The 288,358-nt window shown below is 40.5% G+C and overlaps 1 protein-coding gene across 7 annotated transcripts; it reads left to right on the top strand.

Annotated features, from left to right (window-relative positions):
- Window positions 1–86,465: 86,465 nt before the first annotated feature.
- LPAR1 (lysophosphatidic acid receptor 1) lies at window positions 86,466–286,626 on the top strand. Of its 7 annotated transcripts, XM_045081692.1 has the most exons (5): window positions 157,583–157,892; window positions 179,787–179,866; window positions 211,153–211,312; window positions 232,980–233,727; window positions 284,182–286,626. In XM_045081692.1, the coding sequence occupies exons 3-5, from the start codon at window positions 211,268–211,270 to the stop codon at window positions 284,481–284,483; spliced, it is 1,095 nt and encodes a 364-aa protein (XP_044937627.1). In that variant the 5' UTR covers window positions 157,583–157,892; window positions 179,787–179,866; window positions 211,153–211,267; the 3' UTR covers window positions 284,484–286,626. The 7 variants fall into 7 exon arrangements, with proteins under 7 accessions (XP_044937630.1, XP_044937625.1, XP_044937629.1 ...); XM_045081695.1 differs by lacking the exons at window positions 157,583–157,892; window positions 179,787–179,866 and adding an exon at window positions 86,466–86,488; XM_045081690.1 differs by lacking the exons at window positions 157,583–157,892; window positions 179,787–179,866 and adding an exon at window positions 156,815–156,947.
- Window positions 286,627–288,358: the final 1,732 nt, after the last annotated feature.

The following is a 288,358-nucleotide window of genomic DNA, read 5'->3' as shown; positions in this document are numbered from 1 at the left end:
AGCATGTCCAAGATTGGGCATGAGAGCAAAAAGCTGACATGAGGCTAGATCTGGAAGCCTACAGTTCACCTTTGACCCCAACTCTGCAACCATCCAGAGTTCAGTGAATTAGGAAAAATGACAGGGGCATAGATCTGAATGAGTAAATGTGAAGTAGCTCTGAAAAATTATGGAGTAGAAGTGAGTAATTCTAATTATGTTTTCATATTATCAGGCTAGGTATCTCTCTATTGAATACCATTACTGGTGGCTGAGATGGGACGGATGCTAAAATAAACATTTTCAGGGCTACTTTGTTTGAATGGTTTGGCACACTCTGAAAGTATTGATATTGCTTGTGTGAACATCAGTTTTGTCTCTGTGTTAGCTCTAACGGATTTCAAATTAATATAGTAAATGTGATGCTTCAGTGAAGTTTACCAAAGCACACAGTTTGTGACCCTTGTGAATTTAAGCCCATTAATTTATTCATTTTTTCATCCAGCAAACATTTATTGGGTGCCTGTCATATGCTAGGCCTAGGATAGAAAATTCGTGGAATTCATTTATGCCACTTAAATCTTACCGAGACAGAATTCACAGACCATAAGATTCATCCAGTTAAAGTTTACAATATATAGATGACTTGCCTGTTGTGGAAATTTACCATATATATTTGCCTAATCTGGATATTTGATATAAAAGACATCACAATAAATGGCTTTCGTGTCTGGTTTCTTTCACTCAACATAATGTTTTCGGGGTTCACTCCATGTTGTAGCATGTATTGATAACTTCATTACTTTTTATTGCCACTTTCCATTACATTTTATAGATATACTTAATTTATCTCTTCACTTGTTGGTGGACATTTGGATTGTTCGTACTGTTTAGCTGTTATCAGTAATGCTGCTATGATCATTCATGTATAAGTTTCTTCTGGGTATATAGCAAGGAGTGGAGTTGCTGTGTCATATGTGAACTCTTAAGTTTAACTTTAGGCTGAGAAGCTACCAAACTGTTTTCTAAAGTGACTGGATTACTTTACATTCCCAGCAACAATGAGTGATGGCTCTAACTTCTCTCCAGCCTTGCCCACATTTGTTGTTATCTGTCTTTTTGATTGCAGGCAGCCTAGATTTTGCTACTGTTTTTTTTTTTTATTTTGCTACTTAAAAAAAATTTTTTTTTTTATTTTGCTACTTTAAATGACGGCAAGAGTATGGCGTAGATAAACCTGTAGGTTTTCACAGTGGTGCCTTATAGATGACAGTATGGAAATTGTACTTTGAAACTGTGTTGTTTCAATGGACAGTTTTATCATGTGCTGTTTTAGTCTTTATAAACTAAGATGCAGTAGGAGAATCTTTATAAAATAAAATCTGTGTGAGAAACAAGGTAGACTGTGTAAGATCTATCAACTTCCAATGAACCCCATGAATGAAAATTAATTCATACAAGAACAAGAGACCTCTGGCACAACAAGCAGAACCAAGGCTGTTCTGTGAAGCATGAGCCAGACCTGTACGGGTGTTTGTCTGGTCCCCATGGGAGAATACAGGAGGTCAGCACAGCCTCTCCAAAGGCTTCCTCTTGAAAAATGAAAAATGTGATTGGCACAAGTGAGGAAAAGCACTGCGACTGAGAGCAGGTCTGGCTCCTGATTCTAAAACTGAATAATGACCCCTGGCTTAGGACATGAGAACAAGGGAGCTCTGTATTGCTTGTGTTGGGTATAAGAGGCACGCTCTGTCCTCAGCTGACAATCTTGTATTGCAGGTACCAACTGGAGGCAGGAACGGGAGACAAACCTGCCAGCCTCAGCGGCTGCTTGCTCTCTACCTCCCCAGAATCACACTGACGGTAGAGCTCTGATCCGGCCAGGCCTTGCCTTCTTACCACTCTCGGCCACCCCCCTCAACATACAAACCCTTCTTGTCACATAATTGCTCCTTTGCAATTCTGATAGTGTGATACAGTTGTCTTTCTTGACCCACGTTCACGCTACTCCTTTCCCCTTCCCACACTTCTCTGTGTGTCTCTGGAACTTTGTCCCTTACTAACCAAGCTGTGCTATCTTCAGTCTCTTTTCTGAAGGGTCCTCTCATCCATTCCTCTTCTGGTTCACTGGTGAAGTTCATCCTAGCCAGCTGGGCCACCGTCTAATTCCATTTTGCTGATGCATCCATGACTGCTGCTCCCCTGTCCATACACGTGATCTTGGCTCAGTCCCCTATCCATGCACGTGATCTTGGCTCAGTCCTCTGTCCGTGCATGTGATCTTGGCTCAATCCCCTGTCCATGCACATGATCTTGGCTCAGTCCTTGCATTGTCTCAGGAAGTGCCAGGTGCATACAGACAATGTCCCAGGACCCTATCTTCATTGTTCTTTGACATTTTGAACTCTAAGGTCTCTCAGACACCTGCTTCCAGGACTACCCCTTAAATCCACCATCACACCCAGGGTCCACAGCCTTTAAATCTTGGCCCAACAACTCACTGCATGCCATGCTCTCCTCCTTGGCCTGCTCCCTCTCTTACCTGTTCTGTGCCTGGTCTTTCACCTTGTTGTGGACCTGCTTTGCATCAACAAAAATCTGTAGCAGTGGACAAAGTGAGATTTTGGTTACATTTTGCTAGATTTAAGCCCATGTTTACTGTTACATAGCTGTTTTTATTTTCTTACCACTTAGTTATTTAGAGTGTCTTTCTGAGTTATTTTCAGGGGAGATAAGTTTGGGGGGCCTTCCTTTAATACCTGATTTCTTCTTATTGTGTTTTAACCACAAAACTCAGGAAAACATTGCTGCATAGCACTTAACTGTCATGGGGCAGTATCCGCGGCTGGATTGAGTTTTTCTTCGTTGTGTCTAATCGACTGTGGGAGCTAAAGTTTTCCCCATCCGGTTCTTTGGGTTTCTTTGGGAAGATCCACACGGCTCTGTCGAGTGTTAATAATGATGCCATGGAGGATCCCACCCCACTCCTTACTCCCCACATAATACGGGTTGATTGGCAGAGTGCTACAATTGCTGGAAATAGTGATTGCTTCTCAGATGGGATCCTGACCTCAGCAGGACCAATCAGACCCCCCCAGGATTGATAGAAATATACATATTGATCAATCTATCAATTGATTATCTACCTACCTACCTATTATCCATCCATCTACCTACCTGCCTATCTACAGATATACTTATATATATATTTGTCAATATGTAATATCTCTACATAGATATGATGCATGTATATATAATATACAATTTATCTATAGGTAGATAAATAGATAAGAAAGGTAGAGGGCTACCTAGACTCATATTGCTTACTTACCAAATCTGTCAAGAACAATGATTTCTCCTAACTTCTTGTACAGATGTACTAGGACACAGAGGTGGATACAGCTATTTATGGATCGATATAGATGGAAGTAGAGGGAGAGACAGAGACTGAGAGAAGGAATATGAATAGGAAGGTAGTGAGACACACTAAATTATGAAATAGAAAGAGACAGCCTTGGAGATATCACTTGGAGCCAAATTTGAAACCAAAGTCATCCTAGCCTTTCCAGAACTCCCCAGAATACATGAATCAAAACACTGGGGTTTTTCTGTTTGCTTGTTTTTTTATTTGTTTGTTTGTTTTGGTTGAGCTAATTTCTTGTCCCTAAGCTTAATGTGAGTTTCTTTCACTTCTACTCAAGGGACCTTTAACCAGTAGTCACGAGTCCACTTTTTCTCCCTTGAATATTTGTTGTTTTTTCTTCCCATCCATGACATTCAAAAATGCCTGCAGAATATGGTTAAGTTGAGGTGTTTCCTTAGTAGGTTTGCCTGAATGTGTGAAAAGAGCTGTGTCTTTGATATCTCTTAGTACCACTTTTGTTCTTTTTGTTCTTTTCTCTGTCTGTTGGCTATATTTAAGGCTGGTAATCTGTATTTGTCATTTCTTGACATTTCAATGTGTTGATCTTTTTCTTTGTAGTCTGAGAAAACTTCCAGTGTTTGCCCTCCATGTCCCTCATGTGATCTTTGATACTTTATATTCTGGTCTTTACCTCTTCTAAGGAAATTTTGCCTCCTATTCTATTGTTTCCCTCCTGCATTATTGCTGTTACAAAAGTCAGGTTTGTCCTAAAATTTCTGCCTATTTCTCAGCCTCTGTCTTAATTTAAGTCTGTAATAATGAGTTTATATCTTCGCAAATTTCTGGAAAGCACCAAGAATTCACCTCAATTTTTTTTTTTTTTCCCTGTTACAAGTCTTTTTCAAGGGCATATGCTTCCTCCTTCCAAGGAGGTTCCAAGCAACCTTCCAAGGTTCATAGGTTTTATAGGCTTCCCTTTTCTTCTTCTTCTTTTTTTAAAGATTTTATTTATTTTATTTGACAGATAGAGATCACAAGTAGGCAGAGAGGCAGGCAGAGAGAGAGAGGGAGGAAGAAGCAAGCTCCCTGCTGAGCAGAGAGCCCGATGTTGGGCTAGATCCCAGGACCCTGGGATAATGACCTGAGCCGAAGGCAGAGGCTTTAACCCACTGAGCCACCCAGGCGCCCCTCCCTTTTCTTCTTTTTATATCTTCTTGAATAAAGAAAGTTCTGTTTACCTTTGGTGTTTACCTGTTTAAACGGGTAGCTGAATTATCTTTGGATCTCCTCCCCGTAGGTTTGATTCCTGTAAATAATAAAAATAAAAATAAAAAACAATAGTAGCTCTAATAATAAATATTTGTTTTAGATTTTAAGCTGGAAGCCTGACTGGCATATACTTATATTACCAGCCGATTAAGTTGGGTGGAGAAGGAAAGGAGCAGGATCCTGGACTCTCCCGTGGGTTTGAATTTCATGTTCATCTTATTCCTTTGAATCTGGTGAACTGGATGCAAACTCTTTGGTGCATGGCTCTCCACATGGCGTGGCTCTGTCTGTCCGCCATTCTTTTCTGCCTCAAAAGGAAGCCTTTCCTCATTGGGAGGAGTGGGGCTGTTTCAGGGTTTTGCCATAGCACCTGTTCCTGCCTGCTGGTCTAACAGCCCGCTTCCCTGGGATCTCCTTGAACAGCTTCCTTGGAATGGTCCTGACCTATGGCTACAAATATCATAGGGGTGCTTCCCTTTTATCTACTGCTACCTTCACCCAGCCCTCTGGCCTCCACATTTACTAGTGTCTGTAGGGTTCTCCAAGGGTGTTGTCTACTCACTTTTTCTCATTAGCAGATCCTGAGTGTTGTCTCTCCATCCGGTCTTACTGGAACCATTCAGAAGCCATACAAAACATCCTTCTCAATTTTTAGCATAGATGCAAGTTTTCTCCCATTTTTCTATTCCTTTTCCCAATTCAGTGGGGTTCGTTGGTGGGGGAGAGAGGAAAATTGAGCCCCAATTTTCCAAGTATCTTAAGTCTGTTTCTTTTATCTGATCCCAACTGTTTTATCTCATATCCCATTGTGTCTAACTCTTTATTGCAAGAGTCCCCTGCTGCACCTTCTTGCCTCTTTTTTTGGCTCTGCTTTTTAGGCATTGACATGCAGTTGAATAATGGCTTGGCTCCAGGAGATATTTGTTGTACTCGAATTGTGTTCGATTCTGAAGAATCAAAACCCATTCTACTGTGGCTTAACCAGAAAACAAGAAGACCAGAGGTGGTCAGTCTAGGACTCGTTGGCTGACTCGATGATGTTATTACACGCAGGCTCCTGCCTTTCTGCCCTGCTGTTTTGATTGGGGTCTGCCACACCTTCAGGCTGTGTGTGGGTTCTAGGAGGAAGGAAAGGGGAGAGGAAGAAGCAGCACCAAGAGACTTCTCCGTCCATTTCTTTGGTTGGGAGCATGTCTCATTGCCACTCCTAGCTGACCAGAGACAGGCAAATTGAGTCTTTATCTTTTATAGACTCTGTGGCAGAGGCAGACGAGGAAGGGAGTGAGAAAAGGAGGGAGCTCAGCTAAGTTCTGGTGTCTGTCACCTTCTCGGTTCCCAGCATCTTTTGGTCAGAGGAAGCTCACCTAGCCCAGCACAATCACAGCCTCAGAATATTGTTTTTATACAGAGGGGGGAAAAATTACTTGGAGGGGTGTGGCTCTAAGTGGGTGTTTATTTTTTTCTGCATCTACCACTCCCAAACCTGTCTCTCTAAATTGGGGGATATTAGTATTTCCCCCCAAATTTCTTCTGCTTTATCACACCACATTACACAATTACTCAAGAAGAAGAGTGATATGTGAATTTGCAAGTTGTCCAGGTTTGCACTGAGGTTGGAATTTTCTTTGGATTTTACATGCATTACTTTTAATCATTGTATTTCCTATTAAAAAAATATACTCTGTTTTATGCACAACCTCCCTAAAGGTGTCTCTGTTTTTTAATTTATTTATTATTATTTTTTGTTTGTTTGTTGGGAGGTTTTGGGGATGAAGATGATTTTGTGGCCCCAGACCTTTAGGATTCTTGCCTCCTTTATGTCTAGTAGCTCAGTAGGGCCTATAGATTTCTTTTCTTTCCTTTCCCTGGCTGCTTCTTGGCATTTTGGATCCCTCTAGACATTAAGCGGCTTTTTCCACTTCTTTTGTGTGTCTCAGTGGTCACAGCAGGTTCACAACTGCAGCCCAACTGTGCAGAAGGTCAGCGAATGCTAATGGGACATTTAGCACCAAGAGTTCCTGCTTGACTTTCTATGGAAAACAAAACTGAATTGACAGAGGAGGAAATGCAATTCTAATTTAATGTAGCAAACAGTCCCAAGTTAGGGCTGCCTGTTATATTAGTCATTGACAGTTATAATTAAAGATATTAATTCACAAGAAACATGAGGGAGTGGTGGATCATTATGGTATGTGTTACTAGACACAGTCCCTACCGAGGACTTCTTTATAACACATTCCCTACTGAGGACTTCTTTTGTAACATTAAGACAGATTTTGACTGTGCTTAATAAATATGCAGTAATTTGTGTGCACTAGAATTGTGTAAAAAATTTGAATTTGAATTTTGAGAATAAATGCATGATTTGGGGATGTATGCTACTACAGTTACAATTCAAAAGACTTCTACATATCTATGGAAACATCACTCCCTATAAATACTATTCTACCTTCTTGCATGGAGGCAGCATGACCAAGTGAAAAAAATCAGGTGATTTAGAGTTAGAAGTTATAAGTGTAAGTCCTGGATCTCACATTTACAAATTACATCAATGCAGAGAAATCACGTGGGTCTTGGCTTTCTGTTTTATTACCTCTAGGACGGCGACAGTCACATAATTCAGAGTTGTTGGAAGTATCACACGGCAGGATATAGTTTGTTAGTAGCAAAGCATTATATATATGAAAGTTTGTACTCTTTGTAAATTTTTTTTTTTCATGTAACAAACTACAACACAATTTTTTAAAAGATTTTATTTGACAAAGAGGGAGACAGCGTATCCATGCACACAAGCAAGAGGTATGGCAGGCAGAGGGAGAGGGAGAAGCAGGCTCCGCACGGAACAGGGAGCCTGATGTGGGGCTCGATCCCACGACCCTGGGATCATGACCTGAGCCAAAGGCAGAGGCTTAACCCAGTGAGCCACCGAGGCGCCCCTACCACACACTTTTTAATTGGATGCATGTTATTCCATTTATATGAATGAGCCACATCAGTGGTTATACCATATTTATTTACCATGTTTCAGGTTGTTTCCTGTCCTGTCATCTGTCCATTCTTCCATCTCTCTATCCATCTATCTACAGATACTCTCTTAAAAACTTTCAAATATAGAATACAGTCTTGTCAACTGTAGTCACCATGCTGTATGGTACATCCTCAGAATTTATCCTATAACCGGAAGTTTTTACCTTTTGACCACCTTCACCCAGTGCCCCGCTCTTCACCCTCCACCTCTGGCAACCATCACTCTGTTCGTCATAACTGTGGGTACGGTTTTTTGTTGTTGCAATGTGTAAATCCCATGTATAAGTGAACCATACAGCATTTGGTGTATTGTTCCAATTCATTGTAGTGGTCACTTACTGCTTTTGTAATTGTGAAAAACTGTTTCTGTGGTAAAGCTTCACTCCCAACTTCTCCAATGCAAAAAATACTGCAAATAAGATGGCGGAAGACTGGCTGGCAGTGTCTTTTTACAGCATATTTGGCAAATAGGTTAATTTGCTTAATACACAAAGAGCTTTTTAAAAATTTTTAATTTTTTTATTTATTCATGAGAGACAAGGAGAGAGAGAGAGGGGCAGAGGCAGAGGCAGAGGGAGAAGCAGGCTTCCTGGAATAGATCCCAGGATCTTTGGATCATGACCTGAACTGAAGGCAGACGCTTAACCGACTGAACCACCCAGGCACCCCATAAAGAGCTTTTAAATACATCAGCAAAAAAAGTTGAAAACCATAATATAATTTAGGCGAAGAACATGAATCAGCAGTTTATGGGAAAAAATACAAATGGCAAATACACGAAAAGGTGCTCATTTCTTCTAGTTGGAGAAATGAAATTAAAATCAGTTTTTTTCACTTCTCAGATTGATAAAGAGGAAGAAGTCTGAAAATAATAAATGTATGTGAGGAAGTAGGGAAACAAATGCTTTATGGATGTATAAATTGGTATGACTTTTTAGGAGTCAGTTTTGCAATATTTTAAAACATTTCAATGCAAATTTTGGCCCATCATTTTCACTCCTAGGATTTTATCTTGTGCAAATATTTGATGCATATAAAAAATAGCAGAAAGTGGTTCTTTTGACATTTGTGAATGTGTATCTGCAAAACAGATAACTAAACTGAACTGTCTGCATAGTCTGTTTATCTCTCACCATGGTACTGCTCAAATGAGGTATATTCATAAAGGGAAATTTTATATAGCAACTAGAATATGGACTGGTTTCTGCATACTTATTTGAAAAGTTCCCGATATGCTAATAACTGAAAAAAAAAAGTCCAGACTTGCTTTTATGGTTTTATGCACTTACGTCATATGTACGCTATCAGGTAGAAAAAAAAAGTGCTTAGTTATGCAAAGACAACTTGTGGAAGAATATATAAGAAATTGTTGAAGGGGGGCGCCTGGGTGGCTCAATGGGTTAAAGCCTCTGCCTTTGGCTCAGGTCATGATCTCAGGGTCCTGGGATCGAGCCCCGCATCGGGCTCTCTGCTCAGCGGAGAGCCTGCTTCCCCCTCTTTCTCTGCCTGCCTCTCTGCCTACTTGTGATCTCTCTCTATCAAATGAATAAATAAAATCTTAAAAAAAAAAAGAAATTGTTGAAGGGGTTCGACTGTATGGTAACTAGATTTGCCGTGATCGCTTTGTAGTGTGTACGGATATTGAATTATAAAACTGTACATTTGAAACTTACATCATTAAAAAAAATTGTTGACAGTGACTATTTTCTGGGAATTAGATTGAGGGGAGCAAAAGGAGAGGGGAGGAGTTTACTTTTGACTCTCTCACTTTCTCTTCCTTGGGAATCCCTCCTCCCCAGTGTTTTATTATGCAAAATTTTAAAGATGTAGAAAGTTTAAAGAGCTATTCCGTGAAAACCCATAAATTTACCACTCAGATGCTGTAATGATTTTTTATAATTGTTGTATCACTTAATTAAAAACCAAGGATGCTTAATCATTTTTAGAATTTAGTAAGAAACAGGAGCTTAGCAAGAAGAGTACATTAGAATAGTGATAGAGTAAAATTTTTAAAAAGTACGTAAATCTGGAGGAGAAGATGCAATAGGATAACGTGACACATGTAAACAACTGTTGGAGTACAAGGTTCCGTGTCACAAGTCTATGCGAGAGCAAAGGTACAGAGGCTCTGAAGCAGGAGGGGTTTCCTGCTTGCAGCTCCTCAGGCCTGAGGTCAGGGGAGGATGGTCCCAGGGCAGAGAAAGCTCAGGGCAGGTGGCTTGGGCTTCCAGGAACGGCTGGTGCCCGTGATGTGACGTGGGCCCTGGTAATGGTCTTCAGACCAGGCTCATCTCACACTTCAGTGGGTGTTAATCACCAGGAAAACTTGCTGACGACACGCATTTGACCCTCCCAATCTCTCTCTCTCTCTCTCTCTGTGTGGAAGAGAAAGATCCACAAAAGTGTTGGAAACTAGCTTAGATTTGAGTGAGGGCTCTGTTCTGAACTTCTTAGTCATTCAACACTGAACCACTTATCTCTGCGTAAACCTTGATTCAGTAGAAAAGGGTTGGGGTACAAAAATCTGAACTTTTAACAAGCACCCTGGACGATCTCAAGGCAGGGAGGTGCTGGCAAACATTGTCCTTTACTAAGGATGTGGTTTATTTAGCGCCCCCCCCCCGGCCCCCCTCAAGATCCAGCTGCCCCAAGAGCCTGCGCATTGCCTTGCCTGGATGCCTGTCTTCTCCAACAGCTCTTACTCATTTTCTAAATGATCCTTAATTACTCAGCTCCTAAGGGAGTGAACCATCAAGGGCTTTATCTCTTAGTGCAGGTGAATGATCTCACCCCTGGTGTGAGATCCAGGCGGAGTCTAGAGAGTGGAGATTAGTATGATTATCAAACTTCGGATTGTTTGATTTAGTGCTGGTGCCGTGCCCCTTGGTGTAAACCTTCACAGGGCATTTGATGCCATTCTCTAACCTCTGATTCTCGGGGGTCTACCAGATGCCTGTGATTTAACTAGTCCCTCCTCCGAGAGAGAAGAGTCTCCATGTCCCTCTCCCTGGTGTTCTTTTCCTATGGAGGCATTGCCTTACTGCTCTCGCAGCGTATTTGAATTCTCATCAATTTTCTTGTGACTTCTCTGGAATGTGCTGGTAGAAGTGCAGCTGTTACATCTTCTACTTAGAGCAGGTTTCCCTCCCCTGAAGGATTAATAGGGAGGCAAACTATTTGCAGTTGCTTCGGCCTTACCTCTGACAGCTCTTTAACCCCATGAGAACGAACCACCTCCGAGTTTCTCAGTGCTCCTCAGAGTGACATGTTTCTCTTCCTTGTCAGCTCTTACCTTCTCTTGTTCCATCTTGGCTGGTCGACGTAAGCCGAAAAATGTGTTTCTATGGTGGTCCGTCAGCTAAAAGAAAATATGCTGTCCCAAGTAATGGGTAACTTAATATTTATTTATTTAAAAAAAATACAACGAACATTTCTTGAGCTCTTCCTGTGCACCAAGCGTTGTGCTAAATGCTGGAGACATGGGCGAAACAGCAGACAGTGGAGCCACGTTTCCCGTGAACCTTGACAACTCCAGGTTGAGAGCGTCCCCTGTAATGAGGACCAGCACACATGCAGGCTTGGGAGCAAAGCTGTAGCATGGAGGACATCCAGGTGTGGTGGGGATACAGGTTGCTTGGTGAGAAATTCAAGTTTTTTTGAAGACTTGGTGCTGCTGTCAACAATTTAATAGGAAATTCTTTCTTAATTTAAAAAAAATCAAGATACAGAGAACACATCATTCTAATATAAGAATGAAAAAGTAAATTGATGTTTTTTTTTTGTTTTTTTTTTTTTTGGTAATCAGAAAAACATGGTACGAGTTGATGAGGATAAAGACGGTGAAAGGAAAAGCGGAAGGAATTCATGTGGACAGATGGTCCAAAAATAAGTATCAGCACAGGGAAAGCTACATAGAGAAAAAGATGGACAGACGCATATCCTATGGGCCTAGGATAGTGCCTGTTACATAGTAGGTGCTTATGAAATAGTTCTCCGGTGATAGAATGAGTGGCATGGGGAGAATAAAATGAATAGAAATAGGGAGATGCACATACCTAGACAATACCAGGATAGTGCAAGGAAAGTATTGAGAGACAAAGCAGACAGAAATATGCATATTCAGAGGAAGCAGATTGGCAAGGGAGATAGAGAAAGGACCGAGGGGAGGCTCATAAAGTCGGCAAGTGCTACTGAGCAAATGATTCTTCGCGTATGGTGCATCTCGGTCACTGTGCTGGCTGTGGGCTGTAGACCTGGGGAAAGTTACTCAACGTTGTCATCTGTTGGAAGAAAAAGTGTTGAAATGGGATCAAATACAGTATTGTAAGAAGTTATGATCTGAGGAAGTTCTGTGGTAAGGATGTGGGGTTTTTCTACCATCCACTGTATTTAAATATGTTTAAAATTCTCTTAACACAAAGATGTTACAATAGGAGGGCTCATAACGGAACATGGGCCCATCTAGCTCCCTCCCCGCATTAAGTCACTAGAGTTACCGTTGTCAAGACATGACCACAGACTGCATATGGGAGGCACATGGCCCAAGATCCTGTTCACGAACGTTTGCATCCTCGTGACTAAGGGGGTGATTGTACCGAGTGGAATGACAGGTTGGGGAGGGAAACTAATAAACCTACTTGTCTCTAACGTTAGGGGAATGTTCAAGGAAATATTTGTATGTAGACCAAAGGAAGCTCGTGCCTTAAAGAGCTGGGATTTCACAAGGCACAGCGGGGCAGCTTGCAAGCAGCGAGGCATGGAGGTGGGAAGCCGAGTGGGGACGGGCTGGGAGGGGAGAGGAGAGAGGCTGGGGAGCCTTGGCTTGTACTCTTCCTTAGTGAAGAAGGAGGAGGCAAGGGTGGAAGCCTAGATTGAGGGTGTGGCGAGGCTAACAGCTGAATTGGTTGAATTATCCAGCCCCAGCGTTCCTGGTGGAATGTTGACTTGTTGGCCTCTGCAGAGTTCTTAGCGTGCGGGACACAGTTGCTCAGAGCAGCTCCTGCAGGGAAGGTCAAAGGGTCAGGAAGGAAAGAGGTCAGAGGGGAGAGCTAGAGATCTCGGCCTCTGCAAAAGGCACTTATTTTTCTTGGCATCTGACAGGTGGACGGGATGAAATCGAGCTGGGGGCCCAGCCCAGCCCAGCCCAGCCCAGCCCAGCCCAGCCCAGCCCAGCCCAGCCCAGCCCACAGATTCCCTTAACTGTTCTCACCATTCCCCGTAAGTTCATTCCTTTGTAAGGCAGCTCTTCTTCACATTTTTCTCCCCTTTGGTGGACATTCTACAGCATTTATTTGCTAAATGACGGTTTAAGGGAATAAGCACAAAAACCCCTTCAACGGAAGCGATTTTTGAAAGTGACAAATCAGTTTAAAGAAAATTTGATGTTGTTATGAATTTCTGATATTCAGTACCTTTTGCTTTTTTAAGGACTTGGAAGCCTAACTCATTAACCGAATTAGAGAAAGAATTTTTTGATGTCTGAGATTGAGGTAAATTTTTAGTTTTGTCTGCGTGGAGGAAGATTCCTAATGGAATGAACGATTACTGATTGGTTTAGAAAATCGTAAAACCACTTTGTAACATGTTCATGACAAGAAACAAATACTATGTCACCATGGATTCCAAACAAAATTAATATGTCCCAAATAAGTACCAGCTGTTTAGAACATCAGAGAGGGGGATGGGAGAATTCAAGCTTAATTAATTATTTCCTTGGTTAGAAAACAAAATCTTCCAACAAAGAGAACATTATCTCTGTACGACACCAGCATTTCTAAGATTCCAGCCACAGTAAGACCAGCAAACAATAAAGCCAAGACTTTAACTGGGTTTTGAATCACTCACATAAACTTGGAAAATTACAACAGAGTAACTGCGAGATTGTGTTTAGATAGTTGGGATCAAAAGACTGGTTGTGCTCCCTTTTCTGGGAGCTGGGTTCCTGCTTTTTATTCTTCTGCATCCAGCTTATCATCAAATCATATTTCTTTTTTTTTTTTAGAGGGGGAGGGGCAAAGGGAGGGGGCAGAGAGAATCATAAGCAGGTTCTACACCCAGCATGGAGCCCGACTCAGGGCCTGATCTCACAAACCTGAGATCACAACTTGAGCGGAAATCAGGAGTTGGACACTTAACCCACTGAGCCACCCAGGTGCCCTTCAATTCCTATTTCTTAGGATACTTCAATATCAGTTGTATTCAAACTTGAAAATGAAATAGAGTGAAGAGTCTAACCATAAGAGTTAAAGCTGTTGACCACCAGGCTCTGTCACACACACTGTATCTCTGTATCTTGTCCTCCTGTGAGGCACAGTTATTAGCCTTCCCATCGGGGTTTCACAGATGGAGAAACGAGGCCTTCAAGCAGTGCTTCTCAGCTGTGGCTGCCCATTTGTGTGGCTGGGGGTGGGGCTTTGAAGACTGTCAGGGCTCAGGCTACCATCCACCCTGAGCAATTAAACCAGAACCTCGCTGAACGTGGGACCTGGGCTTCTGTAATTTCTTAACGCTCCTCAGGTGATGACGAAGTGCCCGAAGGTTAGAACTCCTGACTGTGAGAACAGTGAATTAACCAGTGTAAGGTCACAGGGCTGACTGGGTGATGGAGCAGGGCTTGGAATCCAGGGCTGTTAGATTTTAGAGCCTTGTCTTAACCTCTTTGCTATATGGTCTCTCAAGGTATTTACCACTCCCGGGCATATACCTGATATTCTTGCATCTGGGGACATGGGTAAGAATATCCATAGTAGCCCTTTTTGTGATGAGTGGAATCTAGAAACAAGCAGAAGTGTTCAACTGCAGCAGAATGGATCAATAAACTGGTGTTTATGAAGACTGAATTCTTGTGTCCCCCTTCCCCCAGATTTGTTATGTTAAAGGCCTGACCCCCAATGTGATGGTAGATGGTGTCCTCTGAGAAGTGGTTAGGTCATGGGGGTGGAGCTCCCGTGAAATAGAAGAGCCCCAGGAAAGCTGCATCACCCCCTCTGCCATGTGAGGAGATTTTTATCAGACACCAGGTCTTCTGGCTCCTTGATCTTGGACTTTCCCAGAAGTTCTTCCAGAACTGTGAGAAATGAATTTCTGTTCACAAGCTACCCAATGTGTGGTGTTCTGTTACAGCATCCCGAGTGGACCTGGACAGTGTGTTAGTGAAATGGAATACAACACAGCAATAAAATAGAATTACGTCTGTTCACAAATACGAAACCATATAATTTTATATTCACGTACATAATCATGTTTGGAGAAATTTTCATAGAGAAGCAAAGCAAAGTTTATGAAGTAGAAGTTGAGGGAAGGTGACGGGTCATGGGAGGAGCATATGGAAAGCTTCAAATACAACGTTCTATTTCTTAAACGGGGTGATAGGTATACAGGGTTTTTAAAAGCTCTTCTTTATATTCATACATTTTTTATAAACAGTCTTTGTTTTTTAAGATTTTGTTTATTTATCTAAAAGAGAGAGAATGAGAGAGACAGCATGAGGAGGGGGGAGGCTGGAGAGAGAAGTAGACTCCCCACTGAGCTCCGAGCCTGATGCAGGACTTGATCCCAGGACTGAGCTGAAGGCAGTCGCTTAACCAACTGAGCCACCCAGGTGCCCCATAAACATTCTTTTTATATCTACAAATGTCTTTTTTTTTTTTTAAGACTTTATTTGACAGAGATCACAAGTAGACAGAGAGGCAGGCAGAGAGAGAGGAAGGGAAGCAGGCTCCCTGCTGAGCAGAGAGTCTGATTCGGGGCTTGATCCCGAAGGCAGAGACTTTAACCCACTGAGCAACCCAGGCACTCCTCTATCTACAAATGTCTTAAGTGATTATAGAAAACAATAATTACTGGTTTTTTAATGAACTCTATTAATGCAATTCTAACAATATGAAGTACTAAAGCAAAAAACTAAAGACAAAAAAAAAAAAAAAAAAAGCCCCACCAAAGATGTTACCACTCAGAAACACGTATGAAGTGATAAACATTTCACAGTATCTTTTACGCATATGTAAAAAAAGGACAGATATGTAGGCAAATTAGGGTTGCCTCAATTATGTAGAGTGTATAACAAACCACCTCTAAACCTAGTGGCTATGGTTACAAAACCCAGTTATTTATTTATGATTCTGCAACAGAGCAGAGCTTGGTAGGATGCCTGTCATTACTCCCCGTGTTGGCTGGAGTTCCCTGTGTAGTTGCATTCAGCTGAGAACGTGGGTGGGGCTGGAACATCTAAGATCACTTCCATGTTAGGAACCTCTGCGAGGATGGCTAGGATGGCTCAGGGCTTCTGGCTAGGCTTCTGTTTTTCCATGGGTTCTTATTATTCTGTGGATCCCAAGAAGGAGAAAGCAGAGGTTACAAGTGCTTTAAGATCTGGATGTGTTAGTCCCAGAACACACCTTCCATGCATTCTGTTGCTTGAAACATTCACAAGGCCAGTTAAGACTCAAGGGAAAAGGAAACAGACTCCCTCTTAATGTGCAGAGAGACACATGCCTATGGGGCTGGAGGAACAGTTGGAGGCTCTTAGGAAATGATCTACTACTGTAGATTGGTAGTAAGTATTCAGCTGTTCATGGTCTGTTGGCAGAATGCTGTTTTTTTGTGGTTCTTTGAACAACTTCAATAATTACTATTGAATATCTACTATGTGTCAGGGACTGTTTCTTTTGAAGATTTATTTATTTGAGAAAGAGGAGGGGGGATGGAGAGAGAGAGCATGGTGGGCATAAGGAGAGGGAGAGAGAGTCTCAAGCAGACTCAGTGTTGACTGTGGAGCCCGACTCGGGGCTCCATCCCCGGATCCTAAGATCACAACCTAAGCCAAAACCAGGATTCAGTCTGACACCTAACCAACTGTGCCACCCAGGCGCCCTTAGGGACTGTTTTAATCATTGTTAGAGCAGAGAACCAATAGACAAAAATTACTGTCTTCGTGGAGTCTACATTTGAATGATGTACGCAATCATTCAGAACATATGCCCTTTTATACTGGAGATCAATAAAACCTGGCAGGGCACCTAGGGGCACCTGGGTGGCTCAGTGGGTTAAAGCCTCTGCCTTTGGCTCAGATCATGATCCCAGGGTCCTGGGATCAAGCCCCGTGTTGGGCTATCTGCTCAGCAGGGAGCCTTCTTCCTCCTCTCTTTCTGCCTGCTTCTCTGCCTACTTGTGATCTCCATCTGTCAAATAAATAAATAAAATCTTTTTAAAAAAACCTTGGATAAATAGAGAAATTTGGTTAATAGAAATGAAAGAATAAGAACAGGTGAAAGCTGCTGACCTTACTCAGTGGTCTACCTGAGCTCAGATAGAACTAATAGAAAAAAAGAGTTTCCAGAAATAACAAAGCTTGAGATTCCACTCACATGAATTCAGCAAATACCTACTATATACAAAGATCTTTGCTGGTCTACTGGAATGGGAGATAAATTCGCAAGCATTTGATTTGGTTCAATTAAAGATTTGTTATATGTATGGGTGAGGTGCCAGAGGTTGTATACAAGATTAAAAGCCCAGGATTCCTGCCCTCATGGTGACAGTGATGTTGAATACCCATAATTGTGTACCTACAAGGTAAGGTAAGTGCCAAGGCTTGATATCAATATGGCGCTAGGGTCTCCCAGAAGCCAGTATCTTACTCCTGTGTGGGAATCACTGAGTCTTCTTGAAGGAGAGAACATTTGAGCTGGTTCTTGAAGAATGACTACATTTTCATTTGTGTGGGGGCTAACAGGCTTTGTAGAACAGAACCATCTGATGATGTGCTCTGTTATCATCGGCTCACGGGTGGGTGCATTCTTCCTCTTTGTTTCTTGCTGAAGCAAACTGGTGTGGGCATTAATGGTGCTTTGATGATCTCCATTTTCTACCTGAATTCCTTGTTTCAATGACCTATTTACATTACTACTCTGGGTGACACCTATGCCTGGAGATGTCTGCTAGTTGAAAATGAACAAACAGCAGCTAGGGGTTTCTTATCTCTAATGGATGTTCTGCAAATCCCTTAGCTTTACCATTTTGTGTGCAGTGAGTTTTTTTTTTTTTTTTTTTAAAGTGAATAAAAGGAATTAGAGAAGGAAGGACACACATCCAGGTGCTGTGTGCAAACATCATGTTATTATGTCAGGTGACTGTAAGCATAGGATATGCAGTTTGGAGGCAGTTGACACAGAACTGTGTGTGCCTTCTCACTTGCTTGGTGTCCACTTTGTTAAAAAAAAAAAAAAGGACTTCTGTCTGAGGTTAAACTTGTTAACCTCTGCTATAATGCTATACTGATATTTGTAAAATACCGCTTTCATCAGGATACTCTCTTATACAAAAGGGAGTTACTCCCAGAGGAGTAACATTTTATTTTGATAATATTTCAAACTTAAAGAGCAGTTGCAAGAGTAGCACAGACAGCTGCCTTATCTTCTTTACTGAAATCACCAATATTTTACATTTCTACATTACTGTCCTGTCTGCTTTCCCATTCGCTCTGTGGAGTATGTGAGTATGTGGGTAAACTTTTTGAGCCACTTTGGGACTAACTTGAAGTTATCGTGCTTTCTTACCTCTAAATACTTCAATGCATAATTCCCAAGAATGTAAAGACATTCTTTTATAGAACAAATAACATCAGGAACATTGATATAACACTATTACCTAATCCATGGTTCATATTCAAATTTTGTTAATTGTTAAGTAATTGTGTCTTTTAAATAAATAAATTAAATAAATTTTGTTTTAATTCCAGTAGAGTTAGCTATGCTGTTTCAAGTGTACAACATGATACTGATAATACACAGTATCATGTTGTATTAGTTTCAGATGTACAACGTAGTGGTTCAGCCATTCCATATGTTACTCAGGGCTCATGAAGAGAAGGGTCTTCTTAACCCCTGTCACTTACTGCACCACCCACCCCCACCTCCCCTCTGGTGACCATCTGTTTGTTCACTATAGTTAAGAGTCTGATTGTTTTGGTTTGTCTTTTTGTTGTCCTTCATTAGTTTTGTTTCTTAAATTCCACATACAAGTGAAATCAATCATATGGTATTTGTCTTTCTCTGATTTATTTAGCTTAGCATGATACTCTCTAGATCCATCCATGTTGTTGGAAGTGGCAAGAGTTCATTCTTTTTTATGGGTGAATAATATTCTGGCATATATATGTGTGTGTGTGTGTGTGTGTGTGTGTGTACACATATATCACATCTTTCTCCATTCATCTTTTGGCAGATACATGGGCTGCTTCCATAATTTGGCTACTGTAAACAGTGCTGCAGTAAACAAAAGGGTTCATACACCCTTCAACTTAGTGTTTTCATATTTTAAGGGTAAACATCCCGTAGTGTGATTACAGGATCATATGGTAGCTATATTTTCAATTTTTTGAGGAACCTCCATACTGTCTTCCATAATGGCTGCACATGTTTTCATTTCCACCAATAGTGCGCAAGAGTTCCTTTTTCTCCACATCCTTGCCAACACTTGTGTCTTGTGTTTTTGATTTTAGCCATTCTGACGTGTGTGAAGTAATGTTTCATTGTGGTTTTGATCTGCATTTCCCTGGTGATGAGCGATGTCGAGCATCTTTTCATGTTTCTCTTTGCCATCTGTATGTCTTCTTTGAAGAAATGTCCATTTACATCTTCTACCCATTGTTTAATCAGAATATTTGATTTTTTTAGTGTTTGAATTATTTAAGTTCTTTATATATCTTGGGTACAAATACTTTATTGAATATTTCATTTAAAAATATGTCCTTAGTTTTGTTGGTTGTCTCCTTTGCTGTGCAGAAGCTTCCTGTTTTGACATAGTCCTGATACTTTATTTTTGCTTTTGTTCCCCTGGCCTTAGGAGACATATCTAGAAAGATGTTGTTATGGCTGATATCATAGAAATTACTGCCTATGCTCTCTTCTAGGATTTTTATGTTTCAGGTCTCACATTTAGGACATTAACCCATTTTGAGTTTATTTTTGTGTCTGGTATAAGAAAGTGGTCCAGTTTCATTCTTTGGCATGTTGCTGTCCAGTTTTCCCAACACCATTGTTGAAGAAGCTGTCTTTTTCCCATTGGATATTCTTGCCTCCTTTCTTGAATATTAATTGACCATATAGTCATGGGTTTATTCCTGGGCTTTCTATTCCATTCTGTTGATCCGTGTTTCTGTTTTTGTGCCAGTACAATACTGTTTTGATTCCTACAGCTTTGTAAGATATCTTGAAATCTGGTGTAATGATCCCTCCAGTGTCACTTTTCTTTTTTTTGAGATTGCTTTGACTATTTGGGGTCTTTTGTGGTTCCATTCAAATCTTAGGATTGTTAGTACTCATTCTGTGAAAAATGCTGGTGGTATTTTGATAGGGTTTGCATTAAATCTGTAGATTGCTTTGGGTAAATATGGACATTTTAACAATATTTGTTCTTCTGATCCATGAGCATGGAATGTCTTTCCAGTTGTTAGTGTTGTCTTAAATTTCTTTCCTTTTTAAAAATTTATTTGACAGAGATCACAAGTAGATAGGCAGGCAGAGGGGTGTGGGAGGAAGCAGGCTCCCTGCTGAGCAGAGAGCCCAATGTGGGCCTCAATCCCAGGACCCTGATATCATGACCTGAGCTGAAGGCAGGGGCTTTAACCCACTGAGCCACCTAGGTACCCTTCAATTTCTTTTATTGATGTTTTATAGTTTTCAGAGTACAGGTCTTCCACCTCCTTGGTTAAGTCTCTTTCTAGGTACTGTATTATTTTTGGTGCAGTTATAAATGAGATTGTTTTCTTCTCTTCCTGCTGCTTCATTGGTAGTGTATAGGAATGCAAGAGATTTCTATACATTGATTTTGTGTCCTATAACCTTCCTGAATTCCTTTATCAGTTCTAGTAGTTTTTTGGTGGAATGTCTTGGGGTTTCAATATATAGTATCATGTCATCGCAAATAGTGACAGTTTTACTTCTTTCTTACTAATTTAGATGCCTTCCCTTTTCTTGTCTGATTGCTGTGGCTAGGACTTCCAGTACTATGCTGAATGAAGGTGATGAGAGTAGAAATCCTTGTCTTGTTCTTGACCTTGGGAGGAAATCTCTCAGTTTTCCCCACTGAGTTTGAAATTCACTGTGGATTTTTCATAAAAGGGCTTTATTATGTTGAGGTATGTTCTCTCTAAATCTACTTTGGTGATGGGTTTTATCATGAATGGAGTTTACATTTTGTTGAATTCTTTTTGTGGATCTATTGAAATGATCGTGTGATTTTTATTCTCTTTTCGTTATGATGTATCACATTGCTTGATTTGTGAATACTGAGCTGCCCTTGCACCTTTAGAAAAATCCCTTCATCATGATGAATGATTTTTTAAAATTTATTGTTGGATTTGGTTTGCTAATGCTTTGTTGAGGATTTTTTTTCTTCTTCTATGTTTATTAGAGATGTTGCCCTGTGGTCCTCTCTCTCTCTCTCTGTGTGTGTTTGTGTGTGTGTGTGTGTGTGAGAGAGAGAAAGAGACAGACAGAGAGAGATAATTAAATTGTTTTGGAGGGAGGAGTCAAGATGGCGGAGAAGTAGCAAGCTGAGACTGCTTCAGCTAGCCGGAGATCAGCTAGATAGATTATCTAAAGATTGCAAACACCTGAAAATCCATCGGCAGATCGAAGAGAAGAAGAACAGCAATTCTGGAAACAGAAAAACAACCATTTCCTGAAAGGTAGGACCGGCGGAGAAGTGAATCCAAAGCGACGGGAAGATAGACCCCGGGGGGAGGGGCCGGCTCCCGGCAAGCGGCGGAGCAACCGCGCACAAAATCAGGACTTTTAAAAGTCTGTTCCGCTGAGGGACATCGCTCCAGAGGCTAAACCGGGGCGAAGCCCACGCGGGGTCAGCGTGGCCTCAGGTCCCGCAGGGTCACAGAAGGATCGGGGGTGTCTGAGTGACGCAGAGCTTGTGGGTATTGGAACGGGAAAGCCGGCTACAGAGGCAGAGCTGACAGTAAGCTCGCAGCTCCGTGTTACCTTGAACCGGTCGCAGGCTCGGTGAGCTCGGAGCGCGGCCGGAGGTCAGGCAGACGGGAGTAACTGGGCGCTGTTCTCTGAGGGCGCACTGAGGAGTGGGGCCCTGGGCTCTCGGCTCCTCCGGGCCGGAGACCAGGAGGCCGCCATTTGTATTCCCGTCCTCTGGAACTCTACGGAAAGCGCTCAGGGAACAAAAGCTCCTGAAAGCAAACCCAAGCGGATTACTCACCCCGGCCCCGGGTAAGGGCGGTGTAATTCCGCCTGGGGCAAAGAGACTTGAGAATCACTACAACAGGCCCCTCCCCCAGAAGATCAACAAGAAATCCAGCCGAGACCAAGTTCACCTACCAAGGAGTGCGGTTTCAATACCAAGGAGAGCAGCAGAATTCCAGAGGAGGAGAAAGCCAAGCACGGAACTCATGGCTTTTTTCCTGTGATTTTTTTTAGTCTTGCAGTTAATTTAATTTTTTCTTTTTCATTTTTTTTTTTTTTTTCTCGCCTTCGGGTAAAATTTTTTTTTTTTAACTGTTACCTTTTTCTTTTTTTTTTTACGATTTTTTACTAGTTTATCTAATATATATATATATTTACATTTTTCTTAGGTGTTTTCTTTTTTTAAAAATTCTTTTATTTTTTTTTTCTTTTCTTTTTTTTTTTTTTTTTTTTCTTTCTTTCTTCTTTCTTCTTTTTTTTTGAACCTCTTTTTATCCCCTTTCTCCCCACTCACGATTTTGGATCTCTTCTAATTTGGTTAAAAAGCATATTTTCCTGGGGTTGTTGCCACCCTTTAGTATTTTACTTGCCCCTTCATTTACTCTTATCTGGACAAAATGACAAGACGTAAAAATTCAACACAAAAAAAAGAACAAGAGGCAGTACCGAAGGCTAGGGACCTAATCAATACAGACATCGGTAATATGTCAGATCTAGAGTTCAGAATGACAATTCTCAAGGTTCTAGCCGGGCTCGAAAAAGGCATGGAAGATATTAGAGAAACCCTCTCGAGAGATATAAAAGCCCTTTCTGGAGAAATAAAAGAACTAAAATCTAACCAAGTTGAAATCAAAAAAGCTATTAATGAGGTGCAATCAAAAATGGAGGCTCTAACTGCTAGGATAAATGAGGCAGAAGAAAGAATTAGTGATATAGAAGACCAAATGACAGAGAATAAAGAAGCTGAGCAAAAGAGGGACAAACAGCTACTGGACCACGAGGGGAGAATTCGAGAGATAAGTGACACCATAAGACAAAACAACATTAGAATAATTGGGATTCCAGAAGAAGAAGAAAGTGAGAGGGGAGCAGAAGGTATACTGGAGAGAATTATTGGGGAGAATTTCCCCAATATGGCAAAGGGAACGAGCATCAAAATTCAGGAGGTTCAGAGAATGCCCCTCAAAATCAATAAGAATAGGCCCACACCCCCCGTCACCTAATAGTAAAATTTACAAGTCTCAATGACAAAGAGAAAATCCTGAAAGCAGCCCGGGAAAAGAAGTCTGTAACATACAATGGTAAAAATATTAGATTGGCAGCTGACTTATCCACAGAGACCTGGCAGGCCAGAAAGAGCTGGCATGATATTTTCAGAGCACTAAACGAGAAAAACATGCAGCCAAGAATACTATATCCAGCTAGGCTATCATTGAAAATAGAAGGAGAGATTAAAAGCTTCCAGGACAAACAACAACTGAAAGAATTTGCAAATACCAAACCAGCTCTACAGGAAATATTGAAAGGGGTCCTCTAAGCAAAGAGAGAGCCTACAAGTGGTAGATCAGAAAGGAACAGAGACCATATACAGTAACAGTCACCTTACAGGCAATACAATGGCACTAAATTCATATCTCTCAATAGTTACCCTGAATGTGAATGGGCTAAATGCCCCTGTCAAAAGACACAGGGTATCAGAATGGATAAAAAAAACAAAACCCATCTATATGTTGCCTCCAAGAAACACATTTTAAGCCCCGAAGACACCTCCAGATTTAAAGTGAGGGGGTGGAAAAAGAATTTTACCATGCTAATGGACATCAGAAGAAAGCAGGAGTGGCAATCCTTATATCAGATCAACTAGATTTTAAGCCTAAGACTATAATAAGAGATGAGGAAGGACACTATATCATACTCAAAGGGTCTGTCCAACAAGAAGATTTAACAATTTTAAATATCTATGCCCCCCAATGTGGGAGCAGCCAACTATATAAACCAATTAATAATAAAATCAAAGAAACACATCAACCATAATACAATAATAGTAGGGGACTTTAACACTCCCCTCACTGAAATGGACAGGTCATCCAAGCAAAAGATCAGCAAGGAAATAAAGACCTTAAACGACACACTGGACCAGATGGACATCACAGATATATTCAGAATATTTCATCCCAAAGCAACAGAATACACATTCTTCTCTAGTGCACATGGAACATTCTCAAGAATAGATCACATCCTCGGTCCTAAATCAGGACTCAACCGGTATCAAAAGATTGGGATCATTCCCTGCATATTTTCAGACCACAATGCTCTAAAGCTAGAACTCAACCACAAAAGGAAGTTTGGAAAGAACCCAAATACATGGAGACTAAACAGTATCCTTCTAAAGAATGAATGGGTCAACCGGGAAATTAAAGAAGAATTGAAAAAAATCATGGAAACAAATGATAATGAAAATACAACGGTTCAAAATCTGTGGGACACAACAAAGGCAGTCTTGAGAGGAAAATATATAGCGGTACAAGCCTTTCTCAAGAAACAAGAAAGGTCTCAGGTACACAACCTAACCCTACACCTAAAGGAGCTGGAGAAAGAACAAGAAAGAAACCCTAAGCCCAGCAGGAGAAGAGAAATCATAAAGATCAGAGCAGAAATCAATGAAATAGAAACCAAAAAAAACAATAGAACAAATCAACGAAAGTAGGAGCTGGTTCTTTGAAAGAATTAATAAAATTGATAAACCCCTGGCCCGACTTATCAAAAAGAAAAGAGAAAGGACCCAAATAAATAAAATCATGAATGAAAGAGGAGAGATCACAACTAACACCAAAGAAATACAAACTATTATAAGAACATACTATGAGCAACTCTACGGCAATAAATTCGACAATCTGGAAGAAATGGATGCATTCCTAGAAACATATAAACTACCACAACTGAACCATGAAGAAATAGAAAGCCTGAACAGACCCATAACCAGTAAGGAGATTGAAACAGTCATTAAAAATCTCCAAACAAACAAAAGCCCAGGGCCAGACGGCTTCCCGGGGGAATTCTACCAAACATTTAAAGAAGAACTAATTCCTATTCTCCTGAAACTGTTCCAAAAAATAGAAATGGAAGGAAAACTTCCAAACTCATTTTATGAGGCCAGCATCACCTTGATCCCAAAACCAGACAAGGATCCCACCAAAAAAGAGAGCTATAGACCGATATCCTTGATGAACACAGATGCGAAAATATTCAACAAAATACTAGCCAATAGGATTCAACAGTACATTAAAAAGATTATTCACCACGACCAAGTGGGATTTATTCCAGGGCTGCAAGGTTGGTTCAACATCCGCAAATCAGTCAATGTGATACAACACATCAATAAAAGAAAGAACAAGAACCATATGATACTCTCAATAGATGCTGAAAAAGCATTTGACAAAGTACAACATCCCTTCCTGATCAAAACTCTTCAAAGTGTAGGGATAGAGGGCACATACCTCAATATCATCAAAGCCATCTATGAAAAACCCACCGCAAATATCATTCTCAATGGAGAAAAAACTGAAAGCTTTTCCGCTAAGGTCAGGAACACGGCAGGGATGTCCATTATCACCACTGCTATTCAACATCGTACTAGAGGTCCTAGCCTCAGCAATCAGACAACAAAAGGAAATTAAAGGCATCCAAATCGGCAAAGAAGAAGTCAAATTATCACTCTTCGCAGATGATATGATACTATATGTGGAAAACCCAAAAGACTCCACTCCAAAACTGCTAGAACTTATACAGGAATTCAGTAAAGTGTCAGGATATAAAATCAATGCACAGAAATCAGTTGCATTTCTCTACACCAACAGCAAGACAGAAGAAAGAGATATTAAGGAGTCAATCCCATTTACAATTGCATCCAAAACCATAAGATACCTAGGAATAAACCTAACCAAAGAGACACAGAATCTATACTCAGAAAACTATAAAGTACTCATGAAAGAAATTGAGGAAGACACAAAGAAATGGAAAAATGTTCCATGCTCCTGGATTGGAAGAATAAATATTGTGAAAATGTCTATGCTACCTAAAGCAATCTACACATTTAATGCAATTCCTATCAAAGTACCATCCATCTTTTTCAAAGAAATGGAACAAATAATTCTAAAATTTATATGGAACCAGAAAAGACCTCGAATAGCCAAAGGGATATTGAAAAAGAAAGCCAACGTTGGTGGCATCACAATTCCGGACTTCAAGCTCTATTACAAAGCTGTCATCATCAAGACAGCATGGTACTGGCACAAAAACAGACACATAGATCAATGGAACAGAATAGAGAGCCCAGAAATAGACCCTCAACTCTATGGTCAACTAATCTTCGACAAAGCAGGAAAGAATGTCCAATGGAAAAAAGACAGCCTTTTCAATAAATGGTGCTGGGAAAATTGGACAGCCACATGCAGAAAAATGAAATTGGACCATTTCCTTACACCACACACAAAAATAGACTCAAAATGGATGAAGGACCTCAATGTACGAAAGGAATCCATCAAAATCCTTGAGGAGAACACGGGCAGCAACCTCTTCGACCTCTGCCGCAGCAACATCTTCCTAGGAACAACGCAAAAAGGCAAGGGAAGCAAGGGAAAAAATGAACTACTGGGATTTCATCAAGATCAAAAGCTTTTGCACAGCAAAGGAAACAGTTAACAAAATCAAAAGACAACTGACAGAATGGGAGAAGATATTTGCAAACGACATATCAGATAAAGGACTAGTGTCCAGAATCTATAAAGAACTTAGCAAACTCAACACCCAAAGAACAAATAATCCAATCAAGAAATGGGCAGAAGACATGAACAGACATTTCTGCAAAGAAGACATCCAGATGGCGAACAGACACATGAAAAAGTGCTCCATATCACTCGGCATCAGGGAAATACAAATCAAAACCACAATGAGATATCACCTCACACCAGTCAGAATGGCTAAAATCAACAAGTCAGGAAATGACAGATGCTGGCGAGGATGCGGAGAAAGGGGAACCCTCCTACACTGTTGGTGGGAATGCAAGCTGGTGCAGCCACTCTGGAAAACAGCATGGAGGTTCCTCAAAATGTTGAAAATAGAACTGCCCTATGACCCAGCAATTGCACTATTGGGTATTTACCCTAAAGATATAAATGTAGTGATCCAAAGGGACACATGCACCCGAATGTTTATAGCAGCAATGTCCACAATAGCCAAACTATGGAAAGAACCTAGATGTCCATCAACAGATGAATGGATCAAGAAGATGTGGTATATATACACAATGGAATACTATGCAGCCATCAAAAGAAATGAAATCTTGCCATTTGCAACGACGTGGATGGAACTAGAGCGTATCATGCTTAGCGAAATAAGTCAAGCAGAGAAAGACAACTATCATATGATCTCCCTGATATGAGGAAGTGGTGATGCAACATGGAGGCTTAAGTGGGTAGAAGAAGAATAAATGAAACAAGATGGGATTGGGAGGGAGACAAACCATAAGTGACTCTTAATCTCACAAAACAAACTGAGGGTTGCCGGGGGGAGGGGGTTTGGGAGAAGGGGGTGGGATTATGGACATTGGGGAGGGTATGTGATCTGGTGAGTGCTGTGAAGTGTGTAAACCTGGTGATTCACAGACCTGTACCCCTGGGGATAAAAATATATGTTTATAAAAAATAAAAAATTAAAAAAAAATTGTTTTGGAATCAGGGAAATGCTCTCCTCATAGAATGAATTTGGAAGTTCTCCTTCCTCCTTTATTTTATGGAAAAGTTTGAGAAGAATAGGTATTAACTGTTTTTTCAATATTTGGTAAAATTCACCTGTAAAACCATCTAGTCCTGGACTTTTGTTTCCTGGGAGGCTTTTTTTTTTTCCTATATTACTGATTCAATATCATTGCTGGTAACTGGTCTGTTGAGATTTTTCTTCCTGCTTCAGTTTTTATAGGTTATTTTGATAGGTCTTTTAGATTGTTGAATTTGTTGGCATCCGATTATGTCCTTATAGCTATTTACTTCTTGGTCTCTTTTATCTCTTTGTTATCTGGAGCAGTTCTTCATTTTTAAATTTATGTTCATGACATTGATTTTTTTGAAGATTAAAGGCAATTATTTTCTAGAATGTTCTTCAGCTTAAATTTGCCTGATGTTTCTTAAGGAAATATTCACATTACTTATTTATAATAGAGAAAATTTGGAAACAACCTAATCTGGTTGTTTGATTAAATAAATTAAGATATAGCTAGAATATGAGATAATATGTTGTCAAAATGATAGTTATAGATGTTTAAATATTGATATAAAAAGTTCTAAATATATTAAGTGCAAAAGGCAATGCACAAAAGCAGTCTATAAAGATGGTACAATTTTTGTAAGCAAATATATAGTTATTGGGGCACCTGGGTGGCTCAGTGGTTTGGGCTGCTGCCTTCGGCTCGGGTCATGATCTCAGGGTCCTGGGATCGAGCCCTGCATCGGGCTCTCTGCTCCGCAGGAAGCCTGCTTCTCTCTCTCTCTCTCTCTCTGCCTGCCTCTCTGCCTACTTGTGATCTCTGTCTGTCAAATAAATAAATAAAATCTTAAAAAAATATATATATATATAGTTATTTACGTGGGCAAACTTGCATAGGAAATAGTCTGAAAGGAAATACACCAAGTTACTAATTCTAGGTGTTTATTTTTGTCTCTAGGTGATAACCCAGAGATTTTTCCCCCCTCTTTTCCTTTTGAAGGTTTTTGTTTTTCTGTAAAGAAGATCAGTTGTTCATGCAATTTTAAAAAGGAAAAAATGTTTTTTTTTTTCTTTAAACCCAATCTGAGCTCTCTACTCTGTTCCACTGGTCTATGTGTCTGTTTTTACACCAGTACCCAACAACTTTTCGATTTTAAAAATAGGGGTGCCTTGATTTTTCCAGGAAAAAAGAGTTAAATGGAATTTAACTGGTTTAATGGGAAATACATTGAATTGAGATCAAGGCCAAATATTACCATTTACTATTTATAAGATCTTGTTCAGGAGTTTTATGATTTTTGGTCCTCAGTTTCCTCATCTTAAAATGGTGATCTTAGGGGGCATCTGGGTGGCTCAGTCACTTAAGCATTTACCTTCAGCTCAGGTCATGGTCGCAGGGTCCTGGGGTTGAGTCCCACATTGGTCTCCCTGCTCAGCAGGGAGTCTGCTTCTCCCTCTGCCTCTGCTTGCTGCTCCCCCTGCTTGTGCTCTGTCCAATAAATAAATAATCTTTTAAAAAATGGTGATTATAGTATGAATTTCCTGTATGCTTTGCAGAGTTGCTTTGAGGATTAAATGGGATAATATGTTACTCTTCTTTGTAATCTTTGAAAACCAGTACCAATACCAACAAAAAGCATTCTTATTTTTCAGAAAATATTCCCAGGTCATTGCATGCCAGAGATGATTTTTTTTCCAAAAATTATTTACAGTTAAGAAAACCCTCAAACTACCAGGCATTTGAATATCATCCTTGAAAGTTTCCAGTGTTACTGATCTTCTCACTAGTGGAATAGAAAGAGCAGTAAAAGGAATTAGCAGATCAACCACCATAACATTTATAGCTTATCCATGTCTTTAGCTCATATTACTTGTTTTTCCATTTCTGCTTCAATTTTTTCAACTTATTATGATCATTTATTTCTTAGCTTTGAGAAAATGTAGGAAGTTCTCCTTTGCTCTTTATGGATTTCTCTTCTTTTCTTTTTAAGATTTTATTTGTTTATTTGACAGAAATCACAAGTAGGCAGAGAGGCTGGCAGAGAGGGAGGAAGGAAAGCAGGCAGAGAGCCTGATGTGGGGCTCTATCCCAGGACCCTGGGATCATGACCTGAGCTGAAGGCAGGGGCTTTAATCCACTGAGCCACCCAGGCGCCCCTCTTTATGGATTTCTGATCTGCCACATCCTAGGAAGCAGGAATCAGAAAAAGCCGTTAATGAGTATGCAGTTATACCCAGGTGCTTCTGGGGTCTCAGGGCTTCTGACAATACTATAACCCATTTCTGGGATGGGAATGCCTCATGTCTTTTGCTCTTACTACTGCTCAGGACTGCAGAGCAACAGGAGAGGCAGGGACTTAGGAGAGACAGCAGCCATGGCTGAATGAGATAAGCTATGGGAAGTAACTTGGCCAGGGAAGAGAGATTTCTGAAGCCATCCAGAAATTTTTCTGGAAACCCCAAGAGCTGGGGAAGAGGAAGTGGAAGGAAGGAGGAATGAGGTTCTATCATCTCATCTTAAAAGGTCACAGACAGAGAACCCTGGTTTTGTTTCTGCCTTTTTAATCTAGATTCAGAGGCTGTTCTTATCTTAGGCTGGTGGTCAGTCATGCCACACAGTCATTCATACTTTCATTGTGAATGTTAAATCAATATTTAAGAAATAATGGTTGTTCACATAATAGAGTTTGGAGGCCAAGCTGGCTTCTTATATCCCAAATATGGATATTCATTGTGTTGCAGAGTTCACCGGAAAAAATTTCACAATGGCAATGCAAATGAAACCATTTGTAAGTCCACAACACACAGAATCCAGGGATCACTGAGTTACTGCAATGCAAGTTTCAGCTTTTTTTTTTTTTTTTCAAGTGAAGGCTTAAAACATGTCTCCAAAGCAATCTAAACAGTTTAGATGTTATCATAAGCCACTTTGTGAAACAATATATTATAAAAATGAAAGTTTTTTCCTTAAAGATGAAGGCTGCTGCAAGTTAAATCTTTAAGGCTTTCTTTCTTTCTGTCTCTCTTTCTTTCTTTCAAGATTTGTTTATTTATTTTAGAGAGAATGAGAGCTTGGGTGGGGGGAAAGGAGTAGAGGGAAGGAGAGAGAGAAACTCAAGCCAACTTTGCACTGAGCAGGGAGCCCAACATGAGGCCATCTCACAACCTTGCGATCAAAACCTGAGCTGAAACCAAGAGTCGATGCTTAATCTACTGTGCCAGCCAGGCCCCTCTTCAAGGCTTCTGTTGAAGATCTTCATTTTGTTTTCCTGTAAAATTAACACTGAGGAAGGAAATGGATAATCAGGTAAAGGAATTCAGTTTATTTATGAAAAGCATGGCAGATGTACGTACCTCCTTTATAGTCCAGGAGCTTTTTATGCTGTCTTTTAATTGGTGTCTATCCTAATCTTAGGGCATTCTAGTGATCTTGATAACTTCAAGTATATGGAGAGAGTCTGTACTCAGCATACAAATTTGGGAGATGAGTCAGGCTCAGTTCAAGTACATGTTTAGCTTTTTTTCCACATCCATTTTCCTTTGTGAATAATTCTTCATAGTATTCTCATATCATTATTTTTGATGGGATTAAATGTAGAAACCTTCAGTTGACATGGTAATTGTACCCTACGTAGTATCATGTTTGAAGGCAATATCGGTGGCATACTTAACCTGGGAAAATTATGAATGACCCCATTCATGACCAAAGAAGCAATATGACATCTTTCAGGCACATACTGAAGAACCAAAAGGAGCATTTATATGCTTTTTTCCATTTCCCTAAAGGATGATCATTGTGTTAGAAAGGACAGAATGGCCTGTGAAAAAAGGCCATTGACAGAGCCAGCTTGGGATAGAGACACAGGGAGCTGCAGCATCACATACTTAAGCCTGCACCGTGTAGCTAATTTTGAAGGGAAGCACATTCTTCCCTAAACAATAAATTGCAAAGATAACCATGATGAATCAGTGATACATTCCATGAAGTGAGAAGTAAATATGCCAGCACAGAGCAAGTGGAGCAATGGTCAAAGTGGGACATACCAAGGAAGAAAGGAACAGTTAAACTGATTAAAGACAGTGTAAAGGAACAATGGTTTGGCATACCAAGGAAGAAAGGGATGGATAGTCAAACTGGTTAAAGATGATTAACAACTTATTACTGAGGAAACTAGAGAAAAAGAACCCCCTATGAGTAATGTACTGGCACAAAAGAGAGCATGGATTAAAAATACATGCACCTTATGAGCTGGCAAGTCTATTGTAGGTAGACTTTATTCAGTAGACATGAAAAGCCACATGCATAAATGCTTTAACATGAACATTCATGTAAACTTGATTTGTAACATTCCCAAATTGGGCTGGAAAGGAGCACAAGGGTCATTGGAAATTTCCTATATCTTGATTGGGGTAGTGGTTATACAGTTGCATACATTTATCAAATTCATTGAAGTGTATACTGAATAACTATACATTTTATTATGAAATACACAGGAGTAAACTTGATTTAAAAAGAGATGGAAGAGGGGCATCTGGGGAGTGCAGTCGGTTAAATGGCCAACTCTTGGTTTTGGCTCCGTTCTTGGTCTCTGGGTTGTGGGATTGAGCCTGAGCAGGGCTCTGTCTCAGTGCAGAGTTGGCTTGAGGTTTTCTCTACTTCTCCTGCCCCTCTTCCCCACTCACATGCTCATTCTCTCTCTCTCTCTCTCAAAAAAAAAAAAAAAAAAAAAGCGGGTGGGGGAGAGAAAGGGAGAGATGGAAGAGAGTTTGGGGTGGGGGCATTCTTCCAAAGCTGGCACAAAAGCAGTAGAAAATTTCTTTTGCCTCCTGATTTAGCAAGTAGATCAGAAGAGACTCTGTGTCCTTGGGCACATAACCTGAACTTCTTTGTGTATGGAACTATGTACAAGTAGACATCATGCAGTGAGTAGAGACTCAGACTACAACTGAACTATCTTTACTTATTTATTTTGAAGCAAAGTTATTGAAAAGTTGAAGTACAGAACAAATAACTACTTTTCTCAAAATATTTAAGAGAAATTTGTCGGGATCGAGCCCCGCATCGGGCTCCCTGCTGAGCAGGGAGCCCGCTTCCCCACCCCCCGCCTGCCTCTCTGCCTACTCTCTGTCAAATAAATAAATAAAATCTTAAAAAAAAAAAAAAAAAAAACCTAAGAGAAATTTGTCAACCTGATGCTTCATTACCCCCAAATACTTTAGTGGGTGGGATGGGTAGGAGAATAGCCCTCACGATACTAGGTTTTACTCTCTGGAAACTGAGTGTTACATAGGGAGAGAGGGTCCTTACATGTATGATTAAGTTAAGGATTTTCAGATGGAGAGATTATCCTGCATTATCCAGGTGGGCCCCAATTGCCTTCGCAAGTGTCCTTATGAGAGGGAAGCAAAGGGAGAGTAAACAGACACAGAAACAGAAGTGGAGGAAACAATGTGACCACAGAGACAGAGAGTGTGGTAAAGGGGAAGAGGAACATTAGGAAGAGCTGTGTGTTACTTTTGATTACTTAAATAGATTCCTGTTTCTAGTCCATTCATATTTGGCAGGTAGAAAACCTATCGTTAGCTTTTGTGAGGTCTACTCCAGTTCTCCTGGGGTTGTGTTGAATTTCGAGAGGGCTTACACTGAACTGAGGTGTTAGTGGGAGGCAACTCTGTTCCTTGGTCATGGGACCAAGTGCTCTAAGCCCCATGTCTTCTACATAGTCTCTGCCAACTGGGGGACCCCCGCTGAATTGCTATATTGAGAAAACCACTTTGCTTCTGGGCCCCACTTTGGAGGAAAGTCCCAAGCAGACCTCTTCCACTTCCTTTGCTTTTTACTGTATCCAGGGGAACATGATTCTGGGATTGGATGGGCAGCGAGTGAGAGCCCTGCTGTCTTCTTCCTGTGATTCTCAAACATCGATTTATGAACCTCATGTTTTAAGTTCTCTCTTTAAATAGGCACCTGCATGGCTCAGTCGTTAAGCGTCTGCCTTCGGCACAGGTCATGATCTTGGGGTCCTGGGGTCGAGCCCCACATTGGGCTCCCTGCTTGGCGGGGAGCCTGCTTCTCCCTCTCCCACTCCCCCTGCTTGCGTTCCCTCTCTCGCTGTGTGTGTCTCTCTCTGTCAAATAAATGGACAAAATCTTAAATAAATAAAGACATACACACATACATATTTGAACTTTTGGAGGACAAAAGCCAGAGTGAACCACACAGTTATCTGCATGCCAAAAAGAACATTATTTTTAAGGTGGCACGTGACAAACTAAAATAGCCTTCCCTCCTTCTTTTTTCCTATTTCAATAAGTAAGAATTCTAATTACTTAGCACGGTGCTTAGCAGATGATATGTGTTCAATAATTATATACTGAATACAATAAAGACCCCGCCAGAGGTGAACACTTGCCAAACATGTGCTTGAGCCAACTTGTGCTTGTCCACCCAGGCAAGCATTTGGGTGACTGTGGCCTCAGTTGATATCTGAACGCCATGACATGAGAGACCCCAAAGAGAGACTTAGCAAAGCCTTTCCTAAATTCCTGACACTCACAACTATGAGCAAAATCAAATGACTGTATTTATACCACTAAACCTTGGGATACTTTTTATACAGGAAGAGTGACTGGAACAATCATGTGGCTTCATACATTTTAAGGAAAAATAAAAGCGAAGGTTTCCAGTGTTATTGTTCTGCTATGCAGATCCCAGAGCAGGCAGTTTCCTTTGCCAGAATCCACGCTTGCATGTCACACATCGTTCCCTCTTCCATCCTCTCCGTTGGTCTTCCCCTCCAGCTCTGCACCATCCCCAACTCTTAGCAAGCCAGTGTGGTTCTGGGTTTCCTAGACTTGCTCATTATTCCAGTAGTCTCCAGCTCTACAAACTCTCCTGTGTGAGGAGTTATTGTCCAGATCGAGCAGGAGAAAAGAGTATGTGTTTCGTTCAAAGCCACTGATTGGATTTTGAATTATTTTGATTCTCTCTGACATTCCAAGAACAAGATGCTTGTTTTTCCAGGATTCTTTCCTGCTGAATAACAGACTGCAGATCACAGCAGAACAGACTTTTGTTGTGAACTGGCCATGGGAGCTCAACGTTCCTTCTCCCTTTTTGATTTTGCTTCGAGTTACCTTCTTTAGGTTACCGGGGAAGCAGGAAGAACATGTAAGAATTGAGAGTTTTCTTGAGAAATGTACAGACTTTTCACTTCTTTAATGTTACAGTGACTTACACTGCGCTGCCCCAAATTTGAAGAAAATCTGATGCATGGTTGAAAGTTTTACAGACCTATAATAGGGAACTTTCATGATTCAACAGCCATTTGAGAAGAAGCAGTCAATCCTTCCTTCCTTCCTTTTTTTTTTTTTTTTTCTTGATACAAGAGAGATTTTGTCATCTCTGGTATTTTTCTTGTTTGCTTTAGAAACAAATCATTTTATTTTTTTCTGGTTCATTTATTTATTCAGCAAACATGTGTTGAGGACCTACCATGTCCTTCCTACTCTTCCAGCTATGGGAATACATGGGTAGTTAATATGAAATAAATTAGTTGGTATAAAGTACTACAACAGAAGACTAAAACACAGCAAGAGGCATAGGTTTAGGGGGGGGGGGAACAGAAGGTCTCTCTGTTATTTTTAGGCGTAGCATCATCTTTCTGACCAAGTAACATTTGAGCAAATCTCTGGAGGAAATTTTGTAGACAGAACAATGCCCCCCTCTAAAATGTCTGAATCATTGAAACCTGTACATATGTTACCTTACATGTAAATGGGATTTGCAGTTGTGATTAATGATCTTGAGATGGGAAGGTTAGACTCAATGGAAGGGATTGTTACAAGCAGGGGCCCAAGAGTCTTTCTAAGAGGGTGGTAGGAGGGTCAGTCAGAGAAGGAGAGGCAGCGTGGGGAAGTAGAGTCAGGGAGATTTGAAGATGCTGTGCTGATGGCTTGAAGATGAAGGAAGGGACCATGAACCAAGGAATGCAGGCTGCTTCTCGAAGTTGAGAAAGGCATGCAAACAGATTCTCCCCTAGAGCCTCCAGAAGGAATGTAGCCCTGCTGGCAGCTGGATTTTAAGATTTCTGACCTCCAGAAATGTACGATAATATATTTATGTCATTTTTAAGCCACCGGGCTTGTAGTACAGCAGCGGCAGGAAAGAAGCAAAGGCAGAAGCAGGATTAACAGGTAATTGGGGAAAGAGGAATCCCAGAGGAAAGCATAGCAAGGACTAAGACATTGAGGTAGAAGCATGAGGGATGGATTGAAGGATGGACAGTTTTGTGTGGCCATGAGTCAAGGGAGTTGGCAGGAAGGGTAAGAGTGGAGGAGATGAGGTCATCCAGCTGCTGGGTTATAAGAACTGGGACCTTCCCTCTAAGTGAGCTGGGAGTCCCCGAAAACACAAAACATTCATTACAACACAAACCATATTGCTCAGTTTGTTATTTGTTCTTTGTTTTCCCTAATTGCCAAAGTTCTCAATTTTTTTGTTATCGAATCTGTTAAATTTTTCCTTTAAACATATCTCTATTGCTGAATTCTTTCCACAACTCAAGATCAGTTAAATAACCAGTCGTAATATCTTCTGGTTTTTAAGCGTTTCATAGCTGCATTAACTTCTAAATCTGGCTTATTAATTTTTATATGCAGTATTAAGAGGGGCTTTCATCTTTATTATTCTTGACTTTTTTTTTTCCTTCCCAACAGAAGCCAGTGTTCTCACAATATTTATTAGATAATTCATTATGTTTCCACTGGTGTGTGATACTTTGTCACATATTAAATTCTTAGACATACTAAAATCTGTGTTCTTGCTACATTTTTCTGTTCTAAGACCAGGCCATTTACATCTCTAGCAAGGTGCCAAGAAATATAGATTAGTAAATATTTTTTGGACAACTTGCCAGAGGTCTAGAGGAAAGAGGGAATGTGACTTGTTTGGGAAACTAGAATCAATTGTTCATGTGGTTGGAGTGGAGGGGAAAGGAGAGGAAAAAGTGGGAGGCGGCAGAGTCTGGAAATGAGGCTGGAGGCACAGGCAGGATTTGTAGGTCAAGCTGAGTAATTTATACTTTATTACAAGGGCAATGAAAAAGTATTTATTATAAGGTTTGTAGCAGAGAAGTGACAGGATCAGATACAGTAGATGCCAAGGCTATTCTAAGGGAACTCAGTAGAGAGCTAGAGTTCAAAGCTAGAGGTAACATTGGAATTTTAATTCCCTAGGAATATACAAAATCTTGAGGGAAGATGTTGGACTTTTGACCAAATGCACATTTGGGTCACAGGGAATAGGTTAGATAAATGGTGGCCTACCCATCATTCATTATTTTCTATATTGGAGTTCATTGCCATGAACTCGAACTCTAATCCCAACATTGTGAATGATGCTGTAGGAGGATTTTAGTGGGACAGGTGGCATATTGGGACATGTCGCTACCTGAAACTAGAAGGTCATCTTGGGGTGGTAGACTTATGGGTGATTGCCATCTTTCCTGTTGCTTATTTGAATATTCTTTTTCTAATATAGTCATTATATATGTTTTATAATTAGAAAGGAAAAATTTATTCTAAGAAAAAAAACACTTGGATTTTCTCTTTTTTTCTGGGTTTTTGTATATCTGGAAAGATGAATTTTTTTTCTTTCACACAGGAACAACTACCCATGTGTAAATACTATTCTTGTTTTAGGACTTTACCTCCAGAAAATCCTAGAGAATTTTCTATTGTGTTTTGGCATTTTTTTATTAGAGAGAATTTTGAGGCCAGCATAATGTCAGGGCCGGCTGGCCGGCCTTCCATCCATCCTTTCTTTCTTATCGTTGCTGTTGTCTTTTAAATTTCCTTCGTGTCCCTGAAAGCTTAAAGGAGATATATATACATATATATGTATATGTATATATACATATGTGTGTGTGTGTATATACATATACATATATATGTATATACATGTGTGTGTGTGTGTGTGTGTGTGTGTGTGTGTGTATCTCCTTTAAGCTTTCAGGGGCTCAAAGGAAATTTAAAAGACTATACACACACACATATGTATATATATATGTATATATATAGCTTATGTGTGTGTGTGTATATATATATATATAGCTTAAAGGATATATATATATATATAGAGAGAGAGAGAGAGAGAGAGAGCTTAAAAGACATATATATGTATATATATATATATGTCTTTTAAAGATTTTATTTATTTATTTGACAGAGATCACAAGTAGGCAGAGAGACAGGCATAGACAGAGAGGGGGAAACAGGCTCCCTGCTGAGCAGAGAGTCTGATGCAGGGCTCCATCCTTGGACCCTGAGATCATGATCTGAGCCGAAGGCAGAGGCTTTAACCACTGAGCCACCCAGGTGCCCCTATATATATTTTTAAAAAAATTTTTTTAGAGAGAGGACGAGAGGGGCAGAGGGACAGGGAGAGAGAGAATCCTAAAGAGGCTCCACACCCAGCATGGAGCCCAGCATGGGGCTCGATCTTACAGGGTATTTCCTTTATTTTTCTAATTCAGAAATTTTGGCATAGATCTCTTTTTGTTAATTTCACATAAAACATGTTAATTACTTTTGATATGAAATATTCTAATCTTTGTGTTTTTAAGCTCAAAAATGTTATGTGACTTAAAAGTATTCTGGTTTTGTAGGTATGACCATCATTAATTCCTTGGTCAGACTATCATAAAAGTCCTCAGTATAACTTCCCATATGATAGTTCATTGTCCTTTACAGCTCTGTTTTGGGAAGATTCTTCAAGTTGATTTCCACATTTGCTTTCTTTGCCACATCATTTTTTCTCTTTGCAGATCTTAATTCTGCTAGTTCAGTACCAGTTTCTTTTTTGTTCTCTCTTTCACTCCAACCCCTGCTCATCTCTAACTATCTGGGCTTCTCAATTTGTTGCATTATTTTTACCTCTTCCTGTTGTCCTTCTTTCAGAACTGCTCTGTTGTCTTGCATCCTATTGAAGATGCCAAGTTTTATGAAACATCCTTTGCTTCCCACCAAATATCTTTTTCAAAAATAGGAACGTTTCTTTTAGATTATCAGATTGATACTATGTTTTCCTTGTGATCCATTATTTTTTCCACAGGGCCTGTTTACCTTTTTTTCTTTTTCTGTTTTGGAAGAAATTCGAAGCTGTACATTTTTTCAAAAATTTAAAATAAAAATTTTAAATTTAAAACAATGTTAACTAAACATCTAAATTAAAATATTTTATTTATATTTTTTAACTATCTTAAAAATTTGACATTGAACATTTTCTTTTTTTAAGATTGATTGATTTGAGAGAGAGAGAGAGAGAGAGAGCGTGAGCAGTGCAGGGAGGGGCAGAGGGAGGGAGAGAGGAAGAGAAAGAAGCAGGCTCTTTGCTGAGCACGGAGCCTAAGGACCTGAGGACCCCAAGATCATGACCTCAGGACCCCAGGATCATGACCTGAGCCAAAGGCAGGTGCTTAACTGACTGAGCCACCTGTGTGCCCCTTCTTATTCTTTTTAATCAATGGCAAGACCTACTCAACCCTGGTGTTTATCTCATCAGTCAAGATGAATAGATGCTCCTTGATTCTTGACATGATCTTATTGGTGCCTCTTAGCCAAAATGGCACTGTGGTCCATGCGTTCTGCTGGAACAAGGTGTGCGTTTCTTTCCTTTCCACTCTGTGAGCCAATGAGTGTGTGAAACATCAGAGCCGGCATTGTACCCTCTTATGAAATTTTTGCCTTTGTGATACAGCTCTCCTTGTGTGGGGCCGGAGAAAGAGAACAAAAGAAGGATGAAGTGAAGTGTCTGTACTGTCATTTTTCAACTAAGCCGAGCCCTCTCTTTCACTTGATGAGGCTTGAGAAATTCTGGGTTAGTTTTTTCTCAATCCAGCCCCATTGACATTTTAGTCAGTGGGAACTCTTTTCCTTCCACATATTTCCACCATAGTGTCTGTTAATCTGACTGCTGCTTTCATGGTTTCCCGAATCTTCACCGCATTGTGAGAATGTTTTCAGGAAAAATTGTCACAGAAGTTGCAAAGTAGACGCCAATTTAATTTTTTTTAAAGATTTTATTTATTTGTCAGAGAGAGAGAGAGAGAGAGAGAGGGGGGAAGAACACAAGCAGGCAGAGCAGCAGAGAGAGAAGCAGGCTCCCTGCTGAGCAAGGAGCCCGAGGTGGGACTCGATCCCGGTACCCTTGGATCATGACCCGAGCCGAAGACAGCAGCTTAACCAACTGAGCCACTCAGGCGTCCCTAGACGCCATTTTATACCAAAGTCTTCCATTTCCTTTTATCTGGTGGAAATATCTAAGTCCTTTCTTCAATTGAAATACTTTTCTTTGGGGTACCTGGGTGGTTTAGTCAGTTAAGTGTCCCACTCTTGACTTCAGCTCAGTTCTTGATCTCAGGATCTCATGGTCTTGAATTCAAGCCCCACACTGGGCTCCATGGTAGGTAGGAAGACTACTTAAAAATTTTTTTTTCCTCAACGTAGTTTTCTCACATAATTACTTATTCTACCACTTTTTACAATGTCTCTGTTAGTCTTTCATTTCTTTTGCAGTCTCTTAAAATCCTTTTTGGAATTTGGAGGAACAGCAATAATAACTGAATACATGAAATGAGTTTTTACTTTAACAAAAGTAGCCAAATCTCCGAGACTAAAATAATATATAACTTCAAAAAGTAATAACACCCGGAATTTCCAAGCCAGGTTGCAAACACTGAATCCTTCCAGTATATTATTAGGCTCACTGTCCACTCAGGATCCTGGGTAAGCACTATCTTATTTATCCCACAGTCAAGAACAAATGAACTGTTCATTTGAACCCATAAAAGAAGTAATAATTTTATGTTTACACTGCACCTAGCCGATCCTAGCCATTTGCAGACTCTTCACTCATTCTGAGATAGTATCCCTGAGGAAGGAAGTGCTTCTATCCCTGTAGACGAAGGGTTGTCAGGGGCTCAGAGATGGACATACCAGCATTCTCGACTGTTTTTCAACCCTAACCCGTCTATCTCCACATTCTCTGTTTTATCACCATGTCATCCTGCCTCAGCATCACCAAATAGTCCTGCTCTAATGACAAAGAGGCTTGCTTTCTCCTATAATCTGCAGAAAACTTCAATATACTATAAGAATTATGCTCAACTGCAAACACTTTGGGTGCTGCCATTGTTGCTGTGATATCTTACTATGTCCACATTCTCAAAAGTATAATCATTCAGAGAGCTTTTTCAAGACTGAGGGAAATTTCCAGACAGTTCTCTGTATAAAATAACCTTTCCCCAGAATTACTCAAGAATGTGAAAGGATATAGATTATTTCTTAAAATGTTTGTGCTCCATACACCATTAGGCACTCTCTCTGTCCTAAAAAGAAAATAAGGCTAGTGAATAATTTCTTCTACTTTTATAAACATTTAACCTGGCATCCCCAAATAACAGATTGGTCTTGTGAAAGTCGGTGAAACTGTTACAAATCTCAGTGAAAATTCTTTGAGAAGTCGATGCTTCAAGATCATGTACGTAACACATGGAGGACATCTTTTCTGTCAAACAAATTTGCATTCTCGTGCTTAATAACTGTGTGCTCATTGTTTAGCTTGGATCTTCTTCATGTTCCTGGTCTCTGTCTTTTATAGAGAAGGTTGTTAATGCTCAGCTAGAAGGCTTGGTCACAGAAAAAAAAGGTGGCAGACCACTGGAATTTCACTCTGGCGAGACAAAATAGAATTTATGCTATATATTGACTCCATCCAAAAAGGTGAGTTATTAAGGAACAGGAAATATGGCGTAGAAATAAAGGACCATCTATTTTACTTTGAAGTAATGCAGAAGGAAAGAGAGAGAGAGATTGTTGACACAAAATACTACTTAGAGAAGGATAATTGTAGAGTGTGGTTGATATAAGACAATAATAACTGATCACCTAATTAAATTGATTACCAAGCCATTTAAATTATTTGTCTCCTTTATTTTGATGACAAATATACCATTTTCCCATTTGTGCCCTAGATTTTTTTAAAAGATTTTATTTATTTATTTATTTGACAGAGAGAGAGAAAAAGAGAGTACAAGCAGGGGGGGGCTCCATCTCAGGACCCTTGGGATCATGACCTGAGCCAAAGGCAGACGCTTAATGATTGAGCCACCCGGCGTCCCTTGTGCCTTAGATTTCTCATCAGTTTTTACTGCCAGTGAATACTGCTGCATATGCATGTATTCTTTCTTTTGTTTGTATTATTACACATATTAGTCAAGATGTGGTAGAAGATTGTTCTGGCCCATGTCTTCATTGTGTCCTGAGAGTGACAAGACATCCTAGAGAACTATAGTTCAGAAAGCTTTCAGATTAAACACAAGGTCATTAAAAAATGCCAGCAAGAGCGTTTGAAGCAGCTATCCCTTCTACCATGAAGATATCATACAGACCCCCCAGTACAGTAGATTTTAAAGATTCTACACATCTGAGTTGGGTAGTGAAGAGTCTGGAATCAGACCAGCCAGGTTTAAGTCCCTTCTCTACCAGTCTCAGCTGTGGGAATTTGGGCAGATTGTGTAACCGTTTTTGGTGGAGGCAGCAGCCGTGTGCCAGACTGATCCTTTGATGTGACCTTAGCTGGTGGTGGGTTTCTCAGCCTGTCCTCATTCTGCTAGGAAAAAAACTTCCCAGCAGTTTTAATAAACCTTTCATCACTTAATTCAGACCCTGGGAAGTCCACCTCTCTGACTCCATCACATTAGCAGCTCCTGCAATGGTTGTGTGCTACCCACGTCTCTCTAAGGACTCATGGTGGGAGACGCCAACCCCACAACCTTTGGAATCCAGGTCTTTTCCCACACAAATCCACCCCATCTTTCACTAATTCTCATTCATTCATCCCACCAAAACCTCATTCTCTGCTTAGTTCCTGTGATGGAGAATGGATAAAGGACCTAGGGGAATCCTGAAATCCTAATGGTGATGCTCTGGGATGAATGTGGGGATTGACACAACCGTGCAGACCTTAGAATACTGTATAATGAACGTTTCTTATGTAATGTCCAGTGTCCACTGAAAAAGCATTACATAATGGACCCTTATGTACCATCACCCCCTAGGGAAGTTTCTAGTTTCTGCCTCATGAATCCCACTGGACCATTTGTGTGTGTGTGTGTTTATGATATTGAAGCATTGCTTCCAGCTTTGAGTAGCATAGCCAAAACAGTGAAACAGAATCAGAATTGCTGATGCCTTTGTTAGTATACATTGCCAATGTGCTAATATCCAAACAGTCTGGAAGCTTGTAAGAACTCTTCATCTTCGTATCTTCTTGACTGGCTATAAAAGAACTATGAATAAGGCAACTATTTATTCAGTTTCCCTAGGAATGTCCTGGTTTACCATTGTTGTCCCAATGCAATTATCAACAGTGGTCCAGATTGAATGATAAATTATGTAATCACCCTGTTTATAAAAGATTCCCTCCCTCTGGGTGTCTTTATTGCAGTACATCTCTATAGAGTTTTAAATCCCTAACTAGTTTAACCCATGTTCCCTAATGTTTGGAGCAGATGTTTTCTGAATTTTTTTGTTGTTGTTTCCTACTCATGCCTTTTGAAATAATACTTCAAGTTTCCATTGCCTCTCAAGCATGCCCTCATATTGTTGACTTTGGTTGCCTTTTCCTATGAACATATTAGCAGGCAGGCACTATGTTCTTTTAGTCTCTGTTCCATGATTAGAATCCTTGATGGTCCATACCCAAAATTACAAGCTTGGCACATTCTGGAAATTTTGTAATGGCTCAGGGAAAACGCATGATGTAATGTTAAGCAGAAGAAGGATATACAACTATTTCCAGGTGTGGTACTAATTATGATTTTTTACTAGCTATGACTGGAAATAGTAACTTGAACTGGTACCTTCTCTTATCACTTTGTGGGAAGATTATGGATCAAATATTATCTTGCCTTTTATTTGTGGAAATTGATTTTAATCCACCATTCACATAAAGTCATGTCACATTTTATCATCAGAAAAAGGATGTAAAAATAATGCAAAAATGTTAGTGGTCTCTTTTGCCTTCAGAAGTTCAAAGTCCATCAAGTTCCAGAGGTGCTTCATCCATCCTTTAGTAGATGGATTTTATTTATACTTATTAAAAATTTTTTAAAATACATCTGACATACAATGTTACACTAGTTTCAGGTATATAACAAAGTTATTCAGTTTCGCTTATGCTCCGCTCACCGCCAAGTGTAGTTACCATCTGTCACCATCCAGAGCTGCGACAATATTATTGATTATATTCCCTGTGCTGTGCCTTTTATTTTCCTGACTTACTCATTCCATATCTGGAAGCCTGTACCTCCCACTCCCCTTCACGGGTTCCCCTATTCTCCCACTCCCCCTCCCCTCAGACAGCCAAGCAGGTGGATTTTAGATTAGTGACAAACCCCTCCACCTTTCCTTACTGACCCATAAAACGAGATTCTGCAAGACAGGCTTTTTAGGACTTCTCTATAGTATCTTGTGTGAACTGAGGAAGCAGAGTCAAGGTCTCCTTTATTTTTCAGAAAACCTCTCATTAGAGACTTTCAGGAACTCCCAAATTTGCCAAGCTTCATATCAATCAGTTCACAGTGAAACCAAGAAAATTTGACTGGAGACTTCTGGATCACTGGAATGGATGGCTGGTTCTAGGCCCAGCTTTTTCCTCTTCATATTCCAAACCCTAGATTATATTTTCTAATCCAGAGTAAAACAATCAGTTAAACATTATAGATGATCTCTGAAGAACTTGACCCTTGTAGAAAGATCATTGTCTTTCCAGACATGGCCAGAATGAAGCTATAAAAAGAATATGACTTACCAAGTCAGGTTGGACTTCATTTGAATTTTTAATCCACTGCTTACTAGCTTTCTGTCTTCGGACAATGTTTTGTTTCTAAACCTTTGTGACTTTGTTTCCTCAGAATAATTACAACTTGTCCCTGATCACTGGAAGCACTTTAAGTTTCTTCTATGGTACCTGATTTGTACCAGGTACTAAGTACTTGTTAGGCAAATGGTCTGCTCTAGTAGCTGGGATACATAGTTGATAAGTATCTTATTTTTCAATTAATTTTTCATGAATGCAGAGCCATACCTGATCAGAGGGTGTCAGTCTTACCTCCTAACGCCCGGTGGAGATGGGGACTGGCAAGTTGATTTGGTTTATTGGTGCCGTTGCTTTGGCTTCTGCCATGCGTTGTTGCTGTTACAAGGCCAGTCCTGCTCAGCCTGATGGGTGCCTGTCTGCCCCTGAGGAAATGCTCATAAAGGTCTGGCTTCCTGCCAGTACTGCGGCCAGTTCCTGGCTGCGCTGCTGCATTCTGGGCTTGGTCACTATTCTCCAAACAGCTCCGCACAGCTCTAGAGCGGTCGAGGCTGCAGGGTGTATTGTCTTATCCATCCTCCCTAAAACCTAGGCTTAGCTGAAGGCTGCACTACCTACTCAAGAAAAAAGAGCCCTTTTTGGTTTTCTCTCAACATTTTCTCCTTTTGTGTCCTTGTCACTTTCTTCCAGTTATCTCTTGTTCCATAACACCTTGGTCCTTCCCACATTTCCCTGGCCTTGGATTTTTAAGGGGACAGGGGCTATAGTCTCCTTCCTTTCCACCTTGTAGATTCTGGGCTTCTTATGCAAGTTGACACACTTCTTCCCTAGAGCTTTCAGGGAAGATGGGCAGCCTTCCCCCAGGTGAGCAATGACTGCTGACTTGATGCTGCGTAATCGAGGGCAGCCACAGAAGTGAATGTTCACCGAACACAGACCAGCTCCTAGGGAGCTCCTTTCTGGGTGTCTTCTTCAATCAAGATGTCACGCCACGGGGCGCCTGGATGGCTCAGTGAGTTGAGCGTCCAACTGTTGGTTTTGGCTTGAGTCCTGATCTCAGGGTGGTGAGATCGAGCCCCATGTGGGGCTCCACATTCAGCAAGGAGTCTGCTTGGTGTTCTCTCTCTCCTTCACTCTCTGCTCCTCTCCCTCACAAGCTCTCTCTCTCTCTCTCTCAAATAAATAAACTTTAAAAACAAAAGGATGTCACCCCGGAATAAAAGGAAAGCCAAGCCAAACAAAGCAGATAAAGCCCTTGTGCCTCATCAGTCACCCCATCAGAGTAATTATATTTTATAAATTCTAAGACAATGTTAGCAAACACAACAGCAAGCAGCCAGGCAAGCAACAACAAAAAAAATCTTTGCCAGTCAAACCACAAAGCATCATAGATGGTAAGACCCAACCTGATTGCAGAGGTGGTAAAATATGAAAACCAAACAAAACAAGAACAAAATCTAAACACAGTAAACCAAACCTGAGTCTTTAGAGTTGATGAAAGGCCAATAGATGACTTTTCCATCAGTGGGCAAGAAGGAACCTTCTCCCTCAGTTAGTGGTTAGGTGACTACTCAGGCCAGCCAGCACCCTGCAGATTCAGAGTGAGGTTAGCAGATTTGGGGTAAGGAGGCCAGGAGGAGGGAATAATGAGGTGGCTTTCCTTGGTCTGCCTTAAATGCAAGCATGTTAAATTCATGAGTGAGAACCCCCCTGTTTTAAGTCTTTGTTTCAAACTTGGAGTAGATGGATTTCTCCCTTCTTTCCATCTGGACTTTGTTGAAAACCTCAGGTCAAGCCAGCTTGAAAAAAAAAATACAGTGGAGTTACCTTCTACAGTATGACATCATGTCTCCTCTGTTTCTCATTATAAAGTTGAGTTTCAGATGTTAAAATCATATCCTCCTCACCCTTCTTGGCTTTCTTCTTCCCCCTCCCCCATAACAATCCCATCTTGTTGGAGTTCTATTGTTTTCACAGTTGAACCACAGTGCCAGACACACCAAATTATTAACCTGACATTGGGAAAACATCTTCTGGCCAAGAATTCAGCTTCTATAATTTTTAACTCTACGGAGTTTTTAGCATGTTTCTTCACCAGCTGCAGACTTACATCTCATTTTTAACTTTCCAGTTTTGCCTTAATTACAAGAGGCTATATTTTATAAAATGAAAAACTTAGGATTTGTTAGAAAGCATTACATAGCTTCTTAGGTAGTATTTGAAATTATAACATAATTTATAAAATAGTATATACAATTTTATTTAAAGTTTATAAAGTGCTGATATAAATTTAAAAAATTTAAAATAGTGGAAATATGCCATAATAATGGAAAATGCTTATTATCAACACTGGAAAATACAGAAAGACTATATAAGGTTTTTGGGTACAAGGTACACTAGCATCTAAAATTTTAATTTTAAAAAACCCCCAAATTTTATTATTGAAATTAGTTAAAAAAATTTTTTTAAGAATAAGGATTTATAGTGAAACTATAACTTGAAAGATAGTCCAAATTATTATTTGAGTAAATGTAGTACCTAATACTTTATTAAAGAAGCATATTTGTCCAAGATACTTGATAATATTAGTGAAAATTAGCTATTTCTAAAATAAATTACATTTTACAGAATTAAGACAGTGGGCTATACAAAACTGTCATCTACCTCTACTGTGCCTTATCTAAGCAGCAATTCAGAAAAGCTCGAGAAGACAGGAAAGCAAGTAAAAAGAAAACCAGCAGAAGTATTGGTTGTGGGAGGAATGTAGCTGGCAGGTAAACCACTTTAGGTAAAAATAGAAACAAGATGGGAGAGTTGATTTATAAATATGCATAAAATGTTGTACCCTACAGAGAAAACCCACCCTTTTTCATTATCTATGGGTTTTTTAAAATATATGATCATCTATTAAGGTATTAAAAAAATATCAATATGTATGGAGCCGCAGTAGACCCTGAATAGCCAAAGCGATCTTGAAAAAGAAGAACAAAGCTTGAGGCATCACACTATTTCAAGATATACCACAAAGCTATAGTAATCAAAACAATATGGAACCAGCACAGAAGTAGACACATAGATCAATGGAACTGAATAGAGAGCCCTACAATAAGCCCACACTTGTATGGTTAACTCATCTCCAATAGAGGAGGAAGAATAAACAATGGGATAAAGATAGTCTTCAATAAATGTTGCTGGGAAAATTGGACCACCACATGGAAAAGAATGAAATTCAACCATTTTTTTTTATACCGTACACAACAATAAACTTAAAATGTGTTAAGGACCTAAATGTGAGACCTGAAACTGTAAAACTCCCAGAAGAAAACATAGGCAATAATCTCTTTGGTATTAGCAGTTGCAACACTTTTCTAGATAGGTCCCCTCAGGCAAGGGACACAAAAGTAAAAATAAACTACTGAGACTACACCAAGATGAAAAGCTTTTGCACACCAAAGGAAACCATCAATAACATGAAAAGGCAACCTACTACATGGGAGAAGATACTTGCAAATGATATATCCAATAATAGGTTAATATCCAAATATATAAAGAACTTATGCGATTCAACATAAAAAAAAATCTGATTAAAATAGGCAGAAGACCTGAATAGACATTTTTCCAAAGAAGACATACAGATGGGGGTACCTGGGTGGCTCAGTGGGTTACACCACTGCCTTCACCTCAAGTTATGATCTCAGAGTTCTGGGATTGAGCCCCACATTGGGCTCTCTGCTCAGCGGGGAACCTGCTTCCCCGCCCCCTCTCTCTGCCTGCCTCTCTGCCTAGTTGTGCTTTCTCTCTCTGTCAAATAAATAAATAAAATCTTAAAAAAAAAGATATACAGATGGTCAACAGACATATGAAAAGATGTTTAACATCACTCATCATTAGGAACTGCAAATTAAAACCACAATGAAATATATCACTTTACACCTGTCAAAACGGCTAGAGTTGAAAAGATAAATAACAAGTGTTAGCAAGGGTGTGGAGAAAAATGAACCCTTGTGCACTGTTGGTGGGAATGCAAATTGGTGTGGCCACTGTGGAAACAGTATGGAGGCTCCTCAAAAAACTAAAAATAGTAAAAGTAAAAAACTAAAAATAGAAATAGCAATAGTAATAGTAATTAATAGTAAAAAATAGTAATTAGTAATAGTAATAGAAACAGTAATTCCACTACTGGGTATTTATCCCCACCACCCAACAAAACTGAAAACACTGATTTGAAAGATAAATATGTATATACACACACCCCTGTGTTTATTGCAGCATTATTTACAGTAGCTGAGATATTACATTATTACAGTAGCTGAGATATGAAAGCAACACAGTGTCCATCGAGAGATGAATGGATAAACAAGTGGTACATATTTGTACAATGGAATATTACTCAGCCATAAAGAGGATGAGATCTTGCTATTTGGGACAACATGGATGAACCTAGTAATATAAGTGAAATAAGTCAGAGAAAGACAAATACTATATGATTTAATTTATATGTGGAATCTAAAAAACAAAAACCAATAAACAAAAAGCAGAAACAGACCCATATATACAGAGAACAAACTGATGGTTGCCAGAGGATAGGTGGGTGGGGGGGATGGGTAAAACGGGTGTAAGGGTGGGGGAGACAGGGCTACAGTTATGGAATAAATAAGTCACAGGAATAAAAGGTACAACATAGGGAATATAGTCAATGGTATTGTAATGGTGTTGTATGGTGAGTGATGGTAGCTACACTTGTGGTGTGTATAGTGTAGCATACAGCCTTGCCCAATCATTGTGCTGTACGCTTGAAACTAATGTAACACAGCGTGTCAAGTATCCTTCAGGTAAAACAAATGTCAGTAAATTTAACAGCTAGGAATAATTCATATCCCATTGTTTGGTCCACTGAAACAAACTTAGAAATTAAAAATTTAAAATAAATCAGCTTACTGGAAACATCTTGAAAACTCTCTGGCAGACAGTAATTCTTTTTCCCTGTTTATCTGTTCTCCCATTTTACATAGTAATAGAGTTTTTAACCGAGCACCTGGCCAAACAGGGGAAGACTATGCGTCTCAGGATCCCTTGATTCTAGATGTGGCCATGTGACTGAATTCTAATGCGGATGGCAGTGATATATGCAGTGTATACTTTGTAAATCCTTTTCTTCCTTCTGCTCCTTCTGTAGATGGAAATGTAGCTGTGATGTTGAGGACCACTTCAGTGATCTGAAGTCATGATATCGAAACTGCACACTATGGACACTGGTGGTATATATCTTAACAAGATAAAGACTGAGCTGCCTCAGCCCTGGGCTCCTATGATATTTCCTTGATTTCAGCCACTGTCAGGGCCTCTCACAGCAGCCAAACCTGATTTCTAATGAATACATCTCTTTTCTTGAGTTAAGTAGGAAAAAAATTTGAAGCTGAGGTTATTGAACATGATGAGAACACTGAATATAAGATCTTACATAAAGGAAGCTAAGTATATCCAGAATGTGTTCTTCCACTGCATGTCTACTAAACCAGAAAGGATGAAAATAAGCTATCATCATCAAAGAGTTGGAAAGCAATTAAATTAATCTAAGGCAAGCAAGGGAAAAGGATTAAAGGTAAAAGCAGAAATTAATCAAGACAGATAAAAGAGAGAAACTGCCAAACAAAGTTAGCTAGCCATATACAAAACACACAGTGTTATGAATTAAAATGGGATTTAACTTTAAGTGATAGAGTTATAAAAATTTTATAAGAGAATATGATATTTAATATTAGCAAATAGGTAAACTGGCAATTTGTAGGAAAATATATATTGCTCAAAATGATACAGAAAAATTGAATATACCAATAACCTTCAAAAAGAATTTTCTCTGAGATGGATAAAAGACCTGAGTCATTTTTATGTGTGAGTTTTTTCAAACCTTCTAATAACTGGTAATTGCTATAGTATATGAACTATTCTAGATTCCATAAAAGGAAGGAAAAGTCCCCAATTCATTGTTCAGTACTGGCTAAACACTGATACCAAAATCTGACAATTATGGTCACTGAGGCCAAACTTCCTGAAATGCTTACCACACACAAAAAAGTTCTCCATTTACAATTACAGAGGCAAAAAATGGACCTACATTGCTTATTTAAAAAATAAAGCTATATATTTACAACTTAAGAGGGGAAAAAACTACCTAAATTCTTGACAAACCAAATGTAGAACTACATTGAAAGGAATATGGTACCTAGGAATCTGAATTAATTTGATATTAGAAACTCTGTTAGGGGCTCCTGGGTGGCGCAGTGGGTTAAGCCTCTGCTTTTGGCTCGGGTCATGATCTCAGGGTCCTGGGATCAAGCCCCGCATCGGGCTCTCTGCTCAGCGGGGAGCCCGCTTACCCTCTCTCTCTGCCTGCCTCTCTGCGTGCTTGTGATCTCTGTCTATCAAATAAATATATAAAACCTTAAAAAAAAAACTCTTTTAACATATCATGGCATTAGTAGATCAAAGGAAGGAAACCATTTGAACATTTTGATAAGTTGTTGAGATGGATTTTCTGTACCTGGAGATGCAAACTTCTATACTCATCTATGACAAAATTCAAAGAAAACTAAGGATAGATGATAATATCTTAATATGAGAGTGAATCTTTCTCTTAATCTAATGTCAATATCCTACTAGTGGTAAATATTAAAGGCATTTTATCAAGATTATAAAGAGGACAGGAATTCTAGCTTTTATCATTTTTCCTTTAATTTTTACTGATATAATTGATATGTAGCACTGTATAAAAATCTCCATCACTTTTTAAAAATAGCTTTTTGGCAGTGCAAGCCAAGAACAAGGCAGTACTGTCATTATTCTTTAGTGATATGATCAATGAAAACAAACCAAAACAACAAATTCTAGAGAGAAAATAATGGAAATAAGGAAGTTAGTTAAAATAACTATACTATTATTTTCCTATATAGGAGAAACAACTCACTGGTGAGTATGATGGAAAAATATATAATTAAAATTTCTACAAAAGTAATTTTTAAACTAAGGAAAAAACTTAATATGTTGAGAGCATATTCAAATAAAAATGGATAAATGGATATATAATGTGTTTCTGATAAGTTGATCCACTATGTTATCAGTTCCTCTTAGGTTAACTTATATATTTAATATGACCCTAGGGGCGCCTGGGTGGCTCAGTCATGTAAGCCTCCGACTCTTGATTTCTGCTCAGGTCATGATTTCAGGGTTGTGAGATCAAGCCCCGTGTTGGGCTTCACACTGGGCATGGGGGCTGTTTGAGATTCTCTCTCTTCCTTTGCTCTCTCTTCCCCCTCCCCCTGAGCACTCTCTCACTCAAGAGAAAATAATATGACTCTAAGCAAGACACCAACATGGGTATTTTGGATTCTATCAATTTTTTCTTTGTGGAACTATATGAAATCAAGAATAGGCAATACATATGCTATAAACATATTTTAACACTGTTTTCAGTGAGGTATATTGATACAATAAAACGTACAAATTTTGATTTTACAGCTCAGTGAATTTTTACAAATGTGTATACCCCTTATGACCACTACACAAGATATAGAACATTTTCACATCCCTAGAAAGCCCCAGCCCAGAAGTAATTACATTGTGGTATCTGTCATCATAGATTAGTTTTACCTGGTATTGAATTGCATAAAAATCCAGCCCTACAGTAGGGTTTTGGGCACATATCATTTTTTTGTTTCTTCTCCTGTATGGGGGAAAAATAACCTTAAAATTGGAACAGGCTTTTAAATGATAATTTTAAAAGGAATAAAAAAAAAATAATCAGAGACGGACTTGCCTAAATATAGTTAACATAAAGTATTATACAAAGCCCCTTTGCTTGCTTCCTTTCAGTGAAGTACTAGCTAACTTTTTCTGTGCCCATTTTGTGGTACTCATTTAAATAGTGTCCCTTTGTGTAAATTGATGTTCCCAGAACTCACCAGACCATAGGTCTGGATGCGATGATTGTAGTCATAAATTCTATTGGCACTTGTGGAAGACTGACAAAGGATGTGCAGCTTTTTAAGTTTAATTTGGTTATTTCTGGGGTGTCTTACTTTAGCTCTTGTGTTTTCCACCCTGTGCATCTTTTTTGAATATCTGATGTTCATGAAACTTCCAGAAAGTTGTAACTCAGCATCTCATCACTGCTGCCGGTGTCTACTATGAAAACCTTGGGGACATTGCCAAAAGATGGCAATCCTTAGGCCCTTGGGGCTGCCTGAGGGATACTGTAGTTCCTTTAGTCCTCACCAAACCAAAGCTGTGCTATGCATGGGCAGAAGGGAGGAGCCTGCACCCTTTCTGACTATATGTTGCTCTTTGTCACCTGGGTAACACTATTCTTCTTTTCCTTCCTTGGGGAAATAGCTCCTTTACCTCTTTCCTGCTGTCTACTCCGAGGTACTAGGCTAGGAACCAAGACCAAGTATATCCTTTTATTCTACCCCAATTAAAGGGTGGTCTGTTGGGATGCCTGAGTGGCTCAGTCAGTGAAGCGTCTGCCTTCATCTCAGGTCATGATCCCAGGGTCCTGGGATCAAGTTGGGTTTCTTGCTTGGCGGGAGCCTGCTTCTCTGACAGCTGCTCCCCCCTGCTTGTGTGCACTCTCCTTCTCTCTCCTTTTCTCTATCTGACAAATATATAAAATCTTAAAAAAAAAAAGAGAGAGAGAGAGAGAGAGAGGTCTCCCAAGCAAAGTTCATTTGAACTTTCTACACACATAAATGAACACCTAAACTACCTGATCTACCCCTTGTGTGTCATGTCCACATCCGAATGAGTCTCCTTTAGGATCAGCTATAATACCCAAGAACACATTCGTAGGCTGAGTTAGAGATGAGTAATGATCCATTCCATTACCAATTTTTGCATTTCCCTTCACTTGTGGTGGAAACTCTCCTTCAGCAGGGACTCGATTGCTAGTACTTGTTTGGCCTCAGCAAAAGCCTTTTGCTCAATGGCTCTCATTTCCTTCCCTCTGTGTGGCAAGTCACTATCTTTCCCTGTGTTCTGGTGATGCGGTGAAGTGTAACTGATTGACTGTAGTGAAACATGTGGGAGAGAAGCCCAAGACAGGCACAGTGAAAAATTTTAAGACTCAAACCAATGAATCAACTAAAGAGGCAAAATCTCCATAAGAAAGAGGACTGACCTTCTAAGCTTTTGCCCCTCAGGGAATATTAGTTTTACCTTTGCTGTTAACATGATGGCAACCAGGCTGGGAATTTGGGATAGATTATTTATTCAATGTGACAGTCCCTCCTCCTCTAGCTCCCCCTCCTACCTTTTACCCATGACCTTTCCTGTCTCTGAGGTTGTGTAAAACAACCGTCATCAAAGAATCAGTCTTAAGTGACTAGGCATTGGTTACCTGAGTAACCTTTGTGTCCCTTTGTCTCAAAAAACAAAACAAACCCCCCCCAAAACCAACACCCCCCCCCCACCTTTAAATACCCAGGTGATCTTTACCTATGGAAATTAATGGTAGCAACAGTAGCCTTTCAAAAATGTTAAATTATCTCACGGATTCTCAGAAAAAAACCAGAAGATCTGTAGTTCCAACTGCCTGTGTGGTAGAAAGAAAAATGAATTCTTGAAAAAAGTCTGTTGATCACAGCTTTCTCTCTTTAAAAGAGCGATCGCTCATGGGAACTGAGAGATCACAAATCTCCCACTTTTGGAACCAAAAGATAGAGTTCTAAGACCTTCAGAGAAATAAAACCTCCTCCCTCAATGAGCTACTCAAACACTGTACTGCTTGAATCATGTGCTAAGTTAAGGAGGGAGGGCCTGGGATGCGGTAATTACTCCAAGGAGGCTGCAGGGAAAGGAAAGTACATACCAGACACCTAATCATTTACAATTGAGTTTAATGAGGTAGTAATTTACAGCTTTGGGGGTGGAAGTATGGAAGGGTCCCTGCCAGGAACTGGGCAGACTCTTTTAAAATCCTGAAGTTTAATGAAGGCATTGGAGGGTGGACTCATATGGCCAAACTTGTGTAATTCCATCTGCTCTGTACTTGGACAGGAAGTAAATGACAGGGCACTTGGGACCTACATCTGGAAACAGCATGTTTCAAAGGATTTTATAAATCCTAAGGTAAAAGAAGAAGAAGAAGAAGAAGAAGAAAAAAAAACAGAGGTGAAGGGGCATAGTTATGTGGGGGATGGGGAAGCACAACAGAGAAGGGTCAATGCCAGGTTCTTTTCAGTTTGAAGAAATAACATTTTCGAATGTCATGGTCAGGCATTGATAATAATTGATAAAACGTGCTCATCAAGCCCTGTGTGAAAACAGAAGGGACTGAACTTTGCTTTTTCGATTGGATTTGGGTGAAGACTACAGAGTATTTCAAGGTCCACTGAACTTCCCTGAACAACCCTTGTCAGTCTTCCAGTAGTGTTGCTGGTACCTTCTTTATTGTCATCATTTCTTGGTTTGTAATTTACTGGGTTAATTAAACTTTTTGTTCACTGGTACTTTTTAAATACAGCTGCCACATCAAGGAAGTGGGTCTTAAAGAGATGGAAAAGGCTCAAGGTATAATTATGGAATTTTGGAGGCAAAAAAGTCGCTGCTAGATTGGCTTTTCAGTAGGTCAGACCAATGATGGACACATACATATCTCGGGATTTGTTTTCTTCTCACTTGGGCTGGCTGTCCTTCATATTTCATTTTATGTTACCCCATTTCAACTCTCTCAGGAGTAAACCTCGTGCTCTTCAGTGTCCAGATCCTCAAAAACATTCTCCTGTTTGTCACCAAGTCTTCTCATTCTTTCCTTCTCTGGTTTCTGAAAGTAGGGAAGAAAGATGAAGGAACAATGAAGGTGGATCAAAAGGAACAGAGAAGAGTCATTACATTTCTTGACTTTTAAGAGCGTGGATCCAGGTTAAAACTCATCCTTCCATTAGTCTGTAGGAAATATTTAAGAAGGAAGTATTATGTGACCATGTGCCAGGCAGGCAACTGGGGTTAAAGGGAAACCAGACTCACTCATCGCCATCTATACTGCTTACCACGATGACATTCCCATTCCTAACCGAAATCACTAATAACAGTGCTTGAGTGTGTACTCTATGGTAGGTGGTTTCCTTGTATTATTTCATTAATTCTTTCAGTAACTCTGAAAATGTGGAACAGGCCATATTTTATCCCATTTTGTAGATGAGAAAAGTGAGGCTCACAGAAGGTAACAGCTCAAGGATAGTTAGGATAGTAAATAAAATGGAGAATTCAAACTCAAATCTGATTTGAGAGCCTATAGTCTTTAATTCCTTTGTTATATTGTCTTGAATTTTATGTGTTAAGGTATCAGATTGTAGTGACTTTAGAAAGATTTGGCCACAAGGCAGAGTGATGATCTTAAATGACATTTAGGAAGCCATTCCATTCCCCCAAAAAGCAAAAATTCTATCTTTGAAGTATCTCATAATGATATTTGGACTACTGGGTACAGAAAAAAAAAAAAGATTTTTTTCCCCCTCATGTAATATCTTTTTACCACAGATTTTAGAATCTGGCTCAAAGAAAAGGGGAAATTGATTTTCCAAACTTTATTTCCCTGTTTTCCAGAGAATGAGTTGTTTTCCATGTCTCATTATGAACAGTCTTTTGAACAGTCTTTTCCTGGTTAAAAATCATAAATAAGTTTTTTAGTTTCTCAAGATGTATAATGTGTCTTTCGAAAGTCTGGGCAAAATCTGCACCCTGGAATATTAATTATTCTTTGGAAAGCTATGTATGCCTACTCACAATAGGAAACATGTGACAAGGTGTTTAGTTATGGTTTCAATCTGCATGAATTGGGGAGGGCTTTCAAGTTAAATAAATCTTCACATATGTGACAAAAGCAAGCTTCCATACGCCGTCGGTAATGTCGGCAGTGAAATCTGAGACCAGAACTGCTAATGAGGGTGGAAAAAATTTGAAAATTTTGATATTATGCTCTTATTTCTCTCTCTTTTTGGTTTGCAGAGTTAACAGCCTGATTACTGGAGTTTTCTTTGGTACTGTTAATTTATTTTCAGTCTTAAGAACATTATACTGCTAATCTTCGAAAAACCACTCCCTTACTTGGAAAAAGTATACTTAGCTAACCACAAATAAGATTGTCATCTCTCTGTGGAAGACTGTAGACCTACTAACATCAGCAATCTCCCAGTCCCTGGACCAGTGTGTACCAACTTGTGGAGGATTGCTGATATCAGATGTTATTTCCATGATGCAAGTTGTGTTATATTTATCACCTCTCAAATACCTTTGGCATGACTTGAACACAAATTAAAAATAAAAATTAAATCCACTTATCTACTTCAATCCACTTTGGTTCTTTTTTTTACCCTTTGAAGCAGTACGCTAATGTCCCATTTATTTAGCATGATTGAGGGTTGGGCTCTTCTATTAAATAGATACCCCCCCCACACACCCGGAAATGTTACCTCTTCCACTGCTGGCTTTAAAACCTTGCAACCAGATTCTATGGATAACTCTAAAATGTATGAGTTCCTTATCTGCCTTTTTAAAATAGAAGCTATGTTAATTAATTGAATGTAAATAAATTTTAAAAATAAAAATAAATAGAAGATAACTGAATACAACTCAGTCTTATCTTCATAACCTCAGATCATTGTTCTAAACAATTGTTGTCCTGTGCTTCTCTGCATCCTGCTGTCTTTCAGGGGAACCACTGTTGAGGTATAAAGGACTTGTGAGGTATGAAGTGCTGTGGTAAGCCTGTATGAAACCACACTAGGTCATTTAAGTTCTTGTACAAGTTTCTGGAAATTTTGTGTGTGTGTGTGTGTGTGTGTATACACACGCGCGCGTGCGCGCGCGCGCTGCTGTGCTCCCTCTAGTACCTCTTAGTTGGTTGCTTTTAGAATACCTATCACTAGGGGCGCCGGGGTGGTTCAGTGGGTTAAAGCCTCTGCCTTTGGCTCCGGTTATGATCCCACTGGGATCGAGCCCCACATCGGGCTCTCTGCTCAGCAGGGAGCCTGCTTCCCTGCCTCTCTGCCTACTTGTGATTTTTGTCTGTCAGTCTTTAAAAAAAAAAAAAAAAAAAAGGAATACCTACTCCTAAACCTGGGGCCCTGAGAGAACCCACCAAGGTCCTCATGTGTAAGCTTGGGCTTTGTGACATCTGCTTAGGTCATTTAGAGGCTGTGGTTCTTCCATTTCTCATTCTGGATTGTGTAGTAGGTCTAGGAGATTGCCAGATTACTCACCTCTGAGTAAGTAGGCAATTTCTCTAATGTTGTGCTTATTTTGCAAACTACTGAATGATTTCACAACTCTCCATGGCAAATCTTCCTCCTGCTATAGACCCTATGTCACCAATGACACTGCCATCTATTTCCGTCACCTCCCCAGAGGCCCAGGTTGTACCATGAAGCACTGGGGTACACGAGGTGAAAGTCAGGTACAGCTGTGTTTAGATCTGTGCTCCCCACCTGGCTAGTTGCATAATCTTCGGCATGGTGATTTATTTATCTCACTTATCCAGGTAACACAAATTTATGTCTGCTTGTGCCAGGCGATGTTCTGGGCCCTTGGGGTAGAGATCCTGGAGGCGACAGACTGGTTGGGGGAGAGAGGCAACAAACAAGCAAGTGAATACACGGTATATCAAACGATGACTTGAAGGATGGAGGGTGAGTGAGGGAGACAGGTTTTGGGATGTTGTTTATGAAAGCCGTTTCCGCGGAGCATTTGGGAAGGGAGTCTGACAGGAATGTATCCCAGAGAGACGGGAAGGGCAGGATGTGAGACACTATCTGTAGGTCGACCTTTCAGAGAATGTTCGCAGTAGAGAGAGGCAGAGATGTGTTGTGGTAGCAGGGAGGGAATGTGGGGTCAAGTGAGGGTTTTATTTTAAGATCCAGCATTTTTGTGCGCTGATGTGAATGACTCAGTAGAGAGAGGGAAATTGAAGATGCAGGGGAGAGAGGAAACAATTGTTGAAGTAGTGTTCTTGAGTTGGCAAGAAGGATGAGACCTACCACACAAGTGGAGGGCTCGGCCTCTGCTCAGAGGCCCTGAGTTTATCTAGAGCCCCAGCAGGACTGGTGGACAGTAAGGACACACGTACCGATACGTCAGGAGACCCGGTGGTGGGAGTATGTCAAAACCTTTTCCCATTGCTTCTGTTTTCTCTGCGAGAAAGCAAGCCGTCTCGGCCTCTGAGACAGAAGAAGGGGAGGAAGTGTTGGAGGTTTGAGGAGACAGAAAAGGGTACAAACCAGTCATGGAGAGTAGGCGGGTGAATGAGCTACTGAAACACAGTTGAGTGGCCCAGAGGCTCTCTGGGACCATTTGAGGTTAGTGATCATCGATGTAAAGCTGCAAGAGTTATTAGAAGTACTAGGACATCTCTGCCTCCATCTTCCCCTCCACTTCCCCCTCCCCATTTTTTTTCCCTAGGAAACTAAGTGAGTGGTGTCTCTTCTGCCCTTCCCAAACTGCTCACACATACCTTTCTTCTAGCACTCTTCAATAAACTGCAAGAATTTCTTTACGTTTCTTCCTCCACTCTCTCCTTCACTGTGTATGAATTTCTCTTCCCAACCACTAGTACATTATCTTCTGATTAGAGATTTTTGGGCAAATCTGTAATGAATGGAGGAAGGAACGAAAAATAAAAATTCTGCCTCTTATTTCCATGTTCTGTCCTTATAGATGCCCTATTTCTGACATTCAAAGACTAAAAAACAAATCACTACACTTTGTGTCTCTAGAGATAGACTAACAGCGATTTTTCTTTGGATTTGCTTTGGAGATTCCATTTATTTTACTGAATATTTCTTATTTTTCTTCTGGTATGTCTGAACGATGAAGAATATTTCTTGGCACCCCTTTAACAAGACAAGCCAAAAATGATTTATTTTCTAACAACTGTTTCCCTTCCAGATAATGGCAAATTACATAAAACATTTCTAGGTCAACCAAGGCAACTGAGAAATTTTGACTTTGACCACGGCTGAGGCAATTTGCTGTGGAGATGGCTGGAGGCACACAGAGGCTCCTGAAGCCAGTTGGGGGGCTGTAATTGATTTCAGATGTGCTCTGAATAACACTGAAGATAAATGTCCCAGAGGTAGATTATTGGAGAGCTCTTTAGCTGTTTCTAATAAAACTTTCTTAAAAATTCCAAGATTTTTTCCCCTACAGATGCATATAATAATTCTAGCATGAACTAGTGGGCCTGAATGCAAACTACACATGTTTGTTAATAATTTTTCCATTTCCCCATAATTATGAAAGGAATTCATGGTCTCGGTAAGAAAGCTGAGAATTATAGATAATTATAAAGAAGAAAGTAGAAAGAATCGCTGGATATTTCTACACATGCATTTTGATGGGATCATATAGGATGCAGTTTTCTATATATTAATTTTTATGTGCTATTGTATCTTGAGCCTTTGCTCTCATCATTACAGATTTTTCAAAGTATAAATTCAGTAGTCTTATACTATTGTACAGCGGTGTTTTCTTCAGTTTTCCATGTAGTCTTGGGGATTCCCTGAAGTGCTTGAGGGCTACCGCAGGGCTTGGGAGAAGCAAGAACTGAGAGGGAAGCTACTGAGTCAGCTGGGCTCAAGGCTCCCCTTGTGATTTTCAAACAGCAGCTCCACACTTAACTCATCTATATATTGGGCTTCCCTACAAAATTCTTGAAGAAGGGCTCCCAAGCATTTCTAAGTTTGAAATAAATTACTGGTGAGCCATGATTTATTTAACCGCGTTATTTGTTGCATATACAGTTTTTCCATAGTTTAAGTCATAGCATGGACCATTTTGTGCATGCATACACAGATTCACATGTAAATATAAAATATAAATACAACATACCAAATACGGTTATGTGTAAAATAGGTGCATATATATATATAATATAAATATAAATATATAGATATTTCTCTGGATGAAAACATCTGGGCCCAGGTGGTGGGTTAGGCACAGAGCGTTGTCTCATGTGCCGTAACTAAATACAGCCTGGGGTCTGCTTGTTTGCCTTCAACTCTCCTTACAATAACGTGGGAAAGGACCTGTCTCATAGCACACAAATTATGTTTTCTTGGTCTTATTTTCCATTTTCTGGTTAAAAAGTAAGACATCACTGTTATTTTAATAAGCAATTATTTTATTATGGTAAGGCTAACCTTTATTCACATGATTATAAATGATATTTTCTTGCATGAATTTTCTTTGCTACTATTTTTATTGGGAGTAGTAGTGTTTTTCCACTGGATTTGAAGACTTAGAAGTATGCTTTGTATATTAAGGGTATCAAATTTTTGCCTTATTTGTGGCTGTTTTTCCAGTTCCTCACTTACTGTGTTAAGATATTTTTTATATCATTTAACATACTTTATGGAGTTTAATTTATCAGTTTTTGGCTTTATGAATCTTTCCATGGCCTTTACACTTTACACTTTCCATTTGCTTAGACATTCATCTATATTTTCTGATAGTCTAATCGTTTCATTAAAAAATAAAATAACATTGTGATGCCTGGATGGCTCAGTTGGTTAAGTGGCTGCCTTCGGCTGAGGTCATGATCCCAGCGTCATGGGATCGAGTCCCACATCGGGCTCCTGGCTCAGCAGGGAGCCTGCTTCTCCCTCTACCTCTGCCTGCCACTCTGTCCACCTGTGCTCACTCTCTCTGACAAATAAATAAAATCTTAAAAAAAAATTAATGCATAAGAGTTTCTTTGGGATTAAGATATGTTTTGTTTTAAATTTATAATAGTTTATTTTAGTGTCATTTTTTGGTTTGGATTATTAATGTAGGAGAATACATTGATTTTATATATTGACATTTTATACAATAACTCAGCTAAACTGTGTTGTTTGCTCTGGTAGTTTGTTCTAAGGGTTTCTTAGAGTTTCTAAATGTTAGCAAATATTGTCAGGAAAGAATAGTTTTGTTTCTTTCTCTCCAACCTATATGCCACTTATCTTTTCTTTCCTTAGCCCTCTGGCTAGGGCATCTGGTACAATGTTGAATGGCAAGTATTGATTGTGGGTATCCTTATCATGTTCAAAAGGAATGCTATGACTTCTCACTATTCAGGGGGATTGTTGTAAGCTTCAGTAGATTCTGTTTATCAGGTTAAGGAAGTTCACTTTTATTTTTATTTGCTAAGAGTTCTTGAAAGTCATGAATTAAAAAATCATTTCCCTCATTCCCTAGTTCATTTTGTTGAAGTGGTTGGGTTATACGAATTAGGTTTTCTGATGTGAGCTGTGTTTGGACACCATGTAATTTATTTTATACATTACTGGATTTGATTTAATAATATTTTATCTAGGTACTTTTTGATTTCTATTTTTAAATAAGACTGGCTCATTTTCCTTGCAGTAGTACTTCAGTAGGCTAGGAATCAAGATTACAAAAGCAATGTAAAGTGAGCTAGGGAACATTTCTTTTCTTTCTTTCGTTTTTTTTAATCTTTTGGAAGAGAGTGTTTATAGAATTAGTCTGTGAATCAAATGGGCCTGACTGTGGGTGCGTGTGTGCGCATGTATGTCATAATAGTAACAGATCTATTCTGGTAGGTTGTCTACAGAGGTAGATATGAGCAACGGGACATTGTATGCACACGAAAGTCCTCCAGTCAAGAGTTAAAGTCTGTTTACCCTTTTTTGAACCTGGGCTGGTGTGCCTTGCTTTGGCTCAGGGAAGCAACTGTGCTGATGTTGTGCTAGCTATTGTCCTTGAAAGACCAGGGAGCTTGGGTTCTTGCTCTCTTGCCTTATCAGCCTCTGTGTAAAGGAACTCACACAAGATTACTGGCAGATAAAGAGTCCAAGCGAAGAGAGAGTGATTGATGGTGGGGGAGGGAGAGAGGTGTGTGACTAGGAGAGAGAGAGAAGAGAAAAGAAAGGGGGGACAGGGAGGAGAGGAGAGAAGGTCCAGCCAGTCTCACTCAATCCCGCCGCCCCAGCTGAAGCCCCAGACACATGGTGAAAACCATCTTGAAACTTCTACCCCAAGCTGAGCTGTTTCAGTTCACACAATGAGAGGTGGAAATACACTGTCTACTCGGAGCCGTACCATAATTTTAGAATCATGAGAAGCAACAAATGGATTTTTGTAGTAACTTCTAATGTTATAGTTGGGTCTGTTTCTATCTCTTATCGTTTGTGGGATTGTTATCATCTGGGTTTTTTCCTGCCCATCTCTCACATGGCTGTTAGTATTACTTTATTATATTTTTTCTCTAATAGTGCAATTCCCCCTTTTTATTCTGGATTTAAAAAAAAAATTCCCGTCTTGTTTTTTCATTCCGGTGAACTTCAGAAAATTGTTGTCAATTTCCTTTTTGTTTCTTAAAGATCGTCTTTATTTATTTAAGAGAGAGAGAGAGAGAGAAAGAAAGAGAGCCGAGAGTGAGCATGGATTGGGGGGAGGGGCAGAAGGAGAAGCAGGCTCCCCGCTGAGCAAGGAGCCGGACAAGGGGCTCCATCCCAGGACCATGGTTTCATGAGCTGAGCCAAAGGCAGACACTCAACCAACTGAGTCACCCAGGTGCCCCTTTTTGTCAGTTTCCTAAACCCTTCAGAATTTCATTAGGATTACATTAAAGTTATGAGTTATTTTGGGAAGAACATTTGCATGGTTTTCTTTACAACCTAAATCATGATTTGTCTTTTCATATTTTCAAATCCTTTTACATTCCTTAGTAATTATTATAGTCTTTACATTTTTTAAATTTAACCCTTCATTCACTCATAGGTTCATGACTAATTGAGAGGGCACATTTCTTTGTTTCTTTTTTTTTTCTTAATTTTATTTTAATTCCAGCATTGTTAACAAACAGTTACACTAGCTTCAGGTATACAATATAGTGATTCAACAAATCTCTACATGACTCAGTGTTCCTCATGATAAGTGTCCTCTTAATTCTCTTAGCCTGTCTCACCCTCCCTGTTTCCATCTTCTCTCTGGTAACCATCAGTTTGTCTTCATAGTTAAGAGCCTGGGTTTTTTTTTTATAATTATTATTTGTTTTGGCTTTGGTTTTGGTTTTGGTTTGTCTCTCTCTCTTTTCCCCCCTTTTGTTCATTTGCTTTATTTCTTAAATTCCACAAGTAAGTGAAGTCTGCTATTTTTCTTTCTCTGACTGACTGATTTCCCTTAGTATGCTACTCTCTAGATCCATCCGTGTTGCTGGAAATGGCAGGATTTCATTCTTTTTAATGACTGAATAATATTCGTGTGTGTGTGTGTGTGTGTGTGTGTGTGTATACACCGCATCTTCTTATCCATTCATCTATTGGTAGATACGTGGGCTGCTTCTGTAATGTGACTGTGGTAAAAAAATGTTGCAATAAACATTGGGGTGCATATACCCTTTAATTTAGGATTTTCATATTCTTTTTTTTTTTTTAAAGATTTTATTTATTTATCAGAGAGAGAGGGAGAGAGCGAGCACAGGCAGACAGAATGGCAGACAGAGGCAGAGGGAGAAGCAGGCTCCCTGCTGAGCAAGGAGCCCGATGCTTAACCAACTGAGCCACCCAGGCGTCCCAAGGATTTTCATATTCTTTGGGTAAATAACCAGTAGTGTGATTTCTATGTCATATGTCTATGTCATATGTTAATTCTATTTTTAATGTTTTGAGGAACCTAATACCGTCTTCCACAGTTGGCATTCCCCCCAGCAGTGCACAAGGGTTCCTTTTTTTCCACATCCTCGCCAACACTTGTGATTTTGGTTTTAGCCATTCTGACACATGTGAAATAAGGTTTTGTTGCAGTTTTTAAACTGCATTTCCCTGATGATGAACGATGTTGAGCATCTTTACATGTGTCTATTGGCCATCTCTACATCGTCTTTGGAGAAACGTCCATTCATGTCTTCTGCCTATTGTTTAATTGGATTATTTGATTTTTTGGTGTTTGAATTGTTTAAGTTCTTTATATATCTTGGGTCCTCATACTTCACTGAATATGTCATTTGGAAATATGTTGTCCCATTCAGTAGGTTGTCTTCGAGTTTTGTTGGTTGTCTCCTTTCCTGTGCAGAAGCTTCCTGTTTTGATGTAGTCCCGATAGTTTATTTTTGCTTTTGTTCCCCTTGTCTCAGGAGACATATCTAGAAAGATGTTGTTATGGCCAATATGAGATAAATTACTGCCTGAGCTCTCTTCTAGGATTTTTATGTTTCAGGTCTCACATCTAGGACCGTAATCCGTTTTGAGTTTATTTTTGTGTATGGTGTAAGGAAATGGTCCAGTTTCATTCTTTGGCGTGTCGCTGTCCAGTTTTCCCGACACCATTTGTTGAAGAGGCTGTTTTTTTCCCATAGCATATTCTTGCCTCCTTTCTTGAAGATTAATTGACCCTATAGGCATGGGTTTATTCCTGGGATTTCTATTTTGTTCTATTGATCCGTGTGTCTGTTTTTGTGCCAGCACCATACTGTTTTGATTCCTACAGCTTTGTAAGATAGCTTGAAATCTGGTGTTGTGATCCCTTCAGTGTTGCTTTTCTTTTTTGAGGTTGCTTTGACTATTTGGGGTCTTTTGTGGTTCCATTCAAATCTTAGGATTGTTTGTACTCATTCTGTGAAAAATGCTGATGGTATTTTGATAGGGATTGCATTAAATCTGTAGATTGCTTTGGGTAAGTATGGACATTTTAACAGTATTTGTTCTTCTGATTGATGAGCATGGAATGTCTTTCCAGTTGTTTGTGTCGTCTTCAATTTCTTTTATCGATGTTTTATAGTTTTCAGAGTACAGGCCTTTCACCTCCTTGGTTGTTTATTTCTAGGTATTTAATTATTTTTGGTGCAATTAAAAGTGAGATTGTTTTCTTCTCTTTCTGCTGCTTCATTGGCAGTGTATAGAAATGCAAGAGATTTCTATACATTGATTTTGTATCCTACAACCTTCCTGAATTCCTTTATCAGTTCTAGTAGTTTTTTGGTGGAATGACTTGGGGTTTCTATATATAGTATCATGTCATCCTGAATAGTGGAAGTTTTCCTTCTTTCTTACTAATTTGGATACCTTTTCTTCGTTTTTCTTGTCTGATTACTGTGGCTAGGACTGTGACTGAATAAAAGTGGTGAAAGTAGAAATCCTTGTCTTGTTCTTGACCTTAGGAGAAAAGGTCTTAGTTTTTCCCATTGTGTATGATGTTCACTATGGGTTTTTCCATATAAGGCCTTTATTATGTTGAGGTATGTTCTCTCTAAATCTACTTTGGTGATGGTTTCTGTCATGAATGGAATTTGTACTTTATCAAATACTTTTTTCTAAATCTATTGAAATGATCATATGGTTTTTATCCTTTCTCTCAACTGATGTCACTTATCATGCTGATTGATTTGAGAATATTGAACCATCCTTGCCTCACTGGAATAAATCCCACTTGATTGTGGTGAATGATTTTTTTTTAAGATTTTATTTATTTATTTGACAAAAAGAGAGATCACAAGTGGCAGAGCAGCAGGCAGAGAGAGAGGGGGAAGCAGGCTTCCTGTTGAGCAGAGTCCAATGCAGGGCTCGATCCCAGGACCCTGGGATCATGACCTGAGCTGAAGGCAGATGCTTAACCCACTGAGCCACCCAGTCACCCCTGATTTTTTTTTTTTTTTTAATGTAATTTTGGATTCGGTTTGCTAGTATTTTGTTGAGGATTTTTTTTTTTAAATCTATGTTCATCAGAGATATTGGCCTGTGGTTCTTTTTTTTATGAGATGATTATCTGGTTTTGGAATTAGAGTAATGCTGGCCTCATAGAATGAATTTGGAAGCTTTCCTTCCTCTTCTGTTTCATGGAAAATTTTGAGAAGAATAGGTATTAACAATTTTTTAAATGTTTGATAGAATTCACCTGTGAAGCCATCTGGTCCTGGACTTTGTTTCTTGGGAATTTTTTGGTTACTGATTCAGTTTCCTTGCTGGTAATTGGTCTGTTCAAATTTTCTATTTCTTTCTGCTTCAGTTTTGGTAGGTTGTATGTTTTTAGGAATTTAACTATTTCTTCTAGATTTTTTTTGTTGGCATATTTCTTTCATAGTATTCTATTAAGATCCTTTGCATTTTTGAGGTGTTGGTTGTTATTTCTCCTCTTTTATTTCTAATTCAATTTATTTATGTCCTCTCTCTCTTTGATGAGTCTGACTAGATATCAATTTCATTGATCTTTTCAAAGAACCAGCTCCTGGTTTCATTGATTTTTCTACCTTTTTAAAGTTTTTATTTTGGGGCACCTGAGTGGCTCAGTGGGTTAAGCCTCTGCCTTCAGCTCAGGTCATGATCCCAGGGTTCTGGGATCGAGCCCTGCATCGGGCTCTCTGCTCAGCGGGGAGCTTGCTTCTCCCTCTCTCTCTTTCTCTGCCTGCCTCTCTGCCTATTTGTGATCTCTCTCTGTCAAATAAATAAATAAAAATTAAAGTTTTTATTTTATATGTTTTATTTCTGTTCTAATCTTTGTTATTTCCTTTTTTCTGTTGGTTTACATTTTGTTTGTTCTCTTTCTAGCTCCTTTAGGTATAAGGTTAGTTATTTCTTTGAGATTTTTCTTGCTTCTTGAAGTAGGCCTGTATTGCTATAAACTTTTACAACTGCTTTTGCTGCATCCCAAAGATTTTGTACCATTGTGTTCTCCTTTTCATTTGTCTCCATGTATTTATTTCCACTTTGATTTCTTGGTTGGCCCATTAATTGTTTAGTAGCATGTTGTTTAACCCCCATATATCTGTGGTCTTTCGAAAGTTTTTCTTGTAATTGAGTTCTAGTTTCATGTGTTGTATTCACAAAATGTGCATGGCAGGACTTCGATCTTTTTGAATTTGTTGAGATGTGTTTTGTGGGCTACTATGTGATCTATTCTGCACACTTGAAAAGAATGTGTATTCTGTTGTTTAAGATGGAATGTTTGGAAATTGTTAAATCCCTGTTTTCCAGTGTGTCATTCAAAGCCACTGTTTCCTTGTCAATTTTCTGTTTGGATGACCTGTCCATTGTTGTAGATGCAGTGTTAAAGTCTCCTACTATTATTATATTTTTATAGATTAGCTCCTTTATATTTGTTATTAACTGTCTTATGTATTTGGGTACTTTCATGTTGGGTGCATAAATATTTACAATTGTCATTTTTTTTGCAATGTCCTCTTAATGATTAGACCATGTCCTTCTTTGTCTCTCATTACACTCTTTGTTTTAAAGTCTATTTTGCCTGATATAAATATTGTTGTTCTGACTTTCTTTTCACATCCATTTGCATGGTAAATATTTCTCCATTCCCTCATTTTTCAATCTGCACGTATCTTTAAGTCTGAAATGAGTCCTTTATAGGCAGCATATAGGTGGGTCATGTTTTCTTTTTTCTTTTTTTTTAAATCCATTCTGTCATCCTATGTCTTTTGATGGGAGCACTTAGTCCATTTAAATTCAAAGTAATTATTGATAAGTATGTATTTGTTTTGCCATTTTGTTATTTGTTTTGTGGTTGTTTTTATAGATCTTTTCTGTTCCTTTCTTCTTTTTCTTCCTTCTCCCACTATAAGTTGGCTTTCTTTAGTGATATGCTTATATTCCTTTCTATTTTTTGCATATCTATTACTGGTTTTGATTTGTGGTTACCATTTGGTTTGTATAGAACATCTTAGGCCTGTAACAGTCTATATTAAGTTGATGGTCACCTAAGTTTGAACCCATTCTTTTCTCTTCTCCCCACATTTTAGGTATATGGTGTTATACTTTACATCCTTTTATCTTGTGAGTCCCTTGACTGATTTTTATAGAGACACTTATTTTTACTACTTTTGTGCTTCCTACTTTCCTTACTTTTACTTGTGGTCTTTCTTTTCCACTCAAAGAGTCTCCTTTAACATTTCTTATAGGGCTGGTTTAGTGGTCATGAAGTCTTTTAATTTTCATTTGTCTGGGAAACTTGTTATTTTTCTTTCAATTCTGAATGATAGCCTTGCTAGAGTGTTCTTGGTTGCAGAAATTTTTCCTTTCAGCACTTTGAATATTTCATGACACTCCCTTCCCACCTGTAATGTTTCTGCTAAAAAGTCTGCTAATAGCCTTATGGAGTTTCCTTTGTATGTAAGTGCTTTCTTTTCTTGTGCTACTTTTAGAATTCTCTATCACTACTTTTTGCCATTTTAATTATTATATGTCTTTCTGTGGGTGTTCTTGAGTTAATTTTGTTGGGTTATCTCTGTGCCTCCTGGATCTGAATTTTTGTTTCCTTCCCCAGATTAGGAAATTTTTCAACTATTATTTCTTTTTTTTTTTAACTTTTTTTTTTTTTTAAAGATTTTATTTATTTGTCAGAGAGAGAGAGAGAGAGCAAGCACAGGCAGAGAGAGTGGCAGGCAGAGTCAGAGGGAGAAGCAGGCTCCCTGCGGAGCAAGGAGCGCAATGTGGGACTCGATCCCAGGATGCTGGGATCATGACCTGAGCCGAAGGCAGCTGCTTAACCAACTGAGCCACCCAGGCGTCCCCTCAACTATTATTTCTTCAAATAAATTTTCTTCCCCCTTTTCTCTTCTTCTTCCACAACTCCTATAATATGAATGTTATTTCAGTTGATGGAGTCACTGAGGTCTCTAAGTCTGCCCTCATTTTATATAATTCTTTTTTTCTCTCACGTGCTCAGTTTGATTACTTTCCATTATTCTATCCTTTAGTTTGCTGATTTGTTCTTCTGCATCCTCTAGACTGCTATTTATTCCATCTAATGTATTTTTAATTTCAATTATTGTGCTCTTAATCTCTGATTGTTTCTTTTTTATCTCTTTGTAAAGGGTCTCACTAATGTCCTCCACTCTTTTCTCAAGTCCATTGAGTATCTTTATGATCATTACTTTATTTTTTTAATTTAATTTTTTTCAGTGTTCCAAAATTCATTGTTTATGCATCACACCCAGTGCTCCATGCAATCCGTGCCCTCCGTAATACCCACCACCAGGCTCACTCAACCCCTCACCCTCTTCCCTCCAAAACCCTCAGTTTGTTTCTCAGAGTCCACAGTCTCTCATGGCTCATCTCCCCCTCCGATTTTCCCCAACTCACTTCTCCTCTCCATTTCCCAATATCCTCTGTGTTATTCCTTATGCTCCACAAGTAAGTGAAACCATATGATAATTGATTTTCTCTGCTTGACTTCTTTCACTCAGCATAATCTCTTCTAGTCCTGTCCATGTTGATACAAAGGTTGGGTATTCATCCTTTCTGATGGGGGCACAATACTCCATTGTATATATGGACCATATCTTCTTTATCCATTCGTCTGTTGAAGGGCATCTTGGTTCTTTCCACAGTTTGGCGATTATGGCCATTGCTGTTATGAACATTGGGGTACAGATGGCCCTTCTTTTGACTACATTTGTATCTTTGGGGTAAATACCCAATAGTGCAATTGCAGGGTCATAGGGAAGCTCTGTTTTTAATCTCTTAAGGAATCTCCACACTGTTTTTTAAAGTGACTGCACCAACTTGCATTCCCACCAACAGTGTAAGAGCATTCCCCTTTCTCTACATCTTCTCCAACACTTATTTCCTGTCTTGTTCATTTTGACCATTCTAGCTGGTGTAAGGTGGCATCTCAACATGGTTTTGGTTTGAATCTCCCTGATGGCTGATGATGATGAACATATTTTCATGTGTCTATTAGCCATTTGTATGTCTTCTTTGGAAAAGTGTCTGTTCATGTCTTCTGCCCATTTTTTGATGTGATTATCTGTTTTGTGAGTGTTGAGTTCGAGGATTTCTTTATAGATCCTTATGATCATTACTTTAAATTCTCCATCAGGCATATTACTTATCTCCATTTTTGCTTAGGTCTCTTGCTATAATTTCATCCTGTTCTGTCATTTGGTATGTGTTCTTCTGTCTCATCATTTTGTCTAACTCTCTGTCTTTGTTTCTGTGTTAGGAAAGTCAGCTAAGTCTCCTGTTCTTGAAAGTAGTGGGTGGAGCATGAACTTTTAATGGGTGGTAGTGGTCCTCTGCCAGAGGGGATATGCTTCTGCTGCCAAGACATTGCAGTGGAGACCAATCTGCAAAGCATGTGTGGGTGGGGCATTCAGTGCCTGCAAGTTTTGTGAGCTCTACCTCACAAAGGAGGTACTACCACAAAGAGGATTACCTCGTCCACAGGGGACTTGTAGCCACCACTGAGACTTGGACTGGTCAGGCCCATCCACAAAATGTGTGGGGACAGGTGTGCCATTTTAACAAGGTTCTTACATACTCTGTGGGAGGTGACTGGTGGCAGCCACCAGGACTGAGGTCCTGCAAAGTATGTGGTTGGGAGACTTGGTGTTGGCAAGGTTTGTTCAGGTCTTCTAAGGGAAGGGACCCACAAAGCTGGGATTGAGGTTGCTGGCTGGAGGGGGTGGGACACTGAATAAGCAAGTTAGGTGTGAATGCTGGTGCCTTGCTGTTTCCACCCTGCAGGTGGCCATGTGTTTTTGCTGGGGGGTGGGGGAGGGCGGAGATGGAAATGACACCTGCCAACTCTTTTCTTTCTGGAGGAGTCTCCCAGTGATCTCTGTCCTTCTGGGAAAGTAAATAATTCTCCCTCCCATGTGCTCCAGGCATTTTCAAACTGATATGTCCATGCTAATTTCTGTAGGCTGTTTTTTGTGCTGTCTCCTTAAGGGTGGGGACTTGACTTCCTATCACACTCTCTCTCCCAGAGTAGAGCCTGCTGATTGTTAAAGTTCCAGGCTTTAAGTCTCATTGGTTTTAAGAACTCATGAAATTTGGTCCCTTTAGATTTTGCCAAATATTATGGAGATTCATCTTCTCTTTGTAGGCTCCCCAGTGTGATAGTCTTTTCCTCTCCCTTCTCCAAACCAGTGGCTCCCCACCTCCTGCAGATAGTTCCATGTGTCTATTTAGTTCCCCACAGAGTCCTCTGCCCTTCATACCCAATCTGATGTGGTCTGTTCTCTACATTTAGTTGTGGAGCTTGTTCTTCCAGTCTTTGGGTCATTTTCTGGGTTATTTATACAGATATAAGTGTTATCTAGTTGTATCCATGGGAGAAAGTGAGCTCATGGTTCTCCTATTCTGCCATTTTCCCTGGAACCAGAGGACACATTTCTTCTTTCCTCCCTCCCTTCTTCCATCATTCCCTTTCTCTTTCCCTTTCTTCCTTTCTGAGAGAGTATGAGCAGAGGACAGGGGTGGGGGACAAAAGCGGGGGGAGAAATAATATCATATGCAGACTCCATACCCAGCATGGAGCCCCATGTGGGGCTTGATCTCATGACCCTGAGACCATGACCTGAACCGAAATTAAGAGTTGGACACTTAACTGACTGAACCACCCAGGTGCCCCAGGGAGCACATTTCTTATTTAACTCAAATTTGCAGCCCACCACTAGCAAGAGTATAGGACTTTATAGAATGTGCTTTGTATACTAATTCTGTCCCTGGTATTATTTTATTCTCAACTTCACCCTCTTTTTCTATTTATTTTATTGTGGTTTTAATACATTAGAGCTGCCTGGAATCACGCTGCATATATTAATTCCTAAACCTTTACACCCCCACAGGTTGCTAGGTCATTGGATACAGGCTGCCCTGAGGTGGGTATGGCCATGGAGGAAGAAGTTCTAGGTAGAGGAGACTGACCGTGAAGTTTCTGTCAGCTGGAGGCTCGCTGCTGACCACACTTCTCTTAGCTGGGCAGTGAATTCATTCTCGAAGAGGGACCTGGGCAGTGTCTTGCTGTGTTCATTACAGTTCTGAGAAACTTGGGGAGTTCATATCCTTGGCTCTGCCAAATGGGGAAGGGGAAACAAAGTGGTTCTCTGTAATATCTGCTGCTTCTTGCTGTTTTGAATTCTCTCTGTTTTTCTCAACCACAGCTTTTACTCTTTTCCCTGATGTGTGTTTATTTAACTTGCTTTAAAGTCACTGGAGAAGCTTGACTTACAGCTTTGATGTAAGGAGTGACTGCAAGACCCTCAGCATGTAGTTGTTCACACAGAAGCCACAGCAAGGCGCGGTCCTGACAGAGCAGGAGGCCGCATTTCTGGCCCTGGAAGGAGATCCCAATTAAATTGCGTTCATGGCTTTCCATTTAATTGAAACCTTTTGGCACACCACTTTTGTCGTTTCATCTTTCTGCAGTGTTTTTGTGGCTTGAAGATTGGCATGCAGTGCTAACTCCTAGACTTTCTGTAAGTCAATAGATCTAAAATCTCATTAATGTATTGTTGGCTGACATTTACATTTCTCTCCATCCAGAGGATGATGAGTCCGATATTTTCAATAGACATTTTGTTCCTGAAGCAGTGTAATAAAATTCATCTGATGCCATCATTTTTTTAAAAAGATTTTATTTATTTATTTGACGGAGAGATAAAGAGCACATGTAGGCAGAGAGGCAGGCAGAGGGAGAGGGGGAAGCAGGCTCCCTGCTGAGCGGGGAGCGTGATGTGGGGCTTGATCCCAGGACCCTGGGACCATGACATGAGCTGAAGGTAGACGCTTAACAACTGAGCCATCCAGGCACCCCTGATGCTATAATTGTTCGAAGTCCATTAATAGAGGCACCTGGGTGGCTTAGTCGGTTGAGCATCTGACTCTTGATTTTGGTTTGGGGTGTGGTCTCGGGGTCCCTGAGGTCAACCCCCATGTCAAGCTCCATGCTCACTGGGGAGTCTGCTTCTCTCTCTCTCTCTCTCCCTCTGCCCCACCCCCTCACTCACGCACTCTCTCTTTCTAAAGTAAAGAAAGAAATCTTTTAAAAAAATTTTTTTAAAAGTCCATAAATAAAACAAAATTATTTTTCTCTTTTTATATTACCCGTTTCTCAGATCATCTCAATTAAATATTTTCCTTAGGATCATTATCTAGGGAAAGGAAGACAAATTTTGAAATGGATGTGAGGGTTGCAGAACCCCAAATAAGTTTTATTAAAATATATGTAAATAAGTTATTTATGACATTATACGAATATAGAAATATTAAAAATCTACAACTAGATATTCGAAGCTAACTAATTGAAAACAATAATCTGTGATCAAGGTATTTTAAACACTCTTGGTAATGACAACTTTTTAACAATCCCTACTTAGATTTTGTGTTACCAAATTTGGTTTTAAAGCTTGGTGTATGATATACTCTTTCCCATTGATCCATTAGGCTATGACTGGTATATAAAACTACATAACTAAAGACCCTAAAACCAAATAAAACTAAATGAATAAAGGCCCTAGAAAATAGAGATAGTAGGAGACCACATTCTAGAGTACAGAAGGAAATTCCATCTGCTACTGTGACACAGAAGCTGTGTTGAAACTAAAAAACCATGACCTATACGCTCCCCTACTAAAGCCACAGTGCATGGCAGGTGGGAAAATAAAGCAGAAGGAGATTTGAACTTACTCCTGCTCTCTGGCCTTACCTCGGAGAGATGGAAGTTTCCCTGGGCAGAAAGACAGCCTCCTTCACCACTTCATATATAAGAATTTTTTGGTAAAGGGGCTAAGTAGGCATCTCTCTCTTTCTCACATTCCTAGCCCCCATCAACTGTCCTCTTTTTTTTCCCTCATGGCAGCAACCTGACCATTGTACAAACTAAAGGAAAGGAGAAAAAGGATGTGTTATTTTCCAAGATGTGTGTTTACTTCAACAGAGAGGTTATAGGTCAGGGAAGAAATGAAAAGAATGTGGAGGCTGCTAGGAAGGCTTTCAGGGTAATATACCTAAGTAGAATAAAACTTCAGGCTGGATCCGGTGTCCTCTTATGGCCAGGGGCCTGGAGGCCTGGAGAAGGTCGAGTACCTCAGTGGGTCTGAGGTGATCCAGTCAGGAGGCAAGTAAGTGGCGGAAGAGGGAAGAGAATCCACTTCTGCTGGTGAAAGACAAAAACAGGATTGTATAGATGCCTCCAAAAGCATGAAACACAATAACATTCAGCCTATGAAGTGTTCTTAACTTCGAATTTATCATGTTAATATAACACAAGTATTTACAAATATTATTAGGAAGTTAGTTTAATCATATTCCAATGGCCTTGAATTACACTGAATGGGTAGACTAAGAGCCTCTTAGTCTCCTATTTTCAGATATTGGTATTATTATTTTTCACTAACATAGATAAAGGTGTAACAGCCAAATCTGTGATAAAGTGTCTACTGTAATCAACTCTTTTGTTAGAAGGGAATTCTAGAACTGTGACTATTGATAAATTACTATCAGTTTTTAAATTATCCTATGACATACTACGTTACTTTCTAAAAGCTGTAGCACTTTCTCCGCCAGTATTGCTTATTTTAATGGACAGCTGCCATCAATAGTCTCTTGTGTGTGTGTGTGTGTGTGTTTTAATAACATAATTGGTGAAAATGTTTATGTATGATTGCTGTAACCATTCCTTAATTAATAGGAAGGTTGAACATTTATTATTATTGGAAAGAAGGATTATTATACTCTCTCTTTTGTGAGCTCTCTCATCATGTATTTCCATTTTTCTGCTAATACTAGGAAAAATTTTAATGGTTTAGTTTTCTACCCAGGTAAAGGGGGAAGACAGTTTTGTAACAGTCAAATGATAGGTCATATCCCTAAATTAAACCATGAAAGCTGTAACATCCTCAGTAATTTTTTTAAAGACTTATTTGTTTGAAAGAGATAGAGAGAATGAGCGGGGGGAGGAGCAGGGGTAAAGGGAGAGAGAGATCTCAAGCAGACTCCCCGCTGAACATGGAGCCTGATATGGGGCTGGATTCCAGGACCCTGACATTATGACCTGAGCTGAAATCGAGAGTCGCTATCTTAACCAAATCACTCAGGTGACCCAGAAATAAAATCTTAAAATTAATCGTTATCCTGGAAAAAAATAAGTTTTGGTGGGTTAGTGATACAAATTATTATGATGACAGTGATGAGGAGTGTTTACAAGATATTTTGTATTTTGCAAGTCATCTCACATATCCATATATGCAATATATTGTGAAATAAAAATGGAATTTACCAAACTATATATCTCTGGTCCAAATTTTGTTATAAAATATGTATGTCTTGGGGCTCCTGGTTGGCTCAGTGGGTTAAAGCCTCTGCCTTCAGCTCAGGTCATGATCCCAGGTTCTTGGGATCAAGCCCTGCATCAGGATCTCTGCTCAGTGGGGAGCCTGCTTCCCCACTTCTCTGCCTATCTCTCTGCCTACCTATAATCTCTCTCTCTCTGTGTCAAATAAATAAATAATTAAAATCTTAAAAAAAAATAGTTTGTCTTCAAAAATGCCTGCAAATGCAAATATATGCATGGTCAAAATGTCAGTATATATTCCAAAATGCACATTGGTGAGTGAAGTTATGAGTAATTTTTAATTTTTTGAGTGTCTGTTTAAAAACTATAACACTATTCTTTTCATAATCATTGTGCTTGATTTTATTTTGTTTTAAAAGCAACCTAAAGATAATTAAAGGCAAATACCAGACTTAAAGATTTGCTATATGTTTCATATATTTAATATATAAAGAATCTATGTAGTTTTATCAGACATACCTAGGAAACCCATTGTGGAATGGTAAAAAGTTATGACACTTCATCCTCATAATAATCTAAAGTACACAGGACAGTTTTTTGTTTTTTTTTCTTAGACAAACAAACTACAATTTAGAGAAGAGGGAGTGGTTTTTCCAAACTCAGGCAATCAATAACTTATGAAGCCCGAACTAGAATTAAAATTTTCTGAATACGAAGAGGCAGCTATAAACTCTTAAATCAGTTAATATTCCATTTTTAAGGACAAGCATAGCCAAATAAAGCAGCTGCAGTCCCTTGTAACCAGAAAAATGAGGAGAAAATGCCTTGGAGAAAATGAAGTCAGAACTTGGAAAATCAAGTGGTGATGGGAACCCCCCAGGTTGCTATCTGACATTGGGTGTGCTCTTTCACAATGGAGCCAGTGGTGTGAGGACACCCTGAAAATCCAGGGGTGTGGTGCCCTTGGAAAATAATTCCAGCTGGCCTCCCGCCTCCCACACTGGAGGGCCAGTCCTGGCTGGATGCACTCCAAATTACTCTGCGAGACACCAGCCACAACCGTGCTAGTGTGTCAGCTTCAGAGCCAGATTTTCTCCTGACTCACATAAACACGGCCCAAATGTGCAGCTCCGGGGCCAAGTCTCCAGTCCCTCCTCACAGATTTTTGCTGAAATTGTTAGTTATTTCAAATCCAGTTGCTTAAAATGGTTTAGTCTGCTCTGCGGACTTTCATTACTCTCCTGTGTCTAGGTAGTAGTTCTCCTAAGAAGCAGTCAACTCAGAGCATTCCTGTTCTAGAAAGAGTGGAACTCAGGCAGGGCTGGTTAGTTCTTTGAGTTTCCTTAAGTTCCAATATACTGTGCTGGACGAGCAAGTTTGAACCAAGTTCCCATCTTCTCAAATATCTGTAGAAGAGCTTCCTAATCACAAAGTAGACCCACGTATACAAGCTCATCTAGGTTTAGATATGCTACTGGGACCCGGAGCAGTCTTAAATCCTTAGCCAGCAGTAGAAGTGATGAGTATAGAGAGATGATGCTTCTTTATGAAATTATGGAATCTGGGCTGAGAAGGGGAGCAAAAATAGAACCTAGGAAATTTTGGTGGAGATAACAAGATGGCCCCAGAATTGGAGCGACCAAACAAGAGAAAGAGATGGAAGTGAAAAGCAGTGGTGTTTTAGTAAATAATCCAGTCTCAGTGTCTGGTAAGGGTGACAGAGGAATGTAGGTATGCTTTAATCTTTATTTTGTTTAGCTTTTTTGGTCTTGTTTTTTGGTTATTCAGCATCTGTTCCAGTTTCTTTTGGAAACAGGACCTGGATTTTCTTTAAAATTTGCCTTTAAAGACAGTCTGATGGTCAAGGAAGGCTAGTTGGAAGTTCTCTGCCTAAAGTTTGAATTAGGAGCAGAATGATGAAAGGCTGTTAGTTATTGGAATTAATTCCTTATGGCACCAGTTCCTGGGGGGCAGTGGTATACTTGCTGTTACCTAAACTCTTTGGAGCAGTCTGGTTTCTGCATGTTCCATGCCTGGTTTCCAAGCCTTCCATCAATCCTGTAAGCTTCCTTATATCCTTCCAATAAATTCCCTGTTTAAGTTAGTCAGCATATGGTGATCACAACCAATGTGATCTAATACTGATCCTCGAATATCCCAGGTGAGGTAAAGTAATTCAGGCTGAGCTTTGTGATGTTCACAGTACTAGCACTATAGTGAATCAATATAGGCAAGTCTATTTTTGAGAGAAGGATGGAGCTGTAATCCCAAAACATTCCCCAAATGATCATGAGCAAAGGGGGTTATTGAAGGCAGATACAGCAAAGTAATATACTTACTTCGTATTTTATTTAGAGCAGGGATGGAGAATGTGAGTTAATTTTTTTTCCCTCCAGCATTTTATTATGAAAAATTTTAAACATACAGCCAAGTTGAAGAAACTTTACAATGAACAGCCCTATGTCCACTATCTACATTCCTTAATGAAAATTTTACTTTACTTGCTTTGTCATATACCTATCTAACCATTCCTCTAAACATCTGTTAATCCATCTTTTTTTTTTCTTAAAGATTTTTATTTATTTGAGAGAGAAGGAGAGAAAGAGAGAGAAAGAGAAAAGAATGGCACAAATTGGGGGAGGGGAAAGGAAGAGGGAGAAGCAGACTCACTGTTGAGCAGGGAGCCCAACACCATGCTTGGTCTCAGGACCCCGGGATTATGACCTGAGCCAAAGGCAGATGCGTAATAATCTGAGCCACCCAGGTGCCCCTAATCCATATTATTTTTGATAATATAATTCAAGGTAAATTGTAGACTTCAGTATACTGATATCTGTATATTGTATTATGTATGTCATTAAAAAGTGTATGTCATACACTTTTTAAAAAGATTATTTATTTATTTGACAGACAAGAGATCACAAGTAGGCAGAAAGGCAGTCAGAGAGAGAGGAGGAAGCACACTCTGTGCTGAGCAGAGAGCCCCATGTGGGGCTCGATCCCAGGACCCTGGGATCATGACCTGAGCCGAAGGGAGAAGCTTTAACCCACTGAGCCACCCAGACACCCCTAATTTACACTTTTTAATGTCAAACTGACACACCGTGAGATGCACAAGTCTTGGGTATTAATTTTTTGACTTTTCACAAATGCATATACTTGTGTGGCCCAAACTCCTATTTCCTTCATCTTAGAAAGTTCCCTTGTCCTTCTTCCTAGATACTCCCTGCCCCTGCTCCGCAGCTCCCCTCTCTCTCCCCAACATCAGCTACTTTGATTTTTCATCAAGGAGCTGATTTCTTATTTTGGGAAACAGGTGAGCGAACAAGATAGCTGCCTGAGTCTCTCGTCATAGGGCTACCAAAACATTACTGGAGATGTAACTATATGGAGAAAATTGTATTTAGCACAGCTACTCTTGGGGAGAGCGCTCTAGGTGGTTGAAGAGTGTTTTACCTAGGTAGACTCTTGGGGTGGGAGGAATTGGCTTTCTAGAAAGCAAGCTCTAGTCACAGCCGGTGAGGTTCTGTTTCTAGGACTGTGCAGAGGGGCCTCAGGTCCTCCCAACCACCATTCAGTCAGTTTCTCCTGTAAGTAAAGGACACACACATCCCTAAATAACACCCGTTCAGAAGTGTACAGATGTTTAGCGACCTGTAGTGTGAAATTATCTGTATGAGTCCTCAGATGGCTCTAGGCCTGAAGTGAAAGGGAAATACGCGCTGAATAAACGTATGGCAATTCTGTTTATGTCATGTTAATTCCTAGCTAGGAGACACACATGAGATTTTAACTCTTAAGCATTTGCTACAGAATACTTAAGACTGAAAAGAGGGGAACAAAATGTAGAGTTTTAAACTCACAGATGGTAGGCTCTGGACAGTGGCAGGAATGGACTGGAGTCTGGGGAGGGCAGAATAAACTCTACTCTTTTTTTCCTACAGGAGGCTTCGTAATGGTGTGTGGTTGCCATGAACTGGTGAAACTCCAGATGTAGTCTCTATACTTTTCTACTGTTTCCTGCCATTGGCAGAGGGGGTGATCTGATCGCTTCGCATAATTCAGTATTAAGCTTGACCTCACAGGGACAGGCAGGCTCCTTATTTCTCTCCAAGGGTTATATTCACCTGGAAATAAAAATGTATGTGGTTCCAGGAGCTATCACCACACATCAGTTAGGATGGTAATTATGAAAAGGCCAAGCGATAACAAATGTTGGCTAAGATGTGGAGAAAAGGAAATCCTTATATGCTATTGGTGGGAATGGAAATTGCTTATAGTCATTATGGAAAACACCGTAGAGGTTCCACAAAAAGTTAAAAATAGAGCTTCCGTTCTACCACATGATCTACCATATGACCAGCCACCCCACTCCTGGCTATATATCTGAAGGACACAAAATCACTATCTTGGAGAGATATCTGCACTCCCATATTCATTATAGCATTATTCAGCATAGTTGCGATATGGAAACAGCCTATGTGTCCTTCGGGAGACAGAAAGGAAAATATTGTGTGTATGTATAATGGAGTATTATTTATCAGGAGAATCCTGCTGTTCATGACAACATGGATGAACCTGAAGGATGTTATGCTAAGTGAAGGAAGCCGCATAGAGAAAGACAAAACTATATAGTATCACTCATATGTGGCATCTAAAAAAAAAAGGCAATTTCATAGAAACAAACAATAGAGGGGTTGCTAGGGGCTGTGGGTAGGTGAAAATGAGGAGATGTAAATCAAGGGTATAAACTTTCAGATAAAGTTTCAGATAAACTATTAGATAACGTTCTGAGGAGCGAATTACAGCACCGTGACCTTACATAATCCTGTGGTACTGTACACTTAAAATCTGCTGAAAGTAGACACGTGTGCGCACATGCGCGCACACACGTTAACTGTGTGAGGGGATATGTGTGTTAATTATCTTAGTTTTGGTAATCAATTCACAATGTCAAATCACAATATCAAATCAAGTTGTACACTTTAAATATATATTCTTTTTCTTCTGGAGGTTTGTCATTCATCCGTGCTATAAGAACATCCCCACCTTAAAAACGTATATGGCTGAATCAAGATGGTATGCAGGTCAGGGATTCTGACCCTTTGGGGGGAACCCATTGGAACCAAGGCTGAAGATGGGAATCGTTGGCTGGCTGGCTACCGCAGAGCCCCTCTCACCTTGGAAGTTTTTTGGTTATGGGCCAAAAACTATGGAAGCCAACAGACATCACATGTATTTTCACATATAATTTTTCTTCTAAAATTAATTCCACTCTTCCAAAAAAGTGGAGAAGTTTTTTAACTTGTCACCTCAGTAATTGCTATTAGCATTTTGTTATGTTTTATAAATATGATGTAGATTCTGTATATTTTATATTATTCTTACCTTTATTATTCAATTGGAAGAAATTTACGAGTGCACATCTCTTAAAATTAACTTAAAATTTAATTAGAAAACTATTTTTGGGGGCGCCTGGGTGGCTCAGTGGTTTAGAGCCTCTGCCTTCGGCTCGGGTCATGATCCTGGAGTACTGGGATCGAGCCCCGCGTTGGGCTCTCTGCTCTGTGGGGAGTCTGCTTCCTCCTCTTTCTCTCTGCCTGCCTCTCTGCCTCCTTGTGATCTCTGTCAAATAAATAAATAAAATATTTAAAAAAAAAAAGAAAATTATTTTCAGAGGGTTCCAGAGTATTTCAGTGAGCTCACTTATGATGGGATGTTTAATGATTTTCTAATTCTTAGTCATTTTAGGTTGTGTCCATTTTTTACTGGTATAAATAACACTGTGATGGATGTCTTTTTTTTTTTTTAAAAAAAAAAGGTTTTATTTATTTGAGAGAGAGAGAAAGTGAAAGCGTGAGCGGGGAGGGGGGGCAGAAGGAGAAGGAGAAGCAGATTTCCCACTGAGCAGGGAGCCCCACATGGGGCCATCTCAGGACCCTGAGACCAGGACCTGAGCCAGAGGCAGACGTTTAACCAACTGAACCACCCATGTGCCCCTGGATGCTTTTGTGTACATATTATCTACATGCGTTGGAGTTATGTACAAATATGAATGGAGGTTACTACTAAAAACTATTACTGTTTGTTTAGGAACGTGCGTACCTTCACTTCAATGTATGTAAGCACAGATAGTGAAGGGTAAAGAAAGCAAGCTAGCTAGTGAAGATAGCTAGTCTGATGGGCTCCGAGGCCTGTGCCAGGGCTGGCTCCCTGTCCATTCTACCAGGAGTCGAAGACAGGGACCCAATTTTGCAGTGGATATACCGCTGTCCTTTTGCAACTCAATATTTTAAATATTGAAAATCTTTGCATTGCTTAACCTATTATTTGCCATTTTGCACTCAGGCTGATGCCTATATTACTTATCTAATTTTATATGAGATTCCAAAATTTTTATACCCTTGTTGGTGATATCAATAATATATCTGTCTCCTTACCATTATTAGTTAGTGTTCTGTTAATGAATCAAGACTTTTTGTTTTTCATCCCAGGGTTTTAAGGCATTTTTGTAAACCAGAAGTTTATTTTGTTTTTTAACACCTTTTTGTGCCTTCCCTCATATTTTTGATTTATTATTTTAAGATGTTTTCATTAAGTAGAATTTCTGGGTCTAATTACACAAATAAGTTTGTGGCTCTTTATTTATGTGCCAAATACAAAGGTGTCACGTTTATTTTACGTTTATCTACAAAGCCCAAAATTAATATTGTATATTTTGAAATAAAACTTAAACAGTAAGCATAGTGCTGTGTAGCAGGAAGACAGAGAAGCATCTGGAAAAGCAGTTCCTGTCTCATTGACTGCCTATTAAGTGAATTTATTGGTTTGTAACCCAGGGGTTGCTGACCTCCAAGGTTGTCAGAACTAGCGCTTCCTTCTGATTCTGAATGAAAGGATCTGAGCTCTCATTATGTTGGACCACAGCAAAGTTAGGCTTTTCCCACTTTCCCCTCCCCAAGAACTCTGAGACTCCCTCAAGAATACCAGAGTATTTCCCACATCAGTCCTAGATTTCACTGCACCCTTGGGCCAGTGACCTCCCTCTGGCCTGCATCTCTGATCTTTGGATAGTACCTTCTTATTCTTTCCAAACTGGCTTTCTGAGGCCACTGCAGCTCACCCTATTAGAGCTGTAACCCAAATGGGGACATAGGCCCATCGATTAGTACGCAGAGTTCGCTGAGATCGGACTGCAACATTTAAACAAAACTCTACTCACAATGCTGGGTAACTGGTTGGCTTAAAGATAGAATCCTATTACATATGCATCTCCTCTAGTTCTATAATTAATATGTGTGTCTATATTCCAGTGGTCACATCTAGCCCTGGGAGGGAATACATCAGTGAACAAGACAGATATATCCTCCACCTCCAGGGAGATTACTGCCTGTTATGTAAGATTTATATTTTAAAAATATGCATACTTAATGACATGACTAATTAAAACTGTGCTGATTGCAGTATATAAGGTACAGGCGACCTACACGTGGGTAAACCATGAAGTGGGAGACAGTGGCACAGTTGAGGAATTCCAGGAAGGTCATAGTGATTGAGGGCAGAGAGAGAATCAGAAAGAATGAACTGGAGCCACAGAGGGAAGGAAGCCCTGGGTCACGTGGGGCCTTGTTGACCATTTTAAAGATTTTGACCTTTATTCTAAGAGCAATAGGAAGCCACTGAAAAGTTTTATGAGGGCTTAAAGAAATATTAATGACAGGAAACAACCTATCTATCCAACTGAAAGGAGAAGACTTTTAAAATTATATTACTACCAGGAATAAAATACTTTTCATTATGAAAAATGTTCATTGGGAATTTTTAATGGCATAGAAAAATGAAGGTAACGAAAATTAAAATTTAATAGTTAATAGGTTAATAGATATCCATGAATAGAAAAAGTTAGCAATGGTAAAATCTACATTTGAGGGCTTCCGTGAATTTTACTTCTTTCCTATTTTTCTGAGTGTTCCACATTTTCTATAACGAATGTGCATTAATTTTACAACTCGAGAAAAAACCATTGTAATATTTTAATTTCTGATCCCTCTGAACTGGTTGCTTCTGAAATAATTTATCTGTGGACCCAGTAGAAGTGAATTTTAGGTAAACCTCTTTCACTTTTCTTTAACTTTATTTGGACATGGATGAGACTAACACGTGTGTGTATGTGATTGCCACATCTGGTGACTTGAGAACTTGTAACGGGTGTGCAGAAAAGACTTAAAGCAGCAGACTAGAAACTTCTATCCTTGGAAATGCTTGTTTGCAAGGTGGCCCTTGACTGGCATCTGGAAACCTGGATTTCTGGAAGGTTTCTATCCTTTGCAGAACTGGTAAGAATGGCTCACTGAGCCTAGACCTTTTGCACAGTGTGGTTTCTGCGGAATACTAGCTTTCCTTTTGGGAATCTGGAATTTTGGAACATGCTAGGCAGAGGGTGCCTGTGTGATCAGCCCCCAGCAAAAACCCTGGGGGCTGAGTTCCTAATGAACTTGGTTGGTAGACAACATTTTACATGTGTTGTCACAGTGCGTTGCTGGGGAATTAAGTGCTTCCTCTGTGACTCCACTGGGAGAACACAATCGGAAGCTTTCATGATTTCCGCTGGCCTTTGCTTTGATTTTGCTTTGATATTTTTGCTGTAATAAATCACAGCCATGAGTACGGCTTTCTCTTGAGTCTTGGAATCCTCTCAGCAGATCATCAAAACTGGGGGTGGTCTTGGGGACCCCTGACACATGTTATTGAAACCTTTATGCCAGAATGGTGTTTTTAATTGACATTAAGACATCATTTAGGGGTGCCTGGGTGGTGGCTTAGTCAGTTCAGTGTCCATCTGATTCTTGGTTTTGGCTCAGGTCATGATCTCAGGGTCCTGGGATCAAGCCTCTAGTCTAGTTCAGAGCACAGCAGGAAGCCTACTTGAGATTTTTCTCTCTCTCTCCTTCTCCTTCTACCCTTCCCCTTGCTCATGGTCTTTCTTTCTCTCTCTCTAATAAAATAAAATCTTCAAAAAAAAAAAATCATTTAAGTGTGGGAATGAACTTAAGTGGAGAAGCATGCTGACTCCATATCAGTAAAATGCGACAGTATGTTTATATTAGTGTATGACCATATAGAACTAGCTAAATTTATGCTCATTTACAGAGAGTTTATTGCTGACTTAGTTTGAGTGTCAGTGATTCACAATGACAGCACAGTTGTATTTGAAAACAAAAATTTCTAAATAACTTCCAAATATTTTGCAGGTCATCTAAAACCAAATAGTTTATACTTTACCATATTTTCCTATTTAGCTCAAAGTTATTAGATTTCAACTTAGTGTATAGTTTTAGCTCCAGACCTCATAAATGTGTGTGTGTGTCTATGTTTAGTCCTGCTTTGTTTTGTTTAACATGAAATTATGAATATTGTCATATCAGAAAATATCCTTTTTGACCAAAATCTCACTTGGCACAAGGTTCTATCTTATGGATGTTTTCTATGTAATCAACTAATCTCATCTTCTAATACATTTAGGCAGTTCCTCAACTTTTGGTATTTAAGCAATACTGCTATAATATCCTTATCAGGGCGCCTGGGTGGCTCAGTGGGTTAAAGCCTCTGCCTTCAGCTCAGGTCATGATCCCAGGATCCTGGGATTGAGCCCCGCATTGGGCTCTCTGTTTGGCAGGGAGCCTGCTTCCTCCTCTCTCTCTCTGCCTGCCTCTCTGCCTACTTGTGATCTCTGTCAAATAAATAAATAAAATCTTAAAAAATATATATATATATCCTTATCAGATTTTTGAAGGATGATATTTTTAAAAAATCCAGTGGGAATTTATAACTGGTAAAAAGATATCTAAAATTTAAACCTATAAAAATATGAAAGATTATATTCTAAAATAATATAATTGAATATTTACATAATCTTGGAGGAAGATGTTTGAAGCATGGTTTCAGACAATGAAAGAAATCACAATGAAAAGAGTATTGGCTTTCTATAAGACATAAAAACATATTTGCTATAAAAGAGAAAAATCATAAAAAAGGCTAAAGGACAAGAAAAAATGGGAATAGAGAAACAAAATGAGAAAACTATTTGGAACTCATATAACAGATTAAAGATAAGAGTGATAACTTATAAGTTTATTAGAAAACATAAACATGGCAACTGATACATGGAAATCAATGGAATATTTGTAATGGCTAAGAAAAATACAAAAAAGTCTTCACCTTCATTACTGAAGATAATACAAACATAAAATAATGCAAATATATTTATTCTATCTTGTCAAGCTAAGTACCATGGAGAATTATAAGACCCGTTGTGAACGTGAATACAATGAAAAGCTCTTACCACCAGTGGGAGTATAGATAGCATAATATCTGGTGTATTTTAGCCACCCTCCAGATATTTGGTAATTGAATGAATATGTATGAAAGTAAACCTTTAGGACTGATTATTAGAAAAGGCTCTGTGAACTCATAGGCAGCATCGTTGACAAGAATGCAACATGGACTTTCTTGCACCTTAACTTCATTCTCTTCTTTAACATGGAGCCAGGCTGGAGGGTGAGGTCACTGCATCTTGCCTTCAGCGACATGTATGACATGACCTCTCCAATATGCTAATAATCAGAAAAGAGAAATGTAGTCTTCGGTAAACCTGAAAGTAGTTCTGGGGATATTAGACCTATTGAATCAGAATCCCTACAGGTGAATCCAGAGAATTTGTAAGCTACCCAGCTGACTCTTAGATGCTAGATGCTAGAAACATGATGGGAATTAATTAATGCGTAAGGAGGTTTCACATTATGTATAACCTCTGTGCCCCAAGATGTCCTGATAATTCTTTTCATCAGTGACTTGGATGATGATCTAAGGATTGTTCCTTATAAATTTTCAGATATCACAGAGCTGGTGGAGTTCATGAATACCTTAAAAAATTGCATCAAATACAAAGAACTGGAACAATAGATCAAGATGAAGTTTGATGGAATTAAGGTAACGTCATATGCTTTATTCCAATACCACTGCATAAGGGACAAGAAGATAAAGATAGTTTTGACTTAGCAGCACTGATTATGAACAAGTCTTGGGGCTTTATTTTGACTCAGTTATCAGTCATCTTTGTGCATTAACTGCCCCAAAGGACTAATATGATTTTAGGATACATTCATGTAAATGAAGTAACCAGAATAACCAAGAAAATAAACGTTTATTGTGTGCCAGTCAGTCCACATTAAATGTATTTGGGTTAGGTGCCAAACTCTAGGGAGGTTATTCATAAATTAATCCATATTCAGATAAAATCAACAAGGCTGAAAAAACAACTTAAAATCATGCATATGAAGATATATCAAAGAGGGATTTTTAGACTGCAATAGAATAAACTAACACTGGAGAAGGAAATGCATATATTATTTATTTTTTATTTGCCTTTTTGGCTTATTTTTTGTTTTATTATTATAAAAGTAATATAATTGCATTATTTTAATAATAAAAAATTGAAATTTTCTCACTGCATATGCTTTTAGGCATTGTAGTATTTTAACACATAGAAATAATATCTAGGAGCACTAAGTCTCTGTCAACTGGCTTATGTTTTACACTATTTTCCAGATTTCTAAAGTTGAATTCTTTCATGTTTATTTTCTCAAGAAATGTATAATCATTTTGGCAGGTGAAAAAGTTCCATTAAGATTTTGATTGACTCTGCATGGAATTTATGGGTTAATTTAGGGAGTTTTCCTGTACCAAATAAAACGACCTTTATATTTCATCTTTTCACAGAGTTCTTCAATTGTAAAATTGAGATATGATTCAAATACCATTAAATTTACCTGCAAAAACTTATGTATAATTCAGTGGATTTTAGTATACTCAGAGAGTTATACAAACATCACCATTAATTCTAAAGCATTTTCATTTCCCTAAAAGATGCTCTCTATCTCACTGAGCATAATGTTCTCAAGGTTCATCCATGTTGAGGCATGTACTAGTATGTCGTCTCTTTTTATGGCCAAATAATAGTCTATTGTGTGTAAAACCACATTTTGTTTATCCATTTGTCAGTTGATGGACTTTGGATGATTTACACCTTTGAGCTATTATGAATAATTCTGCTACAAATATTATATGCAAAAGTTTTTTGTGTGAATATATATTTTAAATTTTCTTGTCATATACCTAGGAGTAGAATTGCTGGGTCATATGATTAAATTCTCAAAGAACTGCCAAATTATTTTCTAAAGTGGCTACACAATTTTACAGTCCTACCAGCAGTATGCAAGGGTTCTAATTTTTCTGTATCTTTACTTGTTATTGTATTTGTTTTTTTTTTATTATAACCATCCTGTTGGATGTGAAGTGGTATCTCCTTATCATTTTTATTTGCATTGCCTGATGGCTAATGACATTGAGCATATTTCCATGTGCTTTTGGCCTGTTTGTTATCTTTGGAGAAATGTCTGTTTAAATCCATTGTCCATTTTTCATGGGTTATTTCTTGAGTTAAAGAGTGCTTTACATATCCTGGATATAAGTCTCTTATCAGGTATATGATTCACAAATGTTTTCTCCCATTCTGTGGATTTTTTTCACTTTCTTGCTAGTGTCTTTTGAAGCACATATGTCTTAAATTTTTATGAAATATAATTTACATCTTTTTTTCTTTTGTTGTTTGAGCTTTTAGTGTTGTAGCTAAGAAATCATTGCCTAATCTAAGCCATAAAGACATATACTATCTTTACTCCTAAGAGTTTTATAGTTTTAGCTCTGACATGGAAGTCTTTGATCTGTTTTGAGTTATTTTTGATATGATGTGAAGTAGTGGTCTAAATTCATTCTTTTGTGTGTGAATAGGTAATTCTTTTAGCAAGATTTATTGAAAAGTTTATTCTTTTACATTGAACTTTCATGGCACTCATCAAAAATAAATTGGACATAAATGTATGGATTTATTTCTAGACTCTCTATTCTGTTAATCTATATGACTATTCCAATGCAAGTGTCATACAGTTTTGATTACTATGGCTTTATAGTAAGTTTTAAAATTGGGAAGTGTGGGTCCACCAATGTTGTACTTCTTTTATAATGTTTTGGTTATTCTGTGTTCTTAGAATTTTCATATGATCATTTTATTAATTTCTGCAAAAATAAAAGGCAGCTGGGATTATGTTAGGGATTTCATTGACTCTATCGATCAATTGGTAGAGAATTTCTATCTAACAATTTTAAATCTTCAAATCCATGAATATGGGATGTCTTCCCTTTCATTTAGGTCTTAACTTATTTCAATGGTATGCTGTAATTTCCAGTGATCAAATCTTGAACTTCTTTTTAAAAATGTTTTTCCAAATGGCTTGGTCAGTTGGGCTTCCAGCTCTTGGTTTTGGCTCAGGTCATGATCTCAGGGTTGTAGGACTGAGCCGTATGTTGGGCCCTGTGCTGGGCATGGAGCCTGCTTGGAATTCTCTCTCTCCCTCTACACCCTGCAAAAGAAAGAAAAGAGGAAAAAATGTTAATGTCATTAACACTACACATTAAAAAAAAAAAAAAGTAATCTCTGCACCCAGTGTAGGGCTTGCACTCAGGACCCAGAGATCAAGAGTCATCTGCTCGATTTCTGAGTTAGCCAGGCACCTCTTCCCTTTTTAACCTAATATCCATTTCCACAGGACTCTTCGGCACATTCAGGTCCTTTGCCGTGACTATGGTTTACCCACCACAACCAGATCAATCCTCAGCCAATCCTAGATGACTTCAACAATTAGCCTTCTGCTTTCTTTTTCTTGAGTTGCCAAGCCTTGCTGGAAAAAGAAAAACCACGTTTGTATTACTCCAAGTCCATAGATGTTAAATCGAACATGGCACTTACTGCCATTTAGCAATTCTTTGCTTCTTTCTAGTCAATTCCTTTTATAAATAGCGGGTTGTATCCTGACTCTACAAGTTACTAGTCTGTATGACTGTGGGTAAGTCATTTAACCTCTCTGATTTTCCATTACTTAGTCTCTAAAATGAGAACAGTGTTACCTACATCAAAAGATTATTTTAAGGATTAAAATAACAATGTATATTGAAGCAATGTATCCCTGGCCTGGCACAGAATACTCAGTTAATGCTTGCCCTTGTTTTAATGGCAAATCCCAAATTTTGCTCTTTTCTTTATGTCCTTCCCTTGAATCTTCCTTTCGTCCCTGTTACCCTCTACTCTGAACAACCGCTTTGACTTTATGGAGAATAGAGGTCAACACTTGTGTATCTTCTGTTTTCTTTTCCTCTCCAGATAGACCAGGAATTGTATTCATTTTTTTGCACTCTGAATGACTAGTTCAGGTTTAGCACATGAAAATATCCAGCGGTTGTTCCATTGGATTTAAAATGTCCTTATTTTTATGTTCATTCCATGAGATTAGGGAAAGATAAGGCGGCAGGAATCACAATGCAATAATACGTTTGGGGAAATTAGGCTAAATATTTGCTTGTGATGGTTGGTGAAAAATAAATCCCCTGGTATTCAAAATCTGCCTGAAGGAGACTTTGAGAATCAGGAAATGTCTAAATGAAAACACTCATTTAGGTCTGATAATTAGCAACATAAACGGAAAACAGATGAATAAGCTGGCTTTATTTGTAAACAACCATTTATGGTCCAAATCATTTCCCTCCTATGACAGAGACTTCCCTGCTCAATATTGCAACATCTCTCAAATATAAACAGTAAAACCAAATGGTTACAGACAATGATCAATGTGTTTTATGATAGCAGTACAGAGGGAGAACAAACATTCCTCTACTAACTAAACACAATCAACCAAGCAAAACCATTTTAACCTTTCTTGGGTCAGGATTAGAGTCTAATGATGTTTTCAACATATACCCAGACCGAATTTTCTATGGCTAATTCTGACATTAAGTTAAACTTCTTTTCCTGAAGTTAGCTTGGATTTAGGAGAGAACATTAGGATGATGTTGTTTTCTTAAGGATATTTATTTTTTTGATAAGTGTTTTAAGCTAAGACCTTGATATAGAAATTTGAGATGGGGAATTTTAGCAGAGGAAGCTTATGGATTCAAACTGCATTGAGAAGTCATTTTCTTGAAACCTTCTTTCCCTCAAGAATATCTAGGGATGCCTGGTTGGCTCAGTCCGTTAACGTCTGCCTTCTGCTCAGGTCATGATCCCAGGGTCCTGGGATCGAGCCCCATGTCGGGCTCCCTGCTCCCAGGAAGCCTGCTTCTTCGGGGCGCCTGGGTGGCTCAGTCACTTAAGTGGCTGCCTTTGGCTTGGGTCATGATCCCTGGGTTCTGGGATGGAGCCCCACGTAGTGCTCCCTGCTCTGTGGAGAAGCTGCTTTTCTCTCTCCCTCTGCCTGCCTCTCTACCTACTTGTGCCCTATCTCTCTGTCAAATAAGTAAATTAAAAATCTTTTTTAAAAAAGAATATCTATTTTATTTGTGTTCCCCCAATGGGAAGTATATAGACTTTCAGAAGCTGCTGATGTTCGTGGGGTTTGAGAACAGAAAAGGTCTCTGGTAATTTCTGAAATGTGAGTACATTGACAAAGTGAAATCAAACTGGTTGTGAGTCAAACACTCTGCCCTTTAGGGATTCAGGATAATTCAAAGATTATGTTCTACACCAAAGTTCATGTGCGATTGCAGTAATAAATTTCTAGAATTGCTTACATAGATTTAATGGGTTTTCTGCTTTTGTAGTAGAAAAACTGGGACACACTCATTTCTTTTCTGTGACTCTTTTCCATTCAATCAATACATGTAATATTTCTTTTTCTTTTTATTAATTTCTCATATTTTTCAAAAAGAACCACCCGAGATTGAGAAGGAAACATTGCTATAAGCTCAAATTGACACGATTTATTAATGTTTAAAGTTGTGTTATATCTAGCCTTGCATTCATAATGATGGTCTATTAGTTAGGATTCTAAGTAAAGGAAACCAAACTCTAACTTAAGCAAAATGCAGTTGATCCTTGAATAGCGTAGGAGTTAAGTGTGGTGACCCCCGCTGCACCTCCCAGGGAGTCAGAAATCTGTGGTAACTTGATTCCTTCAAAACTTAAGTACTAATAGCCTGCTGTTGACTGGAAACCTACTGATAACACAAAGAGCCAATCGATACATATTTTGTATGTTGTATATAGTATGTACTATAGTCTTACAGTAAAGTATGTTGGAGAAAAAAAGTTATTAAGAAAATCATAAGGAAGAGAAAATATTTACCATACTTTACTGTATTTATTGAAAAAACATTCGCATGTGAGTGGACCTGTGCTGTTCAAACCCATGTTGTTCATGGGTCAACTGTAGGTAGACTTGTTTGAAGGATTCTAGGGAATCGTATAGGATTCAAGGGCAATATGATACTGTGTTTCAGGAATAGACTGGTAAAGAGGTGCTTTATACATCTTCTTCTCCATTTTCTCCCAGTGGTCACTATACATCTGCATTATTCTTGACCCTACCTTTACTGGCTTACTCAGCACTTCAGACCATATAGATGGACGGGTAAAAAAGGAGGGGGTAATTCTTAGAAAAGCTATTGGTTGGGCTGTCCGAACAGTGTGTGTGTGTAAATTTATAATTATAGTATATATATGTTGACTATAAATCATTATAAAAATAATTCGTAGACCTATCTTCATGCAATAAATGCCACACATTCTAAGTAGATCATTAGTTTAGACCTTGTTATCTGAACACATGGTCACATAAGCTTTTTTTGTTCATGCATTTCTGTACTGATGATTCTGTCTCCCCACTCCCATACCCATTATCTACCCTCTCTGCATTCTTGTTTATCCCAGAAGCCTGATCTCTTCCCAGTATATCACCCAGGGTTCGTTATCTGACTTACAACCAGATTAAGCTGATAGAGATCAGTCGTGGTATGTGAGAGATATCAGAATATTTATTCCTGAATTCTTCCTGCTTCAGTGCTACGTCTTTGGCAGTAGCTGTGACTGTCCATGAGTACAGCTCTCTACTGGTGACTCTGCTTACTGGGATCCAGTAACACTGCTTCCTTCCCTTGTCTCTCAAGCTGGGTGGTGTTAATTTCAAGGTACCTCAACATTTATTAATACTGCCCATATATTTGTAATGGCGTTTTCATTAAAGTCTCCTAATTTGAGCTACTGGGGAGAATTCTGTTTACTGTTGGGACTTGGGTATTTGGCACAAAAAGTAGTTCCAGAGTCAAACCTTCCGCATGGGAATTCTTGAGCAAGATTGCTATCTTACTTAGGGAAAATAACTTCTCAGCTTGAGTGTACCGTGCAATGAGAAAATGGCAAGATACTGTATGTAGTGGTATTACTAACGTGGACTACGGAACTCACCATCAGTGGTATCTCTGATGGCAGCTGCTATTGCAAGTGTGATGTTTCTGCTGGAGAAAAGTAACACATTCCATGGTGTTTAGTGAGATATATGCCTGCCAGACGATGGGAAATAAACTTTAAGTCCCAGCAGGTCTGGGACTTAGAAAGAAGAGGATTGGTTTATGAAATCGTGGATGGACCTCACAGAATGGCCAAAGAGTGTGGAGATATTTGTATCTCATCAGGTGGCACCTGCTGTAGAGGAATATCTCAACAGTCAGGTGGACAAGATGACCCATCCTTTGAATATCAGTTTCTTTCCCCCAGATGGCTTATTTGGTGGGCTTTTGTACAAAGTGATCATACTGGCAAGGATGGAGGTTATGCATGGACTCAGAAATGTAGATTTCCTCCTACCAAGATTTATTTGGTGGTTACCCTGATGATGGTCTACCTTGTTAATGAAGGAGACCAGTGCTGAAGCCCTGATATGTCACCATTTCTAACACGACCTGCCATCACCATTATGGACGATACAGCAACTTATTTTTAAAGATATACATGCAAATTCCAGGCAGGGATGTGCCTCACCGTGACAGCACTGCTCTGTGGATTTACAAACTGGTCTGTCCATTGTCATGGTATTCCAAACAATATTTCATCCGGCTGGGAATAGTGAAAGAAGCTTCAAAGGTATGTGCCCAAGCAATTCACTAATATTACTATGTACCTTATCCTAGAAGTAGTGAATGACCTAATGAAGGGAGTTGGGAGACAAAACCCTGCCCAATTAGGAAATTATCCTATGGGATACAGCATATACTTTAGATCAGCATGAATATTTGATCACATAATTCTTTAGGCTCCTAAACCATCTGGTCACTGTTTCTTTCAGACCCATGAGACTAAGCTTGCTCAAGGCTATCCCCTCAGCTGATTCGAGGATTCCTCAGGAACTTTTATTCATGTAGACTAAAAAAATCATGTACCTGAATACCTGAAGTGCCATATATTGATCACAATCAATAATAACAGTCTCTTAAAAGTTTTTAGTAGAATGACCAAAATAGTGCTAACATTTTTTTTTTAAAGATTTTATTTATTTATCCGACAGACAGAGATCACAAGTAGGCAGAGAGGCAGGCAGAGAGAGAGGAAGGGAAGCAGGCTCCCAGCCGAGCAGAGAGCCCGATGCGGGCCTCGATCCCAGGACCCTGAGATCATGACCTGAGCCGAAGGCAGCGGCTTAACCCACTGAGCCACCCAGGCGCCCCAGTGCTAACATTTTTCAATACTGTTATTCCACTGTTAGTGTTTTTATGTTTTATTGAAATGTATAAAAACAGTCATGAATATTATTTACTCATTTTAAAGATTTATTTATTTATTTATTTGACAGGCAGAGATCACAGGTAGGCAGAGAGGCAGGAGGAAGCAGGCTTCCCACTGAGCAAAGAGCTCGTTATGGGGCTCGATCCCAGGACTCTGAGATCATGACCTGAGCTGAAGGCAGAGGCTTTAACCCACTGAGCCACCCAGTTGCCCATATTTACTAATTTTAAATAAATCTCTTATTAATATGAATTGCCTTCTTAGACCCAATTCATGCTTTTTGCCTTTAATTACAATTTGTCTGATATTATATTGTGATCATTGCTTTATTTTTGTCAGATATTAACTTTATATCACTGACTTTTTTATAGCCATTTTTGTATTATTTTTGCTTTGAATTTATTTTGTAGAAATGGAATAGAGCAAAACTTCATTTTCTGACATCTCTGAGAGACTTTTTTATTTCCTAGGGAAAGTGATTTGATTTACATTTATTATAGTTATTTTATTATTTTTTTTTATTTCTGGCATTTTCTGTACTTTCCCATTTGTCTTTTTCCCTTCATTCTCTATCTTTTGCTCTACGGACTGTGTTTTCTTTGCTTTTAACCTTGCAGTACTTTGGAATATTACGAGTGATTGTCTTGAAATTTTTTATCCTGTTCTCTGTTTATCAGAGAGTTGAGCATGAAACCATGTGCCCCCTCCCAGTATTTTGCTTCTTTTTCTCCCTTGTGTTAGCTCTTTGTACAGAAATCACATGAAGGTAGATATTAATCTGAATTTTTCTAATAACTGCACCTGGATGATATGCTTTCTAATTGTTTATATATTTGGAAGTATGAATTTCTTGCCTCCACTCATGATAGGCAATTTGGTTATTATCATTTGGATGTAATCACTGAGTGTCTTCTGGCATTTTTGTGGGCAGTGGGCATATGTGAAGTTATCAGGTAGATAAAGAAGGACCACAGAGAATCTAAAAACATCTTAAACGCTAGAAATAAGGAGAAAGGGGGGGCATTGGGACCATGGAAAATCTCATCAGCAAAGTACAATACACAACGGGCATGTTCCTGCAGTACAAGAAAAAGATGATGACGAGAAAGAAAATAAGAGTTGTAGAAGGCAGAGCCAGAGATTTCTCCCAGGTGAAGCCTGTGTTCCTGCAGAAGAGCCCCAGACAAGTGGAACAGTGGGAACAATTCAACTGCAAGATAGAAACCTGTTCCTGAGCGAAATTCACTGCATAACGTCAAACACATTCTGGAAACACTTTTTTTTTTTTTGAAGATTTTATTTATTTATTTGACAGACAGAGATCACAAGCAGGCAGAGAGAGAGAGGGAAGCAGAATCCCCGCTGCGCAGAGAGCCCGATGTGGGGCTCGATCCCAGGACCCTGGGAACATGACCTGAGCTGAAGGCAGAGGCTTTAACCCACTGAGCCACCCAGGCGCCCCTGGAAACACTTCTGATGATAAAAATGGAGAACAAAAATCCTGTGTGTTTCTAGGCAGACGAAAGAAGGAATCTAAATGTGAAGGTACTTTCTTGATTTAGTTTTGGTTTGTGATCGGTTTCTACCTTTTCCCCAGTGCCTTTTTAGTAAGAAGCAGATAAGCTAAATGGGGAACTGCTGGCCAGATGTCATTTGTAAGCCGGAAGTATATTATAGACCTTTAAAAAAAATCAGGCAAGGTTTACTTATTTTGAACTCCCAACTGTCCCAGGTCCACCATGACTCCTTGTAAGTGGATGTTACTGACCAGCCAGTGATGCTGGTGTTCTTCTACTGTCTCGGCGGTCCCATGGCTGGTACTTCTTTCATTAAGGAGATGCCAGTTTCAAATGAGAAGGTTGGGGTGCTGAACTCCAATAGGAGGAGACTCAAACTCTCTTTGCAACGTTGAACAATCCACTAGAAACAGAGATAGAAATAGACAAAAAAAAAATCTGCTTTTTATATAATTTCCCTAATTCCTGTTGCCCTTGTAAAACCTTGTATCTTGGTCCTCTTGAGACACTTGCCACAAGGAATTTCGAGGAGGTCAGCATCCCAGTCGCAGGTCAGTAGTTTTAGAATCCAAGTCTTTACCAGGTCTGGGTGCTGAGTATCTTGGAATAGTCGTGGTTCTTCTGAGATTTGAAATGCTGTCCATTGGATGGGAGTCTGCTGACCAAGGAGGCCAGGTTTTGAGTGATTCAGCTAGAGCAGTTGCTGCCAATCATCAATGACTCAGAGAAGATAACTCTTTTCTAGTGAAAGAAAGCAATCAGATCAGATCAAATAAAAAGCTTCCTCAACCCTCTGGGCTATCTTACCTTGTGCATTTGAGCAGACAAGTTGTGCTGAGGGACATGACGGGCGTATAATATTTGTAGGTGGAGATCCAAACCCTATCCCCCCTCTAACACTTGAAAATGTTTTGACATTTCAAACTGCCTGATAGAACCCGAAGGTGATAGGGATCCTTCTGGAACCCTGCTGGGATGCTGCCTTAGGGAAGAAACTGTGACTCAGGGGCACCAAGTTATGAATATGAAAATGTAACCTGCCTGGCCTGACAGCAGAGTCCTGGGCTCCAGATCTTGCCCTAAAATACTGCACTTAGCCATTCACGTCTCCTCCCGTCCCCTCTGCTTTCTCATCTCTGAAATGAAATGGTTGGTGTTGATTAATATAAAGATCAGGGTAAAGAGGTAAACCACGTACAGCTGCTCTTACCTAATCATGGAGACAATTAGGAAATTGCTTCCTATGGATTTAGACTTTGCTATTTGTTTGTTTTCTGGAAATGCATGCAGCTGCTTTCTGTCTGAGTCTGTTCTGATTCCACAGTTAATTTTTGGGCAACCCAAGGAGGAAAGAAGTTTGTCTGTAACTTACATGGGTAAGGTGACCTTGAGGAACACCCAAAAGTGAGCAGCTGTCTGATAGTCACATCAGGACAAGCACAAAAGAAACTCTCTTGAATAAATGTAGAAATTGACCACTAAAAGGGAAGAAGGCTTATGCATATTTAATGTGTCAGTTCTGGTACCACTTTCAATACTGCTGAATATATTTTTCTTCCAAAAAATATTTATCAGACACTTAATTTATGCTGGCAACAGAGAGAGAACAGAGTTCCTGCTGGTAGGATAATTAAAATCCAGAGAGTTAGACGAGCAAGTAAGCCAACAGTTGCAAAGCAGTGGGATAGGTGCTTGGATAAATTTGTGCACAAGAAACTTTGGTTGTACACAGCACTGCAGTGTGTGAGGGACTGCTTCAGGGGAAGGGGCATTGGGGAAGGCTTCCTGGAAGCAGTGATTTCCGAGTCTTAAAGGATGAGCAGGAGTCGGTTAATTCAAGGAATGGATGGTGGAAATATACTGATGGGCACCATTGGAAATATGTGAACAGATTCTGACAAGTGTGCTGTAGGAAGCATGGATGGCGTGGGCTGTTTAAATGTCAGGGCGGGTCTCCGCCAGGTCTAGGGTTTAGTAATTGTGTACTGAGTGATTGAATGGGAGATTTAGTCCAGAGCCCTGCTAAAGCACAGATAACTCTTTTCTACTGTCTTTTTCCTGATCAGCCTATCATAAATCTGTTAAAAAAGAAATGAGGTTCATTCACCACAATTCATTTTATGTGACTACAATGGTTGCAGTAATCCCTGATTTGTTTTTTAATCTCCCTCTTGATAAGGGTCAATAATAAAATTCCCCAGTGTAGGAATGTATTAGAATTACATTTTTTCTCACATTTATATTTTCCAGAAATCAAAGATGAAGTGGTTTAGAGATTTTTACCAATAGGCTCTTCTCTCCGTTAAGTCGTATTGAATAACCACCTCCCCTTAGCCAACAGATTCCTCTGTGTTGATCAGAATTAGCTTCCAGAAATGGAATACTTTTGTAGAATCATGAAAAGTGTGGCTCTGAGAATGAAACCAAACTTAGCTTTGAAGCCTAGTTCTCCTGCTCACTAGCTATGTAACCTTGGGTAAGAGTAGTAAATGTGACATGTGAAAGCAATGATGAATTTTCCCTTTCTGTTCCCTCTGTGTAGATAGTTCCATAGATGTCCTCTTCTTTTTTTTTTTCCCACAAAAATGAAAAATTTTTAAAGGGATAGTTTTTCGCAGTAGCACCATCTCAAGGTTTCATTTTTCCGTATCCACTTTAATTCTTCTGTGTACTCGGATCATTTATTACACTACCCACATTCACACTAGCACCCGCTGCTTGGACCACTTTATAAAGTGTTTCAGTGAGGAATGTTGAAATTTGTTTGTTGGACATTTATAAAAAGTTCAATAAATCTAGAAACCAATGTAGAAGTGAATTTCAGACTGATTGATAAATGGGTCATCACTCTGTATGGATTATGGAAAGGTCTGATCATGGTTCTATACTCTGCACGTATAGCTACATAATATTCTTTATAACCCACAAAGTCAATATCACTGTACTCTTTTTACAAATGGAGAGATTATGGCTCAGAGGGATTCAATAGCTTATCCTAGGTTGTATCTACAAAGTGACTGAGCTGGGATTCAAAGCCAGGTTTTCCCCCATAGAAGCATGACACATTCGATCTGATGATATTTGTTCTTCTTATGTTTTATGCCGGGACAGTTCATGTGAATTCAGCATAATTAGCTTTATTCCTAAAGGTTCCTGTGGCGACAGCAAATGACCTCTATCCCCCACTAAGAGAGTTAATAGATGCTCATTAGGTGCCATAGTTGCTTCACATAATTTTTTTCTGTGCAATAAATCGTTACCAATACAGCGGAAGCCTCATCTTTTCTTCTCCCTCCCTCCTGAGAGCTAGTTAGTACCTTGAAGTTCTCACACAGGTTTTAAATCTTTTACCACAAACGCATGTCTGTAAATATAGTATTTAATTATGAATAATATACTCAATTTCTCATAGATGTTTTCATATTTAAAAGAAGCAGATATCATTTCAAGATGAACCAATAAAGCCGATGTATCACTTCACAAAAATGTGGGAGGAAAAATATCTACCCAAAAAATGCATTATATTTAAAACAGATGCGCTAGTATCTGAACTGATTCAAAGAAAAGAATATTTTTAAATCACAGGGTGAAAAAAGGAAAAACGGTCACTGCAAAAAAATTTGTGTTACTTTATATTTCAGGACAGAGAGATGTTAAAATAGTTACTTTAGTTAAAACTAATCAAGTATGGAAAAATTGATACTAAAGGAGGAAATGGAAGAAAAAGAAACCCAATGAGGCTTTTATACCCTTTGCATCCTGCAGACCATAAGATTTCCTGGCATGTTAGTTAAAGGCTCCATAATTGGAGAGCTTGCTGATGAAACACATTAGTACAGGGCATTTCTCCTTTGTCTTATTAAACTTCCTAAATCATGGAATCTAAATTATACATGGAGTTGCTCTGTCCAAACAGACTCTCCTGCTTCTCGAGTAATTGAAAGCACCTGGATGTTTGCCCCTGGCCCACAACATCTGGGAAACATCCATCTTTTTTGTCCCCCGCCTCCAAAATATATATACACACAAAAAAGCAAATATCACTATGGTCTCCCAGGTAGATTTTTAAATTTTCCCTTATTCAACATTTTAAAAAAAATTTTATTTATTTATTTGACAAACAGAGAGAGAACACAAGCCTGCAGAGTGGCAGGCAGAGGGAGAGGGAGAAGCAGACTCCCTGCTGAGCGGGGAGCCTGATGTGGGGCTCGATCCCAGAACTCTGGGATCATGACCTGAGCCGAAGGCAGCTGCTTAACCCAGTGAGCCACCCAGGCGTCTGCCCTTATTCAATTTTTTGTTGAATTAGTTTGTTGTTAAATGATGCCATTGACATAGCAAAATAAAATCAGGGTGAAGGGGAGCATAGTTTAAGCTTGCTGGCAATTCTCGTAGGTTTTTACCTGGGCCGTATGTTTACCCTGGCTTCACGTCTATGCCAAGACAATGGCATTTCAGGGTTATTTCACTTGGTTTTAGGATTCTTCCGTGGCATGCAGCTTCTGGATAATAGCCCCCAGGAGCCAGGAAAATTAGGAAGGAACTCAGGTGAGTTCTGCCTTGGAAGTTGAGACATCCCCAGGCCATTAGACTTCTGTATCCAAGGGAGTGCTTTCTAGAGCCCTGGGACTATTTAATTCTCCATGATGGGTCCCAGTCCTGACTTCTTCCTACCTTTTAGCTTGTCGGGTCCTTCTTTTGAAGCAAAGTGGAAGCAATTACTACAGTTGCAGGATAGAAAGGATCTTAAAATTTATGGGTCTGTAAATATTTTGATTGTTTATTAAAAACATCTATAGAATTTGTAGCAGGAATAACTCTTCTATACTGAAGCCATAAAACACTGAGTTTCAACTAAGTATTTATACGAATATAAGTATAAAGTTCGGAATGCTGTAGAACAATCCTGTCACCATTTTAGAACACTTAGGCAGAAAGGAAAGTAAATCAGTTGTTAAACACTTAATCAATATTTAACTTGGCATATGTCCAACAGATATGTTTGAGATTGCTGTCGGTAAATATGGCTTTAGGAATAGTTTCCAAAGAGATCGATTTTTAAAAATGGTTTTGAACAGCAAAAGAACAAACTTCAAAAGAAAAAGCTCCCTGCACAATTGGTAAGCTTTTTACCAATGTAAACAGAACTCAAGCTTTGAAATCAAACAAAAAAACTAAAAATACATCAGAAAGAGATTTACATTAGTTTCAGGTGTGTAACATAGTGTTTCCACGAGTCTGTAGGCTATGCTGCGCTCACCCCAGTGGAGCCATGATTGGTCACCACAGGAGGCAATTACAGTATCATGGACTGTATTCCTTATGGCCTTTTATTCCTGTGGCGTATTCATTCCATAACTGGAACCTGTACCTCCCGCTCCCCTTCACCCATTTTGCCATCCCCCTACCCACTTTCCTCTGGCAACCATCATTTTTTTTCTCTGTTGGTCTCATTCTGCTTTTTGTTTGCTCATTTGAGATTTTTGACTCCACATATGAGTAAAATCATATGGCATTTGTCTTTCTCAGTCTGAATTATTTCAGTTAGCGTATGTCCACCCATGTTGTCATAAATGGAATGACCTCATCCTTTTATATGGCTATGTCATATTCCATTGTATGTCAAATAATTTTTCTTTTTATCCTGAATATTTGTCCCTAGAAGGATATGTGCATATTCGTGAGAGGTGTTATCTGCACAGGCAGGATTTCCAAATCTCTGCAAAAATCATCTCCTTCATTGGTCTGTCATGGTCATAACCACCCCAACCCCCGCTCTGCTGAAGTTCTTGCCTAGTATCCTTATAACTTAAAACCTCTTCAGTGAATTAGACAATTGATGAGAAAACATTAGACTAAAACTACCTCACATTAGACTGAATCCATTGTGTTTTGGAACTTTTCCAGTATTCTCTTGTACTGAATTCTTGCCTCCTTGTTCTTCAGATCCCAACTTGAGGACCTTCTCCATGAAGCTTTAGTAACACCCTCACATGCTTCCTTTGCATGCCTCTCTCAGTTTGGTAGATGAGCTGCTTCTTCCAGGCTACCTCCACATGTACAGATCTTAATTGCATGTTATGACCAGAGTTAGTTACTGACACACTTGTAAAATATACTGTGAGATTTTTGAGGAAAAAAAATATTTTTAGCCTCAAAACATTGCAAAGAACCTGTCATATGGTGCCCTCAGTAGAATCCATGCTTGATGAGTAGCTAATGGGAAGGTGAAGAAAATTCCTGGGGACCCTGTGAAGCCCATCAGCTTAGCTGATCATGGCTCTGGAAGGATTACTTCAAAATCAATTTTGAGAGGAATGGGGAGTGGTTATTTAATCAGTAGAGTTTCAGTTTTCCAAGGTGAAAAAGTTCTGGAGATTGATTACACAACAATTTGAGTGCTAAGGAAGAGGACATATGAACCCAAGAAAGCATAGGTGACCTAAAGATCTCTCGACTGTGTCAGGTGGAGGTAACGGTCATGTTAACTGACTGTTCCAACTTTTGGTACATAGTGTTTTGCAGCATAAATCTTGCTTGATTTTCTCAGCAACCCTGGGAATGAACACATTGTTTATTCTTTATTTTTAAAGACCAAAAGATGAAGATGAAAAGAAATGAAGTGATAATGTGTGACTTGAGCCGGGGATCTGCTGGGCTGAGCTGCTGAGGTTGGCCGTCAGATGTCTTGTGTGAACCATACAACCACTCAGTCTCACCACGACTGGTCCCATCTACCGTGCACTAGGCTCAGAGGAAGGCACCTGTGCCCACTTTCCACAGGGGCTGTCTGGTGGCTGGTCCAACAGGCAGCTTATAGGTCATTCCAGAGCAAATAAGAGAGGAAGACTTTGCTCTCAGAGATGGCAGTTGTTCTTTATCAGGCTCAGAGTTCTCTGAAGCAGCTAGTCCTTTTGGTGGTAGACAAATTGAAATCTGTGGTGCAATCCTCTCTCCATTCATGTTCCCTCGATGCTATGAACAACGTAACATGGGCCCTGGTAGATCATGGGAACCTGAATGCTGCTTCATCCTCTTCCCAAGGACCTGCCCAGTGAGCTAGCTTCAACCATGTTGACTTGTATCATATTCTAGAGTGGGAGTTCTCAATTGTTTGGATCTCATGACCTTTTCAAACTCTTAAAAATTGGGGCACCTGGGTGGCTCAGTGGGTTAAAACCTCTGCCTTCAGCTCAGGTCGTGATCCCAGGGTCCTGGGATCGAGCCCCACATCGGGCTGTCTGCTCAGCAGGGAACCTGCTACCCTTCTCTCTCTGCCTGCCTCTCTGCCTACTTGTGATCTCTGTCTGTCAAATAAAAAAAATCTAAAAAAAAAAATTATTTAGGAGCCCAATTAGCATTTGTTTCTATGGGTGAATTTACCACATTTAGAAAGTAGAACTAAGACAATTTTATTAACTGTTTATTAAGTCACTTAAAAGTAAAGGTAATAAGCCTATTACATATTCACATAAATAATATATTTTTATGAAAACAATATACTTTATAGTAAAAATTTAAATTATGTATTAATCACTTAAAATAATTATATCTCATATGTGTCACTCTAAGGAGTATTTTAATTAAAAGCTATATTTTTAAAGACAAAACATTTAGTGAAAGGAGGGTGATTATTTTACATTTTTGCAGATCTTTTAGTGGCTGGCTTCCCAGAAGACAGCTGGATTCTTGCATCCATTGCTGCAGTCATTCTGCTGTGATATGTTCTTTTGGTGGAAGTATATGAGGAAAACCGCGCCACGTGTGGATTAGGAGTTGGGAAAGGGAGGAGTAGATTAGCAGCCGTTTCAGGACATTTTATTCTCCTTTGACATTGCACCAAATGACAAGTGGTAGTTTCCCTTTCTTTCTTAGAAATCAATAAAAACGGGCGCCTGGGTGGCTCAGTGGGTTAAGCCGCTGCCTTCGGCTCAGGTCATGATCTCAGGGTCCTGGGATGGAGTCCCGCATCAGGCTCTCTGCTCAGCAGGGAGCCTGCTTCTTCCTCTCTCTCTGCCTACTTGTGATCTCTCTCTGTCAAATAAATAAATAAAATCTTTATAAGAAAAAAAAAAGAAATCAATAAAAAAAATTATTTCAACAGAAAACTCTTAATATCGTTCTCCACCTCAGTGTCCCGGCTAGTCTCACTTTAAATTTATGACCGTAACCCTCAGGTGGGCCCTGGGGGGCTGCCTAGCAGTCCTCCTCCACTCTCTGCTCAGTTCCTTCTCCCTTCTTTAGAACTCTTGCCTCTCACTTCCCTGAGACCATTGCAGTCAGGACGGAGCTTCCATATCCTTGGGCTTCTTCCAAGGTTACCAGCTTGCCTCTGTCTCCATATACTCCACCTTCCTTTCTGTTGCAATGGATTGTCTACGATCCTAAAGGCAGTCTATCTACCTATGCTCTGGAGCACAGCCATTAATACAGAAATTACCCCTTGACAAGTGATAGTTTCTTTTTCTTCTTCTTCTTCTTTTTTTTTTTTAAGGCTTTATGTATTTGAGAGCAGGTGAGCTTGACTGGGGGAGGGGCAGATGGCGAGAATCTCAAGTAGAATCTGCACTGAGCATGGAACCTGACTCCGGGATGGACCTCGTGACCCTGACATCATGACCTCAGCCAAAACCAAGAGACAGATGCCCAACCAACAGAGCCACCCAGGAGCCCCAGCATGTGGTAGTTTCTTAAAGATGAGTTGCATTGTGAAATCTGAAACTGTATCAAAGAACTTTCATTCTCAGCTTCAAGAAAAGTCTGTTGGTCTATTTGGTATTTTGAATGGATTTTTTTGCCCATTATCTTACACGATTGGTTCACTAAGTTATAGAGATCTTTAAAATGTTGACATATTTTATTATATAACATCAAAGCATCCCAATCGTTTATTTCAGCACTGGTCTCAGAAAAACAATTTTAGCAGCTTAAAGATAGAAACATCCCTAAGTACTGGAAAGCTGTCAGTTTCATGATACAGGCACAAATTTTCCAAAATTGTGATTTTTGCTCAAAAGCTTAAATTTTATAATTGGCAACAAATACTGTCCATATGATAGAGTCAAGGGATGGATTTGCTTTTAAATTTTCTGTCAAACACCCAAATCTGTATATGAGTATTTGTCTTTCAGCTTCCTTTCAAGGAAAAATCATGCTTCATGAAAAAAAAAGTACATAGTTTAGCTTGAAATTCAAAATTGCACAAGCATTTTTCTCTGAGACAAACATGTTACTTTGTTATGCATTAACTTCATGCATACTGCCAAATTCATCAGACAGAATATAAAAAAGAATCCAGATAATGAAAGTTACCCTTTTTACTGGTTCATCCAAGACATTTTTTTTTAAAGATTTTTTATTTATTTACTTGACAGAGAGAGATCACAAGTAGGCAGAGAGGCAGGCAGAGAGAGAGAGGAGGAAGCAGGCTCCCTGCCGAGCAGAGAGCCCGATGCGGGACTCGATCCCAGGACCCTGAGATCATGACCTGAGCCGAAGGCAGAGGCTTAACCCACTGAGCCACCCTGGCACCCCATCCAAGACATTTTATTTTATTTTATTTTTTAAAAAGATTTTATTTATTTATTTGATAGAGAGATCAGAAATAGGCAGAGCAGCAGGCAGAAACAGAGGAGGAAGAAGGCTCCCTACTGAGCAGAGAGCTGGATGTGGGGCTCGATCCCAGGACCCTGAGATCATGACCTGAGCCGAAGGCAGCGGCTTAACCCACTGAGCCACCAGGCGCCCCCCATCCAAGACATTTTAAAGTGAAACTGGCTTTCCCTCTTTTGAATGTGTGGCAGTAGAGAGTAGAGTGACTGCTGGCCCATGAGTACATGTTTGTTGTCCCTGCCTTGACTTGTGCCAACAATTTTACCCACCATTGCTTTCGTCCCATCAGTCCAAATAGGAATGTAGTGAAAAGCACATGATATCTTAGTATTATAAAAGGAGTTTTGACCTCTGGATCTCCTGAAAGGGTCTCGGGGACTCTAATGCTGAAATATTGGGGAAGACAAAGACTTCCATGTCCTTGGAAATCTCCCCAATGCCGACACAGAGCGGCAACAAGATATTAGATGCAAAAGCACAATGAAGGCTCCCCAGAGAACTTAGACTTACCACCTACTGTTGGGAGTATTCTTTATTCCTAGCTGAGCTAAGTTGCCAGGAATGGGAAAGTGAGCTCCTGATAAAACCTTTTTTTCAGGGCCTGGGAGGATGAGGTAGGAGCTGCAAGAGGTATGTGGTTTGGCAAAGTCCCCGCAGTAGAATGGGCTAGGTTGTTCTGATGCTTCTGAAAACCCAGAGGACAAGGGGTGTCAGAGGTTGCTTTGCCTTGGAATTCTTCCATCAAAGACTTTGTAGCTCTCTGTAGCCCCCTTTGGCGATTACAGACCCATCCCTTTATTTGTTAGTCCTACAGAACAACTCTTCCTCCATCCCACCTGAGCTCAAGGGATCAGCAGGAGCTAAATGCTGGGTGGGCTTCCCATGCTCTTGCAATCGGTCCTGGGCTGCTGCTGCAGATGGCTAGCAGAGTCCCTCCCAGGCTCCTAGTGGCCTCCCTTGAAGAACAACACACTTATGATTATAGGCGAAATTTGCTTCAAAGCAAAGGACACATGAGGGAAATGGGAGAAGTCAGGTCTGATCCCCTTTGGAATGGGAATTCTGGTAGCATATTGGAAGTTCTGTTGGTGTTGAGGGTCTCTTTGTGGTGTAATTCCGATGGTGTCTTGACTTGATGGCTTAGGATTCACCTTTCTTGGGTCTGCTAACTTGTTTACTGTTCGTCTTCCTGTATTTTTTAGCTTCCCCAAATCTGTGTTATTGTTTTACTCTGAGTCAGCTCTGGGAGGGTGACAATAGACCCCTTCATCTGGTGTTAGGATACTCTATTGGTCATGGTCCATACCCCGACAAATTTGTTGTATTCTGTAAATGAGTACCTGGGGCCACTTTAAATAGTTGTAAAGTTTGTCCATTTGACAGACAAAGGCGCCTAACCCAGGAATAAATGGTGGTTGGCCTCTAGCCAGGCTCTGTTCATTGAGCTGTGCTCCTGCAGGGCTGAATCTGCCCTGAGTGGGCATCTTTTTCTGATGTCCCCACAGAAGTGTTGTCTTTCTCTAGCTCATACAAAGATACTTTTATAGAGGCTAGTGGCCCTATGGGGACCCACATTGGCCCATCCTGGGTCCTTTGGATGATGTTTTTCCTTCATGACCTGTTCATGTATGTTTTCCTTGGAAAGGCCATCTGTAAGGCCTTCCAGAGACAAATCCTATTGTTTGTGTTCTTCTTGCCCAAAGGAACAGGGCTCTGGAGGAGTGGGCCAAAAGCTGTACTTCCTCCCAGCTGGACAGCTGGACTTTCTTCCTTCTCCACCAGCTAAGTTGCAACAGCTAATTTCTACCAATTAATCTTCTTCCTGTATCCACATCTAACGCATACCCTTGTACTCAGCAAAAGGAAGGTATTTTTTTTTTTTTCTTTGTGAACATGGGAAGGAGTATCTGATCAGCTGGAGACCAAGACACAGCTGGCCAGCACCAAGCACTCACCGGGAGACCATGTGAGTGAGGACATAAATGCGGTTTTGTTGATCACAACCAGATGACCCAGACTATGGCAAGGTCATGCACAGTCCTAGCAGCCACGACTCCTGTTGCTGCTACAGTTCCTGTTGTGCAACCCTTTGTCCAGAGCTGCAGCATGCAAGCAGAATCTGAGACAGGCGTGTCTTTCTTCGTCCTGCTCCTTCACGTCAAATAGTGCTCTTAGCCCTCTGCACTTGCTAGTTCCGAAGTGCCTCCAAGACCCTGGGCTCCTTTCACGACTTCCTTTATTAAAAAGTCTTTAAACAAGTGTCTTCTGGGAGTATGGTGAGTTTCCTGCCCTTGGCTGATCCCCTCGTAATCATGAAATTACAGAACTCTGGCGACAAGGAGAAAATCCTGTAAGCTTAGAGATAGAGGAAGGGACGTGTTGGGTGAAGATGTTGGCAGTGAATGATTTTGGTTTTCTTAACAGCAACCAGAGGAAGCTAGAGATTCATGGAGGCTTTTCTTACAAGCTCTGAATGAAAATTATTTCCGACATGGATTCTATACCCAGGAGAGAATCAGTTAACTATGAAATAGACTGAAGATGTTTTCAGATGTGCTGGGTCTCGGGGGATTTACCATCAAAACATCATTTCCTAGGACCTTACTGAAGGAGATATTCCACCACAGTGAGAGAGTAAATAATAAAAAGGAAGACATTGGGGCCTGGGAAAGGTAAGGGAACATGGAGGTAAAGGGACTTCTCAGGGGAAGGTCCACAGGAGATCCCGGGACAGCAGCTGTGTAGCTGGTCTAGGGAGCCATTGAGCTCATGGAAACACGTCAGCTAGCTCCAGGAGATAAGGCTCCAAAAGAAGAAATTAATAGATCGCTTCTCGGCCTTTTGGCTAAGACCAAGAGTAGAAGAAATTAATAGAGTCTCGAAAGGAGGTTTAGACCATGGAGAAGAATTTGAAAATGTCTTCGTAGTAACTATATAGCAAACAAAACAAAAAATGCAATTATTAATACTGTGGCAGGTAAAAGTTGCTTAAGAATGAAATAAGTAAGTATAGCTCCACTTCCTGGCTTAATTGCAGGTAATGTCAACACTGTCTGTTGATCTAAGTGCAATTAATACATAAACATATCACGAGTACAGAGAGATAAGATACGTGTGATTGCGTGTGTGTGTGTGTGTGTGTGTTAGCGATAGTAGTGATGGTGGAAATGGGAAGAGGTGCAGAGGTGCCAACCAGACAATAGATAACATCTAAAACTGAGAAACCAAGAAGTACTATAAACATGCTATCGAGGTATATGAAAGTAAGGAATCAGCTGAGAATTCTTGAAAGTGTTTGTTTTTGGGCAGTGGGACACGGGAGGGATTTACGATACAGAGGATTGCTGTTTTTGTTTGTTTGTGATTTATTTTTATCTTTGTAACAAACCTTATAAAGTTCTGTGCAGGTATAATTTTGAAAAATATGAAACTAAATTTAAAAAATACGTTAAGAAAACATATTTATAGAGAGTATATTAATGGAAATAATTTTGATTTTAATAATTTTGGTATAAGACAAAAGCAGGGTACAAATTGTATGTCTAGTATAAGCTTATTCATTAAAAAAATAACAAAACCCAAACCAAATCCTAAACATGGGGGAAAAAAAAGATGTAAGAGTGATGGGATTCGTGTAATATTTTTTTCCTTTTCTCAAATTTGCCTTATTAATTAATAATCCTCCATAGGACAAAAACAAAAACCTTTAACAAGTGGATCTGAAACCAGAGAGCAGAAAACCCTGTCCCCCAGCTGCTCTGGGCCCACTTGAGGGCTCTCCCCAGATGGCACACTCAGCGCCCAGACTGCTCTGGTCTCAGAACCGCAGATGAAAATCCTATTTCCTTCCAGGGCACGGTCAGAGCTCTCCGTTTTCTAATCATACCTCTCTTACCCTTGACCATGGTAGTTTGTTTGTAGTTGTGTTTCCCAAAAAAAAAATATGTCCAAGTCTTAATCCCAGGTACTTGTGAATGTGACTTTATTAAGAAGTAGGAACTTCAAGTATATTGGGAAGGTAAGCATCTCAAGAGGAGGTCGTACTGGTTTCAGGGTGAGTCCTGAGTCTACTGATTGGTGTCCTTAGAGGAGAAAAGAGGACGGAGTCTCCCCTGAAGGTTTGAGAGGGAGTGCTGCCCTTCCAGCACTTTGAGCTCAGACTTTGGGTCTTCAGATCTGTGAGACAATAACTCTGTTGTTGGAAACCTCGAAATTCATGGTAGTCTGTGACGACAGCTGTAGGAAGCTTCTACAACAGGCTAATAATGCTGACGGAGAAGAAACAAGCCTCAGAGCTCGCATGGTTCTCAGGCACTCCTCTCACTGGCCCGTCACCTGCTGTTTCTTGGGCCCTGCACAGTCCTCAGGGCTGGAGGGGAGACTGTGGAGGTGCAGGCGTCTTGACGACGGCGCTGTGGTCCCCATGGAAGTATCTGGGCTTCAGCTCATGACCTTGAACAGGCCCCTGAGGGATTGGAAAGATGAGTTCTGTGCTTTGGAAAAAGAGCTCAGGAGCTTGGTGTCGCAGGGAGAATGGGTTACAACAGGGACTTGGAAAATGTCAGCGAAGATGGGGGTTTTCACAGGGGGAGCTTGAGCCCCTTCATTGAGGTGACTCAGATGGAAGAAACTAGATATATGAAACAGAAAATTCAGTGTGTCTGTTGTTTTCATAATATCACTGACAAGAAAGCCAAGCACAAGAAAATCTTGGCTGGTGGAATTATGCAGAAGACAGCGTGAAACAATGTTGCAAGGCAATGGATTTTTAAAGGTTAGTAATAGCATGCCTAATATTTTCTGAGTCTCCTACTATGTACTACCCCCAGATGCTTTTTATTTGTTATTTCACTAATTCTCCAACAGCCTTATAAAGCGAGAACTGTTATTACCTCTGAATCATGAAAATTTTAGGCTTCGATTTGAGGGAGGTCACACAATTTATAAAGGGCAGAGCTGGAATGTTAACTCCAGAGACTGTGCCCCTTAATCTTTACATACTGTTTCATTCCCCCCGAAAAGTTTAGGTAAGTGGACAGTCGAATGGGCCAGAAATTATACAAGTTTGGGTGAAAGCAGTCACAGTCAGTATGGGTGGGAAAACAGAGGTGAGGCCAATTTCAAAAGTTGTGTCTATAGGACTTGGTGACAAATTGAAGGAGAAAGGAGAGGGGGGAAAAGTGACTTGTCACACAAGCAGAGATATCAGCCATAATTTTTTTTCCTTCTGCTTTTGCAATGTCATATTATATTCAGGATTTTGTGTTTCAAATATTAGGAGTGTTGCAGAATCAACACAGTATAATCTGCCTAAAGCAGTTCACTCCATCTCAGGGTACAATAGACCCCAAGTCCCACCTGAGCCCCACGAAACTCTATAGCGGTGGTGATAGACAACTCAAGTGCCCACATGCTAGCTTCTCTCCTGGATGGTTAGACTTCTCCAGAGCCTGTAAATCAATTAACATTTTTACACAATGCAGTTGTGTATCATCAATACCCTTAATTGGAAAATAAGCCTGATTTTTTTTCCCCTACATAACTTCATCTTGGGAAGTCCTTGGCACATGTTCGACACCACATTTGTCATTGCCTGTGTTGGTTTCCAGGCATGCATAATAAAGTATCACAGGTTAGGTAGCTTAAAGAACAGAAATTTATTTTCTCACAGTTGTGGGGGCTAGGAGTCCAGACTGAATGTTGGAAGGTTTGGTTTCTTCTGAGGCCCCTTTCCTTATCTTGAAGGTGGCAGCCTTCCTGTTGTGGTCTTCCACGGTCTTTCTTTTATGCATATCTGTGTCCAAATCTCTTCTGATAAAAGACGTCAGTCATACTGGATTACTGTCCAGCCTAAAGACCTTATTTTAACTTAACTACCTCTTTAAAGACCTTGTCTCCAAACACAATTACATTCTGAGGTACTGGGGGTTAAAACTTCAACATATGAATTTGGGGGGTGGGGGGTGGCAGCGGAACCTAATCTCGCCCAAGGGCAGAACCATATTCACACTGTATGATGGGATCCAATCTCACAGGCTGTCTACAACCAGAAGGGAGCCAAAAGTGACTTCACTACAGAACGCTTAGGGAAATAACCTCCCTCTTCCTCACTGTGTGGCCTGTTTCCCAGGGCTAGCTAGGGGTTTCAGTCATTCTTTGGCTTTCTTGCTGGCCATGGGGAAATCTACATCTGATCTTTGGAAGGGATGAGAACATGGGTGGTGGACATTGCAACCATTTGTTTAGATACAAGTACATGGAGAAGCTGAATGAAATGTTGTGATCTCAGAGGGTGTCTTGGAACTGTCAAGAAACTTTGAAGGTCAGTCCTATGGGGCTCTAGAAAGATGCCCCTTGTTCCCCTAGTGCATCTCTCCCTCTGAAAGGTCATCACGCATTCATCAATTTGACATCGTGGAAGAGAGATTTCCTCCAATCTTGTTTTTCCATGTACGTGGTGCAAAGTCCATTTTGTAGGAGAACTCTTGTGGAGGTATGTATAGATCTCTTAAAAAAACAAAGAAGGGGCAAGTGTTTTGCTACATTTTAATTAAAACATCTATTTTCAACTAATTGGTTTCAAATAAAACAAAACACTATAATAACCTTCTATTGTTTAAACTCCACCCCCCATGGAAGGTTTCTTCTACTTCCTTCTTCAGTGAATGGCCTTCTGTATTTACCTCACCTGTGACCTTCAAAACTGAAACTACTGTCTAGAATTTTCTCTAGAGTTTCACGAGTCTACTGCCAGTTTCCTCGAGTTTTCTCGCCACTTGACAGCTTATGGGCCTTACACTCAGTATATACATTCAATAGATACAAAACTGAACTCCGTAGTGTCCCTCAGAAATCTGCTCATCCCTCTAGGTGCCCTGTCTTGGTTCATGAAATTTAATCACCCAATGCCTCAAAGAACTTAGAGGTACATTTGCTTTCTTCTCACCCCTCATCTTCTGCATCCAGACCCCAAGTCCTACCAACTTTTGTCTTCGATACATTTGTTTCCTGGCAATTCTTTCCTCTTCATTCTCTTGAATTTAGATCCCAACCAAGCCTCGTGCCTTTGCCTCCCTGGGTGTCTCACTGTCTCCCCCATCACTTCCTTCTCCTTTCTTTGGCACCCTAAGCCTATAAAATGAATTTCAACTTTCTTAGCCAAACACTCTAGGCTCCCATTCTAGGCCTCACCAATGATCCAGCCTCCTATCCTGAAACACAACCTTTGCTACAACTATTTATAAACAACTTACTGTTGTTTCACATAACCTGATGTTCCCTGACTTTATTAGGGTCATGTGCGCATGTGCAGTTTGTCCTTCTGGCAAACTCCCATTTCTCTTGCAAGCACTACATCCTTGGGATGCCTTGTGTGGTCCCCTCAGCCCTCAGCCTGGCCTTGGCACTCCTTGCTCTGTGGCTCTTGGCATAGCTTGCAACTCTTTCATTTTACTTTATCAGCTGAACGGGACCGTTTCCTTATCTGTCTTATGTATCAGAGTTCCAGTTCCTTCTACTCAGGGACAGTTTTATCCCCCTTGTGCCTCTAGCATCCAGTCAGTACATGACACGTAGCAGTCCCCTTAAGTATACTGAGTCAATGTGAAAATGCTTTGAAAAGTTTTAAATGTGATGGAAGTAGAAGGAATTTTTGACAACGTGGTCACTTAAACATCTGTCATGAGTTATTGTATTATTGTAAGAAGAGTGATGAAATCAGGGTTAGGAGTTTCGAGTGCCTGTCCTGTGGTAGCCTATGGTAGTTAATTTCCTCAATTGTAAGCTGGGGATAGTGATCGTGTCTAAGCCAGCCAGTTGTGAGAATCAACTGTGATAAGGTGGGCAAATTTTATTTCTAAACTATAAATATCATTCTGTGAAAACATATGCTATGAACTAATAACAGCTATGCTCAAATCTTTCTAAAACTGAATGTATAGATTTGTATTTGTATGTGTGTATACATATATGTATACAAAAACATACATATATGTTTTCATACTTTGTCTTGACTACTTTCCCTTGAATGGTGACATAGTAATTTCCTCATTTTTGAGGGAGAACAGTAGGTTTTTGGGATAAGATTGGGTCTCAGTGAGATGCTCATCATCTATTAGTATAATTAAATGTAGAATTATGTATCAACATTGAGCCTGTTCTCAGAAATCACAGAAGAAAAGTTAGGTCCTGTTTGGGTTGAGAGAATTATTCAAGCTAGAAAAAAATTTGTGGGTGAAAGACCTGAGCAATATTTTTATTTTACCTGAAAAAACCAGAACCTTTTGATATTTTGAGAAAAGGTGGGAGTTAGTACTGATTTTTGAATCCAGGAATGAAGAAGAGCCTCTTTACCCACCCCATTGACATTTTATACCCATTTTCTGATTTTATACCCGGTACAGAGGAAGTGTTCAGTTATTAAGGTGGCCACACCTCCCATTTTGTTCGGAACGGTCCTGGTCTGTCCTTCTGTCTTGGTAGAAACAGTTAAGCATCCCTTTCATCCTCTAGGCTATCCCCATTTGGATAATAAATCATAGGTATATGTACATCATAACCCCAGTATACAATTGGTGAACAAACTAATGGATGGCTGAATGAATTCCCAGCTTCATCCAACACGAGGAAAACAAAGATAAACATTTCAACTGTAATGTTTTGCCTGGAAGCATAATTCAGCCAAAGAAATAGATTCAGATTCCCTAATATAGAAAAAGTGAAAAGATGCCTCTTCCCTCCTCACTTCTCTTCTCCTGTCTTTAAACTTTCCCCATTTCTTCTTTAAAAAATTAGCATAGTGATAAAGCCTGACAGAGCCTCCGAGCCATCAAGGATCAGGAGAGGGAGAAGCTATTGAGATAGAAACAGAGAGATTCCAAGGATCCCTAGATTTCAGTATTCTTTTATTATGAGTGATTTTAACTTTCACCTGGTGATGAGATTTATGACATTTATTTCTAGATTAACATTGGTTCCATTTGATCAATAATCTGAGTTGCCTTAATCTGACTTTTAAAAATGGGATTGATATTATTTATAGTTATGGTCTATTTTGTTTGTCCTTTGACCTTTCCATTTCAGAACACCCAGAGGTCATGGGAAAACAAGTCCTTTAATGTGGCTAAGATAAACACCTGTTGACCCCTCGGGAGACTGGCTGGGAATCAGTGCGCGTTTATAGCAGTTCTTTGAGCAGGAACTCTAGGGCTCCTTTGGCAGGAACTCAGGCAGGTAGAGCAGCAGCTCTCCGGGGACAGCAAGTGTGACAGGGCCATCCAATTAGCATTAGCAGAGCTGTCTGGCCCCAGAGCCTGCTGCGGGCTGCAAAAAGCTGGCTCCAGCCACGGGCAGATCTTGCTCCCAGGTATTTACTTAACACCCTTGAGCCAAGACAAAGGAAAGTTTATGGGGTAGGATCCTGCTAAGGGAACAAATGCCTAAGGGAATGGAGGAAGCTAATTAAGGAGGAAAATCAGAATCCTGCTGGGCTTTCATTTCCTCAAGGGCTCCGCTCAGAGGCTGGTTCACCTGGCCCAGCAGATGTCATTTTGTGGTCCTACTCTGGGTGCAGATCCCCACCAAATGTCAGCTTCCTGTATTTGAGAACACCCTACAAGGACTGGGAGGGTAGTAGGGCTTCCAACCTCAGATCTGGGATGCAGCAAATACAGATAGGCCACCATGACTGAGAATTAAGGAAGGGATTGTGTGATCTCATTTACTTATGGAATCTAAAAAAGTGAGCTTTTGGGGGCGCCTGGGTGGCTCAGTGGTTTAAAGCCTCTGCCTTCGGCTCACCCTGGGTCGAGCCCCACATCGGGCTCTCTCCTCAGCAGGGAGCCTGCTTCCTCCTCTCTCTTTGCCTGCCTCTCTGCCTACTTGTGATCTCTCTGTCAAATAAATAAATAAAATCTTAAAAAAAAAAAAAAGTGAGCTCGCAGAAGCAGAGACTAGAATGCTGGATGCCAGGGGCTGGGCTGGGGAAAATGGGGAGATGCTGGTCAAAAGGTCTTAACTGGCAGCTATAAGCTCTAAGATGATTACGTTCTGAGGATTTTGTGTACTGCACAGTGACTAGAGTTAATGCTATATTCTGTCCTTGAAAGGTGCTAAGAAAAATACATCTTAAATGTTCTCAGCCAGACACGTGTATACAGAAAGATGCAACTATTATGTGAGGTGGGGGATGTGTTAATTAGCTTGATAGTGGCAACCATTTGACAAAGAGAACATACATCAGGTTGTCACACTGTGGCCCTTCATGGAAGAAACATGGGCTTGGGGTGGGGGCGGGGGGGGTCTGCCGAGTCAGGTGCTAAGGGTGGAAGAAGGCAGGTAGATGTGAAGACAAGGGCTCAGACTGTTAATGGACTCCTCCAGTGGGTTCGATCTTCTAGCTCTGCCTGCCATCCCCACGCATCATGAAGAACGTCACTCCATAAATAAGGCTCGGCGACACTGAGAGGTCTTTTGAGCTCCTGAATGGAGAGCTGGTATCTTCCCAACATCTTGCTTAGAACCTGAATTTTTAGAAGAAGAGGTTTCCGTTCTGTAATCTGAAATTGTTTTAGGGGATAGAGGTCTGATTTCAGCGTGGCTGAGCATCGCCTCCCAAGCGACTTGTCCGTGCTTGTTCTGATAGTGTAGCAAAGTGAGCATTTGTTGGGACGATTAGTCAGTGAACTGGAAGGTATAGAGTGGCTGCAATCGGGTCTGGGGAGACAGACCCAGATCTTAGCCATTGCTTTGTCCCTTTCTAGAGTTTCCCATAAGGGAAGTGGAACTAATAACAATTAGGGATTTAATGAGATTTAAACCCATGTGTTTTCGTAGTAAGCTCTCGTTGCATGAGACTAAATGGTTTATGAATGGATTTGTTAGGGAAAATGAATCACTCTTTCTCACTTACACCGTCTCTAAGGAGTTATCATTTGGTCAATCATTGACAAATTGTGGTTTTTGCCTGATTGTGTTCCTCTCTGCAAGCTCTTTCATGATAGACATAAATCTCACTAAGCCTCCTAGCGCTGGTCACGACCCCTGAGATAAGTCTTCTGAGGTATAGATTAGACAGATTCCACCATCATAGTAAATATAATCTCTCTCTGTTTTTTTAATTTCTATGTGCCAGGGAATATCATAATGTTTGAACTGTCCAGAGTAAATGTATGTCCTTCATTAAGAAGATCAGATAAGCAAAATTCATCAGGGGAGTCTTTAAAATTGCAAGCCCATTCCCCCTGCCACAGTGATTTTTCCCACCAGCTCTACTGAGGTATAGTTGACAAAAATTATATGTATTTAAGGTATACAATATGATAATATGATATACATACGTATTGTGAAACGATTGCCAACACTCAAGCTTATTAACACATCCATCACCTTAAATAGTCACCTTTGTGTGTGGGGGGGTGAAAACACTTAAGATTTACTCTCTTAGCAACTTTCTAGTATAGGATACAGTATTATTAACTATAGTCCCCATACTGTACATTAGATCCCCAGATCTCATTCATCTTATAACTGGAAGTTTATTACCTTTGACCAGCATCTCCCCATCTTCCCCATTCCTACCTAATCCCTGGCGGTCTTGTCTGGTTTCTGTTTCTGTGAGTTGAGTTTTTTAGATTCCACATATAAGTGAAATTCCAGAGTGTCTGTCTTTCTGTGTCTGGGTTATTGCACTTAGCATAATGTCATCCAGGTTCATCCATGTGGTTGCAAATGACAAGATTTCCTTTTACGGCTGTATAATGTTCCATTTTTTTTATCCATTTATTCATTGCTAGGTATTTAGGTTGCAATTGTATTTTGGTCACTGTGAATAATGCTGCAAAGAACATGGGAGTGCAGACATCTCTTTGAGATACATATTTCATTTCCTTGGGATATATATACTCAGAAGTAGGATTGCTGGATCATGTGATAGTTCTTTTTTAATTAGTTAAGGAAGTTCCATAGTAGTTTCTATAAAGGCTGTACTAATTTACATTTCCACTAGCAGTATATAAGGGTTCTCCTCTACGTCTCACCAAAATTTGTCCATTGTCTTTTTTTTTTTTAGATTATGTATTTATTTATTTATTTATTTGACAGACAGAGATCACAAGTAGGCAGAGAGGCAGGCAGGGGTGGGGGAAGCAGGCTCCCTGCTGAGCAGAGAGCCCGGTGAGGGGCTTGATCCCAGGACCCCGGGATCATGACTTGAACCAAAGGCAGATGGTTTAACCCACTGAGCCACCCAGTCTATTGTCTTTTTGATAATAGATGTCTGGGGGTACCTGGCTGGCTCAGGTAGTAGAGCACATGACTCATCTTGGGGTTGTGAGTTTGAGCCCTACAATGGATGTAGAGATTACGTAAAAAAATTTAAAAATCTGATAATAGATATCCTCACAGGTGTCAGTTGATATCCGATTGTGATTTTGATTTGCAGTTTCCTGATCATTAGTGATATTGCAGAGGGATTCAAACTGTCATTTGATTTGTAAGAATTCAACGTACAGTTGTTCATACACTTTGCTTCTATAAGGCGAGATGCACTGGTGGATTTGGGGTTTTGAACACTGTTCTTTCAGGTTGAGCGCTTCTGTTTCTTCTCTTTCTTAATCTGGTGGGTCACAAGGGAAAGGGAAAACCTCAGGGCCCTGGAAAGTAGCAGTTAAAACCCTAAAAGTTCTTCCTCTCTTGAGGCTTCCAAGATGGAGCTCACTGTGATCAGACATGCTGTGGTCTTGGGCAACATGGAGTTGCTCGGGTAGGAAGTAGCATGTACAGACAGCCTTGATCTTCACAGCTCGTTCTTGGGAATCATGCCATCCAGTGCCATCTTTCTCTTAGTGACCTTTGAGTCTCCATCTTTTGCTTTGCCTGCATAACTTCTTTCTGCTCACCCTGAACTCTGGGTGCTTACAGGCTCCCGTCTTTCTCCCTATCCCCATCAAGGTCTACTCTCTGATTCTTCAGTCACACCAGGGCAGTGATTTTTAAACTATGATGCAAAGAGCACACATGTCCGAATTCCAGCCGGGGCTTGTACAAATTGCAGATTCCGGAACCCACTCCCGACTTACCAAAGGAAACTCTCAGAAACTGAGGCACAGGGAATCCACATTTTTAAGACGCAACACGGTGGTTGCCTTTGCACATTAACGTTTCATAGCCTATGTTGGAAAATAGCTAAAGTGTTACCTCTTCCAAGGAGCCTAAATTTTTGACAGAAGTTGTCATTACACTGAAGGCTGTTAAAGGAAAAGAAGAAAAAGAATCTCTATAGCAATGGTCCTCAGCCTTGAATTTATATTAAAATCCCTGGGAAAGTTGTTGTTTTTTTCATGAAAATGAAAAAACAAAAAGCCATGCCGGGGCCACGCTCTATCGAAATCACTGGAGGGAGGGTCCCTGCATCACTGTTTTTTAAAAAGCTTTCCAGACCATTCTAATATAAAGCCCATGGTGAGAACCACTGCTCTGAAGATTGTAGGAGGGGGTCAGGAAAATCAAGCAATGTCTCACACTGAGTTTACCTTTGAGGCATGTAGAGGTTTTAGTAAAGTGGAGATTCTGATTCTGTGGAATCCCCATGTTGCCTGAGATTTGCATTTCTTAGGAGCTCCTCAGACCGTACTTTATGTCACCAAGCAGTAGAGACCCGGTTCTCAAACGCTGCTGCACGTGCGAATCAGCAGGGGACGCTACAACAAGCTGATGCCCGGGCTCACTCTAGAGCAATGAAGTCCGAGTTCCGGGGAATGGGTCCCAGGCATGAGTAGTTTCTGTAGCTTCCCAGGTGATGCCATTGTACAGCAAGGGCGGGGAACCAGTGCTGGAGACGGCTAGCAGATACATGGAACTCCCAAAGAAGGCAGGAGGTTTTAACCGCATTGACCCCCAAGGAGCAGGAGAGATTTAACCCTTAATTGATGTTGTCACAGTCTAGCACCACTGAATTTTTAAATCTCAATTTGTTTCACTGGGTTTATGGGAACATTATTCTCTCTTAAGATTCCCACACTCACCTCCACGCACCTCCCTGGTTCTACCTTCACGGTGAGCGCGTGCTTCTGCCATTTCCTGGTCCTCAGCATGACCCAGGTTGTGGAGGGGGGAGGGGGAGCTCCACACCCCCTTATTCTGTTGTATCCCATTACTTTGCTCAGACATGGACTGTGCTGACTTTCTAAATAAGACACGACAAGCCCCCAGTTTAAAAACGTGAGGTCATAGGAAATCTTTTTAAACAAATAATTTGGTGCTCATGGAAACAAGAAGCTTAGTGACATCCTCTAAGAACGTCGTCTGGAGAGACTTCCCACAGCTCTCAAATGGCTCCTGGTTATCAGTTGCTGGGAGCATCCCAACTGGCTGGAAGGGGATCAGTTTGATGCCATGGAAGAGCTGCTAAATGGAGAATTTTAGAATTTTGCTCCATGTTCAATTCCATAGGGACAGATATTTCACTTTTTCCTCTGTGATCTAATAGCGGATTTTTGATTTGCAAACAAGTCTAAAAATAAATGCATGTCTCAACACTCTTTCGTTTGACCTTCAGGGTGTGCTAAGATGGGTCCCATCTAAGTTCCTTATGTGAACCCTATTGCTTTTCTCCCAAGATTATTCCAGCAGGTGACATAACCAGAGAAGACTTACCTCATGACTTTGTATCTCCTGTAGGAGGTGACACACAAGTTTTTTGCTTTCTTTGAGTCTTCTGGGGTTTTGTCCTGGGATAAAGGTCTTAGCACTGTATTCCTACTTCAGTTTTATAGTTGTTTTCTGCACATTTACTCTGTCACAACTAGAAGAAGTCTTCCAATTACCTTTTAAAGAAATTAAGACCAGAAAAGGTCTTTTCATATTTATTGCCACATTTGCCATTTTACTTCTGTCTTGACCATCTTTAGTTTTACTGCCCTTTATATTTTGTTGTCTTTTATATGCCGTTAATAGGATTAATTTGGTAATAAAAATTAATCCTATTAACTGCATAAGGTATCATTAGGTTCTCAGAGGCACAACTAATGTACTCTTGAATTTCTGGTTCCCAGAAAATATGAGATAATAAGTGTTTGCTATTTTACACTGCTAAATTTTGGGTTAATTTGTTACACAGCAACACATAACTAATATGATACTTTAATGTAGTTGTAATCACTGCTTTAAAGTCCTTTTTTGGAGGCAACTAGGTTATTAGTCAGTTAAGCATCTGACTCTTGATCTCAGCTCAAGTCCTAATCTCTGGGTTGTGAGTTCAAGACCCATGTTGGGCTCCATGCTGGGTATGGAGCCTAGTTTAAAAAAATAATAATAATGATGTCCTTTTCTGCTCATTCCATCAAGTCTTTCATCTATGGATTTGTTTCTATTCTCTGATTTTTCTCCCTGTTTTATAATAAAAGTTCCAAATGGGGGGGGGCAACAAGAATTTTCCTACTTTTTGATACATGCAATTTTTAAAAATTGTGGTAAAGCATACATAACATGAAATTTACCGTTCTATGTTAAAGTGTACAATTCAGTAGTATTAAGTATATTCGTAGTAATATGCAAACCTCGCCTCTATCTAACGTGAGAACAATTTTTTCACCCCAAAAGAGAACATATACCCATGGGGTATATGTACATATACCTTAATGGGGTATACCTGTATACCCATTAAGCAGTCGTTCCAGATTTCCTCTTTTCCCAACCTTCCTGGCCACCACTAATCTGCTTTCTGTCTCTATAGATTTGCTTATTTTGAATATTTCATATAAATGGAATCATACAATATGTGATCTTTTGTGTCTGGCTTAATACAATATTTTTGAGTTTTCATGTCATAGCATGCCTACATCAGTACCTCTTTGTTTTTATGGCTGAATAATATCCTATTGAATGGACATACCACATTTGTTTATCCACATATTGGTTGATGGACATTTGGGTTGTTTCCACTGTGACTGGTGTTGTTATGAGCCTTCATGTACAAGTTTTGTTTGAACATCTGCCTTCTTTTGTAAACATCTCAGAGTGGGATTTCTAGGTCATATAGTAATTCTATGTTTAATTCATTGAAAAACCACCAAACTGTTTTCCTGCAGCAGCTGTAGCACTTTCTATAGCCATTGGCGATATGGAAATTTCTCAATATCGTTGCCCTTGTTATTTTTCATACTGTTGTATTAGGGCCATTCCAGTGGGTGTGAAGTAGTATCTCACTGAAGTTTTGATTTGCATCTACCTAATTCCTAATGTTTTGAGCACATATAATTTTTATTGGATTCTGGACATTGTGATGATTGCCTTGTTGAGTGTCTTGTGTTTGTTGCCTTCCTTTAATCTGTGCTGGGTTTTATTCTGGAAGGCAACTTACTTCTAGATATTGTTTATCCTTTCAAGGCATTTCTAAAGCTCTGTTAGAGCGTGTCTAAAGTAGCCTTGGCTCCAGGGCTAAGGCTTATTCTTAAGGTGTAACCTTCTGCAGATTCTAACCGATGCCTTGAGTGTTCAGTGAGGTTTCTCCATTTTGGTTGGGCAGATTGAAGTGTTTCTTAACTCTCTGAAGGATCTTGTAGTTGTTCAGTTTACAGCTTCAGATAAATACTCCTTGCCTACCAGTTACTCTTGCGTAGTCTCATGCTTTAAATAACACAGTTTATTATTTGGTCAGACATTCGAGGCAATCCCCATGCAGATTTATGGAGCAATTTATTTATGCAACTCCTTCCTTTCTGGTGCTCCATAAAAATTCTATCCAGTTGAAAAAAAAAAATTCTAGCTAGTTTTGCCTCCCTGAACTCTGGTCTTTGTGTCCTCAGGTTATTAAGGCCCCTGTGCTCTGCCTGGATTCTTCCTTCTGTCAGTGTCTGGTAAATGCCTCCGTACAGAAAGCTGGGGTTATCACAAGATTCAACTCATTTGTTTTTTTTCTGTTAGGTGTCACAATCCTGTTCCAATTGTATGTTGTGTAGAAATAGTTGTTTTATATATTTTGTCCAGTTTCCCAGTTGTTTACTGTAGGAAGGCTTGTCTGAGATATCAGTTACTCTGTCCGAGTAGTTCCTCTGTCCAAAAGTAGACCTATAATTTTTTTTAAGGTATTATCTCATAAAAGCTAGGAAGCTTCTTTCCCAAAGCTCAGTTCAAATGCAAACCTCCAATGCCTCTCATTAGTCATAGTGAAGTAATGAATTTGCTTGTTTCTGAACCAGTCTCTTTGGTTATCAGAGTATGATTGTAAACCGATCACTAGGGCAAGGCAGTCTTAGTCCATGATTTCCTTAATCCAATCAAGATTTACCCTTGAAACTGGAAGTGGAATCAGGTGACCTCTAGAGTATTTGAAATCCATGAGTCAGGGGTATACTCATGAATGAGAACTATGGATAATGTTAGGGTGGCAGAGGTGGGGATTGGATTCTAGGGTAGGCAGTTAGCAAATATTCACTACATCCATTTTATCAATGGTAAGTGGAAGGGCAGAGAAGGTCGGTAACCTGATCTGACATCCAGGTTTAGTCAGGGACTGAATTAGGACTTACATACACCCTAACCCATTTGACTCCAAAGATAATGTGGATGACAGAGCAATGTAATTAAATAGATTTTATTAATTTTACAACACCGGTGTACCTTCTCTTATTTTAATTCTTCCATCAAGCTATTGGGTTAAGCAAGGCAGGTATTAGCCCCATTTTAAAGATGAGGAAATTGTATCTCAAAGAAATAAAGTGATTAAAAATGCATGGCTTGTGCAGAACTGGGATTCAACCCATGCCCTCGTGTTCTTTTCATGGAATCAGTATTCTTTTAGTAATTTAGCCTAGTTTTTTATTTTTTCCATTTCCCTTACCTGTTAAAGAGAATAGATTCCAGAACTTCACTGAGAACCATTTGGTTTTTGTTTCTTAATTTTACAGCCGAGTTCTTTTCACTGGGAGTCACAAACCACATAAAGAAAGATAAAATAATGTGTTTGTTTTATTCCTTTTCTTGGTAAAAGGCTTTGGCTCCTGGGATAAGTTCGCTTTGTTTGGCAACTTGAGATAACCAGAAATTGATTACTTGAATCATTTTAATCTCTTTATCATTTTAATCTTTTCATGCAGAATTAAAGATGGTCATAGGTCAGCGACTACAGGCGAGAAGATCACCGTACATGCTTTTTCTAAAAGCAAAGAAAACAAGTAGAAGACAGTATCTTGGAAAGAATAAGGGCTTTGGAATCTGGGAGACCTAAACTAAATCCTGACTCACTACTTAGTCATTAAACTATTGTAAGCCTCAGTTTTCTCAGCTATAAAATGGGAATATTAATAAGTAATTAGAAGGGTCATTTTCAGGGTGCCTGGGTGGCTCAGTGGGTTAAGCCGCTGCCTTCGGCTCAGGTCTGACTCTGGGATCGAGTCCCGCATCGGCTCTCTGCTCAGCAGGGAGCCTGCTTCTCTCTTTCTCTGCCTGCCTCTCTGTTTACTTGTGATCTCTGTCTGTCAAATAAACAAATAAAATCTTAAAAAAAAAAAAAAAGAAGGGTCATTTTCAGAATTAAATGAAATAAGGAAGGTTTCATGTAGCACCATCACATAGTGAATGGCAGCTATTATTATTACTACAGAATAGAGAATTACAGAAAATTCTGGTGCTCCAAGAGTAGTGCATTAACATTTTTATCTTTGTCAGATCCTTTCCTCCAGGCTTATCAGTATATCAGGAAGAGAATCAGGGTCCAAAGTCTTAAAAAAAAAAAACAAGTTGAACTGAAATGGTTACTTTCTCTTAGCCTGAAAACCATAGTAGACTTGAACCCCTTCATGTAGAGCAGTGGCCCAGGATGTCTGAGTTGTTCCCTGGCTTTGTGACCTTGAACATCTTTCTGTGCTTCAATTTCAACATCCATAAAATGAGAATTATGATAATGAATGTGTCCACATATATGGAAATAGAATAAAATGAGGTAGGGGGCACCTGGCTGGCCCAGTCGGTAAAGCATGCATGTAACTCTTGATCTGGGGGCTGTGAGTTCAAGTCCCACATTGGGTGTAGAGATTACTTACTGATAAAATCTTTAAAGATGAAATGAGATAACCTATATAAAACAGTCTATGACTGACACCTACTAACAACTCAAAAAGTGCTGTTTTATATTGTTCAAATTGGATAAGAACCTGAGGTAGAGAATGAAGATAATTTCTTGGTTCTCCATGAACTCTGCATTTAATTCTCAATATGTAGGCTTTCCCAGCCACATGGAACAATTTATTAGCTTTTGAATGCCTATATGATCTTTTCTGTTTTTCTTTTCTCTTTATGTATTTTTTTTTTTTAATCTCTCAAGAGCTGGACTATCCCTGGAAGCTGGACTGTGGAGAAGCCTCCTGAAGGTGTAACACGAAATGTTATGCAGGGCAGACCGTTTCTGGACAGAGGCTGTGAACCCTTAAAGAGGGTGGCAAAAATGACGGAGTTAGAAAATGCAGCTGGTCGAGGAAGGTGAGAGATACAGAGTGGAGGCCAGGAGGAACTTGGGGAAATAGTGTTCAGTGCAATGGTGTGAAGCAAAGCTTTGAAGAAACTATGAGAACTCGAGGCTTCAGGGGAGGAATAACAGCATATTTCTAGGTCTGAGAGTGGCGAAGTGGGTAAAGGTACTTGAGATCAGATAACACATCCATCCAGTGGCAGCCCAGTGTGATGCTGAGCGGGAAACAGAGGAGTCTCAAAAGGGTCCACTACCCAGACCTCTGGGAAGGAAGCTCCATTCACTGAACAGCTCTTGTAGGCCACTTAGTGTCAGAGACTTGTCACGGCAGCTAATCCTCACGGCAACTGTGTGGGGCGGGTACTGTTATCAAATCCACTCTAGTTCTAGTCATGTCCCCAGGTCACGTGACTCGCCAGCGTTAGCGCTAACCATCCTGTATCATTCAGTGTCACACAGTTACCTTCCTTTCTGTAAACCCTGTGGAATAATTACACTGGAGATGGCAGCCGATTTATAAACTTGGGTAGATGAGGTAGTAAGCATCAGCTCAGTAAGAGACTACATCCAGCTGATGAAGAGAAATAGAGAAAGTAAATTTGGTATAATGAGAGTAATTACTGATAAGCTAGGAATCCTATGCACTGCAAATGACAACTTGGAAACTATTTCGATTTTTTTTTTATTATTCAAATGATTACCCCATGCATTAAACTAGTTTGTAATGTAGAATTTATACCTCTTCTCTTCCCCTTGCCCCCAACATGAGAGCACTCCCAGCCATAGCTGGATTCTTAGGAATCTGGGTTTAAGGAGTTTTTTAGAACTCTTAAGGAAACCATGTAGTTGAGTAAGCACTTTGCAGTTTTCCACCAACCCTCAAGGAGTTCCTGCTGGTCACATATGGTGGTCTCTGGGAGCTCGGTCTCTTCCCTTCAGCTGAGAACAGAGGAAGGGTATTTACCAATCTGTAAAATCCATCCAGGTGCTTGGCTTACCTTGGAATCAACTCCCACCTCAACAAATTCAGTCTAACGAGAGAGATCTGGACCAAGGTATTCAGGTTCTCTGCCTCCCTGTGCTCTAGAAAAGTGGGGGGAAGGACCTTTCACCCCTAAGACTTTCCTTTTAACTGGTTCCTTCTCTAAATAAACACTGGTCAGACAAAGTGACTTCAGATTTGGCCTGAGACTAGCAGAATATTCTCCTAAAAGCAGAATTCAGGCCTCCAAGTCATCACCCTCTGAAAAGAGCTCACATGGATCCTTCTGAGGATCTCTGGAGACCCTCGGGGGTAGACATTTTTCATCGGATCTCACAAAATTCTTTTTTTTTTTTAATTAGAGATTTTATTTATTTATTTGAGAGAGAGAGCATGAGAGGGGTGGGGAGGGACAGAGGGAGAGGAAGAAGCGGACTCCCCACTGAGCAGGGAGCCTGATGAGGGTCAGGATCTCAGAAGCCTGAGGTGACAACCTGGGCGGAAGGCAGACGGTTAACCCACTGAGCCACCCAGGCACCCCGATCCGATCTCACAAAATTCTTTTTTTTTTTTTTTTAGATTTATTTATTTATTTATTTATTTATTGGACAGACAGATCACAAGTAGGCAGAAAGGCAGGCAGAGAGAGAGAGGAGGAAGCAGGCTCTCTGCTGATGGAAAGCCCAATGTGGGGCTCGATCCCAAGACCCTGGGATCATGACCTGAGCCAAAGGCAAAGGCTTTAACCCACTGAGCCACCCAGGTGCCCCATGATCTCACAAAATTCTTATCAATGACATCAACTTTGCTTCTTTACTTTCCTACAGGCTATGAGTAAGGTACTATCAGCTCTTTTGAAAACTACCAAGCCCCTACAACTAAGTTTGTATTTTCCATTTCTGTAGCACCTGCCCTTTGTCTGGATCAGTTTCTAGAACCACCTTCTACTTAAATTAGCTGTTTCTTTAGCTTTTCTATGTCTTTTCATAAATGCTTAAACCAACAAGCCAATATGACTATTCTTTTAAAGATTTCCCTCTGAGGTGCGTTCCACAGTTACACCGTTTTTCTGGGTGGACAACACGTTTTCTTGGTAACTGCTTTCTACCAGCCAACCCCAAATAGGGTTTTCCTGTGACTGAACGCTCAGGGGTTGCCAGAAGTTCTTCTTGCTTCTTCCTTTGTCCCTGGAGCGAGGCATTCATTATGTTAATGCCCCCCTTTATCAGGGTGTTGGTTCAGGGAGAAGCATGAGATAGAAAGAATGCTGTAGTTCTCCTCTAGTAGGATGTTCTTGGTCACATTCCCGAATAACTTCTTCCCTGATACCTAACTCATCTGAACCTGGGAAGTATCCAGAGAACCAGCCACTCCATGAAAGTCTTCTACCAGTAGGATTTTGATGTGTTCTGATTTTCTACTTTGGACTTGTCTCTCCCCCAGGATCTGCCTTTGAGAGAACCGAGGTGGGGATGAGAAAGTTGGGATCGGATTCCCTGCGGCCAGGGAGGTTGGGGGAAGCATGTTGAGGATCTGTCTAGGACCAGGTTCATTCTCATGTGTGGCTGAGCCATTTTTCCTCCCCAGGAAATAGGAGGCCTAACACTAAAAATAATGTTTGGCTTTTAGAAGTCACTCCAAAAATTTAATGAGACTCTAGTGCGGAGCTGACGTGCACAGTGCTGAGGTGGTTTTTTTTTTAGTCAATGACCAGTCCCTGTGGGCAGGGTTTGGACTGAGGTTCCCGGTGAGCAAGAAGAGGGAGGAAGTGAGAGAAAAAGCTGATGAGGAGAGAGAAAGAGTGACAGGTCCCAGATTGCCTTCGTTTTCTTTGGCTCCGGCTGGGAGGGAACAATAATAATCTTAGGAGTCTCCCCGTGTTACTACCTCAGGGCAACAGATGTGGAATCCTGTGCAGAGAGAGTTGTAGGATTTCTTGTTCATCCTACCCAAAGTATTCCTTTCCTGCCTTCTGCACCTGCCAATTCTTTTAACTCACAGTCTAATACATGGTGCACTTCGAAGTAAAATTGTTCAAACACAAAACCAAAAATAGCACGGCCACATAACTCAGGCAAATTTGAGAAAGTTGTCTTTCTCACACATTGTGTCGGTTTGGAAAAAAATAGAAGGGCAAAACTTGTGGAGAACTTGATGTTTTGGTGTGAGAATAAATTTAAACGGGGAGCAAAAGTCGTGACCTCCAGGATTTCCTACCTGAGGAGAGGGAAGGCATCAGCTTCCTCCTGTCCTCTCCTCAGGCCAAGTGCTTGACTGAAATTATTTCTTGCTGAATGGCCGCTGAGGGAAGGGGATCCCATACTTTCGGAGCGTAATTCCTAACTAAAATACTGTTCTCTCAAAGTTCTGGCAGTTCTTTGTTTTATGTGGGTAAGTAGGGGTCGGGGTCCGGGGGGACACATTCCTTTGTTTTGGGAAGACCACCACAAATACCTTATTTTGGGTTGGAAAGCAGAGAGAACATGTGGTTGCCAGGAACTAAAATCCTCTGTTATTCCTATAAAAGGTTGACTTCACTGCGGGCAGAGTTGGATCTTTGCAGCTTTTATTTCCTTTAGGAAAATACTGCTTTTCCAAAATACTGCTTTTTTTTTGGACTGCGCTGTTATTGAAAAGTATTTGTTATTCTTATGAAGTGTCTCTGTGTGTGTGTGTGTGTGTTCTCACAGTTATCCACAGGCCATATATACATGGGATAGTACATATTGTATATTTTATACCTTATTTTATATTTGGTATATGTTATATATATTGTTATACATGGTTATATTATATGAAATATGCATATAATATATATCATATGAAATATACAGTATACATGTAGAGTACAATTTGTTTAATGCAAATCAATTGTCAACTAAGTCAGTGAGGGTTCAGGGAATTGCTCTGCTTATTTTAACTTTTTCTGAAGAGATCTCGAAAGAAGATTTCAGGAGCTCTTAGCACACAGAAAAAGGTCAGAACTTGACAAATGGTACTGGACAGTGGAGCATAAACTGATTAGCATCAAAGAGGGGGACATGGGGACGTTAGAGTAAGAGGGTAGCCAGAAGTTAGGTCTGAAAGACATGAAGATGGTTTGAGAAAGTAGCCTGGTCGAAGTTAAAGAGGGGGAATTGAGCAGATAGTGCCAGACTCTGGGTGCAGTGAGTTAGGTGAGTTGCATAAACGAATAGGCCTGAAGCTTGGAATCTATAAAAGGATCTGTATTTTAAAGCTAGAAGGGACTTTGGAAGGGAGCAGAACACTAACCATGAGCCAAGCATAATGGTCTCATACGTGTGGATTTAGGGGCGGCACTAGCCTCAAAGCTAGTTAGACTTAAGAGTCAAATCTGGGCTCTGCCACTTTTTAACTTTGCGACCCTGGGTAAATTAATTAACCTTCCAGAGCTCCAGTTTCCTCATGTAAAACACGGGGACAAAAGGTCTGCTTTTGGAAGGGTTTTGTGCACATAAAAATTTACAAGTTCTGCCAAATGCCTGTGAATGTCAATTTTCTGCTGTTCCTTTAATAGTTGAGTACATTGGGGCTTGGAGATTGGGTGCCGCCTTTGATAAGGAGATTTGGCCAAAATCAGGTTTCCTTTTCCCTGGTCTGATTTTTCCCCTCCCATTACACTTTGTCACCACTCAAATGTGAATGACTTCTACTAGGCAACCTAGATGCATCTGCTAGTGCCAGGTCACCAGGCAGTTTCTAGGAAGGCAGCTATTCCTTTCGGTTTCCTAGAAAAGCATAAAAAGCAGCACTGTTGTGTAGACAGCAAGGCGGATGGCCAGTCAGCTGTCCCTGAAGGTGCGTAATTTAATCCTGCTGCTGACTTCGAAAGGAACAGTGAGGGGTGCCTGGGTGGCTTAGACAGGTGGGCCTCTGCCTTTGGCTCAAGTCATGATCTCAGGGTCCTGGGATCCAGCCCCGCAGCAGGCTCCCTGTTCAGTGGGGAGTCTGCTTCCCCCTCTCAATCTGCCTGCCTCTCTGCCTGCTTCTGATGTCTCTCTCTCTGTGTCAAATAAATAAATAAAATCTTAAAAAAAAAAAAAGAAAAAGAAAGGAACGGTGAGATCCTGTGCGGTGGGTCCAAGCAGAACAGTGCAAGTGCTTCTTTTTTCTTTTCTTTTTTCAAAGATTTTATTTATTTATTTGACAGACAGAGATCACAAGTAAGCAGAGAGGCAGGCAGAGAGAGAGGAGGAAGCAAGCTCCCCACTGAGCAGGGAGCCTGATGCCGGGCTCGATCCCAAGAACCTGGGCTCATGACCTGAGCCAAAGGCAAAGGCTTTAACCCACTGAGCCACCCGGGTGCCACAGTGCAAGTGTTTCTTAAGGAAGAAGTGTTTCTTTTTTTTTTTTTTTTTAAAGATTTTATTTATTTATTTGACAGAGAAATTACAAGTAAGCAGAGAGGCAGGCAGAGAGAGGAGGAAGCGGGCTCTCTGCTCAATCCCAGGACCCTGAGATCATGACCTGAGCCGAAGGCAGCGGCTTAACCCACTGAGCCACCCAGGCGCCCAAGGAAGAAGTGTTTCTTGATGAACCACTAGGATCGTGAGGCTAAGCTTTGGGGTTATGGTAGATAGAAGATGAAAACCATTTTTCAACTTCGAGATAACATTTCCTCTATCATTTCCTGGCATAATTATCTGCCATTAACAAGACGCATGACTGAACTTGGAACACACTGACTGGGATTCGCAGGGAGCAGAAGCTCCAAAAAGTCCTGTGAGGTCATTGTCCGTTCCTACCTAAAGTGCCCTGAGGCTCCAGAGTGGTCTTAGTCATTCTGGAGAGATTTAATAAGCGACCCGTCCAAGCTCCTTCTCTTTCCCTGTTTGTTTTCTATGGCAAAATGTGCAAGGATGATCACGTCTGCGTATTGTACCGGCGGAGAGCCATGTGACTTGTGGTTTGCTGAACTTAACTGGTAGCTCTTTCCAATGTGTAATTCCCACCCTGCTCCTAGGAATATGCCCCGGGAGCAGATACGTAGATTTGTTGATGTGCGGACGTGAGACATCATCCTGTCTGTTGGGGCTGTGGTCTTGGTGGGCAGACGGGAAGCAGACCCGCTGAGTGGTGTGTTCTCAGACGGTAACTGGAAGGATTGATGTCATGTTCCAGTCCATATTTCACAATAACGCACTAAGCCTACCTCTCTGTCCTCTCAGAGCTGCACCATGTGCGCATGCCTAAAAAAGGAAAACTAAAAGCAGAACATGAAGAATATGTTCCATGATAAGCTTAAGAGGGAGGTGAAAAGTTTAAGCAAATGAAAAACAGAATCATTGTCAACAGTTGGACATTGTGATTCAACATACAAATGCACCCAGCCCTTAAGCAACTGTCCACTGTCTTTTGGGGGCAAAAGAAAATACGACAGGATATACAGTGGATGCTTAGCTGTCCCCACACCCCTAGCCCCAGCATGATAAAATGCAGGATTTTTACCAATTCTGACATGCTGTGGAGACAGAGGTTTAATGACAATGAAGAGGGGACTCCTATCACAGGGACATGAAGCTGGTTTAAGCAGAAAAGGGGAAAAGACAGCATCATTTAGGCTCAACAACAAGGAAAGAGCCATTTAATTGGTTCCTAATGTTCCACAGGGCACTAGCCAGAGCTCTTAAAACCTAGTGGCTTGTTTTTATTTGTGAATAGATTGGACTTTTTTTTTTTTAATGGGTTTTCCATCTGTGTTAGCAGAATTCCAGTCAAGAAACTCCGATCCTGGCTCCTTTGATCTTGTGCTCACCTTCCAGAGCCTTAAAAAAAAGGTCTACTTTTTCCTTTATGTAAAAGTACTTCCAGCCAATATTTAATATGAAAGAGATGTTTATCAGACTTGGGATGGGCATACTGAAGCCATGGGGCGGGGGTGTCAGCACTTTCTCTCCATCACTTCCCTGTCTTATACACATACTTTTCTCCCCCACTGCCTCCCCCAGCCTGGGTCCCTTGACTGAGAGTTTCTGTTGTGAATCCATTCAACAGAGGGGGGTATAGGTGTCAATCAAGTTATTATAAAAGTTAAGCGAGAAGAATAAGAATTAAAGGGAGAGTGCTGTGAAAAGGAGAATGTGCATTAATTCGACGGCAAAGACTCTGAGTGACGGCAGGCTGTGATTTTATAGAAAGCTGATAATTTCAGGACTGTGTTGGCCAGATCTTGATGTGAAGTCCAGACTGAGAGGCGGTGTTTGGAAGGTAATTCTCAGTGAGTGCTGCTGTGACTCCTCCTCCCCTTCCTATCTCTAGGAAAGCTGTCTCTAAGTGATTTAAATTCAGCAAATCAAATAGATCTCTTTGTGAACTTTTGCAACCCAAACAGAATTTGTTGTTTTAAAAACGTACTGAGGATGATAAAATGGATCTTTTTTTCCAAGCGAGAGAACTTTTCTCATTCCTGGACACAAAGCCTACTCATTTAAGACAATTCTACGAACCAGTTAACTTACATAAAATTAGCATTTCTTATGCAGGGTAAACATGGGTATAGAGTTCCTGCTTCTCCCAACATTTAAAGCAAAACACTCAGTGAGAGAGAATATGCCTCCACTTTAAGGAAAAAGGATTTTTAATCAACATTAATGTGCCAGATAAGATGAATATTTGCTTAACAAAAAGAAGTCATTATTTGACAAAAAGATTACTATAAATTTCCTTTAAATTACTGAGTCTGGGAATACATATAGCTTAAATACACTTTTATTAGCCATCATTTAATTAACATGCAATTCTTCAGTAACCTTGACTGCAATAAAAAGCAGTAAATTTCTAACCAGTTTTCTTTTAGCTTTTTGTGTTTAATAAAACAACAACCCCAGAAGGTCTGTATTACTCACTTCTGCAGGCAACAGGTTTTGAAGAGAATTTTTTCCTACTAGACTAACACGGAACTCTAAAAGCCTATGGAAGAGTTAAGCCTTTTTCTAGAAGGCCCATCAGATGGAAACTTTCTTGAAAAATAATTAGTGAAATTCTGGTAAAGGATAAAGGAGGGCAGGACACTGTAGGCTCTTAAATATCTGTTTATCACACATTCCATATGATGGAGAAGAAACACTGGAGCCGTAGGTCAGCTGTTTAAATGTCTCTCCCCGAATCAAAGAGGGAGGGGGCTTTATGAATCCCAGCTGTGCTTACTTTCGAGTTTCCTGGCTCTTTACCATTCTGTAGTTTGGAGCCTACGTGTCCAAAGCTCAAGGGAGATTTCAGCCCAGCAGCTCTTGCCCAGCTTGGTTTCCTGTTCTCCCCTCCCCTCACCCCTTCTCCTCCCTTCCTCTCCCCTACTTCCTCCCCCTCCCCTTCCCTTCCCGTTGCCTTCCCCCCTTCTTGGTAAAGGGGATCAGATACTTGTAATGCTCAGCATATTGCCAGGATACACTTCAATGCCAGAGCAAAGCAGGGCAGGGTAGGAGAGAGAAACAGAGAGACGGAGGATGAGAACGAAGGGGTGAGGAAAGAGTGGCAGGGAAGTGGGGAGACTGAAAACCAGAAACCCAGTGCACTGTGTTGAATTAAGTTCCAAAGAAGGAGGAAAGGAAGGGAGAGAGGAAGGAAGGAGTCAAAAAACGGAGTTGAGTGGACCAAAGGCCTTTTATATATATATATGTTTTTAACTTCCTAAGGGTTAGTATGCATCATAATCACCCAGAAAGCTTGTAAAATGAAGAATTCCAGGACTTGCTGACAGTTCCTGATTTGGCAGGGGTCCAGGAATCCACATCTTAACAAGATACACCTTTATAGCCATAGTGTTGAATCGTAGCAAAAATGGTGAAGGGCGGTTCCTCTCTGGTATCCATCGAGGCCTGTAGATGTTGCTGGAAGACGGGCTGCGAGGGCCATGAAACCACAGAAGCAGAAAGAATGAACAGTTCAGAGGGGACAGGGGGAGCATAGGCAGGGAAGGTAATAATGGGTCGCACAGCAGCGACACTAACGGGATACCAGAGAGGGGGTTCGAAGATGGGGTGAGTAGTTACAGAGATTCTAGATTCTTTTTCACTTATGACATCCAGATTTGCCTCTCTTTAGATGAAACACAGGATAGGAAAAGGAGAAGAAATAGAAGAGGACCAAGTTGCATCAATGAAATTAGCCGAAACTTGCGGCGGAGTTCCTAGAGGACGCGATCGGTCATTATGTCCCAACATTTCTCTTTGAGATACTTATCGCACAAGAAGGAAATCATAAGAAAGTACTGTCAGGAGTAAACGACTGTTTGAATTTATGGCCCTTATTTCCAGAAGTTCTGCTGAGGTGCCTGCCTTTTGTGAGAGAGGAGGATGGAATTTTAATGTCACTCAAAGGAGCGGCGCCTGGGTGGCTCAGTGGGTTAAGCCTCTGCCTGCAGCTCAGGTTCTGATCCCAGGGTCCTGGGATGGAGCCCTGCATCGGGCTCTCTGCTCAGCAGGGAGCCTGCTTCTCTCTCTCTCTCTCTCTCTCTCTCCCTGCCTACTTGTGATCTCTGTCTGTCAAATAAATAAAATCTTTAATAGAAAAAAATTAAGTAACTCAAAGGAAATCGGATCCAGAAGAGCTGGGATCTAAAATTGCCGATAGAAAGATGACAGCCTGTTAGTCCCTGCCTCAGAAACGCCAGCTTCAAAACTTTAGATTTCAAGTGCCCAATTTAAGGGTTGAGAGTTCAAGGTTCAAGATGGCGTTTGTGTTTGCCACCAGTGATTACAAAATTTCTGTGTATGAAGGAGTCGGAGGCATTTATAGTGTTGAATGGAAGCCCAAAGTTGGGTTTGCATAGCACTCTACGTAAGTTTGAGAAAGTCAATGTTCACCTCCAAGAATAAAGTTGGGATAGAGATTACTGGTGCTGGGGTGGGGTGGCTAAAGCCATCCCAGTCTCTTTTTTGGTGTGCCAATAACAAGGCTATTGCTTGCCGAAGCCCACTCACATGGGCCCTCACTAAAATATCTATAAAACCCCGAGAAAGTGAAAACATGAGTTGGAAGGAAGACGATAAACTCTTGCCTGCATTCTGGAGGGGACTCAGTGGACTACACAGACCTTGAAATAACCTGTGGACATGTTCCCACCTGAAATGAAGCAAGGTGCCAAGTCCCCACCACCACAGACTCTTGGTTTCAACAGTAGGCACTCACTGTTGAATCCACTCAGTGGCCTTGGGTCATACACATGAAGGCACATGGGAACATCCGGTTCCTCTACGGGACACATCCGGGTGTGGGAAGCCATCTTCCTAGCCACCTCCCTGCACCAGTGCTTCGTGATAGCTCTCACACCTTGTTGAACATTGATTGAGCACCTAGGGAAGTGGTCCACCGGCTTCAGGCCCTCAGCTTCCACGATATCTTTCCTCCGTGTCTCTCACTGACCTCTACACTGGGAGGACTAAAGTGAAATCACTGGCGCAGAGCCTCACCCCACCTCTTATTTCTCTCCAAACTCCACTGCAAAAAGAAAGGATGTATTTTCACTCCTTCCTCTGTTGGCCTGGCCTTTGCTTCCTGAGTCCTCTCTGTGTGATCCTGGTAGTGGAACTCTGTGATCAACTTAGCAATCCTGTAAGTGAGAGCTCACAGAATTTAGAAAATCCTTTTCTTCCTGAGCACAAACCATTTGACAGTCAGAAGCTGAACACTGAGTCTTGTTTCTCTTGCATTCCTTCTGCTAACAGTGCTCATTACCCTGACCGTCATCCAAATGGGATGGATGTTCAGAAAAGAGAAACCACATTAAAATACTTTCCATATTTCACACATTTTTACCCAGTTTATCTTTTTTTTAAGTGTTGGCTTGTTTTTATTTGGAGGCTTTTTATTATTTATTTTTTTTTCAAAGATTTTATTTATTTATTTGACAGACCGAGATCAAAAGCAGGCAGAGAGGCAGGCAGAGAGAGAGGAAGAGAAGTAGGCTTCCTGCTGAGCAGAGAGCCTAATGAGGGGCTCCATCTCAGGACCCTGAGATCGTGACCTGAGCTGAAGGCAGAGGCTTCAACCCACTGAGCCACCCAGGTGCCCCTATTTGGAGACTTTTTAAATTGGTATGTAACCCCCTTATCAAATAAGGGGAGCAAAGTGCCATCTTGGGGTGGTTGGGCTTCCCTTCTACATGGAGCCCCGACTCCCACCCCTTCCTGCCTCCCTTGTCTGTAGTTCCTCAGGTCTCTGTTCAAATGCCATCTTTACAAAAGGTCTTTCCTGACTATTCTATCTCAACTAAATGCTCCCCTAAGAGCTCTGCAGTCACTTTTCTCTCATCTTCTCTATGGCTCTGATTGCTAGTTGTTGGGTAGTTTGTTTATTGGTTGATTTTTTTCTGTCTCCTCCCACTGGAATGTCAGCTTCTTGAGGGAGAGCTCTCTTTTGTTCACCTTTCAGTCCTCAAGGCCTAACACGGGACTTGACTGCATTTATAAAAGATGCATTTTTTTCTGCCTTGACCTCACTTGGGGATGACTTATAAATGAAATTATAAACCATTTTTAAACTCCTAGAAGTAGCTTTATATAGTTATTTTGAAATCTTACACTATTGCCATCTGTCTTGTAATAGTTGCTTTTAGAATATTTTCATCTGTAAGTCCAATTGATTGGTACTTTCTTTTACCATACTGAAATCTCCCCATGCGTCTAATAATTTTTGCTTTGGATAGTTAATGCAATATTGTTTGAATACAATGTTTCATTGCTACATCTCTCGATAAATTGAACTGTTCAGATGACCCATCTATCTTAATCTCACTTAATTTTTTCTTTGAATATTACTTATTCTGACCTTAATAAAGTTAATGAGTTTTAAACTATCATTTGCATAGTATTTTCTCATTTTGCTTATTTCCAAACTTATATTTTCTTTTTGTTTTAGGTCTGCTTATTTTAAACAGCAGATAATGGTTGTTTTATTCAAACACTCAAACTTAAAAAAAAATTTATAATTTTTTTTTCATCAATAACTATACCCATATGTGTTTTCTGATAATTTAGAAACAATTCTCAGACATTGTATTATTTTATATTTGAATACTTCAGTGTGTTATAAAAGAAAATAACCCTTTAAAACATACCACAATACTTTCATCACACCTAAAAATTAAAAATAGTTCCTTAATATCTCAATACCTAGTCACAGTACAAATTTACCAACTGTGTCATTTTTTTTTATTTTAAAGATTTTATTTATTTATTTGACAGAGAGAAATCACAAGCAGACTGAGAAGCAGGCAGAGAGAGAGAGGGGGAAGCAGGCTCCCTGCTGAGCAGAGAGCCCGATGCGGGACTCGATCCCAGGACCCCGAGACCATGACCCGAGCCGAAGGCAGCGGCTTAACCCATTGAGCCACCCAGGCGCCCCCTGTGTCATTATTTAAAACAAAATTTATTTGTTTGAGTCAGAATCCAACTAAGGTTCATACACGAAATAGTCAGTATGTCTCTTAAGTTCTGTTAAGTTTAGAGTTGTACCTCTACCCGTTTCTTTTTTTTCTTACTACTATATCTTTTTTTTTTAAGATTTTATTTATTTATTTGACAGACAGAGATCACAAGTAGGCAGAGAGGCAGGCAGAGAGAGAGAGAGAGGGAAGCAGGCTCCCTGCTGAACAGAGAGCCGGACGCGGGGCTCGATCCCAGGACCCTAAGATCATGACCTGAGCCGAAGGCAGAGGCTTTAACCCACTGAGCCACCCAGGCGCCCCTACTATATCTTTTTAAGAAGATTTTATTTATTTATTTAAGAGAGAGAGAGAGAGAGAGAGAACAGGAGAGAAAGCAAGAGGGAGAGCATGAGTGGAGGGAGGGGCAGAGGGAGAGGAAGAAGCAGACTCCCTGCTGAGCAGGGGACTCAATCCCAGGATGTTGGACCATGACCTGAGCTGAAGGCAGGTACTCAACAGACCACCCAAGTGCTCTTACTACTGTATCTTATAATCAATTCCCCCAACTAAAACTTCCCCAAGCTGTCAAGAGAGAGCCTTTGGACTTGACCATGAATGGTATTCTTCACTGATTGCCTCCTACTTACTTGACATTTCTTGAGTTTCCTTAATATACTGGACTGAGTCAGGTGCCACAGGTTCTCTGTCCCTGCTGCTTCTGCTATGTTCACTGCTAATGGCAGTTTCACTAGATACTATGTATCATCAGTGAGAATCACATATAGTGATTTATGTAAACTCTCTGAAAATCCTCGCCCTTCCGTTTTATCCTGGGGTTGGGGAAAAGGGTGCTAGTAATGGCTAAGGACCCTTGTGACATCTTTTATTATACCATGTAAGTCTGTCCCTACCTGTTAGTGTCTGTCTTTAGGAAGTGTGCACAGGAGTTTCTTTATTTTTAGTTGTCAGCATGAGTTACCGTTTTTAAAATATATATTTACATATATATTTTTAAAGATTTATTTGTTTATTTTAGAGAGAGAGACTGTCTGAGCTGGGGGGGGGGGGAAGAGAGAGAATTTCAGGCAGGCTCGCCACTGAGCACCGAACCTGATGCAGGGTTCAGTCCTAGGACCCTGAGATCATGACCTGAGCTGAAATCAAGAGTCCGACACTTAACTGACTGAGCCACCCAGCTGCCCCCAGACTTTTTTTGTAAAATTGGAAAAGTTTTACTCAACACTCTGTTGGATAGATATAGCATCCAGTCTCTATTTCTCTTCCATGTTCTTTATCTTCTCTATTAAGAAGTCCACGTCTTTGCTTTTTGCTGGGTTTTAATAATGATAACTAACATTTAAGTATTTTATGTATCAGACATTTAGAGTTTGCATAAATTACCTGGTTGAATCTTCATGGCTCCAATAAAAAGACATTCTTATTACCTCAAAGTGATACATGAGGAATAAATGCCTAGAAAAGGTAACAAAAACAGCACAAGACAAAATAACTATAAAGGCAGTAGAGCTATGGATTGAACTCACAAGGGTCCCCTAACGGTGAAGTCCATGATCCCATCAAAACACTACCTTATGGTTACATGCTGTTCTAGCTAGGAGAGCGCAGCAGTGGATCTAACCCATTAATGTGATTTCCAGGAATGTCCATTCTGCCACTTGTTGGTTTTGCTTTAATTTATTTACTTTGGGCAATTATATTTTTAAATCTATAAGAATTCACTCTTCACTTACTACTTTCTAGTACCACAAACAGTAGCCTGCTTTCATTTCATCTGTGCATCATCCTTTAAATCTCATTGAAAATATCAATTAGAATGTTTCTTAAAAGTTCTAGTTAGTGTTCACCATTACTATTCTTAACTGAGGCCATTTTTTCCTGATTTTTCAAAAGAGAACCACTCTTCTCTTGAGTGTCAGATTCTTTCCTTTTATCTGGTTATTTTTCACTGTCCACTCATTATGAAGAGGGTTAGAATGATGAACAGTAGCCATTATGGGCTCTCTCTTTTTTTTTTTAAGATTTTATTTATTTGACAGATCACAAGTAGGCAGAGAGAGAGGAGGAAGCAGGCTCCCCTCTGAGCAGAGAGCCCGATGTGGGGCTCGATCCCAGGACACTGGGATCATGACCTAAGCTGAAGGCAGAGGCTTTAACCCACTGAGCTACCCAGGCGCTCCCACCATGGGCTTTCTTAATGGTCTTGGTGGATCGTGTTTACTTTCCCTTGGTAGTTCTCTTCCCTCCCCTTCCATCCTTGGGTAGGGTAGGTAAATGTAAGAATCCTGAATGAAGTTAATTGGCTGGGCTGGGCCAGAAAAGTTTCTTCTTTTCAAGATAGAAGCAGACCTGAAGAACAACCTCAGAACTGCCCTTCTAGTGACTTCTTGAGGGCCAGAGTTCTACAGCGTTTACCCTACTACTTGCCCCAAGAGAAGTTCAGGTTAAATGAGGGACATGGGTATTGCAGGTATGCTTTCGACATCTTGCAGGTATGTCATACCTTCGTCATACCGAATGCAGGTATGCATTCGGCTCTCTGGTCACTGACTGGTCTTCAGCTTGCCTATTCATATAGCCTTTGCTCGTGGGATCCCAGGGACACTGACATCTGGTTAGAAATGTAGTTGCTGCTGGAAGGCAGGAAGAGGTTGCCATGGTGACAGAGCACGACTGGGGTTTTACTGATATACTGAGCTATTCCCCCTCACCCTCTTGTAGATTTTTGGTAGGAACTTTATTTAGCAGAATTTAATTTTTTTTTTTAAATTCTGGCATAGTTAACATATAGTATTATATTAGTTTCAGGTGTAGAATATAGCAATTCATCATTTCCATACATGGCCCAGTGCTTATCAAGATAAGTATACTCTTAATCCCCTTCACCTATTTCACTCATCCCCCAACCAGCTCTCCTCTGGTAACCATCAGTTTGTTCTCTATAGTTAAGAGTCTGTGTTTTGGTTGTCTCTCTTTCTTTTACTTTTTTTTATTTCTTGAATTCCACATAGGAGTGAAATCATGGTATTTGTCTTTCTCTGACTGACTTATTTTGCTTAGCGTTATACTTGGCAGCTCCATTCATGTTTTTGTAAATGACAAGATTTCATTCTTTTTTATGGCTGAATAATATTCATATATATTACCATATCTTTACCCACTCATTTATCAAAGAACACAGGCTGCTTCCAAATTTGGTATTTTAAAGAATCTGCAATAAACATAGGGGCACATATATCTCTTCATAGTAGTGTTTTTGTATTCCTTGGGTAAATACCTAGTAGTGTGATTACTAGATCATAGGGTAGTTCTATTTTTTTTTTAAAGATTTTATTTATTTATCAGAGAGAGAGGGGGAGAGAGCGAGCACAGGCAGACAGAATGGCAGGCAGAGGCAGAGGGAGAAGCAGGCTCCCTGCCGAGCAAGGAGCCCGATGCGGGACTCGATCCCAGGACGCTGGGATCATGACCTGAGCCGAAGGCAGCTGCTTAACCAATTGAGCCACCCAGGCGTCCCGGGTAGTTCTATTTTTAATTTTAGGGGGAAGCTCCATACTGTTTTCCACAGTGGCTGTACTGGTTTGTATTCTCAACAGTGTAAGAGGGTCCCTTTTTCTCCACGTCTTCACCAACACTTGGTGTTTCTTGAGATTTTGAAATTAGCTATTCTGACAGGTGTGAGGTGTTATCCCAGTGTGGTTGTGATGTGCATTTCCCTGATGATGAATGATGTCGAGCATCTTATATGTGTCTGTCGACCACCTGTATGTCTTCTTTGGAGAAATATTTGTTCATGTCTGTGCCCGTTGTTAACTGGATTATTTGTTTTGTGTGTGTGTTGAGTTGTATAGGTTCTTTGTATATTTTAGTTACTAACACTTTATTGGCTATGTCTTTTGCAAATATCTTCTCCCATTCAGTAGGTTGTCTTTTCATTTAGCAGAACTTTTGGCCCTGCTCTACTTTAGAGGCCTGCCACACAGAATTGTCCATTTTACTTATTTGAGCTGTCCTCACCAAACAAAATCTGGAAATACACACCAGATTTGTCCACTCTGTATGAGCGGCTCAAGTTCAGTGGACTTTATATTCATTACTGTGGTACAATGACTAATCACAGGGCTTACCATTCCCATAGCCATGTCTAAGAAAAATGGTTCTGTCCTATTTTTATGCCCTACAAATGAAGGGAATAGGCAGGTATGTTTTACAGCATAGCCTCCCCTCTACCCCCCTACACTGTAGTTGTCGGGGAGGACAGAGGCTCTCTAACCCCAAAAATAGCCAGTCTTACAGGAAAGCATGGAACAAAAAGGGTTGTCCAGCTAGGGATTAGGGAGGCCAAAGGGATTCTCACTCTCAAGAATTCAAATGAAACAGAGTGAGAATCAGGCAGTGGCAGGAAGAACAGAAGGAAAAAAAGGTGTAGGAGAGAAGTGTTGGGGTGCTTCGGGGAGCACCGTCAACTTAAAGTTATAAAGAAACTAAAAACTAAAATGTAAATAAAAGCCTTACCATCAGGAGTGATGAATGCAGTTGGGAGTAGGAGAAGCAGGATGATAGAGGCAGGAAAGGAGACTGAGAAAAAACTGAGTCACGTGAAAGGTGTGCTTTAAAGAATCTACAACCTGCTGCTCTCAGACATCCAGCTCCATCTCCAGGAGACCTCTCACAGCCACAGAGTGTAGTCAGACTGAGGTATGGCTGGGCCAATCACACCCTCCGACTTTTGGGGAAAGATGACCGGGTTCTTAATCATCAAGTCACACACACTTCCAAAGGTGAGAAAATAGAAAAATGTCATATATTTTATGGGAAAAAATTTTCTCAATTTTCTTCCCCCCACCCTCTTTGATGCACTTAAAATTATAGGGCAAGTTATGGTATTTTGATCTGAATTATTTGGGAGAATCATTAGCATCATTCTCCTGATGATTGAGAATGACACAGATATACCCCCTATAAAATCAAAGCAGTCGTGTCTAGAAATGAATCAAAACGAAATTCTCATAGCTGAGGGGCTTTCTTTTTCATATTTAAGCAGAGTTGTTTTTCTCAGTATTATTTGATAAAAGTTTCAGCTTTGTTGTAAGAGGACAAAGCAATATGGTGACAGCTGCAATAGTTTGTAAAGACTCAGGAGACACTGAAAGACCCTGGCCAGATGGAGTGTGATTTAGGAGACAGTATGAAATGGAAATTACCTGTTATGAAAAAAGTAGAGGAGGAAATGGTGAAAGATTCAGAAATAGGAATATTAGAATAGGGGCTAAGCTGCTATATGTGTGTGTGTGTGTGTATGTATATATACAGATGCATATGTACATACACACACACATACACACAAAAGAGAGGTCCAAAATACAGGAGCTTAAATAATGGAAATTTGTTTCCCTGTCAAATAATAGTCTAGTGGTGAGTGGTCCTGGTTGGTGGTATAGCTCTCCTGTCTTCACTTAATCATTCCAAGACGTTGTTTCTTTCATCTTGTTGCTTCTCTGGTGTCTAGGGTATTATCCTTGCTAATTGTTTGAAATTGAATCAAGTTAGATGATGGAAGACAAGCAATCTCCTTTTAAGCAAATGATGGAGAAATTGCACACTTTTCTCCCATTCATACTCTTCCATTTCCATTAGTGCGAACTAATCACATGATCATAACTGGCTACAAAGTTGGCTTGGAAGTGGGGACTCCAGCTGAACATCCGTAAACCCAGCTAAAATTCCACTTGTAGGGGACAAGAAAAGTAAGGGTTTCTGGTTGCCACCAGCAGTGTGCCACACCATACTAATCCCTATACAGGGAATACATTTCGTAGGAAGCATGGGAACTCAGGTCAGAGGCACAAAGCACCCTTGTGGGTTATTGGCTAAAAGGCAAGTCTCTGAAATCTGCCACAGTAACACAAATGAAACCTTTTAGTTGCTACCTGTTGAAATTGTTTTCTTTTCAGCTTTATCCCCAAGGATTCTGTGTAAAGGTACAGAAAGTTTTCTTTGCCTTTCTATGAAGGGCAATCTAGACTCTCTCTTTTCATGCCCTGAAAGATTAGCTCTGCTCAGGGATATCCTTAAATCCCAATCTTTTTGTTTTTCTCCAGAGCCTTCTTCAAGTGCTCTATTGTTTCCCCTTACAAAGGAACACAAAGCAAATTCTCTCAGAAGGGGCCAGAGACTCTTAGTTCTTTTCCCCTGTCTGAACTCCTTGGGTAGCTCAAAGAGCTTAAATACAGATTGGAATGTATTGGCTTATGTAAGTTAAAAGTTCGAGGGACAGACCAAAGGTACACCTTGATGCAGGGGTTCAAGTGATGTCTTCAGGATATTATCTCACTCCCTCTATGTCTCTATGCTACTTTTCTGAGTGTGGGCTTACGCCTTTGGAAGTTCTCATTCATGGTGGCCTCTGACATTTTAGGTATTCAGTTTCACCACTCCAATTATAGCAGGAAAAGAGAATATATTCCTTTCTCATCGGCTCAAGCAAAAGTACCCAAGATTGTACATCATTGGCTCTGATAGGATCACTGTCTCCTCTTTGAACTGATCAGTGGGACTGTGGAATTGAATGCTTTCAATGGCCAGGACCACATGAGAGGAAAAGGTTAAGCCAACATGAAATAGTAAAAAGGAATATCAGGGTGTTGTCAGCAGAAGCGAGCATGGATGCAGGACAACAGATGTATGTTCTCTACGTCATCCGTTTGCCTGTGGACTTGACAAATCAGAACTAGTCTTAGGATGCCATTTAAATACTTGCCTGTGACTAAAGATTTTTTCTAAAGCCCTTTGAACTACTTGGTTTCTCTGAGTTATCCTCTTGCAGTGCCATCCTCCACATGTTTGTCATTATCATGTCCCCGTGTCTTTTCACCTTGACCGCGGGCATATGCTTTCTCACTAGGACCTACTGATCATAAGTCCTATCACAGTAATTGCTATTTTGCAATTGTAACTCCTTGTAGTTTGGATTTTATAGCCCACTTCCATTTTCTGTAACTTCAAGCTGCACATCAGTTCTAATGCAAAGGAGTGGTTTTTTGTTTTTGTTTTTGTTTTAAATCATGACCCACTGTAACATAATGAAGGATGTCAAGACTAGAGCGTTCATAGCAAGAGTAATTTGTAAGGGATTTCTGGGGGGAAAAAACCTTTCTTTCTTTTAAAAGATTATTTATTTGACAGAGAGTGAGTGAGAGAGCAGGAACAAGGGGAGGAGCAAAGAGAGGGGGAGAAGCAGACTCCCTGCTGAGCAGAAAGCCTGATATGGGGCTCTATCTGGGACCCTGGGATCATGACCTGACCTGAAGGCAGAGGCTTAACTGACTGAGTCACCCAGGCTCCCCAAACTGCCTTTATTTTTTTAAGAGAATAATAGATCTCACCGAGATATAGTTTTGACGGATCCTATTGATAGATGATTATACATGCTGGCATATACTCTTAGGTTTGCAAAAAATAAGACATTTGCCACAATCATAGCAAGAGCCTGTTTACATTAATGAGGACGAAATAAGGAGCAGAGAATCTAGTTTTGTCACTGTTCTCTTGGAACAAATTAGATTAGCTGCGATTTAAACAATGTAATGTTAGGGGAAGGCTCCATAGCTCAGGGGTTAGAGCACTAGTCTTGTAAACAATGTAATGTGGGGTGAGGTGGTTAAGAACACGGACTCAGACATTTTCCAACACCCCCAAGGTTGACATCCAACATCTACCACTGCCTTTTTGACCTTAGGAAAGTTACTTCAATTGACTTTCCCCTAGTTTCTTCATCTATAAAGTGGAAATAATAACAGTATTGACTTTGCAGAGTTGATGCGATGCTCATACGAGTTAACATGATAAAATGTATAGAATAGTTAAAACTGTAAAAGTAATATATGAACCATGCAAGTACACAGTAAGACTTTGTTTGCTAGTATTATTTAATTTTTTAAATGAAATTCACATATACCTATTCGAGGGACAAAGTGAGGGAAGCATTATTCAGTAGCACGTTCCTTGACGAGAACAACCAAAGCACAAAACCCACATTTTCTTTTTAAGAATCCTGCCTAAATTATCCACATCTGAGCAAGAAAGTGGGAATGACATACTAATGGAAAAACAGGCTAATAAGCCTCCCCTAGTTTCATATTCAAGGGGTGGAATAATTTATGGGAAAGCTCTCAAGGCTTCTAAATGCTACAATCAAATCACTATATGGAGAAAGCTACAAAATCAAATTCCAAACAATGAAAACATCAGTTTCTTAATGGAACAGTTCCAACCATCTGGCATTCATATGTTGTTTGCAGGGGTGGTTACTGTGCAGACATAATGACCCAATCCCACTTCTAGGCAAGAAGCTTTCATGAAAGAAGTTTACCCTGGCCATTTGTGGCTGGTTAATATTACCAGAATAGGTTTTTGTTTTTTTGTTTTTTTTTCAACTGTTCCACTGTTAATGTTTCAAATTCAGACTTCTTCTTCTTTTTTTTTTTTTCCTTGAGAGAACACAAAAAGAAAGAGCCCCAAATATAAATGCAGAACACACGACGGTGGGCAGATTTCAACATCTCGGAAATAAATTTTTCTTCAAGGCAATTTTAAAAAGAGGTGCTAAGTTACCTAGGCTGGATTCAGTCTTGATAATCGGTTATTTCTTCTAAACAAACTGAAATTAAATATTGGATAATTCTCTTACTATACCTTAAAAATTGATTTTGAGTAAAACTGGAAACTAATGACATTTCATTTTTACTTGAATGAATTGCCAATTTTGTTAGCATATTATTTTCCACTTTGCTTTGGACTTGACCTACAGTCAAAGGTTTGTTCATTTACTTAAACTAAATGAATCCAACAAGTATTTACTAAGCATTAGATACTGAGTTAGGCATACATATGTAATAGAGTGTAAAAAGACGAGTTTTTAAGAAATGAGAGCAGGTGAGTAAGGAGAAGGGCAGGTTGATATGAAATGTTAACAGCAAGAGTTGTTGTTTTTTTTTTTAAGATAATTGGATAAGATGAAAAAAGAAGGAAGACAAGAAGAAGCTGTGCAAGAAAATTTAAAATTCAATGTAAATAAAATTTATATTAGAGTGATTAAAGAAAAAAAATATGGGGCACCTGGGTGGCTCAGTCGTTAAGCATCTGCCTTTGGCTCAGGTCACGATCCTGGGGTCCTGGGATTGAGCCCTACATGGAGCTCCCTGCTCAGCTGGAATCCTGCTTTTCCCTCTCCCACTCCCCCTGCTTGTGTTCCCTATTTCTGTCTCTCTCTCTGTCAAATAAAGAAATATAATCTTAAAAAAAAATAAAATAAAGAGAAAAATGCTATGGATCATAAGATCAATAGAGTGGATTTCACATGTTATAAGCTCTCCCAGGGAGAAAAAGCAAAGAGATAAAAATGAGAAGGGAGTAAGTAAATGGAGAATAGAGAACAAAGAACCAGTGTATGGGTATGGATAGAGCTGTTCCTGAAGGAGACCAAAAAAAAAAAAAAAAAAAAAAGGAAGGAAAGGCACAATTAACTATGTAGTAGAAGAGAACTCTCCCGAGCCTATTTTATAAAGGTTTGCAAACCTATTTGTAAACTTATTACATAAAGACCATTTTTGTAAATTTGAAGAGGTTTCTAGGTTACAATGTAGTTCTAGTTTTCAGAGAAAACAGAAAACATTCAGAGATATGCAGACTACAACACATACCTCCCATAAAGCCTTGTTGAGAAGTGTAAAAATTAGTCTAAGTGACTGAGCTATATACCAAGTTGAGAGCATTTAAAAACTACTATTAAAAGAAAAGAAAAAAAATAAATTAATGAAGCATTTAGCACCAGAAACTAAAGAGAATTACCAAAGAAATCAATAGGAAGGATTTCACTGAAAACAAAAAGTTAATGAGATACTCAGCAGAAAATAAATAGTGCTGATGAATAGATCCTAGATCTTTTTTGTGAAAAGTTAAAAAAAAACTTTAGCAAAGCAAATCATTAAAATATAAATTTTATATAGTTTTTATATATCTTATATAATTTATATATATAAATATAAAAATATTATATTTTGTATTTATATTTATATTATATTTTATATTATATATAAAATATAAAAAATATTAATTTACAGTACTAGGATAAACAAAGGGATAAACCCCCTAACAATTCCAGTTCAAGCAATTTCTAAAAACACAGTGACTATTACATGACCATTATTTAAAGATAAGTATAATCCAGTTCTAAAAAGGCGGTGACTGTGGAGTATACTTGTTACAGGTTGCGTTCTCTGGGAAGTAGATGCTGTGGCTGAGTTGGGAGTGCAAAGTATTTATTGGGGAAAAGGAAAAGCTGGAGAAGCAGGATAAGACAAGGGGAGGCATCAGGCCATGACACAGAACCAGCAAAGTTTTTGCAGGCCTGATAGGATCTTGGGAACAAAGATAGTCCATTAGAGAAGTCCCACTCTGGAACTTGTACCACCCCCTTGCTTAGTCATTGGCCATGGCCCACCAGGAGATGAGCCTACTCTTGGCTATCACTTCCCTCTTTTGTTTGCTGAAAGTATGTCCTAGGAAGAATGTGGCCTCACCTCAAAAGACACAGAGGACCCTGAAATTGCTAAAAGCCATGGATTATCTTTGCAGCTGATCAGTGAGTTCTTTCTTGAAGCAGATCTGAATGTCACGTCTTCACATGTGTGTACTTGCTCTACGTGGATCCACTTCCAGAGGCTTGTAGAGGTAGTAGTGCCTCCAGGGATCAGGTGGGCCTCTCTTCCTGAAGATAAACTAATAAGAAGGAGGGACCAACTGTTATCTTTATCACTGCGGTTTGTCTCAGGGCCACAGCTGGTACTTAGCTGCTCTCCCACTCTGCCATCCCTTGCCCCTTATACCTTCTAAATCTCCTCACCCTCAGGTAACATGTCTGCCAGTCTTGGTAAAACACCTCATAGTGGGACTTAAACCCTCATTCCTCTGGGCTCTGTGTCCTGGGTAACCATGTTCTTTTTTAGTTCATCTGTTCACAGCCACAACACCTTGTCTTCTGGTCTTGACACCCCAGGACCACACACTGCCCAAGCAGAAACCACAGCTTGTAGTTCACTGGGACTTCTGCTGTGAGACTTTTAGCCCTGGTAAGAGTATAGACCATCCACCTTGTAGATCTCAGAATTATAGGGAGAGAAGACCAAAGTCCCACAATGGGTCATGGACAGTGATGGTAGGGGTTCCTTCTTATGCCCTCTAATTTCAGGGACCTGTATATTTTTCCTGTTGATGATAAAGTATCACCTTAATAGGTCTCTGATCCAATGCATATGTTGCATCCTGAAAGGAGTTCCCCATCCTTGAAAGGTCCTGCCTCCAAGTTGATACTTCAGCTGTGTTTTTTAGCAGCTTCTCCATCCCTCCACAGGAAGCTTCTGGGTGGGGCTTTATGTGATAAGACCACACGATGTATCTTCTTCACTGTAAACTAAATGCCTTGGTTGAATGTTGCATGTGATTCCATGCCTGTGGATCAGGCATTCCATAAGATCTGGATAGTGATGGTGACTGAGACCCTGATGCCAGGAACAGCAACACCATATGCAGAATAGATGTTTATTCCTGTGGAAATGAACCACAACCCTTCTAGCAGGGAAGAGGCTCAACCTAGTCAACTTGCCACTAAGTTGCCAGTTGGTCTTCTCAAGAAATGGTCTGTACTAGTTGCTCAGAGTCGGTCCTTGTTTATGTCCATACTTTGGGCTTTGAGTAGGTCTCTGTAGCTGGCAGTTTGGATATTTAGAAGGAACATCTGAGAGGTCAGCTTTGGTAAGTGGGAGTCTTTAGCCTTCTTCTCTGCCATGGTGGCCACTTCATTCATGTGTCCATTGTGCTGTTGACAAAGGCTGGGTCAGCATTCCTACTTGTGGAGAAGTATAGAAGTTCCACCTCTTCCCTCTCTTTTACCAGTCAGAAGAATTATGGAATGGGGAGGATCGTGTTCATTCAACTTCATCTTGGAATAGATTATGATACTGAATATAATTTACCCTTGCCAAAACCTATGCCAAATGGGTCAAGTCCAGGTTTTCTAGGTCTAAACTTCTATAAGTCAGTGCCAATCTCGCTCTGGGAAGTTATGGTTATTGTTGTTAACCTTTCAGAAACTTAAAGTCCCAGAAATGGGTTTTACAAATAACTTTTCATAGGTGTTCTAGATCTTTCCTTGGAAATTAAAGATATCTTAACCTCATCAGCACATTCTATCAAGGCTCATTTGCTATTACTTCCTTCCTTCTGATCATACTACATCATCCCAGGAGTTTTAAAGTGTTTTGCCTTACTGTTTCAAACTTCTTAAATCCGTCTCTATGGTGCAAATTAGCAGTGACTTCTGCAAAGTTACTTCTTGTCTGCATAGTAATCCTCCCAAGGTTGTGATCACACTGTATATAAGGTTTGTAATCTTTCCAAGGCGTCCACATGAGTTGGCCAAGTGTTATTGGCAATCATGGATAAGAACTCCAACCTTAATCAGTGTTATGCACTGAATTGTATCTCCCCCCCAATTTTTTTGAAGTACTAACCCACAGAATATTACTGTATTTGGAGATAGGGCCTTTAAAGAGGTAATTAAGGTAAAATGAGGTTCACATGAGTGGGTTCTTCCATTCGTGTCCATTTTTTTTAAAAACCTTTGGAATTTATCCTGTCTCTGTTTTTGGCAGAGCATACGTTGGTGGAGCCATTCAGTGAAATGTAATCAGTGCTTATTTGAGCAGAGTTTGTGCAAAGATGTACCATCTCTAACTTGCCCACTTTTGGTGAGTGCTCACTCCAGAAGGCAGTACATCAGAATTTCTCCTTTTCTCAGATCAATCCACAGGTGTCATTGACCTGCTGTAAGTCAAAATGCATGTAAGTATATACATTAGTTAAGCCAAGTTAACCAATAGATCCCCAAATTTACTGGTTCAAAGAACAATAGATGTCTTTCTCAGGCAAAAGTCCAGAGAGAGTGCCCACATCAGTAGATAGGCTCTCGCTCATATGGACACTAAGGCCTCAGGACTTATGGCTGCCCATTGTCTTCAACCCATGGCTCCAAGGTTGGTGTGGGCATCATCATCCCAGTCAACCCAAAGGGACAAAGACCATAAGGAAGCACATGTGGGAGAATTTTATAGGTATTCCTACACTAGGCAGAAGTCACTTATGCTCACATTCTGCTGGAGAGAACTCAGCTGTGTGGCCTCAAATACCTATAAGAGTAACTGGGAAATCAAGTCTGGCTGGTACCCAAGAAATCAAGAAAGGATATTATTGTAGTCAGAGGCCTGTGCTACAAGATATATACTCTACATTCATCTGTAGAGAAGTTTCACAGCTTTGATTAGGTTCTGAAAGGGGTCTATATCCAAATATGTTTCAGCCTCTTGTACTGCTCTTTTCATTTTGCTCTAGAATATATAGTATATATTATATACTCATATACATATATAATCACTGCAGGGCTTGAAGCAAACATCATATCAACTACAAGAACTCACAAGAATCCAGCATATTAGAGTCAGTTTTTTTTTTAAAGAGAAGAGAAGACTGTTTTTATGGTTTGTGCTTTTTGTACCTTGTGTAAGAAATTCTTCTGTACCCTGAAATGCTGAAGATCTTTTAAAAATCTGGAGGTGTTGCCTTGCTTTTAAAATCACTAAGAACTTACTTTGGTTACAGTGTGAGGTAGGGATCCCATCTTTAAAAATGTGAAGAGGGTGCTAATTATCTCAGCATCATTAACTAAACAGATCATCTCTGATTTACTAATTTGTGTTGACTTATCCATCATTTATATGAATGGTTGTTTCTGAACCTACCATTCTCTTTCATTAGATTATTGAATGACATAATAGCCCCTGCAGGTCCTTGTGGTTCTGTTTCTGAACCTGCTTTTCTTGTTCACTAGTTATTTACCAGTCACTGCACCAACACCACATTATTACAATATGAAGCTTTTGATATCTGAAGGGGAAGTTTTTCTTCCCTATGCTTCTTCAGAATTGTCTTGGTCATTCTTGGCCTCTTCCATTTCTACATGAATTCTGGAATCACTTTGTCAAAGTCTACGAAAGACCTTGTATTACAATTTGGAGTAGACTGGTTTGTGGTCATGGAGTCTTCTCATCTCTGAACATGATTCATCTCTACATTTATTTAAGCCTTTCTCTGTATTTCAATAAAGCTTTATACTTTTCTTCACAGATATGCTACCTTTCTATGAATTTTTATTGAAGTTATAATAAATATTGTTTCTATTATGAGTACAACCTTTAAGAATTTATCTTCTCTAATGGGCTGCAGTTTCTTTTATATTGACCTTTTATCCAACAATGTTGTTAAACTCTCTTATTTGTTCTATTACTTTATTAGATTTGCTTGAATTTCTTAGCAGACAACCATATCATCTATAAATCATATTTTCTCATTTTCTGACCTTTATAGCTTCTCATTTCTGTGTGTGTGCATGTTACAGGCAAGGGGCTTCAGTACAATGTTGAGTAGAAATGGTAAAATGGTAAATCTGTCCTTGTGTTGCTGACTTTAATAGAAAAATGTTTAATGAATTAAAATTAAGAATAATGTTTCTAGAATTACGTTGTTGGTAGCAACACTTTATTGTGCTCATGAAATTCCTTCCTTTCCTAGTTTGCTAAGATAAAAAAAATAAATGAATGACAAATTACTTTATATTTTCTAATATTAAGTCATTGTTACATTATGATATTAATCTGATGAAGTATATTTTTATTTTTATTAAAGAACTTTTTTTTAAAGATTTTATTTATTTGACAGAGATCACAAGTAGCCAGAGAGACAGGCAGAGAGAAAGGAGGAAGCAGGCTCCCTGCTGAGCAGAGAGCCCTATGTGGGGCTCCATCCCAGGACCCTGGGATCATGACCTGAGCCAAAGGCAGAGGCCTTAACCCACTGAGCCACCCAGGCACCCTGAAGTATATTTTTAAAACCCATTGCTGAACTGGGTTTGGTAACATTGCATGTAGGAATAACATATTTTTAATGCCTTTTGAGATTTGGCCAATAATTTTCCTCTTTCCTTTTTTTTTTTTTTTTAAAGATTTTATTTATTTATTTATTTATTTGACAGAGAGAAAGATCACAAGTAGGCAGAGAGGCAGGCAGAGAGAGGGGGAAGCAGGCTCCCTGTTGAGCAGAGAGCCCAATGCAGGGCTCCATCCCAGGACCATGAGATCATGACCTGAGCCGAAGGCAGAGGCTTTAACCCACTGAGCCACCCAGGCACCCCTCCTTTTTTTTTTTTTTTTTCCCTTTCTGATTTTGATGTCAAGATTTTATTAGTTCGTAAAATCATCAAGATGCTTTTCATCTTTTTCTAATCTTTGAAACCATTTGAATAGAGATCATCTGCGATGATTTCATAAATCTTTCCCACTAAATCCTTGAGCTTTCTTGTAGGTAAATTTAGAAATGCAAATTCAATTTATTTAATGGTTGTAGATACATTCATGTTATAAATCTTTTGAATCAACTGGTTTTATAAATTTATATTTTGCTAAGAAGTATTTATTTTAGCTAAGTTTTTAATGTTCAGAAGGGATATAGGACTATACTATTCTTAGTATTAAAAAATTGTACTGGAACTATAATTATAATCTCATTCATAGTCTTTTTTTTTCTCCACTATCCATTTTACTAGCAATTTAGCTATTTTTGTTTAATTTTTGTTTTATGACCCTTTCTGTGCTTCCTTTGTATATAGGTGTCTTATTAGCTCTAAAATTATACACGTGACACATGTTTTTTGATCTTCATATTCTTTTTTTCCCTCTCCGTTTGTTTTCTATCAAAGCCTTTTCACTTGGCTAAGGAACATGATAGAAAGGGAATTGCTAGTCCTTGATCTGCTGCAGACGAGCTAGATCTTTTGGCCAGAAATGTGTGATGAGAAGCAGGTGAGCACAGAGGCACACCATTGAGGGTTTCTGTTTCATTGCCCTCCCTCATGAATGCTGTGCACACAACCCCAACTTCTCCTCCCCATTCCTGGAGTCTCCCTATGCTACTTCTACCCTCAAGAGCATTTTTAGAAAAACAAAACAAAACAAAACAACAACAAAAACAAAACTAAATTGGGCTGTCTCACCCACCTCTGCCGCTGGCCTTTGAAAATAGAAAGGTTTCCTCAGGAGAATGATTTCTTTCTGGCCAAAGGAAAAACACCAGAGCAGCACAAATGCCCCATTTAAAGAAGGAAGAAACCTATGCCCCAGAGGCACCTGAAGAACTTTCCCAGCAGGCTGTGTTCTCTCAGGGTATTGTTTCACCGAAATATATTTTTTGCACCAGTCTCTACATTACCAGACCAGAGGGAAAGTTTCCAACAGATCTTTCTGTTGATAGTTTTGATTATTCTCGTTAGAAAATTTCAAAGATTTTTTGCCAGACGAAAGGGAACATGGGGAGGCCGGCCAAGAACTGGCAAGACCAGCAGTCCCTTTCTGAACGAATGATAGAGCCTAACGCAGTGACAGCCAATTTTTCCATCCTAAATGCTTCGTCAGTTTTAACTCTTGGACCCTTAGCTAGATAACATTAGTAATCCAACGAAGTCGGTAGTATCCTTTGAGATAATAGTGTAAACTGTACTTGAAATACTCTTCATTAAAATTCTCTTCATTTTGCTGAAAATGTTTTTTTCTCACATTTGACAGCACCAGCTGTCTTTGAGTCTTCGGCTCTGCTGAAGTCATTTGAAGAAACAGATCTAGAGAAACACTGCTTGGCAGAGGATAAGAGAGAAAGGTTAGAGCAGAAAGCGTTTGGATGACTATCCTGGAGAGAGAATGGCCTGAATGGCAAGAGGGCCACAGGCAGGTGAAAGCACTGAAGAAAGTGTATCACAGTATCCTTCCTCTCTATTGAAACATCAATGTTTCAATATTGAAAACATTCAATGTTTTAAGAAGACTGTTCAAATATATTACCTTACTTTGATAAAGACAACTCAGAATCCAGTAAAATAGACTATGCTGGTATTATTATTCCATTTTACAGAGGAGAAAACTGGCTTTTTGGAACACAGTACTAGTTTTGATGAATTAATCTCTGTGCTGAGCTGAATTCTGTTTTGGATTTCATTCTCTCACTCCCTTTTACACTGGGCATACAGCTTACATTTGATTTGAAAGTTACTGTTTTAAAGCTGGTTGCAGAGCAGTCTTTTTCAGACAGGTCTACACTTGTCAGAAAGACAGGTCTGTCCAGGCTGACCTTGACTTTTGCCCTCCATTTCATTTTAGGCCACAGTAGACCAAATAAAGAGGAAATAAAGTATTTTGCAGCAAATAACTTAGAACTCTTGAATACATATATGTCTTATGTGGATAGAACTCCCCATTGGATGTCAGGACAACAGAGTAGGCAGTTATATATTAAGGCAGTTAATATATAATCAAAACACAAGCAACAATATTCCTTAAGATGGTAAGGGAGAATCAGTATATTCAAAAGTATTCAAGGGCAGTGGTAAACAAGAAACTTATTTACACTTTGACTTATGAGGAGGGGCTAGACATTGAAATACTTGTTTAAATTAAATAATCTATAATGCTTATTGATAAAATTAGTATCATACTTTTACTATTTTAAATAAAATGTAGAATATTCTTTTCACTAGATAGTAAAGTTTTGGCATTGAGAAACCTAGCGGTAAATAAGGAATGTGTAATCAGGAGAAATGAAAATTAGCTAAGTGTGGGGCGTCTGGCTGGCGCAGTGGGTTAAGCCTCTGCCTTCGGCTCAGGTCATGATCTCAGGATCCTGGGATGGAGACCTTAATGGGGCTCTCTGCTTGGCGGGGAGCCTGCTTCCTTCTCTCTCTCTCTGTCTGACTCTCTGCCTACTTGTGATCTCTGTCAAATAAATAAAATCTTTGGGAAAAAAAAAGAAAATTAGCTAAGTGATTTTGAGTTGTGTAGAGCTATGGTTGAAAACAAAACCCTTTCAGCATATATTCTTCTCTTCTTAGCAATATATACATTGTATCATACTTAGACTTTATAGTGGATATGGTCCTATTTGTCCAATATATTTTTTGAGTGTAAGATCCATGCCTCTCATCATTTGAAATAAGTGTGTACATGCATTTCTATACTGTCATGAATATATTGGCACCATGCGTGTATTACCATTTCTAATTTTTCACATTCTAAGTGGATTATTGTAAAATAAACCGTAAATTGGTAGGAAAGGAGAGAAGTGGAATGTATGGTTTTTTTAGAAAGGGGCGCTTGGCTGGCTCAGTCCCTGTAGCCTGGGTCTCCACCTCCGGGTTGCAGGTTCAAGCCTCAAATGGTGTGTAGAGAATTCTTTAAAAAAATATATAAATAAATACACACACTCACACACACACACACGTATACACATATATACATATGTATACACACATATACACATTATACACATATATACATATGTATATATACATATGTATACAGGTATACACATGTACACACATATATATGTATATACACACATATTTTTAAAGGAGAAGGATTTGAAAGATTATTTATTTTTTAAAAAATGTTTTATTTATTTATTTGACAGAGAGAGATCACAAGCAGGCAGAGAGAGAGGAGGAAGCTGGCTCCCTGCTCATCGAGCGGGGCTCGATCCCCAGACCCTGGGATCATGACCTCAGACGAAGGCAGAGACTTTAACCCACTGAGCCACCCAGGCGCTCTTGAAAGATTATTTTTAAAAAAGAAACCGCTTTAGGTAGTAACTGACTAGCGGACAGGTCTTAGCCCTGCGCATCCTGTGAAAACCACAGGCCAGCACGGTCAAGTTCTAAGCAGTCGCGGGCAGGAGCGGGTCAGGTCCTAGTAGAAGCACACCTCACTTGTATCTAGAAAAGTTTGCATCCCTTCCGAGAAGTCTTCCCCTCTCCGCCCACTGCGGTTTAAAGGGGCCTCTCCTTTCGGAAAGCCGGAGATCGAGCGACTCCCACCAGTGCAGCCCCCCCATCTCCGTTCTGCGTTTCTTTCTCCCACGCAGTTACCGTCCCGCTGAGTGAGTCCCCATGCCACACCGCTGTCCCGGTCTCTTCTGTGTCCTTTCAGGCGAGAGAGCACTCAGCTCAGCTACTTTTGAGGCGTGGCGACTTGGGCAGCGGAGCGAGAGGCAGAGAAGTGCCCCAACTGCGGAAATCCTGAGAAGCCAAGGGTGGGCAGCGGGAGGTGGGTGGGGGGTGGCGCGGCTGGAAAGCCCCCGAGGGAGCGGGTGTTGACACAGGACCAGGGCGATCCCCTGGTGGCTGCCACCTTCCTCCCGATCCCCAGGCCTCAGTCCGGCGCCGCTCCCGCCCACACCTCCAGGTGTGCATTCCCCGCCCTTAATCACTCTCCTGCAACTGGTAGTTTGCACTGAAAGTTTGACTGGGAAAGCGGAAGAGAAGCGTGTAATCCCGGCTCCGGAGATCTAGGGGAGCCCCGTCCCACTTGCTGTGGTCTGCAGATCGAGTCAGCGGAAAACTCAGACACAGAAACGCGTGCACCTTTCTAGCCGAAAAGTCGACTCTCGGCTCTCTGCAGCCTCGAGTTACAAGCTGTGCCGGGAGAAACTTGGTGTCTTCTGCAAAGTTGAGAAGCTGAACTACGAGAGAGGCCCAGACTTCAGGGGTTTTGCGCGCCCGCGATGTTTTCCAGAGCTTTTCGAGGGGGAAGAGAAGAGCGACAAAATGAAAACGCGCGGTGCGAGGGAGCCCCCCCAGCCCAGCAAGCTGGCGGGCGCTGAGGTGAGCGCGGGAGGGGCGAGCATCCGAGCCGCCGGCCGCGGGTCTCCCCGACCGTGGGTCACTGGGGGCTGCGGAGGGGGCGGGAGTGAGACCGTAACGGGCGGCTTCGGCGCCCCTCCGCCCCCGCCCAGCGGCTGGTGCCCGGAGGTCGCCATGATGGGGGAGGGGGCGTCACGCCAGGTGACGGAGCGGGCCCGGGGGAGGGAGTCGGGGGTGCGGGAGTTGCTGACTGGTGCTACGTGGAGCCGGCAGAAAAGAAAGAAGGCGTTGGAAGAAAGGAGGCTGGCGTCCCCGCCGCGGCCTCGGCTCTCCCTTGGCGCCCCCTCCCCCGCCGCCCCGGCCCGCGCGCCAAAGCGCGAGCAGGCGGCCCCAGCGGCGGCTGGCGCTCCCCGGGGCGCGACTGCTCGGTCCGCGGCGAAGCGCTGCCCGGATCTTGGGCGGCCTGGGCGCCGGCGCCGCGGAGCCCTCCCCGGCTTCCCCCGGGGGGGTGGGCGCAGGGGGCGGCCCCGTTCCGGGCGACGGCCGAGGGGGCGGGCGGAGGGCCGGGCGCCGGCCGGGGGGAGCGAGCGCGCCGCGGGGGACCAGCCCGGGGGGCCAGCGGCGGGCGCAGGTAAAGGGGCGGGCGCGGCGCGGGGCGGGGGACAGGGCGCGGAGCCAGTGGCCGCCGCGTCGCCTGCGCCGCCGCACGGCGCGCCCGGCTCGCACTGTCCCGGGGCAGACAGGCTTTGTGGCTGTGCGTGCGAGTGTGCGAGCGAGTGTAAGTGTGTGTGCGCGCGCGCGCGCGCTCGCCTGGGTCGCCTGTGGGTGGGCGTGCGCGCTTGCGAGCTGGCCTGCGGGAGGCGAGGCTCTCCTGGCCTCCGCCGCCAACCAGTTGACCGAGCCCCGGGAGGGAAGTTGCCGCAGCCGCCCGGGCCGCCGGCCCCTTCGTGCCACCCCCCCGGCCAGGTCAGTGCGCCCCGGGGCCCGCGCTTGGTGCCGCGTTTGCGTCCCGGACCCACCCAAGTGACACGTAGGTGGCCTCGGGTTACCTGGGTCTCGGTGGGAGCGCGAGAGAGAGCGCAGGGGGTGGAGGGCTCGAAATTACCCCAAAGCCGGGTCGGGGTGGACGTGGATCGCCGGGATACCCTGCGCCCCGCAGCGCAAAGCTCCCGCACCTCTTGCTTCTCTCGGGCGACTCCTTAGTCTCTCTCCAGCTGCGGACTTGCAACTTAGTTTCTGTGCAGCCGCCTAACAAACACGCTCAGCAAGTAACTGGGAAATTGAAGGCAAGGGAGGGACCTGGCTTAGAGTTGGTGGTTTTGAAACCGACAGGCTCGTTTGGTTTGTGTAGGACTAGTTTGTTATGAATGGATTTAAATTTTATTCTTGTTTTATTCTTTGCTGCCATTTGGCCTTTGGTGTGTGAGGCATGACGGCATCCAGGACTTGTTGCTGCCTTCGGTCTGGGGCCCGAGATTGTTGCTCTCTGTCGCTACTTCTCTTTCTTTTCTTGTTTGTTGAAATCTCTGGATTTTTCGTAAATGTGGGTTTTCAGAGAGTGCTCCCTTGTTAAAGTTGCACCGATTCCCATTGGCGTAGGTGCACATTTGCAAACCTGAATATCGGAAACGTGTAACTGCCGTTATTGGGATAAAATCCTCTATTCCTTCAGGCTCTAACAGTCCGTGTTTTTCACTTATTTGCATAAGTGTTGTTTGCCCAGCGTAAGCATAACTGTGAAGCCAGAGGTCTGTGATTTAAAGCCTGCGATTCTGGTTAAAGGGAGACTGCACTGGGAAACCTTTTAAATTTTAAGAAGCGATTCCCTTGTCAAATAGAAGAGTGGGCCTGAAGGAAAGGGGTGTATACTGACGTTCTGATGGCTTGGAATGAGCTAAATTGCGTTCTGTCTGTCTGTCTGTCTCTCACACACACTGCACCATCTAGTTGTTTCTGTCCTCGGTTCTCTAAATCTGGTAGGAGTGAGCAAATTTGCCTTGAATGCAAAACTGTGAATAACGATTAGCACTGTTAAGTGTGTTATGTCTGTGTTTTACTTCACGCTGTTTAATTTGAGGATAAAGAAGCTGAATAGGGAAAGAGGTAGTGCTTAGGGGGAAGGGACCAGTCCAATGCAGGGCCAGGCGGGAAGAGTGGGTTGTCCTAATCCGAGCCTGTATGCTCACCACGTCCCCTAGTGGTACCACCTCAGCCAGTCAGGTCAGCTTTTCTTTCACCTCCTGGTACTCATCTGGAAAATGGATGGATTTAATGATCTTCGCTGTTCTTTCCAGCTCCCCCAAGTAATTAGAACCTGAAGCCTGGTTATCCTTTGCTGGAACAGTACGAAGAGAGTAAAGTGTGAATGGGTTATTCCAGAAGGGAAGTGAGAGGGCAACAGGATGAAAGGTAGAAAAAAAAAAAAAAAAAACCCGCTGTACGAGATGCCTGGAGGGGTGGGTAGGGTAGAACCTTGACCTAGGGGGGTTGATTTTCCTCTGTTTTTTTCTTTCCTCCTCCACAAGGGCATCAGTAATACTCCCCCACACCCCCTTAGACTTCCATTATTCTCTTACAGTGAGTGAACTTGTTCAGCCTTAAAAGTGATGTGATGTGAGGGTCGTCTCTGTCGTGGGAGCTGACCAGCTTCCCATTTGCCCCACAGCTGCCCAATGCTGTGGACACTCACTCGGTGGATCTCAGTATCCCTGTGAAAGACGGGGAAAAATACAGAGATGGGAAGGGCAGCTCTTTCAACAACTTGTGTTTGGAAACTTCTATTTTTATTTGAAGCTAATATTTACCAAACAGAAATTTCATTTAAAAAAAATTATACCATAGATTTTTCAAGGCCTTATTGAATCTGCTTTGTTAGACTGGGAAATTCAAAGAAAATGAAGCTCTCACTTGCTAAGTTTTTTTTTTCCTACATAATGACATTCAGTCTTTAAGTTTGTGATTTTTAGGGCCAAGAATCTTATTTCAAATGCTTAGTAAAGAAAGTTGCACTCTGGGCAGAATACACTGTATCATTTTCAGTGGGAATCTCCCAAGTGTTCAACAAATAACAGTTAAAATTTAGTTTAAGGTCAAGATTTTAATGTCTGTGCTTAATGTGTGGCTGGTCTTTTTTTAGGGTTTTTTTTTTTTTTTTTTTTTTTTGTACCCATATGCATACACACTTGAGGAACATGATTTATTTTAAAAGTGAAGTGTGATGTAATAAAACTGGGAACATAAGCTCTTGGTTTAAAGTCTCCAAGTTTGCTCTGGCCTGGTTAACTCAGCATCATACTATTTGGTTTCTTGTTTTTACATAACCTGCCCCCTCCCTCCATCCCTTTTGTATTATTACTTAAAATACCGCGTGGGGAACTATCATGGATGCCTTAGAAGGTTGGGAAAAAAGGAGAAGATTGTAATTGAATAAGCAGTTACTGAATTCCTCCTACAGAGAGAGACACAAAGATGCTAAAAAGGAGGCTTTAGAAGGAGCAGCAGTGCAGAGGGGAAACATGCAGCTAACATAGTAGCTGGCTTGCATAACTAGGTTGCAGCTGTAGAACCCAAGAACCCTTGGCATGCTCGGGAATGGAAAATGAACTTCTGACTCTGGGGAAGACTTCATAGAAGGGCCTTGAAGGATCCTTAAATGGATGCATCTCTTAAAAGATGAATGGTGGAGAATGAAGATATAGTTGGAGTCTGGGGTTATTGAAGGCTGGAAAGGGACCAGGCGGTAAATTAGTGGGGACCTTGGATATTATTTTAAGAAGTTGTGCTATGTGGGGTTGGGAAGGACTAGGCATTAACCCCCAACATGCCAAAAGACAATGGTGACGCCTACTGGGGCGTCGTGAGAGGTGAAATGTGTGAAAGCACTGAACTTTGATTCCTTTACTTTTCATTGTAACTCATGGCTAGTGAATTTTCGGGCACTGCTGCCAGCTCATCCAGATTATATAAAAATGATAGAATAAATGATACGTAGTTTCTTCCTCCACAGTCCTCCCAAACCGATAGTGGTCTTTGGAGAAATTTCATTGAGCAGGAATTAATGATGCTTGCGAGGCTTTTTGAGCGTGTGAGTTAAAATCACTCTCCAGGCCCAGAGCTGACCAAGAAAGCATTTTGTTTTGTTTAGGAAAGGGCCTGCTAGTTAATGCTAATTTAAACATGACTCTGATGGCAACCAGCATTCTTGACCCTGTTTATCTTATACATAGTGTTTAACCACAGCGGTTGGATATTTGTTGTGCAGAAGAGAAGGAATTATTATTAGTTTTAAAATGGGGCTAATGGCCTTGTAAAGGGGAGGAGAAAAGGATCCAGGGAGGAGGTGGGAGAGAGCAATACTTTGGGGACTGCAGTGAGGGCTAGACCCAACCCTGAAAATCCTTTAAACGTAATTCCAATAGAAGTAGCTTCAGGGTATAGATGAATACTTCTTTAAGGATCTCCTTTCCAGGGGCGCCTGGGTGGCTCAGTGGTTAAGCCTCTGCCTTCGGCTCAGGTCAGGATCTCAGGGTCCTGGGATCGAGCCCCACATTGGGCTCTCTGCTCAGTAGGGAGCTTGCTTCCTCCTCTTTCTCTCTGCCTGCCTCTCTGACTACTTGTGGTCTCTGTAAAATTAAAAAAAAAAAAAAGAATCTCCTTTCCAATAATTTTTTTCCCTCCTGTTTTATTTCCTCCCTAAATCTCCGAGCTACGGTGTCTAGTTCATAACCTCTCAGATACGAAGAATCTCTTTGGGGCTGGTCTGTTTCTTCTTCCACAGTGCCTCCATGTCACAGGTAGGAGTGGGTGGCTTTTCAGCTGTAGGTCACAGGTGAGCTAGTCTGGCTAAGTCTTCTAATGCCTTGAATCTGGAGATGCTGCGGTACCCAAGAGCCTTAATAAAAGAGATTAGGCGAGCTGTTTTTTACTATCTTCTGGAAACAATTTGAATGGATGATCCTCCCACCAGTTTTATCTTTTACAAGGGAACCAGGCTTTGGCATGTTTAATTAGTTAACTTGAAGCAGCCCAGGGTTGTATACTCTGTTTCTTAGAAGGATACTTTGTTTTTTCAGTTTTTAGGGAGGGAAGTAAGAGAGGATGGTGGTGATTGTGATTTTATTTAAATGCCCTGACATTTTTTTCCTGCAGGTTAGTATGATTTCATAGTAGCATTGTTGTTACTGACTTACGGAGATGGGGCAAAGAAGATTGTCCTACCACTTTAATGTTAGCTCCTGTCACCTGATTGCCGCTATAGAAACATGAACCTTGAAGTTCATGTAAAATTCAAATTTCTTTCAGAAATGGAAAGAGGACTATTGTACTGTGTGCATGGATCGAGGTTATAATTTTTTTTTTTATAGTACTACTTTTGAAAAAGTGCTAGAATGACAGGGCAGAATCTTAACTTTAGTGCTAAAACAAACATGTATAAGCTTGAATGAGCTAGAGCAGGCTGTGTTTGTTGTATTTAATATGGAGATAAGGGAAAAGAATTTCAAAACCAGCCCGGTTCTCTTAAAGAGAAAAAGAAAGTTTGACCCATAACACCTGGTCGTGGGTCTCTCTGGGGGTGGGATTTCCCAGGTTGAAACCGTTGAAGGGAATTTTGTTCATTACAGCCATCATAGGTGCCTATGCTTACGAGGGTGCTCCTGTGAACCACTTCTTTGTAGCAAGTTTCCCTTTATCCATTTCCTTAAATATCAAAACAATGGACTAGATTTGATTTCATGTAAATCTGTCCTCCTCGGTTTTCTTTGTCTGTTTAAGTGGTTCTCCTAGATCGGCCTGTAAACTGCCTTCATCCTGAAATTCTGCCCGAACAGAAGGATATTCCTGGCTCTTTGGAAGGAGAAATAATTCAGGGGCAGAGGAGACCAATTCTCCCCAACTCTAGCAGCACTGAAGTGACTGCCTGCTGTGTAATAAGCATTGTGCTAGGTGGTTGGTGCTGGGAGTCCTCCAGGACGTACGGACATGTTAACGTACGGACATGTTAACAGATTCCGTGTGATTCAGTGCAGCAGTGGGAGGAGGGAGATGAGTGCCGGGCAGTATGGGGGCACCAAGCAGGGACACCTGACCTTCAAGGGCGTGGTGGTGGTCAGGGTCAGTGAAGGCTGCTGAAGGATCAGGATTTTGAAGGATGCTAGGAGAGAAATCAAGGAACCTAAAAGAGAAAAAAGGGATCAAGATAGAGGGAATCAAAAGGCTTTGTATTTGTAGCAAATAGATTTGCTTCTATTGCATTAAGTCAATGTTTCTCTCTTTTTACATCTGTAAAATGGGAATAAGACCTGCATTATCTGCTTGCTAGTTCTAGTTTTCATTTACTTGTTCCTTACTCTTTCATTTGTTCATTTATTTGTCCCATAGTCAGTGGATATTGGTTGCACACCTGCCATATACTGGGATACAGAAGAAAACAAGATGTGTAAGGTTCCTTTTCAGGGAGTTCTCATTCTGTTGTACTGTTTTAATGGAAATTCTTTTGAAATGTTTCACATATGGAGCACGATTATGGAATTATTCTTGCATTTGGGTCGTGGTGGCTCCAGGTAAGTTAGCCTTTCCCTGGTAAACAGGAGAACACAGAGCCTGGTATTCTCATTGTCAACTTATAAAGCTGAATTTTTTCCTGAGATTTACCTGTTGGTGTCAGTTGTAGAGCCAGATGCAGCTGTGTCTTACCTGCAACCTTGACTTGCTTCCATCTCATTTTGGATATTTTTATTTTATTGTTTTAAAGATTTTATTCGTTTGAGAGCGAGAAGGAGCACAAGCATGAGCAAGAGGGGGGGCAGAGGGAGAAGCCGACTTCCACGTTGAGCAGGGAGCCTGACGCGGGGCTGGATCCCAGGACCCTGAGACTGTGACCTGCGCCAAAGGCAGAGGTTTAACAGGATGAGCCACCCAGGCGCTCTCATTTTAGATACCAATTTTGACCCAATGTGTGTTTAAGTTTCTATATTCAGTTTATGCTTTACTAGAATAATCCAAATCTAGTGTTCACTGGAGAGTCAGAGTTCTTTTGAGGCCACCCTATCTCCGGACTTCGCTGTTAATGCATTTCACTGGTTTCCATCCCAGAGGGAGTGAACACTGTAGAAAGGGTTCTAACCGGAAGAAGGTCGCTGCATCCATTTATAAAAAGATGTGGATTTTGTAATGATCCAAGCAGTATAGATGTGTCTGAAGTAAACACAATAACCTCCCTCAGCCCCTTTAACCTTAAGCATGCGATGTACCTTCTTTGTCAACAGTGGGTCGCATGGCCTTCCACACTTGTGTTTCTGCTCGTGCAGATCTACAAACTTGTCGTGTGTGTAGATATTTCTATGTGTGCGTGCAGGTCTGTTTATAGATAGCCAGGTACCTGTGTGTCTATGTGCACGCGCTCGCCCCGTCTCTGTTTGTCATGAAGACTGCTGCCAGGGCTCAGATGCTCGAAGTCCCAGGAGCACGTGAGGCTTTCCTGAGCCGGCGCAGTCCGGTGTCAGTACGTGAGGCTTCTTCTATCAGAGACGGACGTCTAGCTGTTAGGAACAGGGAGCAAGAAAACTATGTCCAGCTGCGTGACAACAGAGACAACAAATAGCATTGCAAAGAATGTCATTCTCACAAGACTCTGCTTCATCTGGGTGTCCAGTGAGGGGAGGAGGGGCCTTGGGGAGCACGACTCGGACATCTGCGAACCTTTTGTTAGGAGGAAAACAAGACGTTTGCGGTAGGCCCAGCGAGCATGGCCCCGGAGAAGATAGGTAGAGCTCTTTATCCGCGGCAGGTTTTGTGGTGCCGGTATTAAGTGAGCACCTTCTTCCAAGTCCGTAATCAGATGGCATGGGTGGTAGGCTCTTGCTAATAAGGGAGACTCCTTGCAGAGACAGAATTGCCTTTTGTGAAGGAGCTGCTTTGCCATCTTGGGCTGTGATTTGTTGGAAGAGGGCTTATTGTCCCGTCAAGAAAATGAGGCATTCATTCTGTATTCAGTATTATATTGTAGTTCCATACAGAACTGCTTGCTGTCCTTGGCGTCGACACAGAGACCTAAAAGTTCAAAGGCTAGGGCAGGATAACTGACTTCCAAATTCAACAGAATCCGGTTCCCTTGTCACTTTCTCTGAGACCTAGTCAATTCAGCTTCGTGAGGCTGAAATCCTGGTCCTGGAGCACTTCCATGGTTAAGTCCTCATGCTTGGCTCAGAACACTAAAGTAAAAAATGATGATAATAATAATAATAATAATAAAAAATACATCCAGGAAGTATGGTCCCTGCTCTCAAGTAGCTCATAAAGATGGAGAACCATGAAAACAAATGTCCAAGATCAGGCGGACAATGATGAATACTTGAAACTGAGGTTTAAACCAAGTGCTGCCTGAGCGTCTGAGGATAGAGAGAAGAACTCTGCCTTGGAGGAGAGGGAGGATTTGCAGTAGAATTCTGGCCTCTGTGCACAGGCTGACTGAGCAGCTCATTCCACATGGAAGCGGAGAAGGCCCAGCGAATGCGTGTGAGTGACTGGTTAGGGTTTGTGGCAGAATGATCGTTTGCTTTGTGTCAATCTTGCAGTGCCCACAGAATGGGGCAGAGTCACTGGGGGCCAAAAAAAAAGGCTTGTTGAAGCCGTTAGCAGAGGAGACGTGATAGTATAAGAATTCTTCCAGTGAGGCATGTCGGTTTTAGGCAAAGATTTTCAGCTGGTAGCTGGAATTTGAGTTTGAAGCTTGGCTGAGAAGTCAGAGCCTGGCAGTATTGGGGAGAAATTGTTATATGTCAGAGTAGATGCCAGTGAAATTTATGGGATAAGCTGAAGAGCACTTTTAGAGTGAGAAGAGTGGTATATATACTCATGTTTTTTTCAATATACAAAATGTCCTCCCCCAGCTTTATTGAGGTATAATTGACAGAAAATGTGTATAATGTGATAATTGGATGTACACATACATTGTGAAAGGACTCTCACCCTCAATATTCTTGGTGTTTTTTTAAAAAAATATATTTATTTATTTATTTGTCAGAGCAAGAGCGAGCAGAAGCAGGCAGAGCAGCAGGCAGAGAGAGAGGGAGAAACAGGCTCCCTGCTCAGCAGGGAGCCTGATGCTGGGCTTGATCCCAGGACCCTGGGATCATGACCTGAGCCGAAGGCAGAGGCTTTAACCCACTGAGCCACCGAGGCACCCCATACTTGGTGTTTGAACAAGGACAAGATGTATTTTGATTCTTCAGGCTGTTTTTCTTTCTAGCAGGTGATTGAAATAGTCTTACAGGCTGTATCACACATTCCCTGGGCGCTCACTGCGGCTTCTCTTGATGAAGCAGTCCCGGGATCATACAGAGGAAGAAGTCCCAGCTCGATGTCCCTTTGGGTGCATGAAAGCTCCCAAAACAATTCATTTTGGCAGAGGAAAAGACAACTCTGAAACGAATCAGAACACCAGTGATAGTTTGGGTGCTAAGAGGAATTGCAAAATACAGTTTTAATTTACCGCGGGACTCAGAGCAATGAAAGTGCTATTACAGTCATTGCTACAATAGAAGACAAGCTGATAAACTCAGCGAAACTCTGGAAACTCCCCCTAGCCAAAAGACCAGATGTGGAAACCCCAACAGGTTTGTCGTGGGGATTTATAAAATCTGGTCAAGTACATGTAAGCTTCCATTGGCTGATTAAGGTAAAAATAGGATACAGTATAACTTTGCTATTTACTTGGTCAAGAAAAAAAAACTTTTCTAATTAACAGTGTATTTCCATTTTGTGTCATTATATTGGTATGGCTTCCTGCATGTGAGCTAGGACAAGGACAAATCTGTTCTTAGTCATTCTTCTGTCTAGGCCTTTATGATTCTTTAAAATTACACTCCTGGGGCGCCTAGGTGGCTCCGTGGGTGACAGCCTCTGCCTTCGGCTCAGGTTGTGATTCCAGGATCCTGGGATCGAGCCCCACATCGGGCTCTCTGCTTGGTGGGGAGCCTGCTTCCCTCTTTCTCTCTCTGCCTATCTCTCTGCTTACGTGTGATCTCTGTCCGTCAAATAAATAAATAAAAATAAATAAATAAATCTTTAAAATTACACTTCTTTCCATTTGATAGTAAAAACAGTACGCGCTGCTTTTAGAATCTGGAAAGTACAGGAGCCTCTGCCATAGTGCTGTCCCTCAAGAATAACTCCCTCCTTCCATTTTGAGATCATTTCTTGCAGTTTTTCGAATATTTGATCTTCCCGAAGAGTCAGTAGCGTCCCGTGTTGTGTCCTAAGTACACGTGCCATTAAAATCATGTTTAATTTCCAGTGACAACCTGGTAGTCACAATGTTTAGTATGTAACATGTTTCATTATTTCCCATCTTTGCTTGCTTGGCTTCTCGGCCATCTTCAGGTGCTGGTGTTCCCAGAGCCCCAGCCGCCTTCTTAGCCGTCTCCATGGGCAAGCAGTGGACTGTGGCTTCTGTCGGCGGCTCTCTGTTCCCTGGTGTCTGTATGCTTGCTCTCTTTCCATTTTCAGGTCTCCACTCAAATGCCACCTTCTTAGTGCAGCCTGCCCTAATAATGACTTCATTTAAAATTGTATGACCTTTCCCATCTATCGAATGTCTGATATATTTTTTTTCCTCACTGTATTGTCTTTTGACTTCTTAAGTGAGGGAAAGTAGTTTTTAAAAATTTTTCTTTCTTACTGCTCTGTTCTCAATGCTTAGTACAGTGCCTGGCACATAGTAGAACTCAGACTTTCTGAAGAAAGTCTTTTGAACGGACATTTTTTAAATTAAAAATTAATATACTGAGCATGTTATATAGTCCATAACGTACGGTCTTGAGTGCTTGGGATTTACAGTCTAGGGAAGGAGGCAGCCTTGAACAAGTAAACCACAGTGTGATTGGAATGATTGAGAAAAGCAGGGTGTCCTGGAAGAGTATAGCAGGGAGACTAGCTTTGGGAGGGTGGGAAGAGATTCTTGGAGAAAGTGGTGTTTATACTGAGGCTGGGAAGATGAGTCATGTGAAACTGGGAGGTGAAGGTGTGAAGAGAAGAGACCTTGATAGAGACAAGGAAGGGGTGATTTGATTGGAAAAAAATTAGGAAAATAAGCAAAAAGTCTGAGCCTCACTTCTTGAGTTGAAATTAGGTCATTTGTTTTAAGTGATGAAATTGTATAAGGGTGGGGATTGATCAGCTTTGGCTTTTTTGACAGATAGTACTTCATTTGCAGTGATTTTGCATTATCAGCAGTATTTTTGCTAATTTTGCCTGTCATTGAGGAAGGAGGAATTTTCAGTCTGAAAGTCGCAATATTTTTAATGGACCTAGCTTAAATTCTGTTTTGTGCTCAGAAAAATGCTGTGAAAATGTAAAACAGTACAGGTGCAGTAAACATTCTTGCTAATACCTGATTTCATCAGGAACGCTACTCAATATGGCTCAATATGATGTGGCCAATTATTGCTTTATTGTATACATGTGAACTTTGGCATAGACGTCTTTTATCGTGTAACTAAATGGGTTTTGTACAGTTTCTGTTTCTGGTCAGCTGAGGGTTTTGTGATGCTTGGAAAATGCAGTATTTTCTCTATGTGACAAGTACAGATAGGTTTATTAATTCAGCCATTATAATATTACTCACATTTTCTGTGTCCTGGTTCTGTACTAGAGTTGTCATAGACTGATAATGAGCCTTTAGTCTCTACACATGGGCTTTTGTCTATTTCTTTATAGCACTTTCTGTGTGTTAGCATAATATTCAATAAAGATTCCTATTGAGCCTTTATGAAGTGTTTATTAATAAAAAATAATCCTCTGTGCATTTGGAACTACTACTTTTTTCCAAATACACAGAGGATTATTTTATATTAATATATTACCAATCTGCTTTTTGTCTTTGTCTGAAAAGACTTCACTCACCCTTTCTGATTTTAAAGTTTCAGTGTCCTTTTATTTAATATATTTTTGCCTATGAGCATTTAGTTGGATTTTGTTTTAACATACCTCTTACAAGAAATGTATGGTTTTTACGTTTATTGTTAAAACCAACATGTTTGAACCTAACTCTTACCCTTAACTTTTTTCTCTTTGTTATGAAAGATACCATGGCTTGAGTACGAAGTACTCAAGCTTGCCTTTCCCCACCAATATTTAGTCATTTGGGCTTACATAAATTACATAATGTCTTTAAGCCTACAGATTTCTATTTGTAAAGAAACAACACACAAATCTTGCATTAATAGTTTAAAAATGTTTGGCACACTGAATGTGTTTGCTTTTACTATTTTCATTGTTGAAAGGTTGTTGTGTGAACTTGATATTTGGTTGCTCCTGACCTACGAAAATGGCAGGTTTTGTGTGGTTCAATCTGTTATTATGCTTTCTGCCTTTATTTTCTCTTTCTGTGCATTGTTGGTTCAGTACATCTGTAGTATCTGAAGTGGCCAAGTCTAGTTTCCAGTTTTACAACTGGTTGCCTCCCTTTTCCAAATACATTCCTAAACCGGGGTTTCTCTGGTTCTCAAAGTCAAAGAACTAAATTACGTTGATCCCACTTCCCTGCACAACAAAGAATTTAGTATGCCTTAAATTATTCTTGCTTTCTTTTCCCTTTCCAATTTCCATTATACATTTATATTTAAATTTATATATGTTTTACCTCCTAAATTGTAAGAATAGACTTCAGATTTTTGTCTTCTATTCTGTAATAAAATCTGCCACTGTATTTTGTATCTGTCTGTTTTTTTTTTTTTAAAGATTTTATTTATTTATTTGACAGAGAGAAATTACAAGTACACTGAGAGGCAGGCAGAGAGAGAGAGAAGGAAGCAGGCTCCCTGCTGAGCAGAGAGCCCGATGTGGGACTCGATCCCAGGACCCTGAGATCATGACCTGAGCCGAAGGCAGCGGCTTTACCCACTGAGCCACCCAGGAGCCCCTGTATCTGTCTGTTTTGACCCTCGTTAGCTCTTGGGACCATTAGGCCCCTTGCTTTAGCTGGCTGGAAAGGTGTCTCCTGTGTAGTTGGGGAATGTCCTCATATTTATCAGGCCCATGGATAAATATTGCATTCTTCTGCATTCCTGAGTTAGACTCAGGATTTTCCCTATATTCATCAGAGCATCTGTCCTGTTGAAGTTCAGAAGATGCAGTGTGTATCTTTCAGATTTATGTGGTCTAAGAATGTGCTGCATATCTATCTTTCAAAGAGTATAGTGGAAATAATGACTTGATTTTTGGCTTCCCCTTCTTGTTCTAGTACTGTTGCCGATTTTTGGCATTTTGTGCACCTTGAGCATTTTAATGGGAATTGGGAGGAGTTGTATTGGGATATCTGGTTTGGTGGCTTTCAACTTTTTTTTTTTTTTTACCATGTCCCAAGGTTAGCAATGGTTATATATGTGAATAAAACAAGTTTCATGCAGCTTAACTACAAACTCAAAACTGTAACACTTTTTGTTCCTGTATTTTCTATTATGGCCTGTTCATTTTCATTAAAAAGTGCTGGTCATAACTCAGAAAATTTGAAAACCATGATCTGGTCTTTTGCTGTCCTATGTGGAATTAGGGCCATTCACTATTCAACATGTCTTTATTATGTACAATACCAGCTCCTGTGCTGGTAGCTGGGAATGAAGTGGTACATAAAGCAGTCATTATCACTGGAGGCATGAGGCATGGAGTCTAGTGGGAAGGGGGCTGTTGACCAAATGGTCACTCAAATATATGCTTACAAAATATGGTGAGTATTAGAAGGGAAAAAGAACAGGGAGTTTCAAAAGAGATTAAATGGGGAATCTTATCTGACTTTGGAGTGAATCAGGATTTCCCTGGAGAAGTGACATTTGATTAGATCTGCAGAGTGAGAAGGGGTTAACTCTGCAGGGCTGTGGTGGGTTGTGTGCACATGGGACTGTAGAGTCATGGAAGAATTGAGTAACAGAAGCGAAATAGAGTACTAGAAGTGAATGATGGATGGAAGGCGGGCCTTTTGGTCTGATGAGTTGGCAATTTTTTGTGATACTTAGTGGGCCTTCCTATTTGTGACTTTTCTTCCCCCACTTAATGAAATTCAGGTGGGAATAGAAAGGCTATTTTGGGGAGATAGGTGTAAGTATATGTTATAGCAATTTTGTGTGTTGCTAAAAACAGCTGGTATTTATTGAAGGCTTGCTCTGCGTTAGGAACTGTATAAAGCCCTGCCTGGATACATAGGTGTAGTTTTGGTTGGATTAAAAAATACTTATATAGTGTTATTACCAATTTAGTAGGTATGCATAATCTGGAAGAAAGTTAAACACTGAAATTAAGTTTTGGTAAGTGAGGACCACACGACTTGGTGAATGTTTCATAACTTCTCAGTGGCTTTTTTTGTTTGTTTCCAAGAATGGAATTAGGAATTATTGCTGTGAAGATTTTTTTTTTTTCTCCATAGTAGGATTTTTAGGGTTTTCCCCTTACCTGTTCTAAATCTGTGTGAAGAGGTTTTTGGTTTTGTTTTTGTTTTAATATTTTAAATTGGAAATTAATAAGTTTGAAACTAAAAGAGACAGATGCGAGATCAGGAGTCAAGTGCCCATATTGTCACCACTGCCCATGGGGCCTTTGATTGTCCCCACACTTTCCAGGCCTTTATGTCCTTATCTTGAAACAGAGGCCTTGGTCAGACTGAGAAAGACAGGCACCTTGATTCCATGCAGAAGCAGAATCTAAAAAACAAATGGAAAAAAAGCAGAATTGGCCCTATAAATTCAGAGAACCAACTGGTGGTTGCCAGAGAGAAGGAGGTTGGGGGATGGGCAAAGTGAGTGAAGCGGTGGGTGGGGGTCAGGGTGGGGGGGAGTGGGAGATACGGGCTTCCAGTTAAGGAATGAGTCAGTCATGGGAATAAAAGGTCCAGCATAGGGAGTATAGTCAGTGATACTGGAATGGCGTTGTGTGGTGCCAGATGGTAGCTACCCTTGTGAGCAGAGCAGAACCTAGAGAGGAGTTGAATCACTGTGTCGTACACGTGAAACTAATGTAGCATTGTCTACTAGAATCGGTTTGCACTAATCATTCTTGTCATCTTCTATGACTCTGTACTTTTTATTTTCGACTTTGCTCTGGCTGTTTAATGTTCAAAGACCTGATGACCCCGTGTCAACAAGCTAATTTAGCCTGACAGGTTCCAGTTAAATGCAGAACTCCGGGTACTTACATCCTTACCTGTATTGTAAGGCCAGGCTCATAGGATGGCACAGTTAGTGCTTCTCTCGGCCACAGGGACGGGTGGGCAGAGATTAGGACTTTCCTGAGCAGATCCTTACGGCTTTACCATCCTGGTTTGCGGTTCGTGCATACCTGAAGTTAAATTTTTCTTTTTTTAACCTTTGAGAGTCTATGAAGGTGAAAAATCATTATCTTCCTTCAGTTTATTTTCTGAGTAGTTGCTTTGGGGGAAATGTGCAGTATCCAAGTCCCATTAAACAGTGAGTGAGGTTATTTCAAAGAGATTTAAAGGGCTAAGGAATCATGTAGAAGACTAATTCAGTTTTAATGACTATTTAATGACTATTCCAAGTTTAATTAAAGAATATTTGATAAAGAATGGGTCTTAGAGAAACAGAAGAAAAGTACTTGATGACTCTATTTTTCTTACACGCATATTAAATCAGTTGATTAAAGTGGAGTTTTTTGTAATTTCAAAGTTTTAAGTCATTATTTTACTTAGGAGTGCTTTATTTCACTTGTTCTTATTTTTGAGTAAAATGTACTTGAAAAAAAAAGACAAGACAACATGGTTTTTCTGTTTGCGCTTTATCTAATTCCTCATTCATAATATTTATTCAAGAAGTTTGGGTAGCTGTGGGTATTTCAATGATTTTTTTTTTTTCCATCTGCTCATATTCCTTTATTTGTTGTTGAATTATCTTCTCTTTAAGCTGAAACTATGTGGAAACCGGGCCAGGACCTCAGGGCTCCTGATCTGGGACAAAGCAGGGGCAGGTCATGTAGGTGGTGTTTGGGATACAGGTTGGGCATAAATCCAGGCAGGTAATAGGCACAGGTATTGCTTAAGGCTAGTACTAGAAATAAGTGAATCAGAAGGGTTTGGAGTCATGGAGTTAGGTTAAGTTCAAGGCAGACAAAGCCAGGAAGAGGCACAGGGTGTTCTCATGTACTACCTAGTGTTCTAAGGAAAGGCATTCTGGATAGCTCAAGGATTGAAGTTGTATAGACAGAAATCTAAAGCTCCCTGGAGGAATTTTATCTTCAGATTTAGGAGCATCACTTGAACGTCTCTGCTTGTTCAAGGGAATGTCAACCCTCAAGCAGAGCTGTTTTGTCACCATGACCTTGGGAAATGGAATCTTGGCAACTCTTCAAGCATTTAGCCACCTCAAAGTGGAAGACCACAAATCACAAATTCTTATTTGCTCCAGGAATTAGGGACCTTGTTGAACACCTTCTCTAGGAGCAAGAATCAGCTCAGGTTTCATGTCTAAATATATATATATATTTTTAAATTTTTTATTTCTTTTCAGTGTAGCAGTATTCATTGTTTTTGCACCACACCCAGTGCTCCATGCAATCTGTGCCCTCTCTAATACCCACCACCTGGTTCTCCCAACCTCTCACCCCTCTGCCCCTTTGAAACCCTCAGATTGTTTTTCAGAGTCCATAGTCTCTCATGGTTCACCTCCCCTTCCAATTTCTAAATAAATAAATAAATAATTTTACAGTGACTATAAACCAGACATTATGAAACCACTGCATTATGGCAATATTTAAATAAACAAACCCACTCATGTTTGCAGTTCCCTAATGTAGTATATTTTTCATTTAATCATGTTAATTTTATGGCCTATTTCCACTGTGGTCTATTTTATGGCCTACTTCTACCTAGAGTTAACAAATGTGTTTTTGTTTCTACTGACCATTTCTTTTTTAAAAAAGTTAATTTTTTTTTAATTCAAGTGTAATATACAGTGTTATATTAGTTTCAGGGATACAACAAAATGATTGAACAATTCTCTGCATGACTCCTTGCTCATCACAATAAGTGTACTCTTTTTTTTTTTATTTTTTATTTTTTATTTTTTTTAAAGATTTTATTTATTTATTTGACAGAGAGAAATTACAAGTACACTGAGAGGCAGGCAGAGAGAGAGAGAAGGAAGCAGGCTCCCTGCTGAGCAGAGAGCCCGATGAGGGACTCGATCCCAGGACCCTGAGATCATGACCTGAGCCGAAGGCAGCAGCTTAACCCACTGAGCCACCCAGGTGCCCCCACAATAAGTGTACTCTTAATGTGATTCACCTATTTCACCCATCCCCCCACCTACCTCCCCTCTGGTGACCATCAGTTCTCTATAATCACGAGTCTGGGCTTTTGTTTTCTTTTGTTTTGTTTTTGGTCTCTTTTTTGTTTGCTTGTTTTTTAAATTCCACATATGAGTGAAATCATGTGACCATCTGACTTATTTCACTTAGCATTATACCCTCTAGATCGATTCATGTTACAAATGGCAAGATTGCATTCTTTTTATGGTTGAGTGACTGTCGATTCATGTTACAAATGGCAAGATTGCATTCTTTTTATGGTTGAGTGACTGTGTGTGTGTGTGTGTGTGTGTGTGTGTGTGGTGTTTGTGTGTACACCATATCTTTATTCATTCATCTAGGTATGGACATTTGGGTTGCTTCCATATTGCGGCTATTGTAAATTACGCTGCAATGAACATAGAAAGCATCTATCTTTGAATCTGTGTTTTTGTTTTCTTTGAGGAAATGCACAGTAGAGTTACTGGATCATAGGGTTGTTCTGTTTTTAATTTTTTGAGGAACTTCATACGGTTTTCCACCAATTTGCATTCCCACCAACAGTGCATGAGGGTTCCTTTTTCTCCAGAGGCTTGCCAACACTATTTCTTGTGTTCTCAATTTTAGCCATCCAAACAGGTATGAGGTAATATTTCATTATACTTTTGATTTGCATTTCCCTCATGATGAGTGATGTTGAGCATCTTTCCATGTGTCTGTTTCCCATCTTTATTCTTTGGGAAAATGTCTATTCATATCTTCTGCCTACTTTTAAAATTGGATTACTTGATTTTGGGGGTTTGAGTTGTAGAAGTTCTTTTTATAGTTTGGATACTAATCCTTTATCAGATATGTCATTTGTAAATATCGTCTCCCAGTCAGTAGATTGTCTTTTGTTTTGTTGATTGTTTCATTTTCCATGCAGAAGCTTTTTTATTTTGATTAAGTCTCCTTGCCTCAGGAGACATAGCTAGAAAAATGTTTCTATGACTGATTTGGAAGAGATTACTGCCCATGTTTCTTTCTAGGAAATTTATGGTTTTAGGTCTCACATTTAGGTGTTTATTTTGAGTTTATTTTATTTATGCTATAAGAAGGTGGTCCATTTCATTTTTTGCATGTAGCTGTCCAGTTTTCCCAGTACCATTTGTTGAAGATACTTTCTCCATTTTACATTCTTGCCTCCTTTGTTGTAGATTCATTGACCATATAAGCATATGTGGGCTCTTTTATTCTGTTGATCTATATGTCTGTTTTTGTGCCTTTACTGACCATTTTCTCTTTACTGTTAGATGTGGCCATATGGGCTGAATCATTATATTTTTTAATAGCCTAATAGTAATTCATTTGGATTAAGTTGTTAAACTGTTGTTCATTTGACCATTGTCCTGTTTTTGGACATTTAGTTTTCTCATTTCTCATTTTCTCATTTCTCAATATAAAGAAGGTAAAAACAAGTTACAGTTATCACCTGGAGATAGCAGTTGTCAACTTTATATGAGATATTTCCTTCTAATTTCTTGATACATTTTATAGGGTCAGTATCTTATTGAGTACAATGAATATCCTGTCCTTTGTATTAATAATATATCCTAATTAGAGGTGACCTTAATTCCAGCAGTAGCTCTACCTCTCACTTCAGTGAACACCTTTGTATGCATGGCTTTTTCTGCATTTCAGATGATTTTTTTTTTTTAAGATTTATTTTTTTAAGGCGAGATCACGCATGCACGCGGGAGGGGAACAGAGGAAAGGAGGGAGAGAAGTGGACTCCATGCTGAGTGTGGAGCCCCATGAAGAGCTTGATCCCAAGACCCTGAGATCAGACCTGATCATTTAAACCAAGAGTCGGAGGCTTAACCAACTACACCACCCAGGTACCCCTTGAATAATTTCTTTAGAGCAGATTCCTAGTTAGGTCTCAAAAAGTAGAGATGATTTTTATGACTAGTGAGGAGAAATTATTAAATTCCTTCCCAAAACAATGATAACACTTCACAGTACTGCCAGCTGAATTTCAGAAAAATTTAAAGATCGAAACTTGTATAAATGTGGATTTGCAGAACTCGGATTTGCAAGCTTTAATAATAATCAGTCCTGGATGACACTGATCTGCCCTCACTAGTGGATATACTTCATCCCTTTGTGTTAATATTTTCACTCCCCCACAGTTAGATATTCTAACAGAGAACATTTTCTTGCGGTTTCTCTTGATCCTTTACCCTTTGAATATACAGATTTTAATATGCCATAACATATTTTGGGTTTAACTGCATTCACTGTATTAACTGATTGTGGAATATTCCTGGTTAGTAGGCTTCTACAGAAGAACTGGTTAACTACTAACAAATGGAACAAGTATTCTAAAAATGGATAGGAAATAACTAAAAATTATGTAGTGTTTATACCTGCACTTGTTTACTGTGTTTTCCTGAAGGTTGTCTCCATAATGCCTTCTAGATGCCATTGGTATTAAGGACAGAGGCCACTTTTATTCTTCTGAGGAAATGAAATGACCTTCCTTAAGAAGGAGGTGGTTTACCATTTCAGCCATAACTGGAAGTAATCACGCGATGTAATTCAATTTGGCAATAAATGATTGCTTATTAGACTCTGGAGCTACAAAATGAGTGAGAAGGGAGGCCTTGTCTTTAGAATACTGACAAACTGTAGAGGTGGGAGCTAACTGAAAATACTGTGTTGGTTCTTTGTACATTTTCCTCCTGAGGAAAAAGAAGTTTAATATGCATAGGAAGGAAATGCAGAGAGAGAAAGAGAGTGTGAATTTAAGCAAAGACCATGACGGAGGGTCCCCCTGAGGGGTCCTACCCACGTATTAGGAAAGAACTTGACATTTCACTCTTCTTCCTAGTAGTTGACACGAAGAGAGAACACGATCAGCTCTATGATCCGGATAACCTGTGAGCATCAGGACTAAAGAGAGGACCCAACACTTCTTGGTCCTGGGAGGAGAGAAGGTTTTATCTAGGGTTCTCGAAGCATTAGCTATGTTAGTATAATTAACAGTGTCTCCAAATACAGTCTTCATAATGAGTGTAACAGTGGGGTTAAAAAAAATAATGTTGCTCAATATGGGTCAAGGGCATAATGCCAAAGCTTATCTCAGAAAAGCAGTTCTATGGGAGTCAAGGCAAGATAATTCAGACAGGTAGCGCTTTGCTGGCGTGGCTCTGTCCAAGCATAGGCCTTCCACATTCCTTGTGGAACAGTGGGCGCAGTACCTTTCAAGGTCTTGTCTGTGAATGTTACTTCTCACAAAATATTTTTGGTAAGTGTTGAGTAACAGTGAGTTCAACTCAACACAGCATCCTTTCCTTGTAATCGGCGAAGTGTGCATCTGTGTGCTTTAAGCGTCTGTCCCACTGAGGGTAGAGTGAACGTGGACCAGTCTGTGAACCACAGGTAGGCTATGAAAATACCCACGGACGTATTCCTTAGCTTTTTCACCTCAAGAAGTAGAAGGAAGGAAAACGAAGGCCCTGACATTGTGTGCCTTTGGCTAAATGAACTTGGTTTCCTCTGCATTTTATTTGGTGCAGGGTTTTAAAAGGTAAGGCGGTGAGCATCGTTATAATTGGTTCTAGTGCAAATGGTTTCTGTATCATCATGCACATTTAAGATCTATTTTTGCTAGATACTTCATTGGTGTATGATCCCTGGTCCTGTAGGTGTTCATGTTGGTGCCACCAGCCAAATGGTCACCGTGTAATCTGAAGTATGTGTAAGTTTCAGAGGCAGTAAAGAACAGGTAGCAATTAATCTGGGTGGGGAGGAGGTTCATAAAAGATTTCACTGAGAGGTGTGGTCTAGGCTGTGTGTGGTATGTAAACCAGAGAAGATATGTGAAAATAATGGCCCAGATTATTCAAGTGATGGGCAGTAGGGGGGAGCAGGAGGGGAAGGACAGAACTTAAAGGGGGTTCTTGCCTGACGCTTACTGATTTCTCACGATGGATGTGAAAGTTATGGAGCTTATTTGAGAGGATTAAAGAATTAGAAGAAGTACCACGAGAAATGGAAGAGAGCAGAGAGAAGTGACAGCACTAACGGCGCTGTTGTGGGCTCTGCTGAGATTAGAACACATCAGTTAGCAGTGACATCTTCATCTTGTTTTCTCCATGGGACCCCTGGAGGCTGTGAACGGGAACAGAACAGGCAGTTTGGAGTTTAATCCGAATTGGGGTTTGAAAGGGCAGAAAAGAGCCCGAGAGGTAGCAAGCTGGTATGTGGTAAGCTGAGGGGGTAGACCGTGGCCTTTTTATTGGACAGGGTGGGAAGCTGGGAACTTGACATCCAAGGGCAGATATATTGTATGTGAGTGAAAACAGCTGTATGAATGTCCAGTTCCAGTTAGAAGGGGGATTTGGAAGTGTCACCGGGCGACTCTGAGTAATGAGGAGCTAAGCAGAGAGGTCAGACTATTGAATATGTTGAAATTGCCCTTGATAATGACTTGCTTGACGACTGAGTTGTTTGGAAGAGGGAGTGGATGGCCAAGGGATTTAACAGATAATCTTTAAGGTCCCTTCCAGTCTCATGATTTAACAGAATGTAATTTTAAGGGTCACTATTTTTTTTTCTTTCTCTTTGTTACTTTGGAATCGGAGCAATCTAGAAAGCAACCATAGGACAATTCCATTTTTATTGATCCCCTTGTAATTGTAAATGTTTGACAGATTATGGAATCCACTAATGCTTGGGTCATAGAGTCCACACAGGGTGAAGTAGTACATTGGTCAGAAAATGTCTCCACCAAACTGCTGGCTTCTGAGGCCTATCCTGGGCAGTTATAACAGAAAAGAGAGGAGCTGCTGAAATTCTTTTTAAGGTAACATTAATTGGATTCATCTTTTACCACATGGTAAAAGATCATCGTTACTACACTTACCATTTCGGGTTTGGACTTTTCACCCCCTTTCTTGTGGAATTGTTGGTCCCAGGCATTTTCAGATTTAGTTTTGTGGTAGGATGCTTTGTCTGCAGTTTGCGTCTGTGTTTGGCAGGAGAGTGAAGTGTAGTTTGAAAAACGAGGACCCAGAACATCAGAAAGAATTGTGATGGGCACAGTTTGTGTTCAGGGTTAGGATTTCTCCTTGATATTTGAGGAAATGACTTTGATCCTCATCCCTGCATATAAAAGGGACCTTTGGATTTTGGTTCTAGTTGCAGCAAACGCAGACTTTGATTTTGAGTTTGCTTACCTGGGGGAAAATGCTTTCTAAATTGCATAAAGCTTCATTTGAAATCAAGAGTACTCGACAACGTTCTAAGAGTGAAACAACAGAACCTTCACAGAGCCATGGGCTGAAGCCAGCTAGTGTGTCCTGTACAGTCACAGGAATTCCCCTTCATGTTGCTTGGGATTTTCTCCCTTCTCTCCTGTTCTGGCAGCTTCCTCCACATTGAACAGTTTCTCAGCTTTTTACTGCTTACCTCCAAGGATCAAGTGTGGATAATTGCTTTAGGCTGTTTGCCCAAATTTAGCCCCATCTAATACTCAGCCCCTCTCCTCCTTCTCCTCCTACCTCACAGACTGGCTGTTCTCCTTTTTAGGGACAAGCTTGGACTGGAGCTAAAAGAAGTGATTACTATTACTTGGTTCTAATCCCAGTTGAGCCATCAACTGAAAGCAGGTGAGATGGTACTGGTCATTTTGTTTCTGCCTTTGTGGACTGCCAGGAGTTGGAGGGAGAGGGCCAGGGGAGATGTGTGTGTGGTAAGGCAACAGCAGTGTAGCCATCGTGGGGTACGCCGCTGGTGCTCACCCGTTACATTGTGTCGTAATCACCAGAGACTATATTTTATAAAACTCAAAGTCCCAGGCCCTTTCACAGACATTCTGATTCATGCAACCTGGGAAGGATCCAGGACTTTGCATTTTTAAGCAGACTTTATTGGTGGACCACATTTTCTTTGAGAAACAGCAGATTTCAGAACTTTAATTTTTATAATTCTCCGTTTCATAGTAGTAGCAGTTTCCGAAGTGGGGACGTTTGAAGCGGCTGTTACACCAATGTGTAGACTTTCTTTCATTGCAGTGTGTTCTCTGTACACCTCACATGTGAAAATTAACACATGTGCAAATGACAGGTTTGTTTCCCCATCTCTTGGCTTAGGTAGAACCATCCAGTAAGGGTGCTGTACTGTCAGGTATTTTAGCTGTCACCCTTTGAGAACTGCTGTGCTTTGAGTGGAGAGTGTGAAACACATCGTGAGAAATGACAGAAAGAAACGGGTGACGTGACCGCTAGGTTCATCTGTCTGCTACACCTTCATGTGTTTGAAGGATGAGATTCAGTTTAACTACAGAAGAGCGGCTGGGTCCCGTGCATGGGCTTCTCAGTCAGAATGACTTGAACTACATCTAAGAGAGAATTTCTAGGAAGCAACCTGCTTGAGGATTTCATGGATGGCCTTGGAAAGTAGTGATCTTCCCATCATTGGAAGTTTCCTGCAGCTACTGGAGAATGTAGGCACAATTAAAGCATCGGATAAGAGGCAGAACTGGACTAGACATTTCCTTCCATTTGGGAGATGCTATTAATTTTATGAACAGCACACTTAGAAGTTTGAGGACACTATGTAAGAACTCAGAGCTAAAGAAGACTAGGTAAACTATAGTTGGTCGATTTGAGTATACACACATACACTTAGGCACATTAGTGATAAATGCCAGGCTAGTTTGGGGTTGTCTTTGAAGTTTATTATTTGCAGGTGTAGAAGCTCTTAGTTTTTCCTTGTAATGTTTCTGGAAGCAGAGTGCTCTCTTGAACTGTCTTTGATGGTTCGATGTTTATACATCAGGTCTGCTGCGAATTTGGAAGGCACAGCAGAATCAGTCCTTTAGAGATCAGACGAAGACTGGATAGAATAAATTAAAAGTTTTGTTCTGAGACTTTGTATTCCTGTCCTTTGATTAGGGATCTGCTTGTAGAAAGGGGGAGTCATGACCTTTTGTGTAAACTCAACCAGGCAACGTGAGGTATTCCTCTCATTTGCTAATAATAATGCATATTTAAAGTCTCATCAAAGTATGTTGCCTATAGTTAGAATGTTGATTCCTGAATAAATAAGAGATTAAAATCTGGTTTTTAGGTTAAAGATACTCTATGCCAGCACACAAATCGTGCATCTAATGTGGATTTTGATGGCATTAAAGAGAAGTGGCAGCTGCCATGCATTATTAGCTATGCCCTTTTTCCTTAGTCACATTGGTTTTTCCTTCTTATGTTGAAAGGCCCTGGTCAATATTGACTTTGCTTCTCTAAGTGCCAATAATTCTAAATTTTAATGTGTTTTAAGATAGGTGGTTTATTTCCTGTCTTATTTTCCTAGTTCTCTTGTTTGCACTGCTCTGATTCCCAGGACTCAAAAATGGGGGCCAGATGTGTGTCAACATTGAGAAACCCTGACTGGCCCTCTTGTTCTCTCTCTCCCCTGATCTTAATGTAAGAAGGAAACTGTACCACCAGGGACAGCCACTGCTAGCATTCTGTTATTTCTGCCTGTTATCCTTCTGCAGATGGCTCATGAGATCTGCACCTATTTTGGTTGTGGGCTTTAAAATTCTAACATTTAAAGACAACACTTTCTCATAACAGTGTAACCCTCTGAAAACATTGTATGTAAATGTGTGGATGTGCTGCATGTTGGTTCTCAATTTTGATAATTTTAAAATGGGGTTTTCTTACACAAAATTCTATCCAGAATTCTGAGACCAACTGGCTCACTTGTGTATTCATAGGCACATGTTAATTTTTTTCTGAATCTTGAAACAACAAAAGGAAATGTGTAAAATGTAAACAATATTAACAATAAAAAATGAATTTGTAAAATATAAAAATTATAGGTCATGTAGTAATAACATTCTTGTAAAGCCACTGTATATGTTTTAAAATACCACCTGTTTCCTTCTGTATTTATACATATAATTTATCTATATTTGTACCTATACTTGTGTGATTATGGATTAGAAACTATAGGTAAAAATCATTCAAATTCTTATAAACTAGAAATATTGACTGTTGACATTTTGGTATGTTTTTTCATATACTCGAATATATATGTTCAGCATTGTTTTTAGAAGTTTAGGTAACTTGCTATAAAAATGATACATACATAATTCAGAATCCCTGGAAAAGATTTAAAAAGCATAAACCAAAAATTGACAAATTTTTCCACTTAAAATAAGCATATACTAACAATTTTTAAAACCAGCTCTTCAAAGTACATACATGTGTCTGTCAACTGACATTTCTTATAAAAATGACCCTAGAGGGGCACCTGGGTGGCTCATTTGGTTAAGCCTCTGCCTTCAGCTCAGATTGTGATCTCAGGGTCCTGGGATCGAGCCCCATATCGGGCTTTCTGCTCAGTGGGGAGCCTGCTTCCCCTTCTCTCTCTGCCTGCCTCTTTGCCTACTTGTGATCTCTGCCTGTCAAATAAATAAATAAAATTTTTTAAAAAATGACCTTGGAGCACAATATACTGCCTTTTTTTAAATTTTAGGAACATACCAAATTTTTTTTAAAAAATTTTACTTATTAGAGAGAGAGCACACAAGCAAGGGGGAGGGACAGAAAGAGAGGCAGACACTTAACTGACTGAGCCACCCAGCCGCCCATAAACGTTTTTATTTTATAGAATGTATTAAATAATTCCATTATCTGTAGATGTTGTAGGTCCAACTCTGTTTGTTATTCTTAATGATTCTTGTATGTGTTGGCTTACTTCCTCATGTGTTTTGCGATTTTCTTTTTTTTAATTTTTAACGTGACCTCACATTTCTAGGAACTTTTTCTTTGGGAATTCTTCGAGAACTCAAAGTGAATCAGTTCAGAAAAATCTTGCATTTGCTTCTACTAGATGCCTTGAAGGTACTTTGGGGTCCTGTTCGCTTCAGTTTAATGTTCAGCTTGAGATCTTTTGAGTGTCTACATGGATTGTGTGAATTCAAGCCTCCCCAGTATTAAGGGCATATATCTGGATGCAAATTCACAGGGGAGACTCTTTCCTGCTTATATTCAAGTCTGAGCCAATTCTATTTCCTTACGTGCTTCCTATGTGATGAGGGTCAGTATATCTTTTCCCCTAAATTTAGGGGATTTAGGGGTTGTGAGTGGGATGTCCCCAGTTTCTGCAGAGGTTTTTGATTTCCTACTTTTTACTTGCTTTCTGCCAGTGAAAGTCAAAATTAGCAGTCACCCAGGATTGGGGTGTACCTGGTTACTCGGTTCAGTGTTCTTTCACATTGACTGATTTCTTAACACATTTTGGCTTTCCAAGAGGTTCATTACTCTTTTGGCCAGCTTGACTAGGCATTTATGAAGGCCAGGTGTAGGTGTATGTGTTTATGTGACGCATATGTATACAAATACTCAGCGGTTTTAGATGATTTTGTACTGGGAGTGTATTGAGGGTAATTTGTTCTTCGTATTCCTGGCAAGGAAGTCTAAAGTGGGACTTTTTAACTGTAGGACATGTGTTATCCTTCAAATAGGTTTTTTACTTAGATAATCCCCTTCTTTGGAGCCTTAAGTTTACTTTCAGTTTCTCTGTTACAATGTTGTAATAAATGTCCTCATATAGTTAGTTGTCTTAGGATAGGCCACTGATTATTTCCCCAGGACAAATATCTTGAGGCAGAATTGCTAGGTCAAAGAGCATGCTTGTTTGGTTTTTGATAGACGTTGCTAGAGTCCTCCTGCAGGATCAGGATGATTGTTCATATTGAAACTTGTGATCACGGTATTTGAAAGTGCCATACTTAATTAAAGCTGAGTGTTCTTTGACCATTTCTTTGAAAGGTGAATTATAACATTTTCTTATCCTTAATGAGGACCATTTGTATTTCTCTTGTAAATTTTCATTCATGTTTATCAATTGTTTTTCTCTTAGGATGGTCATTTATAGGTTTCTTTTTATTTGTCTAAACTGTATATCATATATAGTTCTTTTAAAACTTTTAAGATAGTAATGTGTTCATATGATGTAAAACACTTTCCAGTGTGCATTTCCTTTTTTTTCCCCCTAATATAAAGAAGCTTTAAATGCTTAGTCACCTCTATCGATCTTGTATGGCTTTTGCTTTGGAATTATGCTAAAATAGCCTCCCCTTTCTCTACAATTACATAAGTGTTCTACTGTGTTTTCTTTTAGGTCTGTTAAAGCTTTATTTTTCATAGACACTGTATTTGTTTATGTGGTATAAAGATCTATCACCTTAGACCACTGCAAATTTTTTTCATGTTGATTTGTCTTTGTTATTGCTTGGAGGTATGGGTTGGATAAAGCCAAATTATTTGGGAATGTTTTTCATGTTGAGGCTGTAACGTTTAGAAATAGAATTGGCTTAATATGGAATTTGTAATGCAGATGTTCATATGGACAATGGTGAACTCCAAGTTCATGATGAACGAAGCAGGTGAGTGTGTTAAGGAAGAAGGAATGAGCTTAGGGATATGTTAAAGAAGGTTAGGTATAATGCTTAACCAGCATAGGGTCATCTTTCTACCAATTCGTGTGTGTCTTCCTAGTGACAGTTGGGAATGTGTGGGATTGACCAGGAAGGCTCTTGTATTATCGGGGGTTGCAGTGACTTGAGAAAGCTAAGACTCTGTTACTGGCACGTTGTTTCTTGTGCGGTATGGCCTTTTGTGTATCGTGGGTGCTGAATAAGTGTTTGTTGTATGAACGAACGAATGAATGAATGAGTGAATGAGATCCACTGGCTAGGACATATAGTTAAGTAGTGGTTAAGTACTTTGCGCTTTGGGGCTAGACCAGTTCTTTAGTTCGTTCTTCATTTCTCATGGCTGGGTGTCCTTATTCATTTTTCCTTTAGTTTTTCCACAAGCCTTTATTGAGGACTGTGTGTCAGGTGCACTGGGCATTAGTACAACAAGATAATTATGGTGCTGATTATGTCCTCAAGGAGCACAAAGTCCAGCAGCTGTGTCATAAATAGTTTAGTGTGGTGGCTCTTATCTCTTGTGTGCAAGGTGCAGGGATGATGACATATATGAGGATACACAACTCTCTGCTGGCAGTGATATGTCTGAGTGTGTGGCTAAGAAGGAGACTGGAGACTGCTGGGATTTGGCGACAAAAGATAAAGAGGAGCTTACTTTGCATTTCAGTCGTGGAAGAGGGCATTTTAATCCATGAAAATAGATATGAAAAGGCTTGAAATAATACAGTGTGTTCTAGGAACATCAAGTAGTTCCGTTGGTAAATAATGGAAGACTTGCTCACGCATGAGGCAGAGGCCAGATTATGAGAGGTCTTGTGGAGTATGGAGATGAATCTAAGTTTGTCTCTTCCGTCTCAGTTTTTAACAATTGAAAGGATTTCCACAAGCTTTTCAGGTAGATCTGAACCTACAATGGCAGGTTAAGTTGGAGAGGGGCAGAGAAGTGCAGTAAGATTAGTGATAGAGATTCCTGCAATTGTCCTGGGAATATGATCTGAACTAAGTAAGGGACACTGGGCAGCAGAGGAGAGAGAGTGGATTAGAATCTATTGGAAAGTGTTGTCAATAGGATTTAGTGGCATGTTCAACGTAGGAAAATAATAAGTGGATTTGGAATATTTTAAAATGTGAGGTCCTTAAATTATATATAGGCCAGTTGAAGTGTGGGAGAATGTTCTAGAATGGGGATGTATAGTTAAGAACCATCAGCCTGCAAAAATCTGTGGGATCCATTGGTATGAATAAGTGGTCTAAGAAGAGGGAGCAGAAGGAGAATAGAAAAGAGCCAGACAGAGAACTCAGGGGTGCACCAACATTTCCAGATCAGCAGAGGAAGAGGATCTTGCAAAGATGGCTGAGAGAGAGCTGTCAGAAAGTTGGTTAAGAATCAAGGGAGTATGGTTCCGTGAGTAGGGCCACTTTAAAAAGACAGTGACTGACAGTGTAAAATGCCACTAAAGGGTCAAGTAAGATGAAGACAGAGAAATGTCCTTATTTAGAGGAAAGTGATCTTTTCTCAAAATTTTGAGTTGGTGAGAGCAGAAGCCATGGTGCATCATTGAAGGATGCAAAGGCAGTGAACACAATCTGTTATTTCAGTGTTCTTGGCCTTAAACAGAGAGGGTGGTGGAGGGAAGGAGCAAAGTGGGGGGTGGGGAGAGAGGAAGAAGTCGTAGCTGGGGTCAAGGGAGTTTTCTTCTGTTAAAAATATGAATTATAGTATGTTTTTATTCTGAGGGCTGGGAATGGAGGAGAGAACAAAGCTGAAGGTACAAAAGAGAGAATAAGAGTGAAACAAACTTTAGTTCATAGATATGGCCATTTGAGGACTAGGATGGGTGGGGAGAAATGTCTTACAGAGTCAGTGTTGGCCAAAACTGGTGACTATTACTATCATTGGAAGGTGAAGGTTTTCAAGTCATATGCTTTACAGATGTTTATGGGCACAAAGAACTGTGTCAGCTGTCTATTGAGTGTATGATAGAGCCTTGATTATGTCTTCATGGAGTGATGAATTGGCCATTTCCTCCTAAGTCTGATTTGTTGGGATAAACTTTATTGGAATCATTAATCGGATTGTGACACGACTAAAAATACAAGGACACTGTATAAAAACCACAGTCGGCACAATGTTTACAGGTACCTGTAAATACATTGTTACTTTTGGATTATTGCTTAGCCCAATTCTGGTTTCCATTACAGTCTTGCTTCTGTGAGCCACGAGAACCTGAAGTACAATCAGAGGTGTTGGGAGATAATGAAGATTTGTGGCTCACATCTTGCCTTCATTCCCATAAAGACTGATTTAGTTTTCATTTGCGGGCTCCCAGACAGATGACTTCAGACGGATGGTGCTCTTGGGAGGGAAGGAAGGAAGCTCCCGGTCATACCAAGTTGTACAGAAACCTGGGGGACTCGGCTCATTCTGTCATTGCTGCCACCACTTTGTAGTCACTGAATTCCAAATAATAGTTCACCTTCCTCCATCCCCCCAAAACAGAAGGAACTTGTCCTTTTAAGTAGGGAAACTCGACTAGGCTTTCTCAGAGATGCCTGCACTTTCAAAGACACTTCCCACTAAGCAAATTTTATGTTAGGTTTCCCCGGAGGATGGGCGCTAGGGTGATTTGTGTGCCATCCTGCTTTTTGCACTTAGGCCAACCTTTCTCTGAATCAGCACTTGAGATGTGAGTGTGCACCTGTGAACACTCTTCTACCTTGGAGTATTCCAAGATTTCAAAATGGGCTCCTGATGACCTGCTTGGATTTCCAGAGTTTCTGATCTAGGCATGCAAATTCGCCTGGTCCTTATATTCTTTTACTGACAATTTGAATTGCTTTGCCCTGTTACCCTTGGCAGGAAAAATCCTATGTGTATTTATGGTTTTAGATCCTCAGGTTTATTTACCTTCAATTAGGGATAAGAGGATACCCACCTACTGGCACAAAAACAGACACATAGACCAGTGGAACAGAGTAGAGAGCCCAGATATGTATGGACCCTCAACTTTATGGTCAAATAATCTTCGACAAAGCAGGAAAAAATAGTGGAAAAAGATGGTTTCTTCAATAAATGGTGCTGGGAAAATTGGGCAGGTATGTGTAGAAGAATGAAACTTGACCATTCTCTTACACCATATCAAAGATAAACTCGAAATGGATAAAAGACTTCAACATGAGGCAGGAATCTAACAGAGTCCTAGAGGAGAATATAGGCAGTAACCTCTTTGACACTGGCCACAGCAACTTCTTTGAAGATAGGTCTCCAAAGGCAGAGGAAACAAAAGCAAAAATGAACTTTTGGGACTTCATCAAGATGAAAAGCTTCTCTACAGCAAAGGAGACAGTCAACAAAACAAAGAGACAACCCACGGAATGGAAGAAAATATTCACAAATGACAGTCCAGACAAAGGGCTGATATCCAAGATCTATAAAGAACTCCTCAAACTCAACACACACAAAACAGATAATCACATCAAAAAATGGGCAGAAGATATGAACAGACACTTCTCCAAAGAAGACATACAAATGGCTAACAGACACATGAAAAAATGTTCATCATCACTAACTGTTGGGGAGATTCAAATAAAAACCACATTGATGGGGCGCCTGAGTGGCTCAGTGGGTTAAAGCCACTGCCTTCGGGCTCAGGTCATGATCTCAGGGTCCTGGGATTGAGCCCCATGTTGGGCTGTCTGTTCGGCAGGGAGCCTGCTTCCCTCTCTCTCTCTGCCTGCCTCTGCCTACTTGTGATCTCTGTCAGATAAATGAATAAAATCTTTAAAACAAACAAACAAAAAACTACATTGGGATACCACCTTACACCAGTTAGAATGGCCAAATTAACAAGATAGTAAACAACATGTGTTGGAGAGGATGTGGAGAAAGGGGAACCCTCTTACTCTATTGGTGGGAATGCAAGTTGGTGCAGTCAGTTTTGAAAACAGTGTGGAGATTCCTTAAGAAATTAAAAATAGAGCTTCCCTATAACCCTGCAATTGCACTATTGGGTATTTATCCCAAAGATACAGATGAGAAGAAGGGCCATCTGTACCCCGATGTTCATAACAGCAATGGTCACAGTCGCCAAACTGTGGAAAGAACCAAGATGCCCTTGAACAGATGAATGGATAAGGAAGATGTGGCCCATATACACTATGGAGTATTATGCCTCCATCAGAAAGGATGAATACCCAACTTTTGTAGCAACATGGACGGGACTGGAGGAGATTATGCTGAGTGAAATAAGTCAAGAAGAGACAGTCAGTTATCATATGGTTTCATTTATTTGTGGAGCGTAAGGAATAGCATGGAGGACATTAGAAGATGGAGAAGAAAAGTGAGTTGGGGGAAATCGGAGTGGGAGACAAGCCATGAAAGACTTTGGACTCTGAGAAACAAACTGTGGGTTTTGGGGGGGGGTGGGGGGAATGGATGAGCCTGGTGGTGGGTATTAAGGAGGGCATGTACTGCATGGAACACTGGGTATGGTGCATAAACAATGAATTCTGGAACACTGAAAAGCAATTTAAAAAAATAAATAAAATTTAAAAAGGGATGCCCACCTATTAAGCTCTCAGAAGCTGATAGATATTGACTTGCATTTATCCTCACTATTCTCCCATTGATATTGTGTGACACTTCTCTCCATTTTAAAAGATCTTTCTGAAATATATTCTGGATTAACTTTGACACACAATGAATATTGTCTGGTAAAAATAAGTGTGTTTTGTCTTAAAATAGCTACAATACATACTCTAGTATTACAGTGATTTACTGTGGCGTGTGCAGTGTGGGGTGGCTTAAAAGTAAGATAAGAAGTTGATTGCTCAAGGGAATTTTACAAGGATAGCATAATAGAGGAATATAGACGAATATGTAATTAGAACCCTCTTCCTTTTAAGGGATTTACTTAGGACCGCTCTGTGTTTCCATGTATTTGACTTTAAAGTATGAAAAATTGGGAAACAGTGAACAGAAATCGTTAATTGGCTGTGATCTTATCATCACTGCCTTAATGCCTACTTGGTTGTAGCTAGATTTCATTCTGACTCCAGAAGGACAGAACTCTCTGAAAAACTACATTTTGTAGAAGAGAATTATCCCACTTCTGTTTTAATTAGAAAGTAACAGAGCTTTTTTCCACTTCACAGTGTTTGTGGACAGCACGCCAGCATGTCCAATAGAAATTTCTGCAGTGATGGAAATGTTCTATTTTTGCACTGTTCGCGTATTACGCATGACCATCGTATTGGACAGTGCAGACCCTGACTTTGGACTGACTTTGAAACCAACCCCTGTTACTCGCTGTGTAGCTCTGCTGGTTTCAGAAGGCCTTTTCTTTTGGGCAGGCACAGCTCCACAGTGAGTGGGAGGGTGCTTGCTGGATTCCAGCCCTGCCCCTCCCACCTAGCCATGTGCTTTTATGCAGTGAGCAAGTGGCACCATTGGCAAGGATGACCACCCCCCTCCCCCACCTCGCCACCGAAGCCCCCTACCTTGACTTCTGACCCAGGAGAAAACCCTGGCTCCATGCCCCAAAGAAGTCTCCCCATTTAGAGCTCGGCCCATTCTTTACCGAGTTACAAATCAGTGCTAAGAGCCTCGGGTGTACAGACAGACCAACTGCATGTTAGAATTCTTCCTGTCCCCAGATCTCTTTAGAACAGACTTGCATTCTCCCATATTCGGGAGGCCCTGGACCTGCCTCTGGATTCTTCCTTGTGCCTACTGACTTAACCAAAAAGTTCCTTGCACAGGATTTCCGAGGGTGATAGGAGAAAGGGGGAAATAATGGATTGCTACATGATTATTTCAGAAAGCAGAGTTGCGTCACATAGGGCTGTTCCCCACTGTTTTCTTTGGTACCCACCCTTTATTCTGGAAGAGGACGTAGAGTGGAGGAGGTCTGAGCCTTCTCGCTTTTAATTGTTCTTTATCAACAAATGAAGCGTTACAGTGGACATTTACTGCTTTTAACTCAGCCCCACCTTCACTGTACTTCATAGATAATACACTGTACTTAGTAGATATCACTGCTGGGTATCATCATCATCATCATCATTATTTTTTTTTAAAGATTTTTTCTTTATTTATCTGACAGAGATCACAAGTAGGCAGAGAGGCAGGCAGAGAGAGAGGAGGAAGCAGGCTCCCTGCAGAGCAGAGACCCCCGATGCGGGGCTCGATCCCAGGACCCCGGGATCATGACCTGAGCCGAAGGCAGAGGCTTAACCCACTGAGCCACCCAGGTGCCCCACATCATCATTATTTTTAAAGATTTTGTTTGACAGAGAGAGACAGGGAACAAAGCAGGGGGAGTGGGAGAGGGAGAAGCAGGCTCCCCGCTGAGCAGGGAGTCCGAGGTAGGGATCGATCCCAGGATTCTGGGATACCAGGCCGAAGGCAGATGCCTAAGGACTGAGCCACCCAGGGGCCCCTGTTATTATTATTAATGGCAGGCCATTATTCTTGGTTTTGAGGCCATGTTGAGGTTTTTGCTTGTCTTTTTAACCGGAAATTGGGTGGAGATGTATCAAGGAATTGGGGCTGATGTCATCTTTATTCAGAAGTCCGTTTATGACCATTTGTGTGATTTATTGATTTAACCAAGGCTTTTGATCCTAATGAAATGGTTCTTGGGTTGAACTGATTGATCTCAAAGATTTTAGACTTGAGGATTTAAAAGGGTTATTATAGCCGCCCTGAGAATCATGTAGTGTATAGGAATTATCTTTTAGATGGATCCAATTCCATTTCCAAGTGATCTCAAACCTATCTGTGTCCACATCCCTCTGCCTTCTTTTAAATTTATGACTAATAACTTAAACCTTTCTATGAACCAGCTATTTCCTTTATCGTGGTGTGATCTTGTGCTTCTGACCAGGAAATGAATTTAAAATGCTTCAGACGTGTTGGCTGGTCCTTTTCTTAAAGGAAACCTTGCTGTTGACTTTGTCCACATGATAACTGTTGGTTTTGGCAAACACCTTTCACCGTTCAGATGGACAGCATTAAATCCCTTCATTCCGTGGGTCAGTTCGTATAATGGTGTGCTGGGTACATTTTGCAGCTTTCTTATTCTTGTGGACTCACACTGGGATTGAGTCCTGCTCAAAATGACATGTTCTTAGCTTCAGTAAGTGTTTGTTCATGTCCAAGATTTATAAAGGTCAACACCTGAACTCAGATCTTTTCATCACTGACCCGTGGAGTTTAAATTAGTCTTTATTGAAGAATGCAAAGGCTCCTTCCTAAGAAAATTTCTGGAAATCCTCACAATTGAATAGGCAAAATTGCTCTCTGTTTGGATTACAATGTTATTTCTTTTTAAAGAAAAGACCAAATTTGCTTTTTATTTCTTGTATCAAAAACACATGAGACTGGTTTTTATTCAACAGCCCTGAACACTTAGACTTTAGGCACTTAGCAGAGACCGCAGTCCTGAGTTGTCTACTTTCCAGTTGTATCAAAGGCCATTTGAGGGAAGTGATAGATTAAAGGAACAGTCTCATGAGTGGTTCTCAAAGTGTAGTCTCTGGTGCAGCCCCACTAGCATCACTTGAGAACTTGTTACTAAGTGCAAGATGGCTGCCCCTTGCAGACCTATAGAATCAGAAACTCTGCAGGTCAGCACTCAGCCGTCTGGTGTTTGAACAAACCTTCCGATGAATTGTAGGGTATAGTTTGAGAATCACTAGTCTAATGCACTAGTTAACACATTTGGCTTTCAACCTAGGCTCACTTGGGGCACTCATTAAAATACATATTCCTGGTTCACATCCACACACAGTCTGATTCAGTGAGCCTCTCATAGGGCCCAGGAATCGGTGTTTTTAATATTCTGTGGCAAAGCCTGCTTTGGCAACCTCTCCTCTCACCTTGTGTCCTATTAGATCACTCAGTTGTATACACATGGACGATAATGCATTGTCCGTGTATAGATGTCTCCGTAGAACTCTGATTTAAGATAATGGCTTGTAATGGAGGTTTCCTTAAGAAGGTGTTAAAACTACAGGTGACTGGATTCTGCTAAAGCAAAAGCCTCTGGTAGAGGTGAGGAGAGTTGTTCATTCTGGTGTGTGTTCTGGGTTTAAGAGTCTCAGCCCTATGAGAACTGTGGATTAAAATTTCTTTTTATTAAGTTTTTAATTTTAATTCCAGTATAGATAACATACAGTCTTATGTTAGTTTGCGGTGTGAAGTATAGTGATTCGACAATGGTGGTCATCATGATAAATGTACTCTTTAAACCCCATCACCTATTTCCTCTATGCCTTACCCTACCTACCTCCCTACCTACCTCTGGTAACCATCAGTTTGTTCTCTATAGTTAAGAGCCTGTTTCTTGGTTTGTCAATCTCTCTCTACCTTTTTCTTTCCTCATTTGTTTTGTTTCTTAAATTCTGCAGATGAGTGAGATCATATGGTATTTGTGTTTCTTTGATGGACTTTTTTTTTCACTTAGCATAATACTGTCTAGCTCCATACATGATGACATGGCAAGATTTCACTCTTCTTTATGGCTAAATAATATTCCATTGTGTGTGTGTGTGTGTATGTGTGTGTGTGTGTGTGTGTACACATGCGGAACACACACACACACCTTCTTTATCCATTCATCTATCTAATGGACACTGGGCTGCTTCGATAATTTGGCTATTATGATGAATGCTGCTGTAAACAGAGAGGTACATGTATCCCTTGGAATTACTGTTTTTGTATTTGGGGGGTAAATACTCAGTAGTGTGATTGCTGGATTGACAGGTAGTTCTATTTTTAACTTTGTGAGGAATCTCCATATGTCTTGTACAGTGGCTACACCAGTTTGCAGTCCCACTAGCAGTGCAAGAGGATTCCTTTATCTCCACATCCTCACCAACACTTGTGTCTTGTGTTTTTGATTTTAGCCATTCTGATTGGTGTGAGGTGGTATCTCATTGTAGTTTGGATTTGCATTTCCCTGATGATCAGTGATGTTGAGCATCTTTTCATGTGTCTGTGGGCCATCTGTATACCTTTGGAAAATGTCTGTCTGTGTCCTCTGCCCATTTTTAAATTACATTATTTGGGTTTTTTTGGTGTTGAGTTGTGTAAGTTTTTTAAACAAGTAAGTTTTGGGTACTAACCCTTTATTGGATATGTCATTTGCAAATATCCTAAGACCCATGGATTTTTGTCTTCTGCTTTTATTGAGGGTTGGTAGAGAAGAAATGGTGGCCATATTAATATTTCTTTCTGTTTTTTCCACATGCTGACTCTCACTTAGATTTAGTAGAATGTAGTCTCTCTCTCCTGATAGTTAATACACATTTTCTCTTTTTGGTTTAGTTACCTGAGAGCTTGGTAACATTTTGCACTCAATTTAGAAATACCTATTTCCCTTGTCCACTTTTATCCATGAGTCTTATTACCCCCAGCTTTACTGAGATATTATTGATCTACAACACTGAGTTTAAGATGCACAACATGATGATTTGTAGGTATATGTTGCAAAATGATTACAAAAAGTTTAGTTAACATAACCATTATCTCTTATAATTACCTTTTTTTTTTGGTGGTCATGACATTTAAGATCTATTCTCTTAATAACTTTCAAGTGTATAGTACAGAATGTTAGTTATAGTCACCATGCTGTACAGAGTCCCAGAACTTACTCATTTTATCACTGGAATTTTGTAAACTTTGACCAACATCTCCCATTTCCTCCACTTTCTAGCCCCTGGCAACCACTGTCCTACTCACTATTTCTGTGACTTTGCTTTTTTAGATTTCACATACAGGTGAGGGCATACAATATTTGTCTTTTTCTGTCTGACTGACTTCACTTAGCATAATGCCCTCAGGGTCTATCAGTGTCACAAAAGGCAGGATTTCCCCCTTTTTATGGCTAAATAATATTTCATTATACATATCATATATACACCATCTTTCCTTTAGCCATTTATCTGTCCATGGGCAGTTAGGTTGTTTCCATGTCTTTTCTATTGTTAATGTTGCAATAAAAATAGGAGTGAAGATACTCCTTTGAGATAATGATTTTCTTTCCTTCAGTAGTGAAGTCCAGAAGTACGACTGCTAGATCATATGGTAGTTCTGACTGTCTGTAAACCTCCATTCTGTTTTCCACAGTGGCTGCACCAGTCTGCGTTCCCAGCAAGAGGGCACAGGATTCCCTTTTGCCCACCACCTCAGCAACCCTTGTTATCTCTTTTTGATAACAACTATTCTTTTTTTTTCTTTTTTAAGATTTTATTTATTTAACAGACAGAGATCACAAGTAGGCAGAGAGACAGGCAGAGAGAGGAGGAAGCAGGCTCTTCACCGAGCAGAGAGCCCGATGCGGGGCTCGATCCCAGGACCCTGAGATCATGACCTGAGCTGAAGGCAGAGGCTTAACCCACTGAGCCACCCAGGCACCCCACGTTTTTTCTTTTTAAATTATGTTTGAGTAGCATTAGTTTTTGATGTAGTGTTCAACAATTCATTGGTTGCTTATAACCCCCAGTGCTGTGTGTGTGTGTTTAGGTCAATACCATATAGTTTTGATTATTATAGCTTGTGATAAAGTTTGAAATCAGGAATTGGGGTGCTTCTAGGTTTATTCCTTCTCAGGAACAATGGCTGTTTGGGGTCTTTTGTAGTTCCATAAGAATTTTAGGATTTTTTTTTTCTATTGCTATAAAAAATGCCATTGGAACATTGATAGAAAATGCTTTGAATTGATAAACAGCTTTTGGTAGTATGGACATTTTAACAATGTTCTTATTCATGAACACATATCTTCCATTTGTGTCTTCTATTTTTTCATCAGTCTCCTAATTTTCAGCATACAGCTCTTTATGCCTTCATCAAATAATTATTCTTAAACATTTTATTGTTTTTGACACATTCTAAATGGGACTGTTTTCTTTTTAATATAGTTGATTGTTAGTGTGAAGAAAGAAATGATTGTGTATTGATTTTATATCCTGCAACTTTATTGAATTTATTCTAACTCTTTTTTTTGGTGGCGTCTTTGAGATTTTCTATTTATTAAATCCGGTCATCTGCAAAGACAGACAACTTTTCTTCCTTTCTGATTTGGAAGGCTTTTATTTATTTATTTATTTATTTGTTTGTTTGTTTATTTGCCTAATTGCTTTGGTTAGAACTTCCAATACTAAATATAGGAGCGGTGAGAGTGGCCATCTTTGCCTCATTCCTGATCTTAGTGGGAAAGCTTTTAACCTTTCAGTGTTGAACATGATGTTAGTTGTGAGTTTGTCATATGTGGCCTTTATTATTTTGAGATATGTTCCTTCTAGTTCCAATTTGTTGAGAGTTTTTTATTATGAACAGATGTCAAATGCTTTTTTTGCATCTGTTGAGAAGATAACAGTATTTTAACCTTTTATTAACGTGGTTGTATCATACTTACTGATTTGCATATGTTGAGCCACACTTGCAGTGTTAAATCATACTTGTCATGCTGTATGATCCTTTTCGTGTGCTATTGAATTTGGTTTGCTAAAATTTTGAGAATTTTTGCACTTTTATTTTTAAAGATTTTATTTATTATTTGACAGAGAGCACAAGCAGGAGGAGTGACAGGCAGAGGGAAAGGAAGAAGCAGGCTCCCCACTGAGCAGGGAGCCCAACATGGGGCTTGATCCTAGGACTCTGGGATCATGCATGACCTGAGCCAAAGGCAGACGCTTAACCAGCTGAGCCATCCAGGCACCCTGTGCACCTATGTTTATCAGGGATATTGGCTTATGTTTTCTTGTAGTATCTTTATCTGGCTTTTACATCAGGTTAATGTAGGCCTCATACAGTGGATTTGGGAGTATTCCTTCCTCTTCAGTTGTTTTGGGAAGCATTTGGAAAGGATTGGCATTAACGCTTCTTTACATGTTTGGTAGAACTCACCAGCAGAACTATCTAGGCCTGGCCTTTTTTGGTTGGGAGGTTTTTGATTAGTGTTTCTATCTTTGTATTTGTGTTTGATCTGCTCAGATCTTCTTTTTCTTTATGATTCAGTCTTGGTAGGTTGTTTGTTTCTAGGAATATATCTGTTTTTTCTAGATTGTCCAGTTTGTTGGCATATAGTTGTTCGAACTCTTAACTCTTGTTCTTTTAAAACCTGTAAGCTGGCTGAAACTGGAGATGGATGGGGCCCAGAAACTATGTAAGTGGTATAATATCTGCCCTTGGCTTTGAAATAAGCTTATTTGGAGAACCTCTCCCAGCAGCGGATCCCTGTCTCCTTTGTGTCTTCTTACATATATGATAGACGTACTACAGTTGTCAGTATACTGGTCGTGAAAGAGTTAATGTTTTCCATTACCAGGCACTGACCTAGGCAGTAGGGGAAATCTGGTTCATTTTGTTTCAAAATACACCATACCTCAAATAAGTACAAACAGCTGCAATGCAGGATTGGGGCCAAAAGAAATCAGTGTGGTGCTATGAACTCCAGCTGAGAGAAGTTCATGTAACATGGATTTGAGATCAGTCTCCAAAACGAAACCATCAGGCCCCAGCAGGAGAAGAGTCTTCCCTTGTCATCCTGGTCACCTTCACAGCCACCACTAAGACAGGGATGGCTCTTCAGAGAGGTGACTGGTTCCTGTTGCCTCTGGATCCCCTTCTGGGCTGTGGACTGAGCATACCACCTTCATTTGGAACCCCGTGCCACGGTAGTGCAGAATGAAGAAATCTCGGAACACAGAGGATTTATAGATCTGTTGCCTGCTTATTTTATCTCCATGACTTGGCTTAAAACGGCAACCACATGAACCCTGGCCTTACAGAACACTCCTTACTTTTTTAAGCCCCAGGAAACCCTTGTTCAGGTAGAAACTCTGCCACTGAGTGTGGTTGGAGGGTTTTCTCTCTTCCAGATTTTTCAGGTAACATCCATTGAGCAAAACTTTTTTTTTCCTTTTTCTGATTCCTTTTCTATCAGAATACCCTTTTTAATTTTATCATGCTTTTTCTTCTCTTGGGCTTAGCTATATAATATCTTTTCACACTGGCGAGATGTTTTTCTGTAGGACACTCTCCATTCTTTACATATTTGGATTTCCCCCTGTGATTTTTCTGGACAAGTAGGACAGCATTTTTCAGACTGATGATTAGATGGTCAGAAGCCTTTAAAGTGGTGTCTCACAGCTGTTTTTAGGTCTGCAGCTGGTTTTTAGGTCACGTCTCAGGCATAGGGGTTCTGCGGCTACTTGGTGGTTTTATTATCTCTGCAGTTTGTAAAAAGGCTTCACCATCTTCCCATTTTCTGCTGCTTTCCTGATAAACAGCTTCAACAATAATTTAAAAAGATAACCACTGTCACATATAAAATCCTTTCATAAGAGGAAAACAAGACTTAGAATACCATTCACGCAAGTTCGGGAGGGGCCCCTTTTTTGTTTGCTTGTTTTCCTAGTTACTAAATCATGGCACACTGAGGAGAGTCCTCTAATTCCCTTTGCTCCACATTCCTAATTTCTTCAGCGGGGATGATAATGTTGTAAAATGTTACTCATGAAATTGTTATATTAATGAACAAGGCCAGCCTTCCCTTACTGACCTTTCAAGTTGGCAAAAGCATGTTCGAGAATTCTCAGGAACCAATGGTATTTACATAGCCTCCGCCCAGTCAGGAACAATTCATGCTGTCCCCCAATCCTAGCGGTCTTCAGATTTCCCTCCATACTTACTGTTCTAAGGAAGTCTGTTTTAAAGAGAGATCGCCAGGAGGGACCTCACTGAGAAACAGCAAGCAGGAAAGGAAATTAAATTAAGCGCCTCATTGTTCCCATTGTATTCAACAGGTATTATTTCTTTCCCTCCTCAAAACATTGGCCAGGATGTCTAGGTCTAGGTTTAGGATGGATGGGATTTTTTTCTTCTTTCTTTCTTTTCTTTTTTCTTTCTTTCTTTCTTTTTTTTTTTTTTTTTTTTTTTTTTAAGATAACTCATCTCCAGTTTAATTAGAGATTAGTAAAGGAAACGCGGTTTCTTATTTGGCTCTTGAACTTTGAAAAAAAATAAAACGTTTATATTTCTGAATAGCACGTTGAGAGCCAAACAGCATCTGGAAGAGATTATTCTCACTGGTAGGCAGAAGAAGTCTCATAATCCACCCTCTTCAAAGAACGTGGTACCTTGTCCCATGTCCCCCATAGCCTGGAAACTGAAGACGTCTTGAGGCCACATTGGTGGATCATCTGCCTTTTGCTTTGTTTTGTGTTGCATGGAAATGTATTTCTTTGGTGCCATAATACTTCTTTAGCTTTGAAACTCAAGCAAAACTTCATGGTGTGATGCTGCCTGCATTGTGCGCTGTGGTCCAGACTTTTCTCCTCTTTCAAAAGACCTATTTGACTTCTGGCAGCGTGCCTCTCATACACAGCCGTTTGTCTGAGACCTCTTTTCCTGTCTTCTCTACAGTCAGACGCATGTGTGTCTGGGGTAGTCATGTAATTTGTAACAGTAACTCCTAACCAGATTAAATTTTGTAAAATTCAATTTATTCTCGGGCCTGTGTATTCCTGTGTTAAACGGTGACACATGAACACTCCTTTCCAATTAAACACATTTTCTCTTGGATGGGGGGGCTTCTGCTTCTCCCCTCCTCATTCTCCTCCTCTCCCTCCTCTTTCCGACTTGCAGAGAAGTTGCAAGTAGAGTACGAAAGTACGGAGGGACCTTTTAGCTCACTGAGTCAGTTAGAAGTGACTTGTTGAGGGGCACCTGGGTGGCTCAGTGGGTTAAGGCCTCTGACTTCGGTTCAGGTCATGATCCCCACATTGGGCTCTCTGCTCAGCAGGGAGCCTGCTTCCCCCCAACCCCCGCCTGCCTCTCTGCCTACTTGTGATCTCTGTCAAATAAATAAATAAAAAATCTTAAAAAAAAAAAAGAAGTGACTTGTTGATATAATGTTGACACCCTCAAATACTATAGAATATATTTCCCATATACAAGGATGTTCTTCACATAGTCACAAAGCCACCATCCACATTAGGAGATGAGCATCTTTATTGTGTCTAATTTTCAGGTCCTCCTGCACTTTCCCCAACTTACCTCAATAATCTTTATAGCAAAGGATCCAGTCCAGAATCTTGCATTGTATTCGTTTACCATGTCTCTTGTCTTTTTTAACAGGGAACAGTTTCTCGGTGTTATTTCCCCCCTTTTGTGACCTGATCTTTTAAAAAATTATAGAACGCCTGGCGCAGTGAGAGGAGCCCATGACTCTTGATCTCAGGGTTGTGAGTTTGAGCCCCACATTGGGTGTAGAGATTTACTTCAATAAGTAAAACTTAAAATTAAAGGTTATAGGAAAGTTATCTTGCAGAGCATCCCTCAATTTGGGTTTGGCTCATGTTTCCTTTGGTTAAATTCAGATTTTGAAACTTGTTCAGGAATATCACAGAAGTGAGACTTTGTTCTTCTCATCACATCCTCTCAGTGGCACACAGAGTCCGTTTGTTCCAATTTCCCGTTATACTTACTTCAAAGATTTGATTAAAGTCTTCCAGACTTCTCCACTGTAAAACTTCTGATTTCCCTTTGTAATGTATATGGGATTTTGTGGGAGAGTGTTTGGGTCTATGTAAATATCCCATTTCTTGCCAAATTTTTATTTATTTATTTACATTACATTTATATTACATTACCTTTTATTATTTATTTACATTAAAATCAACTCCTGGATTTCTATTTAAAAGGTTTTAAAGCTGTTACTGTCTTTTATTTTGAAGATTAAAAATTTTTATTTTAGGCCAAGACACTGCCCTTCAAACTAACTTCCCTGTTCTTTTAACATGTCCCCATGATTCTTTGAGTGCTTTCTGGCAAAACAAGATATTCTGAGTGATACCATGTACCATTTCAGGGCTTAGTAAATATGTATGTATTATCTTTGAATGTTTTTCCAAATTGCGGGCAGTGTATAGATACACAATTTCAATATAATTTAATTTTCATTGTATAAAAATTATACAAATTTTTATCATATAAAATTAAATTGTATGTAAACAGTTTTAGTAACTCAGTTTGGCAAGTCTTGTATCAGGTGTTTAGATTGTTTGTAAAGTTTGCCAGTCATACACAACAATGTATCAAGCATCCTTATAGCAAAATCTTTGCTTAGTATTAATTCTTTACCCAGTGTGAATTCCTAGATGCCTTTGTTAACAGGCCCTTTGCTGTTACAAACTGTTACTCTGGGCTGAGTCACTGGTCTTATCACAGCTGTAGACTTCTGTATTCTGGCCAACTCTTTGGATACTTTGCCCCCCCCCCCATTTGCTCTCTTTTCTTCCCCTCTTCCCTTCTCCTTACCTCCATTAACGTGGATATGCATGTCCATATTCCTTCAGTTGTGGGCCATTTAGGAATTCTGACTTGAGAAATACGTGCTTGCTCTCAGGAGGAAATACCTTCCATCTCCTCCAGTGGCTGCTTTTCGCAGAGTCTAGCTTGGCCCCAGGCTTGGTTAGAGAGGTTGTTATTCTCCAGGTCTTGAAACTGAGGGACTGCAAATACTCCAGCACAGCTCAGAGGCTCCCTCCCTAAACATGCCTCCGTAAAATTTATCCATGCTCTGTGTCAGGGTACTTCTTTCCCATAGATACAAGTCCTGAGTCCCATTGGTCTTTGCACTACTCTGGGTCCCTATGCAAATGGCTGAGGGTCATGGCATGAGATACCAAGAAGACCAAGAGCTTAGACATTGTGGGGCTTGGCAGTAGTGAGTCTGTCTCTCTTTCTCTTTTTAAAAAAATTTTTTTAAGATTTTATTTATTTATTTGAGAAAGAGAGAGAGAGAGCGTGAGAGCATGAAGGAGAGAGATGAGTGGGAGAAGCAGACTCCCCGCCGAGCAGGCAGCCCGATGTGGGACTCCATCCTGGGACTCGAGGATTATGACTCGAGCCGAAGGCAGTTGCTCAACCAACTGAGCCACCCAGGCATCCCGAGTCTATCTCTTATCCAAAGAGAAATTTGTCCTACCTTTCAAGAGGATTCTCTGTCCTTTTAGTTGACGTTTCTTCCTTCATCCCTATCCCTTCTCTCCCCCTTCGTGATGGAGCACACTCACTTAACTTGTTCATTGTTTTCTAACCCTGAAAGCTGTAACTCTAGCCCATTCCTGATCTACTCTTCCTAAAGTACAACCCCTCTCCCCCATTTTCTAAGCAATGTAACACAGACTAGCTTGAGTTTGAGACGATAAACAGAGGATGGGCAACACATCTTTCCCCTTTAGTAGCGACAGCTGTTCTGAGATTTTTCTGCCACTTGTGTTGTGACAATTCCTGGTTATTTTGAGACATTTCAGGAGAGGATCTCTCCCCGTCAAGAGCACTGTTCAAAAGTGAAAACAGTGTGCCTGTCAGCGCACTCTTTGAAATCAGAACAGTGAGTTTCTTTAGATCATTTTGGGCCAGTTTCTAACATCTGTAGAATGCTGGACACTGAACAGATAAGATACATGTTAAAATGGGCGATGGTGGTACTTTCGTTTCTCCTTCTGCTGGCCGCGTGTATCCCTTCCTTGGAATGCGTCCGCTGAGTGCCATATGGAAAGAATGATAGACTTTTAGGCCAAGTGTAGAGTGAAAGGTCTGATTGAAAAGCTGGAGAAGCAAATGGAAAAACTGATCCTATATGTAGGAAAAGAAAAGATTTAAGAACACGAAACATTTTGTCTTCAGTAAATATATTGAAGCAAGGTCTTGGGCCTGTTACTTTGAAGAAGAGAGGAAAAGTTTCTGCCGCCACAGGTAGAGATGGTATTTTAAAACAAAACATGAGGAAACGATTCGGTTTCTTAAGTGCTTTTCTGATTTCTTTGTTCTAAGTCTGCATGGGAAGCACATGGACCCTGAGAATGATCACAGCTTTCTTCATCCCAGCTGGACCATTTGCTTCATTGGTTTTATGTGAAGCAGTGGTAAGGCTAGGAAATCGAGCTAAAAGAATGCACCATGGATCTTTAGTCAACCATTTATTCCTCCTTTTTTGGCTCTTTGAGCCTGAAATTCTCCTTTTATTGATGTTAGAAATAAAAGAGTATTGATTAACTCTCAAAAGGTGATGAATGTTTTCTTTTTTCTGGCAATTTTTGGAAAGTCTTTTTTTTTTTTTTAATTATTTATTTATTTTGGAGAGAGTGAGCTGAGGAGAGCGGGTGCGGAGGGAGAGGGAAAGCAGACTCGTGCAGAGCCCGATGCAGGGCTCGATCTTACAACCCTGAGATCATGACCTGAACTGCCACCAAGAGTCTGATGCTTAACTGACTGAGCCACCCAGGTGCCCTGATGGAGTTTTTCTCTCAGTTCACTACATCTATCTGCATTTCGGTTACATAGCTTTTAATAGTTACAATAACTGCATTTTTTGGTCCTGTTAGGATCCCAGGTATTCTGTGTTTACATTGAAAGCCTGCCTGTGCTCAGGCTCCCCTCAGCACCTTATTTTTATTTATCACGTGACCAATTGCATTATACCATTGAGTGGGTTTTTTCGAGAACTATATCCCAATTATATTTAATAAAAGTGCCTTGTTCTTGCTATTGCAAGTAGATGACAGTTTGGATGAACATATACTTTTTTTTTTTTTTAAGAATTTATTTTTTTATTTGACAGCCAGAAATCACAAGTAGGCAGAGAGGCAGGCAGAGAGAGAGGGGGAAGCAGGCTCCCTGCTGAGCAGAGAGCCCGATGCAGGGCTCCATCCCAGGACCTTGGGACCATGACCTGAGCGGAAGGCAGAGGCTTTAACCCACTGAGCCACCCAGGCACCCTGAACATATACTTTTTGAGTCATTCTGTATTTCTGACAAAACCATGAAATTTGTTCCTGTCTTATCTGTTGTGGTCAGGATGATGGTGGCTATGTACAGCCCCTACCCACTGCCCCACCTTGATGTTTATTTTAATGGGAATGCTTTAACCCTTGTGGTTCACTAACTTAACTTAGTGCTTCAGTTGTAGGTCATTTACCCCATAGTGTCCCTGGAAGGTGGTGAGCTCTCTGTTTTCCCCCTTTTAATTGTGGTAGCAGATACCTAAGATAAAATTCACTGTCTTACCTGTTTTCAGGTTTGAATACTGTTAGGTATGTTCCCATTGCTGGTCAGCAGATCTCCCGAACTCTTCATTTGGCCAAACTGAAACGCGGTACCCATGAAACAACAGCTCCCCATTTCCTCCTCCCCACAGCTGCTGCCGGCTACCCTTCTGCTTTCTGTCTCTGTGAATCTGACTGCTTTAGGTGCCATGTATGAGTGGAATCACGAAGGGTTTATCTTTTCGTTACTGGCTTATTTCGCTCAGCTAATGCCCTCAAGGTTTATCCGGGTTGTAATCTGGGTCAGCATTTTCTTCTTTAGAAGGCTTAGTGATATTCCCTCGTATTTACTACCACATCATTGCTCCATTCACTTGCTGATGGGCACTGGAGTTGTTTTTACTTTTTGGCTATTGTGAATAATGCTGGTTGGAACATGGGTATACAAATATCTCTGTTGAGACCCTGCTTTCTGTTCTTTTGGTGATATATCCAGAAGTGGAATTGCTGGGTCATATGATGATTCCATTCTTAACTTTTTGAGGAACCCCCATCCTGTTTTCGATAGGAGCTGAGCCATGTTACCGGTAGTACATAATACTACTACTGGTATTAGTATGTAGTGTACACATTAGTACATAGTACACAAGCAGTAAGATAAAGGTTTCGATTTCTTCACATCCCTGCCAATACTTATTTTCTGCTTTTTTGGTTAGCAACCGTTTTAACGGTGAGGTGCTATCTCATTGTGGTTTCGATGTGCATCTCCCTAACAATTGGTGATGTTGACTATCTTGTCATGGTGCTTTTTGGCCATCTGTATGTGGAGAAATGTTTGTTCAAGTCTTTTGTTCATTTTTTAAGTGTTTGATTTTATTGTTGAGTTGTAGCAGTTCTTTATATATTCTGGATATTAACTCTTTTTTTAGATTTAGGATTTGCAAATATTTTCTTTGATTCCATGGACTGTATTTTTACTTTTGATTGTGTCCTTTGCACAGAAGTTCTTAATTTTGACTTAATGCACCTTGTTTTTTTTTCTATTGTTGTTTGTGTTGTAGTAAGCTCTTTAAATTTTCTACATCTTTTAAGAAAAATGTGCTTGTATTTTTAAGTAACTAAAGTGCCATTTGTCCTCAGATCTACCAATTATTCTTATATTGACTCTCTTCTTTCTGTGCTCCATAGCCATACTGTCTAATCGGTCTAGTAAATTCTATAAGTACGTGTGGTTTTTCTCAAGCCCCTCTTCCATGGCATCCACTTGGTTTTCTGTTGTAATTCTTCTGTCTGCTGTAGTTTTAAATTTGTAGTGTCAGCAGTGAGACTATTTTTTCTTTTGCTTTTATTTTTTGCTGCATGTTTGTAACTTTAATTGTCAAGTAGCTGTTCGGAGACTTGCTTAAGAAAAGGAGCTCTTCTCTCGCTACCATTTTACCTTCACTGTAAACAGCATTTTCATTCATTTTAGTGGCTTTGTTCAGTATTTTCATTGTATCTCTAAGATCTCTAAGATCTTTACTTGTACTTTTTGGTATATCAGTTTTGAATATTTCTAGCTGTCCCACGGGGAAGGTATGCCATACACACATTCCCATCCTGTACCTCTTTGTCCTAATACAGGTAATGATTTTGATTAGGGCCCTTCAGACCGGAGTGTTAATGCCATCGTGACCTTGTTCATGTTGATAGTGGAGCTGTCTAGAATTCTAGGAGTCCTTCTCCTCTTCTGCAAATCCTCCAAAGTTTTAATCTTTCTTTTTATGTTTGTGTTCTGTGTACTCATTCAGTCCTAAATAATGTTAGTTCTAGAAGTCTGCTCTCGATGTATCCAGATGGACAGTTACTTTGCCAAAGCTGCTTTTTGAGTCCCATCACCTGTCAGTCAGGGATCGCATTTCTCAATGATGCCAGACACGCCTTTGCTTTTTCTCCTGTATTGAACTCCTGTTTCTGTATTACATGCCTTTTATTTTCTTATTTTCCTTCCCTGTTTTGCTGAAGAACATCCTCCAATACAATTGTAGGTTGTAAATGGCTTGCCTCATTGTCTTCTGGCTTCCAGGTTGCTGTTGAGAAGTCTAAAGACTATCTGATCCCTAATTCTTTGTTTATCTGCACCACCCACCCCCAATTTCTGATTGGCCATGGGATTTTTTTCTATCTCTACCATTTAAAACATTTTTGTAATCATATGCTTAATGTGGACATTTTAAAATCAGTTGAATCGGGCAGGTAGGTACTCAGTGGATTCTAATAGTCAACAAATTTATGACTTTTCTGTTTTAGGAAATGTTTTGAGTTATGTGACCCTCCTCCTCCCATTTCCTTGTTTCTTTCATTCTGGAATTGCTTTTCTTGAGCTCTTGGATCTCCTGGACTATCCACTACCTTTTTCCTTCTTACCGTTCTATTTTCCTTTGCATTTTTGGCTCTACATTTTGGGCAAGTTTCTTAAAACCTGATATTTCAGTCTTTCTACTGCATTTTGAATTAGCATTTGTTAAGTATCCTGTGTTTGTTTCAGTGGGTGCAATGTTATCTTTCTGGTGTTACTGTTGTTACATTTTCATCTGCTTAGAATCCAGAGAACATTAGTCCTTTGATGCTATAAGGCTGGCTCGCAATGCTGTTTTGCTCTGGTAGGGGGAATACATACCAAGAAAGACAACCTCTAGCTCTGACCTTCCTATCTCACATCTTGTTCCTCCAGGTTTGAGGTTCAGAGTATTTTTTTCTACTTGGTTTCTGCCAGACTAAAAAGAGTTCCCTGTGGAAGGATACACAGATTTAAAGTCTGGCATTTTTTCCTACTTCATCTAAATGTCTTTATTTATATGTAACGCTTTTCTAAAGCTTTAAACATTAATGTATTCTTTCCTGGTTGTAGCATGGATGACTTCTTTCTTCCCCCCTTTGGTATTTTTCATTCATCTGTTATGTTTTGGGGATAGAAACTTTGAAATCTTTACCCATGTAAGCCCCTCCCCCACCAAGCTCTGATTTATCTTCTCCTTCTGGAAAACCGTCTTTTACTTTATTTTTTTGTTTTCTGCTTTATCGACTGCCTTCATTCAAGTTCATAATTCAGATTTTTTTCTTTTTTCTTTTTGGTTAATGCAGACTCATTCTGACTTCGAGAGTTTAAAAGTTTTTTTCTTAACATAGTACCCCCATTCCTTAAGTAAATACTTGCTCTGATCCTAGAATCTTCCCTTCTCTTGAGCCATAATATTTTTCAATTGCCTGGTGGATTTGGATTTTTCTCTGTTGCTTATCCATAGGGAGGGAAGTCTATGCATATTGAGTATCCGGTATTGCCTTGTATTCTTTCAAGAGACTGAAATGAGACACTGCTGGACTCAAGTCCAGATAAAGGAAAATGGTTAGATTTATAGTACATTAATTTGCCAGTTAGAAATTCATCTTCCTGTGAGGCCTAGAGAAGGAGCCAGCATCAGCTGCAGAAGTAAACAAAGGGGAGTTTGCCTCAGAACCAAAGACTTTTCTTTTAGGTATTTGGGGTGGCACTTAGTAAGGTCTTTGTCACTTGGCAAGCCCATGTCAGAGGCCAGCTGGTAATGTTTTTCCCCACATGTTTTCTGGGGCAGTCATCATGGCCATATGTAAGTCAGAAGTAAATACAGCCAGAGATGACTTGCTCAGTTGAAGCCAGGAACCCCATCTAAGGAGTGAGTGTATTGGGAAGGTGCTCCAGTGCCTCCTGGCTTCATTCCCTCCACCCCTCATCCCTCTGAACTAGGAGTATCATTATGAATCTGTTGGGGTCTCATTTGCTAATTTTCTGTCCATTCAGTGTGATTTCACATGAAGGCAATGTTGTTCCTTAGTCCTCCTGTCAGCCTCTCATGTTGATTCTTCCTAGAATATTTTTCTGAAAATTCAAGCAATAGCCGGGCTTCTAGGGCTGATTCAGGATATTTCCTGTTCTTAGAGTCAGTTGGTGATTTCTCTGGTAATGTGGCGCGGAGGAAGGAGCCTATGTAGCTTTCTTACTTAGGAATTGTATTTTGTACATCTGTTTTGAATCAGAGGGAGGGATAATGAGTTAATTCATACCCAATGACTATAGAGGAGTAGATGAATGGGCCAGTAAATAAGTAAGTGACAGCTGATCTTCTGCAAGTGAAGGGCATGAGAAGCGGTTTGCGGTTTGGGGAAGAATGGTAGAGATCAGAAGAGATGCCTAGAATGGAGAATTAAGTGAAGTAGAGAAGGGGCGGGGGAGAGCAACAATAATGACCCAAGGGCAGCTGGGGTCAGTGGGGCCAACCCCCTTCACTCCGTGGCTCTCTGTAGCTGGGGCACAGTGTTCCAGCTCAAGTGAAGGGAGTGGAGAGCTGGATTGGTGGCCCATTGGAAGAACTACAGGGCAGGCAACCAGATATTTGGAAGAGTTCAAAAAGGGATTAATTTCTTCAGAAATTCGGTGCGATGCTATGGTTGGCATTGCGAGGCTCTGGGACAGCAGGGGACTAGCATATCACAGGGAGGTGGCTTACTTGGGTAGGGACTGAATGTTAGTATTTAGGATGTCCTCTTATCTTGTCTAGTTCCCCCATGATCTGTGCAGTTTGGTAAATAAGCTGGGAAGTACATAGGTTTTATAAATGTAGTTTTAGGGCTTCACTCCCACAAGAGAGCTGATTTATACCCTTTGTGGTAGTATCGCTTAGCCCTCGTATTTTTGGAGTTAAGTGACCGTGTGCCATTTCATAAAGGGCTCCTGTCATGTCAGAATAGGTTCCACAGAAGCCTCACAACTCGATAGGTCTGAAATGCATTAGAGAAGGCAGTTAGCTTTCTGCCTTATTTTCTTGCTTGCTTCTTGAAAATAGGAGACTAAGAATCTGGGCTCTCTCTTACGTATCTGAAGGGTGTGTGACATAAATCAAAATTAGGAATGCCTCGTTGCCGTTTTCTACAAATGAGAGCAGCAGCCCAGGGTTCTCTGTTTCAGAGTTTGGGGAAGTTGGTTACTCTGCAGGGCCTCTGGCTTACATCCTGCTTTCTTCGGGACCGTCTGAAATTTGTTCTTCAAGCCTAAGCACTTTCTGTCCTTAATTTATGTTCACATGAGTTGGGGAGGGGGACTGGTCTGTGGAAAGAGCATGGCCCTGGAGTGGGGCCTGGACAGGTGTCCTCTCCCTCGTGTCCGGGATGTGTGGCTTTGGCTACCTATGCTACACAAACTTTTACAGTCTCAGGGTCCTTGTCCGTGAAATGAGGTGACACCCTGTGCCTCAAACGGTATGCGGAATGAGTTTCTCAGTGCTCAGCATCTCCTAGGCTTTCATTAAATCCCAGTGTCTTGCCTGCCCCCCTTGCTGGTTGGCAGTGATGCCACCAGGCGTATTTGCCACCTCCACTTCTATATCCTTTTCCCCACCACAGGCTAGCTGCTCTCTAGTCATCTTTCAGGCAATTCTCTGTACTCTCAATATTGAAAAATCTTTTAACGTCATATTGCTAAATGACTTAGCTTAGATATTGGACCCGAGCACACAGTGTGTGAGTCTGTAAGAATACAATCTCACTTGCCTGCTTATTTTAAGAATAGAATCTCACTTTGCCTGTTTGGTTATATATACATCTGTCCACCCCACATATGATAAAGTAAGACAATATGAATTATAAACACATGAGAAGGAAAGAGGAAAATTTTTTTTAAAAAAGTAGGGATGGACACAAATGATGCCAGGAATAAGTTCAGTACAAAACAGCGCACCATGGGTGTCCTGTAATTTTCTCAGTGGAGGCTTGGCGTTCAAGCCCAAAGGCACTCCCACTCCCCTGTACATACACCTTTCTCCCAGGCTGTTTACTTAGAGTCACGGTATGATGAACAATGGTCTTTTTTTTTTCCTCTCCCCTAAAGCGAGGATTAAGGAGAACATTAGGGCACCTGAAGAATTTAGCGTTAAGTGTTGTATACCAAAATAGTTGGACAGCTTTACTCCTTACCTGTTAATAGCTGTAATCCCTATAACAGAGAAGACAAAGAAAGAAGGAGCCATAGTTCTAAACAAAACCTAAAGCAATTGAAACTTTAGGATGAAGGGTAATATGCAAAGATGGGATAAAAGAACTTCAGGCTCATAGAACCTCGGTTATTTCTTGGGACACAGTTGTGAGATTTTGCGATTTGTCTGGCATCATCCAGCTGGTACAGAGTGGTGCCAGAGAATTCGGTATTCAGAAGGCTTGGATTAGATGTCCAGCTCAAGAGTTAAATCTTTACTTCTGCTATAATGGAAAGTATCATCTTCCAGTAGTTGAGAAGTGTTGAGTATCACCTTGCATGCTGGTGAAACGAGAAAGGATATTTCCAGACAAGAGCTCCCTGAGGTCAGGGGCTGCTCAGTTTGATTCGTTATGCCCCTGGTTCACTGTAGATGTTCAATAAATATCTTTTGAATAAAAGAAAGGGTACTGTTAGGTGGCCCGAAAACAACCTAAAAATGAGAACTTAGAAGGGAAGACTTTTCTTAAATTCTTAACAATGAAAACCCCACGGATCGAATTATAGTGTGGAAACAATCACTTCGGTCTTCAGACAGAACTGGGGACCACCCTTTACTGCAGAGAATTCAATTATCTTTTTGAGTAACAGAAGGTGTGTTACTGTTTTGTGCCTATCTAGCATCCTCTCTCCAAGCCTTCTGTCAAGAAGGCTGTAGAAATGCACTCTTCCCCACTCATGGGCAAGATGAATGAAGCCAGCAGTTGGAGTTCTTGATTCATTCTTGTAACGGACTCCTATCACTTTGGAATGTCTTCCCTTTCTTTAATTTTAGCGGTAACTCAGTTTCCTGAGGAAATGTGATCATGGAACATACTCACTGTCTTATAATCCATACGAGACTGGGGTTCGATTGTGGCTCCAGTCCTGCTTCTGTCATTAATGAAATGTATGACCGTAGTGTCTTCTCCACACCTCAGTTTTCCATCTCCAAATGGGTATACTGGAACTGGGTGGTCTTTAAGACACTCGGTGGTATTATTCTCTTTGCCCTTTGTATTTAAACTGGCAGTTACCGATCGTGGGACCTTTGTTTTTGAATGATGGAGTGGTGTCTCCCTTGGGCCCACCGTCCCCAGCTTTACAGCTTGAAATGGCCTCCTCAAAACATCTAGCCAGCAAGGACAGCTGGATTCCGATTTCTGAAAATACATCAAGCTGACATGATTTGGCTGAGTGGGATGGGAGTCCTGGCTCTGAGTTATGCGATGCTGTCTTCTGGGTTCTTTCATTAAGCTTGGAGTTGGTATGTGGCACGGGGACTTTTGCTTCCTCTGGCCAGTGGTACTTGACTCCCACGCCCTAGTCCTTTCAGGCTAACTGTGGATTTTCCTGCCCTTTTCCAGGTACACAGTTCCTCCTAGCATGACCGTGATCTGATCAACAGCTAACGTGACCTGACTCCTGTGTGTGGCACGGCTGTGCTGGGGGCTGGTCACTGCCCACAACTACGGAGCTGCCATGGCTGCTGCGTCCACTTCCAGCCCTCTAAATTCACAACCCCAGGTAAGTGATTCAACCTGGCATAAGTCTGCACTAATCTTAATTGTACCAGATATTTAAATTGAGTTTCAGAAGGCGCGTCTGACTCTAGGGACGGGATGAAACCTTGTCATGATCATTTAGTGGGCATTTGGATAACGGTGCTTTCGTGGGGGAGGTGCTGTTGAGTTCGAAGCAGCTGGAACAATGAGCAAGTGATGACAGAGGACCAGCCTCCGTGCGGAGGGGTTTTCGTTTTCAGTGCTCTGAATGTCTGTCTGTTCCTAGAGGCATCCCGGTCCAGACCGTTGAAGGCAAATCCTGCCACTTTCCCTCTCTTGGCTTTTTTTAGGGTTTTAATGAAATAGCTCAGGCCAGATCTCCTCTTAGAAGTTTTCTGAATGCAGTCTCATTGTCTGCTTCCTCTAATTACTGTTTTGCCTTGACCTGTTCTAGGAGCTTTGCAAAGAAGAGGCCCCTCCCGAAACTTGTGAACCGTAGTCATGCGTTATTTTTCCTGTCCAGTGAACAGCAGTCACGTGGCAAGAACATGGCCTGCAGATGATTTTACAGTCTGATCTATTAGAGTAGTAATTGGACCTTTTCCGTTTTAACTGGCAGTGTGGTGTAGTGGGGAAACAGCCTTTGCGAGCGTTGGGCCGGAAGTCACATCCCGGTGGTTGGATGGCCTAGGTCATGCTGACCTCGCTCAGCTTCGACCTCTCCTCGTGCCACCAGACTTTGCGGGATGGTTCTCTGGATTAAACGATAGCAGATAAGCGGAGCACATAGCAGGGGCTCAACAGTTAGTTTCCCATCTGCTCTTCCCTCGTTTTCTGCCCCTCCTTTTAGAGTGTGGCCTTCCCCATCTCATTTGTGATAATCATTTGTAAGCCAAGGTTAAGAAAAAAGTATACCTTTGAAAAAAGAACCATATTGTTTGAAGTTTAAATCTTGGTGATACAGAATGTTTTTCCACCTTTTTTTTTTTTTTTTTTTTTTTTGGTTCTGTATCATTTTCCAGGCCCCTGGGTTCTGTAGGTATTTCAAGTTAGGGATATGTGGAGGGAAGAGCCAAGACGCTGGAGGTGGAGGGTGGGGAGGGGGAAGAGAGCACTTTTACTTCATGTATATCTAAGTGATTTTTGTCTCTTCTAAAAAAAAAGACCTTGGAATTTGTCATCTGGATAAAGTCCTCCTGTTATTTTTAAGATTTTAAAGCATTTGATATTTTCCCGAAAGTTTATTGTTACCACCATCATGTGTGTATTTCTCTTTCTGGTAAATGGATCTTGCTTTTCCAGCATTTCATTGACTTGGGCTGTTTGGTTTCCATTGCCCTCAGTCGGATTTTTAGTGCTGCAGAGACCTTGTAAGGGTGTAGTGAGACCGAGCACCCGTTCCCCGAGGTTGCCCTGTCAGAGTCCGCTGTGGCTGTCCCCATGCAGCAGCCATTCTGAGCCTCTGGTGAAGTGAGGTAGGCCCTAGCTCCGGTTTTCTGGGCAAGGATTTCAGCCCCTCTGTCTGGCTGTTGCTTCCGTCAGCATCTCCCAGAGGAGCATCTTATCCGCACGCCTCTATGCTCTTACACAAGCTACTATCAGCTGGCAAGCCGGAGAAGTATTTCTTAGTGACTCATTTAATTAAAATGTTTAACACCACCCAAGGTAGAAAGATGTTGTATTGAATACAAACACTTGGGGAAAATAGGGCTCTTGTAAATCCTCTGTGGGAAGGTAAATTGGTGCAGTCACTCCGGAGAGTACTTTGATAGCATCTATTAAAATTCTTTCCCTTTCCATATACCCTCTTCCTATCTCAGTAACTGCATTAGAAAAACACGTGTAGATGAGCCCAAGGAGACGTGCATTAAGGTATTTACTCACTGAAGCACTAGTTGAAGGCCAAGAAGTACAAAACTTTCTGAATATCCGATAGCAGAGCGACAGTTCAGGCGTGCTGTTATGATTTAAGTACCATGAAGCAATTAGAAAAATGGTAAGTACATATCGCAACACAGTTCTGTCTCCCTAAGATACCTGACGGAGGAAAAAGAAAGCAAAATGCAGACTCATTCAGGAAGATATCATTCAAACCGTAAACCAAGATCGTATGTTTTGAGGGACGACTGTAGGATACATTAATGTAAGCGCATAGTGAAAAGTCTAGAACACACATTGTCAGTGGGGGTGATGTTTCCCCCCAGAGTGCAAAAATTGGATCTTGGGAGACAGAAAAAGCCCTCCTAAAGTTTAAACCTACCTGATGACATCCTGTCGCTTAGTATTTAATTTCACTCATTGGGGAGAATTTAAATATAGTAAGTTTTCTTGTTGAGAATTACCAATGGCGGGGTTGGGGGGGGCAGCAAAAAGTCAAACCCTGGGGTAGATGTGCAAGGGCTCTCCCGTCCACTGCCTGGGGTTTAAATCCTGGCTCAGCGTTTACTGCCTGAGCCTGTGGGGGTGGGAGAAAGGTTTCTGCCCTGTGAGGTGTTTCCTTACCTGCAAAATGCCCATAAAAATTACAGAGCCAGCTTCATAGGATTGTTTTAAGGATGAAATGAGATAATATGTCTGAAACTTAGAACAAAGTCTGGCACCGAGAACTCAGTACACTTTAGTTAACAGTGTTGAGCACACTCGCTGTGGGCAGGCCTGGGGAGTCCAAGAATAAATAAAAGAAACAAGGCTTTTGCCCTGCAGGGTTTAGAAATGTAGTGGGAAATGTGCAGATGGGGAAACAAAATATTAGAGACCAGTGTCACACCTGCTAGGAGAGAAGTATGGGGACGTTAGGAGAAAAGTAAAGCAGCCAGGAAAGATCTGCAGGATCAGGGAAGGCTTCTAGAAGGAGAACCGCCAGGCTGGGAGCTGATCTGTCCTTACTTGGACAAGGGAGGAGAAGGAGCACGTGTGAGTGTCGAATGTCCCAAGGGGAGAGCGAGAGCCCAGCATCTGGGGGGTCCGTTCAGGATAGCTGCTGTCTGCTGGGGTGTGAGGTGGTAAGCACAGATGTGCTCAGGCCAGCTCTGCCAGCTCCTGAGATCCAACTGTTAACATTTTCAGGAACCGTGCGAGTCAGCTGACTTCATGCTTGTAGCTTGCATTCAGCCTGGGTGGAGTCTTTAACCAGGGAAATTGGCAAACACAGTTCTTGACTCTTAAGGGCCCATTGTTAGGTATTTATCAGCCTACTTCTGGTTGTAGAGGAGGGAGATGGGTTAGGTTACAAGGTCGGAGAAGATTCTTACAGTGCCTCGCAAGCTACATAGAAGAATTAAACATCAGTCTTGAAGCGTGTGTAGCTTTGGAGTCATGGGGCTGGCTTCAGACCCTGACTTTTGATAGTTCTATTGAACAAGTTCATTAATTGATCTCAATGAGGGTAGCAGGTCCCATTATTCTTAGTATGTGCTGGGAACAAGCAGCCTCGGATTGTTGGAGGAACCCAAGTCCACCTGGAAGGAGTCAGCAGTAAACTATCAGCTTAGGTCCCAGGGAGAGGGAGCTTACACTCCTGGAGAGCTGCACGTCCCTGGGTCACTTTGTTCCCAGGTCCTCTGGTCAACGACATGCCTTCTGATGATCTGTACATCTGTTCTTCACATGTAATTTGTGCAGTCAGATTTTAGTCCCAGGCTGACTTGCCCTCGCTCAGGAGTCTGTATGGATGTCTACTCTCCCAGATTTTCTCCAGGTTCAGAGAAAGTGAAAGTAATTGAAATACACCATCTCCTCAGACAAGGCGAAATGAGCAGTTCCTTCCATCAGCCTAACCTGGTATCGTCTGGCATATCCACTCACATTCTTTTAGACTGAATTCAGGGACCTATGTAAAGATGAACCCACCTTCGAGTGTGAGAATCCTGACAATCCTTTTCTAAGGCAAAAAAAAAAAACAATTGCAAAAAAAAAAAAAGCTTTTGGTTTTGTTTTCCTCTATTCATTTGGTAACAAAGAGCATTTTTCTAATCAAGGCTGCCTAATACTAGATATAAGCTAATTAATATGAACAAATAGCCTGTGATTGTTTCAAACAATAATAGGGAAGAAAGCTTCCTTTGTCACTTGGGCTGGGGTTGCTGTTTAGTTAGTGACAGGCCTTGTGCTCTGAAGTGGGACAAGTTTGTATTCCCTGCTTTACCCCTGACTAGACTGTGAGGTGGATTTTTGTTTTCTCCTGTTGAGAAAGCACCTTGTTCTTACGAAGCGAGATAAATACTGCCCCGAAACTGGGCTAGTAGCAGCAGGAAGACCATGTGTAGCTAAGATACTCCTGTGTTAGTCTAGGCCTTGATAAAGAGTTCCTTGCCCAATGAAACCTTTAGGGAAATGTTGGCAGACGGGAACACGTTCACCATTAGGTTAAATTAATGTGTTCATATCCTGCAGATATGAACTTGGGGTGGGGTAGGAAATAAAAAAGTCTTGCCACTCTTAATGGCCGGTTTCTGTTTCTAGAATTCTGGTTAACATTGCTTTAATTGAGTTGCATCCAATGACCGTGGGTAGAGGATGGATTAGAAGTTTTATTTTCCTTTTGATTGGAAGGGCTGAGTGGTTCACTACATGCATGAACAGTTTGGCCTATCTCAAGCCCAGGATCGATGTGGATAATTTCAATGGTATTCCAGTCCCGCCCCCTGGGATTCCAGTAAGAGAGGACTCTGTTCTAACCGCATTTTACAAGGTACTTCATTCTGTCATTTGCGAAGTGGCTATCTTGGTTTTAAGCCTGGGAAACAAAGATATTTTGATCCCTCAAAGTGATTTCCTGCAGCTTTCTTTAAAGACATGAGTTTGGGTAAATAGGGACTAGTAGATACCCAGTGTTCTCATGGAACACAAGTAGGTCTCTACTTGTCTCTTGGAAGGCAGGCGTTTTTGAACATTACCCAATAGGTTCCTCTAACAAAATCCATCATATTTCCAAAATGTATGTTTTAGAGGTTTTATTTCTGATGTTAGAGACTAGATACTTTTGGATTAAAGCACTTGAATTCCATATTAAGTGGGTTGCATTTTTTGCCATTGAAAGAAAAGTTTTGAAACTAAAGTTTTTTAGGTTTTTAGAACCTTTTATGATGGCAGTTTTCAAATGTTCACAAAAACAAAAAAGAATAGTATAACAGGGGTGCCTGGGTGTTTCAGTGGGTTAAAGCCTCTGCCTTCGGCTCAGGTCATGATCTCAGGGTCCTGGGATCGAGCCCCACGTCGGCCTCTCTGCTCAGCGGGAAACTGCTTCCTCCTCTCTCTCTCTGCCTGCCTCTCTACCTACTTGTGATCTCTCTGTCAAATAAATAAAGTCTTAAAAAAAAAAGTGTCTTTAAAAAAAAAAAATGAGACATACACTGAAGGCTCCAAAGTAAAAGAATGATTGTAATTGTTAAATTTTTAGTCTCTAAGGGATCACAGACAGCTGGATAGGGCTTTTAGACTAAAATGTAAATAGTTGGAATTTGAAATATATTTCCAGTGCCACACAGTGAAGATATGGTGTGGTCTGGCTTCATCTAACATGGAATTGAGAAAAAAGAGTTCCGGAGCTGAGATACAGGTGAATTTTAGGTCAAATCCCATAGCTATGGCAGGTTTTTTTTGTTTTGTTTTTTTTTGTTTTTTTTAAGATTTTATTTATTTATTTGACAGAGCTCACAAGTAGGCAGAGAGAGAGGAGGAAGCAGGCTCCCTGCTGAGTAGACAGCCAGATGCGGGTCTCAATCCCAGGACCCTGAGATCATGACCTGAGCCGAAGGCAGAGGCTTAACCCACTGAGCCACCCAGGCGGCCCGCTATGGCATGTTTTAATATAGGTATCTCTTGTAGTTTTATTTCTTTTAATCTCTAAAATTCAAGTAATATACACTGTGCTCCCAGGTTTAAATGGCAAAATATCTGTGAAGTCCTTTATCTGTTTAAATGGCAAAATATCTGTTAAGGGCACTATCAGCCCCTTAGGTACGTGACCTGTATTATTTTCTTCCTTCCCCCCCTCCCTGTAATTATTCTGAGAATTCTTTACAGGGAGAAGGTGGTTACCTCTACAATGGTCTGTGTGTATGATGTGCTTATGTAGTGTGCCAGAGATCCATCAGAGGAAAGCCAAGGTAGATAAACAGTTCGGAAAACTCCAGCCTATTGCCAGGAACAAATGCATGCGTAGATAAACACTCAGATTTCCGACTTACTCTGTCTTGAGCCACATTTCTCTTAGAGGTGAAAACTTGTGCTTATATTGCAATTTAAATTCATCTCTGCTCTCTTTTGTGTTTATAAGCTCAGAGAAAGCTTGAGAGGATATTTTATTTCAGAATAGGAGGGCACATTTTCTTCCCCCTCCAAACCAACTTCCATAAAATAAAGGTGGGGGAAGAGGGAGAGGGAGTTAATTCTCTCACGTGACAAAAAGTCGTGTGGTTTTTAAAAAGGGATTTAATTAATTTATTTATTTGACAGAGAGTGAGAGAGAGAGAGGGAGATCACAAGTAGGCAGAGAGACAGGCAGAGAGAGAGAGAGAGAGAGAGAGAAGCAGGCTCCCTGCTGAGCAGAGAGCCTGATGCGGGGCTCGATCCCAGGACCCTGAGATCATGACCCGAGTCGAAGGCAGAGGCTTAACCCACTGAGCCACCCAGGTACCCAGGATCATGTGATTTTTTTAAAAAAAGATTTTATGTTTTTTTTTTTTTTTAAGATTTTATTCATTTATTTGCCAGAGAGGGAGAGGGTGAGAGAGAGAGAACAAACAGGGGGAGCAGCAGGCAGAGGGAGAAGCAGGCTCCCTGCTGAATAGGGACCCCAATGCAGGACTCAATGCCAGGACCCCAGGATCTTGACCTGTGCTGAAGGCAGACATTTAACCGGCTGAGCCACCCAGGCATCCCTATTCATTTTCTTTAAGGAAACTCCACATCCAGCGTGGGCGTATACTCACAATCCAAGAGTTGCGGGTTGCAGGGACTGAACCAGCCAGGAGCCCCAAGGCCACGTGATTTTACTTAGAAAGGATTCGGCAGTGGTGATTAGGAAATGTTTAATAATTATATCCATTTTAGTAAGTTTTGAACTTTAATTCTATTATAGTTAACATATAGTGTTATATTAGTTTCAGGTATATAATCTAATGTGCAATAGTGTACACTGTAGTGTCCAGTATAGTGATTCAACAGTTGTGTCCATTACTCAGTGCTCGTCTTGACAAGTACACTCCTTCATCCCCATCATCAATTTCCCCCATCCCCCCACCTGCCTCCCCTCTGGTGACCATCAGTTTGTTCTCTATTGTTAAGAGTCTGTTTCTTGGTGTGTGTGTGTGTGTCTCTCTTTTTTCTTTTGCTCCTTTGTTTTGTTTCTTAAATTCCACATATGAATGAAATCATACAGAATTTCTTTCTCTGAATTATTTTGCTTAGCGTAATACCCTCTCAGTCCATCCACGTTGTTGCACATGGCAAGATTTCATTCCTTTTTATGGCCAAGTAATATTCCACACACGCCACATCTTATTTACATACACACACCACATCTTCTTTATCCATTCATCTATATGAGGGCACATTTTGACTCTTCTATTCATATAATGAAGATATCTGGGTACAAAGACCTTTCGTGTTTGCTGCTTTTTCTTTCCAATATTTTCTTTCTAATTAGTCTTTAATGATTAATGGAGCTACCTCTATAGCCTTCAAAAGGGATGTGTTTTTCTCACTCTTCCTGCCCATTCTGATGCTGTTTGCCTAGTTTCCTTTTCACCTGCCTAGCTTCTCCAACTATTTTTCTTTGAACTTTCACTGCAGCTTTTCCAGGAATAGACACTAAGGTGGGGCTGGGTCCTGCTGTGTTTCCCAGGGGAGGAGAGCGTAATCACAGAGTCCGGATTTCTGTCTTCAGAGAATCGTACCTTGCTATAAGAAGACTGTCATTGAAAGAATCAGCCTCCATCCCCTGTCTGTGATGATACTGTTATTTCATAATTGCACAGCATCCCTTAAGAACTGCCCTTCAGTTAAACTTATCCCACTTCATAAACGGTAATCCTAGGCAGGCACAGGCTGGGAAAGAAGTGTATTGTTACCTTCACCTTAGCATCTAAGACAGAAAGTTTGTGAAAGAGTCATGGAATAGATTGAGTTCTTGAAAGGTTAAGTTGGAAGTAAAGTGACTTTCAGGGATTCAGACCCACTTTGGAAGCAAGAACCTCCAGTCTCAGAGAAAGGAGGGATAGGACATGGTGGAACTAGGTAGCTTCCTGATGTCTCAATATTTGCACTTAGATGAACCCCCACCAGCCAGCATGGGTAAGTTTTGGAGGCTTAGTTGAGGCCTGGAAAGAAGATCTGTTCATCCAGAATCGGCTTTGAGCCCCAACTCTAAGGGCTTTGCATACTCCCAAACTCTTGTCTAGCATGACCTTAATTGTAGTCGATTAGGTTACCGAAGGAATCTGGTTAAAACAGTGGAGGGGAGGACCCAGAAGAACCCCAGCCAGCCCTATCGCTTGTGTTCTGGGCTTATCTCTGACATGCTGGATGGAGTGGGTGACCAATGGGGACTCAGGACTCCACAGTCATGGTCAGGCAAAGATCTTCCTACCTCTGTGAGACCCATCAAGGTGGAGACTCAGCTGCTCATCGGCCATTGTTTCATTCAGGATGAGCTCGGAAAACTAGGATGACACTGAACTTGCAGATGGGAATTCAGTTCCTTGATAGTGGAGCAAGAAAAGGTGGAAGAAACAGGGAGGCACGATGGGGAATCTGTGAGGATTATGGATGTAGTTACACTGTGATGTTTAGCTTTTTCAGATGATGTATCAGGAATATACACTTATTCTTAGAACTTTTTTACATATTTTCCTTAAAATCATTAAAAAAACCAATAAAGTAGTGAATGCTGCTGCTTTTGGGTGCATGTTTTATTGCTTTCTGTATTACAGAAAAAGAAAGCAGACGAGCTCTGTAGGAATAAAAGAGTATATAAGTGTAGGTGGTAGAATACAAAGATTTAAATAGGTAAATAATCTTATTTTTAAAAATTGAGCACCTGAAACTAATATTATTTATCAGTTATATCTCAATAATAAAAGAAACCACAGTTAGTTGAGAAAATTATCCAGACAAGCAATGTGTAAGTACGTGAAAAGTATTAAGCCCCTAAGAATAATAGTAAAATAGACGTAAGAGCTCTTTCAGATTACTTATCAAAATTTCATAGACCTTCGAGAAGACTTGTATAGGTGCTGTGACAGATCATAAGACTCATTGATTTGATGTTAGTTCCCTGCAAATGCATTTTGTAGATTGAATGTGATCACAATAAAATACTAAATTTTTTTGGAAACCTCATGAGTTCTAACACTTGTATAAAAATAAAAAAGGTCAGGGGTGCCTGGGTGGCTCAGTGGTTTAAAGTCTCTGCCTTCAGCTCGGGTCATGATCCCGGGGTCCTGGGATCGAGCCACGCATCGGGCTCTCTGCTTAGCGGGGAGCCTGCTTCTTCCTCTCTCTCTCTGCCTGCTTCTCTGCCTACTTGTGATCTCTGTCTGTCAAATAAATAAACAAAATCTTTAAAAAAATAAAATTTAAAAGGTCAAAAAAACCTGATAAAATCTTAAAGAAAAACTAGATGGGAAAAAGTGCTTTTCCAGATACCAGAATTTATAATAAAGTTAAAATGAATAAGGCAGTGAGGTATTTGTATGGGGATAGATAAAGCATCAGGAGAAATAGACACCAGTCCACACCCGTATCGCTGTAAAGAAAAAAACAAATTGGAACAAGATAATAAGGAAACATTCTACTGTTAGACTATGAAAAAGAGGGGCTAATGGAAAATAATTTTTCATTTGCTTCATGGATGAACGACATACTGTTTTCATCTGTGAGTTCAAGAACATTGTGTTTGGAGGTGGTCATTGATTTATGAATGTCAAGCTCTCTGGGTTACTGAATTCAAAAGTTTCCAGAGAAGCGATCTCACAGAGACTGAGTAATAAGTACTCCATCTTTCAAAATGGGTGGTGTTTTTCTCTCCATTTGTTTCAGTTGAGGAAACGGAGCACTGAGAGGGGAGTGGTATATAATTGGCACTTGAACTCCGGTTTCGCTGAGTCTAAGACCTAAGCTCCCAGCCGCTATGAATCTGTGGTGGCGCCTCCCATTCCCCTTCTGTCTCCCAGGAAATGGGCAATTGAAAGGGAAGTATCATCCCATATCCAGGTGTTATTCTTGAGTCACACTGTTGGGCTTGCTGCTACCCTTCCTTCTCGTTCCTCCCGTGCCCTCTTTAATTGACAATGCAACCCATTTGCTGTGACTCCAACTGCATTAACTGTGCGTGGGGTTTTTTTTTTTTAAGATTTTATTTATTAATTTGAAAGAGAATGAGAGAAAGAGCAGGAGAGTGGGGGAAGGGCAGAATGAAAAATCAGACTCCCCACTGAGCAGGGAGCCTGATGCGGGACTCAATCCAGGGACTCCAGGATTATTACCGGAGGCAGTCAACCAACTGAGCCACCCAGGCACCCCGGTGTGGTTTTTATTGTTGTTGTTGTTTTTAATGTCAAGCCTACGGAAAAGTGTAGAGACTGTTACAATACAGTGGTAGATCTGTTACCCAGCCTTGTAAAATTTAAACATTTTGGTGTAATCCTTTCAAAATCTTTGGGTCTTGAATAAATGAAACACATAATTACAGATAAAGTTGAAACCCCTTGTAGTCTTTGCTAGTTTAATGAACCTCTCTCTTGGCTCACGTCCGACATGGAGATTTGTCATCTCCCTGCGTGTGTTGGTGGATATATATACATACGTGGGAAAACACAAACGATATTTAGTATTTCTGCAAGAAATGCTTCCCAAGAATGGTGTGGTGCACCCACTGCTTTAGTCATCAGCATACATAAAGCTCTCTTTGTTCATTCTGACTGCTCCATAGCATACCTCTCTGTCGAGATTATAACTTACCCGTTCTCCACTTGACGGATATTTATGTTCTTCTGATATTTCAATGTGTTTATTTTATTTATCTAAGAGATTGGCAGAGAGAAAACAAGAAGAGAGGAAACACAAGCCAGGGGCAGGGAGAGGGAGAAGCAGGCTTCCCGTTGAGCAGGGAGCCTGAGGTGTGGCTCAATCCCGGGACTCTGGGATCATGACTTGAGCTGAAGGCAGACGCTTAACCCACTGAGCCACCCAGGCACCCTGATATTTCAATGTTAAAGAAGAGAGTAACAATGAAAAGTCGTGCGCATGCCTCCTTAGGCACATGTGTGAGTTTTTTCTAGGATTAGAATCTCTCAGTCACATGTAGGAACATGTCCAATTTGAGTGGCTCCTGCCATTTTTTCAAAGCAGTTGTACTAAATTTTACTCCCACTGACAACTCCTGATGTTTTCACACATGTTAATTTTTGCCAGCCTGATGGACCTAAGTTGCATCTGACTGCACTTTGTATTTAACTTTTTCTGATTCCTTTTCCTGATTGCCTTTTCATGTGATTATTGGCCATTAAGGTTTCATCTTCTGTGAATTACCTCTTCTTAGCTCTGCCTGTTCTATTATTGGATTGTTTGCTTTTTGCATTTCACTGTAAGTCTTTTTTGTGCACATTGCCAGAATTTCTTCTAGTCTTCGGCTTTTCTTTTTGCTAATTATAAGTTCTTTGCAGCATAGAAGTCTCGGGTTTCTAATTAGTCGTATTTTGTCAATGTTTTGGCCTTGTTTGGAAAAATCTGATTATGGGTTATAAACATATGTCTTAGTTTCTTCTAAAAGTTTTAGAGATTTATTATTTTTCACACATGTTTCTATATTACCTGAAATTGATTTCTGTGTGTGTGGCATAATCAATTTATTTAATTTTTTCATATAGAGGAACAGTTACACCATTTTCTCCATTGATGGGTAAAGCATGTCTCTTATGAAATTTCTGGCTCGCTATTCCATTGGGCCATTCATGATTTTCTGTGACAATGTCTTAACTACTATGACTTTAAAAATGTGGTGCATCTTATAGGACAACTTGTCTTCCAAGTTACCTGGGTATTCTGATTCTTGTATACCTCCAAGTCAATGTTCAGGGAAACTGTCAAGCACCATGATGAACCCTTTGGGATTTTTCATTTTATTGCACTGAATTAATATATTAATAGTGGGAATATTGACATCTTAAAATCTTTCTCTAGCCATAAAATATTTTCTCTGTTTAGGTTTACTTGTAAGTTTTGAATATTTAGACTTATTCTTAGGTACATTAGAGATTTTGTTCTTGTAAATGAGTTCTTGAAATAATGAAAAAAATACTTTTTCTGGTGTGTGTAGGAACACAGCTGATTCATGTGACTTGATGTTTAATCTAACAAATTGGCTAAGCCCTATTCATACAGTCATCTTTGCATTTTCTATGTAACTGATTATCTCATTTGTGAAAAACAATAAGTTTTTCTTTTCCAAGTCTGTTTGTTTTTTGTTCTTTGGCTATGACCACCAATACATGCTAAAAAAGTATTTGGTAATTTGTTTCATTTCTGTTTTTATTAATTTATTAATTAATTTATTTATTTTAAGAATTTATTTATTTGACAGAGAGAGAGATCACAAGTAGGCAGAGAGGCAGGCAGAGAGAGAGGAAGGGAAGCAGGCTCCCTGCTGAGCAGAGAGCCTGATGCGGGGCTCCATCCCAGGACCCTGGGATCATGACCTGAGCCGAAGGCAGATGCTTTAACCCACTGAGCCACCCAGGTGCCCCTCATTTCTGTTTTTAAAGGGAATACTTCCATCAACACTGACAATTGCCATAGATCTCTTACCAAGCTAAAGAAGCTCCCTTCTAATTTTACATTGCCATATTATCATGAAAGGACACTACAGTTTGCCAAATATAGTCTTCTCATGTCTGTTGAGATAATCATTGGCTTTTTTCCTTTCCTTGAATTTGTGTGGTAAATTGTATTATTAGACACTTAAATGTTAGATCATCTTTGCATTCTGGATTAAACCCTATTTATTCTTGAATTATAAAATTATATTTGTATATTATGTATGATATATAATTATATATATGTTCTAATATCACTATAATATGTAAATGCATAAATGTCTAATATACATTAGGAATATATAATGTATTTAGAAGCTCTTATTTATATTCCAAAAAAATATTGACTAATAATTTCTTTTGCTCTTAGTTTCCTTGTTTGTTCTTGTAACAGTTATGCTGGCTTCATACAAAGATAGCCAAGTAGACTTTGAAAATATAGAACCAAAACAGGAGGGGTGCCTGGGTGGCTTAGTCAGTTAAGCATCGACTCTTGGTTTCAGCTCAGGTCATGGTCTTGGGGTCATGAGATGGAACCCCATATTGGGCTCCACAGTCAGCATGGAGTCTGCTTGGGACTATCTCTCCTCCTCCCTCCCCTCCCCCTGCCTGTGTGCTCTCTCTCTAAAATAAATAAATCTTAAAAAAAAAACCCAGTAATATCAAGTAATTTTAGGTAGGTTTAAAAACAAATGGAAATAGAATGCTGAGTGGCAGTAACACACAGGCTGGGAAGCAGAGGCATTGGAAGGAAAGCTTGCATCAGGGGAAGGAGATCACCTTTAGACTAGATGTCAGGTATGCATGTTAAATCTGATATTCTGATAATATTTAATCTGCTATGCTTGGGGCTAATCCTGCTGTGGACTGTTCTGTTGGTTCTCACATGTGGTATTCCTCGTGTGTCCTTATTCTTTTGGTGATGAGTTTGTCTTTGGTTTGGGGCTGCCCTCAGGTCTGGTCTTCCGGAGAGGTTCGCTGCTTGCTAGTGCCAGGCAAGTGTGCAGCAGGAGGAAGGGGGTGGGGATATCGCACACCCAGGACCATGGTTTATGGTCATTGTCCTGTGACTTCACAAGACTTGGCAGGTAGTTAACTTCAGATCACAACTATATGTGATTTATAGGCTTGGGGTCATGACTCAGAAGGGAGACTTTTTATCTGTTTCCTAGCCTGGAGCCTAAACTGAGACAGACAGACTTCCTTGTTTTCCCCAGTGCAAGTGGGTAGATTACACACACACACACACACACACACACACACCCCTGCACTCTTTTACTGATAAGGGATCTTCAAGCCTTCTAGCTTAGTGATTGTTCTTAGTTTTAGCTCACTGCCTCTGTCAAGGCTCGGGGCTCCTTTTTCCCCCAGTAATATTTAATGCCCTGTCTCTGTAATCTGACGGTGTGCTGCCGGGGCTGTCTGTCACCTTGGCTTGTGGTTCCCTTTTAACTCAATAATGAATTGAAAAGAGTATTATATTTTCTCCATAACCTCTGAATCCTTTTAGTAATTTTTTTTTAAAAATTCCTTCCTCTTAGGACCAACTCAGCATTTTCTTGTAGGAAATTTGATGAGTATAATGTTCCCCACTTTATCTCTGCCCCTTGCAAGGGGCTGTAACAGATCTATTCTGTACCTTTGGTAATAATTCTAGCTTTCAGGAGTACAGGGGTGATTCAGTCAGTTAAGCATCTGGCTCATGATTTAGGCTCAGGTCATGATCTCAGGGTCACGTAGGGCTCTGCTCTGAACGTGGAACCTGCTTGAGATGATCTCCCTCACCATCTGCCCCCTGCCCCCCACCACCAAATTATAGCTTTCAAACATTTTTTGTTTCTATCAGCATTGTTTTGTGGCCCATTTTCTAGTTCTAGTGGCAGATCCTTTCACTTCTTGGTTTCTAAGTTGAGGCTCTAAATGGGGTAAGAATTATTTTTCTTCATAAAGATGGCATCTAATTCTGTGCTCTTTTCTGATTCTTCCTCCCTCCCTCTTTCTTTCTTACTTTCTTCTTTTTTTGGAAGGGGGAAGAAATGTGTAGAAGGCCTGATTATTTTAGATTGAGGAACTTGAATTTAGGGGACTTAGCCTTCATACCTTGCTTTGTAAATAAGAGAATCACCAGTCTGGGCAGTTACGGGGCTTACTGAAGACGAGTTAGCTCTCCCCAGCATCAGAATCAGCGAGAAGCATTCACTCCATTGTTTTACTTTAGCAGAAATGGGAAACTAAGCTTGATTTATATCTTACGACTGGTCCTTTATCCAGTGTAGAGTGAAATCTCCCTTTTAGAATGTCAGTTGCATACACACTTTTTATCTAAATAGTTACTAAATCACAAAAGGTTAATTACCAGTCTGAGAGCTTGTGCCACGTGTTCTCTTTTCCACCTGGCTACAGGTGGAAATGACTACATTATTGTCTTAAAAAATCACATTGTGTGGACTGTGAGGGGATGTGCAGCAGGCACCAGGGGGATCATTTTGGTACCCCTGTAAGCCCTAGTGCCGTGCAGTGCCCCACCCCTAGCTGGCATTCTCTAAATGTCTGTGAGTGTGCAGACAAGTCAGTGAGGTGCATAGTGAAGATGAACACCGTATGTGGCTCCTTAGCGTTCAGGCTTGATGGAATTGTTATGACTTCTTTCGAGATCACATGATAGGGTGAGGTAAACGTCTCAGATTGGGAACATCTGCTGTGCAGGGCAGCCAAGAGGCCTCCCTCCACCCCATCAGCCTGAGATGTAATTGGTGGATGTGAAAAGGGCATGAATGGGGACTTCTCTTTTTAGCATCAAGGACAATTTTTTCGGAATAAAATAATCCTGTTTTATTTACATCTTTGTTCCTTGGGCAATGCAGAATTCTGCAACTTCTCTGATTACAGAGAAATTTCTGACTTGTGATTTGGATTTAGCACAATAAACTTTTTTTTTTTTTTAAAGATTTTTGTTTATTGGGGCACCTGGGTGGCTCAGTGGGTTAAGCTTCTGCCTTTGGCTCAGGTCATGATCTTAGGGTCCTGGGATGGAGCCCCGCATCGGGCTCTCTGCTCAGCAGTGAGCCTGCTTCCCCCTCTCTCTGCTTGCATCTCTGCCTACTTGTGATCTCTCTCTCTTTCTGTCAAATGAATGAATAAAATCTTAAAAAAAAAAATCTTTTTTTTTTTTAACTTATTTGACAGAAAGAGATCACAAGTAGGCAGAGAGGCAGGCAGAGAGAGAGGGGGAAGCAGGCTCCCCACTGAGCAGTGTGCCCAATACGGGGCTCAATCCCAGGACCCTGGGATTATGACCTGAGCTGAAGGCAGAGGCTTTAACCCACTGAGCCACCCAGGCGCCCCTAGCACAATAAGCTTTATAAAAGTGTTGAGTTCCATCTGATCATGTTTTTGTTTTCCCTAGATTTTTTACGAATGATATGATAATAATTCAATGAGGTGGTTTTTTAACGTTTTTGAAAATTACTGTTATGATTGAAATAGCACGTCTTGATTCTTGAGAAAGAAGAGAAAATGAACGTTTATATACTTCTCCTTCATTTCAGTGCATTGTAGTCCAGGCTCTTCTTGATAAAGTGATTCTAATTCCAGATTAAGTTATTTTTATAAGTACACTGTCAAGCATTACTTTTGATATTTGCTTTAAGTTTTAGAACCACATGGAGAGCAGTGACTTAGGCTCCTGTGTTCCCGGGGTTTTCCATGCTTGCTGCCACTGCTTTTGCTCTGTTGTGTTTTTTAGGCAGGAAATGTAGAGGATGTTCTTTGTGACCTGCCACATTTCTGAAACTGTTGTATAATATCCTCATGTGGGAACATCAGTATAATTGGTTGTGGGATTTATGGACCTCATTTTCTCTATTTAATGGAGATTTAGTTTGCTTGTGTTCTGTCCTTTGGAATTCTTCTGTCGCAGTAGCTTGGCAATACCCTATTTTGTCTCTCTTTCTCTAGGTATTTGATTTGTTAGCTTTTTGTTTATTTTTTTGTTTTTTCTTTTTATACATAAAGAATTTTTATCCTTACCCTTGAGATTGCAAAATCTAACCAAGTTATATCTAAATTCTGGTTGCTTTTAATTAACTCTGTTTTGTAATTTACACAAACGCAAACCAGTAATCTGAGGTCTTTCTTCTTAAGCAGTAACTTATGTTTCAAGCTATCTTACTCAGCTTTGTCCTGATCTTTCTCGGATTCATAGTAACTAGATGTTTCCCTCTATATGCCTCCTTTCCTTTGACTCTTATCATCTCTGATCTTCTGAGTGCTGAGTGAATTTCTTCAATATGTCTTCAACTTGCCATTTCATGTTTTCTGGAATTTTCAACTTTGTTTCATTGTTTGAATTGCTGATTTTAATTCAGAAGTTGTTTTTCATCTTTGGTGGGCACAATAATGGTTTTCAAAGATGTCCATTACTTAACCTCTGGAACCTGTAAATATTCTACTTTATTGGACAAGATGTGATTCAGTTAAGGATTTCGATATGGGGAGATGATCCTAGGTTATCTGGGTAGTCTAAATGTAAGCACAAGGGTCCCTAAATGTGGAAAGGGGGAGTGGATGGGAAGGGTAGGCATTAGAATGATACAGTGTGAGGAAGACTTGATTGGCTGTTGCTGGCTTTCAGGGAAGGGGGGCCAAGAACCAAAGGATGTGGACAGTCTCTAGAAATTGGAAAAGACAAGAAAAAGTCACTGTACAATCTTTGGAAAGGAACACAGCTCTGCTAACACCTTGATTTTCGCCCAGTGAGAGACCCACTTTGGAATTCTGACCTCCAGGATTACAAAGTAATCAATTTGTATTTAAGCTGTGTGGTGATTTGTTACAGTAGCAGTAGGAAACTACAATCTCCATGTAGTTTTTACTGGTTTTTTTGTTTTTTTTTGTGTGTTCACCATGGCTTGTGCTCTTTTCAGTGCTAGTACCCTAACAAAGTACTTTGAGAATACAAATCAGTAATGTCCTATAACTTAATCTTTTTCTTTTAACCTTTCCTCCTCCCCCAGTAAATCTGCTCAAGGTGAGTATTTTCTATTCTTCAGAATGGTCCTCTCCTCTGAGGTTGCATTTTTGTCTTACTGTATTTAATTTTTTTTTCTGTTTGCTGTACTGTTATAAGCATGACTGCTTGAATGTATTATAGTCCAATCATAGTTGAGTTAGATTCTCCCTGAGCTTGATTTGGGTTTCTGCCTAAATCCCTTGGGTCCTCAAGAAGTAAGAAAGCTGATTGACTCTACCCCGTTGGTGGCTTTGTCGGGGTCACCTTCACTTATACTCCAGACCTCCTTTTTGCAGATGAAAAGAGAGGAGATTTCATTCTTCTTTCAGTTCAGTCCTGTTACCCTCAATTCAGCTGACATTCCCTCTTTTTCTCAGGTATATTCTATCCTTACTATTTCCACTCCAGGCATATTTTGTGCTGTCTTAATATTTAGCTTGCAATTTTTATGAAATGTAAAGTTCTTATTCAGAATTCTCTTGATACAGATAATAATAATTTAGCTCAGTTTTCTTATTTCACAGATGATAAAACTGGGGTTCAAACAGTCATGTAAGTTATGTCATTAAATGCGGTCTGGTGTTTACAAAGTTGGAACACTGTGAAATACTGTGTGCTTGGTGTTTGATTTAAAAATGGATTTGTCCAGAGAAAGTAAACGGTTATAGGGGCTAAAGGGAAGAGAGAGTTTTGCATTTCTAGTTAGAATTTATTTTTTTTGTGTATTATATGTCCTTTGCAGAAAGGAAGCTTGTAAACATTTCTGGAATTTATTAATGCAACCAACATATAGTTAGCATCTAATCTAACAGTTGAATGCTGTACAACAATGAACAAGAAAAGATTTCTGCTCTTATAGGGTTTATGGCCTATTATGAGGAAGTGTTAATTGAGCAATTATTATATAGTGTGCTGAGTGTTATTGTGGGATAAATGCAGAGAACTATAGCAGAAAACACCTTGCCTAGACTTGGGAATGTCTAGGGAAACTGACGGTTTCCTTTCTGCATGAAGAATGAGAGCAAGGGAGCCAGGTGAAAACTGGGGGATGATTGTTCTAGGCCAGTGGGAGTCAAAGTGTGGTCTCTGGACCGGCAGCATCAGTATCATCACCTGGGGAACAACTTTATATCTGCCGAATCTGTAATTTTCAGGATCTGGCCAGCAATCCATGTTTTAGAAACCCTCCAAGTGATCTTGTTAGAGAAAACCACTGTTCTGAGAAGCAGAGATGAGGGAGAGCACATCCCATTACCTAGAGCTAAAGAAGAGGGCTGGAAGTCATTAGCCGTTTGGGTTGGGGCTGGAGGTCAGGTGTAGGAGTTCACAACACTTGGATGGAAGGTAGACCCCTTCCATTGTAACGGAAGAGGAAGAAAGGATGGATTCTTGAATAGGTGATTTTGTTTTTCATCAAAGAGAACAACAGTAGGTAAGCTTCAGTTAGCCACTGTGGAGAAGAGGGAGAATGATGGGAAAATCAAACCCCTTGTGCTCCTGAAGTCTCCACTGAGGTTAGATGTCATGAATTTAGATCAGAAACAATCTGCCAGATATGTCAGTTTTCTTGAACGTTTCTTAGAAGCCTTGGTACAGATGTGGAAATGACATCCAGTTGCATTCAGCCAAGACTGGTGTTATTTCAAGAGACTGATCACGGAAGGGCAGTGAGGCAAGTAGGCTAAAGGAGAAAGGTCTCTTCTTCCTTATCTGAAGTTACAATAGTCAAGGTCTGAAAACTGAAGACTTTTTCATAATTCACTTAGTGGCAAAACCTCAGAATGAATTTATGTGAGGTTATTTATAACTTATTTATCTAATTTAATGTATATGTTAATATATTTTGCTATAGAAAATAATGTGTATGATTATGGAATGAGGCTTCAAATTTTGTTGGGGGATATTTTATTGTCTGAGGATTATCTACTGTGTAACTGTTCTTAAAACCAGAAAAAAAATAATTGAGTTTTGAAGGATCTGACCTCAGAATCTTCAAGGAGAGAATGTATTTCTGTCTTAGCAATAAAGAGGTTGAAATGGATACTATGAAATCTAAGCTGTATAGGGAAAGGGAGAAAATAGCGAGAGTATCCCGTGGGGAAGGTAGGATGCGTAAGGAAATAGATGACTTCAAAGAATTGATGTATTGGGCATCAAATGAGAAAATTGGAAAAATGACAGGTGTGGTGAGTAATTAAAGTGTAAAATTTATTTCCAGAGGGAGATAGTTCCGAGTGGTTACAAAGTTCAGGGTGTGACCATGGGAGTGGGCAGCTGAGTTATAATGAAATAGAAGGTTATTAGGGTTGGGGTCAAGAAACTGAAAGGCAAGAAAATTAGATGAAATAACCAGAGGACTGGCAAGATTTGGGGTAGAGTAGGACATGACAAACCAGGTTCTCAGATCTCGAATGAATGAGACTTTTTGGAAAGTAAACAAAATTACCAGGGTGTGTAAGACAAGGTCTTCACTCTTTTCTTGGGCCCTGATCTCCTTAAGAGACAGCTTAAGGAGATTTCCTTATCAAACAGCTGATAAATAATGATACACATGGTAAGGGATAGAAACATGATCTAAAAGGTCTTAAAGTCTAAATGAGGAGAGACTAAATGTCTGGACAAGTCAGAATAGTAACCATTTAATAAGCATTCCGCACAGTGTTTATTAAAATTTATGCACACCCTATGGATATTCAGTATAACATTGGATAAAAAATAGTGGTTAAAACTGTCATATTTGCTAAGTTATTGGTTGAGCATAAAAAGTTAGGATGTGACCTGTCTTTAAATAATTTCTGATTCTAGGAGTCTCAGACAAACTCAAGGCTTCAGGAAAATCTCTATTGTACTTGATGTGTAATTTTCACATTTCTATTTTATGTTACTCTTTATTTTCTAATTTTAATCATTTTATTGACTACCTATATTATGTTATAAACTTGCTCAGTCCCCTTTGGATTCAAGTGAGGATAATTAATAAATGAGTGTATTCTAATTGCTGAAAAATAAGAACACATAATAAAACGTCCTTACTTCACATTTTGGAAAAACCTGAAAGACACTTCACTTTTTTGTAGAGCAGCGTCAAAGTGTCAACTACAGTTTGGATTACATTGGAGGTTACATTAGGTAACATATTTTTTATGTCCTCCAAAGAGAAAAAAGTTCTCCAACGTCATAGATTGGTCGACAAATGCTATTCTGGGGATAAGGAGTCATGGGGGTAGACAGTGTTGACCACAGGAATGTCGAACAGCAAATGCTGGCTTTGGGCAGAGCAGCTTTGATGCATGGTGACCTCTCTGAAATGTTGGTACTGATGGGCCTTGAGGGGACTTGCATTACAAAGTGTTTGTCACAGATCGAACATACTATGTGAGAACAGAAATGCAGAATAATGGAGCAATAATACCCTCTCTATAAACCAACTGTGTTTACAGATTGCCTAAATAACAGGTCAGTGTAGGTTTTACGACGGTAAATACTCCAGTTGCAATCTCTGCTCAATTTTCATCTGTCTCATGTATTTTAAGCAAGATTTCTGGGCCATGTGGCTTTTCTAGTAGACTTCAATGACCTGCAACCACTAAGCATAGACCTTGTCATTTATTCAATTCCAGCTGTCTTTAATCTTGAGGACACTAAGACACTGAAGAGCCTTGGGTTTTCAGCATAATAATAGAATGTTATGCAGGATCAGATTTTCAGATTCTTTGCCTTTGTATATGTGTGTGTGTAGGTTTTCTCTTTCTTTCTTTCTTTTTTTTTTTTTTTTTTTTTTTTTGCCACATTTACCATACTTTACATCTTTAAATTTGGATCTGTGGTTTCTTCATTCTTTTTCATCTTCCTTTCTCTTTTAGTTCACAGCCATGAATGAACCACAGTGCTTCTACAATGAGTCCATTGCCTTCTTTTATAACCGGAGTGGAAAGTATCTCGCCACAGAATGGAACACGGTCAGCAAGCTAGTGATGGGACTTGGAATCACTGTCTGTATCTTCATCATGTTGGCCAACCTACTGGTCATGGTAGCAATCTATGTCAACCGCCGCTTCCATTTTCCTATTTATTACCTAATGGCCAATCTGGCTGCTGCAGACTTCTTTGCTGGGTTGGCTTATTTCTACCTAATGTTCAACACAGGACCCAACACTCGGAGACTGACTGTCAGCACGTGGCTCCTCCGCCAGGGCCTCATTGACACCAGCCTGACAGCATCTGTGGCCAACTTACTGGCTATTGCAATCGAGAGGCACATTACGGTTTTCCGCATGCAGCTCCACACCCGGATGAGCAACCGGCGGGTGGTGGTGGTGATTGTGGTCATCTGGACTATGGCCATTGTCATGGGCGCTATACCCAGTGTGGGCTGGAACTGCATCTGTGATATCGAAAATTGTTCCAACATGGCGCCCCTCTACAGTGACTCTTACTTAGTCTTCTGGGCCATTTTCAACTTGGTGACCTTTGTCGTCATGGTGGTTCTCTATGCGCATATCTTTGGCTATGTTCGCCAGAGGACTATGAGAATGTCTCGGCATAGTTCTGGACCCCGGCGGAATCGGGATACCATGATGAGTCTTCTGAAGACGGTGGTCATTGTGCTTGGTAAGTTTTGTCTTGACCGTTAACTTATTTTATAGAATATTATTGTCTTTATATAAAACCGTATTTATAATAGTGATAGGCAAATGAACATACAGGAATTAAAAGGGGGATGAGGCACTTTATAGCAAATGTCTAGGATGAAGTCAGCACACAGCTCTTTCTACAGTTGCAGAATTGGTTTTGGGGAAATGTCTCAGTGATGCGCTGTAAGTGATACAATGTAAAAGAGGTCATTAATGAATTTAGCTATCAAGTATTGAAAATAACAGCTTTCAAAGGGTTTCCTTATAGCCCAAATCATGTTATTTTTTGCCTTGTGGTCTCTTTATTACAGATTTTCAGAAAGTAAGTTGCTTTTTTATAATATGAATATGCTTTCATATATAGTTGTTTTTCTGAGACTCTTTCTAAATAAGTTATCTTCCACATTCTGTAGTTGTAATTACAAATATGGCGGTAAACATGCTAAGGTTTTGTATAGATTTGCTGCACAAAATAGCACTCTGTTGACCATCTTAATGGAAACTTATGTTTTCATTAAGTTTCTGTTTTTAGTGGCGGAAAATTCATATTTCAAGGTGAAGAGGAAGATTTTATTTTCCATACACTCCGGTAACTTCTGCCTTTCACTGTTGTTTTTCTTAGATGTAAATGCATGGGAAGGATCAGGGGAATATATTTATTCATTTACGTACTCAGAAAATACTTCTGAGTACCTCATATGTTCCAGACCCTGTGCTGACTCCTGGCCATGTACCCAAGAAGAAAAACAGAGAACATTTCTTTTTGAGCTTAGAGTACCTGTTTTAAAAGTTCACCCAGTGAGGGGTGCCTGGGTGGTGCAGTAGGTTAAACATCTGACCTTTGGTTTCAGTTTGGGTCATCATTTCGGGGTGGCGAGATCGAACCCTGCATTGGTCTATATGCTCAGTGTGGAGTCTGTTTGGGACAGTCTCTCCCTCTCTGTATCCCCCCACTCTTTTTCTCAAATAATAAATCTTTTTTTTTTTTTTTATAAAAAATAGAAGTTTACCCAGTGAAAATTTGTTTAAATAATTACCCTCTTGAATTACACTTTTTCCACAGGCTACATTCAGATTAATGTTTGATCACCATTTGAAAATATCTAAACATCTTGAGCATTTCATCTTTTCCCGTGGAAATTCACTGGAAAGTTCCTGTAATGTTGCATCAATTTGTAGAGCAGTGTTGAATGAGTGTAACTTGGATTGTGTGGCTCCTTGGAAACTCTGGGACTCATATTAATCTGAGCCCTAATTATGGCTAACTAAGCTAACATTCTTGTTAGTGCATCAGTCCCATCCATTTGGGTAAGGGCGAATGCATTCAGGAGTTCATACCTGAGTATCCTGCTTGTGGTCCTCTGGTAGACCTCCAAGAATAAAAACAAAACCTTGAAATGGCTGACACAACAGAAGCCCTGTCTTAGTTTACCATGATTGTTATTTTTGTGTGAAATGAAATAACATGAGATGTTTTACTTCTACGTCGACTGAAATAGTTGTTCATTTACTGATGTTCTGAATGTTGGTTGAAACTTTTCATATGGGTGTACTTTTTCTATTACTATCTTGAGTGCTGCTTATAGTTCACAGAAACACCAGTAAACAGTGACTGCTGAACTTAAACTATGAACCTGCCAAGTTATTGTTTTAATTTTGCCCTTTATATAATGTGTAGCACCTTCTGGTGTGTAGTAAGTTTTCATGATTCATATAAAATTAACTTCTGTGCTTCATTGGATCGTTTTACAGGTTAGATGAGAATTATTTTGAGGCTTTATGGGGCAATAGCTTTGGTGTAGATCCGCCCCTGAGTGCCTCTCCCTCACCACCGTGCCAACCCCAAACATGAAAATAACAGGATTAATGTTGCCCTCTGAGGTTTAAACTAGTAGCCTCTGTGAAGATTGAATATGTGTAACTATCTCTGGAATGAATAACATTTTTTATAGGGGTGTGATGGAAGAAATTTTAGAACATGGAAAACTCCAATCAGGGTGATATGTGAAGAAATTTGGTGAAGCAAGATGTGTATGTGATTGTAATATGAGAAGGAGAAACTAAATGGACTATAGCCTTTTTTAGAAAAGCAGCATGAGTGGAAGAATGGGTGGGGTGAGGGAATGGGTGGTTGGAAAGCTTAGACTAGGGAATTCACAATCCTCAACAATTGGATGTTTGTCAAGGTGATGTCTAATTTGTATAATGTGTTCTTCTGAATCCTGTGTAGTCATAATGATTGGATGGAAGACATGACTTGGTCTTATAGAAACAAATCTAGTCTACTCGAAGCTCTTCCCACTGTAAATTCATTTATTGATCATCAGGCTTTGTGGGTGCACATTTGGTTTTTAACACCTGCCTTTTCTGCCAGATTGTCAGCTTTGTGATGGCCAGCAGGGACTGTTATGACATGTTGTCCATTTGGTCCACATTACCTGTCATGGTATCTGGCACAAAGTAGATGCTTATTAAGTAACTGATGAATGAATGAACGTGGTACAAAGCCATCAAGGCTTCAGAACTGAGGAGCAGAGAGAGCCTTGGTGAATTCACTAAGCTAAGACCAGTGTATTGAGCTGTGTGGCAGAAGATAGACCTAGGTACACTCCTATCACGTTAGGTGCCTTCCAATAAATACAACAGCTTAGGAGGTGACTATGGGATGATGATTAAGGTTTAATTAATTTTGTTAGAAACCTTCAGTTTCCATTTTGCCATGTCAGAATGTCCTCTGGGTTTCAGACCTGTTCATTTCCCATGATCAATGAAAGATGTGTTGGTCAACAAGTCAGACTCCCAGGAGTCAACATAAAGTAAAGACATCTTTGAGATGTATCATGGCAATACCGGTAGCAATTTTTCAGCACAAGGTTGTACGTATGCTACTTTTGAGGACTGAGTCTTAATATTTTTCGTTGTCAAATACTTATGTACCATTAATCATGTGCCCAGCCCTTCTCTACCTGAGGAATTAGTATTTACCAAAAAACCAAATCAAACAAAAAAACAGCTCTACAGAATATAGGTGCCATTATCTATTTCTTATCTTCACCTTCCAGAGGTGAAACCTGAGGTATGGGGAGATGAGGTAACTTGCCGGGAGCCACACAGCTAGATAAGGACAGAGGCTAGAAAACATTTCAGGCAGTCTGGTTCCAGAGCCCATGTGGGGTTTTCCTGTCTTTTGTTTTTACCTCCATGCGATCCTGCCTCTATAATAAAAACAACTACCAGCACAGGCTGTATTTTGTTATAAAGTTCCAACAGCTCTGTGCTATTTAATGGAAACATCGTGATCCCATTCATTGCTGTTGATACTGCCTAGCTGTCTGTGCCTTGTTTCCTCTGATGAAGAAATCTCGAAGGGAACATTCCCTTACTCCTCTTCCTTCTGCTAAAGATGCTCATGACAGTCATTTTGTCAGTCCGTTTCCACTGCTTGGTGATGGAGCACCAAGAACCAACTGTTGATTTGTGAGAGAGTGTTTTGCTCAAGGTGTATTTCACTTAAGGATTCACGGTTCCAAGCAAAAAGCCATGTAACCCTTCCCCAGGCTTGAATTCTCCCTATTGACATTTTGCCAAGAATTCTGGAGTGTGTTCCTAGTTGAATCAGAGTGGTCATCAAGAAGTTCTTCCTTATTTGAACACAGTCTATCTTGAGTTGTTAAGTCCTTGCCTTTCTTGCCATATTCCTCGTGTTGACCTTTGTGTTGGTGATAATTAGGAAAGCAAAGAAGCAGGATTTGGAAGGAGAAGAATATTTACTGTATGGAGGTCTTGGCATCCTTCCCCAGGAGAGAGTAAGGGACATAAAAAAGCAAAATAAATCCAGGTGGGGCTTACCTCTTTGGGGAGCAGGGAGGAGTCATGGTTTTTTTTCTAGTTTGATCTGCTCTGGTTGGAAATGATCATCACTGAAATGAAATTACTACCTTTTACCTGCATACCCTGTGCCAGGGTCAATACTTGGCACCAGTCTTCACGTGCCGTATATAATCTTACCAAGGTGTTATGTCCCAATAATGGGTCCGTGATTAAAGGAGCGAGACTGATAGAAAGCGAAGGTCAAGCAAAACTTTATTTCGCGCCAAGCATCAAGAATCTAACCGAACGTTCGGGGCCGCACCTCTTACAAGAGAGGGCAACCCTTCTCTGTTTCACAGTCTAGCTTTTAAGGGCAAAGGCCATATGGTCGGGCCTGGCCACGCACAGGTGGCCAATGAGATTGTAACACACACACAGGCAACTCCACAGTGATGCTAGGTGACCAATGGAGACAATTTACCCTAGTAGACATTTGAACCAGCCTCTTACACCTTGATTGGGATTGGCGCCAAAAGGGCTCCCAAAGGGCGGGGCCCATACTCCTTGGTAACCAGGGAGACAGTATGCATGCCCCCCACTGATCGGATGTCTCCACCTGGCCTGACCCACCTTTGTATCTGGGCTGTGTTACCTGTAAATCCCCTGGGGGAAGGGGAGCAGGGACAGTTTCTAAATAGGTCCTTACACAAGGAAAGTCGTATTTCGCCTGTTTTATACTGAGGGAACAGAGTAAACAGAGTTATACTGAATCTAGCAGAGGTCTTGATGCTTGTGGAGGAAATGCCATTCTGTAGGATGGAGGCAGAGAAGGAAAGCAGTGGCAGGAGCAATGCTCCTTATCTTCCAGGCACTGAAGGAATCAGGTGTGATTAGCATATGGTGGGTGTGCTGGAGAGTTTTGACTGGAGAGTCAAAGCCTCCATAATACACCAAGGCATTTAGGCGTCTGGCTGTAGGTGATCAAAGGTGGTAAGGGGTTCCTGATAACACCAGTTCCCTGTAGGGGTTCCCATATAATTTATCATCCAAATGAGATGCCTTTGGTAGTGAAGACAGGCACTAATTGGTTGGGACTCAGGAGCAACAGGCCTAAACCAAGTGTAGTCCATGCAGGGTGTGTGGTCACTCTGCTTCTGGGTTCTGCTTTTTGTTTGTGGTCTTTCCACTTTTTCTTTTGGCTTTTTAAATGCAGATTTCAACTCTGGTTTTGATCCATTGTATAGATGGTGAGGAAGAACTTCTGTTTTTTGTTTCTGCTTTGTTTTAAAGCAAGGATCTGTCCAGATTTGAATTTTAGAGCTGAAAGAGTCCTTATAAATTACAAATAGTACAAAAACAAACAAAAAAAATTACACCGTCCAGCTCCTTCATCCTACAAAGAGAGAGACTGAAGCTCCCGGGCTAATTGAGAAATTTAGATCTGAGTTCTCTGGTGGCCCAAGCCAAGATCCAGGTTTGCTCACTTCCAGAAAGGTTCTGTTCTTACCAGGTATGTCTCCATGTTGTTCAGTCCCACCCACAATTTCCATCATTTTCTTCCTTGTGAACTTCAGCATGTATTTATGGGGCTAGACTGCCAGGATGGGAGTAAACATTGTGGCTATAAAGGTACCTGGACCCACAGAAAGGGTCACCTTGAATTTGGCCTCATTATAACCACCTAGTAATCTCTGTAATGAAACTATGACAAAAGTCCTTGGGAACTGAATTACTTGCACAGCAGGTAATTTTTATACATTATAGCATCCTGTCAGCTTTAATAACAGCAGTTGTATGAATTTCTCATTTATCTTAGTTTATTATCAAGTTTGTTTTACCCACGGGGAGTGTGTATGTGTGTGTGTGTTTTCCCAGTTAATATTCATCAAGGTAGATGCCTCTGGGATCTTTCCTGACTCTGCTGTTAACCATTTGGGTGATTCTGGGCAAATTACTTTGTCTGTGCCTTAATTTCTCTGTACTTTCATCTGTAGGAGGAAGTTGGCTAATTTGATTTCCAAGATTACAGTTCTGCTTACCACCCTGTCAATAAAACGATAAGGACATAACTCTCGTGGGTCAACCATGCAGAATTCTCTAGTAGAAAACACAGAAATAGAAATGGAATAAGAGCAAGGGATGGTGATCTTTCTCCACATCCACTTCTTTAATAATTAGCTTTAGATGTCTATGCCCCATTAGAGGGAGGGGCACATTCATACAGGATAATCTCAAATGAATTGTTTTGCTTTACCCCCCTCCCCGCCCCCATAGAGAGCTCTGTGCCAGGAAGAGAAGGCTTCCCAGTTGGTCCTGTTGCGAGAGGAAAGGAGTGGGTACCAGAGGCTCTTATTCCCTGGCCGCCGGTGACCAGCCGCACATCCTGTTGCTCTGCACACGAACTAGAGACATCCTAAGTCTCCTCAGGTCCCTGTGGCATCCCTGTTAAGACCTCTTTGAGGTGGGACCTAAGAGAATATTCATGAGAGCCCTGATTGTCTGGCCAGCCACACGGCTGGCTTGGCACCCTGGGTGTGGTCAGGAGGGACATCCTACAGAAGCGCCACAGGGCAGCCCAGACCCCAAATCCACGGCCCTGGTCAAAAGCAAAAACAACTTTGAAATACCAGTTCTTTATACCCTTTTGTTGCCCAACTCCATTCAAATATTTTTACTCAGAAGCAACTCTCAAACCGAAAGAAAAAACAAAAATACCGCACGAACCTAACAGAGTTTCTTTTGAGGTGTGGACGGAGCAGCCAGAACACGAAGCTCTTTCTTATTTTAGGCCTCATGCAGACTTCGTGTTCCTGGGGCTCCTGTCAGTCCCCCTGTGAGCGCTGCACAGACATTTGTCCTTATCAGGAAAGGTCCCAAGAGATGTAATGATTCCTTGAACGGTGCATGGTGACCCCCAGGAATCCACTGTTGCTGAGGGCTTGAGCGAGGGGATTTGGAATAAGATAGGGCAGAGTGTAGAATTCGAGCTCTGACTCCTCTCTTACTGGTTTCGTAACCGTGAGTGCTTGGTTTAATCCCTCTGAACCTCAGTTTCAGAATTAATAGTGGGACCTTTCTCAAGTGATGAGGACCACTGGATGCTGCGCACACGAAGCAAAGGCAGCCAGGGTCCGGCTCATATAAAACCCGAGAGGTAGCAAAGCTCCTCCTTACCATTAGGTCTTGTCAGCACGTGCACCCTCGCCCTTCTGTCCTTTTGCCACACCCACAGGCCAGCAGACCTGGGCCAGTGGATTAGGTGGTTGAGATAGTGCTTCCTTTCTGGGCCGCGGTGTAGACGTGTTGACGTCCTACTGTGTTTTAGCCGCTCTCGGCTCCAGTTACAGCCTGTACCTTTGGTTCAGACCGGGCCCTTGCTTTTCCAGAGCTCTTGTCTGAACTGCAGTGGTGTCTGCATCTTCTTGAGCCGCAGCTCGATGTACTCAAAGTCCTGTTAGCGTCATAAGTAGTGGCAGTTTTGACTTGGTAACTCTCTGAAGATTAAATGGCATTAACCCTTAAAATGAATTTTGGGGAAAAAAAAAAAAAGAAAAAAAAAAGGGCTTCTGAAACGGAACAGGCCACTCTGCCAGTATCTATCAGAAAAGGTCGTCGGGGGCGTCTGGGTGGTGCAGTCGGTTAAGTGTCCGTCTGACTCTTGGTTTCAGCTCAGGTTGTGAGCTCAGGGCAGTGAGATCGAGCCTCACGTCGGGCCCCGGGCTCAGTACGGAGTCTGCTTAACGCTCTCTCCCCCTCTGCCCCTTCCCTGCCCTTGCACCTCTCCCCACCGCCCTGCCCATCAAATAAATAAATAAATCTTAAAAAAAAAAAAAAAGGTCTTCAGTTCCTTCAAATGGACGTGCTGTTATTAGGGCACAGCTGGTAGCCCAGCTACCGTGAAGGGCACCGGTTCTGTTTGCTTTGGACCTACAGTGAAGGACACGTTTGGTGTAAATGGAAGACTAGCCAGAGACTGGGGTCATGACACCTTATTGCCGTTCCCTATTCAGGCCCAGCTTGACAGTGTATCCAGGTAGGGTTACTTGAGCTGGGGCCTCATCGCTGTTCCTCTGGAAAGAAAAGGATAAAAGATAACTTAACTCCTACCTCACTGCTACTTCATCAGTCTCCTCGGAGTACCATTATGGACATTCCACGATGGCGGGGCTTTATTATTTCCCAGCACCTAGAACAGGGGCTAGCATTTAGCCAACTCTAGATATTTGTAGAATAAATCAGTGAAATATACTTTTTATTCCGGATGGAATTTTACAGGCTCCCCGGTAACAATAGAAATATACCTGTCTGGCTTGAAATTCAGCATAACGTAATAATGAGTCTCATTCAGAGGAGTAGTTGTAAGGCAGTTCCATGTCCTGCCTGTCAAGGACATTTTGGGGGGCTACGTTCCAGAGTGAGCTTGTTAATAATAGTTTATTTTGTCAACAAACATGTATTGAATGTCTAATAGGTCCTCTGTTAAGGAGTAGGTCCTCTCTAAGGATAGGGATGCAAAGATCAGTGAAAATAGAGGCCCTGTTCTCAAGGAGCTCTCATTTTAGTAGATCAGGATAGGCCATTTAAGTTAGATGCAATATAGTATGGTAAAAATAAAATATGCAAGGTGCTGTGAGAATGCTGTCTTTCCATCGGGGCGGTGAAAAGGAAAGACTTCGTGATGGTGATTCGGAATTACAGCTTAGATGGTACGTAAGAGTTTGCCATGTGAACCCCAGCAAAGAAATAATTTCAGTAAATACTCTTGGAACTCTGAATTGAATTAAATATTCAGTCACCTCCTTAGAGTGCAGTTAATGCGTCACTTAGATATGACCATAAGTCCTGCTAGGCTGGCAAATCTGCTGGAGGCGGGAGGGAAGGCTTGCATAATTTTAAGACAATATTGTGTGTATCGTTTTTTGCCCTCATTTTTGAACTGGTACAATACATCTTTTTTAAAAATTGACCATAGTTAGCAGCTTTACATGCAATTGTTTGTAAAGGAAAGGAGTTCCGTTACTGACCTGTCAGGAAAGGGATGGATTTCTACATGTGTAAATTAACATCCTGTGGGAAGTAAGAAGGGCTCTGTAGTGACATGTATGTTTCAGGGCCTGAAAGAGTATTGCCAGGAAATATGGACACCTACACTTCAACACACATATGTGTGTGGGAATTGCCAGATTTAGCAAATAAAAGCAATTTGGGGGGGACGTGCTAACAAAAGTACTCGCTGTTGATCTGAAAGTTAGATGGTACACTTTATCCTGCAACCCCAATACACAGCGTTGAATGGGAAGGAACGCATTTTAGACGGCAATCAACTCTCTCTACAAAGATTTTTCTCTCTTATAGGTTTCCATATTATCCTGAGATCGATTTAAATACATGAATGGTTTCGCTTATTTAATACTTCTGATACGTATTTTGAGTTGTCTAGAAATAGAGGGACATATCTGGTTTAATAAAATCTTTTATCTGTGTCTCGGAAGTTATGTTGGCTTATGAGCATACTGTATACGACATCCATCCAGTTCAAAACTGAATTATTCTCTCCTTTTACATGTTCTTCATCATGCTCTTTGGGAAAAAAAAGTACTTTAACGAAAGTTTGTTTTTCCATAGGAACAAAGGATTTTTTTTCCCCCTAGTGTTTGTACCTTTGATATTTTTCTTCTTTGAGGTTTAAATTACAGCCTTATGCTGCTGAGAAGCGACTTTTTATTCATGTATTTTAGTGCAGATGATAGTGTCTAGACTGAGTGTGGTCATGGCTTTACTTAAACCCTGGCAGGGCTCCTCCGCCAATAGAGGAGTTACTGTGATGATCCAAAGCAAATAAGAAGTTCTAATAGGGTGACACAGCAATAACAGGGTCTTTTTTGAATAAGTGGGATTTAATCTGGCATCGGGAGACTGGAAATTCATGGCTTCACCTATTTATCCTGCCCAAACAGACCTTTGTTGACACAAAGAACACTGCATTTTAAGCAGGGTTTTCCATGAGTTCATTCTAAATGGGCATTTCTGCACTTCAAAAAGCTTCTCTTCATGCAACCAGAGTGAATTCATTTGCCCAAGTTATTTTCCTTTCTTTTAGGAGAGGGGAAGATACACTTAGGAGTCCAGGACCTGCCCAGCGAACTGATGAAGTGAAAAGCTGACAAGCTTTTGCGGCAGCCAGCAAGTGATTCACCATGTTAACGCTGCAGGGATTTGCTCCGCTAACCTAGCTGAGCATGTGGTAGCCTGGAACGCTCCTTTGTAAATTGCCCCAGCCCCAAAGGAAAAGCCACCCTATAAATTGAGGAGCTGGAATTAGTGAGGTTCAGACCAAAAATGGGAGTCTGTATTTGGACGTTCTACAAAGTATGTATGTAATGATCCAGATACACAGAAGTTGTAGAGATGAGAAGCACCAGCTTTATTTAGTTTGGCAAATTCTATACTGTCTTGGTCAGGGGTCGGGGGGCCAGGAAAGAGGTTTTCATAAAAATAAATTATTCGCGGGGTGCCTGGGTGACTCAGTGGGTTAAGCCTCTGCCTTTGGCTCAGGTCATGATCTCAGGGTCCTGGGATCGAGCCCCACATCAGGCTCTCTGCTCAGCATCCAGCCTGCTTCCTCCTCTCTCTCTGCCTGCCTCTCTGCCTACTTGTGATCTCTGTCTGTCAAATAAATAAATACAATCTTTAATAAAATAAAATAAAATAAATTAGTTGCAAGGTACCATGCACATACTCTACCATATTTGCAAGTATCAATACATAACAGCATTTTATTTAAAATGCAAGAGGATGCTGCGGAAACAAGATGCAAGCAATAAGTCTAAAACACAAGACTGCTATAATTCTGTAATGGAATGTCTTAGCATTGTAGTTCAGTCTGATTTGGTTCTGTCACTTTTAACCTGATGCCTTATTTAAACTTAAAAGACATTAGAAGCAGGAGCCGAAAAAAATAGGAACAGAATTAGAAAATGCAGTCATTCATAGGTTGATCTGTCTATAGTACATTACATAGTAAGCGATATATTACAGTATAATACATGACCCACATGTCGTCCCTCAGCAACCAGGCTTACAGCTTTAATAATAGTGTTGTAGGTAGCTTTTATTACTCTGTGACTTATTGAGGTATGGAGTACTTTGACCCATTGTTTGATGCAGACTCAAGGACTGTCTTTATAAATATATGTATTTAAATCAGAGAAACATTTTTGTTGAGAAGGTATTTTCTGAAGTGTATATTACTAGTCTTTTAATTACTTCAACAGTTTAACATATAGCACAATGAAAGCATTTCTAGTTTGGTACATTTTTCTTCAGATATAAAGTTCTGAAGTTTTTAGGAGAATCACATGTTTTTATATAGCTTATAAAATGACTTAATTTATCAGTTTTTTTAAACATATCAGGTTGTAACATATTGTCTACCATTGTGAGTTCTCATTTTTCCTCCCACATTGATTTTTCCTTGACCTTACTTTATAGCTAAATTTTATAAAAAATATTTGATTTGGAGGGGTTAATTAGTATTAAGTGTTATTGAGTTTGGTGGTTAGTTTTATTTTAAATTAAGTTTTGCTACCAATTTTAACATCTCCCAAGTCAATATTTATAGTTTTGTTTAAAAAAAAAAAAAAGATAATGTTAACATTCAAGGGCTTACTAGATCAAGACTCATTATATCCTACTACTTTGCCCCAAATATATATAATAGAAAAATTTCAAGCAAGAATCTTAATCCCTGTGAATTTCAGTTCTCTCATCTGGCAAATGTGGATAATACATTTTTGTGAAGATCATATATGATAGTGGTTGTGAAAGCTCTTTGTATAGGAAATGTCACATAAATGTAAGTTATGAATGTTTTTGCAGCTGCTACTTATAGAGCAGTGACCAAAAAAACGTTTGGAACGCCAAGCAAGAAATGTGATGTAGAGAGTTTACAAAGCCATTAACCAATTTGCCTCTTACTTTGGGCAAAGCACTTAACCCTTGTGATAGTTTCTTCATCTGTACCATGAGGGGCTTCACTCTGTCCGTGTCTCTCCAGGTGTGCCTGGAGGACCACCAGCATGTGAATCACCTGGGCTGCTTGTTGAACAGGCTCAGTGCTGGGTCCTAGCCCAGACCTACGGGAGCAGTTTCTCTGTGGCGGCATCAGGTCATCATAGTTGAGTCATGTAGACCTGGCATTAAACCTGTCCTTGCTCATTTCTAAAATCTATTTCTCAGGGGCACCTAGGGTGGCTCCGTGCCTTCAGCTCAGGTCATGATCCCAGGGTCTTGGGATCGAGCCCCATGTCGGGCTCCTTGCTCATCAGGGAGCCTGCTGCCCCTCTGCTTCTGCTTGTGCACGCTCTCCTGCTCTCTCAAATAAATAAAATCTTGGGGGAAAAAATCTATTTCTGCCTCTCCTACTAAAAGAGACACATAATGAGTACCACTTACCCAATGAGTAAGACCGGTGATGGGCCCCACACTTGGGTGTTTGTTGTTTGTGGACTTGCTTTGCCAGCCATGGAATGAAGAGAGAAAGTAATGGAGGTTGGAATTATGGAGAAAATGATATTACTAAGAGAAGGTGCTTGGCTCTTAAAAAGCTTCCTGTGAAGAAGATTGATATTTTTGCACTAAATAGACTTTACTCTCAAAATAGTTGAATATCCATGCTAATTGTTAGCACCCAAGGAAAACTTGTCACCTTTAATTTAATGACTGAAAATGCAGCTAACTTACTGTACAGGTCGTTGAGAAATCATGGCAAGTCTAAGATTTTTTTCAGGTAGACATGTAATTTTCTGTTCCAAGGAGAAAGTTTTTGTTACCTCTAAAGGGGAGATAAGGCAACCATGTTCTTTTGGGGGTGGGTAACCTGTTGCAGTTACGTGGGTCTGCATGGAGACCTTGGCAGAGAAGGACAGAGCGATCATTTAGTTGTTCACAGGTTACATAAAGAATATTCTGTCCCCACTATTCCTTTGTTTTCTTCAGCCTGGCATAAGGAACATGGGATTAGAATGGATATGTCCATGGGTTAAAAATCCCAGTTCAGCTGACCTATCAACTTTAAACTTGGGCAGTATTTTTAAACTTTCAGAGCTTCTTTTCCCTACGGGTGGGGAAGAGCATTACTTACCACTCTCTCCTCAAAAGGGGAGGTTATTTTGAAAATTTAAATGATGCATGTTAAGTGCTTATAATCCTGTCCGGCACCTGTTCGAGTGAACATGCTTTTCCTGTTGTTCTGCGTTCATGAACGTTCCGCCTGCAACTGGCCGCAGTTAATCCTTTGAACTGTTTTCAAAGCACGGTCATTTCTTGGAGATATTACAGGCCTCTGTTATCACCGGTGGCACTTTTGCCCTGTCTTCCCATAGAAATGGAGCTGAGAGCCCTTTTTCAGCCCTGTCTTCCCATAGAAATGGAGAATCTGAGAGCCCTGTACAAGGATCATGGTATTCATACCCATTAGTTATTTATTTATCCATTTGACACAGATCACATCCAGGCAGTAGAATCAGGCTCCCCAACAAGAGAGAGCTTCTGGGGCTGTGGATCATGACCTGAGAAACTTGATGCTGGAAAATGCAGCTAACTTTTATACTGTACAGTACATGTGGTCGTGCCTCTGTTCAAACACCTTGGATGCATGGAGCATTCTGTCTCTCTAGAGACCACAATGTCCTCAGCTATAGAGGGACTGGTACAGACACTGAGCCACAGTCTGGGAGGGAACCGTTTTCTGGGGCCACTCCCCGGATCTAGTCACTGCCCCTGAGGGCCATAAAGAACACTGCAAGTATTTACTAACTAATTCAGTTCACTTGGCCTCTATTGCCTTTTGGGTATTAGAATAACAAATACCAAAATGTATAATCCCTACTCACTTACCAGGATGACCCAACTACAAGGCCGGATGGGAGTAAGGTTGATGACAGGTAAGTTATGAAGCAGATTTGGCCCTGCCACCCGAAAGCCCCCAGTCTGGTAGGAAAGATTCCATATGTATATAGGTGATGATTGGAGAAGGCAGGCGGTCACAAAAATACCAACAAGGAAGTACAGATAAAGCTGTCTAAAAATGGAGATAAGGGAGAGAATCCTATCAGTAGTATAATCAGGAAAGCTTTATGTAAATGAGGTTTGGAGTGGTACAGCCTAGGTGAGAGGGAGGAATCAGATATTGCTGGACTGCATTTACCTCTTTAGATACTGAACACTTTTTTTAATATTATGACTTTTTTCTTGACTACCAAGGTAACCCATACTTGTCAGGAGGGAAAAAAGGGCAGATGAAGAAAATTAAAAAATTAACATTAAGAAAATCTAGAATTCTAAACCCTTCAGAGAAAAAGCAAAATATTAAAATGAATACACTGTTTCTTTCCAGTCCTTTGTTTTAATGAATACTTTTCAACTGAGATTATACAGTACAGTTTTGTTGCACAATTAAAAAAAAAATCCCTGTGCTTGTTAATGCCCTTAAGTAATCTTTAAAAACATGAGTTTTCCTTTTATTATTGAAGTATAATTAACAGACAGTATTCTGTTATTTTTATTGTTATTATATATATAGTAAGTCCGTGATTCATTACTCAGCACTCATCAACACAAGTGTCCTTTTAATCCCGTTTACCTACTTCACCCATCCCCACACCCACCTCCCTTCTGGCAACAACCAGTTTGTTCTCTGTATTTTAAGAGTCTTTTTTTTTTTGGTCCCCTTTTTTCTTTGTTCATTGTTCTGTTTCTTAAATTCCATGTATAAGTAAAATCATGGCATTTGTCTTTCTGATTTATTTCACTTAGTATCACAGACTCTAGGTCCATCCACGTTGTTGCAAATGGCAAGATTCATTCTTTTTTATGGCTGAGTAATATTCCTCCATGTGTGTGTGTACATACACACACATACACACACCACCTCTTTATCCATTCATCATCCATGGATGGACACTTGAGTTGCTTCCATAATTTGGCTATTATAAATAATGCTGCAGTAAACATAGGGGTGTATCTGGGGTTTTTTTTTTGTTGTTGTTGTTGTTGTTTCAAATTCGTGTTACCATTTTCTTTGGGTAAATACCTAGTAATGGAATTACCGGATCATAGGGCAGTTGTGTTTTTAAATTTTTTGAGGAACCTCCATACTGTCTCCCACAATGGCTGCACCGGTTTGCCTTTCCATCAACAGAGCACAAGGGTTCCTTTTCCTCCAGGTCCTCGCCAACACTTTGTTACTCCTTGTGTTTTCCATTTTAGCCATTCTGACAGATGGAAGGTGATAATATCTCATTGTGGATTTGATTTGCATTTCCCCGATGATCAGTGATGTTGAACATCTTTTCATGTGTCTGTGGGTCATCTGTATGAAAACATGAGTTTTCTACACAGACTTGAGACATTCCAAGTGATAGATCAGTGGGCATTTAAGTTTCATCTCTCTCTCTCTCTCTCTCTCTCTGCCATGGTAAATAACACTGAGATATATATTATCTATTTTTTTAAAGAGTTTATTTATTTATTTGACACAGAGAGACAAAGTACAAGCAGAGGTTGTGGCTGGCAGAGGGAAATGGAGAAGCAGGCTCCCTGAAGACCAGGGAGTCCAGTGTAGGACTCAGTCCCAGGACCCTGGGATCATGACCTGAGCTGAAGGCAGGCGCTCAACCAACTGAGCCACCCAGGGGCCCCAAGATAAATATTATCTAATGTGAATATTTACTCTCCTCACTGAGACTTTATGAATCTTGATTACTAGTGTTCTCCATAAAGTAAGTGTGTACCAATTTACACTCTTAACACAAAGAACTGAGAATATTTTGTTATATTCATGCCAGTATTTGGATGGAAGGCTTTTTTTTTTTCTCTTAACAGTGCCATGTTGTAACCATTTATGTTCTTTTTATTCATGAGCACAGGCCTGGAAAAGAAATGGAAGCTTTTCCAGGATTGAGAAACTAAGAATTAAAAAAAAAAAAAAAAAAAAAAAAAAAAAAAAAAGGAATGCATGTAGTTCACTCCACTTAAATATCTGCACTACTTTGAAGTACGTTGTTCCGTGTAAACGTCTAACAAGTGTATTTATTTTTCTAGAAAACCTACAGGCCTAACAACTGAACAGCATAGCACAGGGAAAACAGGGTTACCTCTGAAGTTCCAGTCCTGACCCTGCTACAGAGCAGTGTCGTCCTGGGCGGTGGGCGCAGTCACCCCATGCTTCCGTTCCTCTGTCTGGATAAGGAGAGGTGAAGCAGGAACAGAAAAGCCTCACATGAGTAAGACGGTTACATAAGATGCCAGGAATGTAGGTACTGGGTAGATACTGTGACAAAAGGCATAACTTGGTATTTGTATAGAAAGATCATGCTGTTATGTTGAAACCTAAAGCCCCTGGATTAGTCCTCATTGTGGTGGGTCTTTATTCATTATATTGTGAGAAGCTGCAGAACAGAAGGATCAGGACCCATTATGCTTTTGGGACTCAGTGAGGCGGGTTTTCTGTGGACTGGGTGGGGCTTTCTTCTCAGGGATCCTGAAAGTCTCTGGAGACCGCTCAGCTCTGAGATTCCCCCACGCTGTCTGCCCTGGATGACTTTAGTCCCCCATGCAGAGGTTCCCATCATTTCTCAGTGTCCTTATTTCCATCTTTTCACAGTGCTGAGTAAATACATAAGAGTTTAATTTATTAAGCAGTTAAGTCAACTTACTAAGTATATACATTTCCTGGGTTGCTTGGGTGACTCAGTCTGTTAAGTGGCTGACTCTTGGTTTCGGTTTGGATTGTGGGCTCAGGGTCCCGGGATCGAGCCCTGTGTCAGGCTCTGTGCTCAGCAGGGAGTCTGCTTGAGGTTCTCTCTCTCTCCCTCCCTCTGCCCCACCCTCCTACCCCCTTTCTCTCTCAGATAAATATATAAATCTTAAACAAACAAACAAACCCAAGTACACAGCTCCTAATAAACTAGCAGCCATTTTGGAGCAACAGCAATAACAATAAAATAAATTGAGAGAAAGAAGATCATTTTAACCTAATTCTTAACAGCAGCGACTAAGGGCTGTATGCGTCTTTTCACCACTGTGCAACTGTTCCAAGTTTGGACTCGAATCAGATACCACCATCCTCCTTTCCAGTGAGCTTCAGGCAACGTTTGATTTTTATTACAGCAGACAAGAACGCAAAAACATGTCACAGAAAGGAATTGAATGCCATCTAACGTTGAAACTGTGAACTACTTCAAGCTGTCAGTTTTCACACTTTCCAACAGATGTTGAGTGTCCCTGATGCCCTCAAACTTAAAATATCCAGCAGTGCCCTTTTTCAAATGAACTGTGGAACCCTACGGTGCCTTGGGGTACAGTTTGGGAACCAGGGCCCTACCGTATTTCTGTTTTCTGGTTTTACTTCAGCTTTGTTTTCTTCTGGCTAGTTGCCCCCTCCTGTTCTCTAGTTCCTGTTTTTATTTATTTCTTGGTTCTAGCTTCCTCATTTCCTTCCCCTTTGCATAGGGCCATTCTCTGTCTAGTCTGCCTTCAAGCGGCACTGGTCTGCGTGTGGTTGCTGCTGGACCTTCACAGCCCTTACTGCAGCCGTGGAGGTCCTGACATGGTTTGGTAGCTGGCCAAGGTCAGTCATGGGGCTCTAAATCTGAGAGGACTTTTTCAGTCCACAACTCTGGGGAGCGTCCTTTCCACTGTAGGCTTCCTAAATGGTATGCCAGTGATGTGGCTTCTCTTCAGATGTCCGTCTGTGGCACTCTCCCACGGTGTGGGTGGACATGCCCTCCACACCAGACCTCCCAACTCTTCAGGAGCAGTCTTTGCTTCATAGCGACAGAGAGCTGCCCAGACCACATCTCACTGGCGGTGTTCTTGGCCTGTCCACCCAGGAAATGTGTTTGAAACCATTGAGTGGTTACTTGTGGGCTCTGGATTAGACTGTTTGCTTTTGTGTCCTGGTTTACCACTTACTGTTCCATTTCCCGAAGCTCTATATTCCCCATCTACAAAATGGCCTTAATTCTCATGAGAAGTCTCATGAGAATCAAGTGAGAAAATTTAGAGTCATGCCTGACATTAATAAATCATTGAGGCACTGAATAAATGTTGACTGGTACTGATATATTTTTTTTCTGAAAGTAACCATGAAATTTACTTCCAAATATTTCAAATTTTGTTAGGAATAACATAACCACTCATTTTTAAAATTTAGTGATTGTCTTTGCCAGGTTAAGGGCAAAAGCATCAATTATTAAACATGAAGAAACACTTTGCATTCTTGTAACATTTGGTTTATAGGAATTAAAGTATCTTCATAGACCTATGTAATCTCTGAAGATTCTCATGACGGGTGCCTGAGTGGCTCAGTTGGTTAAGTGTTTGACTATTGGTTTCCGCTCAGGTCATGATCTCGGGGTTGTGGGATGGAGCCCCGGGTCAGGCACCCTGCTCAGTGGGGAGTCTGCTTCTCTCTCTCTCTCTTTTTCTTGCTCCCTTTAAAATAAATCTTAAAAAAATTCTTATAATATATGTATACCTTATAGTTTCAACAGCACAAGTACTATTGTTCCCATTGCAGAGATGCTAAAACTGAGTCTCAAGAGATCATTATCATTTATTATTGCTGAAGATTATTCATTATTTACAGTAGTCTGCGCTCTCACTCAGAATTTGTAATTTCAGAACGAGCACTCCAAATTTGCTGTGTTGCTTCCTTTTAATATTTCAAAAGTTAGAAATGGAAAATTGGCCATTTCTGCTGGGTCCAGTACATCTCAGTGTGCTACTGGTTTTAATTAGTGTATAGGAGTCATAGCAGTTTGAAGGAACATTGCCAATGCTTTGTTGCCTGAAATAATTTCAGAAGAGAAAATGCTTGGCCTTCTCACTGCATACCAAAAACATTGTATTCACCACACAAAAAAACATAATGCAAGGGGGCATTATGGGTGGCTCAGTCGGTTAAACGTCTGCCTTCAGCTCAGGTCATGATCTCAGGGTCCTGGGATTGAGCCCCGTGTGTCAGGCTCCCTGCTCAGTAGGGAGCCTGCTTCTCCCTTTCCCTCTTCTGCTCCCCCGGCTTGTGTTCTCTCCCTCTCTGTGTCAAATAAATAAATAAAAATTTTTAAAAAAATTTAATTTCAGTTTCTGATAAAGAGAAAATGCCCCGGAAAGAGGGACAAACTTTGTCCTCTCCCTGTCTTTCTTTTATTCCCAAATGTTCACATGCCTAACCCCTTCACCCGTGCTGGAGCCATTGCTGCCTAACCGCTGTTTGGGCACAGTGGCATGGAAATACATCATCAGGGTATAATTTTGTGCATAGCCAGGAGAACATGCTATTATGGAACCGAATCTCTGCTTGGTAGCCTGGTGGTAGACTGTGTTTTGATTTCAGTGTTAAAATGGAAGTAAAGCCCAGGCTGCTCCTCTCAGGTCTGTCAGAAGCTTGCTGGGTCCATGCTTGTTTGGTGGGTTTCATGTCCAGATGGCAGGTGAGGGAAAAGAAATGGTCTTTTAGCGTCAGGCTCAAAGGCATTGACTTGGATGTGCTGAATCACTGTAATAATCTAAAAATGGAGCTTAATTCTCTGCTTGACTGACTAGGAAATCATGGAAGTCGTAGGATGGCCAGCCTAAGTGTTTCTTGGCCTACGGGAGGCAGGTTTCTTGGGAGCAGGTAAGCCCTGAAATCTCACAAGGATGCCATGCGGTGGTCTTCTAGATGTGATGACAGCAGCTTTAGTGATGTGAATAGTTAAGAGTCTGATGTCAGGAGACACCTAGGTGGCTCAGTTGGTTAAGCCACTGCCTTTGGCTGAGGTCATGATCCCCGGGTCCTGGGATCGAGCCCCACATCAGGCTCCTTGCTCAGTGGGGAGCCTGCTTCTCTCTCTGCCTCTGTCTGTCACTCTGCCTGCTTGTGCTCTCTCTCTCTCTCTCTCTCTCTCATAAATAAATAAATAAATAAAATCTTAAAAAAAAAAAAAAGAGTCTAATGTCAGTCATGTCTTTATAGAGTGGCTTTAAAAAAGCATTAAAGCAACAAAAAAGAATAGATACTCCCGGAGTAAAAAGAGTCTGAAATCCCTATTCCACTTGTTTTTGTTTGGCTAATACTATCAGCAATTCCCGTGCCAGCTGATTGTCTTGAGATGTGAGATTCCTTTTCCTTACTGCGTAACAGATCGCCACAAGTTTGGTGGTAAAGCGCCCATTTTTTATTAGTTCAGTTTCTGCAGGTCAGAATTCCAGGCCCTCCTTCGTGGGTTCTCTGCCCAGGGTCTCACCAGGCTGAAATGAGCTGTCGGGCTGGGCTCTGTTCTCCTCAGGAGGCTGGACTTGGGGAGGATCTGCATCTGAGAGCCTCCCCGGTGCAGACAGAGCGTATTTCACGGTCTGTAGCTTTCACAGCAGCTTGCTTCCTCGAGGGCAGCAAGGAGAAGAGTCTCTGCTGCTTCCAGTCTCCTCTCCGGTCTCGAGATTTTTTTTTTGAAAAGAGTTGACTTGATCAAGTCCAGCTGACCCAGGTTGATCTCCTTTTTGATTGAGTAGGTTTAATCACATCTGGAAAAATCCCTTCACCTCTGCCCTACAATAGAACCTAGTCCAGAGAGTGACTCCTCCAACCCAAATTGCCATATTCTGTTTGTTAGAAGCAGATTGTGGGCTCTACTGGGGTCTGACTCATTGGGGGGGTCCAATGAGGGAGCGTGTCCGCCATAGACCTGCTGTGTGTTTCAACAGGATTATAGCTGGAAGAAATATTTACTTTTGAAAAGTACCATTTAAAAAGGAATTTGTTATGGAACGAAAGACTAAAGGGGATACTATGTATTTAAGTCCACATTTTTAAAAAAAAGTATTTGCACCTGAGCTATTTACCTTTCCCTAAAGAATGTGTCAATGAACACCTCCATCTTGGATTTTTCTTTCCCTTTGGCTGCTGGGAAATTACTCCTAGCGGGTTCCCTTGCCTCTTGATGCATCCCTTCCCTTGTCCTTCTTCTTCCTCTCTGGTTGTTTTTGAAATGTCACACCTCTCGCCTGACCGTTGTCTTTGTCCACCCACCTCAAGGATGGAAGTCGTACACCCCGACCGCCGACTTCCTGAGCACAGTGGTGCAGAAACACATAATCACAGCATAATTGTGACCCTGCCGCTAAGCCAGCAACTCTGTTGGGGTCAGGCTGTAATCTGAGCGTCTGCCGGAAGGCCTGTGGGGCACGGACCTTACGCGTGTTTGGATCTCGCTGTTAAAATAGGAATGAAAATTTACTTTCTCCTTCTTGGTCTGTAGGAGACACGCTGGTTTCATTCATGCTGGGTGGTTTTATGTTCTAATAGCAGTATTATATAAACAATCCTACAGACGTGTGCAGGGTATGTGCCTGTGTTGGTTTATGCTTTGTGGAAAAAAAGAATTTAAGGCAGCTCAGAAAGAGGCATACGGTTCAGAGGACAAAAGTTGAACTAAAAATAAGCAAGAAAGAGAGAGGGAAGAATCAATGTCAGAAAGTGACATGGAGTGAGGTAAGGGCGTACTTTCTGGCAGTTCATGTGGACGTAAACACAAAAGGTCCATGATTCGGTGACCAAAGGTTAGATCAGAAGAAATAGCGCCTCTGAGTACTGAGCCCAAAGTAGACATTTCTCCTGGGGGTCTTCATCTGTGGTGGACACGTTGGCCCTGGTGGGTGTGCTGGACAGCTTACGGTGTTCACATGCAGGGCCGTGTCCCAGAGGTCATATCTTAGAACATTCTTCCATGAAGGCTGGTGGCGTGCTGCCAAAGTATGGTCAGTGAAAGCCTTTCTGTGGGGCTTGACTTTCTAATCTATCGGTTGATTCATTTGGAATGAAATGTAGCACAGTACTTCTTAGTCTCTTTCATACTTCCTGCCTTCCACACAGAAGTTTAAGACATTTTTAAAATTTTGCTTTTCATCCCTTGGAGTATGTTTTGAGGTGAATTTGGTTTATCTTCCAGCTGGAAAGTCATTACATTATTGAGAATGAACACATAGCCCTAGGTACTATATATCATTTTCCAGCAACCATTAAGAATCTTTATTGTAGCTCGTGTAGAAGACTGAGGGGTGCAGCTTGCCATGCACCTTATACCATGCTCCTTTTTAAAGTTTTTTCCCTTCAGATTCTATTTCTTGATAACATCTGAACACTTTTTTTTTTTTTTCCTATTTAAGTATAGTTTGATCGGAGTCAGTGGGATTTTCTGTTTATTTTTTTGGTGAGTTGTGTGTGGGGGAGGTGGTTGGTAATTAACATTTTCCAGAGAAACCTGAGAAGCTTCAAACGTCATCTGCCTCATTTGGAAACTGTTCTACCTCCATTGCAAAGAAAGGAAAGGGAGACCCCGTGGCCACGTCCAGGATCTCTGTGCAGAGCAAGGAACTGGGCCTTCTGGACTTCATGGTGCTGATTCCCAAGGGCTGCGTGTGATACTAATTTACTAATCACTAATTTATTCCTGACTATCAAAGTAAACACCCCCTAGTATTGATGTTTTAAAATAAACAAATATCAGAGTAAGAATACCAAACTCATCCTGAATTTGACCGCCGCCATTTTGACATATGTCTATGCTGTGTATTTGTTCCTGTGGCAGTGTTAGCTTTGTGGCTTAGAGTGAGGACCTCTGGAGGCACTGAGATCCCTGCCCCACCATTTGTTAACTGAAATGCCTGGAGAGGTTTCTGGAGCTCTCTGAACCTCAGTTTTCTCATTTGTAAAATAAAGATAGTGGGAGTGCCATTCTCATAAGAAGGAAACCATGAGTTATTCTCACAAATGAGATTGTTCTTGAAGCTTGATAGAAACACATTTATTAAAGACATTGTGTATATAATGATAAAACAGTTGAAAAGCTAGGGAGATACCTACACGAGAAAATAAGGGGAAATGTGATTAGAATTGAAAGAGCTAGAGGTTTGTAAGTTCTTGGGTGTGGAGCTTGCTTTCCCCTGAGAAGAGGCAGTCTTTGAGATGATGGCATTTTCTGTGGGCAGGAACAAGGAAAAAAGCAATAGGGGAACTTCCTGTAGTCCTTCATCTCCTGCCAAAGATAAAGGACTTGATACTTGTCAGGTTTGGACACGTCTCACGAATACAGTCTAATAACTGCCAGCCTTCCTGGGGAGGAGTACTGCAGGCGTCAGACTGAAGGTCAGAGCCCTTCCCTCCACGTACAGTATCATACCTTTCCTCTCTGTCCTGCAGAATTGTCATGGTGATCTTCCTACTTGTTAATTCAGATGGGTCCCCCACTGCCTAAGAAGGAAAGCCTAAATCTCTTACCCTAATATTTTCATCCTTCTAGAATGATAGTCCAGTCTGTTCTGGAGACTGATGTCCCATTACCCCCTCCATTTACTGTCTTCCATTGAAAATGGGCTGTTGTTCCTTGGGCATATCGTGCGGTTATCTGCTGGTCTCTCCTGCTTATTCCATGGGCTCGTGATGTCTAAAGCTAAAAGTGGATATACTTACTTAAGATATATGGAAAAATACCTTTCATCACTACTTTTGCTAAACTTGACTCAGAGACTTAGAGAATGCGTTTGTGTGTGTGTTTGTGTGTGTTTGTGCACGTGTGTGTGTGTGTGTATGTGTTAAGTTGATGCTGATTTTCACTTCTCTTAGGACGAACCTTTCTGATTTGGCTCTCAGACCAACTTGGAACAGTGGTAAATGCTACTTGTACAAACTTGTGCTTAATGTGTGGGCTTCTCTGTATTTATCATATGACACGGTCTGGGGGAAATACCTTTGAGTCAGATAGTTTAACACTGTATTTCCACATTGATAGATAAGTAAGTAGCACTTCTGTATACTGGATGAGTTTCTGGGTCTGGGAATACAGAGGTATACCTGAATTTGCACACCGACTTCAGTTTGGGTGGTAGCTTGACGAGCCCATTGAAATCAACTTTATGTTCCTCATCTGGGAGGCAGGAAAGCCGATCCTACTTCCCACACTGCATTGAAGAATAAAGGCAAAATGTCTGCCACAAAGTCCTCATTTGGTGCTTGCTAACTGCCTTGCCTTATTTCTGTGCCAGACCTTCCGGGGGCTGAACATCTGACCTTGCCACGTGTGAGCGCTTGCTCAGGCCAGCTTCACTTGTTGAGGCAGTCCCTGGAGAGGCAGGATGAGCTCCCCGTGCGCTGAAAGCAACCCTCTCTCCCCGGAAGGCTGGAGAAGGAAGGACAGATTCCAGGGGACATTGAGAATGGAATCTCTAACCCTTCTCTCTGGACAGTTTCTGAGTTGTGGGGGAAAAGCTAGGATGTGAAGATACTGTCTTCAGCAAGAGACATTAGGACTGTGTATCAATAGTTGGTTCACATTTCTATAGTTGATGGGAACCTGAGGAGCTAAACATTAGCTCCATTGATAAGATTTCAGAGCTCTCTGAATGAGGAACGTCTGAAAACAGTTTTATTGTGAAAGGAGAAGTTCGTTCAATTTCGCCTCTTCTCTCTTTGCTTTTAAAAGTAAAAACAATTAAACGAGGACTCTGCTGTCAGCAAAAAGGCCTTTGACCTCTATTAATTCTCTCTTTTTTTTTTTTTTTTGTAAACTCTCATGAAAAGACCAGAGTTTTCCTTTTTTGAGGTTTTATACTCTGTCTCGGGATCAGACGTTTGCATGTAGGAAGACAAGAATTGCCTTCGAGGGAGGGAGCTTCTTGGCACTATCCCAGCTCCCAAGTTCAAGGTTCTGTGATAGGTTCTTCCACTCACCTTCATGAGGAGAGGGTCCCGGCACAGAATCCTAGTCTTATGAGTGGTCAAAAGCAGGGTGTGTTTGGAAAGAAGTTGTGTTTTTCTTTCCATTGTCTTTGAAGTATTTAAAACCTGTGATTTAATGGTTTTATTTCTGTTTTGCTTTTGTGCTTTCCTCTCTCCCTTCCATGGTCCACAGGGACCCTGGTTGCTTTTCATCCATCTCCCTGCTCTCTCGGGGTTCTCTGCCTTTGAGGTTTCCTTTAGACCGATGCCGCGGCTCTCTGGCCTTTCTGCTTTCTTGTCATCTCTTATACAGGCACCTGGATCTTTTGGGTCTTACTGTTTCCTTCCGATCTCAACTGAGAAACAGGAAGTGTTAGGAGTAAGGGGATGGAACAAAAGCGCTCAGGATCATAGACATAATCCACCCCTCTGGTGTCCGGTCCCTAGTTCTCCTGTCCCTTCTGAAATGGAAACGGAAAGCCCCATTGACCTTTTCCTGTGTGTGGAATGTGCACCCTCTCTTCCAGGGATGCTGGGCACGCCTTCCCTGTCCTTCAGCAAGGCACTTCCTCCCTCCCTGAGCTGCTGTCTCTGAGTTTAGGCGGCTTTTTGGGAAATTGTATTCAGGTCAGGGAGTTTCTGTTCCACAGAGGAAAAGGCATTTCTTCACCGTGTCTAGTAGACCTGACTTCTTAGTGAGACTCTCTGGCAGGAGAGAATGTTCTATTTAGTGCAGTTGGTTAAAATGTATTTATCTACTTGGGTCACTAGTGTACTTCGTATTTCCCTCTGGGTTTCTTTCAAAGATATTATGTGATAAGGCATTAATTTATATAGGAGTAATCTACCTTAAGAGTTTAATAATTGAAACTAAACTATTAAGGTAATTTAATAGTAAAGTCTAATAGGAAAAATGGTTTTACTGTTAAATCATTGTATCATTTATAGTCGTGTCCTAAAATACAATAAAATAATAATTAAAGGATTTTAAAATAGCTTACTAAGAATTTCTTAAATAGTTAAATGCTAAATATTTTAAATTAACAGTACTTTAATTCCTGGTTTAAATGGAAAATGTTCTTAAAATACACTTAAGGAGAAAAAAATGGGAAAAACCTGCTGATCTGTTATTTCTCCAGAAACAAATAAGGGACCATTGAGATTTTAGAACAATTAAAATCCATTTAAATCCAGTAAATCAGAAATCTCAATTATTTGACTAGAAAGTCATTCTTCTCTCTATAGGTCCTGTTCTGCTCTAATCTCTGAATTACTATGTTAATTTCCTTCCACTGTAAAGATAAATTGGGAAATACTGAAAAAGAAAGAAAATAGTCATTGAACTCCATATCAAAAACTAATGATGTACTATACAGTGGCTAACTGAACGTAATTTTAAAAAAAGAGATTAATATAAGTAGAAGTAGAATGGCTTGTCTAATCAGTCAAAAAAAAAAAAAAAAAGAAAGAAAGAAAGAAAGAAAGAAAGAAAATAGTCACTTGTGGTCCCATCCCGCAGACAATAATGTTCCCTTTTATCTGAGAAGGGCTTTCGTGGTCCTCACATGTGAATAACTGGAGAGAAGAAAGAGTAGATGAGGACATGTCCTGCCAACGCTTAAAGATGTTGCCTTACTGGACGCGGATTTAGAAGAGTCTAGGGCCAATCAGATTCTTCGCCTTTTATGGATAATCTAATTTAGCCTCAGATCATCTGTTTTAGCCTATGCTCCTTTCTCTGGACTTAGTCTCTTCCAGCGAAGAGCCTTTTCCATGGGGAGCCTGGAACTTTACCCCTCCCCTTTCTTCAGTGCGAAAGTGGGTGAGAACCATTGATGCCTTGATGCCTGCCCGGTCTCTGATGAGTGGTTCTAGGCCGTTCTCCTCCCTTGTCTGTTGGTGTAGTTTCTCTCTACCCTTCCTCCCCTCCCTTGATAGTTCCGTGAGTTACTCACTCCCTGGGCAGTGTTGTTATGTGCGACATCATTACCATCAATTTCTTAAGATTATAATCTCTTATATAATAGGACTTAATTAGATTAGTATTCTTTTATTCACTTTGTCAGAGTGTTTTGATCAGTGCATTTTGAATATTTTCAAACACGTATTAGCTGTTGTGACTAGGTACCTATATTGTAGTAAAAGACATTATATGGGTATTTATAGAAGTCTTATTCTTAATTTTAATTTTTTAATTCTAAAATTATAAAAATCTAAAACTCTTTTTGCATCAGTGAAAAATGTCCTCATATCGTCATTTTTAGAAACTTCCTTTATCCTTGAATTGGTCCTTAAAGTGATTCCAATACCACTACAGAAACTTCCGTCTTAGATATATATAATTGAAGTATCTTATATTCGTTACATTTTTGCTGAATATATTTATATGTTATGCATAGAAAAGCATTTTAATTTAAACATTGTTGTCCTAGAAGAAAACTGTTTTTTAAAGTACTTTGACAATAGGTTAACAGCTCTAAAAGTTGTGAGAATCACATCCAAGAAAAATGTTTAAATATGAAAAAGAAAATTTACCACAGAATGAGTGGAATGTGTGCTTTTATTAGATAATTTTTTGAGGTAAGCATTTTGGCATATACTGGGCTGGTGTTAGAAAAAGAAAAGATAAGCTTGTGTTTCTACAACAGGCTAAAATTACAGAGATGATTTTTTTGTTTAGAGAGAGAGAGAAATAGGAGGAGGGACAGAGGGAAGAGGAGAGAGAGAAAACTAAGCAGTGATTAAACCCCAGATAACAGATGCTGACTACATCCAGAAGGCTAACTCTGGACAGGAAGGAAGGGAAGTCCATTCCAGACCACTCAACCCTGCCCCCACTACCTAGCTCCTGGATTGCTTGTGTTCTCCTTTCTGATTATCTATTACCTTTACAATGGAAGGAAATAAACGTTATAATGATTCAGAGATTAGAGTAGCATAGGAACTACAAAGAGTAAAAGAATGCCTTGCTATTCAAAGAATATTTGAGATTTCTGATTTACATGTATCTGTTTAATTGTTCTGAAATTTTCATACCAGAAAAAAAAGAGGAAAGGCTTATCCTTAAAACACACACACACACACACACACCCCACTTTTCTGATTTCAGGGAAAAGCTAAAATGAATTTTGAAGGAAGTTATACTATAGTGGATAAAGGCTAAACTCTTAATCTAGTCTGAATAATTCAGCCTCCCATCAATGGCCCCTTGTTTATCTGTTGGGAAATAACAAATCAGTGGGTTTTCCCCCATTTTTTTTCTTCTTACGCATATTTTAAGAATATTTTCCATGCAAAAATCTTTTTTGTTTTGATTTTCAGAGCACTTTTAGAGACATCTGAATCCTAAGGAGTAATACAGGGTAAATGAGAAGAATGGAGATTCATAATTTATAATCAGATTTTATCACTGGACATGTCCCAGTTTGTCTGACAGACATACCTCTCCAGCTGCTTCTCTTTCAGAGATGTGGAAACTGAGGCCCAGTAAGTTCTGGTGATCTACATCCCCAGTTAGATTCAGGAGACCCATCCACTCCAGGACTTTTCCCTGAATGACGTTATGCTTTTATATATGGGTAGGTATCTGGTGTGCAGAATCCCAAATAGAAGTTCATGGCTTTTAGAATTGCATCTTGATTTATATGCAGTGTTTTTGAGTGGATCTCTTTGTATTTCCCGCTTAATGGTTGCTGTGGCTATTACAGCATACATGCGTAATTGAACATGGTGTACTGATGTCAACATTTTACCACTTGGCAGTGTGGAAGCCTTACTTCCATCGAGGTGCCTTGACCTTCCCCACTTCGAAATATCATAGTTCTGAGTATCAGGTGGCAGTAGAGTATTTGTTTCACATATCTAATAGGTTTTGTAAAACTTAGGAGGAGGATTGTCTGTTTCTATTACAGATAGTCTTAATGGGTCCCTCCCAACCCCACAGAGTATCCTAGTAAGACTTCTGGTCCAGTAAGACAAGAGACTTTTTTCTCCCTGTAGCTCTCAGCTAAGTAACCATATTTCTGTTCCTTTTGTTGTTCTTCCCTCTTGGTTCTAAGATTCCTTCTTCTATCATTTCCTTTCTGTTTGAAAAAAAAATTTTTTTTTCAGCCATTCTTTCAAGGTAAGTCTGCTAGCAACAAATTCTTTTCCTTTTCCTTCTTCTGAGGATGTCTTTATTTCCCCTCCTCATCCTAAAGGATAGTTCTGCTGGATATAGAATTGAAAGTTGCTTTTTTTTTTTTTTTTTTTTTTTTAATTTTCCAGCAGTTGGAAAATGTGTGACTTTTTCTGGCCCCCATAGTTTTAGATAGGAAATTTACTGTTTTACTGTTTTGTGAACTGGTGCTCCCTTACTGATGAAGGGATCTTACTGATGTTGGATCTTATTTGTCTCTGGTTGTCATCAACATTTTCTTCTAAAAAAAATTATTATTAATTAATTACATTTTTAAACTTTTTTAAAAAGATTTTATTTATTTATTTGACAGACAGATCACAAGTAGGCAGAGAGGCAGGCAGAGAGAGAGAGGAGGAAGCAGGCTCCCTGCTGAGCAGAGAGCCCGATACAGGGCTCGATCCCAGGAACCTGGGATCATGAGCTGAGCCAAAGGCAGAGGCTTTAACCTACTGAGCCACCCAGGTGCCCCAATTAATTAAATTTTTAATATGAAATATCTTGGTGTGTGTTTCTTTGGGCTTATTCTCTTTTAGTTTCTTGCAGTTTGGAAAGTTTAAACCATTGATTCTTCTAAAATTCTTTTACACTCTCTTTGTCTTGTCTTTCTGGGACTCATGATACAGACGAATGTTGGATCTTATTGTGTCAGTTCCTGCCATTGTTTTTGTTTGTTCTGTTTTCTCTCTTTTGTTCAAATTCATAGAGTCTGTTGATTATCACCTTCACTGATGACCTGTCCTCTGTCATTTCTACTATTGAACCCACTAAGCTTCTGCATGTTATCGTGTATTAAAATAACTTCAGTTCAGTCCTTTTTTATAACTTCTAGTTTTTTGCTGTGATGTTTCTGTTTTTACAGTTCTAAAATAACTTGCAGTTGGATATCAAAGCATTTTTTGATGACTGCTTTGATAAGGACGTCAGTAATTCCAACATCTGATTCATCTCTGTGTTGGAGATGAATCCATTGATTCTTGATGAAGATTGATCAAGATGGATTGATGAAGAATCCATTGATTCTTTTCTTAATCACATAGCAATTTTCCTAGTTTTTTGTGTGATGGGTGATTTTTTTTTTCATTGTGTCTGGACATTTTGACTATTATATTAGAAGGCTTGTGGTCTTATATAAATCTTTGCTTTTACCAGGCAGCCATCCCATTTAGTTTTAGCATGGAGACCTTGTCCTAATTTTGTAGGCTGTTGCTTCCAATGACAGTTACATTTTCAGAGACTTTGTAGTGGTATTTGTTTATCTGGAGTTGCTAGACATCCCACTGGCCCTCTTCATTCCACCTGAGGAAATGGAGGCATTTTCCTGGGAAGGGCCTCCCAGTGCCTCTGGTGAGGGGTGAGGAGAGGCATTCTTTGGCTGCTGAGGACAGGCACACTTCCTGGCACCTATTTTCTGCGGTTCTCCCTTCCTCTCTCCTTCCTCTCTCCTCCCTCTGCCCCAACACTGCAGGGAGAGAGGGCACTTCCTGGGTGAGGCCTCTTTTTTGTGGCAGTGTCCCCTTTGCTGGTACAGCCAGCTGCCTGCTGTCTCTCACATGGGAAGGGAGTCTGAGGCCTAGTGAGTAAGGAGAGTATTCTCCTCGGCCACTTACTGTCAGCGGAGCTTCTGAATCATCCCCATTGCCAGTGCTGCTGGTTAGCCTGGTGGTGTTGGTGGGACTCTGTATGATCCTAACTGGGCTGCCTTCTGTTGCTGGGTTGGGCATGTGGAAAATCTGGGCTTGGTTGGCCTTCTCCTGCTGGGTGGACATTGCAAGACCATTCAGTCTTAGGGTCTCTAACCAGTTCACCTTCCTTTTTCTGCATTTCAGAAGTTTCTGGTTTTGGTTTGATTTGTTTTGGGTTTTTTGGGTTGCCTCTTATGGTTTTCCCCCACGGTTTATATTTGTAGTTATCTGGGAGCTACAGGGAGAAAGTAATCTACGCCATCTTACTGGGACCAAAAGTCTTATTAGGGGGCTTTGAGGGGTTGGGAGGGACCCTTTAAGACTTCCTGTGGGGAAAAAAATGAATTTAGTCAGTGGCTTCATTTCAACTAGAATAATCTATCTCTTTACATTTCTGCCTCTCACAGTTCCCCGTAAGAAACCAGAGCGCGATCTGTCCTCTCCCCAGCCACCTCCACTCTGTAATCACGCTGCCATCATAGGCTTCTATGAATGGAAGTTCTTGTACTTTCAAGAGTGTGGAGGAAGAGTTAAATTGAAGCCTCGGTTTCAGTTTGCCACTCTCTGTGGTGGGAAAGTGAGTCAGCAGATGCTGTGTCCTTAGGCCACCACTTCTCCCTCTGCCTTCCTCCTAATGGGTCTCATGTCAACCTCAACACGTGTAACTTCCCGAGCCTGGGAGAATGGGCCTTTGAAGACAATTTGTTCAGTCTTGTACATCACATTCAAGAAGGGAAGGACACTCTGAGTGTAAATGCCATCTGGCTTTGCTCATCACCACTCTTCTCTTTCAGAAGCAGTTGAGTGGAGGTAGGCTTTTACCCTAAACAGCAGTTTGTAGGAACAGATTGAAGAGAGGATTTGTATTTTTTGAATGATAATCACCTTAGTCACTAATTGTTCTGTAACTGAAGATGCCCCAGCCCTTGGCACATATGAGCAAAAATCTAAAAAATACAAAAAAGTTGCTGATGGATGTTTTGGATACAAGTTCACATAACCAAATACTCCTTTTCCTTTTAAGAGAGATAACAGAAAGTTTAGAGGGATTTAAAGAAGTAGGAAATATAACTGCTGTAATTCGAATGCATCCCTTTCAAATTCCTTTGTTGAACCCCACCCCCCACGGTGATGGTATTAGGAGGTGGGGGTTGTCAGGAGGTGTTTGGGTCATGGGGGTGGGGCCCCCATCCATGAATGGGATTAGTGCCCTTATAAAAGAGACCTCACGGAGCTCTCTAGTCCCTCTCATCACATGAGGATGCAATGAGAAGTTGGCAGTCTGCATTCTGGAAGAGGGCTCTCACCAAAACCTGACCGTGCTGGTGTCCTGGTCTTGGACCTCCAGCCTCCCAAACCATGAGAAAGCTCTAAGAAATGCAGACTGCCAGGCTTTCCCCCAGACCTATTAAATGAGAATTTGTATCTTAGTAAGATTCCAGGTGACTCGTATGCGCATTTAAGTTTGAAAAGGGTCTACATATGATTTTCTCTTGCCTTTTTGTCTCCTGTTTCAGCTCCCCCTTTACTGCTTCCCTTTTAGTCACGTCAGTGCCTTTCTTTCCAACCTCGGTTTCTAGGCTCTTTAAGCCAGAACTGTGTCTTATTTCATCTCTGCATTCCAACCGCAAAGACACTTAACACATCGTTTTGCACAAAATAGCTGCTTGGTATTATTGTTTCTGGACTGGATTTTGTTGAACTAACTTCTGAACAATCAGTGGAAGTTGTTTTCCTTTTAACCAAAAAAACGGCTGTTTTCATCTTTTACTTTATAATTTAATTTGGGCATTTCCTAGAGTGTCAACTATGAAAAAATATATAACCTTTTCAAATATCTGAAAATTTCATAGTGAATTTAAGGTTCCTAGTGATTTCATGATGTGAAGGAAAGAATGCATATGTATGTATGTATGTATGTATGTATGCTATAGTCAGATTTTTCTCTGTAACAATATGTAGCAAACCTTTTCATTCTTTTTTTTTTTTTTTTTTAAGAGGGTATGTGTGCACGTGAGGGGGTGGGAGGGAAGGGTAGAGGACGAGGGAGAGCGAATACCAAGTTGGCTCCACACTCAGTGCAAAGCCCAGTGCAGGGCTCAGTCTCAAAATCCTTAGCTCATGACCTGAGCCAAAATCAAGAGCTGGACCCCCAACAAACTGAGCCACCCGGGTACCCCCTCTAAACCTTTTCATTCATAATATTAATTGCAAAGATCTCCAGAATCATCATTTGTTCTGATGGAATAATTCGTATTGCATTTTTAAAAATTGCCTGTTTGTCTGAGTCATCTAAGGGCTATCAGGTTTTTTGGTACAAATCAAAATCTATTACTTTATATGACAGTTAAAACACCAAGGAATTGTTCTTGCTTTACACTAATGCAATGAAAACATTCCTAGGTTGTTTTGGAGTTAAGGTGACATACACCACACAAAAGGCTGGATATTGTGAATATTATAGCTTATAGCATAAATAAGAATTAAGTTCTATAGAAAAGGGGAAAATCAAACTTCTAGTTTAATTAGCCTTAGACTATTCAGGCTGTAAGCGATCTTCCTTTTGCAAATAAGGATACTGAGGCCCAGAGAAGTAAGAATGGGGCGAAGGATGGGCCTTCTTTGGCTTATGTTGTATGGAAAGGGCAACAAGGTCTTCTAAATTTCATTATCTTTATCTTATAAATATGTGCAGTAAACCAGATGATCCTTGAGTACCTCATAACTTTAAAAAAATCTTAAGTCCAGCTCTCTTTATTTTAAATATTTTATTTATTTATTTGACAGAGAGAGAGAGATCACAAGCAGGCAGAGAGGCAGGCATAGAGAGAGGAGGAAGCAGGCTCCCTGCCGAGCAGAGAGCCCAATGCGGGACTTGATCCCAGGACCCTGAGTTCATGACCCGAACCGAAATCAGAGTCCTAACCCACTGAGCCACCCAGGACCCCCCCCCCCCCCCCCTCTCTTCATTTTAAAAGTAACATTCTTTTTATAGCATTATACTGCCTCTCCTTGTGAGCTTTTTCTGTCTGCAGAGGAGTGGGATGAGGGAACAAGAGTAAACAGGCCGAGGGGTAGAAGTCCTCCCTATAGTACTGGTATTGAAGTTAGATTTAAACTCATGTTTCTTTGCACAGATCAACCAATAAGAGAGAATTTTTACTTCCTGTATAGATGAATAAAAGTGCCAAATTATATTAATTTTCTGATGTCATAGTTCCACAATTGACAGCTACTGACAAAATTAAACACTTTTTTTTTTTTAATTCCTGAAAGCATAACGAGCACTGGGAAGAATAATTTTGTCAGAAAATTTTTTTTTTATATAAGCGAAATGTTGTTTTAGAACATGATTCCCGCTGAAGTAGGGCCATGGCTTTCACTGGATTCTTGAGGGGTTGATGTCACAGAAATGATTAAGAGCTATCCATCTTTTCAGCTTCTGAAATGTATGTCTGAAGGCCAGTGAAATGTGACTTGTGCAAGACTCTAAGTCTAATTAGTAGGATTTCTTGAATCCCTTGTTTCCCCATTAAATATTTTCTTCCCTTCCTTTAAAAATTCTATGACGATTTTATGTAATCTTTATGAAATCATCCCAAAGTCTTCAAATTCAATGGTAGTGGTATAGAAACTATATCATTGTAAGTGTAGTGTGGGTATCTGCTTAGTTTAAAAATAAAATAAAATAAAATAATTTTAGTGAATACCCAGTTCTTTTTCTTTCTAGATATCCTCAGTGTTTCTGTCTCTCTGGAATTAATTCTCCAGGTGTCTTTTTCTTCTACCTTATGTCTTCTGATCCGCAAAGAAAGGTGTGATGGGGATGCTCTCAATTGAAGAACACAGGTGCCTCTAACAAACAAAGTGACATTCCATTCTCAAACAGTGTCTGATCTGTTTGCAATTCTGATCCGTGGGGGCTTTGCAAATCCGCTAAGGGGGTGAAAGGATGGGAGGGCACGATGTAGGAAAAAATGTTTCTGCCTGACAAAAAAGTTGCATATTGATAGACAAGTTACTGGACCCAACCCCCAACTTCGAAGCCATGTTTGAATGTATTATGTACTTCTTTAATACCCATATAGCACCTGACTCTAGAAGTCTTTGATCTACCAACCTCACTCTTAGTTTACTATTAAAATCATAGTTTCATCTTTCTGGAATGTTCTAGTATTATATTCTTCCATCTTACTGTGCAATTCTTGCTGATCCTTTGCTTTGTTTTTAATGTAGGGCTACTTTCCACATTGTACTATGGAACACGATGGGGAATTTTTAAAAAACCCAAGACTTATGTACAAACTTGCAGAACTAAAGTTCACATCCTGAGATGCCTTTCTAAAGTTCCATGAATGGGTTGTCCCTGGTGAGTTCAATCAGACATTACAAAAGATACTGCGTAAAAATGCCTTTAAAAGGTATCATTGCCCCCCAACATTTTAGGTAGTTAAGCTCAACAGACCACCAAAGACTGGATGATACAGCAGGTGTCTGAAAAATAAAGGTTTCTTAACAGGAAGCCATGAGTAATATTTATGAAAAATGAGAGGCCTGGAAGGTATCAGCACTGTTTTACATCTTAAGTGGTAACAAGCCTAATCACAAATGAGACCGGAGGGTCTTCATTAGCATCGTATCCCTGGATTAACTTGGGAAAGCCCATTTCTCTCTCCAGGGTAAACTGGAAGCATACATTTGACCAATCCTTTGGAGCTACAGATAGGCAAATGAATTGTATATTCCCTAACGGCAAGAAAAACGTCCAGCCCTTCTTGGCTTCATTTGGTTCAGTACTATTGCTGCTTTTTTTCTTAGGAAAATTATTTTTTATCTTTTTTTCCCCCGTTAGCCAAAACTAGCCTGTGCTGGAATTCCCTCAGCGCACACCCTCTGCCTGTGGCCGGGCTGTTTCTGGAGTGCAGCTTCCAAGCCCACAGGAGAGGCTGGAGGACCTCCAAGGCCGAGCATCCCACTCAGGGCTTGTACTGCCCAATAAGTACCCTCCATCCCTTCCTAAACTGTAACCTGGGAGAAAATAGAAATGGGTGGCCGGTGTCCACTCCCTGAAGAAGTTCCCTTCCGGTCTTATCTGTTTTCCTCAGACAGCTCGGCTGGGTCAGACCCTGTCATTAGAAAAACAAGTCCCTCTCATCCAGTTTCCCAGTGAGGAATCTGGCCTCTGCCTTGGGCCTGGACTGGGGAAGGGGGCGTGTCTCAGTCCTGCCCTTCTTGGCTGTGGGCCCACGCTGCCAGGTAGCCAGACCCCAGCGTCTGCTCCACAGAAACCTGGAGCAAACTCCCCGGGAACTCCACTGGCCGGGCTGTGGGCAGCTGTGTCCCTGCACCTGAGCCGCCCAGAGCCAGGAGTTCATCCTTTTTTAGAACTCTGTTATAGCATAGCAAGACTGAGGTAACCCATTAGTGTTTAGCAATTGTTCTCCTCTGTCTGAAGCACAATAAAATCAGGGTCCTTTCAACTTTTTACTAATTTTTCTCTTAGCTCCAATCCTTGTTCAAAGGAGATAGAGTCTAAAAGTAAGAAAGTAAAAGAAAATACTTAATTGACTTTCCACCTAAAGTAGGAAGAGGACCGGCCCTAAAATTTGAGAGCCCATCAAGAAACACTGGTGGACGCCTCCAGAACATTCTCAAACCAGGAGGAGGAAGGCGGTCTTGTGCTCCCTCTGTGGCTAGGGTGAAGTTAGTGCCGCTCCCCACTTTGCTACTTCTAGGCCTGGAGAACCAATAATAGTTCACTCCAAAGACCTGTATTTCTTGGTGATTTATTCCTTGGGTTTTTCCTGAAGGAGGAGGAAAGAGGGAAAAAAATGAAGGGTGTCTGTCAGGTGGCCTGTTAGTCTAGAGGTGGTCTCCCTCCTTCAGTCCTCATGCTAGTGCTGAAAGTACTTTCCCCATTTGACACAGAAGGAAATGAAGGCTCCACAGAACTGAAGAAGTTGTCTGATGTCCCACCCCTCGTAAGGGAAAAAACTGTGTGTGACTTCAGGCCTGTCTCTGTTGTCCATGCAAATATGAATATATATACCCTTCAAGTCTTCCAAATCACACAGTCTGGGAGACTGAACAAAATGTTATCCTTAAGAAACCTCAATCTGTCTTCCTCCCCACAACTAGCTTCTTGAGTGCCATGGGAATAATGTCTGAATATTGTCACCTATTCCCTTAATGATTAAATATGCTCCTAGTTAAAAAACAAACTGAAAATTACAAAAATATTGACATTAAAATTTAAAATCTACACTTCACCACCCCGAGCCTTCGAGGTAACTGCTGGTAACAATTCGGTGTGTGTCTTTCTAGACTTTCTATAATGTGTATAGCGTACGTATGCATGTAAGTACCTATTGCGATTTTATAATGAATGGTGTGTGGTATAAACTTTACGGATGTGTAGTTTGCAAATCTTCCTATGTGGATAAAGACCTACGTGGAGAAGTGTTTGTCCGTGTGCCCGCTGTTGAGTACCCCGCTGATTTATAATATTGGTGGATGTTTAAATTTATGATTTTCTACCATCACAAGTATTGCTTCACTGAACATTCTGTATTCACAAATTTTATGTGCTGCTTCAAGTATTTCTGGATGATGCACATTGGACTTGGTAGCTAGAAGAGGACATTTTAAATTTAGACATTGCCAACTGGCCCTTCAAAAAGATGGTGCAGTGATTTTCTGTCAACAGTATATGGGCGTGCCCGTTTATTGATGACTCATCCTATCCTTAATAGGGTTTTAAATCTTCCCCAGTCTGCTAGCTGTTCTTTTTAAGATAAGAACATCCTATGTAACACTGAGGAGTTTTAGTTGTGAAGTCAGACGTGCTGGCTCACGTTTCATTCCTGGATCAGAAGACTCACCCACCGAGCCACTGGCCATTTACATGTACTTGACAATAATCAACGTTTGATGTAGCATTCTAAAAACATTCTGTATATGTATGAGCTTATATATATGTGGGGGGTGGGTAAGCACATACATATACAAACACACACACACACACACACACACACACAGAGTATAGACCTATTAATGTTATCTTAACCAGCATGGTTGTTAACAAAAACTTCCTAAAACATAACAATTAATGCCAACAACCCTTTTTCTCTTAGCCACAGCAAAACTGCATCAAAGCATCGTCTGTTCTTGCCGTATCCAATTTCTCCGTTCACTCTTGAATCCACTCCAGTCAGGCTTTCGTTCTCAAGACATATTGAACTCTTATCAAAACTCCTTGGCACTAAATCCTTTATTTTGGTTGCTTGCAGGCTTTCTGACTCCTCTCTCTGTCTCTCTTTCTCTCTCAAACATCCATTCTATTCTCAAATTAGATAAGTTTGACCGTCAGCATACATCTGTGATCACCTTGCCAAGTTCAAAGCCGTCATTGTCTCTTGTCTGGATTTCTACAAGAACCTTCAACTGGTCTCCTTGGCTTCCACATCTGCTCTCCCAGGCTCCAAATGCTGTCCCCCTCTAAGAGAGATTTTATTTGATTCACAGTCTTTTACACCCCTTCTAGAACCTTCTAGAACCTAAACTCAGTGAGAGATTTCTTTCTTTTTGATTCACTGTGGTATCCCCAGTACCTAGGAGAGTACCTGACATGTAATATTTTTTTAAAGCCAAGTAATTCAGCTCCTATTACTAAGAACCTGCTGGTTTTTGCTCCTAAAGCTCTTTATGCCAGTTTATTATAAAATAGTGTAACTAATTAAATATTACAGTATCGAATGAAAATGAGTACAACAAGATGATTCTGGGAAAATGAAGGTGGATATTTTATTAATATTTAATGAAAGCAAGTTGCAAAAAGAAATTTAGATTTGCTGATGAGAACAACTCTAAGTCTGGAGAAAATAAAAAAAAAATTTGCAAGGTTTTTGTACTTAAACTGCTTTACAAGAATTTTAAAGTTCTGACTCCACTTTGAAGGAGCCAACTTGGAAGTAATATGTGATGCTTTATTGGTGTGGCTTTGCATGAAAGATGATGCAGAACTCCAATTAGCAGACCCATATCCACATAGAGGGCCTCGGCTCGATATGAAAGGATTGGCAAATGAGAAAACAAATTGGTATTTTAAGTTCAAATAGAATGTTGAAGTATCATTTTAATAATTTCATGTTCTAAACATTTTTAAAATTTATAGATAGCTTCAGTTGGGGCTAATGATAGGACATCTGCTTTGTGTTTGTATTCGCACGTGCTTTTTCGATGCTGTTAAAGCATAACTGACAGCATATTGTACATATTTTTCTTTATGTTTTTTTTTTTTTCACACTGAACAGTGTATCTTGGAGATCATTGGTATCAGGATGGAGTATCTTAATAACCAGTTGACTAGGATTCTACTTCATGAATACAGTATTATTTGTTTTTCTTCTCTAGTTGTGATTACCTCGACTATTTCCTATTTTTAAAAATAAATGATGCTGAGAAACAAAAGTTGGTGAGGTTGTGGAGAAAAAGAAACCCCCGTGTACTGTTGGTGGGAATGCAAACTGGTGCAACCACTGCAGTAAACAGTGTGGAGGTTCCTCAAAAAATTAAAAATACAATCACCATATAATCCAGTAGTTTCACTACTGGGTATTTACCCGAAGAATTTGAAAAGATATATGCACCTTATGTTTATTACAGTAACATTTACAATAGCCAAATTTTGGAAGCAGCCCAAATGCTATCGGTTGATGAATGGATGAGGAAGGTGTGGTGTGTATACATACAGTGGAATATTACTCAGCCATGAAAGAGAAGGAAATCTTGCCATTGGTAACAACCATGGATGGAACTAGGAGGGTGTAATGCCAAGTGAAATAAGTCAGTCAGGGAAAGACAAATACAGTATGATTTCTCCCACAGGTGGAATTAAGAAACAAACGAACAAAGGAAAAAAACAAAAACACAAAAACAAAGACAAACTAAGAAATAGTCTTAACTATAGAGAACAAACTGATAGTTACCAGAGAGGAAGTAAGTGGGAGGTTGGGTGAAATAGGTGATGGGGATTAAGAAGACACTTAGCATGATGAGCACTGAGTAATATAGAGAATTGTTGAATCGCTGTATTGTACACCGGAAACTAATATAACACTGAATGCTAACCATACCGGAATTAAATAGTAATGCTGCAAAGAATTCCTTGCACAAGCGCAATTGTATTGTGTGTAAGTATATCTGTATGGCAGATTCCCAGAAGTGATACTGTTGCAGTTTATTTTGAAGGCTTTAGAACTGATAGGCTTTTGTTCAGGATTTATGTCTTAGAATTTGCCTTGTGATATTTAATCTTGTTTTGTTAGTTTTGAGCAATCAATATTTTGCTCGGAGCTTGTAGTTAAAATAATTGAAGTTCATGTAGAAAAATATATTTATGATTTTAACTCTGGAAATCTTTAGCCTAAATCCCCACCTCCCAATTGAATGGTTGCTTTTGTAACTTTCTTTTTAAAACTTCAAAATTCTTGATAATGAGAGATCTCTTAAACATTCAACTATCATATCCTAGTAGAACAGACTATATCTTTTTCCTATTCTGCCAAGAATCTGTGCTTTGTAAATATCAATCCAGAACATCTAGTAACTGTAGGAGGGATAGCCATTATTGAAAAGAATAATTAGATTTACCATTTCTGTTGTTGTTCTTTTCATTATCTTTTAGCTATTAAAATGTATGTATACACATATATATTTATACACACATAATTTTATATAAACATTTTTAGGTTGCAATAATATTTCACAAAATTTGCTGAATTTGCTTTTGGGTTAAATTTTCCCCCTGTTTTGTTAGTAAGGAAATGAATAATAAATGGAATTTTCATTACATTTTTTTTGTTCTTCAAGTTTGTCTCTTGAGTAATATATATCTTGGTGACCCATGCCAGTAGTTCATGAACTGTAAAGAATAAGATCCATAGGATGCTGTCATCAGCTACATTCTGTGAATATTTTTCAACCAGATTTTAATACTCATTTTTTAGACTTGCGTCATTTGGGGAGAATCTTAATTCATAGTGGAAAAATTAAATATATTGCAAAGCCTATTACAAATTCCTTATTTAAGTTGCAAAACTGATTATAAATTCCATGTTTATGTTGAACTTTTGCTAGGGAAAGATTCTGGGGGGTAGATTTTATTTATCTTTGTAAAGGAATAAATATTATTCAAATTACCTTGGTAACAGCTGGACCGCAGTCATGCAATATGTTTAGTATCACTTTCTGAGTTAGTTGATGTCGGTCTGGAGTCGACAACATTGTCAGTGAGATTTAAGATTTATCATTTTTAAAATAAGGGGTGAAGTTTGCTTTTTAAAAAAATTTGCAATCAAAGGGCTTGGAAGGCAAAAGAGATATCACTATTCTGAAAATGGTGAATTATTTTCTATGTGAAGAATATGTTAAGTGGCATCCTTTTTGTTTGAGTCTCAGAGTTTACTGTGTGCAAAAGAAAATAAATCTCGTTTTTTTTTTAAAATACCCTAAAATGCAGTGATGGATGTGGATATGAATATATGACTCTTGTGTGTGTGTATTTATGTATGCATATATATATATATATATATACACATATATATGTATATATATGCACACATGTAAATGTTTATCTGTGCACACACATACACATTTGTGTTATATTATTACATTCATATCATGTGTGTGAGCATATATATAAATTGTATATATTTTTACAATTTTATAATCCATCATTTGAGAATAGTAAGCACTTGCAAGAAAATGCTTTGGTGTAGGCATTTGGAGGAGCACTGTTTTTTGGTTATTAGTGGGTGGGGATGTTCTGGTGAGCCAGTCTTGTCCTCAGCTAGTTCACCCCAAGACACAGCTGGGTAGAAATCAGAAAACATGTTTAGGGAGGAAGGGGAGAGATGGTTATCCATTTTAACATAGTTTCATATGCATTGGTTTTGTTAAAATTAAATTCAAGCATTTCCTGTTTTGTATGCTTATAGAGACCTCAGGGGTCATATACTACTCTGGGAGATTATTAGCTACAGCTGGAAGTGGGGCATGGCTGTGGCTGTGTAAGGACATATAACTCATTGCGTCTTTCATTTACCAGCTGTCTCTTGAGTCCTTAGAATTTGGAGCTAACGAGTTGGCCAAGCTATTTCTGTCTTATTTGAACATTATTACAATCTTGTATTAACTGCTCATAGATAAGAACTTTCCCGGGAGTGCACTTCTCTCTGTGTGATTGTCTAATACAGCATTTTGCTTACCCGTTAGATGGGATCACTGGATATTTTAGGGATAGGACAAAGCTGGCTCTAATGGCAGTTGACTTCCCAGGGAAACCCCTGTTCGGGAAAGTCTCCTGCATCGTGAATACACACATTCCCTGAAGCATGATGTCCCTGCATGGATTTGCGTGTACTTCAGTATCTTACATTGAACCTGAAGTCCTCCAGGAAACACAAATAAATTATAGTTAATGTCCTCACCAGTTCCAGTGGATGTTGTATTGACCGAGCTAGGGTACATCCACTACATGAAAACACTAATTAGATAACAAAATAATGGTCCTCAAGATAAAAGATCCACTTCCCTTCCCCATCACTAATCAACAGTCATTCCATGTTAATTTCATATGCAATCAGAAAAAAGGCACACGTTTAGAATAAAAAAAAAGCAACATTTTGAAAGTGGAGGATCACATACTGAAGTATCTCTAGACTTCAGGGCTCTAAGTGATTTTTAAAATTTCCTATTTGTAATTTCCTGCATTTTCCAAATTTTCTATAGGGGAAAAAAAGATGTAATAATTGAAGGAATTAGCTTCGTACCATTGTTTAGACATCAGTCACTGAAAGGAACACAGCTGATACAATATGCTGGGAAGAAAAATATAATTAATGAGAATTATCCTTATCCTCTCATAAATTATGAGTCTTCCTTGAGGTAAGCAAACTATTATAAATTATCAAGACATAAGGATATGAAAAAAATACAGCAATATAGGCATGACACTTGGAAAAGTGCTGCAAATATTCACTAATATTATGCATGGATACTGATTATGATAAGTGATTAGAAGTGTACTTTATATCCTATTTTTTAAATGATTTTTTAAAATATTCTATTTATTTATTTATTTATTTATTTGAGAGAGAGAGAGAGAGAGAGAGATCACAAGCAGGCAGAGAGGCAGGCAGAGAGAGAGGAGGAAGCAGGCTCCCCGCAGAGCAGAGAGCCTGTTGTGGGACTGGAACCCAGGACCCTGGGATCATGACCTGAGCCGAAGGCAGCCACTCAACCGACTGAGCCACCCAGACATCCCTTGAAGTGTACTTCATATTCTATTAAAAAAAAAAAAAAAAAGTAAGATCCTGTATGCCAAGGCACAGAATATATTCTCTCTCCACACACTGAGAGCCAGAACGTGGGTATGAGACCTAATCACCACCTGTCAGAACCCCAACATGGAACTTTGAATTCTGAGGGATTAGCACAAAGGTGTGTCTGGTGCATTAGTGACACTGCAGAATCCAGGATCTGATGGGACAGCATGATTCTACGGAACCATTCCTATAGCAGCAACATGGGTAATGCCATGTCTCCCTTCATCACTGAGCCCAACACGTTTCTCCAGAACTCACGAGAGAATCTGATGTCCACTAGGATTGTTAGCAATAGATTTGCTTATGTTACAGTAACAAAGGCATATATGGTGAGACTTTTGCCTCTAGGGTCCACCTCATGCCCTTTGGAATGCATTGTAGCACCCATTTAAAGACCTTGCGTCCTGTTGGTGTTAATGTTTCTTTCTTTTTTTTTTTTTTTAAGATTTTATTTATTTTTTTATTTATTTGACAGACAGAGATCACAAGTAGGCAGAGAGGCAGGCAGAGAGAGAGGAGGAAGAAGACTCCCTGCTGAGCAGAGAGCCTGATGCGGGGCCCGATCCCAGGACCCTGAGATCATGACCTGAGCTGAAGGCAGAAGCTTCAACAAACTGAGCCACCCAGGCGCCCCTGATGTTTATTTTCTAAACCTTATGCAGTTACTTTATTACTCATTAATTTTCCTTGTTTCTGATATGTCTGTTGGGTGGTTACATGTGACTGATGTGTGATAGATATATTGAATGTCCACCACATGCCCGCCACTGTTCTAGACCCTGGAGATCCAGACATGACAGAAAGCGCAGTTACTCCCTTTACAAAGCTGACATTCTCACCGAAGGAAGATAGAAAATAAACATGTCAAATCAGTAAGAGAATTTAGGGTAAAGATAAGCGATAGGAAGATGACAAAATATGGGAGAGTGTAGTGGGGAGGGTGTGCAGCTTCAGTTAGGATAACAGGGATTGCTTTTGAGGAAGTGATGCTTAATGGTAAGTAAGTAGTTGTGAAGATCTCCAGAAGGAGTGTTCCTTGGTGAAGGAACCACAAATGCAAAGGTCCTGAGACAGAAAAGAGCTTGGTGCATGTGATTAGAATCTAGTGAATGGGGGATGAGTGGAAAGAGATGATGTTGGAGAGAATGGCAGGGGCCAGTCCTATGGGGCATTCCAGATCACAGTAAGGATTTCAAGAAGAAAACCTTGTAGGATTTTAAGCAAGCAAGTGATGTAATACGAATTGATTTATGCTTATGAAAGATCGCTCTGGCTATTCTGTGCAAGCTTTGGGGAAGAAGCATTGAGGAAGAGGAATTGGTCAGGAGCCTGTCACAACTGGCAGATAAAAGGCATTGCTTACTCGGCTGGGGTTGTAGCCATGGAGAAGTGGTTTATGTCGTCAAGCACAGATGTGTTCTATGAGAGGGGATGCTGGCCTGCAAACCACTTCGGCACGTGCTTTCCAGTGTCCAGTTGCAGGATGAGATTTACCGTCTCTTGTAGGATATGGAGCAGGTATGTGTATGGTACTCAGCATTTGACGTGAAAGAGAGCGTCATATGCCGAAGGGAAGCCGGGGTGGCATTCTCCTGTGTATCTGAAAGCCAGCATTGCCTTGCTAAAGACAGTACTAGCTGAAGCTTTTATCCAGGAATATTCAAAAGAAAACATAATGAGTATTCTGTTCTGCTTTGAAATCTCTATGTTGTTGTTGTTTTTAAGGTTTTGTTGTTGTTTTGTTTTTCCAATGTAATGTAATCTCTATACCTGGTGTAGCTCAAACTCACAACCCAGAGATCGAGTTGCATGGTCCACCAACTGAGCCAGCCAGGCACCCCGAGGATCTGCATGTAGCTAATGTTCTTCCTTAAAGGATAAACGTTGCTCTCAGGGGTGAAGGAAACGATGAGTACATCACACGATGCATGAAATCGTGCAACTTTAAACATATGAAGCATTTACTAAGACCACGAAGAAGTACAAATGCATTACTTTTATCTTCTCCGTGTTCTCAGAAAAGGATCTTATAAATAATCTAGGTTACTCTTACAGAAAAAAACTTTAATTTCGGAAAGTCATTTACATCTCTACTGCAATGATCCCTTGACTGCTAGACCTAGGAATAAACTTTTTAACCCGTGGTCTATTATCTAATAATGTAGCCTCTTTTAAGATACATAGTTTAGATGATTTCCAAGCTAGCCAAATTGTTTATGTGTACCTCAGGAGCAGAAATCATAACAGCTATAGAAATTGGACTGAATTCTGGGATACACAATTTAGTGGCAATGGAAGGAGTGTATGTATTTGAACACCTAAATCCCCCTCAGCCTCTAATACTACCCGCCTCTGAGATTAGACTCGTTTCCTAGTCCTTTTGAGAAACAAGAAGATTGAGGCCAAGGAAGAGGTTGACTTGAACACACCGCTGGTGTGGAATTGAGTTAACCTTGAGTCGTTTTAGATCTGCGGGATGTCTGGGGGTTTTGTTGTTGTTGTTGTTGTTTTTATAAAAACATAAATTTGCCAGCCAGATTGGAAATGTTTTCTGGTTTTTCTTCATCAGAAATCTTGGGGTCCCTCCTAGCAGTCTTTTCAACTGTCAAACACTTTCTTTCACTTTGGTCTTGATGTTCCATATGTAAGCAGAGTCTAACTCGTTAGGGAAAAGCCACTCTAGAAAAAAAGACTGTAATTGTGAGACCAGATGGTAAGCATTACTGAGCTGATGAGGTTGTGTAGATTTGAAGGAAGGTGTGGTAATACGATCTTGATCTGCAGCTGTGACCCGTGGTTCCCAAACAGGCTCCTTCCTCTCTGCTTTTCACGTCTGCATTCCAGCACCTCTCCTTCCGTCTTCGTGGGCACGGGGCCCTCACGGATGGATTTGACAGATGCGGAAGGAAGGAATGAAGCTTGTTCTAAGAAGAGCTACTTTCAGCTATTTTATTCTAACCCACGGCTATTTTTTTGAATAGCTCTCTCCCCGTGTTACTTGTGACATCGGCAAATAGTGCAGGATGTAACCACTCTTGTTCAGCGTGCTAGGAGATGGTTTCCCAGAACTCAAGTTGCCATGAGCGTATCATGTCCTTAAAATTCTGCGTTTGAAGCCTGGCAGGAGCCTCAGACTATGGATGGGTAAACTCACGGTCATCCTCTCTGCTCTCCTCATCTCCCCTCAGAAAAGCCCCATTAACCTTTTTTCTTGTGTTTTCCTCCTTCAGGGAAAGGTAGCAATGTTCTTCATTCACCCCAGTGGAAAATCGAAGCATCGCACTTAGATTCTTTTTATCTTACCCATTTCATGCGTCCGTCTCCTAAATACTTTACTGATCCTTTCATACTCACCCCCAGTGCCACTGCCCTGATTCAGGCTTTCATTATTTCTCCTCTGGAATTTGGAAACATCCAGTGTTTTTGTCTTTATTTTTATCCAGATTATTTTCTTCTCCTACTCTATGATAGTGTTCCGTATTCAGTGAGACACCGACTAGGAGGGCCAATGACATTAAAATCTCATGGAGGAGTATAGGTGAAGATCCTTCTTTCTTATAAGCTTTATGAGTTATTATAATGTGTGACTAGTCCCGAGAACTAGTGTGCCACACTGGAGAAATTTCGGATGTCTCAGCCAGACACCCAAAGCCTTCATGACCTCGAACATCTTATCTTCTGCTACTTCTGCTTCTGAATTTATAGTAAATAACCATAAAGTATTTATGCTTCCTTTTACTTTCCTACTGTTGCATACGATTCCTTTTTACATTTTATGTAAAACGTAAAATGTAAATCTAAAACGTAGATCTAAAATGTTACGATACATTTTATGCCTTAATCTGTGGGAATATGTCCATCGGAAATGTTCTGGAAATGTACAAGCTACATAAAGCAGTGTCCCCACCAAGTACTCCATCATTTTATGTGCCATCTTGGTATAGGTATTGAGTTGACCCATGAGAACCTTCAGAATGATTTAGAGTTCCCATGCTTCTTTGCGTTCCCTCGCTCTCCCTTCTTACCTCATTCTACTCAACTGTAAGGCCTTGGACTCTCTTACAGTTGAGGTGGTTTCTTCTTGGAGCTGCCAGATCGTCTACAGATCAAAACATGCTTCCACATTCTGCCCTTGGCAGAAATCTGCTCTGGTTCTGCTACACCAGGCATTGCTCATGCTGCCCACAGTGTGTGTAGGTAGTATAGTCACGTAGATACACAGTGTCTAGAGAGCTTTCACACGTTGTTTCTTAGCGTGATCCTCACTGCACCCTATGGAGTAGGCAGGGAGCTTTCACCTTTCCACTTCACTGATGAGGAAATGGAAGTCCTTTCGACTCTATTAACCTGCTCTTGGTGTGCCCTTGAGTCTCTACAGATTAGGTGTTGATAGGGTCCATAACCCAATGGAATTATGGTTGACTGCTTATTACTAAAGGGGCCTGGGTGTAGTTTGTGTATGTTTTTAGAAGCTTGGGGGTAAATCCTTAATTTAAGCAAACTTGATTCCATAACATGCACTCACTCATTTATTTCATTTGTTTAAAGATTTTAGTTTTTAGTAATCTCTACACCCAATGTGGGGCTTAAACTCACCACCCCAAGATCGAGAGTCACACAGTCTACTGACTGAGTGAACCAGGAGCCCCACTGACTATTGTTTAGAAGCCTCAGCACCTTGAGATTTTCTGCTTCAGTAGTCCATCTTCACTTTTGGTCAGTTTGGTCCTTGGCACCTTAGTGAAAGAGAAGAGAAGGGAGAAGAAGGGAAAACTGTATGATTGGATTCAGGTGTTGATTTCTGAGGCCTCTGCTGTGAGTCCCTCGAATTACTCTTTGAGTCTTGAAGAACCAAACAGTCTTAGGACTGTGTAGTTGGGCCTGATCACAGCACTAAAAAACAGTTCCTTTTGGTGAAGAAGGGACATGAGTCTGAGTTCCTCAGTGAAGTGTTCACATGTATTAGCTCCTGTGTCAGCTCCTGTGTCCCCACTTCCTATCTCTAATCTAACAAGTCTCCTTGCCTTTTTTTTTTTTTTTCCTTCTGGTCTGAAAGTAACACCCATGGGTTAGTTTCTGAGACTCTGGCTTTTATTGAAAAGATCTTGCTCCTTTTGAACTTAAAAATTGGAAGAAGTTACAAGCAACAAATGACCATATCTGAATTCTGTCACTTAAAGTCTGTGAGAATAATGATGTTCCCTTCTGCTGCCTGGGAGGAGAGAAAGATCATTTTATTTCAAATAAATCTGTTGAGATGCATGTTGCTGGTATATCTAATCAAGTTCTGAATTTGAGCTCAATTCGAGCTTTGATAAAAGAAAGGGAAAGGAAACTTACAAGAATGCTCTCCCATTCATGAAGGGCCTGCATGTTTTTAGTTTCCAAGTAAATGGAATAATGGGACCATGCATTTTCCATCCAAGCATTTTCCACCCTGAGAATAATTCCCTTCCTGGCTTCTCAATGAATAATGCATTATTTCTGAAACCCAAGAGGCATTCCTTTGATTTCCCTTTATGTTTAGCTTTCTGAGTGATTTTCAAGCAAGGAAATTCAAGGACTTGGAATGTAGGCTTTATTAACATTTTTACTTGAAGTTCAAATAGCTCCTTGGCTATTATCTCCTGATACTTGAAATATTTTTTTTTTCCTCTCTGAGGAAAGTCTAAGGTATTGTATTTATTAGAAAATGAAGCACCTTGGACAGTCTTCAAAGTGAACAGCAGTTTAAAACCAAGACACATTTGTGTTTTCGAACAAAGAGCTTGATGGGGGTACTTCTCTCCTTTATTTTCATTTCCCTGCTGAATCAGTTCAAAAAAGAAAGCTTGCATTCAAAACCGAGCTGTTTGGAGACTAAATCTCTTGTGTTTACATTTTACGAAACTCACTCCTTGAGGCTGGTCGGGATCCACGACCCCAGTCCCAGCCTGGATCCACGTAGGCCACTGTCCTTTCCATCTGAAGATTCAGATGCATTTCGGGGGTCCTCCCTGTTCCTGTCTGCTCGCTATGGAGCCTGATGACCCGTGCAGGGTGATCTGTCATGGGTTGAAACGGGGCCCACTGGTTCTGTTGACCCATGTCCTCTTGGCTGAGGAACCCCAGCAGATCCCAGGGTAACACAGCAGTTGGTTTTGGTGCTGTTTCACAACTTCCATTTACCCTGCGAGCCAGATTAGTGATTTGAGGAACAAAATCAGCTGAAATTAAGAATATAGTCTATATTTCCCTTTTTTCGACGGTTCTAGTAAAATCTTAACAATTCGGAATAGCTGGGAAGAAGAGAAAGTGGATCTAAATTAGTAAAACATCTAAAGCATGAAGTTTGGTGTAAACATTAAATTTTATTAAGTTCAGGAAGCAGGAATATCACCTAGTATTTTCTCAGCTCCGTCATCGCGTGATGGGGTAATGGTTTCTCTCTCATATGGTGGTGTACCGATGAAATGAATTAGTATTTTTAAAGGTGCAGAACAGTACCTTTTAAGTGATTGCTGAATAAAAAATAAATATTCATCTTATTGTTGGAAATTTCTATTTCCAAATGGGCCCATGATACTGAGCAGGTAATAACAGTATTATTGTTGTTACTGCTAAAATATATGCTTAACGATTACTTTCTTAGCACTCGTTTATGCCTTACAACAAACCTGATGAGGCAAATACGATTGTTTCTATTTTCCACATCCAAAAACTGAAGTAAGAAAATTATTGTCCAAATTCACCCAGTTTTTTAAACGACAAAGCAAGGATTTGAGTCCATTCAACTTGAACTCAGAAATTATGCCTTAAACTAAATGTTAAAGGACATTGGTCACAGGACCTTTTGTCCTAAAACAGTGTCATACTGCTCAAAACCCTACCGTCATAACTGTTGAGGTGGGTATCTCCTATCCAGTCCATCATGTCTCAATTGCTTAGGGAACTCAGAGTTTTGCTTGAAGTAATCATTATCATCGTCTCATAAATACTCAATTTGAGCATCATAAGTACTCAAAATGATCCAAATCTCATCTGGATCAATGAGATACTATTAAATTATTTTAACATTAAAATTTTCTTCATTTTTTTTTTTCCAGCAAAAGAGCATTTCCTTTCAGATGATGGTCTGGTGGCTTTGAATCTCAGTATTTCTTTTAATTTTATTTACTTACTGATTTTTTTTATTTATTTATTTATTTATTTATTTATTTTTTTGACAGAGAGATGGCAAGAGAGGGAACACAAGTTGGGGAGAGCAGAGGGAGAGGGAGAAAGAGGCTCCCCTCTGAGCAGGGAGCCCCGATGTGGGACTTGATCCCAGGATCCTGGGATCACGACCTGAGCCTAAGATAGATGCCTAATGGCTGAGCTGCTTAGGTGCCCCAAATCTCAGTGTTCTTATATTGAACCAAGTTGCTTTGCTTTGTAATTTTATATTTTATATATATATATATATATATATATATATATATATATATAATATTTGTTCTTCCTTTTAAAATCTTCTTGAGGAGCACTCTCTCTTTCTGTAAAATAAATAAATAAAATCTCTTTAAAAAATTTTTTAATTAGAAAATAAATAATAAATAAGAAAAATAAAAATCTTCTCAATCCCTGCCCTTTACAGGTGCCTTTATCATCTGTTGGACTCCTGGATTGGTCTTGTTACTTCTCGATGTGTGCTGTCCACAGTGTGACGTCCTGGCCTATGAGAAATTTTTCCTTCTGCTGGCCGAGTTCAACTCCGCCATGAACCCCATCATCTACTCCTACCGTGACAAGGAGATGAGCGCCACCTTCAGACAGATCCTCTGCTGCCAGCGCAGCGACAGTACCAGTGGCCCCACGGAAGGCTCTGACCGCTCGGCTTCCTCCCTCAACCACACCATCTTGGCTGGAGTTCACAGCAATGACCACTCTGTGGTTTAGAAAGGCAACCAAGATGAGGAGCCAGCCATCACGGATGGAGGGATGAACAGCTCCCCCTCCCCAGGGCCAGGGCCAGGTGGGGTGTGAGAGAGAGTGAGGAAAAATAAACTCTTGTACTTAAAACACTAACCAATGGCAGTATTCGTTCCTAGACCCAGCAAGACTTGAGGTATGCGGAAATTAGCTTACGGGACACCCTTCATCCCGATCCCGTTCCTTTTGAAAAGTAGAAAATGGAGATCTTGCAATGGAATTCATAAACAGACTCGGGAGTGCCCATTTAGACTACACTAACTAGACTTCTGACGATTTGGTGTGGTTTGGTGCAAGTCAGAATAAATTCTGACTAATTGAATCCACAATTTCATCTACATACAGGCTTCCCTTTTTTTTATTCCAGAAGGATACATTTCATTTAATAAACATGTATACTTACCAGCATGCTTGCGATGGATAAGACTATAGGCGGTTTTTGAACTATTATAATTCCATTTTTTTCCTTCTGTAGGGAAACTGTAAATTAGAATGATTTTTAGAAAGCATGCATGTAATGTATGTATGCAGTATGCCTTACTTAAAAAGATTAAAGAGTATTGATTTTAAATCTTCTAGGACCTAGAAGAACCTAGATGTCAAAGCCAGTATTTGTTTAGGTTATGAAACAATGCTCTAATTCTAATATTGCCTTCTTATCAAAGTGTCATAACACATGTAAAACAGGGAATGTAGGTTTATTACCAAAAGAAAATGTACTCTAAAAAAAAGTCCTAGAAGTCGAAGCACAGTAATATTGTTCCCACATATTTATAATATTGAAGTACATTCTAATTATCAGTACATCAGAGGAATGTTTTAATAGCCTGTGTTTTTCTGTATTATAAAATAATACATAGTCATTGTAGAAAACTTGAAAAATACAGAAATGTGTAAAACAGAAAAAAATAATTACTGGTACTATCACAACCCAGAAGTAACCACCATTAACAGATTTTCCCTCGTGTATGCCTCTATGTATATTATATAACTTTTTATATAATTGGGATCATACGTAAATGATTTTATAACCAGTTTTTTTTCTTCCACTGCAGAGTTGCCACATTTTCCTACAGCATTAAAAATTTTACAAAAACGATTTTACTGGCTATATAATATTCCATTTAATGGATGCAACTCCATTTATTTAACCGTTCCCACACCGTTGACTCCTTAGGTCATTTCTAATTTTCACTACTATAAACAATGTTGCAAAAATTTTGTGTACATACAACTTTGTCCGTGTAATTGATTATTTACTTAGGACATATTCCCATGAAGGATTTTTTTTTTTTAAATGTGAAATGTCTTTTTATGCTCTTACCTTTTATAAAAAGGGATTTCCTGCTTTGCGCCACATGGGTGGCAGTTGAGAGGAAAGCCAGTTAAATTGCCTTTTTACAAAGGAAATGCAGTGGTCACTTTAGTTGAGAGTGACTTTTTTATATCACAAGATGGACTAGAAACAGTTGTTACAAATAACCATGACACCCTAATGAATATGTCTAGCAATGCCAAATTTTGTTTGAGGAGCCAATGTCCAGCTCTTGGTGGCCACGCCCATATGTAGAAGTGAAGGTCACAGGAAGACATTAAACATGCTAAGTGAATAAAGGATCTTCGTAGTAAATGGCTTGGGACCCTCCTGTAGCAAATGGGTTGAGTGCATTGGTATGGGACTGGATACTGACTGTTCTTTAGGAATCACCGTGGTAGGTGATACCTGCTCAATGAATGGTCCAGATGAACTAGTTATTGCACCAGTTTGTTCGCAAAAGTAACCGGTAAAAGTCACAGTCATGAAGCAGGTGTGGGAAAGTCGGGAGTACGTTTAAGAGAAGGATGTCCAGAAGAATCACTTTGTCTAGGAGGGAAGAAGTCAGCGTGGTCAGCATTTGAGCAGAGGGCAGACTTGTAAGGCGCCCACCGTGAGAAGAACAGGGGGAACCAGTCAGCAGAAAGGTGTTTGCACATTCTTTATACAAAATACAGAGCATGTTATGTTGGAAGTGATGAAATGAACTTGGACTTTCATGTGCATATATTCTGGATGATTTGAAATTAAAAACATACTAATTGGACCTTAATAAATTCATTTTCGGTCAGTGTTTGGCGGTGTGCGGTTGTGGTCAGTGCTGTTTCTTTTACCCCTGAGTCTTCCAGCTTGGGTTTCATGGTGCCTGCCTTCTGTGAACAACGTTTATTTCCCTGCCACTAGGGCTTCTGTACTCTTGAGGTGAAGCCACCATATGCTTCCCCAGCTCATAACGGCGGCTTTTCAACATCAGGAAAAAGTCTTATTCTTAGCGTGACTTTCTTTTGGAAAAAGTGATTTAATGAAAACTTTCTGGTTGACCTGATGAAAAACTCTCACTAGGAGTTTATAAAATGACAGTGCTCTTCATGTTTATTGGTTGTTTTTCTTTCTTTAAAGATATATTTATTTTAGGGGAGAAAGGGGAAGAGAATCTCAAGCAGTCTCCCTACTGAGTGCGGAGCCCCAGTTGGGGGTCGATCTCATGACCCATAAGATCATGACTTGAGGGGAAACTGAGAGTCGGGTGCTTAATAGACTGAACCACCCAGGTGCCCCTTCATGCTTATTAATTTTAATAACAAAAGTCACAGCCATCTTCCAGTTACATGCCAATCATATTTGTTTTGGTATATTGCTAAGATGTTGGAAAAGATAACAAAATGTTTATTCAAATGAATGTCTCAATGATTATTTGGAAGAGAATTCTGAACCTTTAAATTTAGATAGATGTAAGATTGTTAGAAATCAGATATTTTAGAACTCTTCTTCACAAATTAGCCACCTCTTAGATGTTTTCTTTTTTAAATTAGTGAAACCGTAATTTCCTATACTCAAAGCCTCAGTTGATACATGATTTTCCCATTTTCTTTCCCAATTAACTCTTAGGTTCCACTTTCTGTCTTCCTTCTAATTTACTCTGAGTCCCTCAACTTTGGAAGTATAATTTTGTGATAATGCTTTTAAGCCTTTTTTCTTTTCTTTTTTAAAGATTTTATTTGAGAGAGGGAGACAGAGCATGAGCCGGGGGGAGAAAGAGAGGAAGAAGCAGACTCCCCGCTGAGCAGGACCCCGAGACCATGACTGAGTCAAAGGCAGATGCTTAACTGACTGAGCCATCCAGGTGTCTCTCTAGTCCTTTTTCTTAAACCTGGCTTGTGATTCTTGCTAGATTAAACTGTAAAAACAAGCCTTTATCAGTTCCCTTCGTTACACCAAGGTAAGAACATTTCAATGCAAGACCTTTTTAAACAAATTATTTTTAGCACCAAATGAGCTTCACCAAACCCCAAGCCCTCAGAGGGAATAGGATTTGTATGTGAGTTGGGATGGGCTTGGATTCAGGCATGATCTGACAGAAGAAATGTGTGTAACTAAGAGCCGAATGGGTCCGCCATCTTCCAAAGCTGGGTGTGTTCATTCTATAACATTCACCTGTACCTTGATAATCCTCACATAAAATTCTCTAGTTCTCATAAATTTATAATGCTTATGTTTACCAATTATTTACTAATTTGTTTAACGATGTGGCATGTAAAGACCATTTTAAAATCTAAAGCTGAGATCAGCAAATTAAGACCCATTGGCCAAATCTATAGTTTTTGTGTGAATTTAGGATGAGCTTTACATTCTTAAATGATTGGGGTGTGAGGGAGGAATATTTTCCAGCACATGGAAATGATATGAAATTTCAGTGTCAATAGTTCTATTGGAATACAGTCACACCCACCAGTTTATTGTTTATGGCTGTTTTTGTACTACAATAGCAGAATTGAATAGTTGCAACAGAGATCATCCCTCAAAGTCT

The sequence above is a fragment of the Mustela putorius genome, unplaced genomic scaffold, assembly GCF_011764305.1.
Source record: "Mustela putorius furo isolate JIRA1106 unplaced genomic scaffold, ASM1176430v1.1 tig00000580_pilon_pilon_pilon, whole genome shotgun sequence".
Taxonomy (NCBI): Eukaryota; Metazoa; Chordata; class Mammalia; order Carnivora; family Mustelidae; genus Mustela; species Mustela putorius.
This window is presented reverse-complemented; position numbering and strand designations above follow the sequence as displayed.

Excerpts from the sequence above, each read along its gene's own strand:
- LPAR1 (XM_045081695.1), top strand. The coding sequence starts at position 211,268 with ATGGCTGCTGCGTCCACTTCCAGCCCTCTAAATTCACAACCCCAG. Across the intron at positions 211,313-232,979 it reads CTCTAAATTCACAACCCCAG|TTCACAGCCATGAATGAACC; the intron begins GTAAGTGATTCA and ends TTTCTCTTTTAG. Across the intron at positions 233,728-284,181 it reads GACGGTGGTCATTGTGCTTG|GTGCCTTTATCATCTGTTGG; the intron begins GTAAGTTTTGTC and ends TGCCCTTTACAG.